At 40.3% G+C, this 288,358-nt stretch overlaps 1 protein-coding gene across 2 annotated transcripts; it reads right to left on the bottom strand.

The window, feature by feature from the left end:
- Positions 1-80,127: 80,127 nt before the first annotated feature.
- Positions 80,128-199,594, bottom strand: LOC126191104 (peroxisomal multifunctional enzyme type 2). 2 transcript variants are annotated; one of them, XM_049931842.1, is made up of 19 exons: positions 199,498-199,514; positions 180,283-180,401; positions 178,449-178,515; positions 176,235-176,372; positions 175,971-176,123; positions 166,064-166,208; positions 165,768-165,895; positions 165,420-165,536; positions 148,610-148,740; positions 144,004-144,072; positions 143,657-143,717; positions 143,357-143,520; positions 128,096-128,219; positions 119,830-120,002; positions 113,998-114,174; positions 94,865-94,982; positions 91,775-91,963; positions 83,933-84,030; positions 80,128-80,448 (listed from the first exon to the last, which is right to left on the bottom strand). In XM_049931842.1, exons 2-19 carry the CDS (start codon positions 180,313-180,315, stop codon positions 80,332-80,334), a joined length of 2,202 nt encoding a protein of 733 aa, XP_049787799.1. In that variant the 5' UTR covers positions 180,316-180,401; positions 199,498-199,514; the 3' UTR covers positions 80,128-80,331. The 2 variants fall into 2 exon arrangements, with proteins under 2 accessions (XP_049787799.1, XP_049787800.1); XM_049931843.1 differs by lacking the exon at positions 180,283-180,401 and having other exon boundaries at positions 199,498-199,594.
- Between the last annotated feature and the right edge of the window lie 88,764 nt (positions 199,595-288,358).

The raw sequence follows: 288,358 nt of genomic DNA on the forward strand, positions 1-288,358 counted from the left end.
CAAGGCACGTCAATAAATGAGAGGTTTGAGTGAAGAAGTTAGACTTTTTCTAGTACTGGTCCGCGTGGAGATACGATCATTGCTTTGCCCAATGGTAATAAGAGTGACAGTGTGTTGCTGTGACGTTATGAATCAAGTATTGTGGGCTATCCTCCATTCCTTCCCGTGGGTGAGAAACCATAGGACGTAAAATATCTTTATATGTGCTGTTACAAGATCAGCTGTTAGGAAATTTTATCCTGTATGTTACTGGTAATACCGTTATTATGTTTTGAGAGATGAAAGTAAGACAGAATGAAAAGAAATAGCTTACAGAACGGAGGAGGAGTTATTATGCAGGCTCAGTTATGATTCCTGTTACTTACATATTTTCTTTAAACACAGTCGGGTGATTTACAGTGTACCAAATTTGGGGTTAATTCTACAAAATTAAACATTTATACGTTGTGCGTACATTTGTTTATTTATTTCTTTGAGTAAAGAATTTAATTAGTAATTGTTATGTATAAGAATCACGTAGTGACACATTTAATGAGAACACACATGGACCATTTAGCATTAGTAGGTTTCCGGAACACTTTAGGACCTCACAACTGGTTTGGCTTTTATTTTTCTTTCAGTACCCTACCCATCCTCCCTCGTTGTCTATGATTGCTCGAAGGCGTCGGGGAAATGATTACGCTAAATTCATCGAGAGATTGTGATGATCGTTTATCTCCCACCATGTATTCTCTATATTTTTTCCCACAGAGTCTCTGAATTCCTTGACCCAGGTGGTAACGACCTCGTAACCTCCGCCCACATATTTCCGCCGGCCGTTGTGGCCGAGCGGTTCTAGGCGCTTCAGTCTGGAACCGCGCGACCGCTACGGTCGCAGGATCGAATCCTGCCTCGGGCATGGATGTTTGTGATATCCTTAGGTTAGTTAGGTTTAAGTACTTCCAAGTTCTAGGGGATTGATGACCTCAGATGTTAAGCGCCATAGTGCTCAGAGTCATTTTTGAAGCACATATTTTCAGTGGGGTTGAGGTCTGGTGATTTTGGCACGAAAGGAAGAAGTTTAATCTCTGCTGACCATGGAACCAGCTCTGGACGGCTGTAAAGAAATGATCATCCATTAACTTAGAAATTAAATACTTCTGACTAATACTATGAATTTCCACACTCTGAAAAAATTCGACAACTGCATTGGCTGTGTAGTCTAAGCTACAGGTTTATAAATTATTCGGAGGACTCCACATTGCAAAATCCTTTGCTGATAGCTGTTGACAGAAACCTACATTGGCAAGGGGAGGGTGCTGGGACGGGGATCAGAATATGGTTTAAGGCGTCAGCTATAAGACGCAGGTAGGACTTCTTTCAGAATATGCCGTCCTCCTATGCTTTGGTAATGATGAGGTGGGGTGTAAGTTGTTCAATACAGTGCAGCAGTCTGTTGAACTGTTGGACTCTGTTGCATGGTTGTAAAGCTAATCTGCTTCGCTTATTCAAAACGATTGCTAGCCTTCACTATACAATTCTTTTTTTCTATCTTTCCACTGACAAAGATATATAGAAGAAAGAAATCTGTTTTATAGCGAGATATTCTCTACGGACTTTACACGGGCTCGTTCGCTCAATGTGCTGCATTTACTGAAGGAGACCGTGGCCGCTGACGTCGCCTGTTCACATCTCATGTCAACGCGGCCCGCGCTCGGAGTAAACGCCTACAGTTGAGATAAACAGCTGATTTCACGAATGTTAGTGAAATAAGTCATCCCTTCACATTAGTGAGAACTAAATACCACTGCGAGTACGTATCTTTATGTAATGCTCATTGCTCAAGAACAATTCGTGTATGTTGCTGTTATGACTAAGATCATAAAATTTGTAAATCGTAACCCAATTCATATATTTGCATGCGTCTACGGAATATTAAACATGAAAGCAATTTGTTTCTTTGTCATAGAATTTTTAATCAAGGCAATGCAGGCAGTTGACACCTGGTATCAAAATTGAATGTAAAGAAGGAATAAAGAAAAAGATTTACGAGAAACAAATTTCGGGAACAACTGTGTACTATCTTGGAAACGTGCTGATGCGGCTATCTCAAAATTTCAAAGGAAGAGAAAACCATCCTGTCCACTTTCCGAGGACGATATTTCCTGACAGAAAACACACTAGGGTGAACGGCTTTAGGTTGACACACCAGGAGCCACAAACTACGTCACCAGTACGTTCACTCTCCGATTCCTAGCCCCGTCATCAGGCACTTACCATGTCAAAGTGGATGGCAGAAACGAGTGCGAACGACCTGGGATTAGGTGATACAGACCTCGCCTCTCCTGTTTGACAGATGTGTTATCATTCACCCATGCCAGAAGGTGAGGAAATACACTTACGAAACGTTGAACACATTTTAATTTTACATATGGACATTACTGCGTAATTATATTCTAAGTTTCGAGAAGTAACCTGGAGAAAAAGAGTGTATATCTTGGGGGATATGTTATAGTTCATGATTGTAATGTTAGTAAAGTACTGTAAAGTATATTTTATCTTATGCTTAACTTTAAAAGAAAAATCAGCCAAGGCATTCAACAGTGAATAGTACTGCATGACTCCAAGAAACATACGAATATCGTACAATTTTATTAAAAGGAAATGTAGGTAGTTTATTGGGGCAGGCCTATTAGGGAACAAAATAAGAATAACTAAATCAGTTACAGGTTTGTATCTGCTGCTAGTTAAAAGAGAAGAAATGAACCGATAAAGAATTGATATTGGAATGGTTCGAAATGGAAGGTATAATTTTACTATTATAAAAAACTGGTCTGGACTGAGTTGATTGGTTCCAATTTTTGAATACATTGGAGCCCAATGACAAATACAAATGGAATAAAATAGGAATATAAAGTCTGGAAATGAGTATGGACGTCCTCGAGAGCTGATAGGATGGACAGAAACAAGACAAACATATCCACTAAACAAGAGAAACACATCTGTTGTTCTACTTAAAACACTTCTCTTGTACTGAAGAAGTGCGTGTAGCTCCTAACAATATGCAGGTTGTCTTCTTTTAGTCCATACTACCGACTCGCAAAGTATGGAATACCACTCTCCTTAACACCGTGTGTATATATACATTACAGAAGCAATACAAGCAACGGAACAGGAAATATTAACAGTTAAATTCAATTGTGAAAAGATACGCTGCATCACATTTGTTAACAATTTCCTAATAGTTCCAGATTTAGACAGAATAAACAACATTTTGCAGGTATTATCCGAAAATCGAGAAAAGAATAACACTGGAATGTGAAAACAACAACAAATGGTAATGGCAATGAGAAAAAGTAATAAACATATGAACGCAGCAATAAAAACTGATGGCATTAAAAGGACAGCACTTCAGGACCAGAATGAGAGAGAAATAGATGCTTAACAAAAGTAAAGCGGAGAACAGCGATAGCAAACCATTTATGTTTACGAATAATATTCTTTGAAGTAAACATACAAGTGAGAGAAATATAGAAACACACTGCAAAACGGATGATGTGGAGTACTCTTTTCTTTGGAAGTGAAAGATGGGATCTGAAAAAATAAAGTATGGTCCGCCTACAGGTCACAGGATACTGAATGTAGCGGAAAATGACCAAAACAAGGTAGAAGGAGATAGAAATGAATCGCAGAGTCGTATAAGAATTAACTGTGGAGAGAAGCCTAGGAAGAGAAAATGTAATAGCTGGAAGCATTGTCCTCATGGGCGGTATACCAAAGGTTAAAAACATTTGTGTGTTAATGCAAATATTCACAAATTCAAGAGTCACATTTATTTATCAGATGAGGGATGAACTACTAAAAACATGATAATAGGGAACTGTTTATATTTATTATTTTGTGCCTACTACAAATGTAAAGTCACTAACAGCATAAACTAATAACTTTATGGAGACAATTTCGTGTCTCAATTGAACAGGGGCGTCGCTACAGGAAGAAAATATTTTATCATCCGAAAAGATTACTCTACTCCATCCAAAGTCGATATATTCTGCTGAAAAAGCCATGTGGTCAGCCCTCTGATAATCGGTTAATTGCTGCTTTATAACAGCTCTCCGACAATATAATCCGACGTCTTTCAGTCTCCTCGTAACAGTCTTTCCGCTGCCGGGAAACTGAGATAGCTCTTTCAGGGCAGGGCTTCTGAGGAATGGATCAGCACGTATATTCACCAAAACACGTTGATCATCTGCTGCGGTAGACACACAGAGCCGTCCACTTCCTCTTTTTCGCCCTATATAGTCCCTTTTCTTGTATCCTTTCCACCAGTGTCTAGCTGTTCTTGCCGGTACTCCACACTTTCTCCAGGTTCTGATGCCGAGTAGCTGCCATGCTCAATCAGTGCAACCACACGCACCCTGCTCTCTCGATTCCACTGCGACGGGATTGCGACAGTTGCCCTTGTGACGCTACTACGCGTTTTATAAGGAGAACCATTTACAACTCAGTGGAGAACCGAAGACTGACAAAATAAAATAATATCTGTTTTCAGTTATCTGCCACACACAAATATAAACTTCGTTAAAATGCTTTGTCAAGGATCACTACTAAGAAAGAAACGAGAGTCATTAGGCAAGATATTAAACGAAGGCTTTGTTTGATGTCTTGTGCTGATGCTGTCTGAATAAATTATGCCAGTGGATAAAAAACGGTTTAGTTTGGAAACCTAACCCTTTTCGTGTTAACGACAGTAATATCCCGCTTTACTACTTCTTAAATCTCAAATGAAATGAATGCCATGTGGAATAGAATATTTGTTGACTGCGTCTCTTCTTGCTTCCATTCCAACTAACATATTTATTAAGACTCGTGGTAGTCATGACAGTCTATATGTATGCTGCAAAAGATTGCACGTGGACACATTCGACATCGAGGTGCAAAGTGTTTGATATATTACATTATATTCAATTAAAATAAGCTTTCGATTTATTTTTACTTCGTTTGTATTTTGAGATGATTATGAACGTTACGGAAAATTATCTCCCATGCTTTATGCTGAATGAGAAACACTGAATCATCCGTTTTGTTTCCCTGCGTTGTAATGATATAATGTCGGCGTCAACAGCCTTCTTCCAAGCCGGAAACTGAAACTTAATTAATTCTGGATTAATGATAATTGAATGCCTCAAATGTATACATAGCCCACAAGGTGACGTCAGAAACTATCAGGGGAGAACGCCGCATAAAAATCAAACTTGCACGCACGTCTCCCCTCTGAAGAACCGTACCGGACAATCACGACAAGCACTTCGCTAAAGAGCTGAGAAATGGTAGCGTCGTGCAAGTATTTGTCAGCACTGTGAGAGTGCATTTACTTCCGGGTGTAGCGCGGCATTACGTCGCTAAATTCACTTGGAATTCGTTTTTCACATCGAAGACTCATACGATATAATCCACTGTAAGATGAGACACTTAGAAAGTATATTTAATTTATGGACTCCAAGAACGGCGTTCTTCACATAAGCAACACCTGTTTGTGTGTTTAATGTTGCGCTTTGAGGCTCAGGCAACATCGCAATGACTATAGTCCGCCTGTTGCCGCCAGTGTGTCATTAGCTCAGCGATTCCCTTATGCATTGCGATGCTGGTGCTCTATGAAATGGCAGTTCCAATCTCGGTGAACACAACGTTTTATTTTCCGTTTTAACTAATGGAGTTGCAAACTGCTAAATCTGAAGAATGCCTTTACACATAAATATTCTTGCAATTTTGACCTAGTAAATTATGTTAATATCATGAATGTCTGTTTTGCAAGTGCCAAGATGCTTCACTATAAAATAGTTTCCGAAAAGATTCAGATCTAATGTCAACAATTCGAATTTGAGCTTTGTTCGTCATATAGGTCTAACATGTCAGGAGGTTGTTTATGAAGTGAACATGTAGATAAATATAGTTCCTCTCTTCTAAATTTTGCAAAAGCATTTAACTGTAGAGGTTTGCTGACACCAGCGTTAGCAATTCCTTTCCATTCTATGAAACCTCAAATTCGATAACTTTTTCTGGTTTAAATCTGATGACCTTAACTATCACTTCCGATCAACGTTAAATACTTCCTGAATCCATACATGGAACTCCAAATGTGCAGTGTTCCTGCACTGCTACGGAGCATGCATTGTAAGGTATTCACACAGTTTATCGCATAGACTTACCATAAGGAATGAAACAAAAACTGTAATACACTTTACACCACAGACGCTCACTCTGGATTGACGAAAACATCCGAATATTGGCCAAAAGTTGCACAAATAATGGACTTTGAAAGGAAAAGAAAGAGGTATGAAGCATTTATATATTCATCGAATGTAGTGAGGTGGTTTAATTTCGTCTAAGTCTGTCAAATTAATTTCGGACCATACGCAGCTCTTGCCGATTAATGTAATACAGTCTTGTACTGTGCGGCTGGTCCCGGCGGAGGTTCGAGTCCTCCCTCGGGCATGGGTGTGTGTGTGTTTGTCCTTAGGATGATTTAGATTACGTAGTGTGTAAGCTTAGGGACTAATGAACTTAGCAGCTAAGTCCCATAAGATTTCACACACATTTGAACATTTTTGAATGTAATACAGTACCCATCTACTAATCAGGGCGTCGGTCTATGTTGTTTTCGAGCGTGAATGGAAATCGTAGAAATCTTCTATCGAGCAACATTTAATAATAATAAAGCGTTTGAATTATCAAAAGCGATGAGCAGTAGCAGGCGCTTTCGATAAAGAACGGGAGAGTGATGCGCCACTGCTGTCGCCACGGCCGCTGCCAGTAGCCAGCAAATGGATCCTGGAGCTTTGCCACGTGCGACGTCCAGAGGAGGACACTCTGCAAGAAATCTGCCGCAAAATGGTTACTGAATAAAAGTTTGTTATCGGTGTGATAGAAAGTGAAATAGATTGAATCTGCATTACCATTACATTCATGTCTTCAGCATTCAGTTGGAAGAGGCTATAAAAAATCTTTTGCGCCAACTAGTTTCGATCCACAGACTTTGTAGACAGAAACAACGCACGGTACCTCTATACCACGGGTGTATACACTGGATGGTTTCTCTTATATGGGACAAGACTTCTTCCAGGAAGTGCCGCAGTCTACAGTGTTGCCAGATTGAGCAGATTGCCGGACTTAGAGAATTAGCGAGTTGGCCAGTTTATTTGTCCCATGTCGCGTTCGGCGTGGACTTAGCCTCTGCAGCGGCCGGCCGCCGGTCAAGTTTTATGTCAAAGAGTGTACATTCATTTTATGAAAATGATGAAGTTAGCAGGGCAATGCCAGGTATTGAAGATTGTGTGACAATTACAGAAACAATTGGAAATAAAACAAAAATATCAAAGAGATTTATTTTGTGTAACCTTAAAGAAGCTTCCTAACATAAAAATAGGTTTCTCTAAATTTGTTGAGTTGAGGCCAAAACATTGTGTATTAGCTGGCCGGAGTGGCACACACACACACACACACACACACACACTGTCTGCGTGTGCACAACTCACCAAAACATAAAATTAATTATAGAAAATGCCAAACTAAATACAGTAACAAACAGCAGCTTAAACAATTATAAGCAGTGCATTGCAAAAATGCTTTGCAACCCATCATCAGTTGATTGCAACATGGGAAACTGTGAATACTGCCCAGGAGAAACTGTCATACGTAAAATTTTAAAAGACTCTTTTCATGAAAACTTATTTGAACAAGTTCAGTTCCAACAGTGGATGTCAGTTGACCGATGTAATCTGGAAATTGTTCAGAAAACTTCTCAAGAATTTATAGATTTATTTTGTAGTAAGATGTCGACTTTGATTCGGCATGACTTCATTGCCAAGCAATAACGAACATTCCTTAACTCCACAAGAGAAAACCTTATGGAATCTGAATTTGTTGTCATATCTGATTTTTCAGAAAATTATAGTATAGTTCTGCAGGATGAAGCTCAGAGTTTCCATTGTACAAGACAACAGATTACCATTCATCCTTTTGTTATATATTACAAACAGGAAGACGAAATTGAGCATATGAGCTTTGTCATTGTTTCTGATTGCTTGGAGCACAATACAACTGCGGTTTACACCTTTCAAAAGAAGCTAATTTCATATCTAACAAATAAATTTCAAAAGATTCCAAAAAGATATACTATTATTCTGACGGTTCTGCCGCTCAGTATAAAAATAAGAAAAACTTCCTGAACCTTTGCCTTCATGAGGATGACTTCAACATAAAAGCTGAGTGGCACTTTTCAGCCACAGCACATGGGAAAGGGCCTTGTGATGGAGTAGGGGGTTCAGTAAAGAGACTGGCAGCTCGTGCAAGTTTGCAAAGGCCATACCAAGATCAGATCCAAACTGCATGAGATCTATTTGAGTGGGCAGTAGATAATATCACAAATGTTGATTTTACATATTCCACTCAAAAAGACTATGCTGCTTCAGAAATATTATTAAAAAGCCGCTTTGAAGAGGCACTGACAATCAAAGGAACACAGCAATTTCACACTTTCATTCTCAACACTACATCAAAATTAATATTCAAATACTTTTAGGTGATATGTAGAGTTGGGACAGGGAAGTAACTACATCACCAGACAAACTGAAGTTACAAGATGTATCAGGCTATGTCACCACTGTATATGGCAGAAACTGGTGGCTTGGGTACATTTTAGAAAAAAGGAAGAACTTGATGAAGTGAAAATAACTTTTCTTCATCCATGTGGACCAGCTAAGTCATTCTCTTATCCTGCACATGCAGATGTCCTGTGGGTGTCAGTTGTGGATGTTCTCACAAAAGTGAATCCATTTACTCCAACAGGGAGAACATACATTCTTAATGAAAGTGATGTAAACCAAACCCAGTCAGCTTTGTTACAATGTAATATGTGAAGTTCCAAGACAATTTATTGGGAAACTGCTTTCAACTCAAAACTTAATTTTTGTCTCAGGTTGGTGTTAATGTATATTTTATAGAAAGTTGTTTCAAAATTATTGTTAGTACCTATTGTGTTAAATTTAGCTATGTACAGATACCTGTTACTCAAAAACAAGCATTACATATTTAATTTGTTTAATAGTTCCATTTCAAACATCATGGACCAGAACTATTATGTAAATACTTGTACTTATTCATACTTTATTTCACTTTGTCGTTAAATGCTCAATTTCTTGTTGTTGTTATATCGGTTAATATACTGTTAGTGAAGTTGTATGAAATTAAAATAAGCAATCAACTTAATTATAAAATATGATGATTAGTTTTGGTTTAATAAGGTGATGTTTTGATATTTCTAATACTTTTTTTACTTACGTTTCAGTATATTTTAAAGAAATTCCTCTTTGTTAAAGGTCAATTTGGTCAAACTAGGGCCGTTAGTGAAAATCAAGAGTCAAGAATAATTTTTTTTAACAATGAAGCCATCATCATCCCAGATTTATATTTTGCCATGTGGTTCACAATAGTATGAAGTAGTTATGGAAATATTTTGAAAATTTTCAATTATGTACTGTTTGTAAAAAAAATTAAAGTTAAATCAAAATATTAATTAGTATTTTGAAAAATTTTATTAATTAGAAGCTACATTGTGTTGTATATCCCTGGAAAGAGCATGCAAAATGCTGCAAAATGACACCTTTCCCAGTTCTCTAGCTCAATTAGGGTAGCTCCTAGGACAATTTAAAAAAAGTCCGTTTGCACATTTTTGGCTGGTTTTTGAAAAGTTTACATAGCCATATTTCAGGAATGGTTTGAGATAAAAATTTGAAATTTGGAATTTTTCTTAGCCTCAGTGCCCACTATAAGTATACCAACTTTCAGCAAAATCTAAGAGGGTGAGTTAAAATAGGTGTGTTCATTTGACATGGAAGGACTCATCATGAGCCTGTAGAGGACCTGTGGCTCAGTTTAATAAGAATATTAGATGAAGCACAGGCTGGGTACATAGTCTTTGAAATATAACCTAGCCACTGCATAACCTAGCCACTGCATAGACTTAAATCTGAATCATTCACTTAAGGCACCAATAAATTTGGCTGCCCCTCAGAAACCTTTATATGGCCAGTAACACTATATGTAAGTTTCTGGCAGCATTAGCTGCTGCTTGAGCTGTTTTGGCTCTGTACCTACTCATGGTCAACCGGTATCTGCCATTCAGCATAATAGACAAGAGTTCAAGCCTACAAATTCCTTGATGTCTCACTCTGATGCAAGAACAAACATAATTTTGCACTTTCAGACCTGCCATTGTAAGCTGCCCTTCCCAAAACATTTGTGTGAGAGAGTTCATAGGTGGCTGTCCTGCTCAGAACACTTCTTGCTTGAGAATCTGCTCTGAATGCAGCAGATGCAGGTTGTATTACGCTGCTGAATCTCTGTATGTATGTTCCACAGACGTGTTACTAAAATTACTTTGGTGAACATAAATTGTTTATTTTTTCTAGTGTGGGTTTCTGTTCAAAATATCATTGATGTTGCTGCAAGGAGCATAGTTGGTTTGACCGGTATGATCATTACTTGCACAGAATACAACATGAGTAATATTGATGCAAGCACTCTACGATTGCTACGAGTGTTTATCAGCTGTCCTTTTCTGGTTTAAGCTCTTGCTGTTACATACTAAATTTTTGCATGTTTCACAGTCATGAGTGTTTGGGCATCAGAAATTAGCATGACAAGAGCAAAAATTCGAACATATGCTGCATATTGTTTGTTGTTGCTAAAGTAACGTAGACAACTTGAAACACTTGTGCTGTGTGTAGAACAAGTGATAGTGGTTTTCTAATTTCAGAACTGTTTGAATGATTCTCCACATTCAGGACAACCTATGGGCTTTGATGAAATTTTGAATGGTGTAATCCAAGATGGCCTGTGTCAGTGTATTCAGTAATTGACAGATGTGATCACCTGTGATCATTAAACCTCAACACAGCATTTTCATTTGGTGGACAAGGTTCTTTGTCAGGTTTAAGGATATTGCGTGCTCTAGTTCAAATCAACTAAAATTAGTGAGTGGTAGTATCGGCATTTTTTGCTTGAATGTTATCAATTGGCCCATAGAATATTCCCATTCAATATTGTTGCCAACGATGAGCATGTGGTATCTTCTAGTTAATTTCCTAAAAAGAAATGAATAGCTGAGGCCTAATTAAAAACATCCCTTCAATCAAAGACAAGTGTTCATATACAATTTGATTTCTTGCATGGCATCATTCTATACATGGAACTAATGTCAAGAGTTGCCTCTGCCACCTTCATACATCTATTTTATGCAAAACAAACAATATGTTGCAAATTTTCAAATGTTTCCTCTTGCCATTCCAATTTCTAATACCCAAACAAACATGGCCTTCAGATTAGCAAAATTTAGTATGTAATAGCAATAATAACGCCAGAACCTAAACTAGAAAAGAACTGACTGATACATTCATAGCTGCCTGTGGGCAGACACGCAAAGCAAGAATGCTATTAACTTATGTGCCAACCAGTTTTTAGGGTATATTTTAAATGTGATAGTAGATAGCGTGTCTGTGTTCCTAACATATTCTGCATGAGCAAGGGTGACAGCATTGTCACTGCAGAGTATTTACGGAAGATATCTAGAATGGAAACTTGCTAAAAACACATACAATTTTATGGAAATGGAATCTTTCACTGCTGGTATTTATGATATTGCTCATATTTGATTTATGGGCATAATGCTGTGTTCCAAGGTGCAATTCTCTGCCTGATCTTTCCACTTCCAGTGCTGTATACTTCATGAGAGATTTCAGATACTCAGAAACTCCATTGTGGAAACATCCCCCAGGCTGTGGCTAAGCCATGTCTCTGCAATATCCTTTCTTCCAGGAGTGTTAGTTCTGCAGGTTCGCATAAGAGCTTCTGTGAAGTTTGGAAGGTAGGAGACGAGGTACTGGCAGAATTGAATCTGTGAGGATGGATCATGAGTCATGCTTGGGTAGCTCAGTTTGTAGAGCACTCAGAAAGCTCTTACAGGCTCAAAACAAGATCAGCAAGCTGAACTGCTTATATGTATCCGGACAGTGGTCAATTTGTGATATAAGACTCCTACATAAGACCGTGGAATCCTGCTGACGTATAGAATGGACCTGGTAGTGGGGAAGAGTTACTGCTGGTTGTTTTATTTAGCGCTATGACCCACAACCTGTCTGATTTGCCTTTGTTTTCTGTTGAAATTGTTTGTGCTTTTGAATTTCTGTGGCATCTCTGTATTTGTATAAAACTAAATTGTGCGTGTGTGTGGCTGGGGAGAGAGACGGGGGGGAGGATGTGCACACACATACACCTCTCTCTGATCTTAGTCATACACATGTACAGAAATGCCATAGAAATTCAAAAGCACAAAAACAATTTCGACAGAAAAGAAGAACTGAGATTAGAAAGGTTGTGGGTCATAGTATTCAATAAAACGAACAGCACCATCTCTTTCCCACTAACACACACACACACACACAGTCAGCTTGGTTCTTATTACAACAAAATAATTTTTAAAGTGGAATTTTACATGTCCATTCAATGGAGCAGTCCCAGATTAGTCTAATGCAATACTCATTTCATCGATATGTATTAATAGGGACAACACAAAATGTAGAATAACTCGTCCTCTAGTGGTGACAGCACTACCCTGGCTTGGGCAGACTGCTGCTGCCATGCAGCAGTGCTGCTCAGTTGCAGCTGGAGTACTAGTTAGTCTTTGTAATACATATTGGTAAAACAGGAAATAAACAGACGCTTTCCATGGATAATGGGCTTCACAGAAGATTTGGTGAGTGATATTTGTTTGGCTGGACTCCAGCTGTGTTTTGTATCTGCATTATTCTGTAACATTATATCTGTTACGTCATTGATCCATGTGAGCAGTTATATTTCTGAAATTGCAATAACAAGAATAGTCTAGTCAGCAACTATGGGCAGTAATTCTCTCTTTGTTGCAGTCAAGTTAACAATACTGTGACCAGCTTTTACAGTTTTCATGTGGGTGGATTCAATATGCAGTTGTGTTTGAAGACATGAGTTCTCAGAATGCAGAATGTACAGTGTGGAGGTAATGTGTGGTAATTCAGTGCAGAGGCTTAGAAAAACTAATTTGTCTTCCCTGTCACTTAAAGATAAGCTCCATATCAAGAACCTAAGGAGATGTACACCGGATATAAAGTTAGTCAAGTCAACTGATAATAAAAGTAAAGAAATGGCAGCACAAAGATCGAATTACCATATTGACATACAATTGTGCAGTGAGGGACAATGGGATAATCGTGAGTGCACTTGCTGTCATACGAAATCGCACCCCAGACTATAACTCCAGCTGTAGGTCCAGTGTGTCTAGCATGCCGACTGGCTGATTTGCAGGCCTCAACTGGCCTCCTCCTGTCCAACACATGTCCATCACTGGCACTGAAGCAGATCCAGCTTTCATCAGAAAACACAACAGACCTCCAGCTAGTCCTCCAGTGAGGTCTCACTGGATACAACTGAAGTCGCAAATGGCGGTGGTTTGAGGTCAGTAGAATGCACACTACAGGGCATGTGGCTCAGAGCTGTTCATGAAGTAACAGATTTGTAAGAGATTGTTGTCATTCGTGCCAAGTGCTGCTCAAATAGCTGCTGCAGATGCAGTACAATGCACCAGAGACATACACCAAACATGACGGTCTACCCTCTCTGTAGTGCCACTCGGTTTGCTGGAGCCCGGTCTTTCTGTGACCGTACGTTCCTGTGACCACCACCATCAGCAATCGTGTACAGTGGCTATATTCCTATCAGGTCTCTCCGCATTATCACAGGACGAACATCCAGCTTCTCATAGCGCTATTACGTGACCTCGTAAAACTCGGTGAGGTGTTTATATTGGTATCTTTATCACCTTAAAGGCATTCTTGACTAACATCAACTCACCATATCCAGTCTCAAAGGTAACCAACACTCACGAAGTTACAGTGTGTGTTTAAAGAAAATCTGAATCCTCGTGGTGGCACTACTAGCACCATTCTTATGTGACTGGTGCAAAATTTGAATAGATGTGATCTTTCAGATTTAGAGACACACCTACAAACTTTCATTTACAGGGTGGCGCACAAAATGTGTTACCATCTTGTTTTTGAATATAAACTTTATTGTCAATACAATCTGAAAGGTACATATACTACAATGAAGAGCCATCCATGGAGATTTGTTCTAACTCAGCACATGCTCAATATGTCCACCATTTCGTTTCCTAACTTCCTTCAAACGAACACTGAAGTTAGTGATTACCCTATGGGATATTTTCCGTAATTTCACTGCAAGCTTGAATAATAAGTCTTCCGAGCTCCATTAAATCAGGTGGAGGTTTCGGGAAATTTTTTTCCTTTAGGTACCCTCAAAGAAAAAAGTCAAAAATTGAGGTCTGGACTATTGGGGGGCCAATTTTGTCTGTCATTGAAGCGACCTGGAAACCTGAGTGAAATGATCCGCATGTTGAAATGCTCGTGCAAAAACTTCAACACAGTGTTTGCAGTATGTGGCCTTACTCCATCTTGCATGAACCACTGCGTGTTGAAGGGCAAGGCAGTAGCAACAAGCTGTGGAATGAAGATATTGCGAATTATGTTCAAATAACGCTCACTGTTCAGTTTCTTCAAAGCAAAAAGGGTCCAATAAGTCTGTGACTGGAAATTGCTGCCCACGGTGTAATCCTTGGAGCATAATGTTGTCGTTTGTGAAGCACTTTTGGGTTTTCAGTGGCCCAAAAGTGTACATTTTGTTTGTTAACCACACCGTCTAAATGAAAATGTGCCTCGTCTGAAAACCAAACGTTGTTGAGAGTTTCTTCCCTATCCTCTGCCCACTGAGCAAACAGTAGTCTCTGCTGCTTGTGTTCTTCAGTGAGCTTCTGTGCACAGGTCATCTTGTAGCGGTACATATGGACGTCACTTTTAAGAATGCGTTGAACGGAGTGTCTAGATATTCCCAGTTGCACTGCTGCCTTTCTACACGATTTCCCGGGACTTCTCTGTAGAGCAATTCGTACCGCTTCAATATTCTCTGGTGAACAAACAGGCTTAGGCCGAGGTCGCTTCCCTTCCAATAATGTTCCTTCCTGTACAAATTTATCGTACAACCTGCAGATGATCTTCTTGCAAGAGACCCATCGTATGTTAAACTGTTGTCGAAAACACCTCTGAGTCACAACAAGGCTTTTTGTTTCATGAAAAAGTAACACAATTGCCGATCGTTGCTGTGTCGTCAGTCTTCCATTGTCAGCCATTGCTGCTTTCTAGTCTCCTAGCGGCAGTATCATGAATTACACGTCATTTTGTAACTCATTTGTTTTTCCAAGCTATGCTGGTACTGCTGTAGAGACCCCAGTGGGATATCTAATGTGTGTCGTAAATTGTGAAAGAAACAATTGGTAACACATTTCGTGCACCACCCTGTATGTCTCTCAACTCCTTGGTGTTGACTTTTTTCCATCAGTGTATATTGCTCTCCTGAATGCTGTAAACTAAAAGCGGATCATGTGATAAAAAAAATCTATATATTTTCAAGTTGTTTACAAAACAGCCTTATCACCTTCAAAATACTCTCCATTACAACTAATACATTTGTCCCACTGGTGCTTCCACTGTTCGAAACATTTTGTTTAGTCATCTTTAGAAATGGCTGACAGCTCCTCTCTCGCTTTTATCTTGACTTCTTCAGTGTTGTCGAATTGGTGTCTTTTCATGCCTCCTTCATGTGTAGAAATAAGAAAAAATCACATGGAGCGGAACCATGACATTTTTAGCTAAAAACTGTCTTAACAGAGATAGCTGTGGTTGCAGGTGCATTGTTGTAATGGAAGAACCCGTCTCCCATCTGCCAAAAATTGGGTCTTTTTTTGATGAACACTGTTGCGCAGTCTTCTTAAAACTTCCAAAGAAAAGGTTTGATTCACAAACTGACCTGGGGGAACAAACTCGGAGTGAATTACACGTTTGGCATCAAAAAAGCAAATCACCATTGTTTTGATGTTTGGTTTGACTTGACAATGTTTTTTCGGACAGGGTGACAATGATGTCTTCCATTGTTTTGATTGTCGCTCTGTTTCTGTGTCGTAACAGTCACACCATGACTCATCACCAGTAATGACCCTTGACAGAAAATCTGGATCAGTTTCAAGCTATTGTTTCAAAGCATGACATCTTTCAACCCAACACTGCTTTTGACTGTTGGTCAGAACTCGTGGACAAACTCGGCAGCAACCCTTTTCATTCCCCAATCTTCCGTTAAAATTCACTGAACTGAGCTCCAAGATAACCTACTAATCTCTGACAGTTGATCAACTGCCTGTCGACAATCTGTGAGCACCAGCTCTCAAATTTTTTAAATATTTTCATCAGTTTGGGCAGTTCAGGGACGTCTAGAATGAGGTTTGTCATCAGTCGACATGTCGCCATTTTTAATTCGAGCAAACCACTCACGTACTTGTGTTTTTCTGATAGTGTCATCTTGGAAAGCTGTTTTCAACATTAAAACAGTTTCAGCAGTATGTTTACTGAGTAGAAAACAAAATACCACAGTTGCATGTTGTTCACTTAACTTGCCATCATAAAAAACGAAACAAGAATAAAACAGCACTAGCGAAAACAACCACTGCAGGTGAACCGAACAAGCCAGGTTGACAAAAAAGGCGACACTGAACTGGCAATGGGTTGTGCTATACACCATGCCTAGCAGCAGAAATGCATACTTCACAAGCTCTGCCCACAGTCATGTTGTTCCTGTTTTTTCTTGGTACCACCTCGTATTCATAAGGAGTGAGTTCAGGAATCACAGGTGCTGTTTCACTTTGGCAATTCCTGCTCGAAAATAATTTGCAGGAGTCTTTTAGTGCAACAGTGAAACTCCTGAAAGTCAGTGTTACCATACCAATGGCAATGTCTTAGACAGTGCGATCTCTCTCTACTGTGAAAAGAATAAAAACTTTTCGGCGAAGTATTAGGAGTCAAGAGTGCTCTCCATTCAGAAAAACTTTGTATACAGCATCATAGACTTCAGTGGCTGCATCATTAAGAGACACTCTGTTCTTAAGAAGAGGAAAAAGAATTTTCTTACATTCATGGGCGTACCCAGCGAGGGGCAGGGGGGGGGGGTGCAGCTGCCCCCCCCCCCCCCTAGAAGATATTCGCATTTTTTTACTAGTTTACTGTTTTATTTAATAAGAAATGCTGCATGTTTTCTTGGATTGTACAAGTGCCTTCTTGTATTTAAAATGTTTTTTAAAAGCAGTTTTTCACTGGTTTACTGTTTTATTTAATAAGAAGTGCTGTATGTTGTCTCGAGTCCTTGTTTCCTGAGACTAGTATGACCTGCCCCCTCCCCTCCCAGTTCAGATCCTTACATTTGTTATAAGGTAAGCATCTTTTTGTATAGCAATTATTGTGTTATTCATTTTTAGCCTTTATATATTGTACAGAAATTTCTTGCTCATCTTTCTATGAACCCTCAAGAAAAGCTCCACGAACTGCTACTGCAGGCCATGCAATCAACTCGGATGAGCCGTGTTCAAGCCAAATTAAATAAGATATTGTTTAACTGTATGTCATTACTGACAAGACCTCCCCCCCCCCCCCCCCCCCCCCCCCTGTACAGCTCCTGTACAGCGGTTTTTGCATGCTGTAATTTGATGGCATTAAGGAGTCGAGCCTTGTTGCATACTGGGGGGCCTTCTGTGGTGTTCAAAAGGAAAGGTGACAGGTACCATTAGTAATCGCGCCTATCACCTGCGGGACACCCTGGGGAACCACACTGGGACTAGGTGGGGTAACACGCACTACATTAGAGGTAGGAATGTCACTGACCTGCAGGAACATGCATCATTGCGGAGGTATCTGCGCCACGGTGGAGTTCCCGGGGTGTATCCCCGCGGTGTGGAAGTTTCCCCTGCTGCCTCCTGTGCACGTGACAGTTCGGCTGATCAGCTGTTGCAGGTGCGCGTTTTCGGCGTGAAGATCGGTGATCTCGAGGCGCTGGGTTGTCAGGCGCGACCGGGTGGCGGAGAGCTCTGTCATGAGATGGGAGTGTTTGGCTGTCATGGTGGGCAAGGTATCACAGGGGGCGGGGAGAAGGTGGCGAAAATCCCTGGTATCCTGTTGCCAGAAGCGCGATACAGGAGGGCTGCTGCCTCGAGGTCTGGCGAGAGCCCGAAGTTATGCAGGAAATCGACATCCGTGACGCAAAATGTCCAGGTGCAGTGGAAATCAGGCGAGAGATTTAGCTGGACTTCGTCTGAACCATGGACGCGAATTGTGGAATTGTTGGCTGCTTGCAGTGGCATGGCGGGCATCAGTGTCGAAGATGGGGCACTCGACTTAGGAATGGTGCTAGCATCGGCGCCTGTGTCCAAGAGGAAGTAGAGCATGCTCATCCTGTCATGGATGTACAGTCTGCTGGCGTGGTGGGCAGCGGGGTTGGTCAGTCGATAATGTTTTTGGCGCACTAAACTTCCAGTGTGAGCCGTAGCGCCTATTCTGACTTGCGCTTCCCGTTTGTGTAGTTGCAGGGTGCGTGACAAGAACGTGCAGCATCGCTGAACCTGATATGATACCAGCATAGTGGGTATGCTGGGTGTTGTGCCTGAGCTGGCGAGCCGGTAATGTCACGTGGCATGTTCTGTTGCGCCCGTGTGGAGGTGTGTGGGGCAACCGGTTGAGGAACCGTAACATGTACGGCCGTCTGGCTACCAGGGGGCTCCATCAGCTGTTGCTGTGAGCAGCGTGCCTGGCCTCTGCCGGCCGGCTGGTGAAATGTAGTAGACATGACGGCAGTGTCGCCAACATTCGGAGTGCCAGAAAAACAGGAGGACCGACCTGGCAATATTTGATGATGGAATATGCCTGGTCCACCAGTCGTAGTTTTTCCTCCAGAGCAGCGTTTTGGTAAGCCAACAGGTGTAGTTGGAGGTCTGGCGGTAATTTCACAAGCCACAACACCCAGAGTGTGAGGTCGGGGAGTTGCTCCTTGCCCACCTGGGCCCTTAAATGACGCCAAAGTTGTGAAGGCGTACAGTCCCCTATTGGCACGTCGTGAATTATGTAGTGGATGGCTTCTGCTGAAGGGCGCGATAAGTGCTCGATTATGTGAGCTCTTGTGATGGCATATTTGTGCTGGCTTGATGGCGAGAGCAATAGGTCACTGACCAGGTCTGGTTCGTCGTGGAGGTGGGTAATTAAACAAGTGAAATGTGCGTCGTCTCCCCATACTCTGTGAATGTCCAGAATATTGTTGACTAACACAAACCATGATTTAGCGTTGTCCTTCTGTAGTTGTGGCAGCTTCATAAACTGCCCTACAGGTGGCTGCTGTGGCATTGTGGGAAGATGGCGATGGGGGGGGGGGGGGGGCAGCGGAGGCCCGGAAACTGGTATAGGGTCGAGTGTCTGTACTGTAGCGCAATTAGACCTCTGACCACACGACACACACAGTGCGGGAGCAAATGTGGTGGGCGCGAGCATCGCAGCTGCTGCAAATGCAGTCGCATGCTGTTGGTATGTCGGGAATATAGCGGTATGCGCTTCGGGTGAAAGTACCTGGTCGTGTGTTGAGCTGGTATGTAACATATTCATAAGGGGTGTTGCTGAGCACTGTGGTGGGGGAAGTTCTTGTTTCACGTGCGGTATGAAGTCTGGAAACGCCACGCATTTGGATGCATTGCAACATGTGTGGGCCACGGTGCGTGGGGTTATGTTGTGTACACGGGTTTAACCCTGTAGTCGGAGCCGTCGATGGCTGAATTACCGGCAATTCGTCCATGACTGAAATTGTAGGCAAACTCATTGTGAGCTCCGGGTCACAAATCACATGGTGGTTCATTGTTGCGTAATGGTGGCAGGAGGAAAGATGAGAAACGCACGTACTGTGGTCATATTGAAAAAGTCCGGGATCACCACTATGGGAATCAGGTCGCTTAGCTGCCGTAATAACCTGAACACCACTTGTATGAAACTCGTATTTATTCTAACTGCACAATTACACATATACACACATAAACAAGCCTCTTGAGCGTCACCTGGTCGAAACATAAACACTATTTCCTAAAGGTGCGCGCCAAGACCCGCATCTTAAGAGAGTGTCAGTGCTCAGAGATACCACTCTGCTCTATTCCAGTGGTCGATGACCACCATATATGGATGTTCAAATTGATTTAATTGACTAGTCCAGTGGTTCTTGGTAGATTTTGGAATTTGGGGAGCAAAGCTTTTAAAACTTGGTGCATCAATAAAGGAAAGGCAACCACTCACCTATAGTGGACTGATGTGTGGAGCACAGAAACACATAACTGAAAACAGTAATCGCACTGTGTTCCGAGCTCTTGCCTGTTTTGTTGTAAAATACACACCACACACACACACACACACACACACACATGTTTCAGCTAGTGTGAGTAGTTTTTTGATACCAATTTTTATGCTCGACACATCAGTCCATTATAGGTAAGTGGTTGTATTTCACTTATTTTATGTATTGCTCAATCCAGGAATTTCCATTGTTTTTATGTAGAGTATCTCAGCTAGATTTCAAAGATTGAACTGTTAATGTCTGATTTTTGTCTAAAATGAGAGGTATTATTTCAGTAAAATGCAATGTAAAACTGTTAACCTTAGGCAAAATATGTGACACATTAAATAACGAACTTCGTGATGAATTACAATTGTTCTGAGAACAAAAATAATTTGAACAATATGTAGTGAACTTTGCTGACATTTTCCAAGGGGTAACTGAACAAGATAATGTTATCTGTAACAGGTCCATTATTACCAACAGGTAAAATATTACACGTAAGAATAAACAGGTAAACAATACAGCTGTAATCATAGTAAAATTTTAATATGTTAAATGAAACAACACTAACTTGAAGTGGAAAATGGGACACTTGAGTAGGTGGGGTAAATCACAAAGTTGTCTGGATGGGATCATTAGCAGCTCTGCAGTCAGAAGGGATGAGTTAGGGAATTGTCTGATCCTCGGCTGCTACATCTGACCTTTCGTTCCCTGAAATACCCATGTGTCCTGGTATCCAGCAGAAAAACATCTCCTTCCCGACCCATTGAAGATGAATAAGGGTGTCTTAATATTCTGGACTACATTATCTGTGAGGTACAAGCATCATGGGGAGTGAAGAGCCCTTAGAGAATTAGAACAGACAAGGAATCTAGCACTTGAAGCACATCTCATCTGCTCCAGTCCTGCAAGATCATATGCACTTCTACATCGAAGACAGGAAAGTCTCAAGGCAGTTGGACCTTGAGGACACGATTAGAGAAAACAGCAGAGCAATAAACAGAGTCTCCCTGCTTTGACCTATCTGTAAAGCCAGCTGCAGCGTTGTGGTGCTCAGTTAAAATATCATAAAATAATGAATTAAAAACATATGCACCCTTGCAATCTCTTCTGTACTGTACCAAAACTAAAATTATTCTGGGCCTCACCAGGGTGGTAGATTGTTAAAATGCCAGATTTAGGGTTGTACATGCTCCCAACAACAAAGTATGTCTTGCTGTCTCAGATGTACTTTCAGCAATTGGCAAACCACACAAAGAGCCAGCCATGTGGCCAGTAACCACTTTTACATTACTTCTAGAGGTTCATGACTCCATCCTTTGTTTGCTATTCACACTCAGGTGAATACAGACCATCCTGGTCAAGCATGTTGGAAGCTGCTGTGGCCTCAAGCACCACAGATGGCACTAGAGACACCAGAGATGCCACAGCTCTTACCCATTTCAGGAAGATCACCCCCCCCCCCCCCCCCAGGCCCAACAATCAACAAGTACTGGCCACACTACTTTCCCTTTATGTCTTAGAAACAGGTCTGAGGTCTTGTCCATTACTGAAATTACACCTGAGCCAGCAGGTGATAACTAGTGTACATGTCAGGCTGATATCAAGAGCTCAGGTGGGCATCAGGGGTGTTTTTGCTACACATAAAATGAGAAATGCCAAGATTCAGAGAAAAATGGGTTTTATTCCCAAGAACTAGCACTAAGGGGTACAATATTCACAAAAAATGGCTATGGCTGCAGAGTGCACAACACACAGTATGGAAAGAGCATTTCATCCTCAGTAGGAAGGGCTAGTGGAAACGCCCAGGGGATAGGGAAGCTGGCAGGCAAGAGAGCGACCCGCTGCCATGGCCGCTGCCTTGAGAGCAACCCGCTGTCACGGCCGCTACCTTGCTGACCCTCTTGCGTACCTCATATGGTGTAAACCAGTTCTCCCATTGGCGGGTTTGTGGCAGAAAGTTGACGTCTCTCAGCAATACTGTGGTGGCATCCCTAGCTCAGCATAATAGTGTGGGAGCCAGCCACAAGAACTGTGGAATACTTTCTGTAAATGCTCACACCTCTACCTGAGCCTAAGTTAATGTGATGGGAGCAGACTAAAATAAAAAAATTTTACCATTATTACCCATTACTTTCCCCCTTCCATGAGAGCCATTTAGGGGTCTGTGATTGTTACAATGGCTGACACTAATAACTCTTAATGACCAATTCAGAACATAATTTTTTTTTCTTGTGATTTACATGGAAAGTGATGAAGATTTAGTGTTTTTTAACCAAGGGAAGGTTGAATTCTCATTTTTAAAAAGCTGATTATGAAATATGCAGTAGGGGCAGGGGGTACAAGTTTTGAGATTTTACTTTCAGTATCATTACCCATTGGTGTCACTTGAGTCATTCATAATTAGAAGTCCCTGTTAACATTTTTTTTATTTGTTTGCAGAGCCGCCAAGGGTAAACACTCCACCACAAAAAGCTGTCAGTAGCCATCTGCATGCGTGGAGCCAAGAGGGTTGTGGGTACAGTGGCAGCAACCAGCTGGACTGCAGCTGAGCTGAAATGCATCATCAACTGGGTGTTGTAATACTGAATCAGAGTAAGACTGCTAGAGGGCCAGCTGGCGGAATGAGAGCATGTCAAGTACCAGCACCTGCAACACTCACAGGTCGGAATTGCATCAGTGGAGTGATCAATATGAATGAGAATGAGCCTGTAAAAGGCATAATTGGCAACTGTATAAACCAGGTATCTAACATTTTCATTACAAATAGTTAGTTTGTTTTTACTCCTGGCCTCTGGAAACTACTTTCCCAGAAAATTGTTTTTAACAAATTTGCATAAAGCTTGAGTCCACAGTTATACAAAACTATATAGATTAACCTATCTGGTGGGTCTTGCTTTGGATTTGGTACAAGCTGTGGTGGTGGCTTGCGGGATTTACAGTAGCCATATTTATAAAAATATCCATACAAAGAAGCCAATGACCAGAGGAGCTACAGGCAGAGATGTAACGTTCGAAATGACCACTCAGTTGGAATTATTCTGAGTGTGCCATTCAGCAATATGTGCGGTAGCATACGGAGTAATGAAGGAACACAGTTTGCAACGATCAACAAGCAGCAAAGCTGTATTTTTATTCCTTGAGGTTAGGCATGTGTTACTGAAGTGTGAAGCATTTCATATCTTCATAAGGCATTACTTTCTGACATGTAAGTCATATACTTGGTTAATTAATTAGGACACTGTTGACACTTCATGGCAAAACTTGAGAAAGTGAGATGGATCCCTTCAACAAGAGAGGAGCGTTATTTCAGCATAATGTGGCTGGAAAATAATGTGATAGTCTTGGTACTGTCAGAGGGCTTAGTCCTGATTAGTCTGGCTAGCTCCTCATTGACAGTAGACAGAAATACAGAATATAGCTGACAGCATGGCAATAGGGTAAGCGATAAAAGTAGGAGGGTCAAAAAATTAACTGCAGCAGCAGTCGGTCAGGGCACCCACTAGCAATTCCAGCAGAATGGACACTCATGCTCCATGCCTCATCAGTAGCATAAGTAACCATATCATCAGAGTCGGTCCAAGCTTACCTGGTCTATCGAAGAAATCAACAGGGGCCTAGTCTTGCATCAATCAATAGATTACACATTTCAGCATTTCTGATTGCCTTAGGGTGTAGTGGCATGGCCACTAAGTGATTTCTTTGCAAGTCGGTGTGCCTTATTTTGCTACATGCGATAGAGCTTGTGGCATCACTGTTAGTGACAATGATTTCTGAATGTACGTCAGTGCAGGTAACTACCACCAATTCTCATGGGCTAATATTTTCCCTACATCCCGTTCTACTGGGGAATGCTACTGTACCTAAATATTAAAGTAACATGCATCATGGTGCTCACACTGTACATGGATTCAGCATGAAAAGTATTTGTTGTGTAAAGACCACTGTGTGCGTGCCTGTCAGTGAGAGCAAATAATTATTTATAATACATAAGGAGGTATGTCCTTGTATGTGGAATGTTTCCCTCAGTTGTTATTTTCAAATGAACGAAGTTGTAATAATACGAAGTATCTATATCTGTTATTTCCCAGTAGTTCTATATGAGTGTCCTTTCACTGCATTGACATAATATATTTCAGAGAGAGCAGGTAGACTGTCAGATAAAATACATAATAAAACAGAAAGGCATGCAGGCAGAGCTCCAAAATCATACGCTGAACACAATAAACATTTTCACATATATTTTTTAGTAGCTGGAGCAGGGGATGTTGCAATAACTTTTCTCTCATTGCCTCTGTTCTCATGTACTTCTGCTTATAGGTTAGTATATTTCATGTGAAAGGACTGAGCAATGTGCACCTAATGGTTCTCCCTCTACCTTATATTGCAACATGAATTCCAGTATTACTTCAACTTGTTACTAAGACATGATCTTCTTAACAATCTTTGGCTCTCTCAAATGCTTTAATATTTGATTGATATATTCAATGATGATCTTGTATCATTATATGTTTTGTTTCTTGTGCCTGCACTCTTTGTTAATGTAAGCCATCATTGATGGCCTTTGTGGTGATTTATTCAACATACCTGCAATATCCTATGAATTATTGTGCTGCATCAAAGATTCTCGCAGACGGCAGCAGTTGATTTTTAAGCAATGAACTTTCCTTGAAGAGTGATAGCTGCGAATGTTATTACAATCTCAGTACTTCAAACTAAAATTTGTGTGTTTTGGACATAGAAGAAGTCTTGACAATTAACAGAGGGTGCCTTCGAGTAGAAAGAGCTTGGAGCTGAATGGCCTTGAAACTCTGTCCAGCATTACAGTGTCATAAGAGGCTGTATCTTCAAAATTGATGTTTTGTTAATAATTTGCAGCACAAATTTTTGTATGTGCTTTGTAAGAACATAAATAACTGTGTTTGATAAAATCGATACACAATTTTGGTGCGAAAAGGGGAGATTGTATTGTATTGTATTGTATTGTATTTATTGGTCCAGTAAATCTTACATGTACAGTACAGCACATCAGATATTGGACAGGTCAAAGTATATCTTACAATTAAAACACTTTAGAAACTAGAAAATTATGTTCACAAAATTTTACAGCTCTTCATATACTGGGCAAGTCAATGTGTAAGTTATAATTAAACCACATTAGAAACCTGAAGTTTACAACTGAATACATGTATAAGCCAATATTAACAATTACAGTATTTGCATGATCCTCACTTAAACTCTAAGGATTTTTGAGGAACTCTTCTACACTATGAATTGACATGTACACTAGAGAATTACATTCACAGAATTTTACTTCATATACTGGGCAAGTCGGTATACAACTTATACTTGAACCCCATTAGACACTTGAGAATTACATCTGAATGTATTTATAGGCCAATATTAATGGTTACAGTATTTGCATAATCATCACTTAGACTCTCGAGGATTTTGGAGGAACTCTTCCACACTATAAAAGCAATGTGCCAACAGATATTCTTTTAATGCTGCTTTAAAATTTTTTTACATCAGTCTTTACTTTAATTTCTCTTGGCAATTTATTGTAGATAATTTTTCCATGGTGTAATGTTCCTTTTTGGCACAAACTGGTTTTTGTATGGAGTACATGAAAGTCGGTTTTCTGTCTTGTATTATGATGATGAACATTTTCATTTTTGGGGAGGATACTAGGATTTGTTATTGTATATTTCTTTATAAACATTGCACTTTCAAATAGGAAAATACATGGAAGGGGAAGAATCCCCATCCTTTTAAATAATGGTCTACATGGTTTGTTCCTTTTTATTCCAGCCATGATTCTCACTATTCTTTTTTGCATCCTGAAGAGTTTTAGGCAGGATGGCGAGTTACCCCAAAAAGTGATCCAATATTTTAGGACAGAACGTATATTAGAATAGTAAACTGTCATTAGACAGTCCTTATGACAGCAATTTTCTAGCACTCTCATTAAATAACACATGGTACTTAGCTTCTTTAATATGTTGTCAATGTGAGTTTCCCATCTAAGATTATCCTGTCACCAGACTCCCAGAAGTTTTGTATTAGGCACACTTGCAATATCCGTGTCTGACATCTGAATTCTTATATCCTCTTCAATGTTTCTCTTGACATTATGAAAATTTAATGCTACTGTTTTGCTTTTATTTATTATTAGTTTGTTTTGGTTGAACCAGTTTACAACATTTGTTAATGCCTCAGACAGTCTTGTCTGTAGTATCTCTGCAGTCTTCCCGCTGACTAATATGCTTGTGTCATCTGCAAACTGGATAGTGCTATGGTACTGGTTGGTTGATGTTAGGTCATTTATATATATCAAAAATAGGATGGGGCCCAGTACCGAGCCCTGCGGTACTCCATATTTTACTGCTTTATAATCAGAATAGTGTCTTGCTGATTTATTTTCTTTGTGAAAATGCATTTCTACTACTTGCTTGTGGTCAGTAAGATATGATCTAAGCCAGCTGTTGGGCATACCTCTGATACCAATTCTTTCAAGCTTCTGCAGCAATAGAGTGTGATCTATGATGTCAAAAGACTTAGACAGATCAAGGCATATGCCAGTTACTTTTTGTCCACTATCAATTTTTTCGAGTACTTCACCCAGAAATTCATATATTGCTGTTTCTGTTGATCGGCCTTTCCGGAAGCTATGTTGGGTTGTGGATAATATTTTGCATGTTTCTAGAAAATCTAGCAACCTCTTATGAAAAAATTTTTCTAGTATTTTCGAAAATGTAGATAGCAAGGCAATAGGTCTGTAATTGGCTATGTCTTCTTTCTTACCCTTTTTGAACAGTGGTTTTAGTTTCACTGTCTTTAAGCAGGAAGGAAAGACTCCATTTGTTAATGAACTGTTGAAAATGTGGGCTAATGGTATTGCAATGAGGTCCCCCACATTTTTGACATAATCTGGAATCTCATCCACACCTATTGAAAATTTTGTTTTTAACTCTCTAATTGATAGTATAATTTCCTTAGGGTTGGTGGAGTAAGAAATAGGGAGTTGCAGTTTTTATTTTGATTGGATGGTGTTGTAGCGGGATTTTTATTTGAAGATTTTATGTCAGATAGTAATTTTTCACTAATATTTGCAAAGTATGTATTAAAAGAATTGGCTAATTCTTCTGGATTTGTAATTCTTTTGCCATCTTGGATTACCTGGAGATTTACATTTTGGGAGGTCTCATTTCCTACTTGTTCTCTGACTATCTTCCACATGGCTTTCATTTTGTTCCTGGCCATTTTTATATGGTGATCATTTGTTTTTTTTTTTTTTTTTTTTTTTAGATTCTTTTATGACTTTGTGAAGCAATCTCTTATAATTCTTGAAATGCACCAGAAATTCTTCTGCAACATTTTGTGTTTTTGAGATTCCATAAAGTCTCCTCTTTTCAGCACGTCATTTTAATGCCTTTCATCAGCCATGTAACATTTCTTTTTTTAGTTTTTAATGTTTGGTTTTTAACTGGAAAAGAAATATTGAAATAATGGGAGAATATTTCCATGAACATGTCAAACTTTTTACATGTGTCCTCATAGTTGTCTATATCATTCCATGTTTCTTTTTGCAGTAAGTGCCTGAAGTGTTCTAGGTTGTGCTTGCTAAAATTTCTACCTTTTCTTGTCATTTGTTGTTCAGTATTTCCTGCAGTGTCTACTGGTAATTCAATAAACTGTGCATAATGATCACTGAAACCTGTATTCATATTTCCAGATTTGTATAAATATTTATCTGTATTTATTAGTATCTGATCTATAGCACTGCTTGACGATTTGGTGACTCTGGTAGGGGATTTGATAGTTGTATGTATATTGTAGGTTTTTAATAAGGCCTCAAGGTTTAATCTGTCTTTTGAGTTCTTGTTGAAATCTATATTAAAGTCACCATATATGATGGTTGTTTTACTATTTTTATACTGTTAAGTGCCTTCTCAAGATTTTCAATGGAAGTAGTTACGTTTCCATCTGGGCTTCTATATATGCAAATAACAATTATATTGAAATTTGTCAGTTGTGTAGCAGAAATTTCGAAGTTTTGCTCTTCCCCTAGCTGGTTAGTGAACTTTAAATTTTCGTGTTTGACATCCTCTCTAACATATATGCATGTTCCTCCATGCATGGAGGTTTTCCTACAAAAAAAAGATGAAAGGATAAAGCCCTCTATCCTTGTGTGATTAACATATTTTCGGATAACCAGTGCTCACTAATACATATAACAGACACTTCTTTTAATTCATCTGATAACAATATTTCTATCTCACTAACTTTATTTGATAAGGATTGTACATTTTGGTGCAGGAGCATAAATTTCGACGATGACTTATTTACTAGGTTGTTTTGGCCTACCTTATGTTCGACAGCTGCACATGCCATATCATTTTTAACACTTTTACAATTGAAGTTTTCTTTCCAGAGCGATGTTTTAGAAGATGAAATTAACATTTCTCTGGAATCACTTGCCATAAAAAACGTTGTGGTTCTTTCCTGTTTCGAGTTGGGCGAGTTGACTTGTAGTGTGATGGCGTTTCTGCTGTAATTTTTGGAGTTGTAATTTGAGGAACTGCAACTAGGCCTCAAGGATCAGGAAATAGTACTCAAAAATAGTGAAAATATTGAATTAAAAGATGAAACTCTGGCAAATTACATTAATAATTACTTTTTAAGTGTACCAGTGTCATTAAGTAAAAACTTTATTAAACATGAGAAATTAACAGCTCCAAAAGTAGACAGTAGTATGTTGTTAACTCCCACAAATGATAATGAAATATTAAAGGTGATAAAGAGTCTAAAATCAAAAATGTCTGCAGGTGTTGATGAAGTGCCTGTGTCAATAATAAAAAAAGTTGCTCAACAAATTATAAAGCCCCTGGTACATATTGCCAATTTGTCTTTCAGCGAAGGTGTGTTTCCTAAGAGGTTGAAAATCTCTAAGGTTAGACCTCTGTTTAAAAAAGGAGATCCATACAAGGTAGAAAATTATAGACCAATATCCCTTCTCCAATCATTTTCAAAAATTCTAGAGAAATTAATGAAAACCAGACTCATAAATTACTTAGATGCTCACAAACTTCTAAACTTCAATCAACATGGCTTTCGCTCGGGCCACAGCACAGAATCAGCTATCCATGCCTATACCAAAGAGATTGTCAGGAGTCTCGACACTAAAAAATGTGTAATGGGAATTAACTTAGATTTATCTAAAGCTTTTGATACAGTAAATCACAAAATTCTGTTAAACAAGATGGAGGCAATAGGTGTAAGGGGAGCTGTGAAGCAGTGGTTTGAATCTTACCTTCAAGATAGAACTCAGGTAGTAGAAGTCGTTGCAGAACATAAAAATCAGAAAATCAAGTGGGTCTCAGATGCAAAGAAATTGGAAATAGGTGTCCGACAGGGCAGTGTTCTTGGTCCCTTATTATTCTTGCTTTATATAAATGACATAAAAAATCCTAATATTTCTACCAAAATAATGTTGTTCGCAGATGACACTAGCATAATTATAAGTGATGATAAAAAATCATTAACCACCACAACTGATATAGTCCTGAAATATATTCAACATTGGTTTAATGCTAATGAGTTAACACTTAATCTAAGTAAAACAAATTATATACAGTATGGCAAAGCAACTCAAGATATGGACCTCCAGTTAAAACTAATGGATAAGAAGATAGAGAGTGTACAATCCACAAAGTTTTTGGGCATGCACATTGATCAAAACTTAAGCTGGAAAGACCATCTCAAGTACTTATCCCAAAGGCTCAATTCGGCATGTTTTGCATTGAGGATATTATCTAGAGTATGCAGCACAGACTGTACTAGACTAGTGTATTTTGCTTACTTTCAGTCCATCGTGTCTTACGGCATAGTGTTCTGGGGTAAAACTAAATCAAGTTTAACAGATATCTTCAAATTTCAGAAAAGAGCTATACGAATCATAACACATAACTCTCCAAGAACTCATTGTAGGCCCCTTTTCAAAGAATTGCAAATACTCACAATACCATCACTGTATATTTTTAAAAGCATTCTGTGTACAAGAGCACATATGAAAAATCTACGTACAAATGAGGACTGCCATAATTATAATACTAGAACTCATAAGAATTTGTATGTAGAAAGGGTAAGGACAACACAAACCCAAAAGCATGTAAGTTATTTTGGAATAAAACTCTACAATGCTCTGCCAGTGTACATGAAGGCAATAACAGATGAAGTAAACTTTAAGACTGAGCTTAAAAATTACCTTTTAAGCAAAACTTTCTATGATGTAGATGAGTACTTTGATTGTGTGCAAATTTATTGCCAAAAATTTTAACTTATATGTCTAAATTTGTACTTTTAAAAAATGCCTTGAAAGTGATGTTCCATTATTATGTCTGTAGTACTTGTACTAGTATGATAACGGTTGTGACAATTCCTACATCATGTAAATGATATACAGGAAGATAAAATGAAATGAAATGAAATGAAAGGCTAGAGGGGATCCTCTTCTTGCCGCTTCAACACTTCCTGAAGTCATTGGAGTAATATGCTCTTCATTTGAAATTGGTGATTCCATTGCTGCTGCTGCTGCAATTGGAGGCTGCACTAAGCCTGGCTGATTTCGGTTTAATTGTTCCATGATTGCATCGCACAGTGCTACTTTCCCTTTCATGTTTCTGTGCAATCCATGGATAATGAAATATTCTCTTTTTTGACTGTCTGCATTGATATATGTGACATTGCTGAAGAGCTTACATATTTTCTCGAACTTGCGGTTAGTTGCTTCGATTTCTGCATTCACACACGATGTTTTGATGAGATCATGTCTCATAGGGATGCTTATTACGAAAACTTTCATGTCCATAACTTTTGCCAATGTTTCCCTTAAAGATCGCAAAGCGAATTTTGCCTCGTTCTTGTAGACATCGTTTGCGCCAGCTAAACTAATGCAAGAGTTACAACTTCCATGGTTACTGTGTGTGTCAACATGCTGAGTAACTTCTCGCAGTGGAGCACCTGGCTTCACAAATCCAATAACACTTTCATTTATTAGTTTTTCGTTCATGATCTTTGCAAGTCCTTTTCCATGACTATCAGAAAATAAATAAATAATGCCAGCATCTTGTTTTTTACGTTGACTGTTTTCGTTTGTTGTTTTCGGTTCCGAAACTTTTGTTTGTATATTTGCTTCACTTTGTCTGTTCGTTTTTTTCTGATAGCACGCTGAATCTGTTTTTGCACACGATATTAGAATCAGTCAATAACTTTCTTTGAGAATTTGACAGTTTACTTTTCACTACCGGTATGTTTGGAAGTTCGCGATTTCGAGGAAAGTTTGATCTGTTTTCATGCTTTTCCGCTACCATGCTAGAGTTGTTTGTTTGCACTCGTTTTTGTTTACTTTCAGTTCCTTGCAACAGTTTTTCTTCAGATAGCTGTATTCCATGATTTACTACACTCGATTTTTGCACACTGTTTTTTTGTATTAAAGTTACACTGCTTCTTTGAGATTTATCTTCCTGGATAGAGTTTTCACTGATTCCCATTTTTCTGTGGAGGCCGTGTCTTCTTGCTTCCCGTATTTTCCCGATTGAAGTTCTTTTATATCCTGTTTTAGAGTACCGATTATGAATTGTAGACTTTTTATACGTTCATTTAGCTTTGATATCTCGTCCTTAAGGTGCGTTTACACTGCGATTTGTATCGGCACATGTATGAGATACATGTATATGCGACTTTGCGACATGTATCGCGATTTGTATGAGTTGACAAACATCAACCTCATACATGTATGAGTGTGCGTTTACACTGGTTGATTTGTATCACTGTTCCGACGACGATTTGGAAGATTTCACATTTTTATGTGCTGGTACACTTGCTCTTTTGGAAGATGATAGGAAGAAAAGGTGGAGCAAGCGTAGATGGTGGCAGAGAGACTTTCTTCGCAAACGCGCTACTCACGGAGCTTACGTAATGCTCGTTCAAGAATTAACGCTAGAGGATGGCGCATATTTTAGAAATTATGTTAGGATGAGTATGAAGGATTTCCGCGGTTTGTTATCTCTTGTGGCTCCTCTTGTGTCCAAAACCAACTCAAACTTTCGGGAAGCGATTCCACCAGAGGATCAGGTGGCAGTAACACTCCGTTTTTTGGCCACTGGGGATTCCTTTTCGACGTTAATGTATCTGCATAGAATATCAAAAAGTGCCATATGCAACATTATTCTTCGTGTTTGCGAGGCCATTGTGCAAGTTCTATCCCAAGAAGTGAAGGTAAAAGTTTTTTATATATCAGAGGATGTAATACATTATATAATTTTTTTCATGCATCTAGCACGTATATCAATTTTTTGCGTGATAATGTTGACAACGGATGCTAATGCCGACAATCGTGCGTGAGACGTTGGCATTAGCAATCGCGCAACAATGCAAATGTTTTGTCATGAAATCTTCGTTTTACGAGGACAATTACTTTTAATGAGCGGACGAGGATACTGTCAGCCAGGAACAGCAGCACAAATTTTCTACCGCGTCGTTGATGTTGCCGACATAACCACGCGAGGCTGCTGGGATAGGAACTAAAATTTTAACGGCACATACATTTTGCACCATAAATTTCTCAAATTTTGCTGAAATGGGTTAGCTTTTAGTTCTTTGGAACAACTGACATGCTTCACTCAGTAATACAATATCACGATATCTGACGACACTTTCTGCACAGTAAAGATATCCAACAACATTAATTTGTATTTAGTTTTATTAAGTAGTACTTGACAGCACATTACATGCATATTTCAACATTTATACATGTTTTTAAAGAATCCATAAATTATGATGCATTTGCATCCATTAGTTCATCGTTTGCCTCCTGCAAACATCTGTATATTCCGTTCTCAAGTCTTGCCATAATTCTAGTATGGCCATTTTCATAAAGAAATCTGAGCTTATTGGCGACCAAGTCACCCAAGTGGGTAAACTGGTCCCTTTTTCTGCCTGCTAAATTGTCGCCAACTTTTCTTAAGGTCTGTAAAAGACCTTCTCGGTCTTCATCCAGGTCTCTCCTGGCTCTCTTCAGTGCACTTGATCTACCACTTCCACTCAGACTTGGAGTGGTACAGGGTGACACGGTTGCACATCCACTTTCATGTGGAGGCACAGAGATGACTGGAGTGGTTTTCACTTCCACAATGTCTTGTGGGGGCGTGGCAAATGTCACCTCCTCCATTTCTGTTACATCGAAAGGGAAACTAATGCTTCCTTCTCCTTCATCATCTCCTTCTGTGGCTGGGGCTTCCATGACCTTTAAAATACATAACACATTTCTAAGGCAAAGTGAGCTATATGTTATACATACATTATAATCAAAGTATCTTAATGTATTTAGAATTTTTTTGAGTGTCCATGCGTAAATTAAATTAAAAAAGTAACAATTTTCTTTCCAGCTTCCTGCTACTGAAGAGGAATGGCTGAAAATTGCCAAAGAATATGAAGAAAAATGGAATTTCCCCAGGTGTTTGGGAGCTATAGATGGGAGGCACATTGACATTGTGGCACCACCCAACAGTGGAACAGTTTATTATAATTATAAAGAGTGCTTCAGCATTATTTTGCTAGCAATTGCTGATGCTAATTATAGAATAATTTACACTGATGTTGGCACACAGGGGACGATTTCAGATGGTGGTGTCCTTAAAGACACATTTTACAAAATGTTAGAAACCAAAACTCTAAGTATACCACCATCAACTCCTCTTCCTGGTAGGAGCAAGCCTGTTCCATATGTTTTCATCGCTGACGAAGCCTTTGCCTAGAGGAAAATATTGTGAAACCATTTCCAGGTCTGCATGAAAAAAATAGTTGGCAACGTATTTTTAACTATAGAGCATGCAGAGCAAGAAGAGTAATAGAAAATGTATTTGGGATTATAAGTGCTGTTTACAGAGTGCTGAGGAAGCAAATGCTTCTCAGTCCAGAAAAGGCTACAGTGGTGGCACTAGCCTGTGTTTATTTACATAATTTTCTTCAAAACAGAAATTCTCAAAGGTATTGTCCAGCAGGAACATACAACGGAGAGGGAGATGATGGCAATGTAATACCTAGGTCCTGAAGGGAAACCCCTACTGTGCTGGAGCCACTGCCCAGAACTGGCCGAAGAACTTCATTGCTGGATGACAACAGAAGAGAATATGCTCAATACTTCTGCAGTATTCAGGGCTCCATGCAATGGCAGTATGGAAAATAAGTTCCACATCATTGTTAAATGATGACATAAAGGAATATACTCTATTCTTCTGCAGTATTTAGGACTTCAAACCATAGCAGTATGGAGAATCATGTTTTTCAGTGAAATTGTAAATAATTGTAAATATTCACATTATGTAAAGCATTAGCACGGAAATATGTTGCCAAATGTACGATTAATAAAATAATATAACAAATTAACTTACTGGTACTACTTCATGTGTGCTCCTATGAAAGAGTGGTTTGTAATTGTCTCTTATGAACTGCATACTTTCGAAAGCATACCATGTAGAGCAGTACACATTGCTTTTAGCACTTCCAGTTCCTTTGCTGCTCTTCCTTTTCACTAACTCGTGACAATATTGGCTTTTTAAATTATGCCACTTGTCTTCACACTCCTTCCTTGACACGTTAAATGCCTTAGCAATTTCCTCCCACTCATTGTACCTTTTCTGAGTGTTCTTATAGTCCCCTAGTTTCACATCCCATATACAGGGATGCCTGCTCACTGCCTCTATAAAATGCAGTGTATTTTGTTTTGACCAAGAAGTCATGGCAAATTTTAAAGTATTACACGCAGGCACAACACACGACACAATACAGAAATACCTACACAACAAACGACAGTCGGCACCTCCAAAACTCAAACAGCCGCCAAAGAGCCTGATACTACGCATCCACTAATCGACAAAATAAGCGGCAGGCGACAAGACGACAGGAAATGATAGTACTGCGCATGCGCGAGTTCTTAAAATTTCGCTCATACATGTCGCGTATATGGCCAAAAAGCGATATACAAAATGTATACGCGACATGTATGAGCTCGAGGGTCTGCATACAACTTCCGTGAATTTTTGTATGAGGTGATGTATCGCGACATGTCAAATTGACATGTCGCGATACATGTATCCCAGTGTAAACGTACCTTTACAACTCATACACAATTTCTTTTTTCCATCGAATTTTACTTTTTTTTGCGGAGATACACGATTTACTTTAACACTAGCCGCCATCTTGCTACATCACTGAATTACAGCACTAACTTTAATCAATTGTAACTTTAAATTATTTTGCTCTATTGCCAAAGTAATGTTACGCCTGGAACCGATTGTAGCTGTATTCTAAAGTTTTCTAACTGTGTTATGTAAAGGCGCTGGATGCTGTTGCTAAGTGAGGCTCAGCATCGTTGCTGTGGCATGATGCACTGGTATGTACTACAGTCACCAGGATCTGGTGTTGCATTGGTAGTGAGCTTACCTCTAGTGCATGAGCTGCTCATTCAGTGCCTTATGACTAACAAGTACTGTATTTGTCTCATTGACACAGTGTTAGGATCAACATCGGTTTGTAATACTCAATAGTTTTCTGTTATCATTATACATGAGAAACTCATTGTTCACTTCAGTTACATTTTTGTGATGTAAGGATATGACTAGAAATACTGCTTATTGATGAGCTGGTTATGCCTAGTCACTTTTAGATGCTCAGGTCGTCATACTGTGATTGCAGCTACAAAATAAATGGGGCTTCTCACCCTAATCTGAGTGAAACATTACTTGATTGTGATCAATAATTGGTATTACTTACATGGTATTGTGAACACAACTTCAGAGTATTTATATTTTCATGTGCAGTTTCTGATTAGTTTGAAATCTGTACTAGGGGTAAGTTTACTTGGCCAGGTTACAACTATACTGGTGTATTATATTGTGACATAGAAGAAGGTGTAATTCGATGAATGATGAACACTATCTTTACTTAACGAAGGTTTATTGAGCACTTGCACATACAAGAGCGTGGAGTGAACTGCTTCTGGCCAGAACACATACAGTATATATACAGTTACAGAACATTCCAGTACAGTGATCTTGACATTTGTGGATACTTCTAGAATGTATTTGAACCGAATATAGAAATTAAAATTTTACAGTCCAGGTGAGCTTTGAACTCATGACGCTCCATGCAACAGTCCAGTATCATAACCACTACACCAGGGTGACCACGCCACTCAGCCTCTTCTACAACATTGGTCCCTCCTTAAGAGAACAGCGTCTCAGTGTTATGTCCTCCTAGTCCGAGAACGAGTCATCGGTCCTGCATACTCTGACTCCCGATGACTGATGCTCGCCCTGGCGGTGATCTTCTTAGAACTTCTTTTGGTGCTATGCTCTACATCACCTTTCCGCTTGTTGCCTGTTGCTGGAGCTTCGAATTTACCCTGGGTTGCAGGATCCTTATAGGGCTTCATTCGGAGGATGTGGACCAAATCTCTGATCTTTCATTGTCTTGTGTTGGGGCCAAAATCTTCAACTTCATAAGTAACATCAGACAACTGTCTTAATAACCTTTTAAGGTCCAAAGTAATTCCTGAGGAGCTTCTCAGAGAGACCAACCTCATGAACAGGAGTGAAGATCCAGACAAGGTCACCAGGCTAGTAGACAACAGGACGGTGGCTCACGTCATACTTTCGGCGATCGTTTTCTTGAGCCTGCAGCGTGCAGAGTCGAGCTAACTGCTGAGCTTCCTCAGCTCTGGTTAACACCTGGCTGATGTAGACATTGTCCATATCATCAGGATGTAACAGAAACACAGTGTCCATCATAGTCATCGCCTCACGCCCATGCAACAGGAAAAATGGCGTAAGTCCTGTGGTCTCTTGTTTGGCAGTGTTGTAGGCAAATGTCATGAAAGGAGCACCTCATCCCAGTTACTCTGCTCAACATTGACGAACATTGATAGCATGTGGGCCAAGGCCTTATTAAGGCATTCAGTAAGCCCGTTAGTTTGCTGATGGTAGACATTCATCATGTGATGAGTAATGTTGCACCTATGGTTTATCACTGTCACAAGATTCGATTGAAAAACTTTCCCTCGATCCGTAATAAATGACCTTGGGGCACTGTATTTTAACACAATGTCTTCCACAATGAATTTGGCTACCTCAGATGCTTTGGATGTTTTCATGGCTTTTGTAATGGCATAGCGTGTTAGATAATCAGTGCAAACAATAATCTATCTATTGGCACTAGCAGAGGTTGGAAATCATCCAAGGTCAATCCCAACATGCTGGAAAGGTGTTACAGCTGGTGGAATTGGTATGAGTCAGCCAGGTGGTTTCTGAGGAACTGCCTTTCTCCTCTGGCACTCTCAACAGTGTGACACATAGTGATGGACACTCCTAAATAAACCTGGCCACAAAAATCTCTTGCGGATTCTATCGTATGTCTTAATAAATCCTAAATGTCCAGCCTCAGGTGTGTCATGGAATTTCCGTAGAACATCTAAGTGCATGTGTTTAGCAAGCACTGGTAGCCACCTCCTTCCAAACGGATCAAAGTTTTTCTTGCGAAGTAATCCATTACCTACCTTATTTTGTCCTTTCACATCCTCTGACCGATTTAAGGCTAGCATAATTTGAGATATCTTGGCGTCCTTCTTCTGCTGAGCAGAGAGATCCTGGAGTGCAGAAAGGCAGTCACTGACTTCATCAGTCTTGGTGGTCTTGCACATGGTTTTTTGAGAGACAGTCGGCATCTTGTTGTTTTCTTCCACATTTGTACACTATGGTAATGTCATACTCTTGAAGACGTAGTGTCCACCTGACGAGTCATCCTGTTGGATCCTTAAGACCTGTCAACCAACAAAGTGAATGATGGTCTATAACAACTGTGAATGACTTTCCATAGAGATACTGTCGAAATCTGCACATGGCCCAGATCACAGCAATACGTTCTCTTTCTGTAGTTGAGTAGTTTCTCTTGGCTTTTGTAAGTGTCCTAGAAACACCTTCTCTTTTCCATTTGCACCAGAACAGCACCAATCTCATATCCACTGGCATCTGTGTGTAGTTCTGTAGGTGCTTTCTAATCATGCAGACCAAGTACAGGGTCAGTTGTAAGAGCTTTTCGCAGCATATCAAAAGAATCTTGTTGAGCACCACCCCAGATAAACTTAGCATCAGCGTTTAACAATTCTTGGAGTGCCCTGGCTTTGATACAGAAGTCATTGATGAAATGACAGTAATAGGAAAATAGTCCAAGGAAGCTACTCACATCTCCAATGCTTTTAGGAACAGGAAATTCTGGTATAGATCTCAACTTTTCTGGGTCTGGCTGCACACCTTCGTTTGACACAAGGTGTCCAAGTATTTTGATTTCTTTTGCTCCAAAGAGACACTTTCTTGGATTAAGTTTCAGTCTGTCTTGTTGGAGACACTTAAGAACAGCCCTCAGTCTTTTTACATGTTTATCAGATGTCTCTGAGAACACTATAATGTCGTCTAAATAACAAAGACACGTTGTCCACTTCGGGTGATGTAGAAGATTATGCATCATCTGTTCGATAGTTGCTGGTGCATTATACAAACCAAATGGCATTACCTTAAACTCATACAGGACCTCAGGGGTGATGAATGCAGTTTTCTCACGATCAGCCTCATCTGCTTTGATTTGCCAGTATCCCGAGTATATGTCCATGGTTGAGAAAAACTTAGCCCCCTTCAGACAATCTAGTGTATCTGTCATCAATTCATGGAAGAGGGTAAATGTCCTTTTTAGTTATCTTATTGAGCTTCCTGAAATCAACACAAAAGTGCCAACTGCCATCCTTCTTCCTGACGAGAATCACTGGTGACGACCATGGGCTCTGCGAAGGCTGAATGATCTCATTCTTCATCATTTTCTCTACCTCGTCATGAATTATTTGACGTTCCATCGCTGACACACGGTATGCTCTCTGGATTATTGGTTGATGATCTCCAGTGCTAATCTGGTGCTTCACCATTGATTTGTCTAATTTGCTCTTCACCTGTGGATTGAAGCATTCACAAAACTCTTGAAGAATGGCAAGTAGCTTCTTCTGTTGTTCCTTAGTGAGATCTCATGATAGTTGAGCTAGAAGATCTTGTCTCATAGTGATTGCGCTAATTTCGCCCACAGACTTGGCATGGGAGGTTTCTATGGTGCTAAGCTGTTCTTCAATTAATGGCTCAGCGTTTGCTATGCACATGCGTCTTGGAAGAATCTGCGGTTGTCAGTGACAGTTAACTAACCACATTTCAGCAAATCTGTTCTTAAACAAGATGACAGAGGCTGGGATGACCAAAATTTTCTGCAGTGGTATGCTTCTCTTACATTTCACTACAAGATCCATGGGTTGATGCATGGCATGACACATGACAGTTACCTTTCTGGCGCTGACTGCAGGAATGATCACTTCATCCAGCACATATAGTCTCCACACACTTGGATGTGCATCTTCCTGTCCACAGTATCTCATCTTGTCTAGCATAATCTTCAAGTGACCACACTCTATAATTGCCTGAGAAGCTTCGAAAAAGTCCCATCCGAGATTGACATCATGATGACACTCTTGTAAGATGATGAATTCTAAGGGCTGTGTATGGCTGCTTATACCAACACAAATGATACATCTTCCTGTAGGTTTTACATATTTCCCATTAGCCACCTTGAGCAGAGATGTCTTGTTGTCGACGAATACAGGTTTTTGCAAATGGCGACGGTACTTCTCCTAAATGACTGAATATGGTGCTCCAGAGTCCACAAGAGCTTGGGCTGGTCAGCCATCCATGAGGATATCAACATAGTTTCCTATCATTTTTGTAGTGATTGATAGCGGAGGATTTTTCTCTTCAGTGGGCTCACCTCCAAGGAAGGTCGCACCCTTTAGTTTTCCAGGTTGTGGCAGCTAGGTGATCAACTGGAGCTTCTAAACGGCGATGGAGACCTTGATCGGCATGTAGGGGAGCGTTCTTTCCAACGGCTAGCTTGTGGCGATGGTGACCTACTCACATCTTCTTGTTCATTTTCGTCGTCCTGGAGTTGGCGTCAGCTAAGATCGGTCTGCTGTCTTCTGGCGTGGGTGTCATCAAATATCGACCACCTTTCTCAACAATAGCACACCACATGTCCCAGTTGTCTGCAGTGGAAAGATACTGGTTGGTTATCCTGGTTCCTCCAGACGTCAGTCTTCCTTGGTGCCCAAACAGGTTCCTCATGTGGCATTGTAGGAAAGTAACAACACCTGGGTCTCGACCTTTTCACTGTTTTAAAGAGAAATGAATGACGAGAGATTGGGTTCAATATCTGTTCCACTTCCTCACTTATGACCTCTTGAAGCATCTCGGTTTTCTGCTCGCTGTGCAATCCAAGTGCCTTCTGAACTTCCTCTCTCACTATCTGATGAAGAACACTTGTGAAATCAGTTTCTTCCTCCATCAGAGACATCGATACTATGGTTGTAAGCTGTTCAAACTTCTTGCATGTAATTCTTTTTTGATGCATTGTCTCGATATACCGGCACCATTTTATGAAGTCGTCTGCTGTCGAAACCTCCTTCAGGAGTAGGGTTTGATACATGTCCTCAACAACAACCTTCATTAGATATGAAACCTTATCTTCCTCCTTCATTCTAGGATCCATTATTTTACACATCTCCAAGATGTCTTGAATGTAGGTTACTGTAGTTTCTCCTGGACTCTGTGGCCTGCACTGTAATTTACCTTCAGCCTTGCACTTCTGTCATTGTGTGTTGCCGAAATACTTGTGCAGTTCCACCTAGAATACTTCCCAGCTTGTGAACTTCTCCTCATTGTTCTCATACCATTGCTTGGCAGTACCATCCAAGTAGAAAAATGCGTTAGCCAAACACATGGTCTCCTCCTCAGGGGATACCGCCTAAACGCAGCACTGTCCATGCGGGCGAGGAGGTTTGCGTGCTCTGGATCCAGAGGGCTATGCCGGCGGTAGTGTAGCTACCAGCAGGGTCACCCATGCTGGACAGGCCAATGGGGAGGAGCCAGATGAAGTGTGTTCCACAACGACCTATCTCCTGTCTCCTGTCCAATCCTATCCTAAGCCTATCCCTCTCCCTTATCATTCTTAACATCCTACAACATGTGGCAGGGAGGGTTCTAGAGGCGTGGTGAAGCCAGTCTCCCTAAGGGAGTAAACCCAATACAAATCACCTGCTGCCTTGCAGTTGGTAGAGTGATCTACAGAAGCTAAGGATGCTCCCCTGAACATGGAGCCAGCTACTCTGCGAGCTGTAAGGGGAAACCGCCCCCCCCCCCCCCCAAATGGTTGGGTGGAAGATTAACAATCTCCCCCTATAAAACACCAATTGTTGTGAGCCCTATGTCAGCTGCTAACACAAGTAAACAAGTAAACAACTACAGTATAAAAATATTGGCTCTCCAAGAAATTAGGTAGAAGGGGAGTGACATAATGGATGCAGGAAATTTCACTATCTTCTGTAGTGGTGGGAGGATGAATACCTTTGGAACAGGTTTTGTGGTCGCTGAAGAACTGAAACATGCGGTGATGTGCTTCCAACCAATCAATGACTGGATGTCCATATTAAGATTAAGGGAAAAATTTTTCAACATTACAATGATAAATGTACATGCACCCACAGAGGAGGCAGATGAACAACAAAAGGACGAATTTTACAGGTAGAACAGCTGTATGATCAGGCTTCAAAACATGATGTCAAGATATTAATAGGAGACCTGAATGCAAAAATAGGAAAAGAAGAGGCCTTTCAACCAACCATAGGAAGACATAGCCTCCATGAAATATCAAACGACAACGCACTTAGGGCTGTAGATTTTGCTATAAGCAAAAACATGACTGTCGGCAGTACATGTTTCCCACATAAAAAAAATACACTAAGAAACATGGATTTCACTAGATGGACAAACCAGAAATCAGATAGACCATTGATCGGATACACGGATTAAACATAATGGATGTTAGGAGCCAACGTGGAGCTGACTGCAATTCAGACCACCATCTAGTGATAATTAAATAGACAAAGGATCTCACTATTGAGTAAACAAAAAGGCCACAAACAAAAGAAGTTTGACATTAAGAAACTGAAGTTAGAAGAAATATGGAGAGCATATCAGATGAAAATAGAAGAGAGGATTAAGAATGAGACCGACACATCAAATGAACATATAGACGTAATGTGGAAACGATGTAAGACTGCAATCCTCGAGGCAGCTGGAGAGGTTTTAGGACATGAATGGGCTCAAAGAAAGGAAGATTGGTTTGACGAAGAATGTATGAGAATAATTGAGGAATGTAATATAGCACAAATGAAATTATTGCAGAGAAGAACTCGAGCAAATCTGAATGAATATAATGAAAAGCATCGTATAGTGAAGAGGGTCTGCAGACAGAAGAAAAAAGCACTAGAAAAGAAATTGAACACCTAGGAGACAAGAAACAAAGTCGTGAAATGTACCAAAAGATTAAGGAGGGAAAGACCGGGTTCCAAGCCAGAACAAATATGTGTAGGAACAAAGAAGGGGATTTGACAGGAGAGAGTAACAAAATACTTGACAGGTGGGCAGAATACTTCCAAGAGTTACTGAACCCAGAAGTAGAAGGGTTAGGATGAGAAGAACAGGTGGAACTAACTTACTATGGACCAGAGGTTTTAACACCAGGACCTACACTGGGGGAAGTGATGCAAGCCATTAAGACCTTAAAAAACAATAAGGCACCTGGAGAAGATCAAATCCAGGCCAAACTTCTCAAGTATGGTGGAGAAATGCTGTGGAAAACAATTCATAAAATAATACTGAATACCTGGCAAGAGGAAAGCATGCCAAAAGGAGTGGGAAACAGCTATAATGTGCCCCATACATAAAAAGAAGATAAATTAAACTGCCAGAGCTATCAAGAAATCTCCCTACTAAATACTACATATAAAGTTTTCTCCAAGATTCTAACTGGCAGGCTTACTCCATATGTGAGTTGAGACTATCAGAGTGGCTTTAGAAGTAATAGGTCAACAACTGACCAGATATTCACATTGCGCATACTACTTGAAAAATGTTATGAACATCAAATTAACATACACCAGCTTTATATCGACTTTAAACAAGCCTATGATAGCATCTCAAGAGTGGCACTGAAGAATGTAATGGAAGAGGCTGGAATACCTAAGAAGCTCATTAAACTCAGTGAAACCAGCTGTAAAGTAAAAATGCAGGGTGAAATGTCCAGAGAAGTGGAAGTGAAGAAGGGACATAGACAGGGTGGCAATATCTCCTCATTGCTATTCAACCTTTGCCTAGAAAAAGTCATAAGTCAGATAGAGTTAAATAAAGGAGGAACCTTCTTAAATCATTCACTACAGTACCTAGCCTATGCTGATAATGTGGCATTACTTGCACCAAACACAGATGTGCTAGGCGAAGCCTATCAACAACTGGAGAAAGGTGCAAGGGAACTTGGCCTGACAGTCAACATCAAAAAGACCAAGTATATGGCAATGACCAACCAACAAAACCTACCAAATCTCAGGATAGTTGACAGGGAGTTTGAAAGGGTGAGAGACGTCAAGTACCTTGGGTCGACTATCACTGAGACAAATGACATTGACAGTGAGGTGAAAGCCAGAATAGCAGCAGGTAACAGGTGCTACTTTGCTACATTACCCATGCTTAGGAGTTCGCTTCTATCACAAAAATCCAAAATCCTCATTTACAAAACAATTATAAGACCAGTTGTTATGTATGGTGCTGAAACATGGACCATGACTGTAAATGAGGAAAGGATCCTTAGCATATGGGAGAGAAGGGACGTCGAACAGATGTGCAGAACTATAGACCTATATCTCTAACGTCGATCAGTTGTAGAATTTTGGAACACGTATTGTGTTCGAGTATAATGACTTTTCTGGAGACTAGAAATCTACTCTGTAGGAATCAGCATGGGTTTCGAAAAAGACGGTCATGTGAAACCCAGCTCGCGCTATTCGTCCACGAGACTCAGAGGGCCATAGACACGGGTTCACAGGTAGATGCCGTGTTTCTTGACTTCCGCAAGGCGTTCGATACAGTTCCCCACAGTCGTTTATTGAACAAAGTAAGAGCATATGGACTATCAGACCAATTGTGTGATTGGATTGAGGAGTTCCTAGATAACAGGACGCAGCATGTTATTCTCAATGGAGAGAAGTCTTCCGAAGTAAGAGTAATTTCAGGTGTGCCGCAGGGGAGTGTCATAGGACCGTTGCTATTCACAATATACATAAATGACCTGGTGGATGACATCGGAAGTTCACTGAGGCTTTTTGCAGATGATGCTGTGGTGTATCGAGAGGTTGTAACAATGGAAAATTGTACTGAAATGCAGGAGGATCTGCAGCAAATTGACGCATGGTGCAGGGAATGGCAACTGAATCTCAATGTAGACAAGTGTAATGTGCTGCGAATACACAGAAAGATAGATCCTTTATCATTTAGCTACAAAATAGCAGGTCAGCAACTGGAAGCAGTTAATACCATAAATTATCTGGGAGTACGCATTAGGAGTGATTTAAAATGGAATGATCATATAAAGTTGATTGTCGGTAAAGCAGATGCCAGACTGAGATTCATTGGAAGAATCCTAAGGAAATGCAATCCGAAAACAAAGGAAGTAGGTTACAGTACGCTTGTTTGCCCACTGCTTGAATACTGCTCAGCAGTGTGGGATCCGTACCAGATAGGGTTGATACAAGACATAGAGAAGATCCAACGGAGAGCAGCGCGCTTCGTTACAGGATCATTTAGTAATCGCGAAAGCGTTACGGAGATGATACATAAACTCCAGTGGAAGACTCTGCAGGAGAGACGCTCAGTAGCTCGGTACGGGCTTTTGTCAAAGTTTCGAGAACATACCTTCACCGAAGAGTCAAGCAGTATATTGCTCCCTCCTACGTATATCTCGCGAAGAGACCATGAGGATAAAATCAGAGAGATTAGAGCCCACACAGAGGCATACCGACAATCCTTCTTTCCACGAACAATACGAGACTGGAATAGAAGGGAGAACCGATAGAGGTACTGAAGGTACCCTCCGCCACACACCGTCAGGTGGCTTGCGGAGTATGGATGTAGATGTAGATGTAGATGTAGATGTAGATGAAAGGTGCTACATAAAATATATGGCCCAGTATATGAGCAAGAAGGTTGGCGCATTTGTACGAATGCAGAACTACAACACCTTTTTGCCATTAAAATAAGAAGACTGCAGTGGAAAGGGCACGTGGTCAGAATGGAAGAAGACAGAGCATGTAAGAGGATTTTTGATGGCAAGGCTGGAGGCAGATGGGGTGGAGGGGACACCCCAGAAAGAGATGGGTGAATGGAGTTGAAGAAGACATGAAAAAGCTGGGTGTCAGAGGATGGAGACAGAAAGCCATGGATCAGATAGAACGGCAGGATATTGTGATGCAGGCCAAGGCCCTTCAAGGGCTGTAGAGCCGAGGAATAAGTAAGTATGTAAACACATGGCCTCATGCCATTTGTTAAATTTGGCTATACGCTCATATACCTTCAGCCACTTGTTTGGATCTTGGCCATCATCACCATAGAACCCGCAATGATGTCTCATGTGGTGGCATACAGTTGCTTTCATTGTAACATCCTCTTCTTCTTCCGTCTCCGATAGACTGCGATCTGTTGAATATGGCTCAAACTCGGGTTTCTCGCCATGTAAACATTGGCTCTGTCGCAGCCTGATGGGAGCCACTGTGCCATCAATAATGTGTGCTATCACAAGTTCCAATACCCGGTGTCTCCACCAGAATAATGTCACGTAGAAGAAGGTGTAATTCAATGAATGACGAACACTATCTTCACTTAATGAAGGTTTATTCAGCACTTGCACATACAAGAGCGCGGAGCGAACTGTGTCTGGCCAGAACACATACAGTATATACACAGTTACAGAAAATTCCAGTACAACGATTCTTGACATTTGTGGATACTTCTAGAATGTACTCAAACCAAATATAGAAATTAAAATTTTACCCTCCATGCAACAGTCCAGTATCATAACCATTACACCATGGTGACCGCGGAAAAATTTTACCCTCCATGCAACAGTCCAGTATCATAACCATTACACCATGGTGACCGCGCCACTCAGCCTCTTCTGTGATAATATTGTTCCTCTCTCACGTAGCAAGGATTTAAATGAAAATGCATATTATAGCTTGCTAAAATATGTATCTCTATTAATCACTCCCGCTACAGTGACAGATGGGATGGTCAAACCTGCCGGGAAGTGTTAACTGAAATTCCCAATGGGACTGGTATACTTATGTTTACTCAGAACTATGTCCATTATAGTCCTGCTTCTTCAATCACACAATGGTGTCGGGTTGCTTGAGATACTCGCAATATTTTTCTTTATCTACTGAGAACTATTATCGTTTATCTACTAAGCACTCAGCCATACGGTTGAGCTTTCTGCATCTTTGGCAATTCGTGTAATTAATGAACACATGTTGCACTTTGCTGGTGCACATGGGAGTGAATACAAATCTTTCCTACTTCCTTGTGTAATAGAGCAAGTCTGACTGCTTCATGCAAGGAGATAGGGGAGGCTACTTTTACCTCACTCCCTATATGTGGATTGATTCCGCGTATGAATACATCAATTGCTCTTGCTTCAGCTTCTTCAATTACCTCTTCATTATGTGTGACAAAGTACTGCCCTAATTCTGTCTGCAAATACTTCAAAGTCCTCCCCACTTTCCTGTCTGAAAGTGGACACTAATCACAGTGATAGCTAACTTCAAGCTTGTTGAATTAGCGTTTGCTAACCCCTTTGCCAGTGTCGTCATAACTGCCGTCTGCGTCACGTCTGCTGTGCAGCGAGCTACGTTAATTTAAGTATTAACTGTATTTTTCTTACTTGTCACTTCTTATTCTGTGTGTATTTGCTTTTAGGAAGCTTTAATTGTCGAGTGCTAGTAATAGTGTTACATAGATTTCGTGTTTGTTTTGAATACAGTCAGAGAGAGTCCCTTTAGTCAGCCATAGTGCCTTCTTCTTCCGTGTGTTTTTGCTTTTAGGAAGTTTTAATTGTCGAGTGCTAGTAATAGTGTTCCATAGATTTCGTGTTTGTTTTGAATACAGTCAGAGAGAGTCCCTTTAGTCAACCATAGTGCCAGTAGTGCTAGTGTTTGTTTTCAATACAGTCCAGAGACAGGTAGTGCTATTTTCATTATTTTCTACAAGAAGTGTCTAGCAACCAAAGTTTAGTCAACAATCAGCCACCTTTAGTGAATTGGCAGTCTAGTTAAAAGTTGATTAACTCTCTACAGTAAATTGATTTCTTAGGATGGATAGGATGTGTGACTGCTGTGTACAGACGCAGGAGGAGCTGGCCACTGTTCGCGAACAGCTGAACGTGTTGATGGCTGTGGTCAGCCGTCTTCAGGCTGCTGCCTCGGAGTGTAGCGGCAGTGGGGAGTCTGGTGCATCGCTTGGTACACCCCAGGTGTTACATGCTTCACCCACTGTCCCTGCTGTCGAGACATCTTCGTGGGTACCGGGCGTGGTTGGGCCACCCTCTCCCCAAGGGGAGTGGCGGGTTCAGCGGTGTTCGCGGCACACGAGGCGGAGGGTCAACGTAGAAGCTGGCCGGGTGGCATTGCCCGCTCTGCCTGTCAGTGGACATGTGGCCACTCCTTCAGCAAGGTCCGAGCAGGCACACGGGGGGTTTATTAGTTATTGGGAGCTCCAACATTAGGCGGGTGATGGAGCCCCTTAGGGAAATAGCGGAAAGGTCGGGGAAGAAGGCCAGTGTTCACTCTGTCTGCTTGCTGGGGGGTCTTATCCGAGATGTGGAGGAGGCCCTGCTGGTGGCGATAGAGAGCACTGGGTGCACCCGACTGCAAATTGTTGCTCATGTCGGCACCAATGACTCCTGCCGTCTGGGTTCAGAGGTCATCCTCAGTTCATACAGGTGGTTGGCGGAATTGGTGAAGGCGGAAAGCCTCGCTCGTGAGGTGGAATCTGAGCTAACTATTTGTAGTATCGTTTCCAGAACCGATCATGGTCCTCTGGTTTGGAGCCGAGTAGAAGGCTTAAACCAGATGCTCAGACAATTCTGCGGAGATCTGGGGTGCAAATTTCTCGACCTCCACTATCGGGTGGAGAAATGTGGGGTCCCCCTGAATAGGTCAGGTGTGCACTATACGCCGGAAGTGGCTACAAGGGTAGCGGAGTACATGTGGAGTACACATGTGGGTTTTTTAGGTTAGAGAATTTCCTCCCTAGGCCTGACAAGATGGCTCCTGAGACGAGGCAAGGTAGGAGTAGGCAAAATGCAACAGGGACTAACAATATTAATGTTCTAATAGTAAACTGCAGGAGCGTCTATAGAAAGGTCCCAGAACTGCTCTCATTAATAAATGGTCACAATGCCCATATAGTACTAGGGACAGAAAGTTGGCTGAAACCAGACGTAAACAGTAATGAAATCCTAAGCTCAGATTGGAATGTATACCACAGAGACAGGCTGGACAGTGAAGGGGGAGGTGTATTTATGGTGATAAGAAGTGAAATAGTGTCGAAGGAAATTGACGGAGATCCAAAATGTGAAATAATTTGGGTGAAGGTCACGGTTAAAGCAGGCTCAGACATTGTAATTGGATGTCTCTATAGGCCCCTGGCTCAGCAGCTGTTGTGGCTGAGCACCTGAAGGATAATTTTGAAAATATTTCGAGTAGATTTCCCCACCATGTTATAGTTCTGGGTGGATATTTTAATTTGCCAGATATAGACTGGGAGACTCAAACGTTCATAACGGGTGGCAGGGACAAAGAATCCAGTGAAATTTTTTTAAGTGTTTTATCTGAAAACTACCTTCAGCAGCTAAACAGAGAACTGACTCATGGCAATAACATATTAGACCTTCTGGTGACAAACAGACCCGAACTATTTGAAACAGAACAGGGAATCAGCGATCATAAAGCGATTACTGCATCGATGATTTCAGCCGTAAATAGAAATATTAAAAAAGGTAGGAAGATTTTTCTGTTTAGCAAAAGTGACAAAAAGCAGATTACAGAGTACCTGACAGCTCAACACAAAAGTTTTGTCTCAAGTACAGATAGTGTTGAGGATCAGTGGACAAAGTTCAAAACCATCGTACAATATGCGTTAGATGAGTATGTGCCAAGCAAGATCCTAAGAGATGGAAAAAAGCCACCGTGGTACAACAACTGAGTTAAAAAACTGCTGCGGAAGCAAAGGGAACTTCACAGCAAACATAAACATAGCCAAAGCCTTGCAGACAAACAAAAATTACGCGAAGCGAAATGCAGTGTGAGGAGGGCTGTGAGAGAGGCGTTCAATGAGTTCAAAAGTAAAGTTCTATGTGATGACTTGGCAGAAAATCCTAAGAAATTTTGGTCTTATGTCAAAGTGGTAGGTGGATCAAAACAAAATGTCCAGACACTCTGTGACCAAAATGGTACTGAAACAGAGGATGACAGACTAAAGGCCAAAATACTAAATGTCTTTTTCCAAAGCTGTTTCACAGAGAAAGACTGCACTGTAGTTCCTTCTCTAGATTGTCGCACAGATGACAAAATGGTAGATATTGAAATAGACGACAGAGGGATAGAGAAACAATTAAAATCGCTCAAAAGAGGAAAGGCTGCTGGACCTGATGGGATACCAGTTCTATTTTACACAGAGTACGCGAAGGAACTTGCCCCCCTTCTTGCAGTGGTGTACCGTAGGTCTCTAGAAGAGCATAGCGTTCCAAAGGATTGGAAAAGGGCACAGGTCATCCCCGTTTTCATAAAGGGACGTCGAACAGATGTGCAGAACTATAGACCTATATCTCTAACGTTGATCAGTTGTAGAATTTTGGAACATGTATTATGTTCGAGTATAATGACTTTTCTGGAGACTGGAAATCTACTCTGTGGGAATCAGCATGGGTTTCGAAAAAGACGGTCGTGTGAAACCCAGCTCGCGCTATTCGTCCACGAGACTCAGAGGGCCATAGACACGGGTTCCCAGGTAGATGCCGTGTTTCTTGACTTCCGCAAGGTGTTCGATACAGTTCCCCAAAGTCATTTAATGAACAAAGTGAGAGCATATGGACTATCAGACCAATTGTGGATTGAAGAGTTCCTAGATAACAGAACACAGCATGTCATTCTCAATGGAGAGAAGTCTTCCGAAGTAAGAGTGATTTCAGGTGTGCCGCAGGGGAGTGTCATAGGACCGTTGCTATTGACAATATACATAAATGACCTTGTGGATGCCATCAGGAGTTCACTGAGGCTTTTTGCGGATGATGCTGTGGTATATGGAGAGGTTGTAACAGTGGAAAATTGTACTGAAATGCAGGAGGATCTGCAGCGAATTGACGCATGGTGCAGGGAATGGCAATTGAATCTCTATGTAGACAAGTGTAATGTGCTGCGAATACATAGAAAGGTAGATCCCTTATCATTTAGTTACAAAATAGCAGGTCAGTAACTAGAAGCAGTTAATTCCATAAATTATCTGGGAGTATGCATTAGGAGTGATTTAAAATGGAATGATCATATAAAATTGATCGTTGGTAAAGCAGATGCCAGACTGAGATTCATTGGAAGAATCCTAAGGAAATGCAATCCGAAAACAAAGGAAGTAGGTTACAGTATGCTTGTTCGCCCACTGCTTGAATACTGCTCAGCAGTGTGGGATCCGTACCAGATAGGGTTGATAGAAGAGATAGAGAAGATCCAACAGAGATCAGCACGCTTCGTTACAGGATCATTTAGTAATCGCGAAAGCGTTACAGAGATGATACGTAAACTCCAGTGGAAGACTCTGCAGGAGAGACGCTCAGTAGCTCGGTACGGGCTTTTGTTGAAGTTTCAAGAACATACCTTCACTGAAGAGTCAAGCAGTATATTGCTCCCTCCTACGTATATCTCGCGAAGAGACCATGAGGATAAAATCAGAGAGATTAGAGCCCACACAGATCAATCCTTCTTTCCACGAACAATACGAGACTGGAATAGAAGGGAGAACCGATAGAGGTACTCAAGGTACCCTCCGCCACACACTGTCAGGTTTAGATTAGATTAGATTAGATTAGATTAATACTAGTTCCATGGATCATGAATACGATATTTCGTAATGATGTGGAACGAGTCAAATTTTCCAATACATGATATAATTAAGTTAATTTAACAACATACTTAAGTTAATATAACAACTTTTTCATTTTTTTGTGTTTTTTTTTATTTTTTTAATATTTTTTTTTTTATTTTTAATTTATATCTAAAAATTCCTCTATGGAGTAGGAGTTGTCATTCAGAAATTCTTTTAATTTCTTCTTAAATACTTGTTGGTTATCTGTCAGACTTTTGATACTATTTGGTAAGTGACCAAAGACTTTAGTGCCAGTATAATTCACCCCTTTCTGGGTCAAAGTTAGATTTAATCTTGAATAGTGAAGATCATCCTTTCTCCTAGTATTGTAGTTATGCACACTGCTATTACTTTTGAATTGGGTTTGGTTGTTAATAACAAATTTCATAAGAGAGTATATATACTGAGAAGCTACTGTGAATATCCCTAGATCCTTAAATAAATGTCTGCAGGATGATCTTGGGTGGACTCCAGCTATTATTCTGATTACACGCTTTTGTGCAATAAATACTTTATTCCTCAGTGATGAATTACCCCAAAATATGATGCCATATGAAAGCAACGAGTGAAAATAGGCGTAGTAAGCTAATTTACTAAGATGTTTATCACCAAAATTTGCAATGACCCTTATTGCATAAGTAGCTGAACTCAAACGTTTCAGCAGATCATCAATGTGTTTCTTCCAATTTAATCTCTCATCAATGGACACACCTAAAAATTTGGAATATTCTACCTTAGCTATATGCTTCTGATTAAGGTCTATATTTATTAATGGCGTCATACCATTCACTGTACGGAACTGTATGTACTGTGTCTTATCAAAATTCAGTGAGAGTCCGTTTACAAGGAACCACTTAGTAATTTTCTGAAATACAGTATTGATGATTTCATCAGTTAATTCTTGTTTGTCAGGTGTGATTACTATACTTGTATCATCAGCAAAGAGAACTAACTTTGCCTCTTCATGAATATAGAATGGCAAGTCATTAATTTATATTAAGAACAACAAAGGACCCAAGACTGACCCTTGTGGAACCCCATTCTTGATAGTTCCCCAGTTTGAGGAATGTGCTGATCTTTGCATATTATGAGAACTACTTATTTCAACTTTCTGCACTCTTCCAGTTAGGTACGAATTAAACCATTTGTGCACTGTCCCACTCATGCCACAATATTTGAGCTTGTCTAGCAGAATTTCATGATTTACACAATCGAAAGCCTTTGATAGATCACAAAAAATCCCAATGGGTGGTGTTCGGTTATTCAGATCATTCAAAATTTGATTGGTGAAAGCATATATGGCATTTTCTGTTGAAAAACCTTTCTGGAAACCAAATTGACATTTTGTTAGTACTTCATTGTTACAGATATGTGAAGCTACTCTTGAATACATTACTATCTCAAAAATTTTGGATAAAGCTGTTAGAAGGGAGATTGGACGGTAATTGTTGACATCAGATCTATCCCCCTTTTTATGCAAAGGTATAACAATAGCATATTTCAGTCTATCAGGGAAAATGCCCTGTTCCAGAGAGCTATTACACAGGTGGCTGAGAATCTTACTTATCTGTTGAGAACAAGCTTTTAGTATTTTGCTGGAAATGCCATCAATTCCATGTGAGTGTTTGCTTCTAAGCAAGTTTATTATTTTCCTAATTTCAGAGGGAGAAGTGGGTGAGATTTCAATTGTATCAAATTGCATAGGTATGGCCTCTTCCATTAACAGCCTAGCATCTTCTAATGAACACCTGGATCCTACTATATCCACAACATTTAGAAAATGATTATTAAAAATATTTTCAACTTCTGACTTTTTGTTCGTAAAGTTTTCATTCAATTTGATGGTAATACTGTCTTCCTGTGCTCTTGGTTGTTCTGTTTCTCTTTTAATAATATTCCAAATTGTTTTAATTTTATTATCAGAGTTGCTGATTTCAGACTTGATACACATACTTCTGGATTTTTTAATAACTTTTCTTAATATAACACAGTAGTTTTTATAATGTTTGATAGTTCCTGGGTCACTACTCTTTCTTGCTGTCAGATACAGTTCTCTTTTCCGGTTACAAGATATTTTTATACCCTTAGTAAGCCATGGTTTGTTACAAGGTTTCTTACGAGTATATTTAACTATTTTCTTGGGGAAGCAGTTTTCAAATGCATTTACAAAAATGTCATGAAATAAATTATATTTTAAATTGGCATCAGGTTCACGGTACACCTCATCCCAGTCTAACTGCTCTAGGCTTTCCCTGAAATTTGCAATTGTTAAATCGTTGACTGAACGTACTACTTTGGAGGACTGTTTAGTATTGCTGAATGGAGCTATGTCATATACTGTAACTAGCTGTGCACCATGATCAGAGAGACCATTCTCAACAGGCTGAGAATTTATCTGGTTAAACTTATCTTGGTCTATAAAGAAGTTATCTATCAGTGAGCTGCTATCCTTTACCACCCGAGTAGGAAAATCAATAACGGGTGTCAAATTGAAAGAACCGAGTAATACTTCAAGGTCATTTTTCCTATTACCCTCTTTCAGAGAATCTACATTGAAGTCCCCACAAATAATAATTTGCTTCCCCCTGTCTGACAGACAGCACAACAAGGAGTCCAAATTTTTCAGAAACAGATGAAAATTTCCTGATGGGGACCTATATACAGTTACAATTATAAATGTGCCTTTATTTAATTTAAGCTCACAGGCACATGCTTCTATATGTTTCTCTACTTTTTGCACAATGATAACTTTTGACATATATGGCAACGCCTCCTTTCTCCATATTTTCTCTCATTACATGTGCAGAGAGCTTATATCCACTTACATTTACCTTATCCATATCAGTAACAATGTGATGCTCAGACAGGCATAGTATATCTATTTCATCCTCAGCTTCTAAATCTTCTAAACAAACCAGAAGCTCATCTATTTTATTCTTTAAACTCCCAATATTTTGATGAAATATACTTACATTATTTTTAATTATACTTTTATGAGAACCTTTCCTTATTCTAACATTTGCAGTACTCTCCTGTCTGAGTTTCTCATTGTGCTTAGGCCTAGTTGCTATACCAGTGGTCACATGGTGTTCAGAAAGGCAGATTATGTCAACTGGGTTGGGTGACTTTAATTCATCAATGCAATTACCTAGGACTGAGATACAACTTGGTGGAGACAAAATTTCTGGTGATTGGTGAAAATTTATTATTGACAGGTGTGATTGGTGATCCAATGTGCTAGAATTGTGCTGTTTAATTTCTTTCCTAAACTGAAGATTTGTTTCAATCCTGACCTCTCGTAGAACTTGACATCTTTCTGTCTTACCTACCCTAAAAAAGGTGCTGCTCCAACACCTGTAACCACTGGTATTTTACCATTCATGGCAGTGCCTCCCCCCCTTAAATTTCCTGCTATTACCCCAGCCAGCTTACCCTTCCCTTTCCTGTTGAGATGTAGGCCGTGCCTGGTATAGTCCCACCTACTGAGAGAATCAACAGGAACCACACCAATATGAGCCCCCGCACCCGACCCAATCAGCCGTTCCAACTCCAAATTAACTCTCCCAACAGAAGAGTTCAAATGAGGCCGGTCATGGCGTCTCAGGATAGATACAAATTCAACATTGGTGTGTCTCGATGCCGATGCAATCTTTACCAGGTCACACTCTATACTGTACCCAGGATCTCTGTCGATGCTGTTCCCTGGCCCTCCCACAATAACCACGGTGTCTTCCCTGGTAAATCCTTTACAGAGTGAACCTAAATCCTCTGTCACCTGATCCAGACTAGCACTTGGTTTGAAAAAATTTGTGACCTGGTATTCTGGTCCTAATTCCTCCTGCAGAAGTTGGCCTACACCTCTGGCATGAGAACTGCCTAACAACAAAACTTTCTTCCTTTTCGATGGCTTTCCTACATTCTTTTTCAATTTCCTATTGAAAGTTTGTTGTGTCCTGTCTACACCTACCTCTGCTTGAGGCTCATCAGTTTCTAACTGAAGCAACAGGTCAAACTTATTTTTGACATTCACCACAAAACTGTCAGACTTAGTTCTAGGCCTGTTCCTTCTGCTACCTGTTGCCACTTCCCACCTCTCTTTGCCCTTCTCCCTCCTTAACCTGTCCAGATCTTCCCTAGCCTGATCTAGCTCAGCCTGAAGGGCAGCAATTTTCCCCTCCTGTTCCACTATCTTCCTATCTCTGCTGCAAATCCTACATAACCACTGATGAGCCTGATCCACTTTCCCGACACCCGCGCCACTGCAGTCCCCCCAAAACTACTGCATCCATCACACCAAACCCCGGAACTAACAATTCTACGGCAAGTCAGGCACTTCTCACTCATGGCAAAAATAATACTTTAGCTAGAATAAATCAATTAAATTACCAAAAATCAAAAAAGACGTTACAAGAATTAAGCCTATTCACAAATGTATATAAGCAAGTTTCTGATTTAAAATTCCGCTGTTTATCTGAGATCTGTATTAAAACAATGAAGGTATACGCTATTTATTTTATATTTCACTCGATGGAATGAAAAAAAGGACAATTAAACGAGCTACTTTAACTTTGATTCTCTAAAAACGTTACGAGAATTAGGCCTATAAACAAATGTATATAAGCAAGTTTCTTATATAAAGTTACGCTGTTTTTCTGAAATCTGTATTAAAACAATGAAGTTATACGCTATTTACGGTAGTTTACTTATTTGTTACCGAGAAATTAGTTAAATTACCGTGAAACAAGAAACAAACACGTTTATAAAATTTAAGCCTAAGCGCGACTTCGCGAAGTTACGATCTTTTCGTGTTTTCTGAAAAAATACGCAAAGAAAAGTCAAACCTTTAACGGCAAGACTAAATGATACACTAATGCATGTATTTAATTTGTTGTCGGCGTTAAACTAAATTATATTCCTGTCTAAATCATTTAACTTTCTGGAAATGGTTTCTGGCGTCACTTACTCGGCGGCCATCTTGGACGAGCACTCCAGGTGGCTTGCGGAGTATGGATGTAGATGTAGATGTAGAAATTAAGAGTGATTGCTTCCTGCAATGCATCTACTGATTACTAAATACTGGCAAAGTTCGTGCATCGCCTGAAATCTTCAGCGTGGTGATATTTAACAACAAATGGTCTGGCCATGTGCATGTATGTCCCATCCCTGACATTTTTCAAAAATGTTGTTAATTTTTGCCTGGCTTTCCAGCAATAGAAGGTACAAAAGTTATGGCTGGAAGTGTACCGGCTATATCTGGCACTATTTTTTCTGTTTCAACTTTAGGAGTTCTTCAAGGGAATGGAGTTGCCGCATTTATGGCAGCTCTGGCTCCACATTCACCAGTTATCACATTAAGCCATTCCTGTAGCTCTAATTTTTCAAGTAACAGGGTGCTTATCTGCTGTTGCAGTAAAGTAACACGATCAGGTTTATTCGGGGCTGTACTCGTGGCACTGGGAGCTGATTCGGTCCTCTTTGCTGTTGGCGAGGATGTAAATCAGGCATGTTTACAAAACTGGGATTGAGACGGACAGATGTACACAAGAAAAGGTCTTGCTCTAGGCTGTGCATCTAGCACAAACAGTTAAGTGACCCAGGGCAGCAAACCACTAGACATTTCTGTGTTTGCCAGAACATAGGATTGGAAGGAAAATATTGATTCAGATTAAATGGTGGGAAAGATCCCATTCTTGGACTCCAGTCTGTATGTGTCAGGAGCTCAGGTAGCATTCGGTGTGTTTTTCCTACATGTAAAATGAGAAATGCCAGGATTCAGAGAAAAATGGTTTTTATCCCCAAGAACTACCACTATGGGGTATGATATTCACAAAAACTGGCTATGGCCACGGAGTGAACTGCACATGGTATGGAAAGGGCATATTTCCTTCAATAGAAAGGACTGTTGGATAAGTCCACAGGATAAGGAGGTTGGCAGGCAAGAAAGTGACCCACTGTCGTGGCCGCTACCTCACTGCCCCTCTTGCGAACCTCACGTGATGGCACCCGGTCCTGTCACTGGTGGGCTTGTGGCAGAAAGTTGGTGTTTCTCATTCAGCAATATGGTGGTGGTGTCCCTAGCTCAGTGTAATAGCAGCCAACCACAAGTACTGTGGAATAGTTTACATAACTGCTCACGCCATTACCGTTATTACCTGTAATCATGTTGCCTACCCTTGTCCTCACTACAGGCGGTCCCACACATACTAAGACCCAGGTGACCTGCCTTTCTTTATTAACCCTCTGACTCATCAACATGCTGTACCCAAAGAAGCTGTCAGTAGTACATCGCACTTGACACGCCAGATGCAATGCGCAATAACGAGTGCACGCATTCATGGTTTGCCACGCAGCCTTCTGCCATTTCAGCGTTCTCTCATAACAGCTGCCGCAGCTAACGGCAGGCCGCTTGCGTGACCAGGTGCTTCACTGCGCCACACAGCCAGCCACCGCCGCTGCCGTTCCCAGGCAGTCCGGTGCGGGTAGCCGTCCTCCAAACTGCTGCATGCCACCATCCAGGAAATGCGCACGTTCCGGGCGACTAGCTGAGGCATGTCGCACAGCCATCGACACCGCTGACACCATTTTCGCCACTGTTTGCTGCTGCCATCACCAAATGGATGTAGCTGTGAATGACCCACCACCACAGCAAATACAGCTTCTGTAAGTTCATCTCTCAATTTCTCCTCGCCGCCGCCTCCTTGCTGCTGGCTATGCCACCACCTTGTCAAGTGTAGGCACTTTTTTTGTGCTCTAATAGTGAAGTTTTTGGCGAGCACTAGGTGTCCTAATATTGTAACCATGCCTCAAACCAGTAGTACTGCCACTGGTGAAGGGAACTCCCTAACTATGGAAAAACCAGATCCAGTAGCTGCCCTTCAAGTAGAAATCAATAAGTTAATGTTGAGAAAGATAGAACTGACAGAAGAATGCCAAAAATTGGCTCAAACCCAGTCTGTCAATCTAAGTGTGTCAGAAACACACCCTGCTGTGCTGCAAATGATGGCTGCAAGCACCTTAAGTAGCACAGTACCTCAGCCATCCATTGTAACTTTGGCTAACAGTTTCCCTGCAGTCAGTTTCATTCTGATGTTTTCCGGGAAACCTAATGAACAAATAAATTCCTTTCTACAAACTGTCCAAGATGTAGGCTGTGCTTGCACTTGGCCAGAGGATTTCCTACTAACTGTACTCCGCCTTAAATTGTCAGGTGAGGCCCGTACATGTATCGAATCAGTTCACACCCTTAGGGACACCACCCCTCTTGCCATGTTTGAGGCTGGGTTGAAACAGAGATGTCAGACAGGCGTGATGCCTGCTCTTACAGGGACAAGTTGTCGACCCTCTGCCAGAAGCAAGGGGAGGATGTAGAGACATTTGCTGACCGGATCCGCGCTGTGGCTTGCCGCACTTACATGTTGGGTTCGGATTCCATCCATAACAAGGTGTTAACTGAGCAGGCACAAGCCCACTCGATTGATGTATTTATACATGAAATCAACCCGTATGTTGGAGGAGAGGTAAAAATAGCATCACCCGTCTCATTGAATGATGCCACACGACTCGCGAAGATGTGAGAGGAGGAAGGGCATTTTATTGCCAGTTCGGTGCATCTGAACGAACGACCGCATCCAATTTTTAAATAGGAGCAGGCATGCCAACGCTGACAAAAGGCAGGCCATGCTGCTGTGCACCCTATTGTTCTCAGTGTGGAACCATAGGGCATATGAGTAGAAATTGCCTGCAGAACCCTGGAAACGGGTCCCCTCGCACAATCAGCAGAGTGAACAAGTCACCAACAATTCACCACAACCCCAAAATTACCCAGGAAATGGTCGTGGAGGGAAGTCACGCTTTCCCCCAGCCCTCCTATAAAATTCATGCACCCAGTTCGCCACAGTGGCATAAATGAGGCAGCAAATGTCCTCCTCAACGGCAAAGTTTGAGGAAAAAATGTAAGAGTATTTATTGACATGGGAGTGCAATCCAGCATATTATTCATAGTGCATGGGGATGGACGAGTGTTAAAACCACCCCGTCACCACAAAATAATCATACCTGCTGGGTATTGCCAAATTAAATTGAAAATCAGAGCCAGCCAGTACCCTTTTGACATGGATGTAATTTGAAAACGATGGTCAGATTTTAGCATCATTCTGGGGAATGATTTCCTCCAACACTGTCAGAGAGTAGTAGATTACAGAATGCAAACTGTCCTTCTCGGTGAGGAAACCCACTGTTTTAGTGGCCCCCATGTCATTCTGCCACAAGGTACTTGTGAAACGCGGCTGCCACAGGGGAGTGATATGGGACCATTGCTTCTCACAATATATATAAATGACCTAGTAGGTAGTGTCGGAAGTTCCATGCAGCTTTTCGCAAATGATGCTGTAGTATACAGAGAAGTTGCAGCATTAGAAAATTGTAGTGAAATGCAAGAAGATCTGCAGTGAATAGGCACTTTGTGCAGGGAGGGGCAACTGACCCTTAACATAGACAAATGTATTGTATTGCGAATACATAGAAAGAAGGATCCTTTATTGTATGATGATATGATAGCGGAATAAACACTGGTAAAATATCTGGGAGTATGCGTGTAGAACAATTTGAAGTGGAATGATCATATAAAATTAATTGTTGGTAAGGCGGGTACCAGGTTGAGATTCATTGGGAGAGTCCTTAGAAAATGTAGTCCATCAACAAAAGAGGTGGCTTACAAAACACTCGTTCGACCTATACTTGAGTATTGCTCATCAGTGTGGGATCCGTATCAGATCGGGTTGACGGAGGAGATAGAGAAGACCCAAAGAAGAGCGGCGCGTTTCGTCACAGGGTTATTTGGTAAGCATGATAGCGTTACGGAGGAGAGGCATTCTGCATCGCGGTGTAGCTTGCTGTCCAGGTTTTGATAGGGTGCGTTTCTGGATGAGGTATCGAATATATTGCTTCCCCCTACTTATACCTCCCGAGGAGACCACGAATGTAAAATTAGAGAGATTTGAGCGTGCACGGAGGCTTTCTGGCAGTCGTTCTTCCCGCGAACCATACACGACTCGAACAGAAAAGGGAGGTAATGACAGTGGCACGTAAAGTGCCCTCCGCCACACACCATTGGATGGCTTGCGGAGTATAAATGTAGATGTAGATGTAGATGTAGATGCTTTCATAGGTTCCTTCCATGCAAATGTGGGTGTTACGTACAACTACCTCTGTTAGAATCAGTGGTGGCATGCGTCGCATTCTCTGGCTTGGGGTCAGATCCCACAAACTGCCGAGAACAGCCATATCTGTGGACCCTCTCCATCAAACTGATGTCCTCGACAGATTACAGGTACATGTTAAACGTGGCTAAATGACAGCAGAAGTGCAGCAAAAGAAATATTATGTTCCTGTCTATTTGGACAATTTTGGAACATACGAGGTAGAGATTCCTACTGGCACCATTATAGCTAGCGGCCACAAGATTGGAGAAAACCACCCTGTACAAGAGAAGTTAAAACCTAACCGAGAACAACGGCTTCTGGGACGCAGCATAGGTCATATTGCTCCTGTGCTCAGAGACAAATTTAAAGATAAATTAGCTCATCTGCCTGCAGCTGACCAAAGCAATTGAAAGAATTCTTCCAGTTATTCGAGGAAAGGCATTATTTGCCGGCTACTGACCCTGTTTACTATGAAATTCCCACTGGATATGCAAGGCCCATTGTGCAGAAACCATATACACTACCATATCACCTCCAGTCTGTTGTGGAGGAAACTATCCAACAGCAGCTAGAGGCAGGGATAATACAACCCTCCACCAGCCCCTGGTCGTCCCCAATCGTAGTCGTCCCAAAGAAATCAATCAATGGAGAGAACCTACCATCTTTGCGTCGATATGAGAGCAGTAAATAAGGTAACCACTCTTGATACTTACCCTCTCCCATGCATCGACGAAACACTGGACAGGCTAGGAAATTGCAAATACTTCACTACCCTTGATATGAAGAGTGGGTGCCATCAAATACCAGTTGCACCACAGGACAGGCCCTCTGGTCTATATGAATGTTTGAGAATGCCATTCGGACTGTGCAATGCGACAGCCACTTTCCAATGCTTAGCTGACTGAGGACTGAAACCTGAAATGTGCCTAGTTTATCTAGATGATATCATTGTCTTTCCCAGAACCATAGATGAGCATGTTACAAGGTTAAGAAATGTTTTGTCTAGACTAAGGAGCACCAATTTCAGTTTGGAAATAGAAAAATGTTCTTTTGCTGAGAGTCAAGTACAATATCCAGGGTATATTATTAGTGCTGATGGAGTAAAGCCAGATCCCTGCCTAATTGAAGCAGTTAGAACATTCCCTTCCCCTAAAAATGTAAAAGAATTGCAAAGCTTTCTGAGACTCAGCAATTATTATAGGCGTTTTGTAAAGGACTATGCCACTGTAGCCAAACCCCTTACCCACCTGTTGAAAAAAGATGTACCCTGAGAGTGAAGCTGCAGTGCAGCATATCAGAATGTTCTGATTAGTTCCCCCTTATTGATCTATCCCGATTTCGAAAAACCATTCATTCTCTCCTGTGACGCATCCGATTTTGCAGTGGGTGACAGTGAGAGAGACCAATTGGTTATGCATCCCATCAGATGAACCAGGCAGAAATTAGTTACAGTACTACAGAGAAAGAACTGCTGGCATTAATGTTTGGTGTCAACTATTTTAGATGCTTTCTTTATGTGAGAATGTTTACCGTAGTAATAGATCATGCAGTACTTGAGTGGCTATTAAGTTTAAAAGACCCTAGTAGCCGTCTCACCTGCTGGGCCCTGAAGTTGAGTGAGTATGATTACCAAGTGCAGCACAAAGCTGGAAAATTGCACCAGAATGCTGACACACTTAGTAGATAATTGAGGGTAGCTCAGACAGACACTGTGTCAATTGACGAATTAAAAGACTCACAGGAGAATGACACAAAATGTTGCCAGTATCGCTTCCATCTGGATTTTGTTACAGATGATGGAATTCTATACTGCAAGACCCCCCAGGGCAAAAGTACAGTAATACCTAAAAACCTACAATCCAGAATTATTGCCCAGTGCCATGACAGCATTCAAGCTTGCATTTCCATGAAGTATTGGTGGGACAAAAGATAGTGAGGTGTTGCTAAGTATATAAAAACTGCCACCCCAGCGAATCAAAATTCCCTTAAAATTCTTCCTGAGGCATCAAAACCCTTTCAGTTTGTGGCTTTGGACGTAGTCTCACCACTTCCTGTAAGTACACAAAGAAGTAAATATATCCCATCCATTATCGATCACTTTTCCCGATACCTTATTTTGGTACCATCGCTGACACGTCAGCTGAAACAGTACCATAAGCTTTTGTGGATCATCTTGTTCTTCCTTTTGGAAGTGTTGAGACCATTATAACAGATCAAGGAACCAATTTTATGTCCACCTTTTTTGTCCAAGTTTGCAAATTGCTGAGAATTAGAAAATGGAGAACCATCCCTGTTCACCCCCAGGCAAATGGCCGCATTGAGTGTGTCCACCGCACTGTGAAACAAATGCTTTCCTATTACATCAACCCAGCCCACAGTTACTGGCAAAGATACGTTCCGTACGTGGCAAGTGTGTACAGTATCTGTTTCCACGAACCCACTGAACATACCCCTTATGAGATAGTGTTTGGCTGCCCTATGGAATCTCCCTTTGAGATCGATAAATTACCTCCGGGAATCGATCAAACAGCCATTAAGGGGCTAGCCCGCCACCTTAAGTCCATTTGGAAGAAGGTGCAAGGGAACAACCACAAAGCAACCAGGAAACAGATGGAAAGAGGTAATAAAAATGCCATTCCCCGCCCCCATACACCTGGTGATTTGGTTTTGCTAAAACAACCTAGTATAAAGAAAGGAAGAGTGAAGAAACTTACCTGTCTGTATGACAGACCATAGTCAATCATTTGGCTCACTTCCCCTGTCAATGCAGAATTACAACTGCCTGACCACAAGGTGGTAGTCCATTTTGATCTATGCGTCTCCCACTGCCTTCTGAGACAAGCGCTGGACCTTCAGCAGGTTCTGCCCCCCCCCCCCCCCCTCCCTCCTCCCAGCTCACTATGATACACTCTGAGATCTAAACATCCATATGCCCTTAGATCCAGGGACTAAATACCAAAGTACTTCTTCTTACTTAGGAGATTCCCAAAGGCTAAAGCAACGGAATGGATGGTGTCTTGAAGGGAGGATATAAGATGAACATCAACAAAAGCAAAACGCGGATAATAGAATGTAGTCGAATTAAGTCGGGTGATGCTGAGGGTATTAGATTAGGAAATGAGACACTTAAAGTAATAAAGGAGTTTTGCTATTTGGGGAGCAAAATAACTGATGATGGTCGAAGTAGAGAGGATATAAAATGTAGACTGACAATTGCAAGGAAAGCGTTTCTGAAGAAGAGAAATTTGTTAACATCGAGTATAGATTTAAGTGTCAGGAAGTCATTTCTGAAAGTATTTGTATGGAGTGTAGCCATGTATGGAGGTGAAACATGGACGGTAAATAGTTTGGACAAGAAGAAAATAGAAGTTTTTGAAATGTGGTGCTACAGAAGAATGCTGAAGATTAGATGGGTAGATCACATAACTAATGAGGAAGTACTGAATAGGATTGGGGAGAAGAGAAGTTTGTGGCACAACTTGAACAGAAGAAGGGATCGGTTGGTAGGACATGTTCTGAGGCATCAAGGGATCACCAATTTAGTATTGGAGGGCAGCGTGGAGGGTAAAAATCATAGGGGGAGACCAAGAGATGAATACTCTAAGCAGATTCAGAAGGATGTAGGGTGCAGTAGATACTGGGAGATGAAGCAGCTTGCACAGGATAGAGTAGCATGGAGAGCTGCATCAAACCAGTCTCAGGACTGAAGACCACAACAACAACAAAGCAACCACCTTATTACTTTCCTTTGCCAATGAAGGTGTCACCCTATCCACCCTCTCAGAAAGAGGTTATCAGAGCTTTACCCGCCCAGCCTGTTCCGCAATGCTGGCCTAGCCTAAGTAAGCCCTAGTTTTAACCAGTATTTTCATTATGTTATTTATGTGTTATGACACGCCTAGTGGTCAGACAACAGCTCTGTTTTCAATACCAATACATTTAATTCTAAATAAGAGTATCATATGGAGTAGTTATGCATCAGTATTAGAATATTGTATGTAGTAATGATTGCATTAAGTTTCTACCTTTTCACTCCAAAGGCTTTCTCCCTGAAATGTCACCATGTTTTATAAAGTAATTTTCCCATTCGAACACTCTAGAGTGATAATTAATAACACGCAGTACTAACTGAGAAATTTGCTCCTAACGAAGATACAAACCTGTCGCTTTGACACCAAAAGAAATGTTAGATAACTCAAAGATTATTCCTGTATCGTGGCCACATGCCCTACACACAACAGTGACACTCTAAATTTCCCCTGCCGTCGCTCACGGATGACCGTTCTTTTTCAGGTTAACTCAGAATGCAAGTATAACCACTTGGTGGTACTACGAAGTTGTAAACGTGCACTCCGCCTGTCAGAATCAGGTGGGCCTGTCAACAAGGAGTCGCACATGCGGCGGCCATAATGTGAAGGGCAGAGTCACTTTAAATACCTGACACTGCTGTTACCTCCCCACCCCTCCCCAACCTGCGCTGTCCCACTGTCACACGCCGGCTGTTGCTGCCTGCTCTCCCCTCCTTCCCCCCCCCCCCCCCCCCCCTATTCTGCGTGCCGTCTGTGTGCCTGACTGCTGCTGTTAAAGAGATCTTACACCTATTAGAATGTGCTATCTTCCCTATCAACCAATGTACAGCAATTGAATACAGAAAGATACCAGCTTCTTATGTAATACCTATTTCAAACATGATTGCTTCCATCCTTCCGTCTCATACGCGGGTAACTTCTACAACTTGAAAACCCACCCATAAATTTGCTTGCACACCTAAACCCTTAACATGACCACTGACCATACTATAATTCCAAGGGGAGTTTGGAAGTAAGCGATCTCCAGCTGATGGAACGCAAAGCAGAAAAGCATCGCAATAACGAAGCAAGCCATTATGGGGTGTCGTCCAGTGCACTGCCATTTAGTTTGGTGGCGCTCTGCATTTCTAAGCTTCCTCCAAGGTAAGGTACCACCATACCACCTTCCGTCTAGTCTGACGCATCTTAAGTACCGACTTCCTGCTCCCTTTCCAAATTCTTAAATGGTTCCACCATTACGTGCCCATCACAGCCTATTCACCTTTGCCACCATGAAAGTAAAAAATTTCTTTATAAATGAGCAATAGTAATTGTACCCAATAAACCCATATCAGGGTGTATACGTGGACAAGGAAAAAAAATTCCCAGATTTCTCCTGGATGTCCCGGTTAAACATACACTTTCTCCCAGGTGGAAACATAGTTTTCCCCTTTTAATTGACAGTATATTTTCTCTCGGGAACTGTATAACATATCAATCCTTTGAATGGTTGTGGTTTTATACGTGGGTGTAGAATATCTCGGCGCTTTAGAAAATGAAACACCTTTTGGAAACATGTTTGATGTGCAGTAACATGTACGCTGCATATTTTCGTATTACGAAAGTATAAATTCGAATTCCACCATACACCGCATGTTACTTTCTGAAGCATTGAAATTGAGATTGCGATCCGTATATGTAAGCCAGTCATAGCTCATGTCTCGTTATCTCGCCAGCCGATGACAACGGTATTCAGAGCTTCAGACACGTGCTGTAGTCAGCCAATAGCACCATCACTTAAGTAGCGCGAACACACGAACAGGAAAAGTTAAAGGTTTAAATTAATATATATAATGTTGCTACAAGAAAAACTAAGCTTTCATATATAATATTGGTCCCTAAGGCCAATACGCTGCAGGAGAAGCTAAGCTTTCACATATATGCATGTATTACATTTTAAGAAATATCACACAAATGTGCCAGTAAATTTTTTAATAACGACATAAAAGTGTCATGATCTGGGCTATAAATTATTTCCCAGATTCCCAGTGAAGCAGGCATCGACCTGATATTAAGTTTTTCAATGTGGTTTCGGGATGTAAATTTTATTGAGTATCAGTACTTTGTTATCTCATGTCTGGTTCTTTGTTATGGCATAATGCATACGTGCTAGAAGATGAAAATGTACACTTGAAATGCACTGAACAGTTGAAACTAGCCAATAGTTTGAAATTAAACCCTTTGTTACAAATATATTGACTGCCTCAGCGGAAAAGATCAATAAAAGAAAATTTCTTTGGCAAAGCGATAAAAATAACTTCATTGTTCTGCATGGCAGTTACTGCTTGACTGTCAGAAAGGTGGAAATAAAATAAAATCTGAAACTAGTAACGTATTTTAGCCTTCCGTAATTATGTGAAGGTATTTTAATTCACATGATAGCTCCCAGCTAAAGAAGTCAATTTTGTTTTCATTTGACGTGAGTGCAGTAGACAAAGAGGAAACAACAAAATCACTACATGTAAATGGAGACTACCTGCTTCCCTATTATAACTCAGACTGCTCTATGCATCAGACCCGTATCTACGATGTTTCCAACCGGGGCAATAGTAGATAGTGGCGTCCCTCGAGCGTTTGAGATAGGACACTTAAAAAAAAAAAAAAATAATAATAATAATCGAATTTTCAAAAATATGTTCATTTTGTGTAGCGCACATCTTTCCGAAGACTCTGATACATAAAACATACGTGTCCGAGGAATTGTAAGACATGTTATCTGCTCTTAAGTGTGCCAAAGTGCAGCGCCACACCTCTTCACACAGCATTCTTCTATCGCACGTCACTGTATTTCAGTCTGTGGAATTGAAACGTGTATATTTTGTACTGGATGCCATCAAACTATATTCAGGACAGTGGAAATTAAAATGTCCTATGGTGCCTCTCCTGCTTCCAGTCAGCCGGTTTCACATCCTGCACCTCTTTTTTTTTTAACTTTTTTTTTATTGAAAAAAAAAAGTAATCGATAAAAGAATTAGTAGCGGACGGAGGGTCATTGGTATGCTTAACTCAGTCTTGTGGAGCAGGAATGTAATAAGCAGAACTAAAAAATTAATATACAAATCCATATTAGAGAGTGGGGTTCTGTATAGAACAGAGACCTGGACAATTAACATGAAGCACATTAAAACATTACAAGCTCTAGAGATGGACTTTTGGAGAAGATCGGCAAGAATCTCCAGGAAAGAAAAGATAAGGAACACCGAAGTAGTAAGGAGAATGGAAATAAAATAAAGAATATATGATGTAATGGATAGGAAGAAATTACAGTGGTGCGGGCATGTACGATGAATGGAGAAAACCAGAATACCGAAATTGGTACTGGAGTGGGAACTGGAGGGGAGAAGAAGAAGAGGATGACCTCTGACCACCTAGCTCCAAAATATACAGCACACAATGAGGAGAATGGGCGCAGAGGAAGAGGACACACAAGATCGAAACACCTGGAGAAATATTTTGAGAATATAGTTTAAGAACGTTTATTGTTTCTATTGTAATTTCCAAGTAAATTACTATGTTGGAGATAAGCCTCTGTAATGAGGAAAAGCTCAAAATAATAATAATAATAAAAATTCTTCAGAAATTTTGCACTCTTTATTCCCTATCAGCTAACAACTTGCTGCTTTATGTGACATAAAATTAAGTCGTTTATTCACACTCTGGTAGTCTGAATCTATGGATTTCGCTGGTAATCGTAACAACGATCATCATTCGCAAACCCTATCAACCACATACGACAGTGGTTGGCTTTCTTTCGTTCGGCTATACTCTGCTCAGCTCGTATAGCCCCTTTTGTTTGCAGGAAAGTTTATTTCTAGATGTGACGAGGGTTCCACTGACAGAGACATCACGTACACTATGCATACATTCACAAATCAACTTAGAAGGTGTTCAACAATGTTCAAAAACCGACAGGGACACATTTCAAAGTCATACGAATAATCGATAGACCAACGTGCACTGGATGCTAGGCACTTTGTGAAACAAGTTTTATATGAATTTGTCCCCCCCCCCCCCCCCTCCCCCCGCACTCCTAGATCCACTAGACCCAGGGCTGCTGCGCAATCTGGCAGCTTGGCCGCGCCGGAAAAATTTTTCCTGGTAGCACCTAGCTCTTTTTTGTTTGTTTTTTACTGCGACTGCTTACACAGCCAACAGCCACGTTTCTGTTGCCAGAAGCGGAAGAAGGTACTACTCAACTGCGCATGCGCATGATCCCACTCGTAACTGCTAAAACAAATCTAATGTTAACAGTTGTGACGTCATGCTCATCGGACGCAATCTGTTGTTACGAAGCATTGTATAGTCTTCCTAAAGCCTTTGACACATTTTGTTGTTGGCAGACGCTTGTATGAGCACTGTGTTTTGTTGCAGTATATGGCGCATTTCCTTTGCAATTTAAGTTTTATTTTAGTTTTTTCTCTCATTCATGTTTTACGGCTGCAGTATTATTCTGCAGTAGCAGGATACAGTAATATCCTTTGTTAGAGTATTGGTTCTTACCAGTCAAAATAACAGAAATTTAACTCAGAACAAAAACAATGAAAAATTCCCGGAATTCAAAAAAATTCCCAGGTTTTTCCCGGTTTTCTCCCGGATGAAAAAATTCCCGGGTTTTTCCCGGATCTCCCGGATCGTAGACACCCTGCATATAAATCAATTTGTTTGAGAAAAAACTTAGATTCCTATTTGCAACAGTCACTAATCCCACTCTAATATTATTAATTTACGTGAACTGCATTTTATAAATGGTTAATTCAAACATCTCAAGGAGACGTGAAAATTTTTCACTTAGAACACGCTGGAGCTGTTCCCGCTACACGTGCCGCACAATCGCTCCACTATCTCAGGTTTAATCTGAAACCTGCCTCCATTGCAGCACGTCTGCTTGTGTGTCTCATCAGTTTTGTAATGCTACCTGCTATACCATGTACCGAGTTTGATAAATTGTTTTACCACCCAGTTTTGGCGGTACCCTAAAAACTCTTACCATATGTGCATCTCCACCAATAAGAGAACCCCCAAACAGACAAATTTAAGTATTAATACCATAAATTAAATATTGCGTACCTATTCACTACACCCTGCACCTCGAACATAAGATTTATGAAAATCGACTATTGAATTATTCCCTTTATACTCTCGATAGATTTACAGGTATTAAGAGACAGCACATGACCCAAGAGAGACAGGCTTTGAGCCCCGGACACAGCCGACAGGAAAAAATAATTACAGGTAAGTCTGTCCTGTCACTACAACATGATACACCACCAGAACACTAAAACAAGTACACCCTGCCAATAAAACCTCTTCTTACCCACTCAGAGATACACCAGAAGGCTCAGTATTATGCGCATTTTGTATGATTAGAGGTGTTGAGAGATGTCCAACCCACTTTGCGTTGCCAGTTACTAGCTGTTTAATAATTGTTACCCAATAACTTGTATTTTTCTGCCCTTATGATGTTGTGTTACATTTAAGCATTTCACAATCATTTTGCTGTACAGCAAAGCCCATGTTATACCCTATGTTATATCATGCGTGTAATTTTTTTTTAATTTATGCCATTTGTTTTCTACAACATGCACTTGTATTTTATATTTATGATCCCAGTACGTAAAGGCCCACCACAGCCCTGGATTCTAGATATGTTGCACTATAGCAACACTCCCATTACATAAGATCCCCTTCAGTCGTGATATACGATTTTGTGAGTTAGCAATTCCGGAATCCTATTATGCACCATGTTCATGCCCAGAGCTGGACTGGTATGTTTAGAAAAGTGAAGCACCCGAGTTATATAAGTTACTCAATAGAAAAGCGCTCCTGAAGTTGAGAAGAAGTGCGCTACCCTTTTGCTGCAGAGCGGTAAGTGAAATAGATTTTGTGGTAGGATGAAACCAAAGAAGTTTCACTCAAGTAAGTGAAGAATTGTAGTTCGCACCCCATGTGCGTTTTGCACATTTAAGAGTTCACCCAGATGAACACAAGTTTCGTTATTGTTCACACTACTTCTTATGAAGTAATGTAATGATGAAGTGAAGATGTTACGACCAAGCACGGAAATTGGCACTGCTACCATTTGCATACAGTGCTCCACTGTGTGTTTAGAAAATGAGACACACCCGTTTGTTTATTCATAAAATCACACCCATGACATAATAAGATTGAGTCACCTGCTGAAATAAGCACTAGATTGTTGATGTTTAGCACCCATGACATGACCCCATCACCCAAGTGAAGTAATGCATTATCTTGTTGGAAATATAGTTAGCAAAAGACTTCCACCCTAATGAATAAAAGTTTTTATTGTACAATGTCGCAGTAGTTCACACTCCCCTTTTTTGTAGCTCACGCTGTTACTTCATGGATTTTGGGAATTTTGTAGCAGTTAACCCCCACGAGATGTAATCGCCCCTACGGAAACAGATCACAGTTCCTCCCTCGCCCAAGCATTGCACTGGGTTGCTACCCTTGCTGTGAGTCGCTCGTCTGTTCTTTCCAACCTCAACCATTACTTTGTACCTCCTTCCTCCAGGGCCATGTGCCTTACATGGTGCGGTTAGTGCCCGCAGAGCGCCCAGCTGATCGGGTTATTCTTTCAGTTTTTGTTTCATAAATTGATCAACTACCTATCTCTTTCATCTAGGCATCATTGACACATCACGACAAGGCTCGCCTTCGTCTGCACCCTGGTCAGTAGCCAATGCTACTCAGACATATTGCCTCCCCCCAGAGGAAGGGGGAAGAAAAAACACTGTGACTAGTGGATATATCACTGCTGAATCAATCTTATTCTGAAACCTGTCACCCCGAACTTGTTCCCAATTATATCCAATTCATTATTCTTTAATGTGAGCACCCTTCCGGTTCACTGCGAGTGGGTCATTCAGCATAGATGGCCAATATGTCGAGCTACCCTGGCATTGTGATCACGGACGGCTGTCCACAAATATATCCAGAAAAAAACACTGCGTTAACTGCAACGTAATTTTCACATTGGTCAAATCCGTTTTCCTCCTAAGCCACAACATCCATTACTAAAGCTTCCATTTCAGCAAATCACTTATGAAACCACTAAATACCGTGAATTTCACCTATGCACCCATTGCAGGTATGAATTAATGCTACCCCACATTTTTGCACTTGTGCTGATCAGGGTGACGAGTAGGCCTTTCTTTCAGCACGACCATATCCCCCTTCTTCCCCCACTACCCTGTTGCTACTAACTTATACCCCTGCAGTTATTTGGAATCACCAGTTTAGATTTCCCAGTGACATAGTGCCCAAAAGTCTGTTAACCATTGACTTTTCATCCGTCACTACAACCTCAGGGAGTTATTTACTACTTTTTCATCCACTGTAATACTTCCCTTTCGTAACATAACTACCAGCTGGAGCTAACAAGATTAATTCGTGCTTATAGGTACTCAAGCCTGACCGTCTGCACTCTGTACTACCACCTGTCACCACGACGCCCACTATTAGTATTTTATACACTGTACCCCACCCAGTAACAGCCACTATCGTGTGTTATGAGTACCTTCAAGCAACCCAGCCCTACCGTATGCTGCAATATCACATACCCCCACTGAGGAAGTGTTTGCACACTTGTCTTACACCCATAACGTGTGATTCCTCCCTCACGTATGGTACTTACCAGAGCAACCAATGGTACTACCGTCACCTGTCAATGTGCCATCTCTCCCCAATCACTCACATTCCCAGCTGATCCAATCTTTAATGCTAGACCGTGCCACCGCGCGTATTACGGATTGGCACAACCACCAGTATCTCAGTCATATAGTTATTCCCAGTTCTGTATGTACACCTCTAATAATTACCGTATTTACTCGAATCTAAGCTGCACTTTTTTTCGGTTTTTGTAATCCAAAAAACCGGCTGCGGCTTAGAATCAAAGGAAGGGTGCAAGACGAGCTTTTTTTCTCCGCCCCGAGTTTCGACCACTGCATTTTCATACATTATCCAACGAAGTAAATACAAATTCCGTATTGTTCATCTTCGAATGTAGCAGAATTTCAATGTACTACGAAAATCCGACTAGCAAGACTGTTTGGGATGTTTGTCAATATGGCCAACTCTACGTTCTCAATTTTTTCCTACCTGTGAGAAGAGATGGTTGCTAATAGGAACCTGATGAAATGTGAATCATAAGAATAATAAGAATATAAACATTTTGCCACGTATTTTTCATGTTTGCTGCTATCTCATTTAAATTCTGTCTGCCTAATAAACTACGAAACTGGAGCGAGACAACAGCAAAGGCGGAAGAATATACACATCATGTCATGTTTATATTCGTATTATTCTTATGCCTAATAGTGATACAGTCAGAAATGAAGCACGGCAACTGACTAGATTTTTAAACCTAAGATGACTAATTTCTGTGCAGAATTTGATGTACTAAAGAAGCGGCCGCAAAGATTTTCAAACGGAGAAAAATTTTCACCTAACTCTCGTTTAGAACAAGTTCTATCATACGCAGTCTATTATTTGGTTCTTGTTGATCATTATCAAAGAAAGCAGCAGTGTAAGTAACAACAAATAGCAGTCTCTTGCCATTGTTTCGCTAATGAGACGATTCCTCTCTTTTTTTTTTTTCTTTTTTGTAAGCAGCGGTAGCGCGCCCAAAAGCAAGCCATGCCGCGAGCCGCGACAGGCCGTAAACACGCACTATCAGAATGCGACAAACAATGCATGACACAGTACAGTAATGCCTTTTCAGCTTAAGAGTGATGTAAACACCTGTAACAAAGAAAACGGCAATTATCAGATCGAATCAAACTAAGCAATCCATTCAAACCAGACGAAGCACGTGAAAAAGGAAGGGTACCCGAATAAATACGGACGGAGCGCCTGCCGCATAGCAATGGCTACCTGGTAAAGCTTAACTGCTATGCTTACGACTCGAACCAAACTAATGTAGCTGTATCGTCATTCATTCGACCTAAATTGTGTCTCATATTACAATGGACCAACTTTGTTTCGATTTGGAGGTGCGGCCTAAAACTTTTCTCTCCCCTTGAATTTCGAGTCTAAAATTACAGGTGCGGCGTAGATTCGGGAAATTTTTTTTCCTTTATTTCGAGTCTCATTTTTCAGGTGCGGCTTAGATTCGAGTAAATACGGTACCCTTATTGGTGTATCACTACGGGTAGCTTTTAGAAAAGGACTTTCTGTTTGACTTTGGTCGTCCCTTCCTGTTGTCACTGAACAGCAACCTTCTGGGGAATATCACGCTTAAGTTTTGTAATGGGAGCAGGAATGTTTCTTGTTGCCCCATACTGTAGTAACCCAATAGAAAATAGCCATGATCAGAGTACCACGTGGTTAGAAAAGGAATATGAAATCAATAAAATACCTCCAAATGAAAAGGCATGACCCTCTTTCAGGTGCAAGCAACAAAGTGAATCACTGTGTGAAGTGATGCAAAAATGTTAACCCCATTCCCCCCTTGTGATCTGTGCATCACCCCTTATGGAATTCCCCACTTATATGCTCCGGCGCAAGTTGTAGTGCGGTACAGTGCACCACTACCCGCTGCGGCCAACAGCCTTCACTGCTGCCAGCACCAACAGCTGATCACCGTACCTTGTGCCGCCACTCACAGCGCCTCACACCACTGCGGCACCATCCGCCATCATCCAAATTTTGTCAAGCAAGATTTTATTACCAAAAAAATGTTGTCACTCTTTCAATACCTTTCCTAAGCAAAAATGCAAATTAAAAAAAAAACATAAAAAATGTATTCTCAAAATTATGTAAGGCCGTCTTTTGCAGGAGCCGCATAGTAACTGTCAATTTGCCTCCCTATGCTTCATTCCTGCTGAGGGGAGAAGGGTGTACAGAGAGGGCAGTTACTGAATGGATTTAATATTATAAAAATGTGATTTTTTTATTTTTCATTTGATGTTCACCAGTGTCTTCTGCCTGGCGGCTAGTTTCAGCGTGTAAGTCACATTGCATGAAACCGGACAGAACCACTTTGAAACTCACGTGTTGAACCATCAGCAGCTAAACTCACTTGTTGCTGACAAGGTAACCCTACTGAACTGCACATCTACAATTTGGCTGTCCAATAGGGAGGGTTGGCGGTGGTCACGTGGGGGTGGAGCAGCGGCCAGCCACCGGGAGCGGACATGCCGTCCGTTCTCTTCTGCTGGCAGCTTCCGACCCGACTAGACGCTCTCCTTTCCTGCTCTCTTGGGCAGTAGCCCATTCAGTTATGGCGGCTTCTGTAGGCCTGCCTTTTTAACTGCATTAAATCACCATGCCCTTATAAAATGTTTAACTTATTCACCTCGACGGGTGCCCACTGCTTTCCCTTCCTTGCCAATCCTGACACTTTAATAGTAGAGTTCACGCCATGCAACTTGGTGAGTGGCCAGAGACTTTGTGCAGCCAGCATTTGGCAGTGGTGGAGGAGCCATCTGTTGCACTGTAGTCAGACTGTGTGTGAACTGCACTCCATTCAGCAGTTGGCTACTGACCGTCAACCATTAATGTTACATATGCAAACAAGAAAGGTGAAAAGTGCAAGCATTTACACCTTTGTGAGGAAGGCCACATTTTCAAGATGTGTGCCTTTATAATTCAAGCCTGTATAAAACGCGTAACACTGAAAAATAACAGTGTACAATAATAGGATGAACAGTGACATCAGTACTAGACAGACTTGCATTGTTTGTCATTTCAGTCGATCAGTGCAAGAAATACTGTGATGAGTAATTGGGAAAAACTGCAGTGCATTTATTTATCTTTCCCTTCAGACTTGGAAGATACACCTATCTTGTGATGTCTTGCAAAATAAAAAGGAAAGAAATTTACAAAGAAAAGAAATGTAGTGAAAAACATATTTATTGGCAAATCTTGGATCAGTAGTGGTTTTTGACCACCCTCAAACAATTTTTATAATAGTCATACAATTTTTTGCAATACATGTGATTAATGGGAAAAACTGCAGTGAATCTGTGAGTACTTATCTCTCCCTTTTGAACCTGAAGATTACGTTCACCTAGTGACGGCTTGAAAACTGTAGTCACAATTATCTATTTGGAGCTGCAGAGAAAATATTTACACATATGAAATTTATATCTATAATTTTTTTGAAGTGTCTTAAGCAAACAACTGAGCAATCTACATGTACTCTCTCCGGCACCCAGCTAGAAAATCTTATTTCAGAAAACATAAATAAGGTATGTCATACATTAAAAATTATTATTTTAAAAATGGAGTTTTCTGTTTTTTAGACACCTCGCTTATATCAAATAATTTAAAACTGTCACTGAAATTTTTCCTGTTGTACATAATTACTACTGTACATAATACAAAACAAGTTTCTACTCACTGTTTGTTCGTGCTAATCTTGGGGAAAGCAAGAACAGATTTTGATAATCTTTCCAACACAAATTTTTGAAATGATGTTACAATATTTAATCACTAACATAACTCATGTATCAATTGGAATGAACAACTAATTACTGTTTCAAAAGTGAAGACAGCAGTATCACTAGCACAAATAAAAAATAAATTATACCTATTTTTATGGCTAGGACTCCAACTTTAATCACAGTTCACAACAAAATCAGCAAGTTGTTGAAGACTGAAGACAAGCTTTAAACAAAGTCCACAACTAAACTGCATAAGGAATAAAAAACTTTTTATCAGTCCCATTCCAGCCAAGCAAAGCTAGTCTCCAGTTACATAATATTGGCTTCAGTTGTATGATATGTTTTTAAATGTAGTAATAAGCAGTACCAACAAAGTTAGCCCAAAACATTGACTTCAGCCTTGCTATCTGATTCAGATGAATCAATTCATGAAAATGAATCATTAAAGGCTTTGTCACTGAGTCTCTGTCAATTTTCTTTTTCAATTATTCTTCCTGTACTGTTTCTGAACGTCTGACACAGACGTTGACATCAGTGAGAACCTCAGAAGTGATCCACAGAAATGCTGTCTAATATCTTTGATGTGCATTTATTGCATATTATTAGAACATATTCTGAGCTCAAACGTAATAAGCTATGTTGAAGATAATGACCTCATCGATGTCAACCAACATAGATTCCAAATACATCGATCATGCGAAGCCGAGCTAACGCTTTTAACACATGACGTCCTGAAAGCTACGGATCAAGATAGATAGATGCAGTATTTGCGAAAGGCATTTACCCCAATACTCCACATACACATGTCGACAGTGTGAACGTGTAGGGGTATCAAGCGAGATTTATGACTTGCTTGAGGAGTTCTTGGTTGGGAGGACACAGTATCTCATCTTGCATGTAGTTATGTTGTTCACTGCTTCATGTATGAATCTTTCGATGTCAGCAGTCCAGAATGTGCTACTTCTTTCTGTAATATGGACTTTAAACTGGCATCCATACCAGCTCAATAGGATTGTAGTGGCAGTGATACAGTGGTAACCTAATTACTCAGCGATCATGCTGTCTTGCAAATTCATCTGTCTCATGGGTATGGTATTTAAGCTAATAAGCATTTACGAGCACAAGTAACTCTGCCCTGGTCTGTTACACAGGGTGAGGAATTCCATTAGATGACAGTGAAATAATTTCATTCTTTCTGGCATTTGTAGGAGCCTTATTCACTTATGCAGAATGTACACTTACATTGTACATGACAATAACACAATTCTCTGCCAGGTATGGAAGTAGCTGTTGTACAAACTACTACTCGAAGACAGCATAAATTATTTTAGAGTGGTAGTCAGCTGAATGCTTCGACTTCGATGCTTTAAATATTAATTTAGTTTCTGGTTTGAAGCCTGCGCCTGCAGAACAACCGTGAAGCACAATAAGGCCTCTCTCTTTGACCACAGGGACTTTCAGGCCTCCAAAATCCTCATTTGTCATCCACCATTTTGGTCTTGAATAGTACTGATTCACATATATTTTATCAAGGCAACAAATACATGATTTTCTGGCTTGTTTCATCTTGTGCATTGATCTCAAGAACACAGTTCTTGCTACTACAGTACAATTTCTTTCCAAAAAAAGTTTTCTTCCATCATTTGTTTATTTATTTTTTATTTACATGTCTAGTTCCAGAGGACCAAATTGAGGAGCAAATATCCAAGGTCATGAAATGTGTCAGTACATTAAATTACAACATAAAAGTAATAACAGATAAAATAAAATGTTTATGAATCCAAAAAAAAGTCAAGCCACAAGTTTAAGTAAACAAAATCAACAATATAACATAAGAGTCAGCTTAATTTTTCAAGGAACTTCTCAACAGAATCTCGTTTGCCTTAATATGAGCAAGGTAGATTTGCTGCCATTGAAACTGTCGGCTTCTTCCTTGTACAAACATAGTTTGTCTGCCATAGGATATTCACATTAACTATACATGTCAAATATTTTGTGCTGAAATCATCGAGTTCACTTACAGATTCCTTTCAATTTCGGCACTTACCAGGTGACTTAAAACCGGGTGATCTGTTCTCTTCAGCAGAAGCATTGGCTTCATTCACAATCCCTTGAACAGCTCTCAACCTGGTACTGCATGCTTCAGCTGTTCATTCTTGGCACTTAGCAACACCAGGAGACACTTTGTGATCAGACGTGGAGGCCACTTCTGACTCTGATACACGCGAAAAACTATTTCTGTTGTCTGCTCGTGTAATAGTGGGTGAGATTTGTTTTTGCCACTCAAATTGATCAGATTGCCTCAAAATAACTTTCAAAAGAACACCATACAAAATGCTAAAACTAGTCGTAAACTCGCTTCATTCAGTATGAAATGAACTCGGGAACACAGCTGTCTGATTGCTATTTGTTGGCACGTTATGTAATGTATCCGTGCTTCTGCACATCCAGACCTCACCTGACATGTTACATGGCATGCCTTCTGGAGATAAGCACTGCCCAGAAATTCTGTCTCATTTATTAAGTTTTTGACTGAATTTTTCCTTACACAGTTCACTACATTTCTTATACAGAGACTTCTTCAAGCATGTTCCAGCCAACTGGGAAATATTCCAGTAATAGATGAGGAATTACAAACCACAATAATGAAAATAGTCTTTTTTTTTTTTTAATATAACGTAACTAACAGGAAAATAAGAAACCAAAAAATCTACTCAAAAAGAAGAGGCAGGAGAAAACACATAAAAGTGTGCAAGCTTTTAGAGTCAGTGGCCCCTTTGACAGAAGGGTTCTTTCTCTTCACCTCTCTTCCTTCCCCTGCAACACTTCTGCCAAGAGGAGGAGCCACTGGCTCCGGAAGCTTTCATACTTTGTAAACTTTTATGTGTTTTCTCCTGCTGCTGCTGCTGCTTGGTGCGTAATTTTTTTTTTGTTTATCCAAAAGTAATTACTAAAATGATTTAAAATTTTATTAAACTAGAAATACCTTTTAATTAATTTCTTTGATATTGATCACACCTACTAGAATTTTTTCATTTTAAAGATTTTATAGTGGGCATTGGTACTACTGGGGTAGTGACAGTCATATTCATGTTACCGGTTATCTATAATGGCTGGTCTGAGACATTCAGTGGCAGCATCTGTTGAGCCTGACAACACCATCTTTTCAATAAGAGTTATGAAATGCTTGTTAAAATGTTTTGTAACATTAGACAGATCTCAATATATCACATATCACACAAGCTCCTTCTCATTTCTGGTTCACTACGTCACACATTTGCTTTGTTTTGTTGCTTGATGTGAGTATCGTTTCCTTCTACTACACTTGCTTCAGTGTCATTACTTCTTTAGTAATCTATGGCTTTTTGTAGCCTTTGAGCTATTCTGTATTATTCTGGGACAAAACAGTTTACCAGTAAGGTAATGATTTTATTAATAAATGTGTTTTATTTTTCATTCATGTCATGAACACTGTATCACTCTAGTTTATTTCTTTGAGGACTTTCCTAAAACATATCCTGCCAAATCCAGATTTATTAACATTTAACAAAAGGAACTGCATGGTGTGGTCTGAGAGGTCACTGACTCTTGGTTTAGTAGTATAATTTTGTTCAGTAGATATTTTTGTAAACATATTATAAATGTCTGTCTGAGCAATTATCTACACCAGTCGCAAAAGTTTACAAAAGGAATTAGATTGAATGATAATGTTAACATCTGCAATAAATTCGTGGTGAAAGAGTTTAAGAAAATCTGTATTACTTCTTTGCTGTTTATGGCATACATTCACCCATCTCCCCATATGAGTCACTGATATAATGTTGTTGGCTTTCCTTCTCTTTAATGACTTCATTCTAACTTTTTACTCCTTGTCCCCTTTTCCAGCAAGTAAAAATATTCATTTATAAGACTACTGTTCTGACCATATAACATTTTCTCAGGAGACCTTGTTATACATTGCACTTCCATATATTTTGTTATTAATCATTAAATAATTGATCAATTACTGGAACCCTCCACCTGTCCAAGTTTATCTGCGTATATCTTTGTTTTTGAAACTTGTTTGTAATTTTTCTCTCCTTACTCGGAATATCTCCAGTAAGGTGAACAAGGAATAACAAAAAACTATGGTTGTAAAACAATTATAAAAATATTTATATTTGTAAAATATACATACATCAACACATTATTTTGGATCAGTCATATAACAATGAATATTGTCTTTTATATTTGATTCAAACTGCCCATTCCATATTGGTTCCCCCCTGACATTAACAAAAAATGCAATATCATTTTGTACTTCTTAACAAATATAACATATTCAAAAAATTTACAATTTTGATTCTTCTGTTGTCAGGCTACGCAACTTCTGCATCAACATTATATTGCCTTTTACTTTCAATTTTCCCTTCATGAAGGCAACCTGTGGGTTGAGTGTTCCTTTTGCCTGGAAATAGAAAAAATATTATTATATTCACGTAGTTTGGAGAAATGTAAATTTTACATACCTGCATAATTAAAGCTATAATTTTTTGTGTGGTGTCAAGATTTTTGTAAAATGTATTTATATATAAATGTGTCTTTCACAATACATTGTCTGAAATGGCATGTCTTGTATGAAAGTTTACAATAGTGAACAAGTAATAGTACATGAAAATGCTACAGTCAAGTAAGGATATCAGCTTTATTAAACACACAATAGCACAGCTTTTCCTTCTTTAAACATAGTGTCCTATGTTTAACTGACAAGTGTGGGAGAAGATATCAAAACAAGAAGCTAGATAAATGTTTAATGTGGTGCTCATATGATCAAAGATTATTCCAGTTCTCTACAGGAAATAAACAGAGCAATTAAAAACAAACACACACACACACACACACACACACACACACACACACACACACACACAGAGAGAGAGAGAGAGAGAGAGAGGTAGGTTGGTAGATTTTTTTCCTTAATCATTTCTAATAATTTGAAATGGAAAACTGTCTTTTTGTTGCCTTTCTGCGACTCAGCATCTTCGCTATATGGTGAGTTGTAACTATCTCTTTCATAACATTGTTAAATTTCTAATATCTTGAGAGATGAACACACACTGTCTAGTATTTATCAGCTTTTTTTCTGTATATATTAGTCTACTACTTCTTTGGGGATTTGTCAAACATAATTTCTTCTATTTTTATTAGAATAAATTGTACAGTATTTTTTTGCTACAAATTTCAAACCAAATAAGTCAGTCCCTAATTGGACTGGACTTATCTGTAACACTCACTTTAGCCATGCTCACTCCAACTGGACAGATACAAGACACTATAATTTCCTAACACCTTTGCCAATGAAATGATGCCTGTCATTTCCCCAACAATATCTGAATTTAAATGATTATTCTCCTTCACTCATCATAGTTTATAAAAGTTCAATATGTTAGGTTGTTCATGAGGTAGGGTAAATAACAGCTCTGTTGAATTACAATACCTGCCAGTTCTTGAACAGTAATACTAGCTGTTGATTATTACTAAACATTTGAAGCATATGGATCATGCCTGTGTTATTGCTACGTCAGCAAGATGATGATAGGATTCTGGCAACGTTGGGAAGTAGGACAGAGGTACTGAGAGACTGTGAGGTTTATCTGGGTAGCTCAGCTGGTAAGAGCAATACTTTAAAAAATTTAAGGGTCTGGCACACAGCTCTAATCTGTCAGAAAGTTTAAATTTGATATAATATTTGTACTGGGTTCATATATCATTACACTATTTTCCCCAGAAGAGCTGATAGTTTATGTTCTCGTAACTACTGAGTATTTCACATGTGATAATACAATGTGATTTAGCACAAAAAAACACATTTTGCTTACTTATATAGGGTGTACATAAAGTCCGGGAACACTTTCAATTATTTATTGCACAAGAACTAAACATTGTACAGATGTCATACATATTGAATTTAAAAGAGAAACTCTGGAGGTTTTTTTTTTACAAACATTCGATATGCGAACTATGAGTGACCCGGCAGATGTCAATACGGTAATCGAATTCTTGCCATATCCGTCCCCATGGCATTGTCGACTGCGGCAGTCACTTCCTGTATTCTCTCCCGGAGCTCTGCTACATCACTTGGTAGAGGCAGTACATACACCAGATCTTTAATGTATCCGCACAGAAAAAAGTCACAAGGAGTGAGATCTGGTGATCGGGGAGGCCAATTCATGAAACAGCTGTCCCCTTCTGTAGCATGGCCAATCCACTGATGCGGCAGCTCTGTGTTCAGGTACCCACGAACTTCACAATGAAGATGGGTTGGTTTCATAGACAGCTTCTGTCACAGGACTTTCCACACTGGCACTGGAGCCATTTTGAGTTCATCACTGGAGCCATTTCGAGTTCGTGGAATGCATGATGCACTGATTTCTTTGGACTCCTCATAAATGTCTCTCGTACATGCTCCACATCCTCTTCACTCACACTGGAACATCTGCTTCTCTTTGCCGGGAACAAGCAACCTGTTGTAACGAATTTGTTGTGCCAGTGGCAAATGGCCTTCCTTGTTGGTGGCTTCTTACCGTACTTGGTTCTAAACATCCGTTGAACAGCTGTAGCACACTTGTTTTTGTCGAACTCCAACACACAGAAAGTTCGTTCTGCACCTGAACTCACCATGTTTGTGACTAGTGCTGACTATCGGTAAATTATCAAACTATGCTGTGGCAGTATACATGAAAAAAACTTTCAGGGTTTCTCTTCGAAATGACATATGTATGATATCTGTACAATGTTTGGTTCTTGTGCAATAAATAATTGAAAGTGTTCCTGGACTTTATGTACACACTGTATTAACATTGTCTTTGTACTGTAAAAACTTATGTAGTATTTTTACGACAGATACAGGTATATAAAAACACTGTAGCAACTTTGTCATATTATGTGAGAGCTCCGCAAATTAAAATGCAAATATTAGTATAAAAACTTTCTGGGTGAACAGTAACAGATGAGGGGTGTACAATGGAATCAAGACAGGGCCACCAATGGGTTTCTAAAGGGTATGCTTAAATTGAGTTGCGAGCCAAGTAATGTAGCCCTGCTGCAGAATTTGTGCAATGGGTGAGGGAGAAGCCACGTTTTATGCCACACTATGAAATACTATTGACAATGTAATTTGTAGTTGTATGGCAGATGTAATTACAGTTGAAACATTTGTATTGACATGTGGTTTGTGAACAACTTTGTTGTGGACAACTACACCCTCAATGACACAAATAAGTAGTGCTGAGTTTCTGCATATCGTGGCACAACATATCTCTTCAATGTCCAAATGTATGCAATAAACTGTGCTGGCCATCTAAAATACTCATTTTACTACGCTATCTTTTCAAAAATACCAAACTGTTTGATCCGCACACTGTCAAATTGTATTCAGTGCCCTATCTGAGTCAATATTAAACTGATAATGATGCAAATAATAATTATGTCTTTGCCATTCACCTACTGATGCTGATCACATATTGAGTCTTATGTAAAAAATAAATGTGGGTGCAATTCATGCCTGTATTAAAATATGCAAAAGACCAATTTAAATGAACACGTATCATCCAGCATTCAGATGTGATAACATAAAACATTTGTTCAGAAATAGCCATTGCTTTTCAAACCAATTACAGTGTTAAAAATATAAACAAAAGTGGTGCTCTTTGCTTAAATAAATTCAACATCAATTACATACTTGACCAAATAAATAAAACTGCATGTAAAAGTTCCTAGTATTTTGGATTATAATTTAATGGAGGGACAATCATATTGCATTAACTTTCTTACTTTGAACAAGAGTCAGTCACAGTGAATGATAACATCACTAATTCCTTGGACAGATACACTGATGACATCACCCTTTTGATAACCATTTCTGAAGGTCCTGAAGAATTTGTGTTACTTACCATATCGACCAAATCTTGATCTTCAATGGTGATTGTACAATCAGCTTTTGTTCCTTGTGGATCTCCTTTATACAGTTTACCCTTTTTCAGATCAATAGCTGAAAACAGAAATTAAATTTTGGAGACTGTGCAATTATGTTGTGAGAAAAAAACAACAGCAATGAATAAAAGAGTGTAGAGGTATTTACAAAAGCCAACCAATTTAACTATTCAATCAATCATTAATTACCATGATTTTACAATAATCAGTGAATAATAACTTATTAATAATTAAAAATATGCACATTTGTATGTATGTAAGAGAATTGTGATGTACCCTGAAACACAAACCTCAAAAAATGACAGTGATTTTGCCTCACCTACAATTTATACTAACACAAACACACAAAACGCTTATACTGTTTCTGTGATGTGTAGTTAATGTGAATTAAAAGTAAAGGAAGTGAAATGTGATATCATGCGAAGTGTTTTGTAGATGCAACAAACTAAAATCCTGCTACATCACAGATATACTCATCTATTTGTGATGATAATGTGTGCAAGCCACAGTACAATAAGTGATGGAGGGTAATTCACATTCGTACCAATATCAGAGAATTTATATTCCATTTAATACTGAATGTGGAAAACAGGACCAACTATATGCCACTGTACATGTAAAAATCTCTCTTACATCATTCTCGTAATCTCTACAAGAGTTATACAATGGTGCCAAAAGAATTATTGCATGATCTTCCTCTAATACCAGTTCTAAAAATTTATACAGCACGGTTCCATTAGACGAATGTAATTTTGTTTGAAAGATTCCTATTTAAGTTATTCAAGCATCTCTGTTAGTTTCATATGAGCTGAACCAACCAGTTATGACCCTATCAACATATATTTGTTTGATGTTTCTCAGGATCATGTGGACAGTTCACAGACAAATGTCCCACATGGATGAGCACTGTCCTGTTGAAAAATTACACCACAAGACTGTTGCATGAGAGGTAGTTCATAAGGATGCAGGATGTCTGTGGTGTAACACTGTGCTGTAAAAATTCCCTCAGTCACTACCAGCCTCAACTTTAAGTCATACTTGATGATTCACCACACCATGACACAAGGAGTAATACTACTGTGATTCTCCAAAACATCAGAAGAATGGGACCTCTCCCCATGGTACTGCCATACTTACCAACAGTCATCAGGGTAGTACAGAACTGTGATTTGTCACTGAACACAATGTAATGCCATTCGTCAGCAATCTATGCTTTCCTGTCATGGCATCTCTTCAAAGGCAACTGTTTGTGTTGTGGTGTCTGTGGGAACCTAAGCATGGGACTATAATACCAAGTCTGGCTGGTGCTAGTCTCCAAAAAATGGTGCAGAATGTCACAGAATGTTAAAGGGAGTCCATTATTTGTTCTAAGATGGCAGGCACAGATCGGAAGGGGTTTCAATGTGCATAGTGAACAACATGGTTATCCTCCATTGTGGTAGTCAGATGTGTTTGATTGGAACCCTGACAACAAATATGTCTGACATCACACACCCATACACTCTAACATCAGGCCACTGTCACATCTGCATGCCCCACAAATCTAGATATTACACAAGTTGACCAGCCAGCCACAAGAAGACCTGCATTAAGTCTTTTTCAATTTCTGTCAGATTCTGATAACACTGTGCCACCTGAATATGCAGCATCTTCATGTTCTTCACAGCGATCATTCAACATCTGACACTGTTCACATCCCTTATATACCCAACCAGGCATGGTAACTACACTAAACACAAAAACATTAATGCACTCTGGTGGCCACAAAGAATTACAAGTTTTATCATTGAAATACCTGCCAATGGTTGTGCACGTGTACAAAGTTACTTTGACATCTGACCATATCTTTACAATGCTTTTTTTTTTTGCCAGGCAGTGTAAAAACAGATAATTCACTTACACACACACACACACACACACACACACACACACACACAATGTCCATGTGTAGAGACAGTGAAATGATGTTTACTCTGTACTCAAACTTCTGATAAAACAAAGAAATTTGATGAATGCATCTAAAATAGAACTGCAGGTAAATGTGGCTGGCTTATCAGTGGATTACAGGAGGACGAGCCAATCTCTCTGAAACACATTAAGACCTCCAGCTTAAAAACTTAGGTTGGAACCCAGACAATACACAAAATTTTATAAGTTTTGCCACACAGAGTTCAGGTCTCCACATAATTTTACTTCTGCCTTTTCAGTAATATGAGGGTTGGAACTTTAATAGTGGCAACTATTTATTTACAGTTCGTACAAAATAGATGTGTGTTTCAAAGTTTTACTGACCTTCAAAGTAGTCACCAGCATTGTGTATAACCTGTTGCCAGTGATGTGGAAGTTGTAGGATACTCTTAGCAGTGCCAGTTGTGTTGCAGGTCCTGCAGAAAGTGTCATCACTTCCATCTCTAAGCTGGTCGTAGGTTGTGTTCGAAAAATGAACAGCATAGAGACAGAAGTGATGACACTTTCTGCAGGACCTGACCGTTCATTTTGCTGCACAATGCACAAGGACATACAGTGCAAGCTGTTACTGATTTGTTTGACTGATGGGTCTGCTAAGTGCTATACCACCTACTGCACTCCCCTGACTTAAGCCCTCATGAGTTCAACTCGATTTTTAAACTGAAGGAAACACTTCACGGCATTTGCTTCAGAACTGCTACAAATTTGTCAGGCAATAGACTGCACCATTCGAACCGTTAACACAACTGGCACTGCCAAGAGTATCCTACGACTTCCACATCACTGGCAACAGGTTATAAACAATGCTGGTGACTACTTTGAAGGCCAATAAAACTTTGAAACACGTATCTATTTTATACGAGCTGTAAATAAATAGTTGCCACTATTAAAATTCCAAAACTCGTATATGAAATGCACTAAGATAAAATGTGGCTTACAACAATTTGCCTGCCACAGGCACTACACACGTGGGGGAGGTGTGGGAAGAGTGGGGTCATCCTCCTGTTAGAGTTTAAAGCTACATGTTACAGGACAGTGTCTCATTCAGAGATATGTTAACAGTTATTTCATGTTGTCAGGGTAATCAGTATGGCACATTCCACAGTAAATTAGGCAGTTTCATCGACTACAATTTACTGTCCCTCACTACCAACAAGACCTCCTCTCATGATTGCAAGGCTCTCTAACACAGAAAGGAGATGACAGCCCATAGGGGAATGGCGTCTCAGTCTGTTCACTCATTTCCACAGACTCTCACATGTTGCGATACCATGGTATCCATTAGAATGATACACCTTTACCCTGCTCTTGAAGAAGGAACAGTTTTTCTTGTACTGTTTGTATCTTATTCTTGCCTGCTTACATTTGATGGAGTGTTTGTAAGGCACTAAGGGAATCAGAGCAGATGAGAAACATTTTTACTTTGAAGATGCCTTATTTGCTCCAGTATCATCAGTTCTGAACTAAATGCCTTCCTGTGAAGGCAAATCCTGAAAATGTGGTCAGAGAAAACAACTTAACATTCAAGAGAGTGACTTGAAGTCTCAGTGTATGCTGTATTAAAATCATGGTGCTTACCTAAAACATTATCAAATACAGATCTAAAAGTTTTCCAAATATAAAACCTTGGAGTAAAACTTTGAAATGATCCCTATCAATCTCTATATGCTAATCCCAAAAGGCCTCATAACTGTCAGTATATTACCAAAAAGTTCTTGTATCAGTGAGCAAGAAATTGCACGATGTTTAGTGGTCTGTGACATAGAAACTGTTTCGTAGGTCTGTTGCACCATAATGTGCCTAATGTGAAGTTAGGGTCACTGGCCTCAACTTAGAACAGAGCTGGTCATAAAGGCCTCAGAGCACATTACATTCAGCAGTTTTATGCAAGAGTTTTACAGGTACATACAGAGTTGTGACAGACCAAAGTTGAGTGGTTGATGTTAAGGAAATAGTTGCACAGCCACAGTGAAAAATCAGCAGCAAGTAGCTAATGATATATTAATATAATCATTTGTTTAAATATCTTGGTTTTAAATGTAAATCTTTTGTGTAAAATGTGTTGTAGCTGTAGAGAAAGGGGGTAGAAACTGTGAGAATGACAATGCTGGTGTGAGCCAACAGTGAGGAAGTTACAAAGCTGCAATGGTCAATGGCAGCAGCAAAACTGGCCTCTGTACGATTCTCTGAGAGCCATCAGCTACAATTTTACTATTGTTAAAAGCTACTAACAGCACTGTTTGTTTCTTGATATTTAATAGTTTCAAAGGTTTCATATGGATTTAATGGCAGTGGTATTTATACATTGGTCCTGAGCTGATTGGCTGTTTGAGTGAGCCAATTTTATAGTGTTGGTTTAAGTCACAACAAAGAATATTGACCAAGTGCAAGTAGGACTTGCTCACAGAGGGTTCCATCATGCAAACTTGTGTGTGTGTGTGTGTGTGTGTGTGTGTGTGCAATATAGATACTGGCTAAGATATCGGTCCCAATATTCCAAGACCATATAAGAATCTCTACAGTAGTTCAACAGACTAGCCTGGACGTACGAAAAGAAGTGAACAGGGGACTTAAGTTTTTATATGAAGATGTAGAACATTTAATTAAAATTTTTTATTAACTTACTAAACATGACGACAACTTACATTTTATGATTGCATGCAGTAATGTTTGACTATCATGCTTTTGATGGATGATGAATGCAGTGTATGTTCTAACAGTAAAAATATATTATTTATTTCATGATTTTCAGATCTTTTACTTTACTTGTACTGTAAAACCTTGCTTCTTGCCAAATTGTATGATTCTGCATCAATGGGAAGTATGCTATAGGTTTTGATGAGTACCAAAATATGTAATATAAATGTCGTAATATTATTACACTCCATCCTGGATTTTCCATTGTTTGATTAACATAAATGTGCATATCTTTTGACTGCACTGACTTAGAATCTAATTTTTTTACAATACTAAGGAACCACTGACCTAACTGTGTACCATAAATTTGAACCTGATATGTCCACCTGTTCCTGAGAAAAAGGATTCTTAACAGATGGAGAGACAGATGGACAGCAAAGCAATCATATAAGGGTTCCATTTTTAAGATGGAAGCAATGAAACCCTGAAAAGGAATCAGTGCAGGGAAAGACTGTATCTTGAGTACAGTTCCAATAATCAGTAAGTACGGATAATTTATGCAGTCTTAAATGAACTTAATTCAACTAATATGGTAGTTTAAGGCTCCTGTATGAGAAAGGAAAATTACATCAACATAACCTTAAATTGTCACAGACTGATCATTTCATCCAGAGCAACTCAAATCCAAACTAACAGTGGTACACACAAGAGAGATTTTGGTTGAAAAGATCTCTGACTGATTATCAGTGTGAAGCACTTTTGCCTGTGTTGAGCCTCATCTATTGAGAGTGGTGTCTGCTAGTTGATGTGGAAAGGATTTTGATAAATTGGCTTAGGTGCTGCTGATAGACTCAGGTGCATATCTTATATTGTAGTAGAGACTACTTCTGCATCACTGGAGAATTTGAGTTGCTGAGGGCAACTTCATCCTATGATCTTAATTATTACTGAGTGAAATTCTCCACCTTTATATGTGGTCTTAAGGAACCATTACAACACAAAATGCAATGCCATTAGTCACTTGCTTCTTAAGCTAGATTGAGTTTCCATCTATTTTAGCAACCTGTAATTGGGAGACCTGAAGAGGTTGACAATTATTTCATTTTTATTAACTGGCAGGGATGAAGTGCTGGTAGTAACATTAATCATTTCTTTATCAGCAAAGTCAAGTTAGAACTGTGGATACATTGGACTCAACTGCAGTGACTGTTCTGAATTAAAAAGGAAACAAAATTACAACCTGCCTCATGGCATAAAAATATAAAATTCTGATCTTTTTACTTTGTAGTTTGACCTAATCATATGATAATAAGATTATCATAATGTGTAGTGCTTGCATCAGCTTTTCATTGCAAGGGAAATGGCAGAACGACTGGAATAATGCTACTGCATCAGATTTTGATAGAAACTGGGCAAAAGCCAGGTGGAAGCAATTTGGAAGATACAGTCAGTTTTCAATGGCAATGCTATGGGCATCACACAGATTAAAGAGTGGTACAACCAGTTTAAAGATGGCTGTGCATCGGTGGAGAGTGAGCCATACTCTGGTCTGCCATCAACATGCCAAAATGATGAGGTCCCTGCCAAAGTGAATGCTGTGGTGATGCAGTACTGTTGTATGACTGTCAGAGACACTGCAGAAGAGGTGGACATCACACATTCCATTGTGACCAAAGATTTGACCCTGAAGAGAGTGTCGGCAGAATTCATGCTGAAGCTGCTGAGTGAGCAAAAGCAACTTTCTGTTGAAGTGTCACAGGACATGCTGGACTCCATAAACAGTGTTATTGACTTTGTGAGCACCATAATCACTGATGATGAGAACTAGCTGTACGAGTATGACCCAGAAACCAAATCCCAATCATCACAGTGGAAGCATTCCTTGTCACCAAGACCAAAGAAGGCCTGCCAAGTGCACAGCAATATCAAAGTGACTGCTTTCTTTCACTCCTACAGTGTGGTACACCCTGAGTATGCACCACAGCGTCAAACAGGCACCAAAGACTACTACAGGGATGTCCTCTGTCACCTACATGATGCTGTGCGGTGCAAGTGACGGGACGTGAAGTCAACAAGAAATTTGTGCCTCCATCACGACAATGCTCCAGCACATTAGTCATACTTGATTCAGACTTCTTTGGTGAAAAACCAGATTCCTGTGCTTCAACAGGCTCCTGACTATCCTAGGTAAGCCCTGTGACTTCTGTCTGTTACCCAAACTCATGAGGCCATTGAAAGAAACACTATTTCAGACAAGAGAGGACATTATGACAGCAAAGACAGCTGTGCTAAACTCCATTCTGAAAAAAGCTTTTTCAGCATGCTTCCAACAATTGTGGCACCACTGAGAGAAGTGTGTGGAGTCCCAAGGGCACTACTTTGATGGCAATTGTGTGTCCAATGCTCCAGGTAAGCCAGTTTTCCTTCCACCCTGGCCAAAGCTCGTTTAGACCTGGTATATATAGTAACTAACCACAACAAGTCATAGATTACTAGTTGCTTGCCATAATTATGACCAATGTGATTTCCTTTTTATGTGCAACATATTGAAATTTTATGCATGTAAGATAATTTTTTTAATATGTGAATGTAAGTGATGTGAATAATTAGGCAAGCTTAAGCATTCTTACATAAAAGATAATTGAATGGTCACATGTTATGACCAACTGACTAATACATATGACAGCTTATAGTTACAGCCTAATTGTATATTGTCACAAGGGAACATCTAAAATAAGAAGTGACAAGGCATATTTTGAGGCAGTACATACTATGCCCTAAAACACACATCCAAGAAAAGGCACACTGTTATAAATTCAAGCTTTTTTTAATACATTTGTGTAATACGTTCATTCTGAAATGAAATTTGTTAGCAAATGTCTCGTCCCCCTTTCCCATCTCACTGTTACAGCAAAATCTCCCAAATTATTGACAGTGGACAAGTGGACCAACAATTAATGTTCTTTCATATTGTAACACTTTTGTCATTTTCAGGTGTTCAATTTTTAATTGTTAAAAACTACTGACACAACATTTGCAAGAAAGTAAGTCACTCATTTTATGTCACACATTAGAGTCTAAATGTACTTGTATAGACAAATGGGGTAACTGACATCATTCTGTGTGTTTTTACTGTAACAGAATGCTTTACTTTGGCATTTTTAATTATAGTACAAAAAAGTAAGAATCCAACTTACTCCATGATGCAGCTTCTTGGCCATTTTGTGTTATTTTGTACAAAAACACACCGTTGATTTTCTTTGCTTTATCCAAATTTGCCATCATTCTTTTTTCAATTTCATCAAATACCTCTTCAGATTTCAGGGCTTTAGCTGAGACACGATTCGGGTAAACATTTTGGGTCTCCACAAGGTCGATATAGGCGCCTAGAATAGAAGAATTTAATCAGAAATTGTGACATACCTTTCATACATCAGACGAATTGTATGTTTTTGGTATTCTAACAAAATACTTCTAGACGCTCCAGCTAAATTACTGTTTACTTATATATGATAAGTTTACAAACTTAGAATTACGCTAAGATCTTTGCAGTGTTCACTTCAATCAATCATAAAAGAATACTTAGAATGTTTCAACTCATTCATTCATTCATCATGTTCCATAAAACCATCATGAAGGAGAGCATTCGCTGATGGGGAACTGATCAAATTGTACGGTAATTGGCAGAACCAGACACTGTTTTGTAAGGAGTATTAACAACAAATTGCAACTACTGCTAATCTATTACTAAAGCCTCCATAATGTGAACATTTGTGTTTACTGAAATTTACATCGCCGATTTCAAATATTTTGATAAATTATGGAGGATGTGGCTAATCATCTACCCTTATACTTAAGTTTAGGATATTTGGGAATTTTCAATTTTCTGCTTTATGTCTACAGGTAATCTACTAAAAACCTTTAGACCAGAGTACAAAACTTCTCTCTGAACCCTGTTGTTGTTGTTGTTGTGGTCTTCAGTCCCGAGACTGGTTTGATGCAGCTCTCCATGCTACTCTATCCTGTGCAAGCTTCCTCATCTCCCAGTACCTACTGCAACCTACATCCTTCTGAATCTGCTTAGTATATTCATCTCTTGGTCTCCCCCTACGATTTTTACCCTCCACGCTGCCCTCCAATACTAAATTGGTGATCCCTTGATGCCTCAGAACATGTCCGACCAACCGATCCCTTCTTCTGGTCAAGTTGTGCCACAAACTTCTCTTCTCCCCAATCCTATTCAATACTTCCTCATTAGTTATGTGATCTACCCATCTAATCTTCAGCATTCTTCTGTAGCACCACATTTCGAAAGCTTCTATTCTCTTCTTGTCCAAACTATTTACCGTCCATGTTTCACTTCCATACATGGCTACACTCCATACAAATACTTTCAGGAACGACTTCCTGACACTTAAATCTATACTCGATGTTAACAAATTTCTCTTCTTCAGAAACGCTTTCCTTGCCATTGCCAATCTACATTTTATATCCTCTCTACTTCGACCATCATCAGTTATTTTGCTCCCCAAATAGCAAAACTCCTTTACTACTTTAAGTGTCTCATTTCCTAATCTAATACCCTCAACATCACCCGACTAAATTCGACTACATTCCATTATCCTCATTTTGCTTTTGTTGATGTTCATCTTATATCCTCCCTTCAAGACACCATCCATTCCGTTCAACTGCTCTTCCAAGTCCTTTGCTGTCTCTGACAGAATTACAATGTCATCGGCGAACCTCAAAGTTTTTATTTCTTCTCCATGGATTTTAATACCTACACCGAATTTTTCTTTTTTTTCCTTTACTGCTTGCTCAATATACAGATTGAATAACATCGGGGAGAGGCTACAGCCCTGTCTTACTCCCTTCCCCACCACTGCTTCCTTTTCATGTCCCTCGACTCTTATAACTGCCATCTGGTTTCTGTACAAATTGTAAATAGCCTTTCGCTCCCTGTATTTTACTGCTGCCACCTTTAGAATTTGAAAGAGAGTATTCCAGTCAACATTGTCAAAAGCTTTCTTTAAGTCTACAAATGCTAGAAATGTAGGTTTGCCTTTCCTTAATCTTTCTTCCAAGATAAGTCGTAAGGTCAGTATTGCCTCACGTGTTCCAGTATTTCTACGGAATCCAAACTGATCTTCCCCGAGGTCGGCTTCTACTAGTTTTCCCATTCGTCTGTAAAGAATTCGTGTTAGTATTTTGCAGCTGTTGCTTATTAAACTGATTGTTCGGTAATTTTCACATCTGTCAACACCTGCTTTCTTTGGAATTGGAATTATCATATTCTTCTTGAAGTCTGAGGGTATTTCGCCTGTTTCATACATCTTGCTCACCAGATGGTAGAGTTTTGTCAGGACTGGCTCTCCCAAGGCCGAAAGTAGTTCCAATGGAATGTTGTCTACTCCGGGGGCCTTGTTTTGACTCAGGTCTTTCAGTGCTCTGTCTATCTTACCCCTAGTGAGATAAGCCTCTACATCCTTACATTTGTCCTCTAGCCATCCCTGCTTAGCCATTTTGCACTTCCTGTCGATCTCATTTTTGAGATGTTTGTATTCCTTTTTGCCTGCTTCATTTACTGCATTTTTATATTTTCTCTGAACCCTAGATGGTCTATATAGAAATTATTTTTACTTGTAGTGTTGTGGTTGTGAATTGCAGTGTTCATCACAAACACCCTCTTATTATTAAATTATAATGTAACATAATTTATTAAATTATACAAATTACATAAAATTCTTCCAGTTGTTTGACTGCACCAGGTACCTAATTACTTCGGTGTTGGGAACCTTATGAAAATCACATTGTCTCAGATTCAGCACAATTTTATTGGAACTGACTCTCCATGTACACAATTCTCTTGTCCATAAATTAGCTTATGAAGTCAGAGACAGTGCAAATAAAAGGGACTGGAGGGAGCTGCTAGTTTGAAGGGTTAGCTAATAATAGGTTGCATGTTATGTTGCATAGCACCTAGTCAAGAAATTTGTCATCAAACCTGCCAAACAATACAAGAATTTGCAAGAAACATTTTGAAAAATGGTACTAAATATAAATGCATTGATCAAAACTGTGACTGACAGGTACATATTACATCTAATTTGAGTTATGCTGTTATGTCAAATTCTTAAGTTTACCTTTCTTTATGCTGTCTTCTGATGCCAACAGGATCTGTGACTTGACCATTTCTTATGCTACTTGGCATTAAGAAATGAATGAATGATTGTGTTTGACATCAAGTAATGAAAGGCTTTAGTTTGAATGTTATAATGCAGCCTTACCTGAAATTACTGGACTTCCTGTTTCAACAACAGAAGTTTCAAAGAAAATACGATTTCCTTGTTGCCACATATCTGTTCGCAGTGTCTGACCAGGAATAACAGGCTTTGAAAAACGAGCCTGCAAGAAAGAAAATCAATTGTACACCTCTAAGATATTTTAAAATCAAACAATGAAAAATTCAGGATGGAATAATGACAATATCATGAAAAAGATAGATTGCTACTCACTATATAGCAGAGATGTTAGGTCGCAGATAGGCACGACAAAAAGAGTGTTACACAAGCAAGCTGTCAGCCAAAAGACTTTCTTCGAAATTAAACAAAACACACACACACACACACACACACACACACACACACACACACACACACACACACACACACACATGTTCACCCAAATGCAACTCACAGACATGATCACTGACTCTCGCTGGCGAGGCCAGATATGTTATTTATTCAAAATATTACACTGATAATTACAATTTGAAATGTGGTCACTAAAACAATAAACATTAAATGAAACAACAAGTTCACTGTTACCAGTCACCGTTTTATTTATTTCCAAGAACGCGTTTCGAAGGTTTAAACCTCCATCATCGGGTGGATTTACATTAGTAAGTATTACATTTGTGTGTGTGTTGTGTTGCGATTTTTGGAGGAACTTGTGGCACTGCCTAGTGGAGAAACAAGACACTATTTCAGAATACGGTTTAGGATTACTTTTGACAAAAATTAAACTGATGTCTAATGGTAAACAGTAAGTAAGTAAACGAGAGTACCTTCAGTGGTCACAGGTTCCTTCTGCTGTCGTAACACATCACACTTATACTGCCATATTTGTAAACAAATATGGCGTCTGGAACCAGCTGGGTGCAAGGTTCGTATAGCAGAAGAGAAGACATGATCGCAAAGTGCAAAGAATATACATTGTAACAACATTATTGGAGAATAATTGTTTTAAGCATTTGGCGGTGTTTGTTTTGAGGTGTCACATATATGTGTGTGTACTTCAGGTGGTATATAAATCCAATTCTGACAAGTTAAAACAGCTAAACATTCGTACTCGTTTATACAATCAGGTGAAATGTTAAAATGGCTTAAACTTCATACTTGTTGATAACAATTAGGTGAAATGTTACAGACTTTAATTACAAGGATCATATTGACTATAACAGTAAAATCATACATACATTGCACTCTTTGGTTGGGATTAATAAACAGATGTGAAGTGAGGGGCTGGAGGCAGAAGGAGAGGTAAGGAGAGGGAAAAATGTGTGTGTGTGTGTGTGTGTGTGTGTGTGTGTGTGTGTGTGTGTGTGTGTGTGTGTGTGTGTGTGTGTGAAAGAGAGAGAGAGAGAGAAAGGGAGGGAAGAGTGATTATATGAGAGCAAACATTTACATGGCAAGGGGTCTTAAGATTGCATGTTGCATATATTAGCTGCCTAAAGGTTGGGGTAATACATTGGTCAGTGCTATAAAATATGCAGATAGATATACATTTGTGCCAGTAGTTGTAATGGACTTGTAATGGACAGAACAACATACATAGAAAAAACTTTATACTTCTTCCAAACCAGCAACATAACTGAAATACATAAAGATCCAACAGCCAGAATACAAAAGGAGATTAAACACATTTCAAACAACATTAACTTCCTACTCACCATCCAAGAAGCAAGAAACATTGTAACAATGAGCCCACAAGCACCTTGCCTTAGATCACAACCAAAGATCCACAAAAATGGGAACCCCATCAGGCCCATAGTGAACTGTAGGAACAGCCCAACATTCAAGCTCAATAAAATACTCTTCAGAATTCTCAAACTAGCATACACATTCAATAATGAGAGAACACTTAAAAACACAACAGAATTCACACAATATGTCAAAAACATACAAGTACCTGATGGAGCCACACTTGCCTCATTTGACATACAAAACCTATATTCCTCTGTGCCAATAGATCCCACACTACAGATAATTAATGCCAACCTACATAAACACAAAAAAATCCCTTCAACTCACATTAATGAACTAATGGACCTGCTTGAATTCACACTTTCACACAACTATTTTAAATTTAACAATAAAATCTACAAACAAACAGATGGTCTGGCAATGGGCTCAAATCTTTCCGGATTGCTAGCAGAAATATTTATAAGTAACCTAGAAGACAAAATCCTGAATTCCAATCACCACCTCCGCAAAAATATCATCTACTACTACAGATATGTAGATGATACCATCATTTTAATTAAAGGCAACATCAGTGAGTTGAATCAGTTTTTCAACAACTCCCATGAAAACATAAAATTCACAGTTGAACACCAAAAAGATGACAGTATAAATTTCCTAGACCTTACCATTAGAATAAAGAATAAGAGACATCAGTTTGAAATTTATCGGAAGCCTACCACAACACATACCACAATTCACAACTCCTCTTGCCACCCCGCAGCACACAAAATGGCAGCATTCCAGTACATGATTAATAGAGCTATCCAACTACCACTCTCAGAAGATAAATGTGACCAAGAAATTGAAATAATAAAACAAACAGCTATTGAAAATGGTTATAACAGCTCCATAGTGGACACCCTAAAACACTCAATAATGGCAAAGGAATCACAACACAAAAAACAAAAAGAAAATAACATCTTCCATACAATCCCCATTCTGGGTAACATTTCATACCAGATTGCCAATGCCTTCAAATGAAAAGGCATAAGCATATCCTTTACAACTGACAACAGGATTGGACAGAAGTTACCCCACAACATCGGCACACGAAACCCACTTCATCACACAGGTGTGTACAAAATTGAATGTTTGGACTGTGACCGCTTCTACATAGGTCAGACAGGCAGATCATTTGAGATTAGGTTCAAGGAACACATGGCAGCACTAAAAAACAAAAAATATCACACATCAGCAATAGCTACCCACCTGCATGAAACAAAACACGATGTTAACAACACAAGTATTAGCATCCTACAGATCCAACCAAAAGGCAGAAAACTAGACATCCTTGAAACACTCCAAATATACAAACATCAAATGAAACAACCAGAGTCCATCTTAAATGACAAAAATGACAATATTTACAATAGTATCATCTCCGTTTTCAACAACTGCCCACACTCTTAAAAATGCACACACACACACACACACACACACACACACACACACACATTTTTCCCTCTCCTTACCTCTCCTTCTGCCTCCAGCCCCTCACTTCACATCTGTTTATTAATCCCAACCAAAGAGTGTAATGTATGTATGATTTTACTGTTATAGCCAATATGATCCTTGTAATTGAAGTCTGTAACATTTCACCTAATTGTTATCAACAAGTATGAAGTTTAAGCCATTTTAACATTTCACCTGATTGTATAAACGAGTGCGAATGTTTAGCTGTTTTAACTTGTCAGAATTGGATTTATATACCACCTGAAGTACACACACATATATGTGACACCTCAAAACAAACACCGCCAAATGCTTAAAACAATTATTCTCCAATAATGTTGTTACAATGTATATTCTTTGCACTTTGCGATCATGTCTTCTCTTCTGCTATACGAACCTTGCACCCAGCTGGTTCCAGATGCCATATTTGTTTACAAATATGGCAGTATAAGTGTGATGTGTTACGACAGCAGAAGGAACCTGTGACCACTGAAGGTACTCTCATTTACTTACTTACTATTTACCATTAGACATCAGTTTAATTTTTGTCAAAAGTAATCCTAAACCGTATTCTGAAATAGTGTCTTGTTTCTCCACTAGGCAGTGCCCCAAGTTCCTCCAAAAATCATAACACAACACACACACAAATGTAATACTTACTAATGTAAATCCACCCGATGATGGAGGTTTAAACCTTCGAAACGCGTTGTGGAAATAAATAAAACGGTGACTGGTAACAGTGAACTTGTTGTTTCATTTAATGTCAGTAACAGTCACGGTAAAGCCTAACCTAAAAATGTTCGCATTTAAAACAATAAACTGTAAAAGTCTTCAGTGGCATGATATATATACACTAACATTGAGTCTGAACAGTTTTTCATAACAAAATATTCACTTGTTGGTGGAAATTGAGTTGTAATTACAATAACAAGACAATACTGTCATTCCATAAACAAATGATTAGAAGAGAAACACTATTTTCAATCTGGTAATATGACCAAATTAAACAACATATACATACACATTCATGCAAATGCAACTCACAGATATGACCACTGTCTCTGGCCACCGAGGCACCAATTATAATAGAATAAAGTAAAGTTGCAGTTTCTGTATATTCTAAAATTCCTTAGCAAACGACCATGAAAGAAATGCAAATAAGCTGAAAAAACACGAACTCTTCAAAGAAAGTGTGCTTGTTCTTTTCCTCAGATGGAGTTGCACTGCCAGGACAGTGCAGCCATGCATGTTGTTGCTGTTGTTGTTGTTGTTCTGAAGGGGCACATAGTACAAAAGCTCAGTGTTGTTTATGCGTCTGCTAACAACTCAATGGCTCAACTATATGGCAAGTACTTACTTCTTCCATTAAACAATAAGAAAAGATGCAAATAGTGATTAGAGTAGGCCTCCTATTATTAATTTTCAAAATGTATGATGAGGAGAAACAACATTATGAATCTCTGAATCACAATTTTATTTGAGTCTCAGATAAGGTTATCTGGTTGCAATTCCCTATGTGATTAAATATTTCTTACCATCAACAAAGGTATTGCTGTAGGCAATAGTGCCTGGAGATGAAGATAAAAAAGGAATTTTTGTTAGCTGTGTTCATGCTAATGTATTTGTACAACAAAATTACTTTACTGATTCTATTACAATTACTACATGACGTGCCAGGTTATGTTGTTTGTTGCTTTTGTTATTGTTGTTGTTGTTGTTGTTGCTGCTGCTGCTGCCGCTGCTGCTGCTGCTGCAGGCATGAGGCCTAGGATTCATATGAAGTAGTTCCCAAGTCTTTTCAGTTGCCAGTTATCCTTTTCATTTCACTATAACTTCTGCACCTGCCTTACATACTCATATCGAGGTGCATTCTGTAATTCTTTTCTTCTACCATCCATTCACTTACAGCTTTCAGCAACGACTCATTTCGTAATACGTTCTCAACCAGTCTCTCTCATTCATTATGGTCTCAAAGAAAATATTTGCAGGATATCTTCATTCCTTACATGACCAATCCAACTGGTTATCAACAGTATTTATTAACACAATACGCCACAGGTTCAATAGCCCTGCCAACGGGTGACATCAGTCTCAGCTCAGAGGCACTACAGCTCACAACTGATAATCACCACCAGTGGCGTGTGTGGCATGTCACATGGTCTGAGCCACTCACAGCAGTGGGGCCAGGCAGGCAACTTTGATTTAGTCTAGTACAGTCCACTGCATGAGCTACTATCAATCATGCTGTTCTGCTTGTTGGCTTTTGACTGTGTTGTACCTGGAGTTTATTGTTCCCATTGTTTCCTTTCAATCAGCATTCTTCTCTCGACAAATTTGGCTTTGCTTACAGACTATGCATTCTTATTCCAGGCAGGCAGAAAAACAGGCTTCCAACTTTTTTCATTTCTGTCTTCTCTACTGTCCACATTTCATGCTCATACAGAGTCATGCTACAAAAATAGCTTTTATGAATCTTTTCCTGGTCGCAAGGATTATATTTTTTTGTTAGCACCAGTTTGTTTTTAAGGACAGTTTTTTTGCCTTGTGCAATACTTGTTACCATGACTTTCTTGTATCTTCTTTCTTTACCTCCTTAATTTCCAACACAGCAAAATCCATCTATTCCTCCAATTGTCACTTGTCCATTTAGCTATCCAGTGTGTCCACCTGCTGTGCACAGCATTACCTAAATTTCCTTTATGTGCATATTATAGTGATCAGTTAGAGCACACTTAACTCCATTAAGCACCAAATCTATTTCTAATCACTTTTGATCAACACGATGTTGTGATTATTTCTGCCCTTGACAAAACAAACCTCACATCAAGATACTCCTTAACCTCCCTCCCTCTCTCTCTCTCTCTCTCTCTCTCTCTCTCTCTCTCCAAGCATCAAGCCCGACATTGCGGGGTCCACTGTTATGGTTAAACAGAAGTGGCATGTTAATTTTAAGGGGTGGCCGGATGCCCTTCCTGTCACGGCCCCGTAGCCCCCGGGACGGAATAAGTGTACCCCAGTTGTCGGCGTCTAGTGTAAGCCATGCAATAGTGTGAATGTTTTCAAATGTCTGCAAGTTGTGTAACTGAGGCAGAATGTGGGGACAAGCCTGGTATTCATATCGAGCGGGATGTGGAAAACCGCCTAAATATCACCTCCAGGCTGGCCGGCACACCGGCCCTCATCAGTCCGCTGGGTGGATTTGATCCGGGGCCGGTGAGCCTACCCGACTCCAGGAAGCAGCGCGTTAGCGCTCTCGGCTACCCTGGCGGGTACTTCTCTACCTCCCTCACTATCTCATCAATATATAAAATAAGCATCAGTGCTGACAGACAGTGAGCAGCCCAACAGTACATATGCCTTTCCTAAATTTGCCATCTTGTGTCATTCTACCAGTACTGACTACTCCAGCCAGCTTCCTCCTTTACAACAGGTATGTCTCTCTCTCAGCCTGGGTCTGAGTGATCTGCCCCTCCTTTCTAATTTTTCGCAACCTCCCCTCTTTTCTCCCTGATTAAGGAATTGGCTTTTCTGAAGTTGTTTCCCCTGTTATACGTCTACTGGCAACACTTACAAATTCACCTCCTGAAGGTAAGGCCAGCCATGCTGTCTCCTCGTAATTTTAGTTTTCTCATGCCAATTTTCCTTTTGATACAATTATTTCTGCAATTCATACCACACTTCCCAAAAACAGAAAAAGAACGTTATTCAGTTCCAAATCATAAAAAGTCTTCTCCAAACTGCAACGTACATTTTCTTTACTCACCCACATCATTTATTATTAACTCCAGTGTTAAAACTGTTCTTGAGTGCCCTACTCCTCCTAAACCAAAGAAGCTGATTCTCAGTTTTCAGTTTTACCTTCTGTTCTTCAATAAAGCACTCTCATGAGTGATATCAGTGTTGGGACAACTGTCCCAATGCAACACAAGGCATAAAATTTCTGAGGCTGCATTGTGAATGAGTTCTGAACATATGGCTTGATATCCTTGTCTGCAATGAATTGTTTGCCTCTTACAGTCTTCTTTAAATCACCAAAAATAGCACAACTGCAGGGAGAGAGGTACAGACTACATGCAGGATAACAGATGACCTTCCATTTTAATGTTGCAAGAGCTCCTTGACTATATTTGCTGTATGGAACCTTGCATCGCCATGGAGCTGGACGACTCCATAGGTGAGCTGCCCTTATCACTTTGGTTTGATTGACATGAGAAGGATGGCCACGGTTTGAGAGTGTTGATGCACATTCATTGTTCTCTCTTGCTACAGGAAGTTTTAAGAAGTGCGCCTTTTTGGTAAAGAAGTTGGTGAGAATAATCTTTCTCCCACTTGTGCACACAGCCTTGGACTTTTTGGGTGGCAGTGGCCCTGCAGGCTTCCACTGGAGACTGTTGTTGTGACTGTGGTTCATGAAACATGATAAGAATTTGTCCCCCCCCCCCCCTCCTCTTGGCAAAGTACTGCAGATGTTAAAGAGAGAGTCACATTCGAGATGCTTCTTGTACGGATTTTTCATTTGTCCTTAATGACTGTGTGAAAACTTCAAACACTCAATCCAATCTCTGTGGAAGTGGCTGCTACTGTACTCATCAGTCTTGAATAATGAAGATGTTCACCTGCTGGACAATAATTATAACGTGGTATGGTGTTCCAGACAATGCATCATCGGTCATCAACACCCTACCTTCCCTGAAACGCTTGTGCTACAGGCCATGCAACAGAACATGAAGTGCTCTCTGTACACTTGTGCCTTTCTTCAATTAATTTCCATTCCCTTGCACTCTCCGCTGTTAGGGAACACATTACACCACTTTTCCCTTTCTCTGAAGCTTCCATTTCACTGATTTCAGCATGATAGGGTGCAGTGGACGGTTCACATGTGCACATGCTCACTCCGACATCAAGTGGGTGTGCGCCTGAGTCACTCTAGCAGCGAGTTTGGAATCACTGTGCTCTGCTCTTACAGGAACTGCACCTTCTTCAAAATGCAGTGACATTATGGCTTTCACATTTTACAGCCTCTGGCTTACTTCTTTTTGAATGCTTCTTATACTAAATTGATTCTGCAGTAACTTTCACACGATTATTAAAAAATGAATACAACCAATTGAAGTGAATTCTACTATGAATTAAATACCCTGATTGCCTGTTGGCATCACAAGCAAGTGACATGATACAGAAAGCAATACATACAGAGCAGAGATGAACAGGGAATCTTTCTAGTGAATGGGGAATGCAGTACAGGACCACAAATGGCACAATCCACCAGCAAAAGCAACCTTGACAAAGAACAAATTGGTGTGGCTTGGACGTGGGAACGAGCAATTTCAAAATGTCAAAACTGATCGGCTGTATGCTTGCTACTGTCATGAGCCTCTAAGAAGAGTTGTTAAAGGATGGTGAAACGATGGGTAGGTGACAACTACACCTCATCACAGCATCACTCAGTTTGTACAGCAGGACAGGCAGATCTGATGATGGAGTACGATGCTGGCGCATGCACAAGTGTTTTGGAGTGACCATTCAGCAAACATTGTTGGAGCACAGGGCTCTGGAGTAGATAACACCTACACTTCTTACGGTGATCCAACAACATCATCAATTATTATTCCAGTGGGCTTAAGCTCATTGAGATTGCATCATGAATCAATGGAAATGTGTCACGTAGTCAGATTAATCACATTTCTTGTCACACTTGGTTGATGGTTGTGTCCGGATATGATGTCATCCAAGTGAATGGCTCTCGAAACATACATCACGCCATGGACGCGGGTTGGTGTGGTCAGTATTACACCATGGGGGACATTCATCTGATCTTCCATGAGACGTTTAGTAATAATCAAAGCACCAAGACAGTTACGGTCTATGTGAACATTACTGAGGACCATTTGCACCACTTCATGCTTGATGTCTTTCCCTGGTGGAGATGGCCAACTGTCTCAATCACAAGACCAGACTTATGCGTCATTAGTTTGAGGAGCACAAAGGTGAAATCATGTTGATGTATTGCCCACCAAATTTGCCTGATCTGAACCCAATGTAACACATTTGGGATGCTAACACATGCCAGCTCCGTGCCCACAAACCCCTGGTCCATAATTTATGGGACCTGTGTGACGTGTGCAAAGACACCGGGTATATCATACCTACAGAAACCTACCAAGGACTTGTCAAATTGTATTGCACTCCAAAGGTGGACTGGCATGCTATTATGAAGATGGCCATACTGTTTTGGCTTGTCAATGTATATCCCAGTATGAAATTAAGTGCTATGGCCTGTGAGAGCAGAAGGGGAAAGGGGTGTTTTCAATTTGGGAACTGCTGGTGTAAGTTGTTCATGCTGGATGTTTCTTATTTGCATGCTGCTCTGGGCGGTACACAAGAGTATAACATCATTCCATGCCAAGTGGTCTAGAGGTTCCCACATGTCCCCAATAAACATTGGTCCAGTTCCAGATCACCAACTCAATACTTGCAGAGATATGGTCATTTACAGAATGAGATTTTCACTCTGCAGCAGAGTGTGTGCTGATATGAAACTTCCTGGGAGACTAAAACTGTGTGCCGGACCGAGACTCAAACTCGGGACCTTTGCCTTCTGCGGGCAAGTGCTCTACCAACTGAGCTACCCAAGCACGACTCATGCCCCGTTCTCACAGCTTTACTTCTGCCAGTACCTCGTCTCCTACCATCCAAACTTCACCGAAGCTCTACTGGGAACCTTGCAGAACTAGAAGGATATTGAGGAGACATGGCTTAGCCACAGCCTGGAAGATGTTTCCAGAATGAGATTTTCGCTCTGCAGCAGTGTATGTGGTGATATGAAACTTCCTGGCAGATTAAAAGTGTGTGCCGGACCAAGATACGAACCCGGGACCTTTGCAAAGGTCTCGAGTTTGTGTCTCAGTCTGGTACACAGTTTTAATCTGCCAGGAAGTTTCATATGGTCATTTGTTTGACCACACGGTACAGCTATCAATAACGGAACCTCGAGTTTTCAGCAACTTTGAGACATAATATGTCCAGCAATATTTTCTTGGAAGAAACAAAACTTGGCATCTTGTGCTACTTTTTGGACTCTATTAAGCAAAATAATAATAAAAAAGATTTCTTCAGCAATTTTAATATGGATAATTTGAAGCAAAGTTGGCTGAAAAAATAGACTCTTGAACAAATGTGAAGTTTAGCTTTTTATGTCTGCAGGAAACTGAAATTTTGTGCATAATAACTTACCAATACAAGATCTTAGAATATAAAATTTCATTCTCATACTGCTTTCCAATAATTTACAAATTCAGAGCAAAATTGATGATTTTCTTACAAACAAGAAAAATGGGTATTTTTAGCCCACTTTTACAAGAACGTCTTCTGCAAACTCTTTTCAGCTATTTTCATTAGAAAGATCATGTTCAAAACCACTTAACAAACTACACTCAGTTTTGCAATATGAGCATATAAGACCCTAAAAAGCAACAAGGTGGAGGTGCACTGAGAAAGCACCCATATTCTACTGGGACTCAAATTAAATCTGACATTTTTTATTATGTTCTACAACTGTTTGTGACTACGGGGAAGGCAATAGCAAACTTCCTGACGACTAGGAAGTGAGATCAAATCACAAGAACTCAGGGGACAGAGGGGGAGGAGAAAGGGGGGGGGGCAAGTCTAATTTCTTATATGGTATATAAAATGGTCTTTCTAATTAAAACAATTGAAGACAAAGTCTGAAAATGAGTTCATGATCATAGTGTGGCACTTTATTTTACAACTCCATCTCGATCACACATACTTTTACACTTCATTATTAATGGTTTTGTCTACTGCCGTCTTCAGATCTGCATTGTTGGACGTACGCATATGATAGTAGCTGACGTACTTGGCACTCTCTTGCAGTGCCTTCTGAGTGTGATTTATTGAAAGATGGAGAAAATGGCGTAATACCATGTACCATTAGGCACAACATTACATGGAAGGCATTGCGAGAGAGTGTCAATATGCCACTAAAAATATTGTCAGCTACTACCACATGCATAGTTCCAACAACACAGCTCTGAAGATGGCAATACTCAAAACTGGTAATAGTGAAGTGTGAAAGTTTTGTCATCAAGACAGATCTGTAAAATAAAGATAAACTAATTAAAACAGTTTAAAAGAGTTTGCAGAAGACAATTTTTTGTATAACTGGGCTAAAAATACCAATTTTTTTGTGAAAATCATCCATTTTGCCATAAATCTGTAAATTGTTGGAAAGCAGTAGGAGAACGAAATTTTATATTCTAAGACCTTGTATGGATAAGTTATTACATACAAAGTTTCAAGTTTATCCCACAATTACTTCCAGAGATATAAAAAGCTAAACTTCACATATTTTCAAGCATCTATTTTTTTTTGGCTGATTTTGCTTCAAATTATCCATATGAAACTGCTCAAGAAGTCTTTATTATTATTTGCTTATGGGAGTCAGAAAGTTGTACAAGATGGCCAAGATTTTTTCTTTCAAGAAAATACTACTGGATATATAAGTCTCAAAGTTGGAGAAAACTGTTGAAAGCTTTGCTGTAGGCTCAAACAAATGACTATATCTCTGCATGTATTGAAAAGGTGATCGTGAATGTTTATTGGAAACATGCGTGAATGTCCACACAAAATTTCATCAAAATCTTTTCCCTAAATTAGACCATTTGTCATGGAATGTTCTACAGGCAGTGATTTGAGTCTAGTAAAGTCACACACTAAAAACAGTAGGGTAATGCATGTGTTGCTCTGAAGTAGCAGAAAACATTATTGTCAATTTGTAATTCCTATGAGCTACTGGTAATAAAACAGTATGTTATTGCAGCTGTTATAAAAGGTCTTCTACTTACAGGTGTGGAGAACTGCTTTGGACTGTAGTAGCAAACAAATTAACTGAAGAATTTGATAAGGTGAGGAGATATGCTCCCCAATGTGAGGCCAAACACATCATCTGATAAATGTGATAAGATGAGATTAATTTTGATCTTTGGAATTGTGATCTCTGACCTCTTATTAACAAGTTAACAAGGACAGAGAATGCTGATAATAAATGGAGCTGTTTACTTCACCGATGATGCAAAGCCAGGAAAGAGTTGTGGCTTTTGTTTAACTTTCATATTGGAACTTATTATTAATACAGTTATTCAAACCATTTGTAAATGTGTAAGAAGGTTAAAATAAATAAATTTGCAATGTTTTGGCCATAATGCAGGATAAATATATGTTCCCCACATGATATATGGGATGGCAAAAGTTATGGGATACCAATATACACTTATACAGGTGGCAAAAGTACTGCACACAAAGTAAAAAGGGCAATGCACTGTTACGTAATAATAAAGATTTGGTTTGATTCACTCTTTTTACATTTTAAAGAAACTATCTGGTGACAGGACATTGTGAGTTACTGGCTAAGAGGTAGATGGTATTCATTCATTTGTTTATAATAATAAGCAGTGCACAAAAATCTGAATGAAAACATTTGCAATATACAATAACTAGGTTGGAATACATATGGGCATACATTAAAATTTGCCACATAGCCCATTTGGATCCTCCAACACAAAACAAGTTTCTCTGAACTCTGAAGGTGGAATGTTTCTCTGAACTCTTGGGCCAGAATCAGCTCCCCAAAATACATCTCATCTCACATCCTCTCAGGTAATTCACACTAGCATTAAATCCCCATTGCATCTGATGATGGTACTTGCTACAATGATCTTTTATTTCTTTAATTTACTCTATTTCTCTTTCCACTTTCAATTTTTATTTCTTCTTGTATAATCATATTTATTTATAAGTCTCTTTAATTAATCGCATTTTGTGGAGAACATATACAAGACGGTTACTTAAAATAAATTAAGTTCTTATTCAGGCCTGATTTTATCAGATTTGATTATTCATCACATAGTTTCTCAATCATTAACAATAATATAGTAGTTTACCTGGAAACCATTTTTAAAGAGAAACAACTATTCATAAATTAAGATTTGTCAAGAACACGAGGAGGTGAAATTTGCTGTGAGCTAATAGACTGTATTGTCAGCCGGCACAAACAGAAGACATGCTTTGTTGGTGTTCCACAATTTTTGAAGTTTTGATTGTGATAATCAATTCTAAGATTAAACTAAACTGTGTTTTTTTTTTAAACTTTTAAGGACAGTAGGCCTACTCTCGTTCAAAACAATCTTTCTCTATTTTCATTGTCCAGTTTCATGAGAAATAGGTTAGTTTCAGAATTTTCAGACACTTACAAAACTATATTTTTGTAAATTAGTGGTATGAGTGTTTTGGATATGTTAAATTCATAACAAATGGCTCTGAGCACTATGGGACTTATAAATTCATAACAAATCAGTGTCTGTGCTTCACAGTTCAGCCAAAGTATACATCATCCCTAAATTTCATTGTATATCAATGTAAATAAATGTGGATTTTTAAGAGTTTTCGGAAGCTACCATTGTCCTTTGCATAATCTATGAGCAACAGGGGTTTGTGATTTAGTTACTTTAGCAGATTTTCTAACTAACATTTTGTGTTACATTTAGTTCTTCCTTAAAGAGGAGTAGCCCCACATATTATCTGCATTATTGCATATTATCTGCATTATTGCATTATTAACTTGGTTTTTGGGTTTGCTAACAACTATAATCAACATCAAAATGTTTTAGGAAACTAGTAATTTATACTATAGGTTTTTGTGTTGGCTTAATAGAAATCTCATTTTATGTATCTGCTTCAATTCTTATAGGGAATTAGCAAAATTTTAGCTCAACAGATTAAAAGATATTCAGCAGGTTTAATTTAAAGTCCTTTGTTCACTGTCCTGTAATGCACTACACCAGCCAAAATGCAGCCCTGCTGTGAATGCTGTTCTCAAACAAGGAATGTGTTGGTTGACATTCATAAGCTACTGGAAATCGCCTTGACTATTGTCAAACAATTGATGGCTGTTGTGAATCAGTGTGTCGGAAGAGCTCCCAAGAGTTGTGTACCTGTGATAGCTGTACCAGCGTTACCTCAAGCACTATATTCTCCTGTGCATCCTGTCTTCTCTGCAAAAAGTACAGGATCTGTCATAACCCATCCCCCTTGACTGAGTGGCGTGTGAATGGTAGGTGTAGGCATCCAGTACAGGGTGGATGGGGCCCAGGGAGAACTCACGGTGTTGTACCAATTCCCCTAACTAACAAGTCTGAGGTGCTGTCTTTCACTGAAACTGAAACTCAGCCAGTGGAACTTACTTTAACTGTTTTGAGGAAACCCATTTTGTCTGGTGTCAGGAGGCAGCAAATGCAAAAGGATAAGGGTCTATTACTCATTGGCAGTTCAAACAAATGACGGGACCCCTTAGGGAAATGGCAGCAAGGGATGGGAAAGGACACCAGGTGCACTCAGTGAATATGCCTAGGGGTCTCATTCAACATGTTGAAGAGGCTATTCCAGCACCCATTGTGGGAACAGGGTGCAATCAATTGCAGACTGTGGCACATGTTGCCTGGGCTTTGAAGTCGTTCTTCGGTCATTCCAATAATTGGCAGAGAAGGTTGAGAAGGCTGGCCTTGCGCATGGAGTTTCAATGACACTCACAATTTGCAGCATTGTCCCCAGAACTGATCATGGCCCTTTGGTTGTGAGTCGAGTGGAAAGACTGAACCAGAGACTTCGAAAGTTCTGTGACAAGCTAGGCTGTGACTTCCTGGACTTGCCCCATAGGGTTGAGAACTGTAGGGTCCCACTAAATAGGTCAGGTGTAGGAACCCCAGAAATATCAGTGAGAGATCAAAAGAAATGCCTCCAACAGATGAGAGTAAAATTCCAATGGTAAACTACTGAAGCATTTGTAACAAAGTGCCAGAGTTTTAAACATTCATGAAAAGCAGTGAAGCTCACTAGGTACAGAAAGCTAGTTGAAACCTGAAATTGATAGCAGTGAGATTTTTGCAGAAAATTTAAGTGTATATCGAAAGGAGAGGCGAATGGGAAATGGAGGTGGTGTATTTGTCAGAGTATACAAATAACTTAAATCCACTGAGATTGAAATTGAAGCTGCAATTGAGATTGTTTGGGTAAGACTCAGTATCAGGAGTGGGCTTAAAATGATAATTGGACCCTTCAATCGTCCAACACACTCATCTCCTGATGCAACCAGAACATCAGAGAAAACCTCAGTTTACTTGTACATAAGTTCCCTTATCATTCTGTAATCATTGATTGAGTCTTTAATTATCCAACAATTAACTGGGAAAATTACAGTTCTGTTAGTGGTGGGCATGATAGGACATCCTGTGGAACATTACTAAATGCATTCTCTGAAACGTACCTAGAACAGATAGTAAGGAACCTCACTCATGATGAAAATATAGTGGATCTAATGGCAGCAAATAGGATCAACCTCTATGAGGATGTCCACAACGAAACTGCCATCAGTGACCATGGTGTGGTTGTGGCAATAATGATTACCAAAGTACAAAGGACAACCAAAACAATCAAAAAGATATATATGTTGTGTAAACTACATAAAAACATCAGTAGTGTCATATCTCAACGACGAGCTTGAAACTTTCAGCACATCAGGAGCATGTAGAGGAACTCTGGCTCAAGTTTAAAACAATAGTTGACTGCAGCGTGGACAGATAAGTACCTAGTAGGCCAGTTCACAATGGGAGGAAACCTCCATGGTAGTCGCCATAAAGAAACAGAGATTACTGGATAGTGGGTGTAAAATAAAGCGAAGGGCTATAGGTAGAGAGATGCTGAATGAAATGTGTTTGGCTGTCAAGAGCGCAATGTGTGATGCCTTCAATGAAAACTGTAGCAGAATATTGTCAAATGACATTTCACAAGATCCAAAGAAATTCTGATCTCATGTAAAGGCTGTTAGTGGCACCAAAGTTAATTTCCAGTCCCTAACCAAATGAGGGAGGAACTGAAATTGAGGGTCGCAGTGCAAAAGCTGAAATGCTGAACTCCATTTTCAAATGTTCCTTTACAAATGAAAGCAGGACAACTGCCCCAATTTAATCCGCATACCACTGAAAAGATGAATGAAATAAGTATTAGTGTCAGTTGTGTCGAGGAAGAGCTGAAATCGTTAAAATTGAACAACTCTTGAGGCCCCAATGGAATCCCTGTCAGATTCTATACTGAATTTGCAGCTGAGTTATCCCCTCATCTCACTATAATCTATTGTAGAACCCTTGAACAAAAACTAATGCCCAGTTCTTGGAAAAAGGCACAGGCCACACCCATCTGCAACAAGAGTAGTATAAGTGATCCACAAAACTACTGTCCAATATGCTTGACATCGATTTGTTGTAGAATACTAGAACATATTTTGTGCTCAAACATAATGAAGTACTTGAAGAGAATGACCTCTTCAATGCCAACCAGCACAGTTTTCAAAAACACTGATCACGTGAAACCCAACTCGCACTTTTGTCACATGACATACTGAAAGTTTTGGATCAAGGAACCCAGGTAGATGCAGTGCTTCTTGATTTCGGAAAAGCATTTCACTCATAACTGCAACTATGCTTATTGTCAAAAGTATGATCATATGGGGTATCAAGTGAAATTTGTGACTGGACTGAGAACTTTTTGTTTGGGAGGACACAGCATGTTATCTTGGATGGAGAGTCATCATCAGATGTAGAAGAAACTCTGGGTGTGCCTCAGGGAAGTGTGTTGGGACTCTTGCTGTTCATGTTGTATTCTAATAACTTCCCACACAATTTTAATAGTCAAATCAGGCTTTTTGCAGATGATGCAGTTATCTATAATGAAGCACTATCTGAGAGAAGCTGCATAAATATTTAGTCAGACTTTGATAAGATTTTAACACGGTGCAGCAATTGGCAGCTTGCTCGATATGTTCAGAGATGTAAAGTGAGCACTTCACAAAATGTGAAAATGTAATATCCTATGACTATAATATCAATCAGTCACTGTTGGAATCGGCCAACTCATACAAGTACCTGGGTGTAACACTTTGTAGAGATACGAAATGGAATGATCACGTAGGTTCTGTCGTGGGTAACGCATGTGGTAGACTTTGGTTTATAGAATACTGGGGAAGTGCAGCCAGTGTGCTGAAGAGATTGCTCACAAATCACTCATGCAATCCATTCTAGAATATTGCTCAAATGTGTGGGACCTGCACCAGATAGGACTAACAGGGGATATTGAATCTATACAGAAAATAGCAGCATGAATGGCCAGAGACTTGTTTAATCCATGGGAGAGTGTCAGAGAGATACTGAAGAAACTGAAATGGCAGACTTTTGAAGACAGATGTAAACTATCTCAAGAAAGTCTATTAACAAAGTTTCAAGAACCAGCTTTAAATGACTACCCTAGGGATACACTATAGTCCCCTACATATGACACACACAGGGATTGTGAGGATAAAATTAGAATCATTACTGCAAACACAGAGACATTCAAACAATCATTCTCCTTATGTGAAGGGAACAGGAAGGAACCCTAATAACTGGTACATTGGGACGTACACTCTGCCATGCACCTTGTGGTAGGGTGCAGAGTATAGATGTAGATGTAGAGTACACATCATAATATTACACAAAATTTTGTTTGGATCTGTGTAATTTCACACTACTATACACTGATAAAAGAGAAAAACTTCTAAACATAAAGCTACTGATATTTACAACAAACTGGGGGGATGATGACTCAGATTTTCAGACATCCAACGGGAACAAATAAAGAATGTAACGAAGAGATAGGGGTATCATTATGGTCTCAAAGTCAGCCAAAAGGGTGTGTGTGTGTGTGTGTGTGTGTGTGTGTGTGTGTGTGCACTGACTCGTGGTGAGATGTGAATAAATAGAACAGTATTTGTACAATTAACTAGATCTATAAGTATACAACTGCATGATTGTTAACTTTTAATCATATTTATTGTTTTATCAAGCTTATATGTCTAATATAAATGTAAAGTGATCTGTTGATGAATAAACAACTAACTAACAAAACAATGTAAGTGCACTACCATATATGAATCTTTCCTAACAAAAATTCTAGCTTTCATTTGGCGACTTCCTCCCTTCACTAAGACAGAAGAAGAGAAATATTTCTATTCAAGGATTAGAGTAGAAAGAGACGCAGGATGATAGGCTAATAGGGAAATCAGTAGTTACAAACCTGTAAGAGAAAAACTATAACAGAACTTGCAGACAGCGAAAACACAGATAAGACATGTATTGGCATTAACACAAAAATACCAGCATTCTCCTAATGGACAATAGAGGAGACAGGAACTAGAAAATATAAGAAATGAAAATGGAAATTAAAGTGGAGGGGGGGGGGGGCAAGGAGAAGGATGAGTTGGCAGCAGAAATGAGGGAAAGGGAGGGGATGGCACGGAAGATAACTTGAACCAACCCTGAGGGCAGGGGGGTAGCAGGGACTAAGCACACGTTGTAGAGGAAGATGCTTGACATGTTGATTGTGGGGGAGAAATTTGCTTTTTCACATAATATAGTTCACAGACATGGCATTGTGTTGTAGCATATGTGCTCTGTGAATGTTATAAGTATTAACATTCTCATTCTTCTTGAAAAGTCACTGTTTGTTATTCACAATTTCAAACACACAATGGATAAATCTCTAGCTCATCTATAATACTCTTTTTCTCCCAACTTTTCTCACATTGTTTGATACTCTTTGCAATCCAAAGAGTGTGGTATACATAAGTGAAACATTAAAAAGATATAATAAGTCGTGAATAGAATACAAACAAATAAATGAGTAAAGTTAATCTCCCCTCAAGTAGTGGACATAATGAGAGTGCAACATAATGGTAACTGGAACACAGCAGTTTACCCGAGAGCTCTAGTTCAGCATAAAAATGTAGCAAAAACTAGCTTCTTTTTCACCTCTTTTTCAGTTATCATAATTCATACACTTACCTTAACAGATTTGAATTTACTGGCATCATTGTTGGCAAATCTCTTTAAAACATGCCTCACAGAAAATCCCAGTGAACAGAGGCCGTGAAGAATTGGACGATCGAAACCTCCAAGTGCGGCCATATTGGGGTCGATATGAAGTGGATTGTAGTCACCGGATAACCTGTAAAGTGCAGCCTGAAAAACAATGATTGCATGATCAGACGTGAGTATCATAAAGTGGCAGACCAGGAAACACTATAGTGAAGGGATAAAAGCTGGAACTGATGTACAGGGAGATTAATATTAAACTTTCACTAGTGATTGCAGGACAATGAAACTTTGTGGACGATTTTTTAAGGTCATGTGGAAGACACATAATGAATAAACCACTGAAACAAACACATTTTAATTTTCACATGGGAGGGTAACATTTGTCAATTGGGTACCATGTTTAAGTTTCACGTTACAAACATTGCTCAATGTGATGGCTATCTATATCAACAGCAGCCTGCAACTACAGTAAAGATTGCTCTACAGCTGCCTGAAACAATGGTGGACCATAGAGAGTTCAGCTGTTGTGATACTGCCTGAAGATTGCACATTGTGTCCAGCATTCTCAGCTGTGGCAACAGCAACTTTTTCAACAATTTGTGGCACAACTGCCCATCAGCCTCTCCGAGGAGCAATTCCCAAATCACCAGCTAATTTGAACTTCCGAATCATATTTTCAAGGCTGGTGCAGAAAGAGGTTCTTTCCATACTCCTTTAAAGTGTTGATACTACTGCTGCTGCTGTTTTGACAAAAGAGATTAATGAATACAGTCCTGCTCACCTTGTCCAGATCCTTGTTGACTGTCTGCAAGCAGACCCATGTTGACACACTGATACTTGTCTTTCAACCCTATGTTACCATACCAGTACCAGTGTCAACAAGTGGCTCAAGAAGCAAAAGTTTAATTATAACCACCCTGAATATCCTAACATACGGTTAGTGAATACATCACATTTCATTAATTACTGTTAACATTGTTATTCTTAAGTTCACTAGAACATGAGTTTACAATTGTGATTAAGGTTAAAGAAGTAGAATAATGGAAACAATTTATCATTATTTTATATAAATTTACTCTCTTAGAATATTCTAGAAAATCTGGCCAACTTCAGTTCCTGTTGATAGCGCTTCCACATTGTATAATTTGGAAATGGATATTGTAAAATATCGGTTACCAAATCAAGATTCTATGAACATGATAAAAAGACTCAAGAATTGTAACATAGTTAAAATAGTATAAATTAACATTTTTCAAAGCTGATTGTAACATAAGGAAATCTTACTAAATTATGTGTTAAGGCTTGTGGCTGCCAAAGTTTGGTTCGCATGAAATATGTCAATATATTTTTATGAACAAAGCTGCATATCCAGCCCCCTACCAAGTTGTAAAATTTAATTATGAATCTATTTATCAAACATATAAATAATGTCTTATGAAATGCCTACTGTCATCGAACATTTAGTTGGGCACCTGAGCCCATGGCAGTTCAGTTCAGTATTATGCTGAGTTAGTATCGAATGAGTTAGTGGTGAACATTATGCAGCACAAGCGTGTTGTTGTTTATCAGAACTGATGTATGTGAGAAAAGTTATACTCTACTACCATGTGAAAGTGGACAAAAATCACCCTTCATCCTTTATTACAGTTCTTGTATCTGCATCCTTTATTACAGTGTTTGTATATAACCACCCAAAAGCCACATGTGTTAGACACCGCTTCCGAGATTTGGGCAGGCTCTGGATTGAACCTAGCCAATGACCTAACGACAAGGGCCGGTGTGCTGCCAAGCCTGGATGTCGTTTTTAGGCAGTTTTCCACATCCGATTAGGTGAATACTATGCTGGTACCAACATCCCATCCCATCACAATTACACAACATTTAGTAAACATTCGCACACTTTCGCACAGAACACTACATGGAGACAGTTTGGGTATACGAAGTTCACCATCATCTAACTTTAACAGTGCTGAATCTAATAATAACCATGCCGACTCCATCTACATATTATAGTGCATGTATGACATTGTCTTACAAGCCTCAGATTGCTACCTTATTTCAAGTGCAATGAAGCAAATTTTAACAACTACCCCAACTGCAAAGGAATCAGAAGTAAGAAACCATCTGCACAATTTATGTTAGTGTGTTAAGCTTCTTGAATTATTTCAAAGTTAAATGTGAAAGCAAATTTTATTGTCAGTTAGGTTAGGTTAGGTTAGGTTATCACACCATTTTGTAGTGCACTGTTGCGATATCCAATAAAAAAAGTAGTGCTTTCACACACACTTGCAATAAATACTGTGCCATATCCCACAATGGGCTGCTTTCTACAACATGGTTCACTGAACATACATACATACAGAAGCAGATGCACATTGTGTTACTTACTATGTTATCCAGGCTTCCTCAGCTGGCACATTTATCAGTGGAGTCAGGCCAAATGTAATTTTTCTCTACTGACAGTGCATTGATGTTTATGGCCCTAATACCTACTCTGGTACCGCGTGCCGTAGAATTTGAATCCGTGCCAGGCATCATGGACATCGAAGACCCATAGAGGTCTCTGTACCATCGCACCGTAAGCTGTGGCGGCGCGCGCCTCCTGGCCCGCTTTTAGTGTGAGGGCGCCACAGCAGAACACGTGGTTCCAGCGGCCAATAGCGACGCCCCCGATAGCATACTTAAGTGCCTGCCTCTCGCTCAGCCAGCCAGTCTAATCACGAGTACGTCGGTTGACACCTCGCCTCACGTTAGACCGTTTACTTCCTTTTTCTGTGTACGAGTGGACGTGTTTGTTTCCTTGTGACTCCGTTGTCCGATCTTGTATTCGTTCTGTCCTTTGTTGTTTGTGTCCGTCCTCCCCTGTTGCGTTTTTGTTCATCGGCCTCTCCACGGGTCCTGCCGCGCTTTCCGTCATTGCTACACCGGTCGCAGTTACAACACCTACAATGTTTGCACAGTCTCTTTTTTCCATTATTTGTTGCCTACACAATCAGTTCTGTAAGTTTATTTAGGAGTGTCTCAACATTTGCTCCTGATGGCCTGATTACTAGGTTTTCATTTTACATTTTGAACTTATTGTTGCGAATATTGCAAATATGTCACTACTGTAACTACTAACTTCACATTGCAGCCTTCCCATTTTACAGTCAATACTACTACATCAGAGAGCTTTTATCAAAATCAGCACAGATCACAAATGGAAGACTACAAAACTAATTATGTCATCACTGTACCTTCCAAGGCTTCTAAAATTATAATGATTTATCTTCAGAATACATTTATCTGTTTGACTGCATCATGAGATTCTATTCTACAATGCTATAATGTGAAGTCAGCAAGTTTCTCCAGATTCCTTAACACTGGCTGTTTATTAAAGTTTTCATATTTGGTTGATTTGCACCGCTTTACAGCTTTGCACTTATTAGCCTTACTTGTCAAGAAAGCTGTCCCTACTGGGTGCTAAGGTTACAGTGTTTGTATATAACCACCCAAAAGCCACGTGTGTTAGACACCGCTTCCGAGATTTGGGCAGGCTCTGGATTGAACTTAGCCAATGACCTAACAACAAGGGCCGGTATGCTGCCAAGCCTGGATGTGGTTTTTAGGCAGTTTTCCACATCCGATTAGGTGAATACTATGCTGGTATGAAAAGGATTACATACACTTTCAGCATTTCCTTTATAGTGGGCTCTGCCATTATAATACATTATGAAAATACACTTTTAAGCCAGTTTTTAGTTTTCAGCATTTCCTTTATTTACAATAGACTGTGGTAGCCGTCATGTTTATGCAGAATATTTACAATGGTGACTTTTGAGCAAGTTTACTCACCACAAGTTTTTTTTTTTTTTTTTTTTTTTGTTAAGCTGATAGAGTGTGTGTCTGATTTCTGGTCAGTATCAATTAACTAAAAAGAAAAGTGCTCCAGATTAAATACAGTTCAGCACTGCTGGATTTCCAAGATTTTTGAACTAAGTTACACCTGTGGTTGTCGTTGCTCAAATTAAGTACACAACATGATCAGTTTCTGCTCATAGCAGTACAAGACTGAAATAGGCCTTTACAAATGTCTGCTTGTGTCTGTGTATATGCGGATGGATATGTGTGTGTGTGCGAGTGTATACCTGTCCTCTTTTCCCCCTAAGGTAAGTCTTTCCGCTCCCGGGATTGGAATGACTCCTTACCCTCTCCCTTAAAACCCACATCCTTTCGTCTTTCCCTCTCCTTCCATCTTTCCTGACGAAGCAACCGTTTGTTGCGAAAGCTTGAATTTTGTGTGTTTGTTTGTGTTTGTTTGTGTGTCTATCGACCTGCCAGCGCTTTTGTTTGGTAAGTCTCATCATCTTTCTTTTTAGAGGGAAACATTCCACGTGGGAAAAATATATCTAAAAACAAAGATGATGTGACTTACCAAACGAAAGCACTGGCAGGTCGATAGACCTGTCTGTGTACGTGCGGATGGATATGTGTGTGTGTGCGAGTGTATACCTGTCCCTTTTTCCCCCTAAGGTAAGTCTTTCCGCTCCCAGGATTGGAATGACTCCTTACCCTCTCCCTTAAAACCCACATCCTTTCGTCTTCTGCTTGTTTCACTTCCATACATGGCTACACTCCATACAAATACTTTCAGAAATGACTTCCTGACACTTAAATCTATACTCGATGTTAACAAATTTCTATTCTCCAGGAACACTTTCCTTGCCACTGCCAGTCTACATTTTATATCATCTCAACTATGACCATCATCAGTTATTTTGCTCCCCAAATAGCAAAACTCCTTTACTACTTTAAGTGTCTCGTTTCCTAATCTAATTTCCTCAGCATCACCCGACTTAATTCAAATACATTCCATTACCCTTGTTTTACTTTTGTTGATGTTCACTTTATATCCTCCTTTCAAGAAACTGTCCATTCCGGTCAACTGCTCTTCCAAGTCCTTTGCTGTCTCTGACAGAATTACAATGTAATCGGCGAACCTCGAAGTTTTTATTTCTTCTCCATGGATTTTAATATCTACTCCGAATTTTTCTTTTGTTTCCTTTACTGCTTGCTCAATGTACAGACTGAATAACATCCGGAGGCTACAACCCTGTTTCACTCCCTTCCCAACCACTGTTTCCCTTTCATGTCCCTTTCAGGTCCTGTACCTATGTCTATTACAGAGATATGAACCTTGAAGCAAGGGGTGGGAAGCAGGAGCAGAGTAGGGATGGGTGATGATACTGTGTAGGTTCCATGGGCAGCGGAATACCTCTGTGGTAGGGGTGGGAAAGGTAGTGGGTAGGACGTTCTTAATTTCAGGGCATGATGAGAGGTAGTCAAAACTCTGGTGGAGAATTTGATTTGGTTGCTGCAGTTCTGGAATGCTCCTTTGTGGTCAGATGGTAGGGCTTTGGTAGGTGGTGGAAGACTGGAGAGATAAGGTATGGGAGAGCTGTTTTTGTACAGGTTAAGTAGGGTAATTTTATTCTGTAAAGGTCTCAGTGAGACTTATGGTATATTTTGAGATGGACTGCTCATCTTTACAGGGCAACATCCACAGGTGGCCCGCTGTATGGAAAAGACTTCTTGGTATGGAATGGGTTGAATTATTTACAAGCAGTTCATTGGCATGCAATTCAAAATGCCGTTATACACAAAAATCATGTACCTCAATTGCATTACATTAACCAGGGTTCAGTTACCATAAACAAGTGTCAAAATCTTGTGATATCACTCCTTGTAGAAACAGATACCCAACAATAAAGAAAAGGTGCACTGACACAAAAAATTACATTAAAAACAAACAGTTCTTACTTGATCTTCAATAGTTTTCTGGCTCAATGATGCATCTGGTGACCGATTAGGGTGTGACAGTGCTGGTATCTGCTTATCTGATGATCTCTTGCCTCCAAAACCACCACATCCAACAGCAAAGACAACCATCTGCCCTTGTGCCACCTTCTCACCACTTTCATCAAAACTCTCAACTAGAATTATAAAACAGAGCAAAATTAATTTAATCATTCTATGAGGTTTGTAACTTAAATAGTGGCAACTATTTATTCACAACCGATACAAAAGAGTTACATGTTTGCACCTGTTACTGTCCTTCAAAGTAGTCACCAGCATTGCGTAGAATTAGTTGCCAGCGATGTGGAAGGCATAGTATACCATTATTAGAGCCTGTTCTGTTGAGGGTGCGAATGTAGCGATCTTAAGTTATGTTGATTCTTCCGTATGACTGTGATGGTGTTTCATAACGCATTACGTTCCTCAACGGCAGACTGTCAATGCACAGTATTACTGTTCATTCTTGGAGCATCACCTGTGACCAGCTTTGCGAAAAAAGTGGCAACACTTTCTGTGCAACCCACCCATCATTTTGCACGACAATGCACAGGTGCATACAGTGCAAGCTGTGGCTGCTCTGTTCAGTCAATGGGACTCTGAAGTACTGTACCATCCACCATACTCCCCAGACTTAAGTCCTTGTGACTTTGATTTGATTCCAAAGATGAAGGAACAACTTCCTGGCATTCACTTCAGAACTGTTCCAGAGATTAGACAGGTAGTAGACCACTCCATTCGCACCATCAACAGAACAGGCTCTGCTAACGGTATACTACGCCTTCCACATCACTGGCAATGGGTTCTACACAAGGCTCACAAGGCTGGTGACTACTTTGAAGGACAGTAACAGGTGCAAACATTTAACTCTTTTGTATCAGTTGTGAATAAATAGTTGCCACTATCGAAGTTCCAACCCTCATAATTAAGACCAATAATGAGCAAAATTAAAAAAAAAACCTTTTGTAAAAGAAGAAGCTACAGATCAAAGACTGAACAGCAACTATTACAATTTGCATTAAATCAGCTAACAAACTGCCATTATGATAATGGAAACTCCTAGACGGGAACAATAAACAGAAAGTGAGGACACACAACCCATTCAGCTGCCACTGAATCATAGGTAGTGAGGACACACAACCCATTCAGCTGCCACTGAATCATAGGTAGTGAGTACACACCACATACAAGGAGTGTGTGCATGTACAACCTTTTACAAGTGCAGCTTCTGTCAATTAAGCAGCTTCAGTATTTACATTTTGATGGTTCTTTCTGTTTGTAACAAATCTCAGTGCTCCTGTGGCATAATAATACAGTACTAACTTATTCATTCTTCTTGAGTTGGATTCCACTGGGAACCATATACTGACACCATGTTGAAGTTCAAGTGGTTGTGTTGGGAGGAACGGGTGACTACTTTCAAAACCACAACACAATTTCTTCCTGCATTTTTATTTCCCAGACCCACACCTTGCTACCCACAGGTCCATTTACAATCATCTATTGCTTTCATTTGGCCATTTCCCACATCTCTTTTAGTTTGCACTTTTATTTTTTGTTTTGCCTCCCTCCTTCCACCCAACAACATCTTATCCCCAGTGAATTCCTGCATATCTATCTGCACCAATTCAGAAACGTATGTCTTTAGTCTTGTTAGGCATCTGTATGCATATGGGTCAGGAAACAAGGTTTTTGTATGTAAAAATATGTGTATTATATATTGTGTATGTTTGCTGTAACAACATTCTAGATACACATTTCACTGGAGGCCAAAAGGAGACTAGTGCATGAAGGAGTGAGGCATCCACTGGTCATTGCAAAAACCAGAGATGTAATGACACTGCAGAGTAGCTGGCAGCCGCTTGAGCTTGCTGAAGCCCAATAATAATAATGAAATCATTGTCAAAACTCAAGGTGGCATAACATGTTTGTTAACAATGATGGTTCCAAATTACTTTTACTTGAGAAGAAAGGCAGTCCATGTATGAGCTTTGTAGGAATCAGTTCATCAGAAGATGACAGGTCATAGTCCATCTTGGTTGAAGTCTGATTTCTGATATGGCGAGGCCAGACATTCTGATAAGCAGACTTATAGAAACTACTGTTAACTGTTGTGGCTGTAAGATTTTTTTCTCCTAAGACTGATTTATGACTGACTTTGTTCAAGTAGCATTCACTCCTATGAATTGTTTAGTACTGGCAAGGGAGATCTTTATTGAATAGTAATATTTTGTGGGAGGAAGTAATGATTAATCACTTATGTGTCATGTGGAAGGGTAATCGTTTATGTACTACGTGAAAGGAACTGTAGAGCCACATCTTTGTTTTAGTGGTAGTCATTGGTGAAATTGATTATATTGAAAATTATCTGAATTTCGTCCATGCCATCATGCTAGTGGTTGGAAAGCACTCCCAGAGATAATTGGGTTGTTGCTCTTATTTTGTGGAGAATTGGATGGTTCTGCGGTACCTTAAGCGAGGTATTGACTTGTGTGCATATTGTTATATGTATAGGCACCAGCAGATTACAACCGGATTTGCTTGGCTTGTTAATACTCACTTTGTCCACAAGCATTTGAGTTGATTGAGGCTTTGACTGTTGTTTAAAGCAAAACCCAGTAAAGAGGAATCATCAAACAAACAGCACATAGCAAATGTGAGACTAGACTGACTAGAATCTAATGTGAAAAGTCAAGACTAAAAATTTGCAAAATCTTCTATTATTCTATTATGTTCACTGTACATATTTCTGATGTGCTGGACAGCAGGTCTACTGGAATAATAGCACAAAAGGAAGCTAGCTAAACACAGTCTGATGTCTTGTACAGTGGCTCACTCTGTTGTAACATCTTAAATGTAAACAGGACTCTTGTCTACACACTGACACAGTACACAATCCCTCCAACCAAGCCAACCTAATCCCAATATTTAACCTTGCCTTTCTCAGTTTGTACTGCCATCCAACCATGGCCTCCCACCTAATCACCACTAGGTTATCTTCCACCAACTCCTTACCTCCAACTAGACCTCACCATCCTTCCCCAAATTCCTTCCCAAGAACATAAAACCTCTGAACTGAAGAAAGAACAGCAATCGGTAATCTCAAGATACATCCTGATTTAATCATCCTAACTGAAGACGAAAACTCCATCACTGTCGCCACAAATTGCAGTGACTACCTGACAGAAGTTATTGACAACTGTCTGACTACTCCACCTACAAGCTCTACCACAGTGATCCCATCCCAGAAGTTCAGTATAATATTCAATCCATATTCAAATCATTAGAACCATCACAGAATCATCTACCTTCGCCCCCCCCCCCCCCCCCCCCGACACACACAAACACAAACACAAAAACAAACACACACACACTTTCTACATATTTCCCAAAACTCATAAACCCAACAATCCTGTACCCCACACTGTACCTGGTTACTGTATCCAACTGAAAGAACCTCAGCTCTTGTTGACTAATACCACTAACCAACTGCTTACAGCCTAGCATATCATATTAAAAATAAGAACGTCCTTCACCAACTCTTTACCATTCCTACCCCATAACCATCTAGAGCCATACTCAACTCGGTTGATGCCACTTCCCCATACACTAACATCCCCCACATCCATTGCCTTACTGCTATTAAACACTACCTCTCCCAACATTATTCTTATTCCGAACCCAGTAGCTCATTTCTTATGTAAGTAACCAATTATATCCTCACTCATAACTACTTCTCCTTTGAGAGGAAAATATACAAACAAATCCGCAGCATGGCCATGAGCTCATAGACAGCAACTTCCTATACCAGTCTGTTTATGCATCAGCTGATGAAAAATTTTTTAGTGTCCCAAACCTGTTGTCTATTTCAGGTTCATTGATGATATCTTCATGATCTGTAGCCAGGATCAAAACACCCTATCCTCATTCTTTTGCAGCCTCATGACCTCTACCATTCATTTCACCTGGTCTTTGTCACACCAATATGCCACCTACTTGGATATTGATTTCCACCATTCTGATTGTTCCATCCATACCTCTGCCCACATCAAGCCCACTAACCATGAACAGTACAAACATTTTGACAGCCGTCATCCGTTCCACTCCAAAAAATCACTCCTGTACAGGCTGGCGACTCATGGACAGCATATCTGTTGTGATGAGAACTCCTTTGGTCAATATGCTGAAGGTATCATAAAGGGTTTCACAGTCTACAAACCATTTCCCATGCGCTATCCTCAAATACCGCTAATCCTCCTACTACTCCCAAGATTGGTTTCGTTTGTTTGGGGGAGGAGACCAGACAGCGAGGTCATCGGTCTCATCGGATTAGCAAAGGACGGGGAAGGAAGTCAGCCGCGCCCTTTCAAAGGAACCATCCTGGCATTTGCCTGGAGCGATTTAGGAAACTCACAGAAAACCTAAATCAGGATGGCCATACTACTCCCAAGAACCAGCTTCAAAAGAGCACCACCCGCTATCATTATGGACTAGAGCAACTGAACCAAATCCTTAGAAAGAGCTGTGTCTATCTCTCATCCTGCCCAGAAATGGGGGATTCCTACACATAATCCTCCCTACCCCTCCTAAACTGTTATTCCACTGCCCACCCAACCGACACAATATCTTGATTTATCCCAATGCCACCTAAATTCACAACCCCTCGTCACATGGGTCATACATATCTCTGTGGAAGGTCTAGGCGCAAGACTTGTCTCACTCACTCACCCAGGATATACTATTCCAGGCTATGGCCACTGCCAAACTGTGGCCACGGGCTGCCTCACAACCTGTGTCATCTGGATCCTTCCCCCAGCCCCTGTTTCTCTGAACTACACAGATGGGAGTTCTCCTTGCAGCACATCCTTTATTCCCATAATACTACTGGTCTCAATCTTTGCTAACACCTTGCCCTCACAACTTCTTCCCAACAGTCTCCTCTTCCTCTGTTCTGTCATCTACTCCCAACCAATCGCTCACACCACCACAGTGCACTGCACAAACCCAAAGACTCCAGTGTAAGTGTGCTGCATTCTTGACCTGGGCAACTGCTGCCTCTCCCTTCCACATTCGTATCTTGCACACCTGGTGACTTCCTCTGAACTGCCAGCTACTGTTTCCCATCCTTCCTTCATGCTCCCTGCCCCCTAAGCCGCTTGACCCAACACAAACCCTCAAAACCTTTACTCCTAAATTATTATAGGATGCCAGAAATTTCCATACCACATATTTATATATACCTCCAGGGTTTCAGAAGATGACTGTCCAAAAACCACAAGGCATACACAGAACAGACACACATCAATGGATACAGCAGCTCTCCAAGTTTGTAGCTCAAATTACAGATACTCAACTTGGGCTCCTTTGTGACACAGAAAATGTCAATAGATGTATGCAATTCACTGAAATAACCTCTCCAAAGCTTGGAAAGGTGCAACAGCAGCAGCCCATTTGCAGGTCTGCTCACTGGCTGGCCTGTCAACATGTATGAACAAATTCATTGTCACTATACAAGTGGATGATTTTCTACATGTTCTTACATGCCTGCCCCCTTGTAGTGCATTCTGGAATTACACCAGAGTGTGTATTACTAACTGAATCTTGGAGAGTTGCTCTATCCACCAATACACATCATTTTTCTGCATGTCTTGTAGTTTTCACGCATCCATCCTCTTATACCTCAGATGTACTTATGAATAACCGTTAGTCACAAACAAACTAGAATATTCCGTCATCACCAGGTGGTGCCCTGATCACTAACCCAATGACACATTTCCCCATTAAGCCACAATAGTCAGAAATGAATAGGAATTACATGTAGCAGCATTGTCTCCACACAGTGTTTTGTTTGTTCTCTTTTCCTTCTTTTCACATGGTATGATTATTACTCTTACTGTTACTCATGTGACACAATTTGTCTCACGAATGGGCTACTGTCACAGGACCTGTGACTTGCAAGACTTGTTTCATCCAATTCAAAGCCGCCCCTGAAGACACACGGTTCAAATGTCAAATTATATGCAAACACAATATTTTTATAAACTGGCAACTGCTCTCACATTTCTATTATGAGTTAATTAATGTGTACAGGTGTCAGAGTCTATCCTGCAGCACAACAGCATGGATTCAGCAGCTTCATGCAGCACTTGAATTATTTGGATATTTTCTCTACCATGTATGTACCACTCTGTCCAAAGCTTAATTTGGATTAACCTATTTTGTTTCTGCCCATATTTGAATAGGGATGCTTTGAAAAATTAACTTACCATCTCTGATTAGTATTACCACATTCTATTTGAAAATTAAGAAGGTCACTGATGCATCATTTTCTTTCATAAATAACTCAAAATTGTCATTTACAGTTTCAATGCATTTCTGCTTCCTTTGAACAATCTTCAAGCTGCAACTGATTGCAAAATCTAAAGGTACCATTGTTTGTATGTTTGTATTCAGAATGAAATTTTCACTCTACAGCGGAGTGTGCGCTGATATGAAACTTCCTGGCAGATTAAAACTGTATGCCGGACCGAGACTTGAACTCAGGACCTTTGCCTTACGCGGGCAAGTGCTCTAGCATCTGAGCTACCCAAGTATGACTCACGCTCTGTCCTCGCAGCCTTACTTCTGCCAGTACCTCGTCTCCTACCTTCCAAACTTAACAGAAGCTCTTCTGCGAACCTTGCAGAACTACCACTCCTGAAAGAAAGGATATTGCGGAGACATGGCTTAGCCACAGCCTGGGGGTTGTTTCTAGAATGAAATTTTCACTCGACAGTGGAGTGTGCGCTGATATGAAACTTCCAGGCAGATTAAAACTGTGTGCCAGACCGAGACTCGTACTCGGGACCTTTACCTTTCGCGGGCAAGTGCTCTACCAACTGAGCTACCCAAGCACGACTCACGCCCTGTCCTCACAGCCTTACTTCTGCCAGTACCTCATCTCCTATGTTTGTATTCCTTCTTTTATATAAGTAGAAAGTCCTACTTCCTCCTGCAGTAGCTGGATGCTAACTTATATCCACCCATATTCAGCACTCCTATTTCAATGGTCCAATGTTGTTCAGGAATACATATTATATCCACATGCCATTTAGGCTGCAGCTCATCTGAACAACCAGAACTTTACTGACTATATTTTTAGTCATATAATTCTTTGATGCAATAATCTTATTTCAGTCTCCTTTTTTTTTTTTATTGTCAACCATTTCAGCCTCAAAATTTTCAGTTGTCATAATTTCTTTAACACTGATAACCTGAAATCTGAGTTTATCCTAAAAAGGCACTGCCCTCATACCAGTGATCACAGAGATATTCCCACAAGGGGCAGTGCTCACTGTTACAGACTCAGCTATAAATCCAGCCAGTTTCTCCTTCCCTTTCCTAATGAGATGTAAGCCATGTTTCGTAACCCTCCGACCAATAGTATCAACAGAAACTAAACTGATGTTCAGCCCTGTAACTGACAGAAGCAATTGATTTAACTCCATGCTAACCCAACTTACAGAGTTGTTCAACTGGGACCTATCACAATGCCTCAAATCAGGAATGGAATCAACATTTGTTAAGTTCTTTGCAGAAACTATCTTTACCAGGCCACTCGAAACATTGTAACTCTGTTCCCTGTCGGTACACTGTTTGACAGTCCACACACCATTACAATTTGATCCTCTTTTTGCAAAGTTCTTCTATCACTCAGCTAAGACATATACTTCACTTTAAGAAATTTGTGACCTGGTATTTGTTTCCTAATTCTTCCTGCAACAGCCGGTACTAGGTAGTTTTAAGTTGAACAGGAATGTTTGTGCACCATTTCCCTTTTTCTGGAGGTCTAGGAATTTACTCATTGATTATACTCTCAGTGTCACTCTTGTTGTCCATTAACAAGCAGCAGTGGCTCACCAGTGAATCACTTAGACAACATAACTTTATTGATGCAGGGCAAAGGATATCTTACTATGAAGGGGGTGACTACAGCACATTGTGCTCAGGCGAGTACATTCAGCTTCAGGTATGGTATAGATATAGTGCTTTAATCACTGAGGATATATAGGATGCACTTCATTTAGAGGCATTATCTGTGAACATGGTAAATATGAGTGCAAAAATTTAGTTATTACAAAAATACAGAAGTTTAGTTTCACACTGGAATCGATTCAGGTTGTTGCATTTTGTTCAGCCTCTTGCAGTTACATCAATACAGTTCAGTTTCAAGTACTTTCTTTTTTGTACTTACTGTTTACAAGAATAACTGCTCCTGATCCTTTATCCAGGACATCTGCAACATATGCCACTGATTTAAGATTTCCAGAAGTAGAAATAGGTTTTAGGACCTCCAGATATTGCTCTCCATGTAGGACCTGTAAAGTATACAAACTTACAGTGACGTCAAGCACAGTTATCAGGACAGCATAATTTTTTATAGAAGTATTTACACATAAAATATTCAAATACAAGCAATATAAAAATTAACATTTACAAAAAGTAAGACATTGTCATGAAAGTACACAAATATATTCAAAAGCGAATATTTAGTTGTTAAAAACGAAAAGAAAACAGGAGAAATGGAAAGGCACTGAAGGAAACTAAAAAAATCATGTCAAGATACAGAGAAATTATTTAAATATTTTTCACTCTCCATTCCCCTGCATGAGGACTATGTTGCTAGTCACTACTACTTCTTCACACATATTCCCAAAGTGATTCTCTCTGCAATACTGTCTCCACACTATTACTCCTCCACCGGTAATTTTCTCCATTTTGTTTATAACACATGTTTCACTTTTCATGAGAAAAAACTTTACAATACTAATAATACGAGGATCACTCAGAGCTTCTTGAGAAAGTAATAGAAGTACCTGCTTTTTGTTAAAACTTGCTTCATAATTTTTCAAAAATAATGCCATTTCCATTCTATCCGAACCCTCTAGTAAAAGCTCCTCAAGAAGCTTTTTCATCGAGAACATTTCAGCAACTGGTGACTGCTAAGCAAACAAAATTTTGAGATGAGAAATCATGTTTGGACCATATCACAGATGTAAGAGAGATGCAGAAATCTCCACATTTAAGACATTTTAAAGACATATTTTTTTGTACATTTAGTGGGCAGGTACAACAGTACAAAATCCTGCACAGAGGTGAGTGATGAACTTTTTTTAATTCTTTTGAAAAGCTTACAGAGACTTGCTCTACCACGTCAATCTGTGGTTATGCTCACAGCTTTTACAAATGTAACTGTGGTGTGTGCCCTATCAACCATTCCAGGAAATGAAATGTGTTTCCTTTGGTAGCAATAGTTGGTGGCTACACAGATCAGCTTTTGTCTTAGACAGATTTTCTTTTATCTGCACAAAACTGCGAAAGCTGTGCCCTAGAAAGAGAATTTCAAAAAACAGCTACTCAAGAGAACAAATCCTGCAAACACACTGTCAAATAAAAAAAAGCTTCAATTTATTACCACACGAGCTCTTGTTTCTGCTCCATTGTAGTAATCAATGTACAAAAATGGACTCTATGCCCCATCTTCCAATTGCTGCATATTACTGAAATTTGCACATAAACATCATATTTTATAATTGTTACCATGTCATTCTTTTGAAAGAACAAAGTCATTTCAGAATTTCACAGGAACCCTCTTATCAGCTCTTCGTTCTCTCTCATATATATTGTCATCTCACAGAGGGATAAGTGTATTAACAGTTATGGCAAACAATTTCGAAATAATAAACAGTTCACTTACTTTTTTTCCATCTCTCTCTTTTTCATTTAACTGTCCCTTGTACATTTCAGACACTCAATTTACAAACACTAACTTTTTCAGCAAGCTGCATGCAATAATTCTAACTTGACTTGCAAGATTACTGTTCATCTGTCTCTCCTGAAACCATACAGATCGCTCCTTCTATTGACTTATCCCGTTAAGATTTGTATATTGTATACTATAACCACACTGATCAAGATAAAGATCCCCTTATTTTTGTCAACAGGTTGTTTATGTTATTCGTGTTAAGAAGAAGAGAAACTATAATAAACCGTCTAATGGAAATACAATGTATGGTCTTATTACAATGAACATATTGTTTTTCTCTTTTCTTGACAGATGACTTTTTGGATGAGATACAAAGAAATTAATTTGAAGGAACTTTGATCAAAAATGCAGTAGACTGCAAACAATGCAAAGTGTTTCCAGGCTTTCAATCAGCCAGATTTTATTCAAACCAGCTAGGAAGATGTCTTTCACTCCCTTTTTAACATTCTATTTTAAACTGCACTGGATCTGATTACACAGGTCTGCAAAAAAAATATTTTTTTAAAGTTGTTTGAAATTTGATAACTGAATTTTATGTACTTTTCAGCGCTGATTTCAAAAAATGCAATACATTTTTTTCTATCCTGTCAGGTTTCACCACAAAGAAGGGAGTATTTTTGGGTATAATACGAAAATTTAAGCAATTTATCACATTTTTTCCAACGTTATAAAAATTTTATTTTATTTATAAATCACGTTCTAAACTACATTTCCAGTACACTTTCATTTCTCTTTAAGCTCATAAGTCCTTATAGTAACACTTTTGCTTTCTGTCGAAGCTTCTTTTATTGCTTTTTTTGGCTGTGGACTTGTTGAGGATCATCTCTTTTATCATCCAGCAGCAGTCTGCTATCATGTTGATGTTCCATCTTCCTTGATATATTCTTTCCATTTCTTTGATGTCTTGGTGGAATCTTTTGCCCAGCTCTTCACTTACATCGCCAAGGTTTGCAGGGAAGTAGTCAAGATGTGAGTGGAGGAAATGAACTTTAATGCTCATGTTACAGCCCAGCTTCTTAAAGTTGTCGAGGATGTCTGTGATGATTGTCTTGTAGTTTGGATTTCTTTTGTTTCCTAGGAAACTGGTAACAACTAATTTAAAAGATGTCCATGCTGCCTTTTCTTTTGTTTCCATTGGTCCACAAAGTTGGGATCTGTCATTAGTTTCCTAATGTCTGGTCCGACAAAGATTCCTTCTTTCAGCTTTGTCTCGGATAAACCAGGAAACTATCCACAAAGATATCTGAAACACTCCCCTTCTTTTGGCAGTGCCTTAATAAATTGTTTCATCAGCTCCAGCTTAATGTGAAGTGGTGGAAGTAAAACCTTTTTGAGATCCACAAGGCTTTTCCTCTCAACATTTTTTGCCCCTACCTGTAAGGTTTTTCTCAAGGGCATTGAAAGCACTTTTAAAATACCACATAGTGTCTATTTGTAATCTGAATAGCAGAGTTTGCTTAAAACCAGTTCAAGGTTTTCGTAACATTCTTTTAAGTGAACTGAGTGTCCAACTGGTATAGAAGCATACTTATTGCCATTGTGTAGAAGTATTCCTTTAAGGCTTCTTTTTGAAGAATCAATAAAATGTCTCCACTCATCAGGAGCATATTCTATTTTGAAACGTGCCATAAGTCCAGGAACATCACTGCAAACCACCACGTCACCTTCTTGAGAGAAGAAAGATACAAACTCCTTTTCCCTCAATCAATACCAAGAAAAGGATGAATCCGGAGCCAACATATGTTTATCTTTCAATCTAGATCCTAAAACCTCTGCCGATTCTTTAGAAAGGCCTAGGTCTCTAACTAAATCGTTTAGTTCAGGTTAGGAGAATGGAATGGGATCGGTTGTGCCAGGATCGTAGCAATCTCTGTCTTCTTCACTATCACCTTGCTGAGCCAATGGCTCGTGATCATCTATATCATCCAAAGAATCTGGAGGAGAGGGTATTGATACTTCAGGTCCATGAGGAACAGGGAAAATGGCTGTTTGAATGTTAGAGTAAGAAATTTTTCAAATTGAAACCTCGTATGTTGCAAGAACAAAAATAGCAGTCATCACTATAATTTTTGGGCTCCCTCCAAACGAATGGTATTCCAAAAGATAAGGACTGCTTTTTATGTTGAAACCATTGCCTCAGTTCTTCAACACACACTGAACAAACTTTGTGTGGGGCCCAAGGCTTATCCTGATTGCCTAACTTTATACCAAAAAAGGCAAAATATACTTTTTCAACAAAATCGGAAATGTTTCTTTGTTGCTTTTTAATGGTATAGTTACCACAAATGTAGCAGAAGCAATCTGGCGAGTTTATACATCCTCTGGTAGCCATTGTCCATAAAACAACTTCACAACACAAGAAAACAGTCACTACTTTGAAGCACTAGTAACAGCAACATGTGAACAGCACAGGGTGAAGGGGTACTGTGAACTGAAGGACAATAGCTTAAGCTCACTGCTTGGTGATGGCAGGGGAAGGGGCAGCATGACAGACAAGCACTGACATGAAAATACTGCTGGTTTCTCCTAATTACTCTTTATTTTACGTATATCTAGTATAAAAACAGCTAAATAACAGTTTATGGAAATCCTAACTCACTAGAGTGCTGAAATATCAAAAAATGCTAAAACTAGAAAAGCACTTTGTTAAATAACTGTATGTGATGGAATTTTTTCACTATTTTTCCTGAAATCAGCATTGAAAATACTATACAAATCACTTAATAACATTGAAACAATTTTTATGTCACAGACGTTTGTTATTCATTCATGTCCTCATTCACATTCATTGGACGAGTCAAGTTACATATTAACAGCCAAAATCAGCCACTGCAAGTAATATCTGTAAAGTATACTAACAACCAATTGCAAGCAATGGTAATCTCCCCACACTAATAATTATGGGAATTACTTCTAAACTGTTTTGTATGAAATTAGAAGTAAAGCAGCTATTTTGAAAAAGTCACTGTTCTTGCTCTTATGCTACTGAACTGCAGTTTTTATCCGCTAGTTCATACTGAGCATTTATGTACTTTTATGATTTTGGGTGCCATTCGCAGTTGTCTACATACAGAAAAGTTAAAAACATGACAATATGAATGTTAGTATTAACCAGAATTTACTTCAAAGACTCTAAATATTCTGATGAATTACAGAAGGACACACAACATTCACTGGCAGAGAGGAACAGAGTGTGGTGCTGACCAGTCCTTGTAAGCAGTTCTAAGGGTGAAATTCTATCTCTGCAGAAGTTCAGCAGTTATTAGAGATATGTCTCTTGACTAGCGTCAATTAGCCTGGAGATCTGGGCTCATAGATAAACATATGTTCAAGAACATAAAGAAAAAAGGGCACTGTATTTGACTACACAAAAAGTATGCTTTTCCATGAAAATCAATTCCTTACTTACGAGCCACTTTTCAGACAACCTCCCTTAACTCCACTTTCATTCTACATCTTAGTGGACTAGAAGTCACTTTTGTGCCTATTAAGGAAGATTACTATTCTATGTGGTGAAAGTTTCAAGGTAGTAGCAGTGAATGCAATGATAATCAGCACAAAGTTCTACGATTATATACAGGTGAAACTGGACAACCATTAATTCTCCAGAAACACCTGTGGTTCTTCTCCATGTGAACACTCATGATGAAATGTAACTGTTTCAGATAGAAACAACTGAAATATATGGTATCTTGGATTAGTAAAGTATTCAATACACACATTTTTTATTAATAACCTCTTTTTTCAAATTGGTATTCTAGTATGGTTCTGTGGAGTTGGATACCACTTTTGGATGCTCTTCTTTGACATAATTTTTTGTAATTACACAAGTTAAAATTCTTGCAAAAATCAAGTATGAGCTATTACATTGTGTATGTAACATAAATTGGCAAAAATTGTACAAATTTTAGCTTCTTTATAAAAAAAACAGTTTGTTTCTGAATTTACTGTATATATGTAGAAAAGCATTAGAGCATTATAGAAGGGTAAAAACTATTGCATTACAATATACACGTGGACAAGTGTTAAAGCACTTTCAGGGAGTAATAGTTGTTGTATTAAACATGATGAGAGAAGAAAGACAAGAAAGAAAACATATTTTATGTCAGCAAAAAGAAAATTTAAAAAACTGTAATATAACTGATTTCAGAAAAAAAATTTCACCACAAGAAATCTGCTATAAAATTGTTTGTCTATAACAATGTTAATAACTGAATTAACAAAAAAGAGTAGGAATGTATTCATTATTAGAAACTTATGAATTTAATTACAACAGTAACCACAAGTCTCAGTTTTTGTCTGTCTTTTGGCTCACCATTTGGGACTTTGCTTGTGGAGACTGACTGGATTAATGAACTGTACATGTTCGCCTTGCACAATAAATTGAAATTGAGACTAACTTATTAAAACATAACCTGGGCCAATCATCCTGCACCAAGATGAGTATTATTCCTTTTCTTTACAGAAGCCAACTCCATCATTGACATAGGCTGTTAAGATATTGTTTTTGTACTGTTAATTTACCAAGTAAAATTATTTGTAAAATAATTAATTTTTGGATATAATTTGATGTGGTGGGAATGTGTTGCAGGCAATAATGCAGCTATAACAAATTATGGCTGCATGAAAATGCCCTAGTTTGTTATGTTGGGCTACTTACCCGACTGTAAGTTGAAAAGGAGGAGTCATCAAAAATTATTGGGTTCTGGTAAGGAATTACAATTTTTAAACCGATACACGTCATTCTTCAAGAAAACTGATTGATATAATCCATATCTAGGGCATATTCCACGAAAATAAAAGGCACTCTTTGCAAGTACTGTGTATTGCTCCCTCCTGTCACTAGGGCTGAAAATAATTCCGGAATTCCACATCATTACGTGCAGAAGCAGGTCAAGTACAAAAAAAGGCTGACTAGTTCTAACAGGAGAAACTGCCTCCCAAAGTGCCCTGTGATAAAAGTAGCAGCGGCATCGTCCCCTCATAATGTTGATTTGCTCAGTTCCATACGGCATTAAGGAGTTTAGAAATGGCCAGCCACCTGTGCAGCAGGTTCAGCTACCATGTCTGAGAGGCGAATTTATACAGAAAAGAGTTCACTTAGATGCAAGTCACTGACCACTTCCAGTAGAGGTTCGTCAGAAAGGACAGTGGTGGAGGATGACCCCATTGCATCATTAAAGTGTAATTGCCATACACAGTGGTGAGACATAGCTCTTCTAATTGGGTTGCATTCACCACCTCCAACATGAACATGACACACACACACACACACACACACACACACACAACAGCCTCCTAACTTAATACATGTACTTATCTCACAACTCTCATACTTCAGGATGGAAAGGTGCCTGCAGGTGCAGAGGATATGAAAAAACCTTTCCAATTAGGCAGCTGAACTTGCCCTTTGGGGTCTCCCATCCATTCTTGCCATGTGACTTTACTTTACTGACTTATTACATGCATTAAAACTCCTATTATTGGATGTGGTTGTGAGAGTTGTGAAATAAGGCCAGAGAGCTTCTGTATCCACAGCTTCACTGAGAGGCAAATAAATGTTCTATAGTGTAACATTATGTGAAATACTGTTGTGACGGGCAGTTGTAGAGTAGTAACCATCACTCACCCTACTGCTAACCCTGCCCCAGTAAGCACAGAGGCACCAGCCAGTTTAAAATATCTCTCCTGTAGACACGAACACCAGGGTCTTCCCTAAGCTTTTTTAGCTTCTCTGAACTCATTATGAATCCATGTTCATACCACAGCAGCATATAATCCTTTTGTCAGTGCAGTTTTCAACTCCACTTTCCAGTCTACAAGTTGGAGAACCAGTTCAGAGGGTGAGGAACTGGGAATATCTGAGAGTTTACATGGGCAGACTTTAACATGCACACATATCCAACATCTAACTTAACAAGTGACTTACAATTTACTTGGAAAAGAATCAATTTTTGACAGAATAAGATAATTGGATAGATAAAAAAATCTATTCAGATTACAATTAGGCAGGCTTTTGGCGCCAGTGGCTCCTTCTTCAGGCAGAATTACCTTAAAATTTACTTGTTTTTATTCTGTTTACCAGACATTTCTTTTTTGATTTTGTGCAGGATTCTCCTTCTTGTTTGATGGAGCATGCTTTCAGTTCTTTAATTCTGAGTGGGATTTTTAATTGAGGTACAGAAGTTTTACTGATTATTGAGATCTTTTTATACCTTTGAAAAAACAATTCTGTTCTGAACTGTCAGGTGTTCATATCACTCGATTTTAACAAATGGATCAGCAAAGAGCCACATGTAAATTATGTTGATCTTTTAAACACTGCCATGTGGATCACCACATGCTGACTTAATGTAAGCATATGTTGTCTGATCTTGATTGATAATTTTCAGTGGATTAAATTTGATAATTACCAATAAAATAACGTGCTTATTTCAAATAAAAAACTGTGCCATGTGAAAAAGTGATTTCTTTCAAGATGTCATACCTTTTTTGAAGCTAAAGAGGTACTGTTCATTTTCTGACAGCGGAAGAAGTAGGAGGAACGGACATTCATCAACGAATGTCACAAGTGTACGGTGAACACTGCACTCCCTTGCAAGGGTCAAGGCTTGGCACAAGCATTTCAGGGAAGGACGGGTGTCGTTAGCCGATGATGCACGGTCTGGAGCACCACACTGCATTACTGATGACATCGTCCAGCTGGTAGATATGCACTCATTACCCAGGACCGCCACCTGACAGTGAAAGCCACAGCCACCGTGACTGGATTGAGCATCGGAAGTGTTCACACCATCATGAAGGAATGATACACATGTGCAAAGTGTGTGCCCCACAGTCTTCAACCAGCGCAGGAAGCATGTCGAATAGCCTACTGTCTTACTCATCTGCAGCACCATGCACGGGAAGGGAATGCGTTCCTGGCACGAGTGGTGGCTGGAGATGACTCATTGTGTCACCAATTTGAACCAGAACCAAAACAACAGAGTCCAGTGGAAGCATCCAGGGTCACCACCACCAAAAAATGCCAAGGCTATACACAAGATTGCAGGAAAGGTTATGCTGATGTTCTTCTTTGACCAAGATGGCATTCTCCTGGTTCACTTCCTGCAGCACGGGACAACAGTGAATGCCCAGTGTTACTCACAAACCTTGACTACCCTTCGCCAAGTGATCAAATCAAAACTACCAGGCAATCTCACCCGTGGGGTCATTCTGCTCCACGACAATGCAAAGCCTCATACGGCCAACACAGTCATGGCACTCCTGCAGAAATTCAAATGGGAGGTTCTTGACCACCCTCCATACAGTCTGGACCTCTCTCCCTGTGATTACGCCATTTTTGGTCCCCTTAAAAAGGCTCTGAGGGGCAAATGATTCACCTCAGACGACCACGTCTAGCTGTATGTGCGGAACTGGTTAACACTGCAGCAGACAGCTATTCACCGCCTAGTGTCACAGTGGGACAAGTGTCTCAACAGCCAGGGTCAATACTTCTAACATACAGGTACTGATTTCTGTAATTATGCCATCGGCTCATTTATTTTTGAATGCCCCTTATACAAACAGGTACCTATAAAGTGTTAAATTTCAAATTTCCATAGCAATATTCTGCTTCTAATTAGAGATGGAAAGATGAAGCACAGCAACACAAGTAAAATCTTCATTACAGCTCAAAGTAGCTCCTATTTCATTACATCCATCTGACATCTGTTACACCATCAACACCACTTTTTAGCACTTGGGTGAGTAACAATCGCATCCAATTTCCAAGTCTGACACTCAAGTGCAATGACTAGGCTGTAGCAGCTTGTGACTAGACAGATTTTTGTGTTAAACTGGATTCATAGCAAACAGCAATGTTCACAGTTTCAAGCTTTTACAGTATATTTAAAAAAGTGGTCCTGTTTATCTCCTTTATGACCTTAACATGTATTACTGCTGTGTATAAATGCAGCACTATTAAAATACCTAACATTAAATTGCCTAATTCCATTTACACAGAATATGCATAACAACTAAAGTTGTGGTTTTAGCAATATAGGGGCATGTTTCATCACGTAATTTACATAATGTACTGAGCAACAAATTACTGTTATCTGTAGACACACCTGGAAAACTATCCAAGTATGTTTATTTATATCTCAAGAGGAATATTGATTGAAATTATTTGTCTCCCTTCTAGGAAGGAACTGAATGAAATACCAGTACCCACATTTGCTATCTTTTATGTAGATGGTGTAACTTCTATAGCTGTCAATGTGAGTAGCTTATCACTAGTTGTACTGGGTTATTAGTATACTTTACAGAAGAAGCCTGTAGTGGCTGCTTCCACCAGTTAATGTACAGCTTGACTCATTCAACATCCATCAACAATGGGATTGATGGAATATCATGTGGGAATGAATGAAATTACTGAATCATTCAAAGATGCAGATGTGGCAATCAACAACAATTCAGAATAATAATATATCTTTCATACATGTGGAACAGCCATGTAACAGCGTGACAAACTCTACATATGACAGTCTGTAAGTACTGGAAAATGTTGTTCAATACTGAATGAGTTGTGTGGTTTTGATCTTCAAAGTCATTTGAAAAATTCTGCTTTCAAACACATATTCAAAATAAAATTTGTTAAATGATAATTCATTTCTGTGTGAGATGTTTTGACACGTAGCTGCTTCACATACGTGTCCAGAGAGCACTGTAAACTTTCCTAATCAACTCTTGAGCACAATATGTAAGAAGAAGCTCTGCCCCCTACTTCTGAGTAATGAAGTATTTCAAATTCAGCCTTCACTTGTTTCCAACATAGCATAACAATTTTTTATCTTCTTTTTGTGAAGTACATCTGACGGATCAAACAGGGTCATTGGATGATTTTATAGACAACCCCTCCCCCCCCTTGTTACATGAGCAGCAGTGGCAGAACATTTTTGGGGGAGGGGTGGGGGGCTTGGAGAATATTTCACATAATTTTCTTTGTCATGTTACAGTTTAAGGTGATGGTTTCAATTCTGCAGCTACAGGCAGGGAGACTCAAGTGAGTAAGGGGAGAAGGGGGTAGTAGAGACAAGGAATCATGTGAAATAGTTCTAAATGGCTTAACAAAAAATTACCTTGAGCAGTCAATCATAGAACTAACTTGTGAAGTTAACAGCTTAGATCTCCTGGTGACAAATAGCCCTGAGCTTTTTGACCCAGTGCAGAACAGGGAATCAGTGATCATAACACTGTTACAGCACCATTGAATAAGGCTGTAAATAGGAATATAAAGAGATACAGGAAGATGATTCTGCTTAACACTTTCGCTGTGGCATCGGTGCAGGCGCGCAACTCTCCAGTGCGGCCCAGCAACGTGCGAGTGCGGGCTGGTAACATACTGAAATGGCAGGTAACTGCTCGGAGCCAACGCTCCTAAGCACACCTGAGCTACAGGCTGACGTTAAGACCTTGTAAGATCTGTAGGATCATGTTCTATACTGACTTAATGATGACATCTTAGACGCGTTACTGTATTGTGGTCATGTTTTAAAGTCTGTTTGCTGTCTGACACCTATAGGGGTCACAGGTGTCATTCAAATGTTCTTGATTTGTTGATAATGTAACAAAAAATACAATTCAAACAAGCAACAAATTCACTGGATTCAGGAAAAATTTGGATTCCAAAACGCAAATTCTTAAAAAGGAAAAAGGTAACTGGATTCATTTGAAATTATATTTACTTCAAATGCGCATTTTTAAGATTTACTCAGATAGAGATCGTCAATTTAGTGGCATGTCTGCTCCTGGTATGAGAGAATTAGCCATCTACGTTTTTGATAGACGCCCAGGGGACGCCTGGCTCTTTTTCGTCGTCGATTTCCACACAATCGTCATGGTCCGTATCGTCGTCAGATTTGGAACTGTCACGAAACAGATTCGAAAGCTGTGCTTCCACGCTATCATCACTCTGCAATTCTTCTCCAGCCTCTAAATGACGATCTCCATGGTATGCCTCGTCCTCACTACACAGAAAATCACTGTCGTCTAGTACACTAAGTAGCTGCTCCTATGTGAATTTAACACTTTTCCTGCTCCTTTTCACACTGGAAGGTCCAGGTATCGGTTCATTAGCTGACATTACGAACGATATACGTTCGATAACTGACCACACAAAACAAAAGTTTACACGCTTTGATGCTAGCTTAGAAGCTGCAACTCGACTGAGTAATCCGACAGTGAGCGCGGACGCTTGTAAGCATCAGCCGCGCTGGTTCATGGCTTGTTTTGATGCTTATAAGCGTCAGCCGCAGCGAAAGTGTTAAGCAAGAGCTGCTACAGGAAATGGATTTGAGATTGCCTTAGTTGCCAACATGAAAATTTTATCTCTAGCACTGACAATGTGGAGCATCAATGGACAAAGTAAAAGCATATTGTGCATCACACTTTAGACAGGTATGTGCTGAGCAAAGTTGTGAGGGATGGGAAAGACCCACCACAGTTCAACACCTAGGTTAGAAAACTGTTATGAAAGCAAAAAGAGCTTCACTGCAAATTTAAAAGTGCCAAGGCCTTACAGACAAACAAAAACCAAATGAATTCCAAATTATCCTTGTGTGAAAAGTTCAACAAATCTGAAAGTAAAATTCTATCTACTGACTTGACAGAAAATCCCAAAAAGTTTTAGTCTTGTGTTAAAACCAGTAAATGGATCAAAGCAATTCTGTCCAGATGCACTGTGATCATAATGGCACTGAAATGGAGGATGACAAAGAGAAGGCCAAAATACCAATCATCTTTTTCAGAACTGTTTCACTGAGGAAGATCGCACAGTAGTTTCTCCACTAAATTGTCACACAAAAGTTAGAATGACAGATATATAAAAAAAGAAATAATCGGATTGAAAATCAAATGAAATCACTCAATGGAGGAAAGGCCGCTAGACCTGATGGGGTACCAATACAATTACATGTAAAATATACAAATGAACTCTATCTTCTTCTAGAAGATGTCACATTAAATGCCTTTCAGCCATCCATTTTTCTGGAGACCTCTGCAGGAATTTACATGAATTCTGAAAATGACTGCATGAAACCCAGCTCAGATGCATTTGATACAGTTCCCCACTGCTAACTTAAGAACAAAATACACGTGTGTGGAGTATCAGACCAGCTACATGAATGGACAGAAGAACTTCTAGCAAGGCAGTCATTCTCAACGGAAAGATATCTTAAGACATAAAAGGAACTTCAGGTATATCCCAAGGGATCATTACTTTTCACAACATATATAAATGACCTAGTGGATAATGTCGGAAGTTCCATGAGGCTCTTCACAGGTAACACTTTCGTATACGAAGAAATCACAACACCACAAAATTGTAGCAAAATGCAGAAAGACCAACAAGGGACCAACACTTGGTGCAATGGTTGTCAACTGATCCTCAACATAAATAAATGTGACATATTGCACATAGATAGACAGAAAGATCCATTAATGTATGATTACACAATAGCAGAACAATAACTGAAAGCAGTTGCACCTATGTAATATTTAGGAGTATGTGTGTGGAGTGTTTTAAAGAGGGACAATTACATAAAACTAATCACAAGTAATACAGATATTCATTGGTGGAATTCTCAGGAAATGTAGTCTACTCACAAAGGAGGTAACTTACAAATCTCTCATTTGACAATACTTGAATATTCCTCATCAGTCAGGGACCTGTACGAGGTAGGATTGATATGGGAAATAGAGAAGATCCAAAGAAGAGAAGCACATTTTGTAACAGATTCATTAGTAACTGCAAAAGCATCATGGAGATGCTCAGACAACTCCAGTGGCAGCTGCTGCAAGAGAAGTGTTCTGCATCAAGTTGCAGTTTACTATTGCAATTCCAAGAGCTTATGTTCCTAGAAGAGTCAACCAATATAATGCTTCCTCTTCGTACATCTTGCGAAAAGGCAATGGAGATAGACAGACTCGAGCCCACAAGGAAGCTTACCAGCAATTGTTCTTCCTGTGAACCATTCACAGATGGAAAAAAAGGGGAAGTGAGACTGGTACACCAAATACCTTTTACCACATACCATAAGGTGATTTGTGGAGTATAGATGTACATGTAGATGACAAAAATTTGAGTTACAAGTTATTTACTGGATAAAAATATTTTCCAATTTGGAATGTGTAATAATATGAGAGCTTGTACACAGAACAGTCTGGAATCTCAAAATGAATCTTCAGCACTGTCAGTCAATTCACAAAGTGATCATCCTTCACTTGTTTTCTATGTCCATAAAATTTGTTATCTTCATTTTGTAAAGTACGTCTGATTCAAATTTAATTTGCAAGTTTTTACAGGACGAACATATTTTCACTATTTGAAATATATAATGGTATGAGAGCTCATACACACAACATTCTGGGACCTCAAGATGATTCTGCAGCACTGTTAATCGGTTTGTAAAGTGGTCATATTTGTGGATTTTAAAATAATCTATGACTCAACTGGTCACACCACCTTGTTTAATGTGCTGTATGAATATAGTGTCAATTGAAAAACAACCAAATTAACCCAACAGACTTTAATAAATACAACCTCTATGGCAAAACACATAGGAAAAAATCTCTGAATCTTTTGAAATAAAAATAGCAGTGTAGTAAAGTGATGGGTTACATGCACTTCTTTTCAGCACATGTTTGATAAGATCAAAAAAACAAGATAAAAAGAAATACCTGGAATACACATAGGAACATGAGGTAAAATAAGAAGTATCACATGCCTCACCTCATCTGATGACCTTGCAATGATCACTAGGACTATCACAGAAACCAGTCATTCGCTGTAAACATTTTGTGTTGCTCTTGTCGAAACTGAGCTTCAAATCAAAGTACACAGAACTGGGGGTGCCTTGTAATGAGATATGACTTTATTACTCATATTAAACACTTCAAGTATTTATCGGGACAGTCTCAATGACAGAGAGACCAATGAAAACTGTGCAGAAAAATTATGTAGTACCTCCACAAATAACTGGAACTTCTACAGTAAGAAACTCCTTCCCACTGAAGCTAACCTTCACTACTGCTTAACAGGAACCCATTCTACCAGAATTGCTCTACACTGTTAGAAAAATCATCTTCAGTCATTAATGTCAGTAGCATTGAGAAACTGAAACAACAAATACCGAGGAAACATTAATTCTTACTTCCAAACTGACAGAAAGGAAGGTGAAATTCAGATAGCAAGGGGCATGTCTTTTTGGTCTCTTTTACTCCTGTAGTATTTACATTCTACATGAACTTTCATTATAGCTAATGGTCCTACGTGTTCTTTAAGGGGCCAAACAAAATAATAACAACAAATTAAAATAAGAGCACTCTCAAAAAGTGTTAACTATGAGAATATAACTGTCAGTGAATTTTGTTTCCATTCCTTTGTGTAATACTTTTTGTAGAAGAGAAAGCAAATCAAAATACATCACAGGGAATGCTATGGTCATATACTAGATCTCATCATTAACAATTCCAAGCCACAACACAATTATTTTTCTTTGTGGCATCTTTGTCACCATTTGTATCTTTCCTCGAATCATTTTCTGTGCTTCACATGGCTACAAATTCATAGCAACATTTTTTATGATTCTAATGTTAACAGGAAACTACTTTTACAAAAGGAAAAACAAACTTCACAATAGCACACACCTTAGAAAAATCGACCTCTTTACCAGGAACGACATCACCAATTAAACCAGATCCCATCATAGCAACTTGGCCAGGGAGAATCCAAAACGAGGGGATGGCTGCAAAATCTTCATGTAGTTCATACAGGTATTTGAGGTCACTCGGGTCAGTAACTGTCGCACCAACTGTAAACAGATGTTACTGTTGTAGCAACACTAATTATCCGGATTATAAATTGTCACTACCAAATCTTAGATGCATTAAATTGCAACAGCAATGACAGTCTCCCTGCAACAATACTGTAATATTGAAAATACTTACTTCCAAGGGCATAAAGGATGAGGTCCCTGTTTGTGTATGAGTACTGACCAGACACTGATTTCTGTAAAATTGTAAAAAATAGGACTTTATTAACAGCAAACTGACAGCCACCAACTACTCTGAATAAGTATAACACATGAAAAAATATTTCAAGCTATGAACATTTAGGCACTCAAAATGAAACAAAATAAGTTCATAAAGACACAAAAATAAGGGAAAGTACAGGATGTAATAACAATAGTATGATGAAAAAGATAGATTGCTCCATCTTCTCTATATGATGAGTAGCAATCTATCGTTTTCACAATACTGTCGTAAAAGGACAAGAACATTTTCATCATTCTTACCTGTCCAGTGGGCACTGCTCCACCTGCTTTCATTTCCTCCAAGGCTGTCATTAATGAGCCTGATGCTTCCTGCAACATTAGCAATTGATGGTATGACTTATTCAACCACACAACGATCAATCAAAACATAATGAATTTTTCACTGTGCAGGCAGGTGTATGCTCTTGTTTAACTTCCTGACAATTTAAGTCTGCATGTCAAACTGGGACTCTAAATTCTGTGATGAATGTTCTCCCCAAATGATCTAATCAGGAACAATTCCAGGCCTGCCATCACAGATTCAATTCTGTCAAAATCTCTTTTCTACTTTCCAACCTTCACAGAATCTCAGCTGTACATCTTGCTCAAGTAGCACTCTTGGAGGAAAGGAGGGTTGCAGATTGCATGTGACAACTCAGTCAGTAAGAACACTGCCCTCATAAGGGAATGGTCTGGGTTAGAGTCCCAGCCTGGCATAAAATTTTTTAATTTATTGAAGAAATTCCAAATAAAAAATACTTATTATTAAACTGTTTTCTTACTCAAATCTTATGAATCAAATCTGGATAATTGGTAGCAATTATCATGGTAAATATAATAACCCTCTTTCAGCAAATCATGAGCCAGCTATAAAGCAATTTGAGAAGTTAAGTTTCTCATCAGGATAATGACTGCCATAAGATGTATTCTTATCAATGCAAACAAGAAGTCCCACATACACCCAGAACAAATTTCACACAATTCATAAAACACAACAGCTGACAAAAGGTATTGATTAGTGAAGGAAACATTAAATAATAGCATTATAACACCTGTCACTCTGAAACTTGTCATTCCCATTAACTATGAGCCACAGAATGCTTTGGATGGATGTATCTGTAGATCACTGAGAATGAGCTTGCCATGGACTGATATACCCATCATGCCAACTGAAAGGGTTTGTGTGTGCAGATGCTAAACTTCTTGCATGAGAAAATCAAACTTCAGTATCAAATTAGGACAAATTTAAATATATCAGATTACAGTTGCCCATATTTAGAGTCACCTAGAATAATTGTTTACTGTTGCCTACAAATATCAAAGATAAACAACTAAAAACGATACTGGCCAATAAATGTTGAAGGAAAGTTATTGTAACATGTAAATATGTTCGAATTAAAAGAGAGCACTCAACTTGATATATTTCAGAGTTATCCTTTAACAAGCAAAAGTAACATACATACAGAATATCCCCCGCCCTCCACACACATCCAGCACCATGTAGGGGCATAAGGTAGGGATGTGTGTGTGTGTATTTTACTCTAGTTTGTCAAAGGATAACTCTGGAACCTAGTAAGTTTTCTCTATTTTGTGTGTGCCTATCAACAACTCAATGATTTTGCTTTTCGGTGAGTGGTCTCCTTTAATCCAAAGACATTTACACTGGACAATAAACTTGATTCTCACTTGTAAAGAACAAGCATCTAGTGAACACTGTCTACATTACTTAAGAAAATTGCTCCTGTAGTAAACATGAAAAAAATAATTTTTCCACGTTTCTTTCATATTATCTTACTCCAACTGTAACCATAATTAAATATCATAATGTCCTGACACCTACACTATATTAATATAAAAAATGGCCTTATAGATGTCATCTGATATTACTTGCAGTATGTTGTTTTCATTATCACTACTAGCAATTCTAACCCATCATTTGAACTACACTTGTTCAGATAATTCTCTTTTGGATAACTGATCATTTGCAAAAACATACCGGTACTGTACCAGGTATCACGAAACATAAAAAACTGTGAATTAAACACATAACTGTACATACATATTTTGTGACACACATCTTACAAATAACACAGAGAAATGACAATGTAGCCTAGTTTTCTAGCCAGCATAATTATTACTTTTTAGAGGCATGATGAATTTTGTAAGTCTCTTAAGGTGGGTATTTTTAAACAAATGTTAAATGTTCTATTCTCCTTGAACTTTCATTCCTTTTCCACAATTCTCATTGGTTTTGTTTACTTATTGCTCTTTGTACAGATTGAGTAATATGAGTGACAATCTACAACACTGTCTCACTCCATTCTCAGCTACTGCCTCCTTTTCATGTTCTTTACCTCACAGAACTGCAGAATGGTTTCTGTGTTGGTAGCTTTTGCACCTTATATTTCACCCCTGAGAACTTCAGAATTTCAAAGAGCGTATTCCAGTCAGCATTTTTAAAAGCTTTCTTTTCTTCTTCTTCCTTTTTTGCGTTCAAGGTTAGGCATTTGTGCCTGTTCCCATCTTCACTTTTAACAGCCACCTCATTCTGGTTCTTCCTATGTCCCTTCTTTCCCTTGAATGTTACAGCAAGGACAGATGCAGATTTCTCTCTGCATTCATTTATTTTTGTGGTTGATGTTCCCATAGTGTTTTACTATGTTCAATCTTTTCTTTAATTTTACAAATATCTAGTTAATTCCTAATATTTTCATTTCTTATATAATCTTCCCTGGTAACACCTCTTACTTTTCTAAGAAATCTCATTTCTGCTGCTTTTAGTTCACATTTATCACATTTTTTTAGGGATCCAGAACTCACTTCTATATAGCAATACAGGTCTAGCTACAGTATAATAAAATTTTAATTTTGGTTTCTTCCGTATTTTGTTCTGGAATGTTTTGTTTATTATTCTACACATTGATTGATATTTGTTAATCTTATTTTCTACATCATTGTCCATGTTATAGCTGATGTCACATCCTAAAAAATTAAAGTTGAAGACATGCGCAAGTGCTGTATTAGCAATTATTATTTTTGAGCATGTGGGGTATTTTCAATAATGAGCCATAATTTTGGTTTTCTTTGTTGATATTTGAAAGTTATATTCTCTTCCCGCTAATTGATGTAATTTACAGACTGCTTTCTCTAGTTCATCATCACTTTCTTCCAAAATGGTAACATCATCTGGGCACATAAGAATATGAATGTACTCATTTCTATTAATCAGTAACCTGGATTAATTTCATGGCCCCAGTTTTTTGTCAAATCATTTTTATATACATTAAATAAGATTGGTGACAGGCTACACTCTTGTTTAAGTTCCTTATTGGTAGTGATTTCTTCAGGTTTTGTTATTACCAACTTTTATTATTATTTGTGTCCATGTATAAGCTTGTTATAGCTTTAATAAGATGTCTAGGGCATCCAGCTTTAATCATTATGTTCCATAGATTCTTTCTGTTCACAGTGTCAAAAGCTGTTGTGAAGTCAATAAAAGTGACATGTGTCTCTACCCCGAATTCTCATAATTCCTCTAAAATTCTTTTTATGGTAAATATATTATCACTGTGTGAACAGCCTTTACTTTCTCTAAATCTACAAATGTTATCAATGTAGACTATTCTTTCTCCAACCTATCTTCTAACTCACAGCATCAGCATTAACATGCGTCTCTACATCTCTCCAAGAAACCAAACTGATCATCCCCCAGCTTGACTTAACAACTGTTCATCTTTCCCTAGATATCTAATGGTAGTTTTTTACAACAGTGATTTATTAAACTGATGGTTCGGTAATACCTGTCAGTACCTAACTTCTTTAGTACTGGAATTCTTCAAGGCTTGAGATTATTTCACCTGTCACATATATTGTACATACCAGGTGGAGGACCACAACAACAACAACCAGGCGCAACAGTCCTGTCATGCTATGTTTTCCCAAGCTTCACAGCAATTATACAGAAATGTTGTGTATCCTGTGTGCCATATTATCTTGTGTTATTGGAAGATATTGACTAGGCCAATTTTTTGCCAAGTTCTTCCCCTGCTGCCTTAACTATTTCATACGTCAAAGCTGACTATTCTCCTTCTCTTCTATTCCTTTCTCTTTTCTCAGATAGCATAGCCTAATATACTCTTTGAAACTATCAACAATCTCTGGTTGCTTCAGGTATCAAGGTCCCACCTCCTTAATTTCTTATGTAGTGGGGCTTTTTGGGTCAATGTTACTGTTTAATCAGTCAAAGTAAAGTGCACGAATGGAGGATAGAGTTTACTCTGTCTGACCATCCTCATTTAGATTGTCCGTGGTTTTCCTAAATAATTTCAGGCAAATGCCAAGGAGGGTTCCTTCTTCAAGACCATTATTGCCAACCACCCGACCTATCCTCATAAAGGCACACTTACATATTTTGTGCGTATATATATTTTCAGTTATTTATTTTCATTTTATTATTATGAGAAATCCTTTATCATTGTGATATGACCCCTGGGTGAATAAATAAATACAATAAAATAAATGTGCCCCTTGGCCTAAAGCCACTGCATGAGTTACTTCAGACCACTACTATCAACATTTTTTTCAGCCGGGAACACTTATGCGGGAGTGTCCTACCATAGTGAAGTATCAAGGTCCTACTATAATATGCTTGAAACGCTCAGCTTTTATTTAAGGCAAAAAAAATATTAAATATCACATATTAAAAGTGTACATGCAAAAGACTCATAAGTTAAATAATAGATAAATTAATGGTAACTAACAGTTTCAACAGCAATGCCAATAAATATATCTAGTACAGAAAATCACCTAAGAAATACACATCAAAATACTCTTTAAGTTTTGCCACAAAATTAAGTTTTAGGCTGACCTGGATAGATTCAAGGCGCTCAGCTCCGGACATGTCTATAACTTCAGGCCACTTGTCACGCACTGTTTCCAAAATCACATCATCGGTGAGTTTTTGTCGAAGGATGACTCCCTTGCCTCTTACTAAGTGACCTATGAATGAAAATAATTTCAAAAAGCTTTTCTCAAAGAATCCTAAAAAAAGAATTTTTAGAATGTTGATAATTGTTTTGGACTTCCTGGTTGATTAAAGCTGTGTGACAGACTGGGACTCATCAAATACAAAACCTCAGCTTTGACAGACAACACTATAATTGACTGAGCTGTCCAGGAATGAATTGCAGACCACCCTCACAGTTCCAAATCTGCCAGTACTATTCTCCTACATTTCAAAATTCATTCTGAAAGATAACTGTTACTGACAAGTCTTTGAAAAGTTAAACATGCAACAAATTTAAACAAACACAGTATCCCCTGGACATCTACAACAGTTTAAATACAAATACAAATTAAATGTTATCAACAGTAAGCAACTTCCTATGATGATTCACAATATAATATGGTTAAACACTGCAGAGCAGCACTTGGGAGTGCCAGGTTTGATACTAACCCCTGCTTTGAATTTAAGCAGAAATTAAATGCGTGGCTGACAACAGATTTCTGGCAAAAAGTTACCCTCATTCCATTGGCAGCTTTTCACAAACAGGCAAAGGGATATATAGAGGATTGAGAGATTCTCTTGCTGTTAAAGGTTGGAAACTGTCGCAAAGATGGACGAATCAGAAAGAACTGACAGCATGCGGATGCTTTGGACACACTTTCTCTGATGACAAATAGCTTTTTTGAAAGTTATTGAGATAATATTGTCCCCTGATCTCCAGACACTACTCATAAGGATGGGGGAAAAGATAATTAACATGTTAAAACTGATGAGGATGGTGTTAGAATTTAATGGGACAGCTGGAAAATCTAAAGAGAAAGATGGACACTCCAAATGAAACTTAGTAGGAACTAGGGAATTAGAATGGAAAGAGGGCTGAAATATATGGTCACGCAACTGTGTGGTAACGAATATTGTTAAATAATGGTGTAACGTGTTTCTGTAAACAGAATGTGATCAACAGAATGTGTTAATATGGGCAACATAATCAACAAATTATTCTTGCCAGTTTTTATATTAAACCAATACTACCCACCACAGACGCCAACTCCATGGGGCCTGAGGGGGCCCGAGGCCCCTCAAAAATTTGTTTGGAAGGGGCGGACCCCCCCCCCCCCCCCCAAATAATTTATGAAAATTATTAGTTATATTATGCTTTGTAAAATCATAAAACTATGTTGGAATTTTTTTTATTTTCCTTGTTTGATAATAGTTACATTTTAAAATACATTCAGTAATGAGTTAAAACAAATAATTATTATGGTAGTAAGCAGGTTAACTGAAAACGAGCAGTGTGAATCATGATAGTGTTACGATGCTGATGGCACACTTAGAATTTGTCTCGGTGCACGAACCTTCGGGTAAAGTATGGCACTGGCTGGAGCAGAAGCACCTGGAATCCTCCATCTCAGGTCGCCTTGACGCTTCAAAACATTACGACGCTGTGGCTATATAAAGTCCACCCTGCTGTCGCAGTCATTCAGTGTGGATAGTTTCATTCAGTGCAAGCTGCATACAAGTTTAGTATTCTGACTTTAGTACCGAGTTGACTATTTTATATGACTTTATTTTATTTGTTTACTTTAGTCTCTTAATGCACTGTGAATTAAGTTTGCAATGAATAAACTTGTTACCAAAAAGTTGCACTTGGAAGTTAATGATTTTGTAAGTCAACCACCAACTATTATTGTGTCATCAATTGCTTCGTGTCTTCAGACAAGAACCGTCCACAGCCAAAGTCTGGACAATCTGGTAAGGAAAGATCATTTCAGAAGTCTTCGTTGATCAAATATACATGGCTAGAATATGAAGCATCTACTGAAAAAGTTTTTGCAAAACATGCAAAGAGGCAGGTGCTAAAATCTATTACAATTTTCTTCAAAAAAGGAAGATGCATTTACTTCTGTAGGGTTTTCTACCTGGAAAAAGACTTTGGAAAAATTCTGTCTTCATGAAAATACGTTTACGCATAAAGAAGGTGTTCTGAAGCTAAATTCTATCACTAACCGAAGAGTGGCCTCCCAATTGAATGAACAGTTAGACAGTGATATAAAGAAAGCCCATTTAGCTTGAGACAATTTTTACTACTGTGCAATTTCTATGCCGACAAGGACTAGCAATTAGAGGGCATAAAGATGTAAACTCAAATTTTTTTCAAATGCTGGAACTCCGAAAGGATGACATACCTGAGTTTAAGAATTGGTTAGGGCATTCGGGACATCCCCCAATATTCAAAACAAGATCATTGATCTACTTGGAAAGTTTGTGTTGAGAAAGGGATTGGCTTCAATCAAGAAGACTGAACATTTTTCTATTATCGTTGACGAAACACGTGATTCTTTGAGTCACGAACAAGAGTCATTTTGTATTTGTACTGTCGATGATTCCTCAATCATCAACGAAGACTTTATTGGCTTATACAAGATCCCCAACACTGAATGATAAACTCTGTTTAGTATTTTAAAAGACATTTTTGCACATCTTGATTTGTCAGTGGATAATTTAAGAGGACAGTGCTATGATGGTGCCTCGAATATGAGAGGTAAGTTCAAAGGACTAAAGAAGTTAGTTTTGGATATACAACCAAAAGCACGTTATGTGCACTGCACTACTCACAGTTTAGACTTGGCAGTTGTAGACAGTCTCTGCCATCTTACGTCTATGAGGGATATTATGGCTTTAGCCAAGGACTTGATAAACACTGGAAGGGAATCCAACAAAAGAATGGGACTTTTCAGAAGCATATGCTGTGAGAGCGCCAACAACCAAGCTGGTCTACGACCTCTTTGCCCGACTCGATGGACTATGTGAGCTTCTAGTACCTTGAGAATATTGAAGAACTTTGAATAACTTCTAGAGTTTTTTGAAACATTTTCTGCAGAGGACAAAACAGAGGCAGGTTAAAAATGTGCAGGCTACCTTGAGTCACTGTTACAATTCAAGACATATTTCTTTTTATGTCTTTATTGCCATGCAAGGAACCCAGCAGAGTATGTCAATGAAAAAAATCAATGTCCTTATCTAAGTGTTGCTGATCTGGAAAAAAATATATATGAGGGCTTGAGTTGTATACTGAATGGAAGGCATGATAGTTTTGAACACTTATGGGCATTGTGTTTAAAAGAAAAACCTTCACAAGTTGACGATCCTTCGCTTCCACGGAATCGAAGTATGCCAAAGAAGTACGAAAACAACGAAGCCAGCTCACCGCACGCTTTCAAAACCTCAAAGGAATACAACAAAGTTATTTACATTAGAGTTTGTGAAATGGTGCAATTTTGCATTGCTGTGCGGTTTGCTTCAACTGGACTCACACAGGTCATTGCAGTTGAACAAGAGTGCTTGCTTTTAGTAAACAGAGGTGAAACAAATTTGGAAAAATCAACTGAGTTTTTCAAAAATGACCTAGACATTGAGACACTTCGCTTACACTTGAATATGTTAGCTGATATCGCTAATACAGAACAACTAGTCTTAAAAAACATGCGTGATGTAAGAAAGTACATTACACAAGAGCCTACAGTTGGAGAAATGTTATGTGAAGCAGTGAAATGCATTAAGCTTCTCCAAGTAGTTCCAAACACGACAGCAATAGCAGAACGGTCATTTAGCGCCCTTAAACATCTGAAGTCATATCTCCAATCAATAATGGAACAGAAGCGACTGAACTTGGCTGTTCTTCATGCCCATCAAGATGTTTTGGATGAATCGGATATCCAACCAGTCATGAACAACTTCATATTCAGTAATCCAGTCAGACGGTCAACATTTGCACCTTTCTAAAGACACCTGATAATGGCATTTTGAACAATATCAAAAATCTTTATAAAATAGAGAATTACATAAATAATGTTAAATTTTCAGTTTCAAAATACTAGTACTAGTTTAGTACTGTATTACTATATTACTATAGTACTGTATTAGTTATTTTCAAATACTTAAATATTTTTAGGGTGTAAAATCCAATTAAAACCCGCTATTTACATACTTTTGACTGAAACTATTAGGCATACTGCATTAACTTTATTAACTGCATTAAAGCTTAATTTTGAGATATTGCTTTTATTTAATGAACCCTGAGCCTTATTCAAAGTAAGCTTAAATTAGCTATTTCACTTATTAATCAAAGTGCTATTACAGTGCGACAGCAATATTTTATGTTTATTTGTTTTAATGATAGTTTAAGATTTATTTAAACATAATTTGAGTCTTTTCAGAGCTATATCTTCACTGCTCTGTAATTGTCTATAAGCATGATTCTTACTGTAAATTAAATTAGCTTTTTATGAAAATACCATGCATGTTTACGTTTTGTTTCTTTTCTCAAAGCCAAAAAAACATGTCACACTTGTCGAGTTTCCCAGAGTGTCGAGTTATCGAGAGTCCAGTTTTCGGGGTTCTAATGTTTATCATATGACTCTAAAATGCTTTAAAAAACTTTACAACTCACTATTTTTCATCTAAAATTTAGAAAATTTCCTCAGTATGGGGCCGCCGATATTTTTTGTAAGTCGGCACCACTGCTACCCAGCTGTGTCAGCTTTACATGCTTACACAGTAAGCTAACGAAGATGATTAAGAAACCAAGTAACTAATAAAACAGCAATGGTGGTGGTGGTGGTGGTGAAATCTGACAGTTTGGGAGGCTAGAACATTATAGCAGCACTGCCACCAGCTCTGCAGTGAAAACACTGCAGCCACTGGCCAAGGAATGCTGTTCAATATGTTCTCCATGGACATACGTGAAGCTGACGAGATCATCAGCCGTCAAGCCGTCAGTGTAAACCACTTCATGGCCTCGGTACATGTCAAGAATCGAGAGGAAGTGCCAGCGGAGAGCCGCGGGGTTAACTGAATCCTTAGGGTTGTGTGAAAGGTCTGGGCGAAGCCGCGGCCTAGGTGTACACCATGGAGGTGTATGTGAATGGTCCTCAAGTATACGTGGTAAAGGCATGGACTACAATTTGGAAAGAAGGGATCAGACATGAACCGCAATTGGAAGCCCTGACCTGTGCCGCCGATGCGGGAGATGAACTGCCGTGGGTAGGAAAAGGAGACGGTAATTTGGATGTGCAGGAGAACTATGAACATGTGCAATGTAACTGGCCAGCAGTTGTGCACACCTAACCTGCAATGGAGGGACTCCTGCCTCCACCAGGACACTTGTTACCGAACTCATCCTAAAAGCTCCTGTGTCACTAGGCGAACGCCACAATGGTGCACTGGGTCGAGTAAATGCAACGCTGAAGGTGCCGCCAAACCATAAACCAGACTGTCATAGTCAAGGCGGGATTGAACAAGGGCTCTGTAGAACTGCATCAGTGTAGAGCAATCTGCACCCTAGTTGGTCTTGCTCAGGCAGCGGAGGGCATTGAGGTGCTGCCAGCACTTCCACTTAAGCTGACAAAGGTGAGGAAGCCAAGTCAACTGGGAGTCAAACACCAGTCCCAAGAATTGATATGTCTCCACTACAGTGAGTGGATCATCATTAAGGTAAAGTTCTGGTTCTGGATGAACGGTACGATTCCGACAGAAGTGCATAATACTCGACTTCGCGGCTGAAAACTGGAAACCGTGGGCTAGAGCCCATGACTGCACCTTGTGGATGGCTCCCTGTAGGCGCCACTCAGCAACAGCAGTACTGGTGGAGCAGTACAAAATGCAGATGTCGTCTGCATACAGAGAAGGTGAGATGGACAGCCCTACAGCTGCTGCACTAAAAATAAAGATACACTCAATACAGAGCCCTGTGGGACCCCATTCTCCTGGATATGTGGGGAACTATGGGAGGCACCAACTTGGACATAGAAAGTACAATGCAACAGGAAATTTTGGATAAAAATAAGGAACGGGCCTCGGAGACCCCACTTGTATAATGTGGCAAGTATAGGATGTCGCCAGGTTGTGTGACATGCTTTTCGGAAGGGGAAAAAAAAAAAAGACGGCAAACAGGTGTTGGCGTCTGGAAATGGCAGTTCAGATGGCAGACTCAAGGGACACAAGATTATCAGTGGTAGAGCAACCCTGGTGGAAGCCGCTCTGACATGGAGCCATTAGGCCATGTAACTCCAGGACAGAACCTAAATGCCGACACACCATATGTTCCATCAGCTTACAAAAAACGTTGGTGAGGCTGATGGGCTGATAGCTATCCACGCCAAGCAGATTTTTACTGGGTTTGAGCACCGGAATGATGGTGCTCTCCCGCCATTGCGATGGTAAGACACCATCACACCAGATCCAGCTGAAGATGACAAGGAGATGCCGCTTGTAGGCAGATGAGAGATGTTTAATCATCTGACTGTGGATCTGATCTGGCTCAGGAGCAGTGTTGGGGGAAATCTGCAAGGGCACTGAGGAGCTCTCACTCTGTAAATGGGACGTTATAGGATTCACTGTGGCATGTAGTGAACGAAGGGACTTTCCATTCCACCTGCCATTTGAGAGTACAAAAGGCTGGAGGGTATTTCTCTGACACAGACGCTCGAACATGGTGCTCAGCAATAACGATTGTGTTGGTAGATAACATGCCATATATGTTAACACCAGAAACACCTGTCGGGGTCTGGTACCCGACAACACGTTTGATTTTTGCCCAGACTTGGGAACATGAAATATGGCACCCAATGGTTGAGACGTATCTCTCCCAACACTCCTGCTTCCATCGTTTGATAAGTTAATGAACGCAGGCATGGAGCCATTTAGAGGCTATGAGGTGCTTCAGGAAAGGGTGCTGCTTATACTGCTGTAGAGCTCACCGATGCTCCTTAATTGCTTCAGTGACTTCCGGCAACCACCAAGGGACTGCCTTTTGCCAAGGGAACCGTAAAGAGAGAGGGATCATGTTTTTTGCCACACAGAGGATTGTTGTAGCCACATGCTCAATCATCACATTGATGTTCCCGTATGGAGGAGATTCAAAGGTGACAACAGAGGTGAAAGTTTCCCAGTCCACCATGTTTAAATCCCATCTGGGCAGGCGTCCGTGTGCCTGATGCTGCGGCAGTGACAGGAAGATGGGGAAGTGGTTGCTACCACACAGGTCGTCATGTGCTCACCAGTGGATAGATGGGACAAGTCCTGGGCTGCAAACTGATAAATCAATGGCCGAGTAACTACCTCAAGCCACAGTGAAATGTGTGGTGCCCCAGTATTTAAGAGGCAGAGGTCAAGTTGTGACAGGAAATTTTTGACATCTCTGCCTCGGCCAGTAAGCACGGTACCACCCCACAAAGGGTTATGGGCATTAAAATCTCCCAAAAGCAGGAAAGGTTTAGGGAGTTGATCAATCAGTGTAGATAATACATTCAGGGGTACTGCACCATCTGGAGGAAGATATACATTGCAGATAGTTATTTCCTGTATCATCCGTATTCTGACAGACACAGCTTCAAGAGGGGTTTGAATGGGCACAATTTCACTACAGACTGAGTTTAGGACATAAACGTAAACTCCACCTGACACTCGATTATAGTCACTATGGTTCCTGTAATATCCCTTATAGCCACAGAGGGCAGAGGTCCGCAGTACCGGGAACCAGGTTTCCTGGAGGGCAATGCAGAAAGCAGGTGTAAAGCTTAACAATTGTTGCAGCTCAGTCAGGAGGTGAAAAAACTGTCGCAATTCCACTAGAGAATGACATCATTGTGAGACTGGGAAGGCATGGAACAGTCAATGATGCAATTTACACCTCAGGGTCACCTGCTGCCACCGACTTATAGCCTTAGCAGTCTATATCCATTTTGTCTGAGGGTCCGGCGAGATCTAGGTCCTCAGTGGATGCCAGAATCTCCTCCTCATCCGCAGACGCAGAGCTTGTAGGTAGTTGTGGTGGGGCACCACCGCAATTCCCTTGGTCCTTGGGGTCTTCTTTTTGGACTTCTCTCATTGTTCCTTGGGTTTCCCTTGCTGGGAGGACTTCATTGATTCAGTCTCCGGGACTGGGAATGAGCATGAAGCCCTATGACCAGCTGCTTTTCGGCTCTTCAGCCACTGACTGGTGTCATCGTTCCCACTAGCAGAGACCTGGGAAGAGGGTGACCCAAGGGACCCCTTCCTAGTGAGAGGAGCCAAAGAAGACCTATGCTTCTCTGGCGCAGAAGTGGGCACTGATACCCCCAATGGTATCCCTGATGGTTGGGAGGGAGGGGGGGGGGGGGGGGGTTGCTCCCAAAGTAGGTGGTGCAGAAGCAACAGGGAGGGAAGTGTCCACCACAGTCAAGAGCGCAGGTGTAGTCTTCCGGCTCTGAGAGGTGACTGGGGTTGGTGGAGCTGATGGGGCTAGAACTGTTGTAGTGGTGGTGTAAGACGATGCCATACGTACAGGATGCAGGTGTTCAAATTTCCAATGGATAAAACAGTAGTGGTCTAAAGTGAGACAAGACATTATTGTTAAATCTTTCAAGAAGAGTGACATAAGTAATGCTCTCAATGGTAGTGAAGACCATCTTATATATGAAGATGATAATGATGATGATAAAATGGAAGAAGATAAAGAAGGAGGAGAAGAAAATGGGAAGTTCAGATGATGATCTTCAGACATTTTAAAGGTTATTTCAGTTTTATAAACTAAGATTTGTTTTAGTCAGTTGTAGCGTCTTACAGTCCATAAAATATGGAGAACTTGGAGAGTGGAAAAAGAGGAATAAACAGGAACATATCATGAGGTAAAGATTTAGGAATCATATACTGGACTACGAAGTATATTCATGTGTGGATTAAGGCCTTAGCCTAGTAATGATGAATAATATACCATATTAAAAAATCTTGTAGGCATAAATGGGATGCATATAGAGCATAGTCTTGTATGGATCACAGACTTGGATACTGACAAAGGCCGAAAAGAAAGTACTATAGTGGAGATGGTTAGTTCGCGTACGAACGGGTGCAAAGGAACGGTTCACCAAGATGAACGAAACAACCGAGGAACGAATTCCAAGGAACGATCGATTAATAGTTCACTTCGGTTGCGGCGGTCTACTTATAGTTTCCGGGAACGAGGAATGATCAGTTCATAGTTCACTTCGGTCGCGGCGGTCACTTCGGCAGTTCTCGTTCCAGCCTCAGTCACGTGCTCGTCTCAGTCTCGGTCTCCCTCGGCCGCACTCGTCGTTCTTCGCATGACCACCTGTCTCAGTTCCACTGCCGATTGCTCATAGTTAGTTCAGTATCCAGTTGCTCATTTCGTTCACTGCGCTCGCCTATTTTACATGTGTTCCAAACTGTTCTTGCACTTGGTTCTGGCTATTCAGTGTCCACAACCGGTAATCAAAAAGTATTTTATAGTTAAGTAAATTACATAAAAATTACGTTGTATGTAATAGGTACGTCTTTTCAGGTAACAAAAGGGCATATCAGCTCACTTCATTATATCGATGAACAGCAGAAGACATACTTATAACAAGGCAAGTTTTTTTGTTTTTATTCATATATTTTTTGGTTTCATCAACTTGATTTAGCGGCTAACTTTCAATAATTTGCTTAATTTTTAGTGTAAGAAAATTCATATAAAATGATTTTCGTGTATCTTTCATATACAAAACATTACATTTAGGAAGGCTCTAATTATTTTTAAGTTTGGTTGTTTCCAATTTGCATTACCTGCTAGTTCGGTTTCTTTGACAAAAAAAAAAGTGGATTATGGGTCATTTTGGTTCAGTAGGAAAAGTAGTGCCTCTCCATTTGAAAAGACGTAGATTGCCATAAAATCATATTTACTTATTATCTCAAAAACATTTGTTCAGAAGGGGCTTTCAAACCAAAAACTTTATTACTGCGAACTTAATTATTATTATTATTATTATTGCTGCATTAACGTTAATAATGCAACATAAAAACCTAATTTTTACTAAGCATGTGACAGAAGTATGAGAAAACCACATTTTATTTTGTGCTTCCATGAAGTCTCTACTTCACCTACGAACTCAGAGACAACGTGAAGTATATGTAGGGTGTAAACGATTATTGTTTACAACGTAGCATAGCTGTGTAGTGGAAGTCGAAACGAAGAATTTTATACAAGACACTTGTGGTCTATTAAGTTGGGAAACAGCCACCAACAGGTTTACAAGACTACATGAGCTATAGCCCATGCGCGTCGCGTGAGATTTTCATGTTCTCTTCTCCAGCTCTCTACACATCGTCATCGATCGTTTTGCAATTGTTGCGTGCATTAGCTTGTTATTTCTACACTGCCTAATTATTACATGTTTGTCTGTTTGTTGTATCTTCTCGTAACCGGCAACACATCATCCGTAATTGGCAAGCAGTCCTGTACTCGGGGCCGGTTTTCCATGCGCCACCCTATATTATTTCCCTGCGATCAGCCACACAAGGCTACGGTTGGCTAAACGACAGGTTCTGCAGAATCACAGAAATTACTTCTAAAAGTGTGTAAGAATTCTGTAATGAATAAAAACTCTATACTCCAGGGGGGAGATAAGTGCCCCCTCTTGGTGCCCTCCATTCTTCAGTCACCTACACGACTAGTTTTCAGTTTTTCATAAGAACCATATACCAAGCACAAATGAACGGTGAACAAGTAAAAATGAACAGTTTCCAAAAAAGAACGATCAGCAGTAAACTAGTTCCCAAGGATGAATGAATTTGCCCATCTCTATACTATAGGCTCTGGAGATTTGGGGCTACAGGAGGACACTGTGGACAGACTGACTTACAAATGCAGGGTAAGAGAGACTTATGGGGTTAGGAGCCTACTCAGAGCAGTCACCAACATGAGAAATTATGTTGTCTTCTTTGTTTTAAGGGCTCTTTCTTCTGCAGTTGCACTTATACTAGTTATATAGGTTATATACTGTCTTTTGCAGCTGTAATAAAAGCCTCATTAAGATCAAATACATTTTGCTTAATTTTAATGTATTTTCAGTAGTCAGGTCTTTTGTTTCTGACATCATTCTTCTACACATATGTCGTAGATTTTAGCACACAGCACTTTCACTAGCACCAAATATATTCACATTTTTGTGTTGTGAAGAACCACCTAGAGTCAGTGAAAGTGATGTATGCTAAGACCTACCACATATATGTAGAAGAATGGGATGAATGGCATAAGATATAAAAAATACCTGGCCACTGAATATGCTTTAAAATGAAGTGAAATACATTTGTCTTACTAAGACTTTTATTACAGTCATGAAAGATGGTATTTAAGCTATACAACTTGTAAAAACTATGTGGTTAGCCACCTGCTCTGCTTTTCACACTATTGTACTATTCGGATCAAGGGAATGATAGACACACAAAGACAGAGCATGGTCACACCAGAAATTCATGTACAACGTTATAATTGGTAGAAAATATGAGAACGTGAAGTAACAAGCTGTAAGGAGAGAAAAAGTGAATGAATCCAGTAATCTTCTTGTGATGGTGGTGCAGGAGGATGAGGAGAAGGAGGAGGAGGAGGAGGAAAGGAAGCACATATGACAGTGAGATACAGCTGAATTAAGACAGAATCACATTAAGTGTGGATTTTCTGACTCAGCGACCACTGGTCTTCGAACAGAAGAAGAATAAAAAAGAGGTCCATGGATGTGACTACAGGTACATCACCGGCGAAGTCAAAGAAATCGTGGATAATTGATGAAACACTAACTTGTCAACTGAAGAACAAATTAACAATAATGCAAGGATGTGATGGAAAGCAGAGGATGGCATGGTTAGAGTCAATTACGAGGAATATCAACAAGAAGAGCAATGAAGTAAAATAAAAGGGAAGAGAGAGAATGTCAAAGAAATTTGAAAATATGGTGGCAGATACACATACAATCAGACTGTTTGTTTGTTGTTGCTGTTCAGAATTTCCATTACTGCAACAAAAACATATAGTAATACATAACAAAAACTGCTAAAGGAAGACAAAATGTAATTTCTAGAATATAAAAAGTAAAGATGTTCACCTATGTCTTGATGGGGCAAGACTTGACTGCATAAAAAGGGCAAATAAAAGTCCAGTGTACATTAAACATCTCTAAAATGGGAAAAAGATGACCCACAACCAAATAGAAGAAGACAAAATTTATTCATCATTTGGTTTTTCAGCTCTTGCATTGGCCATGATTGAAGATAAAAATTATTGGGTATAAGATCTGGCTGTTTTCTCTTATAAACCCAACCACATTTCAAAATCTTTGTGTCGTCTAGAGTAAATGCCAAACTGGGACTGGGCACGTAACAACAAAAGTTACACTGTGGTTTGAAGAAGTTTGATCGCTGTTATTTACAAACAAGGTTCTGCAAAATATGTGTAGTGTTTGTGTGTGCTTTACAACTCATGAGAATGCAGATAAAGAAAGACTGGTGAGAGCTAAACTTGCAAATGAAAAGCTACAACCACACTATAATGTACAGAGAGTCCTGCATAACCCTATAACATAACAGAAAAAAAGAATCAAATAAATAAAACCCCACCACATAACCCTACCATAAAAAGATCAGGATTTAAATAAATAAAATCCACTGAAGGGGGTAAAAACCTGTTGAAATATATTTCTATCTATATGAAAAAAGAATGTTTTTCATAACAGAAGGTGGACCTTACATTCAATAAGAGAAAATTTATATGAAAGACAAATGCATTATGATTATACGATCAAGAATGACTGCACGCTGAATGGTTTGACAGTTAGGCATTTGGATTATGGCAGAAGACAAAGGAATTAGAAGATTACCTGATCTAGTTCCACACTCTATTAAGCAGCAGAAATGCTATTACATATTCAGAAAAGCTTCATCACTGGAACTGAAGAATGCACAAATGAATAACTGAGAACTAAAAAACCATTACTCTGATGATAATAAAGAAAAATAAAAGGAAAAAGGAAAGAAATCAAACAATGGAAAACCCAGGATCGAATGTAACAATATTAGAGAAAGAAAGTTGCTACTCACCATATAGCGGAGACACTGAGTCACGATAGGCACAACAAAAGATTCACACAATTATAGCTTTCAACCATTAAGGTCTTTGTCAACAATAGACACACACACACACACACAAGCGCAAACGCAACTCGCACACACATCTGCAGTGTGGTTTCAGTTGCCTGATACTGCAGACCTGTGTGCAAGTCGTGTTTGCGTGTGTGTGTGTGTGTGTGTGTGTGTGTGTGTGTGTGTGTGTGTGTGTGTGTGTGTGTGTGTGTGTGCGGGCGTGCGCCTATTGTTGACAAAGGCCTTAATGACCGAAAGCTATAATTGTGTGAATCTTTTTGTTGTGCCTATCATGACTCAGCCTCTCCACTATATGGTGAGTAGCAACTTTCCTTCTCTAATATTGTTACATTCCAAAAAGAAAAGAAAATTTCACGATATGTTTGTCTTTAGAAATTTTAGAAGATACCAGTGAAACAGTTCCCCCTTTATTCTTAGAAATGGAGAGACAAAAAAAGAAAATCCAAGCTAGCATCACAGGATTTGTGGCAATAGAGATAGCCTTTAACAATCTAAGATGAGGTGAGATATCTAAAACTGAGAAGTGCACAGGGACAGAGTACAGCTATGGGTAAATAACATACATATAACATATATAAACCCCAAGTTCAAGTAATAAAAGTTGAAAAGCAATAATGAATGACAAGAAATTTTATAGTTTGTGGATGACATCACCATTCTATATGAGAATTAAGAAAATGTGACACAAAGTCTGACTGGAATAGGTTGGCTTCTTTGCACAGGATAAGAATTAAGCATAAATCGAACAAAGAAACAAAGTACATCACAGAAGAGGAGAACAATGAATTGCTTATCATTCTCAGATCTTATGTCACATATATGCTACATCCAATCTTCATTTTTTTCTAGTCAGGAAATAAACTAAACTGGCTGTGCTTGAGTGTAGCATATACTTTATGCCATGTGCTTTCTGTGTATTACTTATTTTCATTTCTGGATGTTCCTTGTAAGTGGCAGCATCTGCTTAAAGAAATATGTTTATCACAGTGTCAGTTTATCTTCAAGTAATAAAGGTAATTTATGTTTGTTTTTAGTAATTTTGAGCTACAATGTGTTTGCTGTAATATGCTGATATCCCCTATACTATCGAGTAATTGCTTCATTACCACCAGTTACCACAGATATCAGAGACGGCTAAAGAATAGATGGAAAGTATATTTAATTACTTCATCTTCGAGCATTGTGCATGATGTTAATAATTGGTACATTTGGATAATACATATAAAATAATAATAATAATAATAATAATAATACAGAAAACAACTAATCACATACACTCCTGGAAATTGAAATAAGAACACCATGAATTCATTGTCCCAGGAAGGGGAAACTTTATTGACACATTCATGGGGTCAGATACATCACATGATCACACTGACAGAACCACAGGCACATAGACACAGGCAACAGAGCATGCACAATGTCGGCACTAGTACAGTGTATATCCACCTTTCGCAGCAATGCAGGCTGCTATTCTCCCATGGAGACGATCGTAGAGATGCTGGATGTAGTCCTGTGGAACGGCTTGCCATGCCATTTCCACCTGGCGCCTCAGTTGGACCAGCGTTCGTGCTGGACGTGCAGACTGCGTGAGACGACGCTTCATCCAGTCCCAAACATGCTCAATGGGGGACAGATCCGAAGCTCTTGCTGGCCAGGGTAGTTGACTTACACCTTCTAGAGCACGTTGGGTGGCACGGGATACATGCGGACGTGCATTGTCCTGTTGGAACAGCAAGTTCCCTTGCCGGTCTAGGAATGGTAGAACGATGGGTTCGATGACGGTTTGGATGTACCGTGCACTATTCAGTGTCCCCTCGACGATCACCTGTGGTGTACGACCAGTGTAGGAGATCGCTCCCCACACCATGATGCCGGGTGTTGGCCCTGTGTGCCTCGGTCGTATGCAGTCCTGATTGTGGCGCTCACCTGCACGGCGCCAAACACGCATACGACCATCATTGGCACCAAGGCAGAAGCGACTCTCATCGCTGAAGACGACACGACTCCATTCGTCCCTCCATTCACGCCTGTCGCGACACCACTGGAGGCGGGCTGCACGATGTTGGGGCGTGAGCGGAAGACGGCCTAACGGTGTGTGGGACCGTAGCCCAGCTTCATGGAGACGGTTGCGAATGGTCCTCGCCGATACCCCAGGAGCAACAGTGTCCCTAATTTGCTGGGAAGTGGCGGTGCGGTCCCCTACGGCACTGCGTAGGATCCTGCGGTCTTGGCGTGCATCCGTGCGTCGCTGCGGTCCGGTCCCAGGTCGACGGGCACGTGCACCTTCCGCTGACCACTGGCGACAACATCGATGTACTGTGGAGACCTCACGTCCCACGTGTTGAGCAATTCGGCGGTACGTCCACCCGGCCTCCCGCATGCCCACTATACGCCCTCGCTCAAAGTCCGTCAACTGCACATACGGTTCACGTCCACGCTGTCGCGGCATGCTACCAGTGTTAAAGACTGCGATGGAGCTCCGTATGCCACGGCAAACTGGCTGACACTGACGGCGGCGGTGCACAAATGCTGCGCAGCTAGCGCCATTCGACGGCCAACACCGCGGTTCCTGGTGTGTCCGCTGTGCCGTGCGTGTGATCATTGCTTGTACAGCCCTCTCGCAGTGTCCGGAGCAAGTATGGTGGGTCTGACACACCGGTGTCAATGTGTTCTTTTTTCCATTTCCAGGAGTGTAGATTTGCACAAAAACCTATGGAGTATGAGTTAAAATTTTAGATCATCTTTTGCACAATCAAAAAATTCATTGATGGCATAGAAAGCCTTCTTTTTAAGTCTGTTATGTAGAACACGTCTGAAGGATTTTAATGAGGTAGGCGGCAGTGCACTGAACAGTTTTATTCCAAGTACATAGAGCTATTGTGGGTCTTGCTTAGTGTTGTAAATAATTGGCCAATCTTCTTCGTGGCGTATATTGTGATAATGAAATGATGGCCTTAATTTGTCTCTAGGTTTTTTTTATTTATTTATTTATTTTTTTATTTTTTATTTTTTTGTATAGAATAGGAGACTAAATATAAATAATGATGGACCTGTCATTACACTCAATTTCTTGAGAATCAGTCTGCAAGATACATAGTTTTTTTTTAAACATCCTGTAAAAACTCGTTTGCTGCGGTGAAGCTGCCCAAAAGCATTATGCGGTATGTTATGTGGCTATGAGAAAATGCATAACAGGAGCTGAGGATCGTGTTATCACTCACATATGCTGTAAGTTTATATAAAAGGTGCATAATTTAGTGCATACAGAATCTGTTTGGAGATTCCAAGTTAATCTGGAATACAAACATACACCCGAAAGTTGAACAGACATAAATACTGCTAACAGTAACCATTACTTGACCAAATGTGTGGTTAACTTGCTCATGTTTTCAGTTCTGCAGAAATAAATGAACAAGTAAAAAAGGAGGAACGAAGTCTATGGGAATAAGATGCAGCATACTGGAACGTATTTAAAGACATGTGGCTGGTTATAGTTACCTTGCTGCTGAAGGGAGCAACATGAGTGAAACTCTTAAAAGCAGATAATATTAGAATACACAAAGCACATTACCATGTGAGTGTAATAACTGTGTGAGAACAGAGAGAGGGGCACATGGTAAGACAAGATGGAATGGCTTCAAATTGGCAGAGGAGCAATGTCAACAGCAAAATAAATCATGTGTGTACAAATGTTACTTGCATTTTCCTGCCCAACCAGCCGCTGATTCAATAATTGAACCAGTTTCTTCACACTCTTCATGGCACAGCCACACGACAACAGGTGCAATCAATTCAGGGCGAAGTTCTGCAAAAAAGTCTGCAACAAAATAATACCATACAATCTATTACTATACTATCAAACATTCACCCTTTCAATAACTGAAAAACTGAACAGGTCTAAAGATGATGTAAGGTCTGTCCCATTAGTAGTAGTTAACACAAATTCTATTATGTTGTGAGGTGCCAGATATAAACACAAGTTGCTATGATACGTACAAAACAATTTTAGGGTTAAAAAAATGTAGATGTGTGCTTTTGCAGGACTAACCTGGAGGAAGAATATCTTCTGTAAGTCGGGATGCTGCTGTGGGAGCAATGACATTACAGTGGATGTTGTATTTTCTTCCCTCTATGGCAAGTGTGTTACTGAGCCCAACAACAGCCATTTTTGCTGCACTGTAAGATAGATATTAATTACTATTCTTTTTGTACATACAAAAGTAAAAATTAAAAAGTCAATTTATTCTGTACATGAAATATTTTTGCACCTATATTCTTTCAAAGTTTTCCTGTAGTTTGCATGACAATGCTTTGGATTCAGAAACCTATCAGTAAAGAACGAACCTGTAATTGGCTTGGCCAAAGTTTCCATAAAGCCCAGAATTTGATGCTGTTACTATGATTCGACCATAATTCTGTTTCCTAAAATGTGGCCAAGCTGCTTGAGTAGTTTTAAAAGTTCCTTTCAGATGAACCCTTTGGATCAAGTCTGAAAAAGGAAGTTATATCACTGGCCTGGCAGCCAAGTACTTTTCTAATAAAAGCAAACACAACACAAATCAAACTAAATAAATGAGGATTTTCATAGCTGTCATTAAGATTGCACAATTAGAACTGTTGATTTTTAAGCACTTAGCACTGTAAGACATTTTAAATAAAATTTCCAGCTTTACATGTCAGGCAGCTGACAAGAGTAGTGAATATATATTTTAGTTTTTATACATGAGTAGATATTGGATATGGTGCATCATGGATTAGTCTGCATTTGCTTGTGCACGATCAGAGATGGAATTCAGCATGACAATGTAATCGTTTAGACAATTTTGCCACTCAGCTATCTCAGATTCAAAGTTTGTAGTTTGCTTCTGGCACTTTCCTTTGGCAAGCTAGTATAAAAATGGATACAAAATCTGTGCAATTCACACATTTATTTACTTACACTTACATATTTCAGCTGACTCCCAGCATTTCCTTTGTATTAAGAGTAAAATCACAAGTGCTACATAAATTCATTTCAAAAAGTTACATACAAAAATTTGACATACAATTTAAATGTGTTTTTCATGCAAATTTTATCAAAACTAGCGCAAATGTCAAGATACATTGTGTAATATTAAATAATCAATTTTAAACATACCCTATGCTTGATAGGAATGTGTCATATTCTGTAATGTTATTCTGTCAGCTATAAGATTGACTGTGCTTTTCAGAAATCTTGGCCACAGTACCTTGTTCACAAACTAACATTTCCCAAATTTTGTTATATATTTACATGAGAAAGGTATATTTTGAGAAGTTTTGGAACTTGCAAAGATTTTTGCAATTTGAGTGTTTTGTGTAACCTATTCGTAATAAATTGGCATTTGTAGTTTACAGTTATTAAGAATAAGTAACATATCACATTATATTAGTTCCGTCTTTTAGTAGCAGTGTACATTGTCCACATTTATCGTAAAATGATTGTACTATAGAACTCGTACCAAGTTTTCTGTTGTCACAATAGATACCTCGTTTTTGGCTATAAATTACTTAAAGACTACTGATAATATTTGAAGTACAACAAACACATAAATTAAAAGAGAATTGCAAGCTCAGTATAAAGTTATTCATTTACTATTCTGTAAAATACAGCACCAAGAATAAACTGTTTATTGTTCTGTAAAATATTGCATCAGGCATAATGCGGCCCCTTTGTGTTTTCTGTTCTCAGGCAGAGGACAAGTTGGTTGCTACACATGAGCAGCTGGATATCGCCCTGACTACTGTCAAGTGATTGGAAGCTGCTGCAAATGGGTGTGTTGGCAAAGCTACCAGAGGTGTGTACCAGAGCCACTGAAGATTCCTCAAGTACTATCCTCTCCTGTGGATACTGTCTCTCCTACAGGAAATACAAGCCCCATCATTACCTGTGTGCCATAGTGTTAGTAGTGTGTCAATGTTAGGTCTAGGCATCCTTCACAGGATAGACAGGGACCTAGGAACTAGGGAGGATTAAGGGCATTATACCGCTCCTTCTAACTAACAAGTTGGAAATGACTTCTTTCATTGAATCTGAATTTGAGTCAGTGTAACCCACTTCACCTGTTTTGGAGAGGCCCATTTTGTGGCAGAGAGAAAAGGGTATGTTTATTAATCATCAGCAGTTCAAACATAAGGTGAAGAATGGTACTCCTTGAGGAAATGGCAACAAGGGGTGGGAAGGAACACTAGATACACTCAGTGCGTATGCCTGGAGACCACATTCAGCATCTTGAAGAGGCTAATTTGGCAGCCATTGGGGAAACAGAGTGTAAACAAATACAACTTGTGGTTCCCGTTGGAACAAATGATGCCCGTTGTCTAGGCTTTGAGGTCACGCTAGCAGCATTCGAGTGATTAACAGAGAGGGTTGAGAATACCAGCCTTGTTCATAGAGTTTCAATGGAAGCTCTCAATCTGGAGCATTGCCCCAGAACAGAAGACACCCTCCTTGTTCTTAGTCGGGTGAAAGGTCCAAACCATACACTCAGAGGGTTTGGTGAGAGTTGTAGGGTCCCCCTAAAAGGGTCAAGTGTGCACTACACTTTAAATTTTTTTTAAAAATATATATATTAGGCGAATCTCCCTCCAATCCAGATAATGATATTTGTGAGAAATTCAGAAGTAACTGAGTAAGATCCAAAGAAACGTGTGACGAAGCAAGGTGGGATCTTTTTACTTCCTCTCTTGTTCTGCCATCTGCCTCCTTAACATCTTTTTTTATTATTATTGAGTAATTAAAATTAACAAAGGCCTAAATGAGTATAATCTGCATTTTCATAAAAGAGAAAGGTTGGCCCTCAGTCTTAAGAAATATAGCACTTGATCTAATTTTGTGCTTAGTTTTGTGTATATAATCAATTTCCTAATTTATTTTGACTATTCCTAGTTAATATCTTTTGTTATAGGGTGAAATTAGTAATTGTTTTGTGACTTCAATTCTATTGTTGACTTATAAACAAACATAAATTCTGTGATAATTATAAATATTTAGAAGAAGAACTGCTAGCATTCTTAAAGCATTTATTTGGCTCTATTCAAAAACATATTAGCAAAACAAGTCCTCAATTAATCCCAAAATAATTAGCAGGTTCGTCAAAAGCATTGTTTGCTTAACTATATCTGTTAATTTCATTATTTAAACAAATAGTTCAGCCTAATCCTTGTGGTAGAAGAAACTTTTAAAAAGAAGGAATTTTTACATGTATTCAGTTAACTGAATGAGTTATGTTTTAATTGTAATTACTATAAATTAAACATCAAACAAAGTATAGTTTCAGTGCCAGATTTTTTATCCCGAGACAGTCAGTCAATGGAGGATTTTCGACATGAAGTCTGTATCAGTTAGAGTAACAACAACGCATTAAACATATGAATTAGTGTCACACAAGTGGGCCATGTGTTAAGGCAACAACAATGTCTGTTCAAGTTACTTGAGAAATAGTGTCACAAGTATATTATTATTCTGCAAGAACTGTGAACTGTGTGGTTAGGTATTTAGTGCTCATAATGTTCAACAGCAAGCTATTGTAGCAGTATGTTGATGTTTGCCTGCAACCTAATAAATGAGGCTTAACATTTACCAATAGTGAACTGGCCATATAACTGTGTAATATTGGGGGGCTGTGCACAGTGAAAGTAAAGAACTGTGAACACAACTTTGCAACTGTTGACTACATCAGTGCTGAACTTCCCCCCCCCCCCCCCCATTTTTCAGCCAGTATAACAATGCAGTATGTCGAAACCGAGGACTATCAACGAAGAAATAAAGCAGGCGAACATCACAAATGCCTGCCACAGATGGGAGTTCCACAATCCTCGTGATTAACTGTTGAACCATTCATGACAAAGTGCCAGAGTTTGAAGCTCTCCTAAAACACACTGAAACTCGCATAATATTAGGCACAGAAAGTTAGTTAAAACCTGAAGTTGACAGTAGTGAGATCTTTGGGGAAAATTTAAGCATATATCGAAAGGATAGGGCACCTGGAAATGAAGGTGGTGTATTTGTCGCAGAAGACAAGAAACTTAGATCCACTGAGACAGAAATTGAAGCTGCATTGGACACTGTTTGGGCAAGACTCAGTATCAAGGGTCTACAAAAATTTATAATAGGGTCTGTCTATCGAGCACCTTGTTCAACTCCTGATGTAACTGAAAACTTTAGAGGAAACCTCAGTTCACTTAACGTAAGTTCCACAATCATACTTTAATCATTGGAGGAAATTTTAATCGTCCAACAATCAATGGGATGATTATAGTTTTGATAGAGGTATGAAAAGACATCCTATGAAACATTACTAATTGCCTTCGCTGTAAACTGCCTAGAAATGATAGTTCAGAACCTCGCTTATGATGGAGATATTATATATCTAATGGCAACAAACAGACCTGACCTCTTTGCGGAAGTCCACATCGAAACTGGGATCAGTAGCAATGAGGCAGTTATAGCAACAGTGAATATCAAAACACATAGGGAATCCAAACAAGCAGAAAGATTTGTGTGTTCAGCAAACTAGACAGAGAAACAATAGTGTCATACCTCAATAAGGAACTTATTTAATTGGATAGATAAAAAATCACCTCACCAAGCAGTGGCAGAACACACACATAAAAAAACTGTTGCGATTGGCAAGCTTTCGGAGCCAGTGGCTCCTTCTTCAGACAAAAGGGTTGAAGATGAAGGAAGAGGGGTGAAGAAAAAGGACTGGAGGGATCTAGGAAAAGGGGTAGATTTTGGGAAAGCCACCCAGAACTGCGGGTCAAGGAAGACTTACTGTACGGGATGAGAAGGAAAGACTGATCGTTGGGGACTGCATCGGACAAGATTTGAAAACCTGAGAGCTTAAAAATGGAAGACAGGGTAATATGTAAGATAGAGATTACTACTAAAACATTGTGCACAAGTTAATAAGAGTGAGAAGCTAAGTGCATTGTACGTAACAGAGGTGGGAAGGGGCAGTGAAAAATAGATAGGAAAGAAAATAAAGATGTAGAAAACTAAAAAGGATTGAAGCAAAGAGTAATTACATTGAAGAAAAGCTGAGATGGGAGAAATTAACGTAAATTAAGGCCAGGTGGGTGGTCAGAACCAAGGACATGTTGTAGTGATAGTTACCACCTGCGGATTCTGAGAAACTGATGTCTGGGGGAGAATACAGATCATGTTGTAGAGCATGCTCTGCAACAGGATATTGTGAGTTGCCAGTACATACCCTCTGCCTATGCCCATTCATCCTAATTGATAATTTGGTGGTAGTCATGCCAATGTAGAATGCTGAACAGTGTTTACATAATAGCTGGTATATGACATGTGTCATTTTGCAAGTGATTCTCCCTTTGATAGTATATGTTATGCCCGTTACAGGGCTATTATAGGTGGTGGTAGGAGGGTGCATAGGGCAAGTCTTGCAGCAGGGGCAGTCACAGGGATAGGAGCCATAGGGCAGGGAGATGGGTGCAGAAGGAGCATATGGTCTGACAAAAATATTGCGGAGATTGGGAGGGTGACAGAAAGCTATTCTAGGTGTGGTGGGCAAAATTTCAGACAAAGCTGATCTCATTTCAGGGCATGATTTTAGGACATCATGGCACTGCCGAAGTAGCTGATTAACATATTCCAGGCCAGGATAATACTGAGTCATCAGTAGTGTGCTCAGAGGCTGTTTTGTGGAGGGATCAACAGTACCAGGATTTGATGTGATGGCCCGGGGAATCTGCTTTTTAACTAGGCTGGTGGGGTAATTACGTGCAGTGAAGGCTGAGGTGAGAATGGTGATGTATTGCTGTAAAGAGTCTGCATACGAACAAATACGTTTGCCCCAGATGCCAAGGCTGTATGGGAGGGAACGTTTGACATGGAAAGGATGGCAACTGTCAAAACGTAAGTACTGTTGTTTGTTGGTAGGTTTAATGTGGACAGAAGTGCGTGGCTGGCCTTCAGTGAGGATGAGATCAACATCAAGGATAGTGGCATGGGGTTCACAATAAGACCATGTGAACTGGGACAAGATATTCAGAGGTTCCAGGAATTTTAGTAGGTCAGCCTCACCATGAGTCCATATGGTAAAGATGTCATCAATGTATCTAAACCAAACCAGGGGCTGAAGGCTTATGGATCCCAGGAAAGCCCCTTTCAAGTGACCAATGAAAAGATTGGCATAGGAAGGAGCCATCCTGGTATCCATGGCCATACCCCTAATCTGTTTGTATGTCTGCCCCTCAAGGGTGGAGTAGTTGTGGGTAAGTATAAAGCTGATTAAGACGAGAAGGAAGAATGTCATAGGTTAGAATCAGGTGGGCACTGACTGAGAAAATGTTCAGCAGCAGACATAGCATGTACGTGGGGGATGTTGGTATAGAGGGAGGTGGCATCAATGGTGACAAGCAAGGTGTGTGGTGGCAGTGGGACGGCACAGAATTCAAACGATCTAGGAAATGGTTGGTATCTTTGATGTTGGAGGGGAGTTTTTGTACTATGGGTTGTATGTATTGATCAACTAAGGCAGGTATACATTCGGTGGGTGCTTTGAAGTCAGCAACTATAGGATGGCCAGGATAATTGGGTTTGTAGATCTTAGGAGGAAGGTAAACGATGGGGGTGCGTGGTTTGGGTGGAATGCCATAAACACTTACAGGGGTTGGACAAAAATATAGAAACAATGTGGGAAATGCATCACCAAACATACATGCTGGGGGACTGATGACCTTAGCTGTTTAGTCCCCCTTAAACATCCCCACAACCACAACCACCACCACCACCATACATGCAGATGCTAGCCCAGCCGGCGCGCTGTTGTATTTGACCAGAAACGAAACCTGCGGAATATCCTAAACATGTTGCAAGGGTCAGTCACGCTCAGGACAGTGTTCTGTGTAACTGTGAGTGCATTAAATTTACATACATACCCCACAAGCTACCATAGAGTGCATGGCAGAGGGTACCCTGTACCACTACTTCCCTCTTCCACTTGCAAATACAGTGAGGGAAAAATGACTGTCTATATGCCCACATACGAGCCCTAATTATATGTTTCTTATCTTTGTGGTCCTTACATGAAATGTATGTTGGCAGCACTAGAATCATTCTGCAGGCAGCTTCAAATGCCAATTCTCTAAATTTTCTCAATAGTGTTCCTTGGAAAGAACTTTACCTTCCTTCCAGGAATTCTCATTAAAGTTCACAAAGCATCTCTGTAATACTTATGTTTTTCTCAAACATACCAGTAACAAATCTAGCAGCATGCTTCTAAATTGCTTCGATGACTTCCTTTAATCCAATCTGGTGAAGATCACAAACGCTATACTCAAGAGTAGATCGCACTAATGTCCTATAAGCGGTCTCATTTACAAATGAACCACACTTTCCTAAAATTCTCCCAATAGTCGAAGTCGACCATTCGCCTTCCTTACTACAATCCCCACATGCTTATTCCGTTTCGTATCACTTTGCAGTTTTATGTCCAGATATTTAAACACTGTGGCTGTGTTAAGCAGGACACTACTAATGCTGTATTCGAATATTATGGGTTTGTTTTTCCAACTCATCTGCATTAACTTACCTTTTTTTTTTAAAACATTGAGAGCTAGCTGCCATTCATCCCAACTAGAAATTATGTCTAAGTCAGCTTGTATCCTCCTACAGTCACTCAACGATGACGCCTTCCCACACACCACAGCATCATCAGCAAAACAACCTCAGATTGACGCCCACCCTGTCTGCCATATCATTTATGTATATAGAAAATAACAGCAGTCCTATCACACTGCCCTGGGGCACTCCTGATGATACCATACTCTGATCTCTGATGAACACTCACTGTCGAGGACAACATAGTGGGTTCTATTACTTAAGAAGTCTTCTAGCCATTCACATATCTGGGAACCTATCTAATATGCTCGTACCTTCGTTAACAGTCTGCAGTTGGGCACCGTGTCAAATGCTTTATGGAAATCTAGAAATGGGAATCTATCTGGTGCCCTTCATCCATAGTTAAAAGTACATCATGTGAGAAAAGGGCAAGCTGAGTTTTGCATGAGCAATGCTTCTAAACCCGTGCTGATTTGTCTGCAGAAGCTTTTCAGTCTTAGGGAAATTTATTATATTTAAACTGAGAATATATTCAAGAATTCTGCAGCAAACCGATATTCCAGATAATGGTCTGTAATTTTGTTGGCCTGTTCTTTTACCATTGTCACATACCGGAGTCACCAGCACTTTTTTCCAATGACTTGGCACTTCACACTGGGCGAGAGATTCACGATAAATGCATGCTAAGTAAGGGGCCAACGCCCTACATCATTCTTTTTTAAACTGAATTGGGATTCCATCTGGACCTGGTGACTCATCTGTTTCCAACTCTTTCAGGTTTCTCTCCACTAGGAATTCCTGTTGCTATTTTGGCCATACAGGAGTCTGCGTGACAGCATGTTTGTACAATTCTCCTGTGTGAACAATTTCCTAAATGTGAAATTTAAAACTTCAGCTTCCCTTTTGCTGTCTTCTGCTGCTACATCAGACTGGTCAATGAGTGAATGGATGAAAGCATAAGAGCGATTTTACATAAGACCAGGATTTTCTCGGGTTCTTGGCCACATCTTTCGCTAAGAAACGATGGTGAAAGTTGCACGTTTTGTGCGTAGATCTTTTTACAGATTCACAAATCTCTACTTACTTTGCCTGTCATCATTTCTGCATTCTCTTTTGAATTGAGAGCGCAACAGCCTTTGGTTCCTCAGCATTTTCGAAATATCGAAACTCAGTCACAGTGGGTATCTCCCATTCTTAATTTGCTAGTTAGGCACATATTTCTTCACAGGATGATCTACAATCTGTTGGAACCTTGCCTATAATTCCTCTATGTCCATCATACTGGAACTAAATTACTATACTGGAGCTAAGTGAATTTGACCATGGGCAATATGTTGGAGCTTGAATGGCGGGTGCTTCCCTAACCAAGGTAGCAGAAGTGTTTGGTTTTTCAAGGTAGCATTGTATCGAAGATTTATACTGTGTACAAGGAAAGCAGAAAAACATCATCCACTAAGTCACAAGGTGGACAAAAGCTTGCATTGAGTGATCATGACGAATAATCACTGGCGACAACTGCGACGAAAAATAAGAGGATAGTGGCTGCAAAAGTCACAGCAGAATTCAATGTTGAATTCGTATACCCTGTCAGCACCAAAACAATATGAAGGGAGCTCCAGTAACAGGAAATTGCAGGGTGAGATGGAATTCCAAAACCACTCATCAGTGGTGCAAAGGCCCCTAACAAGAAAACATGGTGCCAACACCATAAAACCTGGAATATGGAGCAATGTTTGCAACTTCTGGCTGAGTTTATATCCCAGGAGTGAAACATGATGGGGATTTCTGTGGCCATATTGTAGTATTCCATGGCCCCATGGTTACTCTACAAGGTCACATTACTGCCTGGGATTATGTGCACATTTTGAGTGATGAGGTCCACCCCTTGGCGAAATGTCTATTTCCCAATGGTGATGCTGCATTCCAAGATGACAGGATGCCTGTTCATACAGCTGACATCATCCAGGATTGGTTTTGTGAGCACAAGAAGAACTGGCACATCTCCCCTCACCACCGCTCACCAGATTTCAATATTACTGAGCCTTTATGGCCTACATTGCCCCATTGCTATCGACCTCCACCATTGCTACCTCTACTTGCCATTATTTTGCAGGAAAATGGTATAACATTCCCCTGAAAACCATACAGGATCTGTATTTATTCATTACAAGATAATAGAAGCTGTTTTGAATGCCAACAGTTTACCTACACTGTATTAGGTATGGTAGTGTGGGTTTGTGGTGTTTCCATATATTTGTCCACCTCCTGTATGCCATCTTAATTCTGATTGAGTAAATTAGTAATAAAGCTGCAACACTGAACAAAGCTGCTGCCTCCTCAGATTCATTACATAGCTTCTGTTTCTCTGGTATTAGTAGCTTAATATTTACTTTATTATGGTGGTATTTTCTAAAGAAAATCTTTTTACAAGTGTTTGGTTCCTTTCGCTGTACAACAGGTCAATAATCAATGGATATTTATTTGTCATTATTGACTGGAAATAAATGAGGGATCCAAGCCAAAGCTATCCATGAGATTTCATGTAAACAATGATCCCCCTAAGACCTAACAGTAATTTTAAATAACCCAACATAGCAGTCTTCATTATTCAGTCACTTTTTGTAAAAAAGTAATCATACTTACCCCAGTCTGTATCACTTATTCGTGCAAATGATTTGTCTCTAAGAATTCCAGCATTATTGACAACAATGTCCACACGGCCAAAATTATTGAGAGCTGTGTCAATGATCTTGTGTCCATCTTCAACTGAATTGTAATCTGCTACAGCAACACCACCTTTAACAATAAGACTTTGAAAAATGACAGTTCCTTCAACAAAACTCAAATCATTCCACAAGTGTTTCAAAGAGATGCAACTTAACCAAGTTATAAAAATATATTTGTTACCTTTTCTTTTAATCTCCTGCACAACACTATCAGCTGCATTTGTACTCTGACCTTCACCATGTCGACCACCACCAAGGTCATTTACGACAACAGATGCACCTCTTTCCGCAAAAAGAAGAGCGTAAGCACGACCAAGACCTACAGAAATTATATGGAATGAGAAATTACCATGTCACAGCTTCACAAACGACAGACAGAATCATATAAAACAACAGTAGTTAGCTTCCACATGATATGTGCTGACAAACAGCTGATAATGATGCTTATCATAACAATTCATTACACTGTCAATAAACAATTATATTTGCATACATTTTCAAATTACACTTGCATACAATTATTGAACTTGCCAATACAGCAAGGAAGCCACACTATATCACAGAAATAACAAAACTCTATGTCCACTTTTGGTAATACACACATCAAAAAACGATTTGCATCACCTCGGTTCGAGAGTTCCAGAACCTGTACAGAAAATTGAAATAGAGAACAACATAAACATCATTTCTTCCCTTTTTATTGCTCATGAAAACCACACATTGCATGTTGTACCATCATACAGTGAGACCTTCAGAGGTGGTGGTCTAGATTGCTGTATGCACCGGTACCTCTAATACCCAGTAGCACATTCTCTTGCATTGATAAGTTTGTCATGGCATACTATCAACAAGTTCATCAAGGCACTGTTGGTCCAGATTGTCCCACTCCCCAATGACGATTCAGTGTAGATCCCTCAGAGTGTTTGGTAGGTTACTTCATCCATAAACAGTCCTTTTCAATCTATCCCAGGCATGTTCAATAGGGTTCATGTCTGGAGAACATGGTGGTCACTCTAGTTGAGCGATGTCATTATCCTGAAGGAAGTCATTCACAAGTTGTGCACGATAGGGGCGCGAATTGTCATCCATGAAGATGAATGCCTCGCCAACATGTTGCTGATATGGTTGCACTATTGGTCAGAGGATGGCATTCGCATAGCGTACAGCCATTACGGCGCCTTCTATGACCACCAGCATCGTACGTCGGCCCCACATAATGCCACCCCAAAACAGCAGGGAACCTGCACCTTGCTTCACTCACTGGACAGTGTGTTTAAGGCGTTCAGCCTGACCGGGTTGCCTCCAAACACGTCTCGGATGATTGTCTGGTTGAAGGCATATGCGAAACTCATTGGTGAAGAGAATGTGATGCCAATCCTGAGCAGTCCATTTGGCATGTTTTTGGGCCCATGTGTACCACGCTACATGGAGTCATGGTTGTAAAGATGGACTTTGCCATGGACGTTGGAAGCGAAATTGTGCATCATACAGCCTATTGCACACAGTTTGAGTCATAACACGACGTCCTGTGGCTGCACAAAAAGCATTATTCAATATGGTGGCATTGCTGTCAGGGTTCTTCTGAGCCATAATCTGTAGGTAGCAGTCATCCACTGTAGTAGTAGCCCTTGGGCAGTCTGAGCGAGGCATGTCATCGACAGTTCCTATCTCTCTGTATCTACTCCATGTCTGAACAACATCGTTATAGTTCACTCCAAGACTGTGAAGATGCAGCAGACACTGTATAAACACAAACACTGGACACATCAGTGATGTATCCATGCCTCGACAGGCTGCAATGATGATATTTGTATCTCCCTGTATGGGAATCACAAATTATGAGAACATAACGGCTGTGACTATTTGAGATACGGTAGTTTGGTGCTGCAGGTGTGCTCACCCATGATCAACAGGAAATCCAGGTACGAGACCCTGTCTGGCATAAATTTTCGTGTGTCACAAACAGTTGACGTCAACGCATAGCTGCAGTAGGCCTATGTGAATCTATTTCATAACTGTCAATTGCCATAAGTGCTCTTTCTATGAAATACGCAGAGAGATTTGGAATTTAAGCTAGAAGTTTGGCACAAAGTCTGGTGATCAGGATTTATTTCTTCCAACATCAGAATTCAAAGTGGCTAGTTCCAAGTTGAGCACCACCACAGATACATGGATTAGAGCCTTGGTTATGGAATAGGCTCTGTTCAATAGTTGTTTCAGAACAATGAGTCAGAATTTCCTCCTTCTAACTAAACCTAAGGGACAATAAACTCTTTTCTCGAGGATTTCAAGACAACATACTTATTTACATTCTCTGCTTTACGACTCTATATAATACGAAGTAACAACAGCAAAAGCTTGAAAGATAAAGAGTGCTCTTTTTGTGGTTTCCTACCTGCTCCTGCACCTGTCACCACAGCGACTCGTCCATCAAACCTCAGTTTGTCAGCCATGACTGGAAACTGAAATAAACCTTTACATATTACAAGATTCGACAGGAAATAAAGGATTATCTAAGCAGAATCAGATGACAATTCAGTAATACACAATAATTGTAAATGAGAAAAATCAAGTATTTCCAAATAAGTCCATCCAAGAAATGAAAATGTACTGCCTCATCATGCAGAAAATATAAACATAAGCACAATCCTTACAGGGTAGGCCAAATGAATAGCTATACAATGATATGAGGCACAAAGTAGTTCTACTTTACAACTGTAGGAAACAATGCAGCTGACACATTATAAATACAAAAGCTGTTAGTGGCACAGAATGTTTTTAAGCAACAATATAGATGTCAAAATGTAAAATGATAAGTGTTATAACCAAAAATTTGATTTTGTTAGCAGCTTCAGACAAACAAAATACAAGAAATGACACATCTGCCCATGTTCAATAACTTTTTATTTTGTACATTCTAAGAGTTGGGGTTACACTAGAAAATTGGCACCCATCACAAAGACAAGGTTGTGTGAAATAAGACACAGCAAGGCATTGGCAAGAGACTTGTGTTTTATTGTGTGTCACAGCATTCTTCTTGGATGACTTACAGAAACCATATAAAAAAAAACTAAATCTGGACAGCAGGACAGACCAAGTACAAGTCAACTGCCTCGACCTCACTTACTCCATCCAAAATAAAAGAACATTGCTAAATTCAAATCATGAAATTATAGCATTGCAGTGCTCAGCCTGGTGGCAAGACACTTACACAAACATTCGTTTAGTGTCTGGAGTTTCAATGTACCGATAATTTTATGAACAGCCCCACAATAAATAAAATAGCAGCAAAAACTGGGTACTAGAATTTGAACTTTAGACATTGACACACTAATAATAATAAAAAAAAAAAAAAAAAAAAAAAAAAAAAAAAAAAAGTAGAGAGGTTCAGAGAATACTTAAAAGGTTACACAGGACATTATGCTGTCACTCAAAAATAAAAAGAGAAAAAATACACACAAAAGACTACTTAATAAAGATTTTAGGCAGGCTACAATTTGCTTTGATAAACAAGACAGCTTTTTCCAGTATTTTCCTAATTTCCCCTTCAGCCACAAGGAAGAGAAGAGAACTTTGTTTTGAAGAATCCATTTTTGGTTTCTATATTTTCGCACTATCACAGTTACAAGTCTTGACCACTTGTTTGCCACTGACTAAGCTAGTTCTTAATTCCCTTTCTTAGTACTGCGTTTCAGTTCCAGCACTACATTTTTAACTAAAAATACATTCAGTGAAGATTTGCAGCTTAAAAAGAAATTTAGAGAAGGTCTATGTTCGACAACAACGTGCAATAACCACTCGCAGGCGGCAGGTGGCAGCAATGGCAGTGGAGGGTATACAAATCATGTCAGGGGATGTGGAAAACAATGCAGTTGTTGTCATAATGCAGAAATGGAGCAATTTATCTGACATCCAAAGGGGCATGATCATTGGCTTTCAGGTCAATGCATTGCTGAAGTTTTTAATACATAAAAATCGTCCACAGTATAAAGAACCACACAGTTAGCAATTAAGTCCCATGAAAATTTATATCAATACAAAACAATGAAATTCAATGACATTCACGAACACAGATTTGCAGGAAGAGAAATTTGCTTTGTAAAAATTAATGCAATTACAGATAAGGGTGATATCAGAGAGAGAGAAGAAAAATGAAATGCCATAAACCCAAAAAGCCTTGACTGCACAATTCCAAACATATAACCCCTGGGAATAAACACTGAACTTACAGTGTGAAGCTGTCTTCTCAATACTTTCAGCATTCTGATTCACTACTGATGAGCCGGTAACAGTAAAAGTCAAAAGAGGGCCCAGGGAACTATTATCTCAGGTGAATGGAGCACTCTGACTAAAAACAATTAATACTGATGTCACAATACACGAATTACAGTGACTTCATGCACACAAACATTTCAATTCAAATACTGTTACTCTGCAGCAAAGTAAAACATAAAAGGCATCTGATGAATCTCTATGAAGATTACTACTGCTGCTGTTGCAACTTGGACTACTCACTGCTTATGTTCTCCATTTTCTGCTTCATTCGCCTTTTTTTTACTCTTACACAAGTAGAGTACTTTACTACTAATCTTAAACTGTTGATAATAGTTTGGAACAGGCAGAGAACAGTGGTTGAAATGTCAGCAGACTGGCTCCGGACTGACAGAACTATACTGAATTACAATAAAACTTAAATAATTTGCTTCTGTTCCCATACACTGGTCAAAAAATGATTCTGTACAGCTGCAGGGAATTCACTCAGACATAAAATTAGTGTAATGAACACACAGGTCAACTGTGTATCAAACTACGCAGAGTGATAGTTCAGCTGCATAAATTAAAACTTATATGTAGCAAACAATAGCTATTGTCCTCCACTATCTGTTCTTCAAGTCACGATTGGTACGCACAATTATTCCATAGAGCAACTTGTGTGGTGCACACAAAATCTTTATACAGCAAAAGAAACTGCTCAGGACAACCATAGGTTTTATAAACAGGGAATCATATCAGCTAGTTTTATAAATAGGGAATCATGTCAGCTACTTATGAAAGAAATGAGTATATCAACTGTGCCCTCACTCTTTATTAACATTATTATCTTTCAGTAGAAAAGCACGCACAGAGCTTGCCATACAGAAGCACTGTTCATGAATAGAAAATCAGAAATAGATATAACCAAGGTACAGAATACACCAAGCTGACCTAACACCAAATCATCTTCAACATAAATTCCACCCACCAATATCTATGCTCATCAAGACAGTGAATATACACACCTGGAAATTGAAATAAGAACACCGTGAATTCATTGTCCCAGGAAGGGGAAACTTTATTGACACATTCCTGGGGTCAGATACATCACATGATCACACTGACAGAACCATAGGCACATGGACACAGGCAACAGAGCATGCACAATGTCGGCACGAGTATAGTGTATATCCACCTTTCGCAGCAATGCAGGCTGCTATTCTCCCATGGAGACGATCATAGAGATGCTGGATGTAGTCCTGTGGAATGGCTTGCCATGCCATTTCCACCTGGCGCCTCAGTTGGACCAGCGTTCGTGCTGGACGTGCAGACCGCGTGAGACGACGCTTCATCCAGTCCCAAACATGCTCAATGGGGGACAGGTCCGGAGATCTTGCTGGCCAGGGTAGTTGACTTACACCTTCTAGAACACGTTGGGTGGCACGGGATGCATGCGGACGTGCATTGTCCTGTTGGAACAGCAAGTTCCCTTGCCGGTCTAGGAATGGTAGAACGATGGGTTCGATGACGGTTTGGATGTACCGTGCACTATTCAGTGTCCCCTCGATGATCACCAGTGGTGTACGGCCAGTGTAGGAGATCGCTCCCCACACCATGATGCCGGGTGTTGGCCCTGTGTGCCTCGGTCGTATGCAGTCCTGATTGTGGCGCTCACCTGCACGGCGCCAAACACGCATACGACCATCATTGGCACCAAGGCAGAAGCGACTCTCATCGCTGAAGACGACACGTCTCCATTCGTCCCTCCATTCACGCCTGTTGCGACACCACTGGAGGCGGGCTGCACGATGTTGGGGCGTGAGCGGAAGACGGCCTAACGGTGTGCGGGACCGTAGCCCAGCTTCATGGAGACGGTTGCGAATAGTCCTCGCCGATACCCCAGGAGCAACAGTGTCCCTAATTTGCTGGGAAGTGGCGGTGTGGTCCCCTACGGCACTGCGTAGGATCCTACGGTCTTGGCGTGCATCCATGCGTCGCTGCGGTCCGGTCCCAGGTCGACGGGCACGTGCACCTTCCGCCGACCACTGGCGACAACATCGATGTACTGTGGAGACCTCACGCCCCACGTGTTGAGCAATTTGGCGGTACGTCCACCCGGCCTCCCGCATGCCCACTATACGCCCTCGCTCAAAGTCCGTCAACTGCACATACGGTTCACGTCCACGCTGTCGCGGCATGCTACCAGTGTTAAAGACTGCGATGGTGCTCCGTATGCCATGGCAAACTGGCTGACACTGACGGCGGCGGTGCACAAATGCTGCGCAGCTAGCGCCATTTGACGGCCAACACCGCGGTTCCTGGTGTGTCCGCTGTGCCGTGCGTGTGATCATTGCTTGTACAGCCCTCTCGCAGTGTCCGGAGCAAGTATGGTGGGTCTGACACACCGGTGTCAGTGTGTTCTTTTTTCCATTTCCAGGAGTGTATTATGTTAGTGGACTTTTCACATTCAATTTTGATGGAATTTCAGGCTTTCAACAATATCCTCCAATGTCCTTATGGAGAAAACTGTCATAGAGAAAAGGAAACCACAAACTTGACAACTGCAGACAAGCACCTGGCAAGTGTGGATCACACTTGGAGTTATGACAGTGCTTTGCTCCTAACCTCAGAGCCTTCAACACAATGTAAGCAGGAGAGCACTTTCCTGTAGCTCGTTGCATCAAATGCACACTACTCTACATTGTTGAACATAAAGCTCATATCTTCACTTCAAGAGTCTTTTCCTTGTTGTTGCTGTTCAAGTTAGAGGCAACCTACAGCACTGCCATTAGTATCCTGCCTAACTATGACAATAAAAGAAACTCATTTTTTTGTTGTCTTCAGTCCAAAAAATTGGTTTGCGCAGCTCTCCATGCTAATCTATCCCATGCAAGTCTATTCCTTTCTGCATATATACTATAACCTAAACCCACTTGAACCTGTGCCTGTAATCGAGTCTTGATTTCACTCAACAATTTTTATCCCCTAGACTTTCTTCCATAAACAAATTAACTATTCCTCTTTTTTTTCAGTACAACTTCATTAGTCACTTGATCTACCCACCTCATCACAAACATTCTTCTGTAATGCTGGATTTCAAAACTTCTACTCTCCTCTTACCTGTAACGCTTCTTGTTTACATTACACTGCCATGTCAGATCACACTCAAGCTTTCAGAAAAGACTTCTCAGCACATAGATTTATATTTTATGTTAACAAATTTGTACTCCTGCTTCACAAAATGAAAAGAAGGAGAATAAAAACTTTTCCCTTGGTACATGTGGTTGGTTAACCACTAATGTAAAATATAGGAAGGAGTCAACCTCTTAATCTTTAAAATCCACTCCTTAACATTTTTGGAATGACTCCCCTTTCCTTATAAAAATTTAAAACTTGCACTACGCTCATCCAACTGTTGCTTACAACAGAGGGCACATCTCTAGCCAAAGCATTTAATGCCTTCTTATCAACGTACGAGGTCCATTCAAATAATTCCAGAACTTTGTCCACAAAATTTTTCTATGATTACCTTTTACTCATTGTGCATAATCTCCTTTGAAATACTCTCCTCCACAACTGATAAACAGCTCCCAAGGCCGTTTCCACTTCTGGAAGCAGTCTTGGTACGCCTCTTGCTGGATCGTGTGAAGCGCCATCTGCGAATTTTCTTTTATATTGTCTATTCTTGCAAATCTTTGTCCTTTCAATGGGATTTTGAACTTTGCAAATAGAAAAAATGTCCGCGAGGGCCAGGTCTGGAGAGTACAGAGGATGCGGTAGCACAGTGATTTCATTTTTTGTGCAATAGTCATGCACCAACAGGGATGAATATGTAGGTGCATTAACAGGGTGCAGAGCCATGAATTGTCTTGCCACATTTCAGGCTGTTTCCTTCTCACATTTTCTTGCAGGCGTCACAACACATCCTGATAGTACCATTGATTAACAGTCTATACCTGTGACATGAATTCACAATGCACTTATCCTTCAAAGTCAAAGAAAACTATCAACATGGCATTGACATTTGACCTGACCTGACAAGCTTTCTTTGGTCTTAGAGAACCTTTCACGACCCAATGCAAAGATTGAACCTTAGTCTCAACATCATGACTGTAGACCCATGTCTCATCACCAGCTATGATTCTCTTAAGGAACAACTCCTTTTCATTTGCTCTTCACAGACTGTGAGGCGAAGGTTTTTCTGGTGTTGACTCATGAGCAGTGGGAAGAACTTGGTGGCAACATGGTGCATTCCTAGGCTTTCATGACATGATCCAACCGAAACGTTTCATTCTTCTGCAATCTCTTGGACAGACAGGCTTTGATTACTGAGTACAGTTTTGTGATTTTCCTGACATGAGCATCATTGGTAGATGTAAGACGTCCTGAACTAGGGTCATCTTTAACTTCTAGTCAACCATTTGTAAATTGTGTGAACCATTTGTAACACTGAGTATGGCCTAAGCGCTCATCACTATAGGCTTCATCCACAATTTGGTGTGTCTTTGTAAAGGTTTTCTTGAGTTTCATGCAAAATTTAATGCAGACGTGTTGTCCCTTTAACTCTGCCATCTGGAAATTCTCAAACTGTGCAACATAACATTCTAATCAATACAGCACTGAACAATAACTGACAAACATACAACAATGAAACTTCCGACAGTTACACATTAAACACAGACATGTGCAGGGGCGCCAACCACATTTCACTCCAGCACACTGCTGGTATGAGATTATGAATGTTCCAGAATTCTTTGAACAGGCCTCATACAAACAACATTCAGTTAAAGTATATGACACTATTACAAGGATACCACACACATCATTCACAGATGACTCAACAAAAGCAGCTCAGCTGGGAAGGTAGGTGACTGTACAGAAGACTTATGACTGGGAACACAATAGGAGGGTCACACTGTAATGAGAGACCATATGGTGACCAGTGGCAGTTCTGTACAGAGGCTAGAGACGGGGCTGGACCCAGAACTCCTGTTGATAGCCCACTGGTAATTCTGAAATATAACAGCTCACCTGGCATGTACATTGTTTATATGTAATCCAGCCAGTGTCTCAAAGAACCTTGTGGAATTGTAACGACTGCCCTAATAACTTGTGATGAAGGCACATTAGTATTTTGAGGGCTTTGTGATAGTTTGCTTTAAAATCACTCTGGTGTAGCAACCTAACACCATCCACAAAACACTGAACAAGGCTTTCTACTGCACACAATATCTATTACAAATGTCGTGCCACTTTGGGGAGGCCATTCACTCACTCAATACAGTAAGACAAAACATGGTCAACACAATATCCAAGGAAGAGCTTGTATGGGAAGGAGCACAATAAAATAGTGAGTCAGGCTCGAAAGTTCTGTTTGTGAACCTGTCCAAGAATGTGGTGTCTCTGAGTAAAATCTTAAACTTTCTCTTTCTCTATGACCTCCAATTAAGTTTTATGCACATAATCATTCCTTGGGGCAGTGTTCAAGACTTCTGACAGTAGGTACACTGAATCCTGCAGTTACATTCACCACATAGATGTAAACAAATCCCACTTGCCCCTTTCTGCCATGCCTCTGTGGGTCCCAGCTAGCTGCAGCAGTAAGAGTAGTGTAGTGATCCACCACTGCCCTCACTATGTCCCCATGTCCCAACAGAGCATTGCCTGGACTACCAAACAGCAAACACTGGAGACCTCCCACGTAGGATAGTAGCTCTGAGTAAATGCTATCAAAATTGGGTGCTTTTTCAACTTTCATACTTTAAAGACACCTCTTCACTACTAAATTATCTGGAATAATCCATTCCGGATCTACATGCTGCAGACCTTCCCCTATAGGACGCTAGTCAATTTTTTCCCCGCATTTTTCCATATGTAACAGCAGTGCTAAGTGAATTCTATCAAAACTGGGTGTTTTTCAGCTTTCACTATTTTAAAGCCGGCACCTCTTCACTACTGAACTATCTAGAATAATCCATTTCGGATCTACATGCTGGTTCGAGGGCTGTCAGTTCCTTCCCAGCTTTAGTTGTGCATGCTCTGATTTGAGATGCTCAAGAGACTGAGACAACATAAACTGCAACTTAGTTGTGTTTACAGTTCAAATAAAATAATTCTTTGAATGATGCACTTCAGTTGCATGAAAGGGAAGGATTTGTCAGCTAATGTGAAGTACGCAACTCACTTTTGCCATCGATATGAATCACCAACTGTAACCTGCCTCACCTATTAATGTTCTGCACAGGCTAACTAATAAATAGGTGACACAGCAAGCACAAATGCCTGAGGAAGAGCTAAGGTTGGCTAATAATGGCTCTCTACCATTTGATTCACTTAAATGTCACTCGCAAAGTTATTTTACCCCATGTATATTGTTACATCAAGTTTCCTCCGCACAGGAAGTGCGGAAGTCTGGAAATTTGATACATTAACATCTCTGCCATACTGAAAGCTGTGTATATCGCCTAGGTGGTGCTAAACAAGTAACAATACTACCAGTGCCAATCCTCAGATCTGCTGGCATTTGTCACATCACAATTCTAAAAACAAACACACACACACACACACACACACACACACACACACACACACAGAGAGAGAGAGAGAGAGAGAGAGAGAGAGAGAGAGAGAGAGCTGTGAATCAAATTCTCTCTAATGTGATACTGTTTGCTCAGTAGTTCAAATCTCTAGCCAGTGTTATGTTGTTAGAGATGCACCACACAATTTGACTAACCTTAGATTGGACAACCAACCTCACTGACAAATAAGTGAATACTGTATCAGTTTACTGACTGAGGTTTAAACATCAAAATTAAAACTGCTAGTCAGCACTGCTAATGACTCTTATCTGGTGATAAGGTAAACACAGGTAAACACTCCAGTCAGCCAAGGTAACAAAGTTCACTAGTCTTTCCCACAAGTAACATTCCATGAATGACTGTAGACTTGAGCAGTAAAGGATGAGAAATGAGAGTATGATAAACAAAATGCATCAGTTTTCTTTTGGTATTAAAGACATGTTTACACATAAACAACAAAATGTGGATTAGAAATTACAAATAATACACTTCCAATAGATGGATCATTGTTTTCTTGAAAGATGTAATATGAAATGAAAAACCTGTAGCATTAAAAGTGTTTTATTAACTGAAATTTTAAATACTTCAGTCTACTTCAAAAGCTCATACACACTTTTATGGCTGCAAAGATGAATTCAAGTAGAAAAGAAAATCCAAGAAAGTAAAATACACCTAATTATGCACTTTCATGTAGTTTGTCACATCCCAAATAAATCCAGATCATCAGTCATGTCATAGAAGTTTTATTATGTGTTCAGAACTTGCTGTGTCCTCAATATCATAAATGTTTTGAACTCATAAGTGTCAAGTGAAAAATGATTAATTTGTTGTCAAACAACTTCAGATTATACATGAGTATCTGTAATTTTTTGGGTAAAAGATTAAACATTTTATAGCTGTATAATTTACTCCTTCATGTAATTGAGTTTGGTTAGTTATGCAGATTGAAGGTTACTGCTAGACCATTTTATGTTTCCTCAGATTCTTGATAGCAGGAAACATAATATGACTAAAAATTACCTCCCACAATTCACAAAAAATTTGACAAAGAAAAAGAAAAGCAACTGGAACCAAATAAAAATAAAAGTTATGGGAGGTATAAATGCACATGATGACACAAGCTACCAAGATATGACTAGATAAAATCAAGTGTAAAATACCTGTACAGATACAGTACATGTAAAAGTGAACAAATTACTATTGCTGAGCAACTACTTAGACGTAATGAGTGACCAAGCCCTCTGTGACACAGCAAAATCATAAATCCAATGTTTTGGGAAAAAGATCTGACCCCACACAAAACCTTAAATCATGAAACACACTTTCCTCATTATCAGTTCATATAGAGGGCTCATTGTGAAAACTCACTCTGTAAAAATATAGCATACTGATACTCACATTTGTATGAAACAGGTGAAATACCCTCAGACTTCAAGAAGAATATAATAATTCCAATCCCAAAGAAAGCAGGTGCTGACAGATGTGAAAATTACCGAACAATCAGTTTAATAAGCCACAGCTGCAAAATACTAACACGAATTCTTTACAGACGAATGGAAAAACTAGTAGAAGCCGACCTCGGGGAAGATCAGTTTGGATTCCGTAGAAAAATGGGAACACGTGAGGCAATACTGACCTTACGACTTATCTTAGAAGAAAGATTAAGGAAAGGCAAACCTACGTCTGTAGCATTTGTAGACTTAGAGAAAGCTTTTGACAATGTTGACTGGAATACTCTCTTTCAAATTCTAAAGGTGGCAGGGGTAAAATACAGGGAGCGAAAGGCTATTTACAATTTGTACAGAAACCAGATGGCAGTTATAAGAGTCGAGGGACATGAAAGGGAAGCAGCGGTTGGGAAGGGAGTAAGACAGGGTTGTAGCCTCTCCCCGATGTTATTCAATCTGTATATTGAGCAAGCAGTAAAGGAAACAAAAGAAAAATTTGGAGTAGGTATTAAAATCCATGGAGAAGAAATAAAAACTTTGAGGTTCGCCGATGACATTGTAATTCTGTCAGAGACAGCAAAGGACTTGGAAGAGCAGTTGAACGGAATGGATGGTATCTTGAAGGGAGGATATAAGATGAACATCAACAAAAGCAAAACGAGGATAATGGAATGTAGTCGAATTAAGTCGGGTGATGCTGAGGGAATTAGATTAGGAAATGAGACACTTAAAGTAGTAAAGGAGTTTTGCTATTTGGGGAGCAAAATAACTGATGATGGTCGAAGTAGAGAGGATATAAAATGTAGACTGGCAATGGCAAGGAAAGCGTTTCTGAAGAAGAGAAATTTGTTAACATCGACTATAGATTTAAGTGTCAGGAAGTCATTTCTGAAAGTATTTGTATGGAGTGTAGCCATGTATGGAAGTGAAACATGGACGGTAAATAGTTTGGACAAGAAGAGAATAGAAGCTTTTGAAATGTGGTGCTACAGAAGAATGCTGAAGATTAGATGGGTAGATCACATAACTAATGAGGAAGTATTGAATAGGATTGGGGAGAAGAGAAGTTTGTGGCAAAACTTGACCAGAAGAAGGGATCGGTTGGTAGGACATGTTCTGAGGCATCAAGGGATCACCAATTTAGTATTGGAGGGCAGCGTGGAGGGTAAAAATCGTAGGGGGAGACCAAGAAATGAATACACTAAGCAGATTCTGAAGGATGCAGGTTGCAGTAGGTACTGGGAGATGAAGAAACTTGCACAGGATAGAGTAGCATGGAGAGCTGCATCAAACCAGTCTCAGGACTGAAGACCACAACAACAACAACTCACATTTCCCATCTTTAACACCCCAGTGGCTTCTTGAGATTGAGTGAATTGCATAGGTCAACAGGGAATGTCCTATTCTGAGCTTTGTTAGAACTACTTCCTCAGCTCAGTGTGGTCGGAAGGAGGTAAACCACATGCTTGCACTGAAGAGTTCACTGACCTCATTTTACTGCCCTGTAATTCTCACTACTAAGCCTTCTACCACCACATGGCCTTCTGCTCACATATGTGGCGACTGACTGCCGACACAAGAACAAAACAGCCCACATCAGGCTGAAGGGAGCAGGCTTCCTTGGGAGCCACAACACTAAGTTCATTTCCATGGATCCCTATGGGTCCTGGGACCCAGCAGATAAATATTTCCTTCTCCTGGCTCTGCAAGAGAAGCAGAGCATCCTGGACATCTTGCACCATCTTACCTGCTGAATAAATCTGAGCAATAGCAAGAAGGGCACTTGGGGAATCTCAGCATGTGACGAATTTCTTGGCACAATATTGTCTTATCTGTTCCAATGTCCTCAGGGTAGCAAACAATTCTGCAAGTAAACTGGGAACTGCTCTGGGAGTCCTAACGAAAGGACAAGTTTGGGCAACACAACAGTGCAGTCGATAAAGTGTCCCTGCTTAGATTCATTGTAAACACAAATGAAATTCAGGTGATGATTTAAAATCTCATAAAATTTTGTTTTAAAAATTTAGTCTGGGAAAAAATTTAGTCTGGGAAAAAATTTAGTCTGGGAAACATTCTTCCTGTACTCATTCTATTCAAAAATTAGCCTGTGCATTCCCTGGCTGTCAACCTTAATTCCATCCATCTGTTATAATTCAAGGCTCTCCCTTGCATTGATCCCAAATGGCCTTGTTGCCCACAAACAGTTACAGAAGATGTTCCGGCAGCAGCCTGGCAATGTAGTTGGATGCTGGTATATTTGGAACATAGAGAGCCCTGTATGCCTGGCTTACCATGAGAGGATGTTGAGTAGACAGCAGAGCCTTACCAGCTTATGCACATAAGCTAGAAACTGTATTTGTCCAATAAGCACCAGTTGACAGTCTAAGACCCTCATGGTGAACCCCATCTAACATTCTGAGATAAGAAGACATTTCTGATATATAAATCTGGCATCTGTATTCCAGCTGGGACTGCACAAAGGCTTTATGAAACTGGAGAAGGTGCATCTTGTTTTCTCCAACCCCCCTGCCCCCAAGACCTATGACTGATGCATGTGAGAATGTTTAAAGCCTTGGAGCAGCTTAATTTCCGGTCTCTGAGATGTGGCAACCATGTTAGTCGTTCATCAAAAGTGATGCCCTGATATTTCACCATTCTTGAAAAGTGAAAATGGTATCACAAAGTTTTAAAAAAGTTAAAGTAAAAAGACAACAGGAGTGATTAAAATCAACACAAACAGTTTTCTCCCAAGAGAACTGGAAACCTGTGGTGTTTGCCCATTCATCAAACTGTCTGATTGTTAAATGCAATTGTGTACTGTTGCTAGGATGGAGGATGCACAGAAGATGGAGAAATTTTCCATGAATAAGAAACATGGTAAGGGACTCATTACCCTGGACATGATACCATTTATCGTAATGGTGAGTACTGTTACACTTAAAATACTCCCTTGAGGGAAGCCATTCTCCTGTTTAAAATGTTTAGACAGAACATTCCCGACACTCTATCTACAATACCTTTCCATTAGGAAGGACTGCATGAAAGTGGGTAGGTGCCCATGGAAATCACACTTAACAGCTGCAACAGAATATTCCTCCAGGTAGTATCAAAGGTCTTTTCCAAATTGAAGAATACACGGTCAAGGTTTTGCTTATGTAGGAAAAAAAGCTTGTCCAATTGCTGCTTCTAGCAAGGTTAGGTTATCAAGTGTGGAGTGATACCTCCTTAACCCACACTGGGAGCAACTTCACAACGACCTGGTTCAAAGGCCCACATTATGTATTAGATGACCATACACTCCAGTATATTTCCTATGTAGCAAGTGAGACTGACGCTACAATAGCTACTGGAGCTGATATGATCCTGCAACGGTTTTAAAATTGTCATTAAAACAGATTCTTTTCTCGAGTCAGGAAAACTTCTGTTACCCAAATTTCATCAAAAATCTGAAAGGGGGCCTGCTTTGACTGATGGTGCAACTGCTTCAACATGCTATACATTATCCATGATGACCAGGCACAGTATCATGGACAACTGACAATACAGAATTCATCTTCCATAGAGAGATAGAGAGGCTTGTTGTATACCTCCATGTTGGCAGAACAGAAATCTTAACCAACCTCCTCATGTGTCACCTGACAACAACGGAGAACCGGATCCTGGCTATAATTAGCCGTAATCGTCATATATATTTCAGCCATTGTTAGGAGGCATTCCTGCTCTCATACAGCTGCTATTGGTGGTAGTGAGTGCCACCTGGAAATCCTCCTAATGGCTTATCATACTTTACTTGAGGCACATATCTTCTTCTTGCACCTTTGCCCCACATTGGCACAGGGTTGGCATGGTTATGAATGGATTTGGCATGGTTAATTTAAGGGGTGACTGACCACCAGCCTCATTATCTGTGGTACAGAATATGTACCTAACTGCCCATGTGGAGTATTATTCATGTGAATGTGAGCGAAAGTTTCCTACATGTCTGCATGTCACACAACTGAGTCAGGATGCAGGTACCAGCCCATATTCACCTAGTGCGATACACAGAACTGCTTCAAAACCACATCCAGGTTGGCCAGCACACAGGCCCTCATGAATAATACAGTAGCCTGATTCAATTCAGGGCCAATGCATCTCCTCATCCCAGAAGTAGCACTTTAACACTTACTGCTATCCGGGCAGGTGCTTGTGGGTGTGAATCTATCAATGGGATCCAGGAAGTCCTGTCAAGAGCTCTACTTATTCTTCTTGCCTTTCCCATCACCACACAAGATCCTCATTTATGCAGCACTGATGAAACCATCACATAGCCTCCCTCCTGCCCCCAATTGCAGAACAAGACTCAATGCACCAATGGATACGTTGCCTCCTAGGTGTTCCTGAGGACTTGGTGATGGAAGCACCAGCATTACAACTGTAATGTGATCTGACTGTAAAGCACCCAGTTAGCCTTTCTGAACAGCCATTTTGGTTGCCTCCTTCCTGGATCTGCTCTGTCTGGCAGAGGGAGAACTGGTTGCTCATCTCCCAATGAGGAATGTCTTCAAAAGTAGGTGAGTGTAAGGAGAGAGCAATGGCTATTGACAAACCTGCAGCAAATCTGGAATGACACACTCATTTCAACCAGTATGATATTTTCAGTTTTTGTGAGATCCTCAATTACTAAACCCCTGGGGCAGGTGGGGTTGCACAGCTTTTTGACCTGAATGTTGCACTCCTTTCCCCACCCCTTTATCCTTTGAGGTTGGTGGAAAAAGAGGAAGTTGCGAGAGACTCTTTATGGGATGCCTTCTCAATACACAGTGCATAATTTTGCTTTTCTTGTGTGCTGTGCTGCCTTGGTTGTTGTACTTTTACTCTGTTTGCCTTTGCAGGTGCAAGTGCCAGTAAAGGTATTGTTGTCGTCGTTGTTGTTGGCTATGGCAGTGGTGTGTTCCGTTTCTCTGTACATGTTTGCATCACAATCTCTGCCTCAGTGACAGGTATCCTCACTACAGAAGCACAGGAAGTGGCAAAGACAAGGTATTTAGTCATCTTTTATTCTTTCTTGGTTTTTGCATACAGGATACTTTGTCACCTTTACTTCGCCAAGTTTTTGTTCTTAAATGAACACTGGGGAGTCTTGTCCCAAGAGTAGTTGATTTATACAGCTGGATCTGGGCAGTCAGTGCTAGATTCATGGGTCGACTTTCTGTATTTCTTAAAGTTGCTTCACCTCTGCAACCGAATGTTTTGGTCAAATTGCTGGCATTTGTAACACCTCTTGAGGTCATGTATGTAAGGTCTAACCTTATGTAGGTGGAACCCTACTTGATGTACTCAAATAGCAATGGAGGACTGACGGTCAAGATGAAGGTGGCTGTCCTCTCTAGCTCTCCATTATTTTGCCACATCCCTGCGATGCCCATTCTTGTTTAAGTTCTGAGATATCCTTGCCCATAACATGACACACCCTTGCTTGAGTTGTGTGTCTCAACAACTAGATCACACTCCTCTAATTTTTTATATTTTATTAGAAGGTCCACCTGCTTTGACCTATTAGTTTCAACTAGCAGGGAACTATAAAACAACATTTTAATAGTTGTTAAGGTACCTTCTAAACTATTCTTAGTTCAGAAAGGGACACTTTTTCAAGTGTCCACTCCTTTTTCTTGATCACTAGAAACACATTACAGTTCATCACTCATAGAGCCCCTCAAACTTTTGGATGAGTGTATGTGATTACTCCCATACAGTACACCCATTGTGTTGGGAGTGTTGGTGTGCAGCTGATTCACCATGATGTTCCCACAAGCAGCTGGGGATATAAAGGTCTACCAAGACAGGGCCCCATTTGGCTGGGTAAACATTGTACAAATTAGGTACCACACATTCCCAATAGATACCTGCTAACAAGTATTCTGCATTAACCACGTCTCTCATTGGCATACAGCACAACTTGGATTGAGATTGATAAAGCCAAGATCTCTGTTTCCTATGACACACAACTTTAGACTGCTGCACTGTACTGTGGTTGTTGAAGCATGCCTTGAGCTGAAAGTTAACAGTTGACTGGTAGCACACACCAGCCCTGGTTGTGATTAGTATTAGCCCCCACAAACAAGAATACTTTGGATTAATCCTAATGATAGACTCTGTGGAAGACTGTACAGTTGATAGCATGGAGAAATCTAAAAAATACTGAAAGTTACTTCAGAAGAATGATGTTTTGGTATATTCTTGGTTCTTGGTCATTTGCAGCAAAAAAACTACTTCTGCAAAAATTACTTTCCAAAATGGGATACATCCATGGGCCATATTTGAACAATTCAGAGTGATACAACTTCTTGAGGATTTCTGGTTCACATATCTTCATTCAACCCTTCCAGTCTTGTCTGTACTGTGTGCTGTATGTTAACCTATTTCTGTTTAGGTATGAATTTGTTCAGTATAGTGCACTCTTAGAAATAAACTCCTATTCCTTATAATGATGTTATGTTTGGTTTCTTAGGTATTGTAATTACTTATTCACTGTTAAAAATTTGAAAATAGTAACAATGCATTTCTAGCACATTTATGGTATCTCAATTTTCTCATACAAAAACCAGAATAAATTTAAACCATCCTTTTCCAACACAATGGTAATGCTCACAGTCACTATACCACATCAATATTAACACAGCGTCTAGATCTGGTACACAGTTTTATGGAAGGAAGATATGGAGATATGGTTTAATATCCCATCAACAATTAGATCATTAGAGGCAGAGTACAAGCTCAAAATGGGAAAGAAAATCGATCATGCATTTTCAATTCAGAGCAACCACCTGAGCACTTGTTTGAAACAATTTAGGAAAACCGCAGAATACCTAAAACTGGATTGCCAGATGGGAATTTGAACTACCGTCCTCGATTTAATTTGACTTGATTTGATTTTTTATTTGGTCCTGTTGATTAAATATTGTTCAAAGGGTGTATTGGTAATATAGGATAAGACAAGTGAAGTAATACAAAATTATGCAAGCATTTTATATATCATACAAGTTTCATGATTTTAAACATGGCTGTGGCAGCAAAATTCTTCACAATAAAGGATGACAGCAACTGTTTTTGGCTGTCATCCTTTATCATACAAGTACTCAATTTTCTATGAATGATTGATTGATGACAATATTACAACCTGCAATTTGCTGGTATAAGTTCAAGTGAATGCTTAAAATAGCAGAATGAATGAAAGTACACAATTAAATAATGAAATTTACATTTTGTCATTATGATTTAAATTAAAATGCAACATTTTTATCTTCATTGCAGAAGTAAGTTCAAGAGAATACCTAATAGTGTGCAATAAATAGTAATACACATTGTAACGTATGATATAAATAAATTTACATTTTATCACTATAATTTACATTAGAAGCATCCAATTTTGTCTTCATGATTTAAGTAAAGATTTTCTTTCCTTTATTTTTACTCAAAAGGATGCCTTATCACTCTAGGAATTCATTCATTTTTATAATAAGTTTGTTCTCTGAGGAAAAAGCTTGTAATATACTATTATTCCTGACTCAGATACTCCCCTATGGACTTTTGTCAGAGCTGCAGAGCCTTGGTGGAAATTTTCCCCTGTCTTGTGTTATGCTTGCAAATGTCACAGTTTTTTTGGAATAATTCCTTGTTGTTGGATACAAACATCATCAGTGAGTATATACATTGATTTGTAACATAACAGTAAATATCCTGAGAGTCTTAAAGATACCTCTACCGGATGTTCTGTTAGAGACCCCACACATCAACCTCGCTGCTCATTTTAGTAGTTTGAAGACTCTTTCAACCCCTGTAGCATTTCCCCAGAAGATAATACCATAGGAGAGTACAGAATGGAAATATGCAAAATGTGACAAAAGCAATATTTCTCTGTTAACAAGAGTGAGAAATAGCTCTCAGTGCAAAACATGCTGTACTAAGTTTTTTACTACCTGATCAAGTTGCTTTGTCCATCTTAGCTAGCTGTCTATCTGGATGCCTAGGAATCTTGTATCTGTGGTTCCATAAATATTTTGGTTGTTGATCTCCATTTCAAGTTTTTTATGTAATGTCTGAAAGTGCATAATGTTAGTTTTTCAAAAGTTTAGGGTTAGGCTATTTGTTCTGAACAATTTGTGTACTTGGTTAGTGAGTGTCAGGGCTATGTCTTGCATTTCGGAGTTGGGACCCTTGATCAGAATACTCGTATCATCCACAAACATGACTACTTTTGCTCTGTCATTAATTGTAACTGGCAGATCATTAACATAGATCAAGAAAATCATTGGCCCATGGATAGAGCCCAGAGGACTCTGTATTTTACATTTCCCCAGTCTGAGCTTACTGTTAAACATGCCTTCATTAAGATAACTCTTTGTTTCATATTGTGTAGATAAGACTGCATCTATGTCAAAGGTTTGTCTTTAACGCCATAGTGTGGAAGCTTTGTAGCAGTGTGTTATGATCTACACAGTTGAAAGCTTTAGCAAGGTCACACAAGATCCCCATCCAATATCTTCTGAGACTTAATTCACCTCGAGTTTCATCTGTTGGGATTCTCTGTGGAGAATCCCTTAAGAAAGCCAAACTGTATAGATGTCAGTAAGCCATTTTGTGTCATACGACCATAAATACTATCATAAACTACTCTCTCAACCACATCTGAGAAAACTGGCAGCAAAGAGATGGGCCAATAATTGGAAGGTACATTTCTTGCCCCACTTTTGTGGATGGGCATTACTATTGCCTGTTTCAGTCTTTCTGGAAATGTCCCAGTTTTCATTGACTGATTATATAAATACCATAATATGTGACTGATTACGTCTGCACATGATTTTAGAATCCTATTTGACATTCCATCATATCCACATGATCAAGAGCTTTTAAGTAATTTAATAATTTTTTTTTCAGTTTCTTTACAGTTGTGCTTCTGAAATGTAGTGGTGTATTTGGTGTGATTTAGAAGCTATATGGCTTCTGTGGGAGGCTCTTTACTATGGTTCCCTGTTCTTTCAGTTACAGCGAGAAAAGATTATTAAAATCAGAGATTGCAACTTTTTGATTATTCTTGTTTGAACCACTACAACAGGACTGTGGAATTCATGCTTGTTCAGATTTTATGTTCCTCTTTATCTCACTTTTTATGATGTTATGAATGGTTTTTTTTTATTGTTTGACTTGCTGACTTCTTCTGCATAATGCATTTGTTTGGCCTTCCTGACTACACATGTTTGAATTTTACAGTATTGTTTGTAACGTAGTTTCATTACTAGGTTTGTACTCGCCCTTTATACTATATACAGATTTCTCTTTTTAGTACATGATATGTTGAGGCGAGCTATTATCCACTCTTTCCTTCCACAACAGATTGATTTCATTTTAATCTGTCGTTGGGGGAGCAGGTTTCAAAATGTTTGAGAAATAAGTCCAGGAATGAATTGAATTTCTCATTCATTGTAACTGTCTGGTACGCTTCCTCCCATTGTTCATGGTGTAAACTGTTTCTAAACAAGCTAGTAGATTCTGTATTTATTATGTTAGTATGTCTGAATGCAACTTTGGTGTGCATGCCAGTGCTCCTCCTCACTCAGTCTCACACTTTTAATCTGTCAGAGCCATAAAATTTCTGCTGTGTGCCAGCTATGTATAAATGGTTCAAATGGCTCTGAGCACTATGGGACTCAACATCTTAGGTCATAAGTCCCCTAGAACTTAGAACTACTTAAACCTAACTAACCTAAGGACATCACACACACCCATGCCCGAGGCAGGATTCGAATCTGCGACCGTAGCAGTCCCGCGGTTCCGGACTGCAGCGTCAGAACCGCTAGACCACCGTGGCCAGCAGCTATGTATAAATCAGGAAATTAACATCATATTCATACAACTAATGTTCTGCAGTGCACTAGTTTAAAGTAACTTTTCACTTGCCCATAGGTAAATGTAAACATACCATGATACAAAATGGTACGTGTGTGGATTTCAAGTATACAAACTTTGCAACGTAAGTTTGAAATACTAATAACAGCCTCATATACATTTATTCTGATGTAATTTGTTGTCAACATTTTGGTTTACTTAAATTTAAAAATTAATATTAAAATAAGAAATTATGCACACTACTCTCAAATAGGCTAAATCAGTCTCAGAAAGGAGTAAATTACACAACTGCTAATTTTTTTAACCTATCCACAGAAATAAAATGTATGACGGACAACATAAATCTATTTATGGAGAGAGTACAGCTGATTCCTATAACATAAAGAAGTCCTCAAACAGCAGTAAGTCGTCAATTTCACTTCTCTAAATGGCTAGCATTTTGGTGCACACAAGTTCGGTACGTTTGCTCTGCTTGTACATACATGACTCATTCTACATCATAATATTTATGGTGAATATCTTAAATCACATAAGTAATTGACATCACTGTTTCCAGAAGCTATTGTTTATATATGTTAATTTCTTACAGACCAAGGTTTATATATGTATTTTGATTATAAATAGTATATGCAGGAAGTCTAATAGCTCTGTTTATATTTCCAAAATAATAAATCTTTGGTTAACAAATCGAGAAGATAAGAGTTGCAATTGTTCTTTCTTAATATGGACCACAGTATTATACCGTCAGACACCACAACTTTTGTTGTGAGTTGTAACCTAGTGGTAGTAAACAAAAATGAAGCAAACTTTTACTAACTCGATGTAATAACTCGGAGAAGTTGATTTGCTGCGTAGATGCTTTAATACGTACGTGCTTTAACGATGGGTTGGTCTCTTAAAATTCATAATACATTGCAGGCACCTCAGCTTTATGTTTTCAGTGCACTGATATATTTACAAGTAATGTAGCAAAGATTTCGATTTTTCGCGAAAGCTTTCAGGACCAGTGAAAGGAGTAATAAATGAAACTTTAAAGTACTGTGTACCGCATTTCTTCCATTGCACTGTGTCCCACAATGGAAAAATTGAAAAACTGATGAATAATAGTAATTTCAAAATTTGCCAAATCATTCTCATCTGTCAAATTTTCATCGAATCGGTACTAAGTTTAACGGGCCGTTTCTCTGCGACTTTTAGGTAACCTAATTAATAACAAATAAGTTATATTCTCATGTATCTTTAACATTTGCGCAAGATGTGAACAATTGTCGAAACTTACTTCTACCCTTTTCTCCCTGCGGCAATACACACGACCTTGTTCTTCCGCGCACTTTGCTTCTTACCGGTTATCAGAATTATCTCTGAAGCTGATAACTAGTCGCTATCAACATCGACTTCCAAAATAAGCAGTTTTATGGTAGAGATATTTCAAGCAGTATACACTGAATTTAGTTACTATACGACACTGTTGTTTCTTTTATTAAGCATGTTTCAAAATAATCACGAAAGCTTATATTTTGTTACCTGATACATTCTTTATTCGTCGTGTGGGTCAGTTCACAACGTGGCTGCTCAGCTGATATGAAACAGGTCAATCCTATTAAAACAAAAATGAACTTTTTTGAATGACTTCATGTTACCTCTCAATGTTCTTTCAAAAGTCATAAAAACGTATTTCATAGCAACTAACTGTGGATCTAGTATGGGGGGCCTGGCTCTTGGGCTCTACAGACGCCAGGATAGTAGAATGCGGTAGTGTGGAACTTTCGAATGCCAGAAAGCGCTAAGGAAATGTTACCGCCAGTATTTGCATTTATTAACAACAGGTACAGCATCGTCTTCCAGGGATCGACAGAAGCCAGGTGAGCCAGCAAAAATTTGCAGACATGGGATGCATCTTTCTGTCAGCGCAGCAGTGGAGCAGCTCATACAGCAGCTGCTATGTCAGGGGCGATCGCTGACCCCGTAGCACCGCAAACACAGCCAAAGCTAGTCGGTTGCCTGTAGCTGTTGTCCCCAGTTTCCCGGGGATCTCGTGTTCATTTATTTATTTATTTATTCATTTAACAGTAGACAAATTTCTTTGTAGGGATGTCGCATTGTACACATATACGAGGGCTGTTCAATAAGGAATGATCATTATTTTTTTTGACAACATACCTTTACTCATCTTCATAATTTCGATGGTCCTTCTCAAAGTAGTCTCCCATGAATGCGATGCACTAGTCCCAGCGTTTCTGCCAGTCTTCAGATACATGCTGGTAACCATTTTTTGAGAGGTCCTTCAAAATCAGCTACACAGCCTTCATCACTGCTTCTGATGATTGATAATGCCTACCATTAAGGCGTTTCTTCAGGTTAGGGAATAGAAAAAATTCACATGGGGCTGAATCCCGACTATAGGAAAAGTGAGGGATGCACTTCACGTTGATTTTTACAAGATATTCAGCAACAAAATTGGCAATATCCAGCCGCGCATTATCGTGGTGCAGCATCCAGCCTGCTTCACGGAAATGTAGTCTTTTGCGCCTGATATGGACTTGCAAACGTTTTCAGGACATCCCTGTAGTATTGTCCAGTTATTTATTTATTTATGCATTTATTTTACCTGGCAAGATAAGTGCCTGCAGGCCCTCTCTTACACCAAACCAGGCATACTCAGATCGAACGAATTTTAGTTTGTACAGAAAATTATGGACATACCACATGTTATACAGTATTAATGTTAAAGAAAAAAAATAGAGATTATAACAGTAGTACAAGGATAATTATAACAATAAAAAATAACAATCAAGAATAATAACAATAATAATAGTAATGACTATGTATATGAAAGTAAACATATTTTTCTTTTATGAATGTCAGTCCTATTGCTAGTTGGGAATTTTCTCGTTATGTTCTTGCAGCTTGTGAGTTATTCACATCGAGCAGAGACATAAGACGATAGCATGGGGTGAAAGAGATATAGAAGAGGTAGCTAGGTTAGAGGAAGAGAAATATAATGGTAAAATTCGAAGATATGATGCAGAGGAGAAAGAAAGAGATGGGAGGGGCACAATAATGGTGGCTATACCATCCCTAATATGTAAGTTTTGAGTTCCCTCTTGAATGTTGAGTGGTTCTGAATAAGACGCAAATCACAGGGAGCGCATTCCATAGTCGTATGGCTGAGATGGAGAATGACACGGAGAAAGATTTTGTGTTATGTAAAGGTACAGCCAAGATGCTAGACGTATCCAATCTGGTATTATGGTTGTGGAATGATTATAGGTGTTTAGTGTGAGAAGATAAGTATTGGGGGCACCAGTGACTAAGAAATCGATGAAGTAAGCACATCATGTGGAGATCGCGTATCCAACCTAACTGGGAGTATGAAGGACTGATATGATCATACAACTGTATATTGCACACATATCTAACGCAAGCATTCATCACTAGCTCGAGGCCTCTCGAATTTTCACTATTTGTGCCATGTTGAACTACATCACAATAGTAAAGATTAGGCAAGACTAGTGTTTGGACTAATTTTTGGTTAACATGTGTTGGTAATATTTTTCTAAATTTTTGGATTGCATGTAAGGAGGAGAGCGATTTCCGGCAAGCTGTGACTATTTGTTCTTCCCAGTTTAGGTGTTCATCCAAGATTATTCCAAGGTCTTTTACTGTTTTTTGGCATGGTAGTTGGGTACCATTGAGGAGTATTTGAGGGACTGTTTCGCAGAAGTACCGGCTGATTAACTTTGGATGAGATATATTAATGACCTGAGATTTCTTGGGGTTAGTTTCAGACCTAGGTTCTGTGCCCATCGAGAAACAGAGCAAAGATCGTTCATACTCGCTACTGTGTCAGCAATGTTCTTGGGGCTTGCACTTACGTACAGTTGGATGTCGTCGGCATATAGACGGTAGTTGCAGGAGTGAATCACTGAAGAAATATCATTAATGTACAGTGAGAAGAGTAATGGACCAAGGATGGAGCCTTGGGGAACTCCAGAGCACACATTTTTCCATGATGACTTCTCCGACCCACAAATGACTTGTTGAATACTGTTTTTGAGGTAGCTGTCGAACCAGTGTATTGCACTGTTTGAGAGAATCAGCTGTTTCATTTTAATTAGTAATATATCATAGTCAACTGTATAAAACGCCTTGCTAAAGTCAAGCAGTGTTTGGATGGTAGCTTCACGTCTGTCCATAGTACGTTTAGTGTCATCAGTTACTTTGATTAATACAGTTGCTGCACTATGGTGCTTTCGGAAGCCTGACATATTTATCATGGGTGTTATGAGTTTTGAGGTAATCTTTCAGCTGTTCATGGACGATGTATTCTAGGGCTTTAGATATTGCAGGTAGTATGCTGATCAGCCTGTAGTCACCTGGCGATTTTGGGTTGTCAGTCTTGGGTATAGGTTGAATTAAACTTTGCTTCCACTCAGTAGGATATGTACTACTGACAAGAGACAGGTTGAAGACGTCAGTGATAACTGGAATAATGGTGTCTACAATGTTCTTAATCATGCCAATGCTCACTCCATCATTTCCTACTGCCTCGGAAGAGATTGTCATACTTGCCTTGTGTACTGTGCCTGTAGTGACATGTTTTAGGAAAAAATTGTCTCTCGAGAGATTGATATCTTGGGGCTGGTAATTTGTCGCTGCATGACAGTTTACAGCTGTTGAGAAGAAATCGTTTAATTCTTCTGCAGACGCTTGATAAACAGCATCAGATCTTCTCTTCCCTATACCGAAAGTGCCCAGCTTTTTCCACAATGCAGCAGGTTTCGATATGCTGCATACGACAGAGCGGGCATGTCTGATTTTGGCATTCCTCACGCTTTGCTTGGTTCTGTTTCGGAGTTTCCTGTAAGCTTCATACGTCTCGCGAGTTGGGTTACTCTTGAAGGCCCTATGTGCTGCATCACGTTTATTCATTAACTGGCGTAATTCAATGGTGAGTCAAGGAGCGGGAGCTCTCATTACCTTGACAGTGCGTTGAGGAGCATGTTTGTCATACAGCGCAATAATTTTGCCACATAATTCCCGATTTTTTCCGTCTAAAGTCGGTTCATTGCTTATATCATGCCAAGGGATGTCTGAGCTATCCTTCTGAAGAGCGTCATGGTTAACATTTTTTAGGTTTCTTAGGTTACTAGGTGAGATTTTTCTTTGGTAGTACACATTGAGTAATTTAAGAATATCATGTTATGAGCAGAGAGTCCTGTAGCGGATGTCTGATTGGCCCGAATTATTTTATCTGGTCGCTTTGTTGCTATTATATCTATGAGTGTATGGCCTTATGGTGTGTGATGGGTTGGGTCCAGCGGTGGTATACTCGTATCATTGAAGTGGAACAGTCTCCTTAGTTTTTCTGCAGAGGGAGATTTTAACTGTAAGTCGATGTTTGTGTCGCCCATAACGACTATGTGTTCATAGTGTGACATGAGCGAGGACAGGGCAGACTGAAAGGAGAACATAGCACCGACGTTTGGAGGTTTTAGCAGTTTCTGATTGTATTTATTTCGAAAAACAAGAACTCTGCTTCTCCTTCACCCTTTACGTCTGAAGTGCATAGTATAATAGGTTTCAAATAAGAGCGAACATAGGCACCCACACCACCCCTGCGTCGTGTTTCATGATCTGCCCTTAGGAGAGAGTAACCAGTGATTTGGATAGCGTCAGAAGAAATGTTTGGTTTCAACCAAGTTTCAGAGACGAGAATAATGTGGAACAGCGACTGGTAGAATAGGTCATAGAACTCGTCGAAGTGAGCCATTAGCGACTGCGCGTTCGCGTGGGCCACAAAGAGCCCACCCCCAGAACCGGTCCCTCCCATTGTGGCCGCCTGTAGGACCGAGCACGCTCCGTTTACCTGCTGGCCGGAAGAGGAACAAAAGCTGGTATTTTCGGGGGAAGACATATTTGCAGGTGTGCCCAAGGTTGTGGTTTAATCAAGCGTCTGTGGGCTAAAGGTGAAAAACAGGTTGGAAGTATCAGAGAAGGGAGCGAAAAGAAAGATGGAAAGTGGCAGTAGTGGTTACGAAAAAGATAATAATAGTAGTAGTGGTAGTGATGAGGATGAAAATAATAGATATAGAGAGGTGGATTTAAGGAGATTCCTGTTAATCGAGAATGTTAATTCCCATTTGACTGACAATATGAATGTACATGAGCAGTTATGATAGAGAAATAAAGAAGCAATATTTATGTGAAACAATTGACTTATTTTAAACAGAGTACTTATGGTACTTAGAGAAATGACGAAGCAATGCTTACGTTAAAAGAAAGAAAAAAATTAACTTATATTAGACAGAGTACGATATGAGACTTTGTGTCTCACGAGATTTCGCTCAGTCTTTCAGTTCGAACATGTTCGTCACTGTTCTCCTTCCTTCTTCCATCTTGACTACGATCCTGCGATCCTGGGTCCATACATTTTGAAGGCGAACGGTGTGATTGCAGCGTTCAAAACTTTTAGTCTTTCGCACATCAGATCTTCCCTCAGGGTAACCCCACTGTTGGCGAGTTTTCTTTTCTGAGCGAACACTTCAGCTCTTTTCTGGTAGGACACAAATTTAATTATTATGGGCCTGGGTTCATGGCACCTGGTATCCTGCGCCCAACACGGTGGCTTCTGTCAATATCGGCCACATCGACCTGCACGTCAAGTTTCTCACGCACGAGGCTAATGTAAGTGAACTTGAAATTCTTACAAGAGATACTAATGTTTTGTCAGACATGCACTTACTGTGTATTAGTGAACACTGGCTAAAAGAATCAGAATTACCTTATCAGCATATTCAAAACTTCAGATTAGTCCACCACTATTCTAGGAAAAATTACAAAGGTGGTGGAACTTGTATATACATAAGAAATAACATTAGCTGTGAACCTTTCCATCCCTGTGAAGTGTATTCCTTAGACAAAGACATTGAAATAGCTGGGGTAGTACTTGCCGACCTAAATATGTATATATTGTGTGTATATAGATCACCTAGTGGTAACTTTTCAGTCTTCCTCAGAAACTTTGCACTATTGCTAGAAAAAGCTTGTCACAACAACTCAAAAAATATAATAATATGTGGTGATCTCAACATTGATTTCCTTGAAGAATCTGCTCGGACGTCCCAATTAGTAAATTTAATGATGTCATTCAACTTAAATATGAAAGTTATATGTCCTACGAGATTAAACAGCTGTCTTGATCAGGTTGCTACTAACACTGATTGCACTCTAAAAATTATAGATGTTGGTTTTTCAGATCACAGTGCTCTAATAATATATTCTAATCCACCACTCAATGTACTCCCAACAGGAGAAACAGTTATTAAATGTAGAAGTTATAGTGATAGCAACATAAACAACTTTATACTTAGCTTAGAGAAAGAAGGCTGGCAAATTTTATTTACTTCCTCAACAACCAATGAAAAATATGACAATTTGCTGCAGATATTTGAATATTACTTTAATTGCCATTTCCCAGAGAAAACAAAGACTATCACTAACAAAAAAAGAATGCTTGGGTCACAAAAGGTATTAAAACTTCATCAGAAAAGATGAGGCTGCTGCACAGACTTAGCGAACTGGACAGTGGCAAATCCAGAGAGTTCAAAGTATACTATAAAAATTACAAAAACACATACAGGAGAGTTATCAAATGGGCTTAAAAAGCTCATAATGATAAAACAATTAGGTGCTCTTCCAACAAATGTAAGACCATCTGGGGTATAGTAAATGAACAGATTGGTAGAAAGTTAAGGATAGAGGATAAAATCACACTAAATATAGAAGGACAAAAGACTGAAAATGCACATAAAATTGTCAATAAATTCAACAGCTATTTTTCAGAAATTTCCACAAATCTCCTAGCCAACTCTTCAAATACTGTTCAATCTCCTCCCACAAATCTCCTGACTAACTCTCCAAACACTGCACACTCTTGTCTCAAAAATAATACTCCTCTGAACTCCTTTTTCCTATCTCCTACAACACCATATGAAATTGAAGATATTATTAAAAAAAGAGTCAAAAAGATTAATTCTGCAGGGCATGATCTGATACCCTGCTTCTTACTTCACAAGTGTTCAAATTACCTCAGTGGACCCCTGTCAAATATCATAAATACCTCATTTCTAGAGGGAACATTTCCAAACCAGCTAAAACTTGCTAAAATTATACCTCTCTACAAGAAGGGAGAGAAAACGGACATGACAAACTATAGGCCAATTGCTATACTATCTGTCTTCTCAAAAATATTTGAATACTGTATGTTAACTAGATTAGAAATGTCTCTAAATTCTAACAACATAATCACATCTTCCCAATATGGATTTCGGAAAAATAGGTCCACCACACATGCTCTGTATGCATTTCTAGAAAAATGCTCAAGTTTTATTGACCATAAACAACCTGCTGTCGGTATATTTCTTGATCAGTCCAAGGCCTTTGACATGGTCGACCACAAGCTGCTGCTCATGAAACTCTGTAAGTATGGGATTAGAGGTGCAGCCCACAATTGGTTCCATAGCTACCTTAGTCAAAGAAAGCAATATGTAGAAATAAGAAAATCAGAGACATTCAGGCACTGCAGGTCAGATATACTACATACAACAAATGGTGTCCCTCAGGGATCTGTCCTTGGCCCTGTTCTTTTCATATTGTTCATAAATGATCTCCCAGAACACATACCAAATGCCAGCTCCTTTCTGTATGCGGACGACACAAATATCCTGATAACCTGTAGAGGTGACACATTGCAAGATGCAGTCAATGAAACTACTTGTCATTTACAATCGTTCTCTCGCTTCCCGAGCACGGGGTCCCGGGTTCGATTCCCGGCGGGGTCAGGGATTTTCACCTGCCTCGAGATGACTGGGTGTTTGTGTTGTCCTCATCATTTCATCATCATCCAAGAAAGTGGCGAAATTGGACTGAGCAAAGATTGGGTAATTGTACGGGCGCTGATAACCACGCAGTTGAGCGCCCCACAAACCAAACATCATCATCATCATTTACAATCGTGGTTTGAAGCAAATAGACTACTCATAAATACTCAAAAAACTGTAAGTATGAACTTCCGTACTAGACAAAATCTAATCCCCTTCAATGCAGTTATAGTTATCGGCAAAGATGACATTACATACAAGCAGGACACCAAATTTCTTGGATGTACCATCAGTAACACACTAAACTGGAAACCACATATTGAGGCATTGTCACAAAAGCTTAGTAAAACCTGCTATCTATTACGATCATTAAAAGACACAGCCAGTGTAGATACCTTGAAGCTGGTGTACCATGCCCTGTTTGAGTCTGTCTTGAGCTATGGCCTGATCTTCTGGGGAAAGAGCTCTGATTCTCTCACAGTTTTCAAGCTACAAAAACAAGTAGTAAGAATAATGAAATATAAAAAAAGAACTGAACACTGTAAACCACTATTTCAACAGCTAAAAATCTTGCCACTGCCATGCCTCTATATATTGGAACTAGCTTGTTTTACAGTACAGCACTTGGATGCCCTCAACAGAAATGCAGACCGCCACACACATGACACCAGAAACAAAACACAGTTACAAATTATAGCCCACAACACAAAATTATATGTGAATGGGGTTATATGCATGGGCATTAAAATATACAGCCACCTCCCAACAGACATAAAAACAAGCAAAAACCCAAAAATAATGAGAACTAAATTAAAGGAATTGCTACTAAATCGCTGTTTCTATTCCGTATATGAATTTCTTGAAACAAAATTTTAATTACTTGCAATAAGCTGTTTATTCAGTTGTAGATGTTTCTACTTAGTAAGATAATTTAATTATTGTATCTTATCTATATTCTGTCTGTATCTCATATAGGCCTATGTATTCTGCTATGTGAACTATGTACCACAATATTATAATTACTTGTAATAAGCTGTATATTCACTGGTAGATATTTCTACTTAGTAAGATAATTATTGTTATTGTTTTTTACTCCTACTCTGTCTGTATCTCATATAGGCCTATGTATTCTGCTATGTGAACTATGTACCACAATATTATAATTACTTGTAATAAGCTGTATATTCACTGGTAGATATTATTCTGCTATGTGCAGTATGCACCACTGTCATCTCTCATCACACACCACCTGTTTTATATTTTGTCTATATATCCTGTATGTATTCTGCTATGTGAGTTATGTACCACTACTGTCATCTCTCATTATATACCATCTTAACATAATTTTTCAAATTGACTTGTCCTATATCATGATGTGCTTTGCTGTACAAATTGTATGACCTACAGGACCAATAATAAATCAAATCAAATCAAACGACCAGGTCGTCGGTGTTTTCACGATCGTTTTTGGCTACCCCAAACAAGCGCAAGCTGTTCCTTCGCTGATACTGCTCAATTTCATCGGTGGCCGCAGACAGTTTAGCTTCAAGGTTGGCGTCTTTTGTCTCTTGTGTGGCCAGGAACTTTCTAAGAGACTGGATTTCGGCGCTGTTGCACCCTACAGACTCTTGCAGTTTGTCCATGACCGCGGCCGTCACAGAGTCCGTGATGGATTGCACGATTACGCCTAGTGTGTCTTTACTGTACAGCGCCGCACTCAACTGGGACCGGACGAGCTCCCCAATGTCGGGAAGCGAGGCCTCACCTGCCGCCGGAGACTGGGCGCCCCCGCTGCCTGCGCCCCTGTAGCCTCGCCTGCTGCCACTTACTCGTGCTCTTCCCATTTTTCACTCACTTATCACTTGTGGTAATCAACGGAGAACTATACACCACGCCAGGTAACACTTGTTTAGTCAGACGCACACGTTGTGGACTGCCGCACTGCTCTGTAACACCTTCAATGGGCGGAAAAACTCGCGAGCCGAAGAAACGCACGTCACTCAGTGGCCGCCATCTTTACTTATGTGTGCGTAGGTACAACATGCTAATAAACCATTCCATGAATATCAAAGAATGAGATGACCGTATCTTTCCCAGGAGAAGCAACCATTTTTGCTTTTTTGGGGGTTGGTGATGAAGGAGATTTTCACACTGAGCTTTGCTGTTTGCTCTCAGGATCAAAATGATGTAGCCAAGTTTCATCAGCAGTGATTACATTTGAAACAAACTATGGATCTTCCTCTAACATCAACTTCAACTCCATGCAGACCTGCATGCAAATGGCCTATTCTTCGGGAATCAACAGTCATGGAACCCACTGCGCACAAACACATGTCATGTGTAATTTTTCTGTCCCCAATGCATGGGTGGCACCCAATGAAACGTTCAGTATTGCAGAAAGTGCTCTTAAGGTAATTCCTCGATCCTCTCTCTCAATGACAGCAGCAGTGTTAATGTTTTCTTCCATAAGAACAGTAACTGGGTCCACCTTCCTTTGAAATTGATTGTCTGTCCTGTTTAAACATTTTAAACCACCTTTGAGCTGCGCTGTATGGATGAACAGTCTCTCCATAGGCCTCCTGTAACATTGTATCAGCGTCAGCTGAAAATTTGTTGAGACAAAAGCAGAATTTCAAAGCCACATATTGTTCCTCGTGTGTTACCTCCATTGCAGCGATAGGCAGCACTGAACATGTCTGACCTTGCCTGCCCTTCATAGGCAGGAAACAGGAGACCCAACAATGACAGTACTGTGGCATGTTTGTTGCACATTAAGGTAACAGATTATTACAAGGTTAAATTTTAACGAGAGAAATTATGACCATAAAAAGATTATGAACATTCTTTATTGAACATCCCTCGTATGTGCGTCATTTAAATTAGGGGTACATAAGATAATGGAAAAACAGGGTATACATAAGAAAATTCACGATACAAATATATGTATACACAATATATGACTGCCTTTCATAAGGTAGAAAAGCCTGCATCATACAAAAGAAATGGATCATTAAGACTTCTCTGACAATACACTTTGCTTTCGTATTGCATGGAATAAGCTACAAACTACAATATATTGTGTTGCTTACTACATATTCCATCCTCTTTGTCTACTTTGTAATTGGTCAACTTGCTTATTTATTTCTAATAATTTTATGTCACATGAACTCTTTAATGGAGCAAAAACTATTCTTTCATAAATGTTATTTAAGATACATTTTAGATTTATAGAATTCCTTTATGTTTTAGATTTCTTTTGCCATTTTGTTATATATCTTGACTCCTTGGTCTTTGCCATATTCTCTCTAACCAGGTACAAGTAATCACTATATCTTGTTTGATGATAATGTATAGAACTGTTTGCTGTGTACTGCTCATTTTTTTGTATGAAAACTGCAGTTTGGAATGTACATTCACTTGGAACTTCAGATACCACATTTTTGAATAGGTCAATGCAGTGGGCCCTTTTGTGACTCTTGCTCATTATTCAAATGGCTCTTTTTTGCAGTCTGAACAAATTTTCCACATTCTGAACTTTGCATCCCTGAATATTATGCCATAACTGATGTTAGAATGTTGTGTGCATAGTATGTTGCTTTTAGGCATGAGCTATCACATACTGTGTTTGGTACTGATGTCATAGATTGCGACCAAAAACAGCAACCAGCAGCTTTGCACAAGGCAGCTACAGCTGTGGAAAATTATATTTAGGCCCCTATGTGAAATACCAGCCCACAGTGCTGGAATCTGCCCACAGCTGAGAGCACAGCTGCAACAATTGCTGCACTCTTTCAGAACGATAGTGACAGATCAGTTCACCAAGGCCCATGAATGAAACCTAGAGGGGATTGGTGATGTAAGGCACCAAAGTCTTCTCATCAGCGATGGTGAGAATGAGGCAGCAGCAACCCTTGGTAGCAGAGTTCGTTACATCTACCTGTATATATGCAATCTTTGACCTTGTTTTTCAACCCTCTATTGTTTTGATGAAACAAAGTTATTTTACATTTCTTGAAACTTGTACATTATGGTTCTATTGTAATTTCTTCTGAGACTGCCTCTCTATAACCTAACTCTAACCTAAAAAAATGCACCCCTCTGACTCCAGTAATAACAGGGATTTGGCCTTCTGTACTTTTGGGCCCTCTTACACTTTCTGCAAAAAGCTGAGCTAACCTGTCCTTCTCCCTCCTATTTAGACTCAGTCCATGATTTGCATATCCCCATCTACCAATTCCTTCAACAGGTACATCACAATACAAGACTTTGTTTCAGTAAAAAGCATTTCACTCAGCTCTCTGTTTACATTGCTGGCAACTGTATTAACCCAGGGCTATGCAAGGAGCTGCAAAACCTCCCAGATCTCACACAAGTGTGAACTGTTGCTGCTTCTATTTCCTTCAGGTCACCTTTAGTATTGTACTTTAAGTTGTTATCCTGGCTGTTTGCTGCTCCTCTTAGTATACGTATTTGATTTCATTTGTGAAAATCTCTGCACAAAGCCCCCAAACTCTGTCACCTGGCTAAGCTTGGCACTAGGTTTTATCACATTTGTGATCTGGTATTAATACCTAGCTTTTCTTCTACACTCCTGGAAATGGAAAAAAGAACACATTGACACCGGTGTGTCAGACCCACCATACTTGCTCCGGACACTGCGAGAGGGCTGTACAAGCAATGATCACACGCACGGCACAGCGGACACACCAGGAACCGCGGTGTTGGCTGTCGAATGGCGCTAGCTGCGCAGCATTTGTGCACCGCCGCCGTCAGCGTCAGCCAGTTTGCCGTGGCATACGGAGCTCCATCGCAGTCTTTAACACTGGTGGCATGCCGCGACAGCGTGGACGTGAACCGTATGTGCAGTTGACGGACTTTGAGCGAGGGCGTATAGTGGGCATGCGGGAGGCCGGGTGGACGTACCGCCGAATTGCTCAACACGTGGGGCGTGAGGTCTCCACAGTACATCGATGTTGTCGCCAGTGGTCGGCGGAAGGTGCACGTGCCCGTCGACCTGGGACCGGACCGCAGCGACGCACGGATGCACGCCAAGACCGTAGGATCCTACGCAGTGCCGTAGGGGACCGCACCACCACTTCCCAGCAAATTAGGGACACTGTTGCTCCTGGGGTATCGGCGAGGACCATTCGCAACCGTCTCCATGAAGCTGGGCTACGGTCCCGCACACCGTTAGGCCGTCTTCCGCTCACGCCCCAACATCGTGCAGCCCGCCTCCAGTGGTGTCGCGACAGGCGTGAATGGAGGGACGAATGGAGACGTGTCGTCTTCAGCGATGAGAGTCGCTTCTGCCTTGGTGCCAATGATGGTCGTATGCGTGTTTGGCGCCGTGCAGGTGAGCGCCACAATCAGGACTGCATACGACCGAGGCACACAGGGCCAACACCCGGCATCATGGTGTGGGGAGCGATCTCCTACACTGGCCGAACACCACTGGTGATCGTCGAGGGGACACTGAATAGTGCACGGTACATCCAAACCGTCATCGAACCCATTGTTCTACCATTCCTAGACCGGCAAGGGAACTTGCTGTTCCAACAGGACAATGCACGTCCGCATGTATCCCGTGCCACCCAACGTGCTCTAGAAGGTGTAAGTCAACTACCCTGGCCAGCAAGATCTCCGGATCTGTCCCCCATTGAGCATGTTTGGGACTGGATGAAGCGTCGTCTCACGCGGTCTGCACGTCCAGCACGAACGCTGGTCCAACTGAGGCGCCAGGTGGAAATGGCATGGCAAGCCGTTCCACAGGACTACATCCAGCATCTCTACGATCGTCTCCATGGGAGAATAGCAGCCTGCATTGCTGCGAAAGGTGGATATACACTGTACTAGTGCCGACATTGTGCATGCTCTGTTGCCTGTGTCTATGTGCCTGTGGTTCTGTCAGTGTGATCATGTGATGTATCTGACCCCAGGAATGTGTCAATAATGTTTCCCCTTCCTGGGACAATGAATTCACGGTGTTCTTATTTCAATTTCCAGGAGTGTATAATTTGGACTACACCCCTCCAGTGGCTGCCACTTAGCAGCAGGATTCTTTTCCTTGTACTTGACTTTTTGCCAATCTAACGTTAAAGTTATTGCCACGAGTCAACTGAACTCTATTAGTTGAGGTTCATCCATTGTTTCAGGTAACAAGCCAAACTGACTGCAAGTCGGAATTTGAAATGTGATTTCTAGGGTTTTCTCCCTATGGTTACTCCTGATAACATTTTCCCCGTTTCCCATATCTCACTCAAAATACGCCATTTCTATTTCTACCTACAGGTCACAAAGTTTCTTCCCTGTTCCACGAATCACTTGTCTCCATTACAAAAACTACAACTCCTTGGGAGCGCCTCATCTGACACTTTACTCGCCCGCTTGCTACAGTCTCCCCAATGATGCACCAATCCACAGTCCTGACATATTTCTCTAATACTAACTACATTAAAGCAACATCCTCATTTATCACACATGGTGCTACTTTAACAGTAAACTAAAAATATCATTAGCACACATTTAAACTGTTATGAAGTAATAACTACTAAAAACGTATCTTCTGATGAGTTGTGCAGCTAACCTCCGGCCAGCAGGTGGGCATCAACATGAGAATGTAAACACCACACAGATATTCACTGAACGTAAGTTTTAGATTGCCGAAGACACCAAATGAATGAAAGCTTAAATAACATGTATATATTTTTAACAAAAATATTAAACAGAAATTATTGGGAAATAATGAGAAAGCACTGTAATGTATTCAAAACCACATGCAGCATTCCATGTAGCTGCTGCTGATGTTAGGACACTTAGAGCATGCAACCAGCCACCACAACTGCCAACTGCGAACTGTCATCTGTGGTATGAGACAGAATCATGATATAGATTCAGTCATAGGCAAAGCAGATGACAGACTACAGTTCACTGATAGAGTAATAGGAAAATTCTATTGGTCTACACAGCAGGTTGCTTACAAAACACACATGTGAGCCATCATAGAATATTGCATAAGTGTGTGGGACCTATACCAAACAGGACTAACAGGGAATATTGAATGTATGCAAATCAGGGAAGCATGAATGCTTACACATTTGTTTGACCCATGGGGGAGAGTCACGGAACTGAAAGAACCGAACTTCCAAATACTATTTCACGAAAGCCTGCTTTGTTTCAAGAACCGCTTTCAAGCGATGAATCTAGGAGTACTCTACAACCAGGTACGTATTTCACCCATAGGGATCGGGAAGACAAGATTAGGCTAAACACAGTGCTCACAGAAACATTATAGCGCTCATTGTTCCCGCGCTCCATGTGTGAATTGATATGGAAAAAGTCCTAATAACTGGTGCAATGATAAGTGCCCTCTTTCATGCATTTCACAGTGGTTTGCAGAGTATGGACATAGACATAGAATTGCAACAAAATGTAAGATCACGACGTAAACAGATTTCGAGCTGGATGTGGTGGGGTGGTAAGAAATTGGAGAGAATCAGGAGTTATGAGTTGTTTGGTTGCCATGGCTGTTCCTGGCGAAACATGATGAACAAAAGTGTGTGTCTGTGAACTGGAACGTCGTGGTGTGGAACCCTGGTCGAACCACGGATCCTGAAGTGATATGAGGATTCGAGGGGAATGACATATGATTTGGACTCCGTGTTAAACTGTAGGTCTCCTTTCCCCAGTTTGATAACTGGGATAGCTTAGTGAGACGCATGATGTCCAATTGAAAGACTTGCACAAAGTCATTGAGCCACACAAAATTATTATTAGTATAGCAGACAAAGAACCAACGTAGGTAGGGGACTCTGCCATGATGGAGTAACGAAGCCAACAGCTTGAGAGAACGTGTGTCCTTTATGGGGTCACAAAGTGAAACTGGGAGAATGTAAAATAGGTGAGGTGTTATAATAGATCAGTGAAAAATATTAACCAAGTATTCAGCTCTTAAATCCACCCAACGAAAAACGCTCGTTTTTCTACTTTGCCAAATGCATACATATTAAAATGAATGTATGTATGTACATAGGTTCCACACTTCCTCCTAAACCACGAACGAAGTATTCAGCTCTTAAATCCACCCAACGAAAAACGCTCGTTTTTCTACTTTGCCAAATCCATACATATTAAAATGAATGTATGTATATGCATAGGTTCCACACTTCCTCCTAAACCACTGGACCGATTTCAATCAAACATGGTACACATATCAATTACTGCCTGGAAATAATAGCTATGGGGATAAGAACGCCTGTCTATCAAAGCGATAGAGGTGGGGCTGAAAAAGTAACGTAGTTCACGACCCGCAAATAGCCGGACTATATTCATCCAGTAACGCAGAATGGGAGCACTTAGTAACTGATAACGAACTTTACATATAATTTCAGTCCTTAACAAAACCTTTTCTCTCTGACAACCATCACAAATAAGGATGAAAGCGAAAATGTTTTATCACTTACTACATTTTTATCCATAAAGAAAGCCTGTGGGGGTATGAACCAGCAACTTTTTAGTGTGATGGGGATGATACGGTGGAGAGAGAAGGGGGAGCAGGAGACAGGCAGACAGAGAGGAGGAATGAGGAGACAGACACAGACAGCAGGAGGAGGAGATGGACAGAGAGAGGGGAGAAAGGAGGAGTTGGGCTAAAAGGAGATTTGAATAATACATACAGGGGCAGCACCAGCTACTAAGTTAGTGGGTTATAAGAACAGTCCACTTATGATATTTAACCACTTTAAACAGATAAACAAGACTTTATTCGTTTCTCGTAGTTTATACATGAAACTAGTTTTCTATTATTTAAAAAGGAATGAAATTCAGGGACCAATAATAAAAGTTTTGTTATTAACACATGAGCTCTTATTCCTTAGGATGTAAGCTGCAGTTGAAACTGAAGAAAAGGCCGAGACTTTAGTTAGCAACCACTTGCTTTAATAAGTAGGTAATTTTTGTTAGTAGTTAGGCAGTTAGCTGAAAAATAAAGACTTGTGCAACATAGTTGTTGTCACAACAGCATTTTAAATGTTACGTTAAAAATGTATTCTGATTTCATTTCATGATGTACATAGAAAATGAGTAAAATGAGAAGAAATAAAATTGCAGTGCAGAACACTTGCCAAGCATTTTCCTTCTTATATTATATCCACAATGAGTTTATTATTATAGAAGAAGAAACATTGAGAATTGAAACAAATTTGGATTGGGGATATTATTAGTGCTAATACTTGCAAGGTAGGGCCTGCTCAGTCGAAAATGTGGAAGACGAAAAAGAATTTTGGAAAACAATTCTCACATTACTTGCCATACAATTTGGGGTGAGGGTGAACAGAACAAAGACGAAAACTATGAAGAGCTGAGATAACGATTATAAGGATATAATAGTACTAAAAAAGAAGGTCCTAGATATCAGACTAAAAAAGATAACTCTGCTATTCTAAAAGTAAAATTACTCCAGATGCTGTGATGGAGGAACATATCAGGAGTTAATGAATACATCCAAAGCAAGCTTACTTTAACAGAATAAAACGAGAAATACGATTTATTTATACAAAATTTATGAGGAAATTTGTGTATCTGTATGCATGAAGAACAGTATTACATGGAGGTGAAGTGTGGACAGCCGAGCCATTTCCAGTTGCTTATGAATATCAACCACTCATCCTGTGTTCAAGAACAGTATTCACAGTGGCACTGCATTTTGGCTGGCATAACGTATTATATGGCAGTGAACAAATAACTTAAATTAAACTAGCTGATTACCTATTAATCTGTTGAGCAAAAACGTTGCTACTTCCCTACAAGAATTGAAGCAAATACACTAAACGAAATTTTTAACAAGGCAACATAAATGCCTGTGGTAAAAATTACTAGTTTCCTAAAATGTGTTGACGCTAGTCATTGTTGTTAGTAAACTGGAAAACAGAGTTAATTTACGATAAATGTAGATAATATATAGCACTTTTCTTTTTTAAGGAGAAACTAGACGTTAATTAGAATATCGAATGCAGATACTAAATCATAAACGTTGTTTTACTATACATTTCTTGTAGATTATGCAAAGGACAATGTTATGGTACCTTTCGAAAATTCTTTAAAAAAAACACGTTTATTTGCATTGATATACAATGAAGTTTAGGGGTCAGCCCAAATTAAGCTGACTCTGACAAACTCATCAAAAGTGTGTTTATTTTTTCCTTCCTCAGAATAGCCATGTTAGTCCACCTTTAGTACACACAGAGGATACTTTCATTGAAATTCTCCTGAACTACGAGACTGTAATGACTTTATGAACTACTTGGTGCATGTTACATTTGATATGCAATAGCAAATTACTGTTCGATTAATTGGCGTGGAAAACTTCTTTCTTTTTAACTTTTGCTGTAAGTACTTTATCTCCCGTATTTTACAGCTGTACGATATTTTGTTCTCAACCAAAATATATGTTTTCTGTTAAATCTCGACTCTGAGCTATTTTATTACAGTCGACACAGTTGAATAAGTAACAGTGAGGGAAAAGCATTTAGTGTCAGTAACTAAATTTGCACTTCCAGGTAAACTACACCGAACACAACAACCAAGGAACATCATAATAAACACATAAAACTCAGAGCATACAGTAGCACCAGAGAGGTCTATTACATTTTACATGATGCGCTTTTCGGCCATCTCACACGAAATATATTGTTCACACAATTCCTCCCCTTTGAACATATATTTTGTGGTTTGCCTTCACAAGATAAACCAAATAGCCCCACATTATTTTCAAACTTCTCTTTGTCCGAGGGTTTTGTCACAAGGTCAGCCAACATGTCTTCTGTGAGCAGGTAGCCCATGGCAATGTTCTGTCGCTCCATGTGGTCCCGAAAAAATTGGTGCCTTATATCAATATGTTTTGCCATAGCACTAGTGACATAATTTTAGCTAGGTTAATGGCTCCTTTATTGTCACATAAGATCGTTATAGGTTTCACGATTAAATTGGGTTCTTTTTCACATATTAATGTTCTTAGCCACAATGCTTCATGTGTTGTGTAAGATAGCGCCATATACTTGGCCTCTACGGTACTCAATGCAACAGTTTTTTGCTTTTGACAGGACCATGAAATGAGGCTCCCCATTAATGTAAAGCAGCAGCCAGTACTGGACGGCCTATCTCCCAATTCACTCCCCCCGTCTGCATAGCTGTAGCCTTCTAGTTTTGCATTACCTTCTCTATGGTATCTTAATTTGTGGTTTGAAGTTCCTCTTAGATATCGGAATATCCTTTTAACATTTTCCAGTGCTTTTCCTTTGGGTTTGTGCAATATCTGCTCACTAGGTTGGTGTCAATAGCAAAGTAGGGTTGAAATGTTTGAGACTCCCTACTTCCTATTGCTTCTAAATATACTATACAATCACTCATGCCAAACTTCTTTGAGATTTTTTCTGTATATAATTATTGATTTATGCTCAATTCGTGTCTCTTTTCATTCTTAGTGATCTGCATATCTAAATAACGTTTAACTTCTCCCAAATCATGTACCTTAAACTTGGTTTCTTAAAAATCCTCATATGGCTTTCGTTTTCAGTCAGGATAAAGAAGTCTTCCAATCATATTCTTTCCCTTGTATAGTATATGCTGGGATCTGCCATAGATTGCTTCATATTCATTTTATTAGAGTTTTATGTAGACATCGATTCCAGAAATGTCCACTCTGTTTAAGTTCATAGATGCTTTTTTGCAAACGCCAAATCTTTTCCCTTTCAGATCTGGTTTTCATGACTTCTCTTGGTGGAATGACGTATATCTCCTCCTCCAATTTCCCATTTAAATATGCTGTTTTTACATCCATATGATGAATGTTAAATTTTGTTTTGCTGCCAAGGCTAAAAGATATCTCAATGAGGCATAGTTGACTACAGGTGGAAAAATTTCTTTGTAATCTACACTTCGTTTTTGCGAATATCCTTTTTTTACAAGTCGTGCTTTATATCTTGGCGATCAATTTTCGAGACTCTTCAAAGTGAATCCCCATCTTGCCTGTAATGGTTTCTTGTCTGCTGGTGTATTTAGCCATTTGTTTGTTTATTTATTTATTTTATTTATTTATTATCACTCCAATGATCACATTTGTGATATAGGACTTGTCAGGATACATTTCAACAACTATATAATATCTTTACAAAAAATGTTGTATGTTGAATTCATATGAATCTATCTTATGTTTAATACAATATACAACTAATAATTGTTTTATAACATAATTTATTATGTGCTTGACTGACCTATTCCTTGATGTTGTCATTTCATTTGTCACTTTCATGATATCATATATTCTTATACAGCTGAGCAGAGCTATTCACTTATACTGTAGTGATATTTGTTAAGCATGTGGTTTCTTAACCTTCTTATGTGCTTGACAGACACATTCACTGATGTAATTTCATTTGTCACATTAATTTAAACATATATTCTTATACAGAGATATTCACTTATGCTGTAATAACATTTGTCAATCATGTGATTTTTTATATTCTTATACAGTTGAGCATAGAAATTCACTTAGACTGTAATAACATTTGTCAAGCATGTGATTCTTTATAACAGTTTTAAATTTTTCCTCATTTTTCAGCTCTTTGATATGTTTTGGGAGTGCATTAAAAAGTTTGATGCTTGATTACATACATGTTTCTGACTTCGGATCCTTGTTACAGCTTGTAAGTGGAGATCTATACTTTGCTGTGTATCGTAATTATGGTAGTCTGCATTGGTTTTAATTTTGTCCTGATTTCTTTTGATCACCAACAGACATTTCAGAATGTATAATGATGGAATTGTTAAAATTTTCAATGTTTTAAAAAGGGGCCTACTATGTGTTTGAGATGGGCTCTGGGTCATTATCTGAATAGTGCATTTTTATAATTTGAAAATCTCATTTAGATGACAATTTGTTTTTCCCCAGAATACTATCCCATAGGATGCAATGAACTGAAAATGGCCAAAATATACTAATCTGGTAATCTGGTACAGTCATTACTACAAACTCTTGAAATTATTCTAAGTACAAAACAAGCTGAATTTAGTTATAGTGCTAAGCTCATCACATGGTCCTTCAGTTTATCTTCTCATCAATGTGCATACCCAGGAATTTTACACACTGCACTTTTTCAAGTTGTTTGCCCTCCATGGTGAGATTTAGGTCGTCATGTTCACTTATTTTTCAATATTGCACATAACTAGTTTTTTTGCATTCAGTGTTAGCTTATTTGCACTAAACCAATTTTTATATCTTGTAGGACATGATCCACAGTACTGTGCTTCATATCACTAACTATTAAACTAATATCATCAACAAATAACATGATTCTAGCTTTTCTCTCTGACACCTGAATATCATTAATGTAAATGAGAAATGGCAAGGGGCCTAATACACTTCTGTGGGGTACTCCTACTGTGATCTCCCTATGATCTGATCTTAGTTTGATTTTTGGGTTAATATTTGGTGCTGCAATTTCAACCACCTGCATCCTCTTTTCCAGATACGACTGAAACCACTTTTTTACCGGACCTCTGACGCCTATAGCTTCAAGCTTTTCCAAAAGTATACTGTGGTCAACAGTGGCAAAGGATTTTGACAGATCTAGGTTTATCCTGAGTACACTTTTTCCCTCTTCTAAATTACTGATTACTTCTTTTGTGTATTCCAGTACAGCTGTAATAAATAAATAAATAAATAAAATAAATGCTATTGCCCTGCACGTGTCTGTTTCTGTCAAGGTGCTTACTTTCATTGCACTCGTGAGTGATATGTGTGCTGATAATGGCCGGTTTTTGTAAGTTCATCCTATACCAAACTCTGACAGATCGCAAGATGGCAGCCCATCGTAAGCATTGGTTAAAACCAAATGCATGTTTGAAGTATGTAAACAATGAGTAGTTGAGATGAAGTATCAATCACGTGACTTCCAGAGGTTTGAAACATGTATCACCAAAGAACTATATAGACACAGCTGAAGTACTGCAGCAGACAACTGACGCCAGTGCCTTCGCTAGATCCTAGATGATTGGAAAAATGTGACGTCTTCAGATGAGTTCCGATATCAGTTGGTAATAGCCGATGGTAGGGTTTGAGGTGGTGCATCTACCACAAAGCCATGGACCCAAGTTGACAAGGAATTGCGCAAGCTGTTGGTGGCTCCAAAATGGTGGCGGCTGTGTTTACATAGAATGGACTGGGTCCTCTGGTCCAGCTGAACCGATCGCTGACTGGACATGGTTATGTTCAACTGCCTGAAAATCATTTGCAACCATTCATGGACTTCATGTTCCTAAACAACGATGGAACTTTAAGGGCGACAATGTGTCATTTCATCAGGCCACAACCTTTCGCCACTGGTGTGAAGAACACTCTGTACAATCCAGGTGAATGGTGTGGCTGCCCAGATCACCCGACATGAATCTCATCGAATATTTATTGGACGTAATCGAGAGATTAGCTCGTGCACAAAATTATGCATTGGCAATACTTTCGCAATTATGGATGGCCACAGAGACAGCATGGCTCGATATATCTGCAGGGAATTTCCAACGACTTGTTAGGTCTACCCCACATCTAGCTGCTGCACTATACCAGGCAAAAGGAGGTCTGATAGGATATGAGGAGGTATTCCATGTCTTTTGTCATCTCAGTGTATACATAAACGAAATAAATGCAGGACCATCAGCACTCTAAGATTGTTTGATGATGAAGCTGTTGTGTGGAGGAAAGTATCAAGATTCGACAATCGAAATGAATTGCATAAAGCTGACGGAAAAATTTGTGACAATGGCTGCATCGTAGAGAAAGAAACTACTTGTAGAATTGGGTAGCTCATCAACGAATCGTTCAAAATGAACGTTTCACCCCTATGAAGTGAGAATTAGTCACACAATTTCATTGAATACCTCACAGTTTTCACACCTCACAACACTGACAGCTCAATCGTTTCGGCTGTGGTCCTCTCACACACTCTCTTTCTCCCTCCCTCTATTTAGGTGCTGTGTCACTTACTCCCTGTTCACTTCAGAATTCCATCCTGTCTATCAGCTGTAGTCTCAAACTATTAAACTGCTGCTTTCCAGTTCACTCAAAATTTACTGTTTCAGCAGTGCATATGGAGTACACGAAATGATTACATTTACAGAGCAATAGCACAAATGGTTCTGAGGTACCAGGTATCGATCAAAGATGAGACTCCCATATTAGTACATGGTGTAGCCTCTACAAGTGGCAATGCAAGTGCTGTCTCTGGCATCCAGTTGATCATACAAATGGCAAATACTGTACTGGGATACGCTATGCAACGTCTGCTCCACCTTTTCACATAGTTTTGTAAGAATTGTAGGTTGATGCGTCGTACGAATCACTTCTCGTCCCAACATATCCTACACAAGCTCGATTGTCCAGAGATCATGCTGGCCAGAGAAGTTGCTGCACGTCTTGCAGTTTCATGGGCAGTGTGTGGGACAGCATAATCCTGTTGGAACAACACATCACCCATTACAGGCAAGGGCCACAAAAGAAAAACGGATCTAACAAAATTCTTGACGAACCGAGCCCTAGTTTGCGTCCTCTCCAGAAACAACAAAGATGAACGAGAGTTGTAGCTTATCACACCCCAAACGATAAGGCCTTGGTTGGGGCCAGTGTGTTTTGGACGAATGCGCTCTAGGAGACGCGCTCACCAGGTCTGCATTGTACGTCCAAAGGACTGTCATTTGCATGCAGGCAGAATCTTGTGGATATCAATGACCTTTCATCAGTAACATTACCAGATGCCATGTTCGTTTTGTTTGCCGATGATACAAACATTGCAATAAATGGCAAATCAAGTGTAATCTTAGAAAGATCAGCTAATAAAATATTTGTGGACATTAATCACTGGTTTCTAGTCAATTCTTTGTCACTAAACTTTGAAAAAACACACTACATGCAGTTCAGAACTTGTAAGGGGTGTCCCACAAGTATATGTCTAACATACGATGACAAGAAGATAGAAGAAGTGGACAGTGTTAAATTCTTGGGATTACAGCTTGATAATAAATTCAACTGGGAGGAGCACACCACAGAACTGCTGAAGCGTCTTAACAAATCTCTGTTTGCAAATGCGAATTTTGTCAGACATAGGGGATATAAAAATGAAAAGCTGGCATATTATGCTTACTTTCATTCCATAGTGCCATATGGGATTATTTTTTGGGGTAATTCATCAAGCCAAGCTAAAGTTTTCCGTACTCAAAAACGTGCAGTAAGAGTTATATGTGGTGTGAACTCAAGAACATCCTGCAGAAGTCTGTTTAGGGAACTAGGGATACTAACTACTGCTTCCCAATATATTTATTCCTTAATGAAATTTGTCATTAAAAATATATCACTTTTTCAAACCAACAGCTCAATTCATGGAATCAATACTAGAAATAAGAATAAAGTTCACAAGGATTTAAAGTCACTTAGTCTTGTACAAAAAGGTGTGCATTATTCAGGAACACACATTTTCAATAACTTTCCTACAGCCATAAAAAGCTTAACAACCAATGAAATTCAGTTTAAGAGAAGCCTAAAGGATTTATTGGTGGCCAACTCCCTCTACTCCATTGATGAATTTCTCAGTAAAACCAACTGATTTGTGTATATATATATAAACAAAGATGATGTGACTTAGCAAACGAAAGTGCTGGCAGGTCGATAGACACACAAACAAACATAAACATACACACAAAATTCAAGCTTTTGCAACAAACAGTTGCTTCGTCAGGAAAGAGGGAAGGAGAGGGAAAGACGAAAGGATGTGGGGTTTAAGGGAGAGGGTAAGGAGTCATTCCAATCCCGGGAGCGGAAAGACTTACCTTAGGGGGAAAAAAGGACAGGTATACACTCGCACACACACACATATCCATCCGCACATACACAAGAACAAGCAGACATTTGTAAAGGCAAAGAGTTCGGGCAGAGATGTCAGTCGAGGCGGAAGTACAGAGGCAAAGATATTGTTGAAAGACAGGTGAGGTATGAGCGGCGGCAAATTGAAATTAGAAATTAGCGGAGATTGAGGCCTGGTGGATAGCGAGAAGAGAGGATATGCTGAAGGGCAAGTTCCCATCTCCGGAGCTCTGACAGGTTGGTGTTAGTGGGAAGTATCCAGATAACCCGGACGGTGTAACACTGTGCCAAGATGTGCTGGCCGTGCACCAAGGCATGTTTAGCCACAGGGTGATCCTCATTACCAACAAACACTGTCTGCCTGTGTCCATTCATGCGAATGGACAGTTTGTTGCTGGTCATTCCCACATAGAACGCTTCACAGTGTAGGCAGGTCAGTTGGTAAATCATGTGGGTGCTTTCACACATGGCTCTGCCTTTGATCGTGTACACCTTCCGGGTTACAGGACTGGAGTAGGTGGTGGTGGGAGGGTGCATGGGACAGGTTTTACACCGGGGGGGGGGGTTACAAGGGTAGGAGCCAGAGGGTAGAGAAGGTGGTTTGGGGATTTCATAGGGATGAACTAAGAGGTTACGAAGGTTAGGTGGACGGCGGAAAGACACTCTTGGTGGAGTGGGGAGGATTTCATGAAGGATGGATCTCTTTTCAGGGCAGGATTTGAGGAAGTCGTATCCCTGCTGGAGAGCCACATTCAGAGTCTGATCCAGTCCCGGAAAGTCTCCTGTCACAAGTGGGGCACTTTTGGGGTTCTTCTGTGGGAGGTTCCGAGTTTGAGGAGATGAGGAAGTGGCTCTGGTTATTTGCTTCTGTACCAGGTCAGGAGGGTAGTTGCGGGATGCGAAAGCTGTTTTCAGGTTGTTGGTGTAATGGTTCAAGGATTCCGGACTGGAGCAGATTCGTTTGCCACGAAGACCTAGGCTGTAGGGAAGGGACCGTTTGATGTGGAATGGCTGGCAGCTGTCATAATGGAGGTGCTGTTGCTTGTTGGTGGGTTTGATGTGGACGGATGTGTGAAGCTGGCCATTGGACAGGTGGAGGTCAACGTCAAGGAAAGTGGCATGGGATTTAGAGTAGGACCAGGTGAATCTGATGGAACCAAAGGAGTTGAGGTTGGAGAGGAAATTCTGGAGTTCTTCACTGTGAGTCCAGATCATGAAAATGTCATCAATAAATCTGTACCAAACTTTGGGTTGGCATTCCCACGTGGAATGTTTCCCTCTTTTATATATATATATATATATATATATATATATATATATATATATATATATATATATATATATATATAAGTACAATCTAACTTCTGCACCATTTCAGTGCAGTAATCTGTTCATTGTAATATAGTAGTTGTATTACATGTTTATTACCTTATAAATAAATAAAAAACTTTTTTATTTAAAATTCAGTGCATTAGTATTTGTAAAATGACTCTTTCATATAGTGTTCATTAAAAAATGATGATCAATCTACTTGGGACCTGGGGAATGATACATTAGCTTATTTGCTTTAGTTGTAAATATTTGTCATATATTGTTATTTTTCTGACACGTTCCACATCCTGGAGGACCTCCTCACTACTGATCAATTGGAATGAAAGTAAATCTAATCTAATCTAATCTAATCTGCTTTCATCGCTGAAGACCACACTGTGCATCTTCGATGTGATCCTATGACTGCACCAGCCGAGTTGTGTACGTCGATGTTGTGCCGTCAGTGGCAGAGTTGTGCCTGGCTGTAGAGTGTGGCCGAGCCATTGTAGACGCTTCAGTCTGGAACTGCGTGACCACTACAGCCGCAAGTTCGAATCCTGCCTCGGGCATGGATGTGTGTGATGTCCTTAGGTTAGTTAGGTTTAGGTAGTTCTAAGTCTAGGGGGCTGATGACCTCAGATGCTAAGTCCCATAGTGCTCAGAGCCATTTGAACCAACCTGCCTGTAGTCCCACTGCTACTACTTGGTTACCAATGGTTGTTGTTGACATGTTTGGGCTCACTCGCCCTCTTATCTGTGCTGTGGTAGCATTGTGATCTGTCACTGCTGCACTTAATGTACTATGATCCTGTTGGGTGCTGTGCTGTGAGGACATCCAGAACCTTATCTACAGGTGTGAGAATGTTCACTTGACCATTGATACCATCGTGACTGCACAACTATTGCAGCACATCCAACCTGTGTGGCAATTATCCAAAAGGACCATTCTGCCACTCGGAAAGGTACAATTTGACCCATTTCAAACTCACTCAGTTGGCTGTAGGAAGCATGAGTGCTTCTGCACAGTGTGGCTGCTTCACATATTTGAAAGACACTGTGCTGTCTGGCTGTGAGAATTCCCTATTAAAGGATAGACACAGATGATGCCCTGGCAGCTGTGCCATTATGCTATCTGTTGGCAGACGACATTGAAACCATTATCAGCACATCTATTATCCCCATCATCGGGCCAAAATCGTCGTCGTCTTTCCAGGTGTTCTAATTTTTTTCAGTGGAGTATGAGCAGACACTAGCTGAGTGAGAACAGACAGCATACAAGTAAAATGCTTACATTGTGAGTCCAGAAGTGAAGCATACACAGAATCCGCAGCTGAAAGAAAATTCTCCTTGTAGTAATGTTCATCTCATATACACTAATTAAATAAACGATATTAGGAGAAGGATAGGTTGCTACTCACCATAAAGATGACGTGTTGAGCTGTACACAAGGATAACAGAAAGACTGTTACACATTTGATGTTTGGCCAAAGGTTTCTTCAGAAAAGAAAACACGCACACATTCACACAAGCAAGTACACCTCATGCACACGACTGGCACCTCTGGCAGTTCGGACCAGAATGCAACTGTCACATTGAGTGGCAAGGGGGGTGGGTAGGGAAGAGAAGAGTGCTGTCTGGCAGAGCATACATGGATTAGATGGAGACATGATAAGATTGCCAGGTGCAGCATCTGGAGGTTGTAGCGCTGGGAGGTGGGGGGAGGGGACAGAAAAGGGGAGGAGTAGGGAAGAAGAGAGATGGACTGGTGCATTGGCAGGGGGTAACAGACGATGAGGATTAGGGGACATGAATGGCGAGGAATTGATAGGACAGAGGTATGGAAACTGTTGGGTGTGAGGCAGTTGGTACATTGAGCCTGGGATAATTGTGGGACTGAGAATGTATTGTAAGGATAAACCCCATTTGCTTTTGTTAAAAAAAGGTGGTGATGGAAGGGAGGATGCTCATGGGACAGGTTGAGAAGCAGCTATTGCACTCAGGCAAGTTACGTTCAGCTGCATGATGTGCCACACAGTGGTCTACCATACTACTGGCCACAGTACACCAGTGGCCATTCATTCTGGAGGACAGCTGGCTGGTAGTCATACTTATATAAAAATCTGTGCAATGATTGCTGCAGTGCTGGTACACTCCTGGAAATTGAAATAAGAACACCGTGAATTCATTGTCCCAGGAAGGGGAAACTTTATTGACACATTCCTGGGGTCAGATACATCACATGATCACACTGACAGAACCACAGGCACATAGACATAGGCAACAGAGCATGCACAATGTCGGCACTAGTACAGTGTATATCCACCTTTCGCAGCAATGCAGATTGCTATTCTCCCATGGAGACGATCGTAGAGATGCTGGATGTAGTCCTGTGGAATGGCTTGCCATGCCATTTCCACCTGGCGCTTCAGTTGGACCAGCGTTCGTGCTGGACGTGCAGACCGCGTGAGACGACGCTTCATCCAGTCCCAAACATGCTCAATGGGGGACAGATCCGGAGATCTTGCTGGCCAGGGTAGTTGACTTACACCTTCTAGAGCACGTTGGGTGGCACGGGATACATGCAGACGTGCATTGTTCTGTTGGAACAGCAAGTTCCCTTGCCGGTCTAGGAATGGTAGAACGATGGGTTTGATGACGGTTTGGATGTACCGTGCACTATTCAGTGTCCCCTCGACGATCACCAGTGGTGTACGGCCAGTGTAGGAGATCGCTCCCCACACCATGATGCCGGGTGTTGGCCCTGTGTGCCTCGGTCGTATGCAGTCCTGATTGTGGCGCTCACCTGCACGGCGCCAAACACGCATACGACCATCATTGGCACCAAGGCAGAAGCGACTCTCATCACTGAAGACGACACGTCTCCATTCGTCCCTCCATTCACGCCTGTCGCGACACCACTGGAGGTGGGCTGCACGATGTTGGGGCGTGAGCGGAAGACGGCCTAACGGTGTGCGGGACCGTAGCCCAGCTTCATGAAGACGGTTGCGAATGGTCCTCGCCGATACCCCAGGAGCAACAGCGTCCCTAATTTGCTGGGAAGTGGCGGTGCGGTCCCCTACGGCACTGCGTAGGATCCTACGGTCTTGGCGTGCATCCGTGCGTCCCTGCGGTCCGGCCCCAGGTCGACGGGCACGTGCACCTTCCGCCGACCACTGGCGACAACATCGATGTACTGTGGAGACCTCACGCCCCACGTGTTGAGCAATTCGGCGGTACGTCCACCCGGCCTCCCGCATGCCCACTATACGCCCTCGCTCAAAGTCCGTCAACTGCACATACGGTTCACGTCCACACTGTCGCGGCATGCTACCAGTGTTAAAGACTGCGATGGAGCTCCGTATGCCACGGCAAACTGGCTGACACTGACGGCGGCGGTGCACAAATGCTGCGCAGCTAGCGCCATTCGACAGCCAACACCGCGGTTCCTGGTGTGTCCGCTGTGCCGTGCGTGTGATCATTGCTTGTACAGCCCTCTCGCAGTGTCCGGAGCAAGTATGGTGGGTCTGACACACCGATGTCAATGTGTTCTTTTTTCCATTTCCAGGAGTGTATATAACCCTGCTTTCATGGATGGCCTGGCCTCTGATGGAGTAGGATAGGTGTGTGATAGGACTGGAACAGGAAGTGCTGGACTGACGGATGGGGCAGGTCTTGGACCTAGGTCTTCCTTATGGTTATAGCCCCCGTGGCAATGGGCTAGGATTGAGAGTGGTATAGGGATGGACTAGAATGTTGTGGAGATAGGATGGTCGATGGAATACCACTTTAGGAGGATCTTGGGTAGGATGTCCCTCATTTCAGGGCATGATGATAGGTAATCAAAGCCTTGATTAAGGATGTGGTTCAGTTTTTCCAGTCCAGGGTGCTATTGGGTGACAATACTGGCATTCCTTTGTAAATGGTTCTTGGAGGGGAGGTCTGGAGAAGGGGCAGCACAAGATATCTGTTTATGGACTAGATGAGGGCGGGGGAGGGGGTAGTGCCTGTCAGTGTCTTGGTGAGACCTTTGGCATACTTATCATTGCATAAATGTTGTTCCCAGGTGTCCGGGCTATATGGGAGAGATCTTTTGGTGTGGAAGCTATGGCAGCCGTCAGAATTCATGTGCTGTTGGTGATTGGTGGGTTTAATATTGACAAAGATGTGGATGGAGCTATCAGAGAGGAGGAGATCAAAGTCCAGGAAGATGACGCGCTGAGTTGAAGTGAAGTGGATGGGAGAGAAGGTGTTGAGGTTGTGAAGGAATGAGGATAGAGTATCCTCAGTACATATGAACGATTACTTCGTTTGAACACTTCACAGTTACGACGGAGAATGAATGAAGTAGTTCATAGCAATTAAGTGGCTAGGCCGATCGCTTTACACATGACACCAATCCATAAATCGACATGTTACAGAAAAACTGTAACAAACTGCCTATATTACAGCGAAATTGTAGCAAAATACTCTGTACAAAAGCAAAATTGTAAGGAACTTGCCGCTGTTACACTGAAATTGTAACAAATTACCTAATGTTACAGTGATATAGTAACAAAACCTCTAATTTTACAGCAAAATCGCAACAAAATGCTCCATCTTATTGCAAAATTGTAACAAATTGCCTCTCAATGCACATAAATGATGTATAGTTTTACCTAGCGAACTCTCAGAACACTATCTTATTACTATGTACATGTATGGACATAAAGGCCTAAGAGATAGCTTTTCTGGTTCAGTTTCTAATAGTTTCATCCCAATCAGTTGTCAGATTTCCTGTATCCTAAAGGTTTTTCCATGATGTCACAGTGGAAGTAAGCCACTTGTACTAAGTATAGAATCCAAAGACACTTGTAAAAATACAGGCTAGCCAATAGATGTGAGATCCAAAATTGTAATCCAAGATGGACAGCCGTATCACAGTCCTATGACATCACAATCCAAGATTTTGAGCCTTAACACAGTCCTCTGATGTCATTGTCACTTGTGCTAACTTTAGAATCCAAGATGACCACTTGTCAAATGTAAGATACCAGCAAAGATTTCCAAAGACGTCACTAATCAGAGTCCAAAGCATCGATCCAAGAAGGGAGAACTGCAGATAGAGGCACTGCCTGAAGCATTGCCAGCCCAAAGTAGTTGTTCCAATTTCAGAGATCTGACACCTCTAGACAGATAAAACTGACTCCACAGTTAATTGGAAGTATTAACTCATTCCTCTCCCTCAATGTTCTCCATTATTTTCATGGTATATATTTTCATGGTTTTCTTTTATTTATTACTGAGTGCAACAGCTTCATGACACAAGTGATGTAGTGACTGATACATATGAGTAGCAGCTGAAACCAAGTCAGTACATAGGACCACTCCCTGATGCAGCTCGTAACACATAGAAATGGAAATCGTGTCAGCGCACTTAACTGTTTCCAGACTTTTAGTTTCCACTATATCCAACATCTGCACCACTTATTGAGCAACAGCTAAGTTGTTACAGAATGCTGTGCTACGGTAGTGCAGTTCAGTGAGATGGAGTGGGATCAGTTGTGCAGCAAGGTGAAACACTTCAAGGATTGCACGACAACCAGCTGTAATTCATTTCCTTGAGACATCAATATCTTCAACAGCAGTAGAGCATCCATTGTCACCCTGTTTGGGGATGATATGTTGAAGTTAACATTATAAGGCCCCAGCTTTGGGCATTTATTTAAAGCATTCAAGTGTTGTGAACACACATGGCTTGTATGCAGCAATATGGATCTTAATGAACAAATCCATGGGGAGCAAATGTTAAAGTGCTCTTTGGCGATGTTGTCGGGTATGTGTTGAAAAATAATGTTAGAAATGAGGGAGAGGAGTTAGACAAGTCTATAAGTGCATGTACGTGAGTTATATCTAATACTGCTAATATTACTCCTATAAACAGAATTCCCAAAGTGGAGATTACAGATGGTATACCTAGGACTATTAGTGGTCCAATTGCCTTGAATGGAATAAAAGCCGAATTTAAAGCAAATAAGAATCGTTATTTCGAAAATATTGCAGAGTGATGACTTCGGTTCTAGAAAGAAAATAATGGCAATTTTTAACGATAGTAATTTATTTTTCATAGTTAACAAAATCCAAAAATGTACATTACAATGTATAAAAGTTATAACAAAATATATGATTGTAAATAATATTTTTTACAAGTTGCATTATGTTTTATTCCATCATACATATATCTCATGAGACTTCACAGTTCAGCTGTTGGAGAGTCTTGGTACTTCACACATTTGCGATGTCAGAGAGGCCTTACAGCCAGTTGTTAACTCTTCAGCTGCTGCAATGTGTGAGCCCGGATTTCTCCTCCTTTGTAGTCCTTATGCAGCATGCACATTCATGACAGTAAATCCCACATGTTTTAGGATCTCGGTACCAACAACTGCACATTGCCTTAGATGAAACACATCAAACTTCAAGTAACAATATTTTAGCTTCCATATGAGTCCTGATTTCTCTTGTCTTCGAGGTCATCACGTGAGCTGTACGTTCATGGCTGCAAATCATTCTTCAGTCTGTTCTAAATGTCTGATTTGCAAATTTTCTCAATAGTTTTTCGCGAAAGTAACGCCTACACGCCTCTGAATTGCATATTTCGCTAACTATGCTGCATTTGTTGAACCAGTTTGCTGAAGCAGCAAAGTTTGCATTACATTCTATTTACTTGGAGACACCTAGCTAGCGGAAAGAGGTCTTATACCTCATCAATCGACTATGACCAGTAAAACAGTTTGCGAATCAGTAGTGCTGGGCTGGGCCATTGTGAAGCGTTTTGTGAGTCACACTGCTGGCATCTGGTAAGCTCCACTCCTTGCGTCTGCCCAGAGCAGATCCCAACCACTGCGAAGTAAGACATCTCGCCACACAGGACCTCGCTATGTGGGATTACATGTCAGTTACAAGCACATGGCTTGTGGCTCGTCCCGACTATTACGTTCAGGTTTCATAAACGAGGGAGTTTCAGAGTCTTGCGTCTAGTGCTGCTGAAAAATTTTTTGGTTTGAAGTGCTATGTGTGTGAAGACTGCTGACAACTATTGTCATAAACTGTCGTTCTTTTCCCGTCGTCTGTATTTGTGATGAGTTTGATGGCAAAATTCAACTTGTAAATAATTATTGTTTTATTCTCCAATGTGTTTGATACCTGGTGTAACTAACTTCAACATTTTTATGGAAGTGGAAGCCGTGTAGGCTGCTGACAAGATATGGTTATTCAATGGCTACAACCTCTCCCACGCATCAATTTCTTGGTGGTGTATTTAAAAAAAACCTAAAACTTCTTTTCTTGGATCCTGAGCTATTGCACATGTTCTCACCAGAGGATGAGTGTGTGTCTGTGATTATTTGAATTTCTCACTTGGCCACTTAAAATAATGTGATGCCACAAGACATATGTACATATTGCACCACTGATGCCATTTTCTGCCAGTTATCAATATGAACTAAAGCATAAATGTGCTTCTTGCATTTTCAAATTTCCCTAACGTTTTGGTTAAGGTCAGGTGGGATGTGATGTCAAGGGGTTGTGAAGATGACTGCAGTCCCACCACAAACGACATTCTAGTGATGGAAATCGGAACTACTATCTTGGATTTTCGAATTTTCAGCTATTTTTAAATTGTAGCAGGTGTGTTCTGTAGTGGTGCGAGAGACCGACATTTGAAAGACTATCAGGCTAAAGGAGCTAAGCCCTAGTTTTGCATAAATTGTATTCTCTACTTCGTTAAGTGGTGTGTGAACAGAGGTTTTACGTACTAGTAGAAGGGCTATCTCCAATGATGGCTGATGTAGGTACTACAAAGGCCAGTAGACGGGCTGAGAGGTATGACTTACCTGTGCAAAATGGGTTAAGAATAGAATGTGTTTTACAATTTGGCTATACTGGACGTAGAGATTATACACTTGCGCTTGGTCCTGAAGTATTAGAGAATGCCTCTTGCGTTCCTTCATTGGCAGTACAATGGATGGTGAAAACAACATGAATAATTCAGCAGATGGAAGTAACTGAAAAACTGGTTAGTCTAAAAGTGCTCAGTTATTGAAACAAGAGCATTGAAACAAGAGGAAGCATTTTGTTTCTGATGATGTAATGAACATCATAACAACAGCTCGCAATAACTAACCATTTAAAGTTGTTCCGATGAGAGTCAGTTATTCTTTGAACTTTCTGCAAGCAGCTAAATGATCATTAACAGAACTAAAGTCAATACAAGTTCTGCTTCATGGATTAAAACAACCACATCTAGGGTAATTCAGATAAAAAAAGACATTTGACAAAATAAAGGGATGGGAAATGATAAGAGTGATGAAAAAGGGTGGCGAAGTGAATATTTTAAAATGATCACATTCAGTGATTTCACTTGTGCAAAACGATTGTCTTGTGATTATTAAAATAAGCTCCTGTGTAACATTAATTAGAATGAACTTCATATCTTTCAGCACCTTGGGAGGTATGTGTGCACTAAACCACTTGTATTCGTCAGTTGATATCGGTTTCTCCATGATTCATCCTACATTTTCTAAACCATTCAAGTCCTATTTTGATAATGAGACATATGTTTTTATGGTTGATGTGATACCTACTTTCTGAGTACAGTCCATTTCAGCTCCATTCAGCTCGAATCTTATTTCCTGACACAAGAAAGCAATATGTTCCATGTAAGATGAGGTATTGCTCAAGGACCTCCATGTGGCTCTTTCACAGAACTGCTGCTTGGAATGGTCACAGCATTTTCATGCTTGATAACTACGTGGACCTTTTCATTGTTTTTGAACGCCACTGAGACAAAATTTTGGTGTGAGAAATATTCTTGATGATTCATTCACCATGTTTAACTGGAGCAGTTACGTTGAGTGATAACATTATTCTTGAATGATCTGAAGCCCAGTTATTTAAGGAATTGATGATTCATTGGTGTTAACATGTCATGTCCTGATTGTAAAGTAACGTGCTCTTGGCTCCATGTGCTGGCTTAATACTGCATGCCCATCCCGTTTTAAATGTTATCATATCATGATCTCTTCACTGCAGAAATTGACAAGACGGTTGTTTTGATCCACAGTCTTCAGCTCGAGATGATCTAATGTCTAAACAGTCACTGGGAAGTAAAATTCAAATGGCTCTGAGCACTATGGGACTTAACTTCCAAGGTAATCAGTCCCCTAGAACTTAGAACTACTTAAACCTAACTAACCTAAGGACATCACACACATCCATGCCCGAGGCAGGATTCGAACCTGCGACTGGAGCGGTCACGCGGTCACTGCAGTGCCAAGAACTGCTCGGCCACCCCGGCCAGCTGGGAAGTAAATATCGTTGGTTGGTGTGTCTACTATTTTATGCCTTGGTCGAATGTTGGGAAATTACAGATTCTCTGAATCAGATTGTCTTTAGAAATGAATTTGTTGAGATATTACATTCTACTTGAATTGTGCTGACTAGTAGTATATCTACTGAATTAGCTGACTGGCGAAATTTATTCTGACCCTTCTGCAAAATCTGATGCTTTGAGAAATCTTGTAGGATTCCTATTGAATTTTATTGGCTGAAGTCTATTACTTCCTTAGTCACTCTTATTTCTGTTTTAATCGTATTGATGTTAGTGCATAACTCGAAACCCATTTTAAATATGCATTTAAGTCATCGATATCATATTTACTGTGTGGTCCCTGGATAATTTCACCACTGCCTACCTGTAGATAGCAGTTTGATACTGCGATGTTAGGAGTAATGTTGTACGTTTCTGAACCCATCAACACAATATTCCAACCATCTTTGCTTGTTTCGATTAGTAGGTAATTTGTACATAACAACAGTGATCACTTTTTTGAAGTTAAAGTGTATGACATCACTCCTCAAGCTGAACTGACGAACTGGTCTGCATGAATATTGTTTTTATGTCTTCTCCACAGGTGCCGGGATGAACATGAGACATATGACTCTGCAATCTTATGTATTGAACTATTGGTAGCGTCGAAAATTATAGAATATGTGGTTATTAGTAAAGTAATTATAGCTTACCTACTCAGGAATCTCTAGTATACTGCTTTAGGGGGCTCTTGAACTACTATCTCCATAATTATTTGAAGATACATATTTCTCAGAGCTCTGGAATTATTGAAATGATCTGCTCTATAAAAAGGCGCGAAAACCTCAAACAATACAGTAGAATAACATGCATGATGTCATTAGCATCCATGAAGCTGTTGTCCAATGAAGGGATGACAAGTCATTTGACAAGGGCCTTGTTCCCTCATTACCTTATAACACGTTCAATGAGAAACACATCTGGTCCACTGCTTCTCTGTAATTCTTCTGCGTTAAAACTACCAACTATTTCACTTCTGTTGTGTTTTGAAATACATACTAAATCACTTACACTAAATTTCTGTTTGCAGGGATCTACAGTTGTAATATAACTGTACACAGTGTTTAGAAGCTCATTATGATGAACAACAGTTGGTTCCATTTTTACTGTTCAGCACACGGTTTGTTTTGACAGGTCAATGATTAGTTCATTTATATGAATTTCAAAGATTAAAATGCATTGTTTGGTTCCAATGTTCCACATTACTGAGAGAACTTCAAAAGGTGGTGTATTCCACACCGTACCATTACCATCTTGAAATATCTATCATAAAAGTCGCCACCATGATCTGTTTGAAGACTGTCTAGAATGTGATTTGTTCCTGTCTGAAACAACTGATCAGACACCTGTGCAACAGCCTTCCTGTCTTTATTTTCACTCATACCACCCACGCGAATTTCGAGTATGTATTAATGACCATTAAAATAGATTTGAAATCTTTTTCCTCCCATGAATTTCGTATCTGAAACATCTACCTTCAATTATAGCTTACCTGTACTGGAATGTCTTCTGTATTGGTTTAGGAAGCTCTTTAACTACTGTCTCCATAATTATCTGAAGGCACATATGTTCTCAAAGCTCTGAAATTGTTGAAATAATTTCATTCAAATGAGCTGTATTCCTGTTTGCAGCCGATTCTGTGAGCAGTCATAATAGTTCAACTATTTTGTTTGGGTCATCATAGTAGTTGTACTAGGGAGATTGGTTATCAATTTTATTATTCTGATTGTCAAAGATGCCCTGCCCGATACACCCTTTCACGACGATTTAATTATGCCTTTTTATATTTCTTGCTACTGAAACTTTTTGCTGCTATTCCATTGGCATTTGTATGTAGTCCTGTCATATGTTACATCTGACCATAATTTCTACATCTTTTGGTGAATAACTATAAAATTTTGCAGTTTTTAAGAATAGATTCAGTAAGCCATGCATTCTTTCAAATTCTGTGTCTTAATATAAATTTACACATTGAGTACCCAATATACAAGGCGAGGCAGCTAAGATAGACCACCCCAAATACATCCAGAATGAATAAATATGTCGAGGTGCTGTTTCCACCAAGTTATAGAGAATAATATGGACAAATTTCTTACGTTTGTAAGTAATTTTCATCGTTTTTAGTCGCCAAATTTCGTCACCAACTTTCTTTTGCAACAGAAGTCTATACTTTTTCCTGTGACATTTGAAAGAAGCTTCTAAGAGAACTTCAACAACATAACATGTATTGGACTTGATCAAAAATTATCAAAATAACAGCGCTGCAAACCACTGTCCCACCATCAAGAGAGGAGGTTAGACAAACGTTTACCCCATTATATTACATATTAGCAAGCATGTTACTCAAGTACAGTTCGTGTGTTTACCTTTGGACTTGAACCCCATCAATCTGTGTTCTGCTTTTGCAGCAATAAGATAACTTGTTCACAAAACTACTGAGACGTTCACAATGCATACGACAACTGTAAATGAACGTCGTTTATGACAGATGTCGCCCGACTATTAGAGCAGAGGAAAGGTTGTATGGTGAAGAGTATCTAGACCATGCCAAGCACTCATGATCTATTTTTGCAATAATTGTTAACAGAAGTTCTAGAGACTGGAAGTAGAAGAATAAAATACCCCAAAGAAAAAGAAGAGCAGCTGATGAAGGAAATAAAACTAACATTTTAGCACCAGTAACACACAATGCAAATATCACTAACAGGAATCACGGATCTATGAGAGGGGTGAACCAAACGAGTATAATGTACTCTTCTCGGGGGGTCCGCAACTGTTGCTAAAAAGTTTCATGATGAATAAATGTGCACTAGTTGTAACTGACAAACCCTTTATTTGGATAAAAGCATACGCTTGACACAGGTCTCAGGATGCAAATCTCACCGTCAGGCAATACAAAAAACAAAGGACACTAAGAGGAATATTACATAAAACTAGTTAACATTAAAAGGATCCTTTCAAATACGAACATTGGGTCATGCCTTGATCGTGTAAGAGAAAATCGTAGCAGTCATGCAAAGGAAAAAAAAAAAACAGCAAATTTATCAAGTACCTCGCGAGATACCGTGCAGGTTGTGGAGTAAACGGTTCTCATAGATGTCTTTGCGAGATTGTAGAGCGTGTACTTATGCGAGGTTTTGTCAGAAATAATCTAACTGAGTTGATGTCGGATTATTTCGCTCGTTTTACTTCCTAACTGTATGGATGTGGGGAACGTGATTCAACATAGTCGCTAAACTTTGTAAATTACACGTAGTTCTGTTAATGATCCCGTAAACACTGTAAGGTAAGGTTATCCATTTGTTCATTTATCCCTATAATCATCAACAACCAAGTTATTGCTGGTGAAAGTGTGGTAACATGACCCTAAGAACGATATAAACATAACGTGCTTGGTTTGGCAGCTGTTACATTCAGCTTTACCCTCGCCGCGAAGCTTAGGCCTACAGTGATCACGCAGCTTTAATTCTGTCAGTCGGTGACTAGAAACTAATGGGGCACACCAAGACTTACGCGCGCGGCCGAATCAGATATCAAAGTATGCAAACTAACTTTGAAAATAACACTGCACACGCCGACCCTTGTGACCGAGCGGTTCTGGGCGCTTCAGTCCGGAACCGCGCGAACGCTACGGTCGCAGGTTCGAGTCCTGCCTCGGGCATGGATGTGTGTGATGTCCTTAGGCTAGTTTGGTTTAAGTAGTTCTAAATTCTAGGGGACTGATGACCTCAGATGTTAAGTCCCATAGTGCTCAGAGCCATTTGAACACTGGACACACATTTGTAACACATCCTTTCAAAAGGGCGCAGCCCCGAATCCTCCCGAAACCAGGTAGGTAAGCAGGTAACAGGACCAAATCCTCCCAAACTAACACAATGCGACAGAACATTATGTGCGCTAATGACCACAGCTGCCTGCTCCCACTTCGCAGTTCGCGGCATAATGAAAGCTGGAAGTGAGATCTGGCCTGATATTCGTATTGAAGGATGCAAATTTCATTTAACACTGAGATAGTGGCGAAAAATACAAACATTGGGGCTACTACGCACAAAATGAAATTGGAAGGTTTCTGTCGTACATACTTGATCTGCCCATGCTGGCTCCTGATATGGTTGGCGACTGCTTTGTTGACGATTTCGTGGCAGAGATACCTACATCGGAAAAATTTCAAGCCTTTATTGACTATTTAGTAGAAACTTACATAGAAGAGAATGCACTCTTTCCTCCATCCATGTGGGCAGAACTAGGTTGTAACAGACAGCGAACAACTAATGGTTGCGAAATTTTTCCTAGCAAATATAATAGTCAGTTCTATTCCTTCAGTCCTGACATTTACCGATTTTTTGAAGTGCTATTTTTATATTTTCCACATGCATTTTCTTTAAGGGGCTCCGGAAAGGCTCAAAATCATGAAAAGTTCAATTTTTACTTTTTTTGCGTTTTCTGAATCTGCAGACTATTACCTTTTAATAGATATATAATTTATTCAATTCCGAAGACTACAACTATTTTTAATTTTTTTTAAATGTGTTCTACATGGGCGTGACCCACTGTGGCGCTGTTAAACTGCTGTCAAATGGTGTTATTATTAACGTCCGTGTTCATCAGGTACATTTTAGTGATGTGAGATAAAGTATGTGTTGTGGCTAACCTGTGATGGTTCAATATATATCGCTGGTGTGATTGTCGATTGTTTCATGTTTATTTACTCTGTCGTTATCTCGAAAATATTCGTAATTAATTCTGTTTCTTGAGTCTCTGTTTTGCTGAAGCATAATAATGAGTAAAAGTAAAGTTATTAGAAATCCTCTGAAGGCTTTTAAGAAAAGGAGAAATGTTGGAAAGCCAAAGGTATCTGTTATTACTGTAAATAATAACATTCTAACATGGTACGAGCGATGCTTGCTTTAGACTAGGAACTCCTTCGGGCTGCAGACAGGGCTGTAAAGAGTCTAGAAATACAAGCAAGAGCAAACAGGAGGAGGAACAAGAGGAAGCTGGAGGAGGAGTTTGCAGAGGATGAAGATAGTCCATCCCATGGACCTGGAATGCACTAAAAAGTTAATCCAATCTTTGTCGCTCGATTCCCAAAACTTTTATTTTATCATACTAATTACATGTTTTCTAAGGATCTTCCAAACATATTTGTTTCAAACTTTCAGTAAATGTTACACAGTACCTTCTGCATAATTTAACACAGCCTTTTTCCAAAAAAACTGTATATTTTTGAATATATAAATAAAAAATTGCAAAAAAATGTTGTGAATTTTCATTACAATTGAAAAAAATCATCTTTAATAACTGAACTAAAATTTTGTAAAATCCCTGTGTTAAGTTGTAGCCCATATTCCAATAAATAATCTGTAAAAAGTTCAACTTCCTACCTCAAATACTTTGTGAGGAAAGATGTAATTTATAAGCATTATTTTAACATTGCAAGTATAGGGCGTTCCGGAGCCTCTTAAAGCTTATTTCCAAGAACTAGGAGCTTTCATCAGAGTAGGCCTACAGTATTCGGGCTTTTTCTGAGCCTAATTTATCAATTACAAGGTCAACATTTATGCTTTTTGCAATATCGTGTTCAATACACAATAATTTTGTGCCTGTGCCCCAGCAGTGTGCTGGCTGCGGGTGCCGAGTTCCGACCCTCTGGCCAACCCCTAACTACGACACAGACATCTGCGCACGGTCTTGTGGTAAAACTGTTATAACTCTGCTTCTAGGCTGCTTATAAAGAAGAAATATGCACCAGATTTGACATTAGACCCGCAACAATATAAGTGCCAAAACAGCATCCAACTTCGTGCATTACTTTTTGCATAATGCGAGTACAAACAGGCACGCAGAAGAAATTATGAAAATATATTTTGCCTTCTATTGCGCTTCTACAGACCATTCCAATTAAGTTTTCTTAACCATCACCTATAACGAGACATCGGACACTAATCAATTTGTTGTATGTATATATTTGCTGGAAATGTAACCATAATTCATAAAATGAACTCTTAGATAGAATATGTATTGCGAAATTATGATTTGCTATTTTAATAAATTAATTATGAAGAAATCAAGGCTCAGACAAACGTGTGGTTCCTGAAGAGGGGCAGCAGCCTCCTCAGTAGTTGCAAGGGCAACAGTCTGGATGATTGACTGATCTGGCCTTGTAACACTAACCAAAACGGCCTTGCTGTGCTGGTACTGCAAACGGCTGAAAGCAAGGGGAAACTACGGCCGTAATTTTTCCCGAGGTCATGCAGCTTTACTGTATGGTTAAATGATGATGGCGTCCTCTTGGGTAAAACATTCCGGAGGTAAAATAGTCCCCCATTCGGATCTCCGGGCGGGGACTACTCGAGAGGATGTCGTTATCAGGAGAAAGAAAACTGGCGTTCTATGGATCGGAGCATGGAATGTCAGATCCCTTAATCGGGCAGGTAGGTTAGAAAATTTAAAAAGGGAAATGGATAGGTTAAAGTTAGATATATTAGTGAAGTTCGGTGGCAGGAGGAACAAGACTTCTGGTCAGGTGACTACAGGGTTATAAACACAAAATCAAATAGGGGTAATGCAGGAGTAGGTTTAATAATGAATAGGAAAATAAGAATGCGGGTAAGCTACTACAAACAGCATAGTGAACGCATTGTTGTGGCCAAGACAGTTACGAAGCCCATGCCTACCACAGTAGTACAAGTTTATATGCCAACTAGCTCCGCAGATGATGAAGAAATTGATGAAATGTATGATGACACAAAAGAAATTATTCAGATAGTGAAGGGAGATGAAAATTTAATAGTCATGGGTGACTGGAATTCGAGAATAGGAAAAGGAAGAGAAGGAAACGTAGTAGGTGAATATGGATTGGGGCTAAGAAATGAAAGAGGAAGCTGCCTGGTAGAATTTTGCACAGAGCACAACTTAATCATAGCTAACACTTGGTTCAAGAATCATAAAAGAAGGTTGTATACATGGAAGAATCCTGGAGATACTAGAAGGTATCAGATAGATTATATAATGGTAAGACAGAGATTTAGGAACCAGGTTTTAAATTGTAAGGCAGATGTGGACTCTGACCACAATCTATTGGTTATGAACTGTAGATTAAAACTGAAGAAACTGCAAAATGGTGGGAATTTAAGGAGATGGGACCTGTATTAACTGACTAAACCAGAGGTTGTACAGAGTTTCAGGGAGAGCATAGGGGAACAATTGACAAGAATGGGGGAAAGAAATATAGTAGAAGAAGAATGGGTAGGATTGAGGGATGAAATAGTGAAGGCAGCAGAGGATCAAGTAGGTAAAAAAACGAGGGCTAGTAGAAATCCTTGGGTAACAGAAGAAATATTGAATTTAATTGATAAAAGGAGAAAATATAAAAATGCAGTAAATGAAGCAGGCAAAAAGGAATACAAACGTCTCAAAAATGAGATCGACAGGAAGTGCAAAATGGCTAAGCAGGGATGGCTAGAGGACAAATGTAAGGATGTAGAGACGTGTCTCACTAGGGGTAAGATAGATACTGCCTACAGGAAAATTAAAGAGTCTTTCGGAGATAAGAGAACCACTTGTATGAACATCAAGAGCTCAGATGGAAACCCAGTTCTAAGCAAAGAAGGGAAAGCAGAAAGGTGGAAGGAGTATATAGAGGGTCTATACAAGGGCGATGCACTTGAGGACAATATTATGGAAATGGAAGAGGATGTAGATGAAGATGAAATGGGAGATATGATACTGCGTGAAGAGTTTGACAGAGCACTGAAAGACCTGAGTCGCAACAAAGCTCTGGGAGTAGACAACATTCCATTAGAACTACTGACAGCTTTGGGAGAGCCAGTCCTGACAAAACTCTATCATCTGGTGAGCAAGATGTATGAGACAGGCGAAATACCCTCAGACTTCAAGAAGAATATAATAATTCCAATCCCAAAGAAAGCAGGTGTTGACAGACGTGAAAATTACCGAACTATCAGTTTAATAAATCGCGGCTGCAAAATATTGACACGAATTCTTTACAGACTAATGGAAAAACTAGTAGAAGCCGACCTTGGGGAAGATCAGTTTGCATTCCGTAGAAAAATTGGAACACGTGAGGCAATACTGACCCTACAACTTATCTTAGAAGCTAGATTAAGGAAAGGCAAATCTACGTTCCTAGCACTTGTAGACTTAGAGAAAGCTTTTGACAATGTTGACTGGAATACTCTCTTCCAAATGCTGAAGGTGTGAGGGGTAAAATACAGGGAGCGAAAAGCTATTTACAATTTGTACAGAAACCAGATGGCAGTTATAAGAGTCGAGGGGCATGAAAGGGAAGCAGTGGTTGGGAAGGGAGTGAGACAGGGTTGTAGCCTCTCCCCGATGTTATTCAATCTTTATATTGAGCAAGCAGTAACGGAAACAAAAGAAAAATTCGGCGTAGGTATTAAAATCCATGGAGAACAAATAAAAACTTTAAGGTTGTCCTATGACATTGTAATTCTGTCAGAGACAGCAAAGGACTTGGAAGAGCAGTTGAACGGAATGGATAGTGTCTTGAAAGGAGGATATAAGATGAACATCAACAAAAGCAAAACAAGGATAATGGAATGTAGTCGAATTAAGTCGGGTGACGCTGAGGGAATTATATTAGGAAATGAGACACTTAAAGTAGTAAAGGAGTTCTGCTATTTGGGGAGCAAAATAACTGATGACGGTCGAAGTAGAAAGGATATAAAATGTAGACTGGCAATGGCAAGGAAAGCATTTCTGAAGAAGAGAAATTTGTTAACATCGAGTATAGGTTTAAGTGTCAGGAAGTCGTTTCTGAAAGTATTTGTATGGAGTGTAACATGGATGATAAATAGTTTGGACAAGAAGAGAATAGAAGCTTTCGAAATGTGGTGCTACAGAAGAATGCTGAATATTAGATGGGTAGATCGCACAACTAATGAGGAAGTATTGAATAGGTTTGGGGAGAAGAGAAGTTTGTGGCCCAACTTGACCAGAAGAAGGGATCGGTTGGTAGGACATGTTGTGAGGCATCAAGGGATCACCAGTTTAGTATTGGAGGGCAGCTTGGAGGGTAAAAATCGTAGAGGGAGACCAAGAGATGAATACACTAAGCAGATTCAGAAGGATGTAGGTTGCAGTAGGTACTGGGAGATGAAGAAGCTTGCACAGGATAGAGTAGCATGGAGAGCTGCATCAAACCAGTCTCAGGACTGAAGATCACAACAACAACAACAACAAATGATTCCAGTTCCTAAAAATAAATATCTAAATAAGATAAAAGATAAAAATTTTAAACGTACAATACACGCAAAAATTTTTTACATCTTCGTCTGTAACTTCATATGCTTTCCTTTGCCTGCTTGGAATATTCATATCGTTTAGAACTGCAGCCTGCTTCAAACGGGAGGATTCCGTGCCATCGTTTTTCAGACCCTTGCGGGCTCTGGAGGATTCGGTACCATTTTTCTGACCGCGGGAGGATTCGGGGCTGCGCCCTCTCAAAAGGCATACAAAGTACGTGCAACTGCAGCAGCATTAATTTAAAAGAAATATAGTTTGAGTAGGAGAAAAATACTTATGACTAATGGTGGGCCAACAAAGCTACGTTGAAAGTTAATAGTTCACTTCCAGCAATTTTATTTACGTAGCAAAAGTTAAGGAAAGGAAAAGAAAGGAAACAAGCAATTTACAATCTGAACTGCTAAATTCTGTTATTCCTTAACTGGGGAGAACGCACAGCAATACAGCTTATCTGCTAAGTTGTTGAAGAGGCGTGGCGGCGTTTTGAGATAACGGCAGCGGCTTGAGATGTTGCAGATGAAGTTGTTACAGCAACATCATTTGTCGTATTTCCACGGTGAAGTATGCTGGTGAAGTCTCTTCTCGATCAATCGCTAAGTCATCTGCAGTGGCGTTCAACAGGCAACTGGCTGAATAATTGTTTGTGGCAATCCATAGGTTTAGCATGTGCACCTTCATTACTCATGATACACACCTATAGATGACTAATACATGCAGTGTGCACTTTAATGAAACCTTCTTTATTTACCACAGTTTTCTCCCCACACAAATGAACACAAAACAGGTATGTTTTCACAGTTAGACAGTAGTACAAAGAAGATACAAAATATATAACACACAATATAATGTTCGACTTCGTCGTCGTTGACTATTGCACTTCCCACATTAGCCCCCCCCCCCCCCTCCCAGTCATTTTGGAGAGCTATGCTCGAACGAACGAGACAGTGTCACTCTGGACACCTGGAGCACCCCGAACCTTAGGGAATATGTATTTCACGCATCTGCCAGAACAGGTCTCACGGGCTGACGGGTTGGATGGAGAGGGATATCAGGCACAAGAGACAGAGGAGGATTGACCGGAGTTCCATACACTGGGTTTGGGGGAGAGGGGGAGGTGCTGTGATAACTCGGTAAACGCCGGTTTCAAGCGGTCGACTGAGAGTGATATGATGTCCATTTTTATCAAATGGTTCAAATGGCTCTGAGCACTATGGGACTTAACTTCTGAGGTCATCAGTCCCCTAGAACTTAGAACTACTTAAACCTAACTAACCTAAGGACATCACACACATCCATGCCCGAGGCAAGATTCGAACCTGCGACCGTAGCGGTCGCGCGGTTCCAGACTGTGAAACGTCCCCTTTGAACAATTTATATAAGACTGTGCTTAAACTGACACACAATATTTTTTTAGCGCAACGCAATCTGACTTTCAAAAATCCCTACAAAAGAATGGCCCTGACTAACATTAACCTATACCTTTCACAAATCACTTACCTCACAAAAATCTTCGTTACTCGAACTACTGCAATACGGCGAGCGCCACTACTGCCAGCTAAATAAAAGATTCAAACTACTGAAGGCACTAACTACTGATAGGGATAGTTAGCAAATGAAAGATTTTAATAGAGAACAAACAATGTATTTACCTTAATAGTCATAATATATGATATCCAGTATTACAAATTATCAAAACTCCGCCATCTCTCTCCCCACATCCACCACTGCTGGCGGCTCACCTCCAACTGCGCAACGCTACGCGCTGTTCACATCCAGCTGCCGCTGCCCAACACTGCAATGGCAGACAACAATGCAAACTAGCCACAGACTGCACACAGCACAGCCAGTGATTTTTATATAGAGCGCTACGTAACGTTGCCAATAAGAAAACATAAACAGCCTACTTACATAAAGAAAACATAAACAGCCTACTTACAACTGTAGCGCCTAGAACCGCACGGTCACCCCGGCAGGCCATTTTTATCAACTACGAAGGTTTTGGGTTATGGGAAATCACAGTGAATGGTCCCAGATAATAGGAACCAAGTGAGCCTGACGGGCTGGCTGCTGTGGCCTAGCGGTTCTAGGCACTTCAGTCCGGAACCGCGGTGCTGCTACAGATGCAGGTTCGAATCCTGCCTCTGGCAGGGATGTGTGTGATGTCCTAAGGTTAGTTAGATTTAAGTAGTTCTAAGTCTACAGGACTGATGACCTCAGATGTTAAGTCCCATAGTGCTTAGAGCCATTTTGAGACTGACAGTGTCGACCCTACTCCCTACCTTTGGGCAATTGAAGAGGTCTTTGGGGAAAACAATGGTCGAGAAACTTGCCACAATGGAGGAGGAGGGAGTAGTAAGCACACTGCCACCTGCAACTGACGTAGAAATTCGCCATACTCGCCCGTTGCCCGGTCACTCAAAGGGGAAAATGCAAAAAATTCACTTGACACCGTTAACGCTTCGCCATAGATTAATTGCGCTGAAGAACACCCGATATCCTCCTTTAACAGGCTACATAAACCCAACAAAACCATAGACAAGGAAACTGTCCACATCCTACCACGGCATGCCAAGGCATCCTTCAGAGTACGGTGCATACATTCTACCATCCCATTGCTACAGCGGTAGGGTGTAGTAAGCGCACTGCAACTTGCAACTGACGTAGAAATTGGCCATAGTCGCCTGTTGCATAGCAATACGTTGAATAATTGTTAATCAAATTGACAGCCTCTGTCAGATGTAATTGCTGTGGGAATACTGAACCAAGCAAACCATGTGGAGATGATAGCCTAGGCAACGGTGCAAGAAGAAATGTCAGACTCTGGGCACGCCTCTGCCCCCTCGTAAACCTGTCAATTAAGATGACAACATAACTAAACCCCTCTGAGCAAGGAAGGGGCCTATGACGTCAACATGAATGTGGGCAAAACGATCGGAAGGGGAGGGGAATGCGTCTACAGGAGAGATCGTGTGGTGACCAGTTTAGTTTTTCTGACATGGCATGCAATTACAGCGCCGGCAACCTTCCACATTCTCAACCATACCACTTTGGAGGCCACAAACGTAGCAGAAGCGTTGACGTCTGGATGTGACAAGGCGTGCAAAACATCAAAGATGGTGCACCGACATAATGGAATAGACGGGCACAAAACATTCCGAGAAGTGTCACACCATAGGTGGGATTGGGATCCCTGTACTGGCACCAAGTTTCAGATTAGTGGATGCAGGATCGAAGTGACACTGTTACAAAAATGTATCAGAAGCTTGAACTACTGCAATAGCTGTCCAATCGATGCAGTCAAAGATGCACAGTTGTATGAGAAGTAATCCGTAACAATGTTGCCGAACACAGAGGTGTGGTTGACGTCAGCAGACTGTTGGGCAATAAATTCCGCTTAACGGATTTGATGTTGGGGACTCGTTTCAGACACCTGTTGAAAAATTGAAGTCAGCAGTTTGTGGTCCATGTAAATTTCTAGATACCGTCTAAAATGTTTTATAGAGAGATATATAGCGGGGAGCTCACTGTCAAATGCTCCCCAGTTTTTTTTCCTTTTTTTCTGTGTAGATAGACCTTTCGAAAAGAAATCCCGTGGCTGCCACACTCGTGGGACTAATTGTTGAAGTACTACCCCCACAACTGACTGGTTGGCATCAACAAAAGGAGTCGTCTGTTCACTGGAGACGAGGTGGACCAAATAAAACAACCTTCACTAAAGGCAGTTTCACAGACTTGAAAGCCTCCTCGGTCAGACCTGTCCAGGGGACTTGTCTGACGCCGGAAGTGTATTTTCCCTTTAGCAGGTCACTGATAGGTTCCATATTTTCTGCAAAACTTTGGCAGGTGTCACCGGTAATAAGTGATCATAGCTAAAAGCCTGCATAACCCTTTGAACGTGATGGGAAGAGACATCTGCAAATTACCTGAGACCCTCTGAGGCGTTGGAGACATTCCGTCTCTTGATACAAAGTAACCCAAGAATTGTACTTTGTCCTTAGGAAATACACACTAGTGCTTGTTAATTTATACACCGTATGCGTCAAGACGAGAGAAAACCGCCTTCGAATGGGAACTATGCTCATTCATATTACCAGAAAAAGCAACACGTCGTCGACATAGCAAAAAATGTGGCTTGCAGCTTATAGAATCTCGTCCATAAAACGCTGCCACTACTGAGAGGCATTAAAAAGACGGAAAGGCATGATGTTGTGTTGAAATACCCCTAAAGGCGTCTTGACCGCTGTTTTACGATTGTCTGTCTCCGCCATTTGAATCTGTGCAAAACCCTTCGCCCAGTGTATGACAGTGAACACAAAGGCACCTTCTAAACTGCTTGGAAAATCCAGAAATTTCGGTGTCGGGTACCGGTCTGGCGTAGTGCGAGAGTTCAGTCCCCTATAGTCACCCCAAAAATCCTAAATACATCCTTCTTGAGAACCATTTGTAAGGGGGCGGCCGAGACATTGTTAGAGCGAGACACTGTTCCGTCTGTTAGCATTGCTTCGAAAGAGGCCTTAGCCGCCCTCAACTTTGGCGAAGTAGTCGGCGTGGGCGGAAAGCGACAGGCTGTCCCGGCGTCGTGTGAATGTGGTGGACGGTGGAACGTTGCCGCTGTCTCAGTGCCGATACCGGATCCATAATTGCAGAGAATTTTTGAAGCAAATGCTACACAGTGTCATTGGCCTGTTGGGCAGCGTCAATGGGCGCCGTCATTAAACCCCGTAATTCTGCCTGAGCCGTATACAGAACCTTCTTCGTGTTGGCGATCTGCAGCTTGCGTATGCCATTGCTGTCAGTTAGGCCTCTTACTGATTCTTCTTCTTTGAGGAATAGTTCATTGAGATGAGTAATCTACCACTGTAGTGAAGAGCATTGCTGTTGAAGTATAGCCTTGCGGAAGATGTAACTCAGTCTTCTTGCGCGACCATGCGTGTGCGCTCTGCATGGAGGCGTAGCACGGAATGGGCAAAAGTTGTCACGATGCAGGTATACGCGAAAATCTTTGTGCCTTCCGATCCGACGGAATGGATCTGGTGTCTGACCCGGAAAAGAGCGTGGCTATAGAAGGAGATTGCATAAGAAGATGATTACGGAGATCCGTAGATAACGAAAAAAATTTAAGAATGTCGGTACCCAATGTGGTGCCAGATACCACGGCCGCTAAGAAATGCCGCGAAGATCAGAAACTATCCTGCAGATTCAATGTCATAATCCTTCAGTCATATGCCTGAATTGAAGATTGATTTGCAGCCGTTAGTATAGGGACATCAGAAAAATGAGGCTTGTCCTTCGCGTCCAGAGGAACAACACTTCTCCGAAGCCGTGTCGACCAAAAATTCCATACCAGACATCTCATAAATGACGAATGGTCATGAAGATTGACGTTCAGCAGAAAACGTGGCATTGTATATTTCAGGTAGGCGCTTATTGGTTGTCAACGGACACGCGCGCGCTTACAAGGACCAAGAAGTCGAACATTATATTGCACGTTATATATTTTGTTTTGTTATGTTTTGTATTGGCAGGGGTAAAATACAGGGAACGAAAGGCTATTTACAATTTGTACAGAAACCAGATGGCAGTTATAAGAGTCGAGGGACATGAAAGGGAAGCAGTGGTTGGGAAGGGAGTGAGACAGGGTTGTAGCCTCTCCCCGATGTTATTCAATCTGTTTATTGAGCAATAATGGTAGGACATGTTGTGAGGCATCAAGGGATCACCAATTTAGTATTGGAGGGCAGCGTGGAGGGTAAAAATCGTAGAGGGAGACCAAGAGGTGAATACACTAAGCAGATTCAGAAGGATGTAGGTTGCAGTAGGTACTGGGAGATGAAGCAGCTTGCACAGGATAGAGTAGCATGGAGAGCTGCATCAAACCAGTCTCAGGACTGAAGACCACAACAACACGTTTTGTATCATCTTTGTACTGCTGCCTAGCTGTGAAAAGACAACGGCGAATTGGTCTGTGTCTGAAGTAATGCTGTACAGTTGTAAAATGGTGTCTACTTGCGCCAATCGTAATTGCGGCACTGTAGGCCAAAAATGCGGTAGCTTCGCATTACCCTGTCTTGAGGTGCGGCCAGAAGAGGCGGTATGTAATTCAGGAACAGTAGGAGACTGTAGGTAAGAAGGAGTTGCTGGCAATCTTTGACCTTCTCCCCTGACGATGACGGGCGGCGCGTCATAATATTGGAGCGTAATTATGGTTCAGAATAAAAAACGAAGTACCACAATAGGTAATGTCAGCGTCGCCGCTATAGGTGACAAGTGTACACAGTACGCCATTTAATGAGTCTTTCTTTATTTACCACAGTTTACTTCCCAAACAAAAGAGCACAACACAGAACGACTGCTAGTCAGACACACGCATCAGTGAGCGTGCTGCCCGTGTGTAGAATAGGGATGGCGAGCGATCTATGTGAGTTTGACCGAGCGCAGACTGTGATGGCCCGGAGGCTTGGCACAAGCATTTCAGGAACTGCACGGCTTTTCCGGTGTTCGAGGAGTGCTGTGGTCAGTAATGGCTGTATGTTCACGAGGTGAGGCTAAAACGATTCTTTGAGTCGACCAGTACCACACTGGGTAAATGGAGACTAATGAAAAAGACACCAATGAACCAACAAATAAACACTCACCTACAGACTACTGTAAGCTATAAAACAACTACAAACAGCCAGACATATGGCGTAGGCTTAAGAAACTATAATGGGGCCATAAATATCTTAGAATACCAATTTTGGAAGCTCAACAGTAGCTCACAATTCAAGTGCCCAGCCCGCTGCATGTCGCGGACGCCCAGCAAGACTGGTCAACAGACTGACGTGCAGACAACAAGGAGTCACCTCTGTCCATATGTATGTCATAGAGTGGCAGCCGCCAGAACTAATACCGAGGGCGGGAGGGACAACCGAAGAAATCAAACATAACAAGACACCTGCTACTCAGAGCACAACAGCATATTGTTGTACGGATGGCATTAAATAAGATACGCCTGGTACGGGGCAAACAATAAAAACAAAACAAACAATAATTCAACTGTCAAGATACAAAAATAATAACAATGTATTGTCAAATTGTCAAAAAACAAAAATAATAAAATATAAAAGGGACCTAATGGACATACCACAATCTAGACATGATAGTCCAAGATATGTCAAATAAACAGAGTACATCATATTAAGAATACGAAGATAGGGATGCAGATAATGGAACGCAACGTGCAAGGTGCACAAAATCTCCGTTAATATTTTATTTCCGATATTTCGGCGATACATCTGTCTCCCATCTTCAGGAGAACTCTGACGCTGCTGAGTGCACTGAAAACTGATGGCGAGGCTGCAAATCGTCGTCCTATATAGGCCTGCGTGCGCCGTCAATCACAGTTGCTGCTCTCCGAGACTGCCCTGGTGCATCCGCCCTTAGTAGGGCACTGGCGGCGACGATATATGGCACTCAGAGATTAATTACAAACACTCAGACTGGTCGCATCCAAGAACGCTCTGGTTTGATGTTGGATAGTACAGTACTGCTAAGAGGAAAATCGTTGTCTCTGTTAATCAAATTGACTGGAACCCAATTTCAATCGTCTCTTTATAAGCCATTTTTCCAAAAACCAGAAGCACAGGTAAGTATCACAGTCTCCGCAAATTTCATTCTATGTCCCTCGTTTAGACAATGATGATCGTATGGTATTATTGGTCTGGAGTCCCCATCTGGGGAAGTTCAGCTGACGAGTTGCAAGTCGTTTCAGGTTAGAACACCGAAAACGCAAATAAAATATCTTCTGCCTCATACAAAATTTTCGTCGTTAAATGTCCATTGATAACTTGTACTGTACTTCTGATTCTGAACCTGTAAGCTGTATTACAGAAAGGAGATTACCAAGATTCACATGTCGCCGTTAACATTATGGGATTGAGTACTTTACAGATTTACATTGATCAAACACAGTATTCCTGTCATTTGATTATTAGGATTACACAAATACGGTGATCTCTCATTCATAGAGAAAGACAGTTCTTAAGGTAAAGATACACAAAAAAATTTTAAAAGCTAAGACAGTAAATCTACGAAGTTTACAATGGACATTATACATTATACTCATTACAGTCTTTTTTTTTTTTACAGAGTTCATACCGACCATCTTTGTGGCCTCAAGTTATTGTCCAGAGCTCATAGGCTCTTTGCTCCTGAAAGAAAACACATAGGATTCATCTTTTTATACGCACATAATTCTCACACATGGAATTTCTCACACGTGTCCATTTTTATACACATATAATTCTCACACATGGAATTTCTCACACGTGTCCATTTTTCATTGCTCACTAGTTGTCATGATTTTTACGCTTTCACTGTTTGTGTATTGACAGGTAAGTTAAAATTTGATTCTTCTCCAGGTGAAGCTTATGCCTTGAGAAGTTGGATCGCTACTTTGCGGTCTCCGAGTAGAAAACTTTTCATCAGCTCTGGCGGGCGAGTCTCACTCGCACGTTACGTACACACGTTACATGTAACAAAAGAAATATAAATACCCATTAGTCTAAAAACTAAGCTTAAATCTATTTTAGGACTTGGGATTCATAGGAATTTGACTTTGTCACTATTCGCGTGTGGTTTGGCTGTTCACATTTCATTCACGGGATATAACATTAGCATAGTATGTGATATGTTGTGAACTCATATAAAAGTCTTTTATTTTGGGAGAGGCTTTCATGGAAAGTCCGTTTCGTCGAACTGCAGCGGGAGTGCTGTGCAAGTACATCACTCTAAATTTAACGCGTTTGTTGCGTCGATGGACGTTGACACAGGCGGATTGTTAGAGCTGAATCGCAACTCGAGGTGCTCACTAGCCTGCACGCGGTACTTCAGCTTTTACGCGCACGGTTCAGCGAACACGTTGCGTCGATGGTGTTGTGGTATTTTGTGGTTTGCTGAGCTGGTGAGGAGGGACGAAGATTACCAGGGACAGAGGCTCCATTGAAACCATCCCTGTCTCCACATTTTCCAGCCGATTTTGAAGATTTTAAGGTAGGCTAGTGCTCGCACTTTGCAAAGCAGCTAACACACTTGGTTTCCGATGCACTGCACGTAATCACATCACCGCCTTCGGTTACACAACCGGACTATCACTGTCCGTCGGCCTATCTGCACGTTTAACACTTTTTTCTTCATCGTGTCTGTGGCAGACTTCCACACCATTTTAAGCCTTCACTTATACACTACTACGTACATATTTTTTTTTTTTTTTTTTTTTTTTTACAGTTTATAATCAAATAGATTGTCTCACTTTGAAGCTCGTTAATTCAGAGCTTTGGTTATCATGTCCATTTCAATTTCTGTTACTTTGTTGGTAACTACCTTAACATTTCGCTTTACATTGTTCCTCATCTTTCTCTAAGACTAATTATGCTTTTAGTTCACAGTCACAATACATTAGTGTCTCCGATCTGTTAGCAATTATTATTATTATTATTATTATTATTATTATTTTAATTCATTTGAATCGTTCTTTCTATTTATTAGATTCATTAAAGTTATCACTGTCATTTCAACAAAAATTCTCTTTTTACTAGATGTGAGGATCAATCAGTCACATTTGATTGCCCTCTCACATGAGAACAGAACACCATTCAAGAAAATTTCAAATTCCTTATCGCGATCTCGGTTTGCGTCTCGGATTGACTTTAAAAGGAAATATAAAGACATTTCAAAACTAGCTTTTCCCGATTTCGTTCACGCGCTTCCTTTTGAAAATCGTATGCCAAACCAGCCTTCCACGTCAACCGCATTTCTCAATCTGTGACGTCAAGTCTACGGGACGGGTTTAGGCGGGTTAGGATATTTACACAAATTCAGAAGAAAGACATAGATATAATAGTACATAGAAGAAGAAATCTAGCAAACAACTCCTTGTTCCTTATGACTTAGAAATTAATTTTCCTTTTGCGCCGTACGTCTGCGTACGCGCTCCAATTAAGAACAAGTTGGGTTGTTTTGCCGGCTGTTTCATTGTCATTCTCGCCTTGACGCCTGCTTGCGCTACACTGCATTGACCTTTATATATGACCTTAAGTCATCATTGCTTTGTCCTTGCCACTTACGCTCTTATACTTGGTATTTATTTCACTATTGGCTTTGAATGTTTCTGTCCTGCGTATTGCAATTACAATTAATGCTACTTTGTTTATCTGGCTGAAGGATAGCGCTTTCGTGGTCATGTTGGTACTTACAAGTAACTCACATGCTTCGTAAACATTACGTTATTTTAATGCAGAGATGAACCTGTTCCAGATTTCTATGTACATTGGAACTTAATCTAGACATAGCTGACTTAGAAACTAGTTACTTGTTTTCCCTTTTAGTGGGATCAGGAACCAATAATTGTCAAGCGACCCTTGTCCTTGACGAAAATAAATTTCGTTTCTGGATCATTGCTCCTTGAACTTAAAAAAAATTCTTACATACTATGTTTTATTTTCACTTCTTTAGCATTTCATATCGCAGAAGCCGGCTTGTTAGGCACATCCTTCGCTTTATATTTCATTTCTCTCTCTTAAGTATTATCTCCTTAAAACTAAATCTTAAAACTAGAGTTCTTGGAGTTGATAACTTTCTTTGTTAAACAAGATTTTTTTTATCAGCTTGTCTGTACTTAAATTATGGCTCAAGATAACATATTTTAAATTGTCTGCTGTATAGCAAGATAGACTCACTGTCGTGTAATATATTCTAAGCATTTTTTTTTTAACGAAGTCAAATCAGTTGTCACTTAGTCACTAGCGGCTAACCTTCTCTTGTCATTATAAAGCTTTCCTTTTGACTTATTCTGTAGCATGATATTTTTTAAGATCAGAGTGATGGTATAACCCTTTTATTTTTCCATTTGCGGGATCAGAAATCAGATAACAACCTGTATGCGGTATACGAAGGATCTCGTAAGGTCCCTCAAAAAGCCTTTGCCATTTTCGATTTTTGTGTAAGAGCAACGATGGTTTAAAGTGTGTTTTTAGCAAGACCTTTTCGCCTACTTTATAAGTTAACACCTTATTAATATGTTTGTCATACGCCTTCTTGCGTAAATTGGCTTGGGTGGTCGACGTTGTTAGAGCTTGTCTTATTCTGGCGTCTAAACTAGCGCTTGTGTTGTTACACTTAGGAATTGAATTGAGCTTGAACATCCTTGGACGGGTAATGTTGGATTTTTAATTAATGTACTAATTTGCTTATAGAAACAGAAGGACATAGCATTAATATTTGCACCTGTATCTAGGATTACAGTCGTCAAAATTCCGGCTATAGGAAGTTTTGTCATAGCTTGCACTTGGTCATCTATCGGTTCATCACCGTCAGTTGTCTCTTTCTCTTGTAATAATTCTTGTCTCATGTCAATCCCGTCATTGTATCTCAGTACAAGTACGTCATGGTTAGTCTCTCCGTCGAAGTGGTAGCCCACATTCTGTCTCACAGCATCACTTAGGGAGCTTTCAGATGCTGGACTTAGTTTTCCTGCTTGTGTGGTTTTGATTGGCCTTCATCATTAGAAAGTTCGACCAATCTGACATTATGAGAACATTGAGGAACAAAATTACTATCATGCACAAACCTTGTGTCAAAATGTTGCTGCGTTTGTTCTGGTGTCCAATACGTGTTATTGTCTTCCGCGTTTGCGAAAAATACAGGGGGATTGTAATGCCTTCGCGGAGTCTGATGATTTTTATTACTATTATGATTTCCGGAATTGTTACTGTGAAATCTACCTTCACACTGTGGTTTACCGTTAAACTGTGTGTTTCTGTACATTCCCTGCGCTTGATTTTTACCAGGCGCGGAGTTGTATTGGTATGAGTGGGCGTTATCAGCTGTTTGTTGCTGCCCGTAATCTGAGTGTTGGCTGCGCGAGTACGGTGCATTCCATTGCGATCCGCTCTGCTGTTGCCAACCTTTTTGACTGAAACCGTTTCCAAACTTCTGCTTGTACGATTGATTGCCGTACTGGTTACCAGTCGTGTTATACACGGGATTGAATCGGTTGTGTTGATTATGTCTATTCCTTTTGTGCGGATACCCACTGCCTTTATTTCCGTTTTGCCAATCGTTACTATTTTTTGAACCGTTCCCTGGCTTTTCATAGCCGTTACTGTCGTAATGTTGTGGCCAAGAATTGTGCGGAGTATTCCGCGGTTTGTTAGCTCTCATGTCCTCATAGACCAGGTCTAGGGAATCTAATATCGACAGAAAGGTATCTGGATCATCATCTGGTATGGCTATCAGCTTTTCACGAATCGAAATGGGTAATTTAGACTTGAGAATCATGATTACATCTTTACTATTGATGGGGTTATCCCAATACCTAATTTTGCCAAGATATTTTTCGAAGTACTTTCTCAGGCTACTATTCCTGGGGTCAAATTGTTCTGCATTATAGACTTCTTTACGAAGGCGCTTCTGAACACCTTCGCTCCAAAATCTGCTGAGGAAACAGTGCTCAAACTCCTCATATGTTCGACACTTATCAACCATTTCTGTTCCCCATATTGCCGATTCGCCACCTATATATCCGGTAACAAATTGGATACGCTGTCTATCAGTCCACGAATTTGGAAAAATCCCGGAGAATCCACGAAGAAAGACAATTGGGTGGATATTTCGTTTTTCTGGGTTAAAGGTTTGAAAAACTCGATGCTTTATCATGCTTTCTTCCTTCATGATTTTTATTACTGATCAGATTCTTGATTTCGGTGACTAACTGGAATATGTGGTGGTGAAGTGTGTTCATTAGATACAACAGGTATTCGGAATTGCCGAAATAATTCGTCTTCTTCCTCTGAGGCTAAAGAGTTAGGATAATTCGGTCTCTGTATTCGGGAACTACTACTCACTTGTGCCTTCAGGTTATTTAGCTGTTCCGTTACCTCTTGCTTCCAATTTGGTAATTCTTGCTGAAGGGTACGCCTAATGCTACCGAGTTCAGACATTACGGTATCTCCGGAGCTTCCAGGAGCTGACAAGATACCAAGAGTGGTTGCTTTCACTGTCTCTACTAGGTCTTTGTTAATTTTATCTTCGACAAATTTGTCCTTTCCAGCAATCCAGTTCTCATACTTTTCTCTAAATTCTCTCTCATGACTATCTAGCCTCTCCTTTACTTTCGTTTCCGTTTCCACAGTCAAGTTTGACATTCCCTCGGTTAGTTTTTCTACCTGCGTAGTTACTCTGTCTAATCTGTGATTAACCGTGGTTACGGTGGAGTCAAGATTCTTCGTTGCGTTTCGGATGTCAGCTGTCTCGCTTTGCATGGTAGCTAAAGTGTCATTCAGTTCGAAAATTATTCCACTTCGCATTTGAGAAACAGCATCCTTAACTTGCTTTGCTACTTCTTTGGCTACGTTTTCTCTAACAGTTTTTATTTCTTCGCTTACTGTAGAAAGTTTATCTTCAATTACTGTAGAAAGTTTATCTTCAAGTGAGGCTAACATTTGTCTATTTTCGTCTTTCAAATCATTTTTAATGGAATTCACCATTTGGCGATTTCCGTCCTGCATCATTTGACTTATTTGACTCAGTAGCTGTTTGAATACATCGTCTGTCACTACCCCTGAATTGCTTTCACCTGCCTCCCTTGTAACCGGTATATGGCTACGACTACTAGTGGCAGAAACTATGTTGGCATTGTCTAGTTCAGTACCGGTAACATTATGGTGTGAGGCACCAAAGTCCGTAAGATTTCCCACTTCACTTTCTACAATTGTTTCAATTGGTGTCTCAGCCCTACTAATTACCGTGCGGGACCGTAAGCGACGCGACACTTCACTCGTTTCATTCCGTTCATTTGAATCTAGTGATGACATTTTATCGTCTGCCATAGCTCACTTATTTACAAACAGTAAGTCAATGAAGTTCGTTCGAGCTACGGCCGTCAGCTGTCGACAGAGATGTAATTTATCGGTTGCGAGTCGGTTGTCACTGCTACGTCACAAGATCGGAATGTCGGGAGATGCACGTCACGAGAACAAGAGACTATTCTGGACCCTACAGAAAGTATGGCTGCACACTGTTCAAAATAAATGAAAACTAAGGCTGGTCAGCTCCGTGAACAGGCAGCGGACATTTAAAAACAAATGATATGCAATACACAACAACGGAATTTAAACAATACTTGAAGAAATTACTAATCTACTAAATGCAATCTACTGAATTCAAAGCAAATTTTACTGCAACTAATAAAGATCGTCACAAATTGATTAATGTCGGCTGAAATTAAGGAAGCTTGGCTACGGCTAACAAAATTTTAACTTACGTTACTGATGACTGCCTTGGGCGTTGCAACTAGACTTTCGCACAAATTCTGTTCCAAAAAAAAAAATCTCTCTTCCATAATTTTCTCTGAATATCTCGTTTCTTTCGCTCAATGGAAATTTTATTGGATGGCGTTTGATGTCATGTAACAAATAAAAAGCACAAGATTAGCTACAATTATTTATGAATATTCCCACAATGCGTATCTTATATAAATTTTTATTCCTTTGAGTATATTTTTTTAAATTCAGGTCCCTGTTCGGGCGCCAATTATAACGATATGTTTACGTAATGTGTATACATAAACATACAGTTATATATGTCCCCGTTCGTAGTCTCCAATTATAACAATATGTTACTTTTGTGCTGTAACATATAGCTATAATCAGCGGTGGAAACATATTTGCGAACGCCGACTGTGTGCGGCTGTTTCTTGTTGGATCGTCTGATCAGTCGGAAGTTGCATTGCAGAGAGTAAATGCCTATTCAAAATATAATTATTTTGGATAGCTCAACATGAATTTCCTAAGGGACCGTAGTTTATCATGCATTTACCAGTAGAATATGGCGCGGAGAAAATATTTCGCCGCATGCAACTTCCGTCCGAACTCGACGAAAGAATTCGTGATGTGAACTCTCTATTTGGCAGAAACATAAAGAAAATTAAATAACTTCATGAAGGAGTGAGACATAGATTCTATATTAAATAAATAGTCCATACACCAGTTCCATTTAACTCTGAATTTATGGCAATTAATAGACGAACTTACACTGCGATGAAGGATTTAACATGGATGCCGTTTTGACTGGCACTTCTCTTAATGGAAACAATTCCTTGGACGTTTTCACATACACGTCGCACAATAAATCTACTGCTAGGCACTTTTAGTATTACATTTACTTTACACTAGAACAATATTAATTTTGACAATAATAATACGGCGGCAAGACATGCGCGTCCGACACAAGTTACAGAAGACAAGAGAAGAATGAGTAACTGTTCATCGAGAATATCTCGTACCTCAAAAAAAAAAAAAAAAAAAAAAAATGTGTAAAAGTGTTCTTCTTCTGTCCGTTTTTCGCGCCGCGGTTTTCAAAGTCAATAACTCACTGCATCTCTGACGGCGCTTCGACAATAAACAAGTTACGTCACAGGTCGTTCACCTTTTACATTCTCGCAACATTATTTGCTAACTGTAGCTGTTGCCGAGCGACTGCTCGATTAGTGAATGATTTAAAATGATAAGACAATCACATAATGTTACAGTATGTACTCTTGTTGAGGCATGTTTGTCAGGGGATACTTTACAATATCATCTGTAAATAAAAAGAAAACGAGTTAAACTATGAATATACACACACTACACAAATATACATACGCAGTTGATGATACAGAAGTTGATGCACATTGGCCCTTCATGGCGCCAATGTTAACCCTTCAGTTGCACATTGCTAACTTAAAAAAAAAGAAAAAGTGTGGCCTCTGTGGTGCAGTAAACTGTGACAAGTTATTGTTTCAGTCTTTGGTAGAATAGAAGACTGTGTTACCTACCGTTTGAATGTATGGAATTAACATACAACTGCGACTGAACCACCTGTACCACACCAACCAAATATCTTTATTCACTTTTAGGTGGATGGTGGTTTAATAGGAAGGGTGTTAATGTACGATTACTATCGCCAAGAAGCTCCTTTATTTGATGAATGAGTTCTACGTATTTTGAATCAATGTAATAGTTGATCAGCGCATCAGAAGATTCATCACCTTCATTTACTGTTATTTGACAGATTGTCTTGTGCTGGTTGCGCTCAAATTTATCGAAAGATTATATGTGTAGAGTAGCTTTATACTGTATAACGCTAATGGTAAAAAGTATATCTCCAAATTCCTACGGAATGAAATTTCCTAGGTCTGTTATAAATAGCCATGCAAGTTACTACCTGTAGATCGGAAATAACACGCCTAAGCTTTTTTCTTGGTAAGTGAATAACAGGTTTCTACCTGCGTGCAAAACATGTTTGCATCAACTAAGTGTTGAGGGCTATAAACAGGAGGAAAATCCCTAGCATCATAAAAACAACTCAGATTCAGACAGGTTAGTACTGAAATGGCATACGTAAGTGCTTTCTTGTGTTATGTTCTGATGAGAGAAAAACAAGTGTACATCTCCTAAGTGGGTTCCTAGAAATAGCTGACAGGCTTAGACCTGCAGGGGGAATACATCTTCATCTTGCCTAAGAACAACAAGTTTTAACACATCTGAGATCTCAATCTTACACGTGAATATTTCCGTGATGTGTCACTTCACACAACCATTAGGCAATGCACAGCACAGAAGCTGGAGAATCAGGCTTCAGACACTCAGTAGCTCGGTACGGGCTTTTGTTGAAGTTTCGAGAACATACCTTCACTGAGGAGTCAAACAGTATATTGCTCCCTCCTACGTATATCTCGCGAAGAGGATAAAATCAGAGAGATTAGAGCCCACACACAGGCATACTGACAATCCTTCTTTCCACGAACAATACGAGACTGGAATAGAAGGGAGAACCGATGGAGGTACTCAAGGTACCTTCCGCCACACACCGTCAGGTGGCTTGCGGAGTATGGATGTAGATGTAGATGCAGATCATTGCTATGACCTGTTGCAGTGCAAGTAGGCAATGACCTGATGCAAGTGAAAGGCATCAGGCTTCATGACGGCGGTGGAGGAAAGGAGAATCCAGAGTAGTGGAAGTCATATGAGGTCACGTGAGCAGGCACTGCAGTGGAGAGTGCTATGCCACCAATGTGCGTACTGCTCAGTGGTGCTTCCAGTGCCGGAACTGTCGGCTGGTAGCTAGTGGCATGGCATTGGCGCAGCACGGTGCAGTAACCTGATGTGGTGACGTGGCTGACAGAGTGCTGCAGACTTATCATGTGGGTCACTGAGGAGACTCTACTTGCATTTTTTGTTTAAATAAATAAGTATTTGTTCATCTCTTATCGTACCATAGTGTTTAAACAGCACATAATTTAAAACTTGGCATAAGACAGCTGTTGGGTTTCAGTCTTGAGGTAACTGGGTGTGGGAATTTGTTTAAACTGTCATGTTAGATGGATGGGGGTGAATTGTTAAGCTGCAATATTAGATTGATGGAAGAAATTATATAGAAATCATTTTAAACTGGTCTGTTTGAGTCTATCTCCAGTTTAAACTTAGGATTCTACACTTATCAGAAATGAGTTGGCGCTTCAGACGAAGACCAATGATTTTTTGATTTTACCAACGTTTTAAACTTAGAACAAGTGATTTGACCATCATTCAGATCATGCTAACATCGCCCATACCGTACTGTTTCATTGCAGGGCTGTGCTCATATTGCCAGGTCAGCCATATTGAATAGTGACATCATAGGGCTGCGCTTGTATTACAGATCAGCCATCTTGAATCGCAAACTTGGACATCAAAGAACTATGCTCGTATTCACAGATCGGCGGTCTTGAATTTTGACATAAAACAGCTTTGCTTGTATTTCCAGAACAGACATCTTGGATTACCACCACGGATTTTTTTTAAAATCTGACACGACCAGAACAATGCCCCATCTTAGATTGTCCGCCAATTTATACTTAGGCCAACTGGAACCTCAGCTGTGACATCATAGGAATGGGGGAAAACCCTCTAGCACAATAGGGCTATTTTGAATTTACCACTGCATTTTGAATTTTGCATCATTTTATATATAGGGCAATCGGCCTATGATGTCAGAATGGCGGGGTGGGGGTGGGGTTGCGGAGAGGGGAGGGAGAAATCCGGCAATAATGCATGTTGTCATTGATGATATCATAGGAGGAGGGAGAAAATCTTGTGACAATGCTGGCTGTGCTTGGAGTCGCACAGCGCCACTACTCAAATCCCTGTATGCCATGGAAGATGTCCTGCTAACTCATCCCCTCTTCTCGTAAGTGTCTTCTATAGACTGCTTTCATCACCTTTCCTTTTCGGTACTTTTTCATTTGTTACTTTGTGTGGCTAATTAACTTTTAACATTTCGAGGTTCTGATGCTTTGCTCTTCACTGCCGTAGTGTACAATGCTGTGGTCCAGGTGGTCATACGCTTTCAGGAAATTTCCTTATTTTTGCATCAGTATCTGATACCAGCGTAGCTTTTTATGAAGAAAACTTTCTGCTTCTGTTTCTGATGTCTTCTTGTCTCGCTGATTCTGTAAAACATTGCTTCGTAAAACGAGACTTCTGCTACTGTGCCGTTGCCGATTCTGACTTTACGAAAGTTGTTATCCTGCATTCGACTACTCTTCATCACCTTCATTCCTGCATTGTTCATAAACCATATTCTGTTCTCAGTATGCCGTTCATTAGGTTTTGCATATCTTCCTTGCACATGGCCAAATGGGCTGTGTGTGTGTGTGTGTGTGTGTGTGTGTGTGTGTGTCATTTGCGAACCTCAATGTTGCTCTCTGTTCCGCTTGAAATTTAGTTCTTCTCCAGTTTTTTTTTTTTTTCCTGTATGGTTTCTACGACTACAAGTGGAACAACAATGGTAATATTCTGCAATCCTACTTCTTTACACAAACATGCCTTTATTGGCTTTCCATCTTTTTTAGACACACTTCAGATTTGTAACTGTTGCGGATTTTTGCTTACTTCTTGTGAAGCCGTCATGCAACAGCATCACGATATCAGTAGGGAGATTATTTCCGTATCTCAGGTTCCAGTCCAGATACCGCTATGAAGTGCATTGCAGAGGGTACGCCCAACTAGTCCTATTATTACGGCTTTTTCCGTTCCCTTCATGTACGGACTCAAGGAAGAATGGTTGCCTTGACGTTTCGGTATGTGCTGTAAGTAATCTTGTCATCGCGATCCCAATGGCAGCGGTACGTAGGGAGTCGTAATACACTCCTGGAAATTGAAATAAGAACACCGTGAATTCATTGTCCCAGGAAGGGGAAACTTTATTGACACATTCCTGGGGTCAGATACATCACATGATCACACTGACAGAACCACAGGCACATAGACACAGGCAACAGAGCATGCACAATGTCGGCACTAGTACAGTGTATATCCACCTTTCGCAGCAATGCAGGCTGCTATTCTCCCATGGAGACGATCGTAGAGATGCTGGATGTAGTCCTGTGGAACGGCTTGCCATGCCATTTCCACCTGGCGCCTCAGTTGGACCAGCGTTCGTGCTGGACGTGCAGACCGCGTGAGACGACGCTTCATCCAGTCCCAAACATGCTCAATGGGGGACAGATCCGGAGATCTTGCTGGCCAGGGTAGTTGACTTACACCTTCTAGAGCACGTTGGGTGGCACGGGATACATGCGGACGTGCATTGTCCTGTTGGAACAGCAAGTTCCCTTGCCGGTCTAGGAATGGTAGAACGATTGGTTCGATGACGGTTTGGATGTACCGTGCACTATTCAGTGTCCCCTCGACGATCACCAGTGGTGTACGGCCAGTGTAGGAGATCACTCCCCACACCATGATGCCGGGTGTTGGCCCTGTGTGCCTCGGTCGTATGCAGTCCTGATTGTGGCGCTCACCTGCACGGCGCCAAACACGCATACGACCATCATTGGCACCAAGGCAGAAGCGACTCTCATCGCTGAAGACGACACGTCTCCATTCGTCCCTCCATTCACGCCTGTCGCGACACCACTGGAGGCGGGCTGCACGATGTTGGGGCGTGAGCGGAAGACGGCCTAACGGTGTGCGGGACCGTAGCCCAAATTCATGGAGACGGTTGCGAATGGTCCTCGCCGATACCCCAGGAGCAACAGTGTCCCTAATTTGCTGGGAAGTGGCGGTGCGGTCCCCTACGGCACTGCGTAGGATCCTACGGTCTTGGCGTGCACCCGTGCGTCGCTGCGGTCAGGTCCCAGGTCGACGGGCACGTGCACCTTCCGCCGACCTCTGGCGACAACATCGATGTACTGTGGAGACCTCACGCCCCACGTGTTGAGCAATTCGGCGGTACGTCCACCCGGCCTCCCGCATGCCCACTATACGCCCTCGCTCAAAGTCCGTCAACTGCACATACGGTTCACGTCCACGCTGTCGCGGCATGCTACCAGTGTTAAAGACTGCGATGGAGCTCCGTATGCCACGGCAAACTGGCTGACACTGACGGTGGCGGTGCACAAATGCTGCGCAGCTAGCGCCATTCGACGGCCAACACCGCGGTTCCTGGTGTGTCCGCTGTGCCGTGCGTGTGATCATTGCTTGTACAGCCCTCTCGCAGTGTCCGGAGCAAGTATGGTGGGTCTGACACACCGGTGTCAATGTGTTCTTTTTTCCATTTCCAGGAGTGTACATTCCTAGATTCAGTACATAAAGGTTGTTCTAAAAGCAATCTACGTATGTTTCCATGGGCTAGTTTACGTATATCTTTCGAAGTCTGTCAGTTCCTCCAGCATCTTCGCACTGTCCCACGGCTCAACAAACCTCTGACCATTCGTGCTGCCCTCATTTGTATCCGTTCGTTCAATATACCCTGCTGCTCTTATTTGGCATGGGTCTCACACATCTGAGCAATATTCAGAAAAAAGGTCGCACGAGTGTTTTGTATGCAGTATCCTTTGTAGACGGCATTTGCCTAGTATTCCACCAATGAAACTCAATCTGCCACTTGCTTTGTCTACGACTGAACCTATTCGTATGTTTTGTTCCATTTCATATCCCTACTAACAGTTATACCCAGTTATTTGTATGAATCGATGGATTCCATTTATGATTCATTGATGCCATAGTGATAGGACACCACAATTTTCGTTTTGTGGAGTGCACAATTTTGCTTTTCTGGACATTTAAAGCAAGTAGCCAGTCTTTGCACCACTTTGAAATCTTATCAAGAGGTGACTGAATACCTGTGCAACTTCGTTCAGATAGAACTTCATTATAGATAACTGTGTCATTTCAAAAAAGCCTTATTTACTATTTGTATTACCTGCAAGGTCATTAAAATACAACACACTTCTCTGGGGCACATACTACACGAAGTTACTTCTACATCAGTCGATAACTCTCCATCCAAGATAACTTGCTGCGTCTTCCCTACCTTTTGATAACGAGATTATTGGGCTCTAGTTGTCGAAAATGTGTGAGTCACTGAACACAAAAAGTTTAGGGACTACATTATGCCACTATCAAGTTCTATAAAACAAGAAAAACACAAATCACTACTTCTCATTAGTACAAATACTACCTTATGAATAATGTAAATCTGTCTACTTTACCACGTACTATCATGTGCTTTAAAATTAATATGCCGTTAGACATTCAAAAATAATAAACAAACATGGAATATGCATTGTCGAACACATCAGACTCTTCCTTACACATCTTATGGTGCAGCGTAACACTCTCATGATGCTCTGTTTACTAACGAAAGCCAACATGTTGTGTTAAATAAACCACAAAGTTTCGATAACTGTTCGTTATAATCTCCACACTAATTCAATTATTATTGGTTTCTTCGTCGTTAAATGGTTCAAATGGCTCTAAGCACTATGGGACTTAACATCTGAGGTCATCAGTCCCCTAGATTTAGGAATACTTAAACCTAACTAACCTAAGGACATCAGACACATCCATGCCCAAGGCAGGATTCGAACCTGTGACTGTAGCAGCAGCGCTGTTCCAGACTGAAGCGCCGAGAACCGCTCGGTCACAGCGGCCGGCTCTTCGTCTTTAGCTTACGAAATTTAATTAAAGATAGTTTTACACCAGACGCGTTTCGCTTTTATGTTTAAGCATCTTCTGTGGGAGAATAAGTAAACAAGAGGCAGAAACACCGTAAGTAAAGTGCATACCAACTTTATAAGCAAAAATATTGTTTTCAGACTGTGTCCACATTTGCATATTAACCGCAGAAGATGCTTTATAAGAAAAGCAAACGGTGTCTCGTGTAAAACTCTTTTTAATTAAATTACAGAAACCAGTAATAACTGATTTCAACAGCTGCTGCGGAAGATGGCCATGCAAACAAACATATCCATATTAATTACTTGCTTGTCTCAGTCCGGAACCGCGCTGCTGCTACGGTCGCAGGTTCGAATCCTGCCTCGGGCATGGATGTGTGTGCTGTCCTTAGGTTAGTTAGGTTTAAGTAGTTCTAAATCTAGGGGACTAATGACCTCAGATGTTAAGTCCCATAGTGCTCAGATCCATTTGCACCATTTTGTCTCAGTACTTTAGCGCCAATCTTCTAAGGATTGTGAACCTCTCATTCGTCAGTATACTGAACTATAGTTTGGAAAAGAAATTCGTTTATGAAGAGAAACAAAATAAAACTGTGACATGTGTCAGTTACGCAGGTAACCGTTTAATTTATTTTTGTGTACTCTTTTGGTGTTTCCACATGGTTATTATTTTATGTTTGCAAACACTTTCGCCAGAACAGATTTCAGGCATCGACAGGTGCAGCGATAATTCTGTCACGATAACATAATGGCGTCAAATACTGATGCGTTGACAAACAGGCGAGTGCTTCCGTACTGCACAGTGTGATGTGGCCGCGATTACAATCTGTTATGTGCACGCACTCGGAAGATAACGGTATTAACACCATACTTAATTGAAATCCGATCTCATGATCGATAAGACTACCTGGCAGTTTGAACGGCAGGCTATGAGGTGGACCCCGTCCCAGTACTAAGGTCCGGAGTACACAAACTAAAGGTCATCCTCTGATGATTTCCAAACGCCTGCTATTGGCAGAACCAGAAGATACACCCGTACTAGGCTACACGTATTTCGTGTAAAACTAGCGCGGTTGGACATTCATAAGGGACCGCATATTTCGTTTCACTTTCTGTCTTTAGGTATTAAATGATGCCCCTCATCTTGTACATCTTGAATGGCACTCATATTCCTTACATATGTAAACGCCTTACACTTAACATTCATCAAGCAGAACTGGTGCGTTTTACTCACGATACTAGTGTTAAAAAATAAAAAAAAGTATTAGATCGAAAGCAACATAAAAAATTGTTAATGATGTTTTTCAGAAAATTATTAAGTGGTTCTCTTGAGATGGTTCACACTAAATTTTGAGAAAACACTATAGTCAGGTCTCTACAATAAACAGAAACAAGCCAACAACTACGTAACACTTAATCAGGTGTCAGTAAACAGATAGAATGCACAATTTTTCGAATATATATATTATAGAAACTTGAACTGGAACAGACGTATTACTGAGCTCATCAAAAAATTAAGTTCAGCTACTTTTGCTCTTCGTATGGTTTCTAATCTTGGAAACAAACGGATCAACCTCGTAACGTACACTGACGGGAAAAAGTTGCCGCGCCAAAGAATAATTAATGTAGAGTAATGAAATTCCGGGAATACATTTGTCTAGGTAATATCTTTCAGTGATTAACATTGCAAGATCACAGGTTAATGTAATCGCGAGATACGCCATTGCAAATATGAAATGCTGGTACATTAATAACCGCTGTAACCTCCAGAACGTCGAATGCAAGCACGCAAACGTGCGTGTATTGTCTCGTACAGGTCCCGGTCGGCAGATGGGATGGAGTTCCATGCCTGCTGCATTTGGTCGGGCGATACAGAGACGGTTAATACTAAGTTCGGCGCCGGCCTGGGTGGCCGAGCGGTTCTAGGTGCTACAGTCTGGAACCGCGCGACCGCTACGGTCGCAGGGTCAAATCCTGCGTTGGGCATGGGTGTGTGTGATGTCCTTAGGTCAGTTACGTTTAAGTAGTTCTAACTTCTAGGGGACTGATGACCTCAGAAGTTAAGTCCCATAGTGCTCAGAGCCATTTGAACCATTTTGAACTAAGTTCGGCGGCCATGTGCAAGGCTTATTGAGTGCGATGCCACATTGGGCGACTTGCGGGTCGACAATGGGGATGAAATGATGATGACGTCACCCAGTCCCTGACGGGAGAAAATTTCCCACCCCAGCCGGAATCGAACCCGGGCCACCATGTGTGGCAATCGAACGCGCTGACGGTTCAGCTATTGGGTTGGATATGGTTAATACTGTTTGTGGTTGACTCTAACAAGGGAACCTCCCCATCGCATCCCCCTCAGATTTAGTTATAAGTTGGCACAGTGGATAGGCCTTGAAAAACTGAACACAGATCAATCGAGAAAACAGGAAGAAGTTGTGTGGAACTATGAAAAAAATAAGCAAAATATACAAACTGAGTAGTCCATGCGCAAGATGAGCAACATCAAGGATAGTTTGAGCCCAGGAGCGCCGTGGTCCCGTGGTTAGCGTGAGCAGCTCCGGAACGAGAGGTCTTTGGTTCAAGTCTTCCCTCGAGTAAAAAGTTTAATTCTTCATTTTCGCAAAGTTATGATCTGTCCGTTCGTTCATTGACGTCTCTGTTCACTGTAATAAGTTTAGTGACTGTGTTTTGCGACCGCACCGTAAAACCGTGCGATTAGTAGACGAAAGGACGTGCCTCTCCAATGGGAACCGAAAACATTTCATCGCAAGGTCATAGGTCAACCGATAGTATTGGGACAAGGCCGGCCCCATTCCAGGCCGGTACCATTCCAAAATACCGTTATCCATGATGGAGGCCATGACGTCAGAGTCATTATGAACTGTTTTCATAACACCGTCACCCTTCCAAAACATCGTTAGTCGACAAGGTCGCACGCAATGTATCCGGTACGTGTTGCCTCTCTAGTCGTTATTACCGTAGCGGGTTGTGACATAGAGAGAGTCCTTTCCTAAGCATCGTTAGTTGACAACAACAAGGTCGCACGCAGTGTATCCGGCGCGTGTTGACTCTCTAGTCTTTATTACCGGCGCGGGGTTGTGACATAGAGAGAGAAACCCTTTCTGGAACTCGAACCCTGCTCCTCCTGGGTGGAAAGGCCAAGTGCTCCCACCTAACACAATTAAACCACCAGACACACATGGAATTGATGGGAAATTAAAAATGCCGGACCCCTTTCTGGGACTCGAACCCTGGTGCTCCTGGACGGAATGCTCAAGTGCACCCCCAACACATGAAACCTGTCTAGATGCGGGAGAGGAAGGTTAGGTTAGTGTACTTTATTTATTTTGGTCGAGAAACTGACGCAAAGATCGATCCTAATTGCGTAATTAATCACACAACTATATGCAAAGCACTACAGAAGGACGGCATAAAATCGCAATACGCCGCGAAAACTGACGATACCATACAACTGGTGTTATCCTGCCAAGAAAAAAATTCGCAGAACCACTCGAAACCAGCGACAGAAACATCGAAACTCTACCCTACACCTACAAGCTGCCAGAGTCGATATTAGCTAACTTTGAGACGAGTGTATTTCCTGCTTTTCATGTATGCGTGTTTCTATTGCATTACAGAGAAGTTATTATCAGAGTTTTTTTTTCTTTGTATACGTCTACGGCATTGCATGTTTCGAATTCTTTAAGTTCAATGGGCTCCATGTACAATCAATCTTAAATAGAGTGATGGTAGTACTGCTGTCTGGACGCTTCCATATGAGGTCTACTTTTTTCGTATTTGGTCTTCGTGGTCCTTATGCGCAATTAATGTTAGCTGCAGTAGAGTCGTTTGGTAGTTACCTTGAAATGAGGGTCTCTAAATTTTGTGTTTACAGTTCCTAGGAAAGAACACCGTCCTCCAAGGATTTCTGTTTGAGTTCTGAAAGCAGCTCCATGGCACTTACAGGTAACAAATCTAGAAGCCATTCGCCGAAATTCTTCAATATGACCTGGAACGGATCAATCCCACCAGTGAAGTAAGCAGGACAATAGTAATACTTCCCTGAAAGTTACTGGTTTATTATTCCTACTCATCAGCATTAACTTGCATTTTTTCCGCATTTAAGGCTAGCGACCATTCATCACACCTAATGGAAATTTTGTCTAAATCGTCTTGTGTCCTCCTACAGTCACTCAGCTTTGATGACTTATCGTAGACCGCTGCATCGTCGGCAGACTACTGACCCGCCAAATCATTTACGTATAAAGAGAACAGCAGCTATCCAATTGCAGTGGGCTGCATATTGGATATAGCCACTCTCTTATCTCTGAGCCTGTTACATATGCTCGTGCCTTCGTTAACGGGCTGCGATGGGAGATCGTGTCATATACCTTCCTGAAAACTAGAATATGTAATCCACCTGTTACCTTCCTTTATAGTTCTAGATATATCATGTGAAATAAAGGCATGCCGAGTTTTGAACGAATGATGCTTTCTAAAATCAGGCTGATTCACCAACATTAACAGCTTAGCCTCAAGAATGCTTATTATATTCGAACTGAGAATACGTACAAAGATTCGGGAGCAGTCCGAAGTTAGGGATATTGCGGTCTGTTCCTTCATCTTTCTTGTATACTGGAGTGACCCGCGCTTTCTTTCTTTCCTTTATACCATTCGTTTCGATCTTCGTGTTGGACGAGAAAGAAAGAGAGAGGGAGAGAGAGAGAGGCAGGGTGATGGACCAATTCCCTGGAGTACTCCTTCTAAAATCTAACAGGAATGCCATCCGGACGAGATGATTTGTCTGTTTTTCAAATCTTGACGGTGCTTCCTTATGTCAGTTACACATCTTCCATACGGGGGTCCGTCCGAAGGTCAAGAGACTGCATGTTTGTATGGTTTTCATGCTTGAACGATGTCTTAAACGTGAAATTTTAAACTTAGTTTCGGCTTTTGCTATCTTCAACTGCCGCACCAGACTGGTCAACAAGGAACTGACTGGAATCCTTAGACTCGCTTACCGATTTTACACACGGCCTGAAAGTTCTCGGCTCCCTGCCAAATCTTTTGCTAAGTTGTGACGGGGGCAGTTACGTGCTTCACGCATTAATATTTCGGCAGCCGGCTAATGGCTTACGAGGCCTCGATTCAATCTATTAAACGTGCTTGATTCGATTATTCTATTCCCTACAGCTTACAGCCATGAAATATCGGTCAAATTATACATCATCTTCGTTTTCCATTAATGTCGATGGTACTTCATTCCTGAATATACGGCTTACAAGTAGTATTGTTTAGTGCTCGTCACAGTTATGAGTACCGGTAACTACAAGCGAGGTTCATTACAAAAGCGATTCATTACAAAAGCGATACTGTCTGACTCGAAATAGCCAGGTATCTATGACAGGGTATGCTAATACACAGAAAATTCGGTGCATAACTGATTCTTTGTCTATGTGATGCACAAAACTAATTTCATTTTGTTTTGATGTTATTTATTTATTTATTGATTTTAGTTTCAGAAGCTATCCCCGATAGCTCCGCATCGCCGTCACCACTACCATCACTGCCAAGATGGTACTTACTTCCGGAGGAGGGGTATGGAAAAGATGATAATGATGACGATGATGATGATGTAATATTTCTCTGTGAAATAATAAATATCGACTAAAAGCACTACATATTTTGGAACACAACCTACGAGCAGCTTAGAGACAGAAGTGATGACACTTTCTGCGGGACCTGACCATCATTTTGCAGAACAATGCTCAAGCACGTAGAGTGCAAACTGTTACTGATTTGTTTGACTGATGGGCCTGCTGACTGCTGTACCACCTACTGCGGTCCCCTGACGTAAGTCCTCGTGAGTTCAACTCGATTTCTGACTGAAGGAAACACTTCACGGCATTTGCTTGAGGACTGCTGCAACTCATCGATTAACAGACCGCGCCACTCGAACTGTCGACACATGTGACACTGCTAAGAGCATCACTGGCAAGGGTTATACACTATGCTGGAGACTACTTTGAAGGTCAATAAAACTTTGAAAGACATATTTATTTTGTACGAGCTGTAAGTAAATAGTTTCCACTGTTAAATTTCCAATCCTCGTATATAAACTCTCTCCTAGTATCCACCATCTTCTACAAGACGAGTCCCTTACAACAGAGTATACCACAGAGGTGCATGTGTGTTTGATGCTTTAGAAATACGCAGTGTGTGCCTCTACAGTTGCTAAATTCATCATAGCATCCACAGTGAGTAAATGATACACTGTCACTGTTGCGGCCAAAGATGCCAATACAGAGATAGAATGTATTGTACTTAAACTGCCAACAGCCTCGATTTTTTACATCAGTCTATCGCACACCCTTGTTCAGTCTATTTCAGTAATGTCCAGCCTCGTACCTATCCATATATCCTCAATTTACACTATAACTTTGATGCCACTGGCTGATCTCCATGACAGCAGCAATATCTCCCTCCCTGTAATACTATTACTTGGAGTGCAATAAGACTCTCTTCACCAACTGTTCGGTGTTGTAATCAAGGAAGAAATTAACCGCATATTTACCTTCTCAGAGGAACCGAAAGTATAGGACCACTCGGATTACGTTTCGCAGACTCATCCATCATTCAATTTGATTTCGTTTGGCTCCCATACAGCTCAGCTGATGACGCCATTCTTACGTGCTCTCCGTCCCACTCAGCAACTTGTGTGATGAAGACGCTCGATCTGCTCACCACACAACGAATTCAACCACTGATGGTGTTAAAGATTAATATGTTTTAGAACAGTTAGTCTAATTCTGAAGACGACGCTAGTTTGACTGATTATGGCATTGGTCTTCCGCTCCTAGTCTGCTTCTGTCTGTAACGGCAGGCTCAATTCAACGTCATGCTTATCTGTTGAACAAAACAAGAGTTAGTTTTACACGTTACAACAAGTAAAAATCAGTGATAGTGGTCAAGGTTCATGGCTGGACTTGAGAGCATCTATCTTTTGTGGTGACCTTCATTATCGTCCTTTAAACTGACTGGCGTGTTGTTTTAGCGTCTCTGCTTAACTCAAATAGTTAAGCCTAGACTCGGCTAGCGTCGCTAATACGTCTCTACAACACTCCTACGGCCCAAATCATCAATAAGCTCTGTCGATCACGCTATTGCGTGCGACCAGCCACCTGATTTACGTCTTTCTATGACGGCTCAAAACTCGTCTTTTCACACAACATCCTCATCGCACCGATTACGAATTATCCATGTTTGATGCGTCCCTATCGCCTAATTTCGATTGACTGGCCACCGGATAGTCGTTTCGATCACCGTACTCACACTATCAACACAATTGAGATAACAGGTGCGTCTCGAACACTACTGCGTCGGACAGACCACCTCATAATTATCACCCGAAACACCCACAATCGCCATACGCCGATAACGCAGCGGGTGGGTCCTGAACACTACCGCATCGGACGTCATACCCTGCACTCGTCTCAAGAAACGCAACACATTCGGTGGGACGCAATATCCACCTACCACATCACAACACGCTCAACACACCCCAAATCCTCCACCACAGAGCCAGATTTTATCCTGAAAGCTCTCCTGTCCAATAGCCTTGCCATAAAATTTTGTATAGGAAGTTATCTACATAAGATAACCCCTTCTATAATTAATCTAATACTTCTAAATATTGTTTGTGTCATAGCTGAAGCAAATTTTCTATACTAAGCGACCCAGTGGTCCTCATACAACAAAATTTAACATCAAACACATAATATACACACAATCCATACCAAAATAAGACAAGCACATGAAAATAGGAAAATAAATACACACAACATAAAACAAATAATCACAAAACACAAATAAAACACTGCCTATACTAATACACATAAACATCGCCAACAAATCACAAAAATCTAATCGCGTTCTTCCGCTGCCGAGTGTGCCGCCCTAGTCATTCTTGTCTGTTTTGCGGAGTTTGCGTACGGCCAGGGTTCGCTGGACGTATTTTGATTATTTGTGTAGGTTCTGGATTGCGGTCTTCACTCGCTCTCCAGTTCTGCACTGGTTGATCCCTTCCATTTTTATTGGTTGGTTTCCAGTTATTATTACCCTGGTTCCACCTACGTTCCTGTGGCGGATAATGTTTGTCCTCTATTATCGCGTCACTGTGGATTGTTTCTTCAAGTTGCATGCTTTGTGGGCTGCACCGCGGAACTTACCCGTAAGATGACAATGGTCTCTACGAGGAGTCTCAGCTTTTCTATCTAAGGCCAGCCCGCAAATATGACAATTAACAGCCTTTTCATACAAGTCATCATTTTCCTTTGATTTGGTCATGGGAATATTGATGCTGTAGAGCTTGTGAACTTGCCATGAAAGTTTTCCAAGCTCAGTGAGAAGCCAAACCGCCGGATCGCCCCCTACATAAGACTGATAGCTATTAAGTTTACAATCATATGCGCATACAACTTGGAACGCAGCCGCATAAGGTACGTGTTTTTGTGTGAAGGTTGTGTGTGAGGCTAAGGGGTTCCCTTCACAACGAGTAATAGGAGCCAGCAAGCATCAAAAGGACAACGCTGCTGGTGGTGAGCATTTTTAAATTTAATGAAGTTATTTTCCTCAGTGGGCATAACAACACGTACCGGGTCCATGCATGCACAATCTAATAGATGTATCGCTAATAACTCTTGAGATGAAAAATAATTCAAACACCTTATACAAATATGTTGTTTATGTTCATTTTTACTTAACTGGGAGGAAATGAGTCGGGACATGTCTTTGATCCAGACGTAGTGATAATTATCACGTTCGGAGAAGAGCAGCATGTTGACATGCAACTCTCGCTCACATGCAAATTTTGAGAAATGGAGGGGGCCTACTAATGTATGCTTGTTCTGCTCATCTGACTTGCTTTTCCTCTCCAGGCCACAAACGTGGACCGATATTGCGGTATTCTGAGCTTAAAACTTAGGTATGTCCTGGATTCTTAAAGGGAACTCTATTCCATCAAAGTTGTACTGTCTCTTAATATCTTTGACTTTGTAACTGCTGGGACGCTCGGGATGATGTTTGTAATTGTAATTGTAATTTCTCTCGCAAGCCAGGACTGACCATGCAAAACACACATTATCATACTTATTTTGAACATCAATGCACGCCTGCTTTTTCTCAATATCTATAGGGAGTTTAATACAACTGGACCCTCCATTCATTGGATCATAGACCGCAAATGATGATGATTACGATCACCCATCACCAATCCATTCATGTATCGGGTGGACTCCTAGTTGTAGCAACAGTAATAATAGTAATTTCCTTATGGCTAGCGGTAGTTCTCTCCCCCGTCCTATCGATAACGAATTCGATCAGAATAACGGCGTAATGACTCCCTTAGAATACTCAGCAGTTGCTAGAGCGTTTGAGGGGCGAATCTCTTTCACCAGAATTGAGAATCCATGCGGGATGTATCGCGATCCTGTAAGGTTTTTGGAGGCGTGCCTCCCCGTCTTGGAGACCGAGCTCCTCAAACTCTTAGAAGATCCGGAATTTAACGCCTTTAAATGCAGTGCGGTATTATGCAGTGAACTGAGTCACCCCCCTAAACATCAAGGTGACGCGGAGACGGCTACTCTGCATTATATATGGGGTGAAAATGGTGTTATTTCTCGGAGCACATCGATTGCTGAGTTGTACCGAGAATCCACCTTGAGCGCTATTACGGCTCGATTTTCCGAGATGGAAGTACGTGGATCCGCTAAAGCCCTCAGCAGTATACCACACCTCGACATCCATATACATGTCTATGATCCAATGAATGGAGGGTCCAGTTATATTAAACTCCCTATAGATATTGAGAAAAAGCAGGCGTGCATTTATGTTCAAAATAAGTATGATAATGCGTGTTTTGCATGGTCAGTCCTGGCTTGCGAGAGAAATTACAATTACAATTACAAACATCATCCCGAGCGTCCCAGCAGTTACAAAGTCAAAGATATTAAGAGACAGTACAACTTTGATGGAATAGAGTTCCCTTTAAGAATCCAGGACATACCAAGTTTTAAGCTCAGAATACCGCAATATCGGTCCACGTTTGTGGCCTGGAGAGGAAAAGCAAGTCAGATGAGCAGAACAAGCATACAGTAGTAGGCCCCCTCCATTTCTCAAAATTTGCATGTGAGCGAGAGTTGCATGTCAACATGCTGCTCTTCTCCGAACGTGATAATTATCACTACGTCTGGATCAAAGACATGTCCCGACTCATTTCCTCCCAGTTAAGTAAAAATGAACATAAACAACATATTTGTATAAGGTGTTTGAATTATTTTTCATCTCAAGAGTTATTAGCGATACATCTATTAGATTGTGCATGCATGGACCCGGTACGTGTTGTTATGCCCACTGAGGAAAATAACTTCATTAAATTTAAAAATGCTCACCACCAGCAGCGTTGTCCTTTTGATGCTTGCTGGCTCCTATTACTCGTTGTGAAGGGAACCCCTTAGCCTCACACACAACCTTCACACAAAAACACGTACCTTATGCGGCTGCGTTCCAAGTTGTATGCGCATATGATTGTAAACTTAATAGCTATCAGTCTTATGTAGGGGGCGATCCGGCGGTTTGGCTTCTCACTGAGCTTGGAAAACTTTCATGGCAAGTTCACAAGCTCTACAGCATCAATATTCCCATGACCAAATCAAAGGAAAATGATGACTTGTATGAAAAGGCTGTTAATTGTCATATTTGCGGGCTGGCCTTAGATAGAAAAGCTGAGACTCCTCGTAGAGACCATTGTCATCTTACGGGTAAGTTCCGCGGTGCAGCCCACAAAGCATGCAACTTGAAGAAACAATCCACAGTGACGCGATAATAGAGGACAAACATTATCCGCCACAGGAACGTAGGTGGAACCAGGGTAATAATAACTGGAAACCAACCAATAAAAATGGAAGGGATCAACCAGTGCAGAACTGGAGAGCGAGTGAAGACCGCAATCCAGAACCTACACAAATAATCAAAATACGTCCAGCGAACCCTGGCCGTACGCAAACTCCGCAAAACAGACAAGAATGACTAGGGCGGCACACTCGGCAGCGGAAGAACGCGATTAGATTTTTGTGATTTGTTGGCGATGTTTATGTGTATTAGTATAGGCAGTGTTTTATTTGTGTTTTGTGATTATTTGTTTTATGTTGTGTGTATTTATTTTCCTATTTTCATGTGCTTGTCTTATTTTGGTATGGATTGTGTGTATATTATGTGTTTGATGTTAAATTTTGTTGTATGAGGACCACTGGGTCGCTTAGTATAGAAAATTTGCTTCAGCTATGACACAAACAATATTTAGAAGTATTAGATTAATTATAGAAGGGGTTATCTTATGTAGATAACTTCCTATACAAAATTTTATGGCAAGGCTATTGGACAGGAGAGCTTTCAGGATAAAATCTGGCTCTGTGGTGGAGGATTTGGGGTGTGTTGAGCGTGTTGTGATGTGGTAGGTGGATATTGCGTCCCACCGAATGTGTTGCGTTTCTTGAGACGAGTGCAGGGTATGACGTCCGATGCGGTAGTGTTCAGGACCCACCCGCTGCGTTATCGGCGTATGGCGATTGTGGGTGTTTCGGGTGATAATTATGAGGTGGTCTGTCCGACGCAGTAGTGTTCGAGACGCACCTGTTATCTCAATTGTGTTGATAGTGTGAGTACGGTGATCGAAACGACTATCCGGTGGCCAGTCAATCGAAATTAGGCGATAGGGACGCATCAAACATGGATAATTCGTAATCGGTGCGATGAGGATGTTGTGTGAAAAGACGAGTTTTGAGCCGTCATAGAAAGACGTAAATCAGGTGGCTGGTCGCACGCAATAGCGTGATCGACAGAGCTTATTGATGATTTGGGCCGTAGGAGTGTTGTAGAGACGTATTAGCGACGCTAGCCGAGTCTAGGCTTAACTATTTGAGTTAAGCAGAGACGCTAAAACAACACGCCAGTCAGTTTAAAGGATGATAATGAAGGTCACCACAAAAGATAGATGCTCTCAAGTCCAGCCATGAACCTTGATCACTATCACTGATTTTTACTTGTTGTAACGTGTAAAACTAACTCTTGTTTTGTTCAACAGATAAGCATGACGTTGAATTGAGCCTGCCGTTACAGACAGAAGCAGACTAGGAGCGGAAGACCAATGCCATAATCAGTCAAACTAGCGTCGTCTTCAGAATTAGACTAACTGTTCTAAAACATATTAATCTTTAACACCATCAGTGGTTGAATTCGTTGTGTGGTGAGCAGATCGAGCGTCTTCATCACACAAGTTGCTGAGTGGGACGGAGAGCACGTAAGAATGGCGTCATCAGCTGAGCTGTATGGGAGCCAAACGAAATCAAATTGAATGATGGATGAGTCTGCGAAACGTAATCCGAGTGGTCCTATACTTTCGGTTCCTCTGAGAAGGTAAATATGTGGTTAATTTCTTCCTTGATTACAACACCGAACAGTTGGTGAAGAGAGTCTTATTGCACTCCAAGTAATAGTATTACAGGGAGGGAGATATTGCTGCTGTCATGGAGATCAGCCAGTGGCATCAAAGTTATAGTGTAAATTGAGGATATATGGATAGGTACGAGGCTGGACATTACTGAAATAGACTGAACAAGGGTGTGCGATAGACTGATGTAAAAAATCGAGGCTGTTGGCAGTTTAAGTACAATACATTCTATCTCTGTATTGGCATCTTTGGCCGCAACAGTGACAGTGTATCATTTACTCACTGTGGATGCTATGATGAATTTAGCAACTGTAGAGGCACACACTGCGTATTTCTAAAGCATCAAACACACATGCACCTCTGTGGTATACTCTGTTGTAAGGGACTCGTCTTGTAGAAGATGGTGGATACTAGGAGAGAGTTTATATACGAGGATTGGAAATTTAACAGTGGAAACTATTTACTTACAGCTCGTACAAAATAAATATGTCTTTCAAAGTTTTATTGACCTTCAAAGTAGTCTCCAGCATAGTGTATAACCCTTGCCAGTGATGCTCTTAGCAGTGTCACATGTGTCGACAGTTCGAGTGGCGCGGTCTGTTAATCGATGAGTTGCAGCAGTCCTCAAGCAAATGCCGTGAAGTGTTTCCTTCAGTCAGAAATCGAGTTGAACTCACGAGGACTTACGTCAGGGGACCGCAGTAGGTGGTACAGCAGTCAGCAGGCCCATCAGTCAAACAAATCAGTAACAGTTTGCACTCTACGTGCTTGAGCATTGTTCTGCAAAATGATGGTCAGGTCCCGCAGAAAGTGTCATCACTTCTGTCTCTAAGCTGCTCGTAGGTTGTGTTCCAAAATATGTAGTGCTTTTAGTCGATATTTATTATTTCACAGAGAAATATTACATCATCATCATCGTCATCATTATCATCTTTTCCATACCCCTCCTCCGGAAGTAAGTACCATCTTGGCAGTGATGGTAGTGGTGACGGCGATGCGGAGCTATCGGGGATAGCTTCTGAAACTAAAATCAATAAATAAATAAATAACATCAAAACAAAATGAAATTAGTTTTGTGCATCACATAGACAAAGAATCAGTTATGCACCGAATTTTCTGTGTATTAGCATACCCTGTCATAGATACCTGGCTATTTCGAGTCAGACAGTATCGCTTTTGTAATGAATCGCTTTTGTAATGAACCTCGCTTGTAGTTACCGGTACTCATAACTGTGACGAGCACTAAACAATACTACTTGTAAGCCGTATATTCAGGAATGAAGTACCATCGACATTAATGGAAAACGAAGATGATGTATAATTTGACCGATATTTCATGGCTGTAAGCTGTAGGGAATAGAATAATCGAATCAAGCACGTTTAATAGATTGAATCGAGGCCTCGTAAGCCATTAGCCGGCTGCCGAAATATTAATGCGTGAAGCACGTAACTGCCCCCGTCACAACTTAGCAAAAGATTTGGCAGGGAGCCGAGAACTTTCAGGCCGTGTGTAAAATCGGTAAGCGAGTCTAAGGATTCCAGTCAGTTCCTTGTTGACCAGTCTGGTGCGGCAGTTGAAGATAGCAAAAGCCGACACTAAGTTTAAAATTTCACGTTTAAGACATCGTTCAAGCATGAAAACCGTACAAACATGCAGTCTCTTGACCTTCGGACGGACCCCCGTATGGAAGATGTGTAACTGACATAAGGAAGCACCATCAAGATTTGAAAAACAGACAAATCATCTGGTCCGGATGGCATTCCTGTTAGATTTTAGAAGGAGTACTCCAGGGAATTGGTCCATCACCCCGCCTCTCTCTCTCTCCCTCTCTCTTTCTTTCTCGTCCAACACGAAGATCGAAACGAATGGTATAAAGGAAAGAAAGAAAGCGCGGGTCACTCCAGTATACAAGAAAGATGAAGGAACAGACCGCAATATCCCTAACTTCGGACTGCTCCCGAATCTTTGTACGTATTCTCAGTTCGAATATAATAAGCATTCTTGAGGCTAAGCTGTTAATGTTGGTGAATCAGCCTGATTTTAGAAAGCATCATTCGTTCAAAACTCGGCATGCCTTTATTTCACATGATATATCTAGAACTATAAAGGAAGGTAACAGGTGGATTACATATTCTAGTTTTCAGGAAGGTATATGACACGATCTCCCATCGCAGCCCGTTAACGAAGGCACGAGCATATGTAACAGGCTCAGAGATAAGAGAGTGGCTATATCCAATATGCAGCCCACTGCAATTGGATAGCTGCTGTTCTCTTTATACGTAAATGATTTGGCGGGTCAGTAGTCTGCCGACGATGCAGCGGTCTACGATAAGTCATCAAAGCTGAGTGACTGTAGGAGGACACAAGACGATTTAGACAAAATTTCCATTAGGTGTGATGAATGGTCGCTAGCCTTAAATGCGGAAAAAATGCAAGTTAATGCTGATGAGTAGGAATAATAAACCAGTAACTTTCAGGGAAGTATTACTATTGTCCTGCTTACTTCACTGGTGGGATTGATCCGTTCCAGGTCATATTGAAGAATTTCGGCGAATGGCTTCTAGATTTGTTACCTGTAAGTGCCATGGAGCTGCTTTCAGAACTCAAACAGAAGTCCTTGGAGGACGGTGTTCTTTCCTAGGAACTGTAAACACAAAATTTAGAGACCCTCATTTCAAGGTAACTACCAAACGACTCTACTGCAGCTAACATTAATTGCGCATAAGGACCACGAAGACCAAATACGAAAAAAGTAGACCTCATATGGAAGCGTCCAGACAGCAGTACTACCATCACTCTATTTAAGATTGATTGTACATGGAGCCCATTGAACTTAAAGAATTCGAAACATGCAATGCCGTAGACGTATACAAAGAAAAAAAAACTCTGATAATAACTTCTCTGTAATGCAATAGAAACACGCATACATGAAAAGCAGGAAATACACTCGTCTCAAAGTTAGCTAATATCGACTCTGGCAGCTTGTAGGTGTAGGGTAGAGTTTCGATGTTTCTGTCGCTGGTTTCGAGTGGTTCTGCGAATTTTTTTCTTGGCAGGATAACACCAGTTGTATGGTATCGTCAGTTTTCGCGGCGTATTGCGATTTTATGCCGTCCTTCTGTAGTGCTTTGCATATAGTTGTGTGATTAATTACGCAATTAGGATCGATCTTTGCGTCAGTTTCTCGACCAAAATAAATAAAGTACACTAACCTAACCTTCCTCTCCCGCATCTAGACAGGTTTCATGTGTTGGGGGTGCACTTGAGCATTCCGTCCAGGAGCACCAGGGTTCGAGTCCCAGAAAGGGGTCCGGCATTTTTAATTTCCCATCAATTCCATGTGTGTCTGGTGGTTTAATTGTGTTAGGTGGGAGCACTTGGCCTTTCCACCCAGGAGGAGCAGGGTTCGAGTTCCAGAAAGGGTTTCTCTCTCTATGTCACAACCCCGCGCCGGTAATAAAGACTAGAGAGTCAACACACGCCGGATACACTGCGTGCGACCTTGTTGTTGTCTACTAACGATGCTTAGGAAAGGACTCTCTCTATGTCACAACCCGCTACAGTAATAACGACTAGAGAGGCAACACGTACCGGATACATTGCGTGCGACCTTGTCGACTAACGATGTTTTGGAAGGGTGACGGTGTTATGAAAACAGTTCATAATGACTCTGACGTCATGGCCTCCATCATGGATAACGGTATTTTGGAATGGTACCGGCCTGGAATGGGGCTGGCCTTGTCCCAATACTACCGATTCCTCCACAGGAAAACACGTCTGATATATTCTATACGACACTGGTGACGACATGTACGTCACATGACAGGAATATGTTATCGACCCACCTAACTTGTACACTTCGCGAATGGGTAAAAAGATTCTTCTACCTTGCCCGATTTAGGTTTTCTTGTGGATTTGGTAATCACTCCCAAAAAAGTGATGATAAATGGTTCAAATGGCTCTGAGCACTATGGGACCTAACAACTATGGTCATCAGCCCCCTAGAACTTAGAACTACTTAAACCTAACTAACCAGGAATCGAACCCGGGAACCCGGGCGTGGGAAGCGAGAACGCTACCGCACGACCACGAGATGCGGGCAAAAGTGATGAAAACATAAGAGTTTGTCACATAAACTGCAACAAATGAAAGCAACAGTTTCACAGTCGCACAGTTTTCCCTGTGCTCTGTCAAAACATATGTTTTTAACGTTTTCAAATTTTTCCGTTTAGGTGTAGCGTCTTCATACTACGGCGCAGTTACCTCGCATCGGACGGATGGACGGCCAGATAATAATTGTCTGAAAATAAAAAATTTAACTTTTCACTCGAGGGAAGACTTGAACGAAGGACCTCTTGACCGGGAGCTTCTCACGCTAACCACAGGACCACGGCGCTCCTGAGCTCACATTTCCTCGATGTTGCCTATCTTGCGCTCAGTTTGTATATTTTGCTTATTTTTTTCATAGTTCCACACAACTTCTTCCTGTTTTCTCGACTGATCTGTGTTCAGTTTTTCAAGGCCTATCCACTGTGCCATTTTATAACTAAATCTGAGGGGGGTGCGGTGGGGAGGTTCCCTTGTGAGTAGTCGTCTGACGATGTCCCGTGTGTTCTCAATTTGCGATAGATCTGGCGACTGAGCAGACCAAGGCAACATGGCCGACACTCTCTAGAGCATGTTGGGTTAAACAGCTATATGAGAGCGAGTGTTATCCTGTTGAAAAACATCCTCTGGAATGTTGTTCCTGAATGGCAGTAAAACAGGTCGAATCACCAGACTGTCGAACATATTGGCGGTCAGGGTGTGTGGGATAGCCATGAGAGTGCCCCGGCTGTCATACGAAACCCCCCAAACCATAACTCCATGTGCAGGTCCAGTGTGCCTAGCACACAGGCAAGTTGATTGCAGGCCTTCAACTGGTCTTCTTCTAACGAACACACAGCCATCACTGCCGGCCGGAGTGGCCGTGCGGTTCTGGGCGCTACAGTCTGAAGCCGAGCGACCGCTATGGTAGCAGGTTCGAATCCTGCCTCGGGCATGGATGTGTGTGATGTCCTTAGGTTAGTTAGGTTTAATTAGTTCTAAGTTCTAGGTGACTGATGACCTCAGAAGTTAAGTCGCATAGTGCTCAGAGCCATTTGAACCATTTTGAACAGCCATCACTGGCAGAACTAGCTTTCACCAGAAAACACAACAAACCTCTACCCTGCCCTCCAATGAGCTCTCGTTTGACACCACTGAAGCTGCAAAGGGTGGTGATTTGGGGTCAGTGGAATGCACGTTACAAGGAGTCTGGCTCGAAGCTGCCCTTGAAGTAACCGATTTGTAACAATTCACTGTGATGCCAACTGCTGCTCAAATTGTTGCTGCAGATGCAGTATGATGCGCCAGAGCCATACGCTGAACACCATGATCTTCCCTCGGTAGTGGCACGTGGGCGTCCAGAGACCGGTCTTCTTGTGACCGCACATCCTCGTGACGATCACTGCCAGCAATCATCTCCACTGGCTACATTCCTGCCAAGTATTTCTGAAATATAGCAGAAGAAACATCCAGCTTCTCGTAGCCCTATCACATGATCTCATTCAAACTAAGTGAGATATTGTTGATAATGGCGTCTTCCTCGCGTTGAAGGCGTTCTTAACTACGAGGGTGGTTTGAAAAGTTCTCGGAATCACCGTGAGAGGTCAGCGCTAGCACAATGAGTTGTTCACGTGATATATGTTGGACTTTTGCCTGTAAATACGTGCCACGTCAGTGCTCTTGGAAGAGAGTGATTTGTGAAGTTCGAAAAAATCGAGATTCTACCAGTGATTAAGTACTTTGTAAATAAAGGTATGAAAGCGAAGGACATTCATGTCGATTTCCAAAATACACTGGTTGACATTCAACTGTTCCCAAGTGGACAAATGTATTTAAATTTGGTCGTGAGCCTTAGATGATGATCCGTGCAGTGGTCGGCCAAGATTTGTCACTACTCCAGAAATCATTGGAAAAATGGACAAAATGGTCATGGAGGATCGCCAATTGAAAGTGCGTGAAATTGCTCACGCTTTCCAGATTTCATCTGAAAGGGTATATCACATTTTAACCGAAATATTAGAAATGAAAAAATTGTCTGCAAGATGGGTGCCGCGACTCTTGACGCTGGGTTTAAAACGCATGCAGATGGACATATTGAAACAATGTTTGGCCCGTTTTAGGAGAACCGAACAAGATTTTGTGCTCCGGGTTGTGACCACAGATAAAACTTCGGTGTACTATTGTACCACAGAGACAAAACAACAGCCAAGGCAGTGGAAACATGCTGATTCACCGCCACCAAAGGAAGCAAAGACGATTCCTTCAGTGGGAAAGGTAGTTGCATCAGTGTTCTGGGATGCGAAGGGGATTCTGTTCATAGATTATCTCCACACTGGGAAAACAATTACTGGAGAATACTATGCTAACCTCCTGGACAAATTTCAACAAAAGATACGTGAAAAGAGTCCAGGTTTAGCAAGGAAGAAAGTTATCTTCCATCAAGACAACTTCCGCCCGCACGCATTTGTCGTCGCCATGGCAAAATTGCACGAAGTATGAACTGTTGCCACACCCGCCTTATTCACATGATATGGCTCCGTCAGACCTCCATCTCTTCCCAAAACTGAAAATTTTTGTTGGTAAGTAGACGAAGATTCACATCAAACAAAGAATTGATAACCGGAGTTGACAACTATTTTGCTGGCCTCGTTCAAAATGGCTCTGAGCACTATGGGACTTAACATCTATGGTCATCAGTCCCCTAGAACTTAGAACTACTTAAACCTAACTAACCTAAGGACATCACACAACACCCAGCCATCACGAGGCAGAGAAAATCCCTACCTCGCCGGGAATCGAACCCGGGAACCCGGGCGTGGGAAGCGAGAACGCTGCCGCACGACCACGAGATGCGGGCAAAAGTGATGAAAACATAAGAGTTTGTCACATAAACTGCAACAAATGAAAGCAACAGTTTCACAGTCGCACAGTTTTCCCTGTGCTCTGTCAAAACATATGTTTTTAACGTTTTCAAAATTTTCCGTTTAGGTGTGGCGTCCTCATACTACGGCGCAGTTACCTCGCATCGGACGGACGGACGGACAGATAATAATTGTCTGAAAAAAAAAATTTACTTTTCACTCGAGGGAAGACTTGAACGAAGGACCTCTTGACCCGGAGCTCCTCACGCTAACCACAGGACCACGGCGCTCCTGAGCTCACATTTCCTCGATGTTGCCTATCTTGCGTTCAGTTTGTATATTTTGCTTATTTTTTTTCATAGTTCCACACAACTTCTTCCTGTTTTCTCGATTGATCTGTTTTCACTTTTTCAAGGCCTATGCACTGTGCCAACTTATAACTAAATCTGAGGGGGGTGCGGTGGGGAGGTTCCCTTGTGAGTAGTCGTCTGACGATGTCCCGTGAGTTCTCAATTTGCAATAGATCTGGCGACTGAGCAGGCCAAGGCAACATGGCCGACACTCTCTAGAGCATGTTGGGTTAAACAGCTGTATGAGAGCGAGTGTTATCCTGTTGAAAAACATCCTCTGGAATGTTGTTCCTGAATGGCAGTACAACAGGTCGAATCACCAGACTGTCGAACATATTGGTGGTCAGGGTGTGTGGGATAGCCATGAGAGTGCCCCTGCTGTCATATGAAACCCCCCCCCCCAGACCATAACTCCATGTGCAGGTCCAGTGTGCCTAGCACACAGGCAAGTTGATTGCAGGCCTTCAACTGGTCTTCTTCTAACGAACACACAGCCATCACTGCCGGCCGGAGTGGCCGTGCGGTTCTGGGCGCTACAGTCTGAAGCCGAGCGACCGCTATGGTCGCAGGTTCGAATCCTGCCTCGGGCATGGATGTGTGTGATGTCCTTCGGTTAGTTAGGTTTAATTAGTTCTAAGTTCTAGGCGACTGATGACCTCAGAAGTTAAGTCGCATAGTGCTCAGAGCCATTTGAACCATTTTGAACAGCCATCACTGGCAGAACCAGCTTTCACCAGAAAACACAACATCCCTCTACCCTGCCCTCCAATGAGCTCTCGTTTGACACCACTGAAGCTGCAAAGGGTGGTGATTTGGGGTCAGTGGAACGCACGCTACAAGGAGTCTGGCTCGGAGCTGCCCTTGAAGTAACCGATTTGTAACAATTCGTTGTGTCACTGTGATGCCAACTGCTGCTCAAATTGTTGCTGCAGATGCAGTACGATGCGCCAGAGCCATACGCCGAACACCATGATCTTGCCTCGGTAGTGGCACTTGGGCTTCCAGAGACCGGTCTTCTTGTGACCACACATCCTCGTGATGATCACTGCCAGCAATCATCTCCACTGGCTACATTCCTGCCAAGTATTTCTGAAATATAGCAGAAGAAACATCCAGCTTCTCGTAGCCCTATCACACGATCTCATTCAAACTAAGTGAGGTGTTGATAAGGGCGTCTTCCTCGCCTTGAAGGCGTTCTTAACTACGAGGGTGGTTTGAAAAGTTCTCGGAATCACCGTGAGAGGTCAGCGCTAGCACAATGAGTTGTTCACGTGATATATGTTGGACTTTTGCCTGTAAATACGTGCCACGTCAGTGCTCTTGGAAGAGAGTGATTTGTGAAGATCGAAAAAATCGAGATTAAGTACTTTATAAAGAAAGGTATGAAAGCGAAGGACATTCATGTCGATTTCCAAAATACACTGGTTTACATTCAACTGTTCCCAAGTGGACAAATGAATTTAAATTTGGTCGTGAGCCTTAGATGATGATCCGTGCAGTGGTCGGCCAAGATGTGTCTCTACTCCAGAAATCATTGCAAAAGTGCACAAAATGGTCATGGAGGATCGCCAATTGAAAGTGCGTGAAATTGCTCACGCTTTCCAGATGTCATCTGAAAGGATATATCACATTTTAACCGAAAAATTAGAAATGAAAAAATTGTCTGCAAGATGGGTGCCGCGACTCTTGACGCTGGGTCAAAAACGCATGCAGATGGACATATTGGAACAACGTTTGGCCCGTTTTAGGAGAACCGAACAAGATTTTGTGCTCCGGGTTGTGACCACAGATAAAACTTGGGTGTACTACTGTACCACAGAGACAAAACAACAGCCAAGGCAGTGGAAACATGCTGATTCTCCGCCACCAAAGAAAGCAAAGACGATTCCTCCAGCGGGAAAGGTCATTGCATCAGTGTTCTGGGATGCGAAGGGGATTCTGTTCATAGATTATCTCCACACTGGGAAAACAATTACTGGAGAATACTATGCTAACCTCCTGGACAAATTTCAACAAAAGATACGTGAAAAGAGTCCAGGTTTAGCAAGGAAGAAAGTTATCTTCCATCAAGACAACTTCCGCCCGCACGCATTTGTCGTCGCCATGGCAAAATTGCACGAACCAAGGTATGAACTGTTGCCACACCCGCCTTATTCACATGATATGGCTCCGTCAGACCTCCATCTCTTCCCAAAACTGAAAATTTTTCTTGGTAGGTAGACGAAGATTCACATCAAACAAAGAATTGATAACCGGAGTTGACAACTATTTTGCTGGCTTGGTTCAAAATGGCTCTGAGCATCGAACCCGGGAACCCGGGCGCGGGAAGCGAAAACGCTACCACACGATCACGAGATGCGGACTTTGCAGGCCTGGAGGAAACTCATTTTCGAGATGGGATCAAGGCATTGGAGTATCGTTGGACTAAGTGCATTAATCTACAGGGAGACTACATTGAAAAATAAAAAAGTTTCGGTGATAAGTACTTTTTTTTCCGTTGCGAGAACTTTTCAAACCATCCTCGTAACATTAGCTAACCAC

The sequence above is a fragment of the Schistocerca cancellata genome, chromosome 6, assembly GCF_023864275.1.
Source record: "Schistocerca cancellata isolate TAMUIC-IGC-003103 chromosome 6, iqSchCanc2.1, whole genome shotgun sequence".
Lineage (NCBI taxonomy): Eukaryota > Metazoa > Arthropoda > Insecta > Orthoptera > Acrididae > Schistocerca > Schistocerca cancellata.

Coding starts and splice junctions, on each gene's coding strand:
- LOC126191104 (XM_049931842.1), bottom strand. CDS start 180,315: ATGCTGAAAGTATTGAGAAGACAGCTTCACACT. Junction 120,003..128,095: donor AGCAGTTATTCTTGTAAACA/GTAAGTACAAAA, acceptor TTATAATTCTAG/TTGAGAGTTTTGATGAAAGT. Junction 94,983..113,997: donor GTAAATTCAAATCTGTTAAG/GTAAGTGTATGA, acceptor TCTTTCTTGCAG/GCTCGTTTTTCAAAGCCTGT.